General features: G+C 34.9%; 2 pseudogenes; one reads left to right on the top strand and one right to left on the bottom strand.

Annotated features, from left to right (window-relative positions):
• Window positions 1-129,161: 129,161 nt before the first annotated feature.
• LOC109267688 (transmembrane protein 179B-like) lies at window positions 129,162-177,818 on the bottom strand (annotated as a pseudogene).
• Window positions 177,819-178,564: 746 nt separating this feature from the next.
• On the top strand, window positions 178,565-252,888 carry LOC109267668 (40S ribosomal protein S3-like; annotated as a pseudogene).
• The last annotated feature ends 35,470 nt before the right edge of the window (window positions 252,889-288,358 follow it).

The raw sequence follows: 288,358 nt of genomic DNA, 5'->3' as shown, positions 1-288,358 counted from the left end.
ATATATATATATATATATACACATACATATATATATGTACAAATTCACATAGATTTTTATTCATTTTTTTAAAGTTTATTTATTGTGTGTGTGTGTGTGTGAGAGAGAGAGAGAGAGAGAGAGAGAAATTGAGAGATAGGGAGAGAGAGAGAATCCCAAGCAGGCTCTGCACTGACAGTACAGAGCCTGACATGGGGCTCAATCTCACGAACAGTGAGATCATGACCTGAGCCAAAACCAAAAGTCAGATTCTTAACTAACTGAGCCACCCAGGAGCCCCACTTTTTATTAATTTTAGAAAATGACTAGCATTTAATGTTATTTTTCCCAAGAATATTTTGAGTTTTTCTGGAATCATAGTCATTAATAATCTATGTAGTTTTATACTTAAGTCACTTTAGTAATTTGATCTCAAGAAGTTAATCACAAAGATACAGTTTTAAATCAATAAAAGATATTTGATTCATTCAAGATAGAAATTCTATATACTTGAATGAAAACGCTTTATTTTGAAATACAGGTCCTTGAGAAGTCACCTTCAAAGATTATTAATCATTGCATAGATAAATATATAACAAATGTAGAGGTTTTGGAAAGATGGTGGAGTAGGAAGTACCAGAAATCTGTCTTCACATCTGGAAAATAATTGCACTGACACATTCTGTCTGATGTTACTATTTTGCATCTCTGGAGTCTATGGAAGGTTTGCATCTCCCAAAGAAGGACTGCATTGTAAATTGTGGTCAATTTCAGCTCTTAGCAGAGTAGTAGCTAATCATTCCTTACTTCTCAGCCCCATGGAATCAGCTGTGCAAGTGTTCCTAGAGCAGACGGCCACAGCTTGCATGAGCCTGAGTGGCAAAAAGGACTCTGTCCTCCAAATATTGAAGATATATTTTTTTAATTTTTTAATATTTATTTATTTTTGAGAGAGACAGAGCATGAGCAGGGGAGTGGAGGGGTAGAGAGGGAGACACAGAATCCAAAGTAGGCTCCAGGATCTGAGCTGCCAGCACAGAGCCCAATACAGGGCCTCAAACTCACAAACTGTGAGACCATGAACTGAGCAACCCAGGAATCCCTAAAGATCTTTATTCTGACTACTACCTGCTGCTTTTGACCACAGAGGTACACAAAAGTGGCAGTTGGCCATTGTTCTTACACATTGCCCTATTGTTGCAAGCCCCTCCCACAGGCACTGGCTAACAGGACTTCCAGAGAATTTAAAGGGCTCACACCTTTCTCCCATCCTTTCTTCATTTTTCCAAATTGGGGACCAGATATTGAAGAGTAGGGCTTATAAAAGTAATCACATATATGGAGGAAATTGGAAAACCACCACACATGCTCAGCAGAGGAGGAAGGCTCATAAAAGATCCAAAAAACCTTTAAAGTTACAATCCAGAATTATCTTTGGCACAGATACAACCTACTCAATAAAAACAATGAGATACCAAGGTATATCCATTAGGAAGACTACTATCAAAAAAAGAAAGAAAGAAAGAAAGAAAGAAAGAAAGAAAGAAAGAAAGAAAGAAAGAAAGAAAGAAAGAAAAGAATGAAAGGAAAAGAAAAGAAGGAAGGAAAGAAGGAAGGAAGAAAGGAAGGAAGGAAGGAAGGAAGGAAGGAAGGAAGGAAGGAAAAGAAAATAGCAATGAAACAATAACAGAAAGTTCCCAGGGTGTGAAGAAATTAGAATCCTTGTGCACTGTTGGTGGGAATATAAAATAGCAATTTGCTGTGGAAAATAGTAGGGCAATTCTTCAAAAAATTAAAAATTGAATTACCAAATGATCCCATGATACTATTTCTCAGTATATATTCAAAATAACTGAAATTACGGTCTTGAAGAGATACCTTCATGCTCATGTTAATAGCAGTATTAGTCACAATAGCTAAAGTGTGGTAGCAACCCAGGTGTGAAACAATAGTTGAAGGGGTAAGCAATATCTGGCATATACATGCAATGGAATACTATTTATCCTTAAAAAGGAAGACAGTTCTCACATATGCTACAATGTGGATGAAGCTTGCAGATACCATGCTAAGTGAAATATGCCAGTCACCAGAAGATATATATTGTATGATTGCACTTACACGAAGTACTTAGAGTGGTCAAAATTATAGAGACAGAAGTAGAATGGTGATTTCCAAAGGCTAGGGAGAAGAAGAAGAAGCAATTTTGTTTAATGGGACAGTTTTGTTTAATGGGACAAGATGAAAAGAGTTCTAGAGATGGATGGTGGTGATGGTTGCACAAAAATATGAATGTATTCATGCCACTGAACTGTACACATAAAAAATCGCTATATTATGTCATGTGTGTTTTACCAGACAGAAATATATAGATATCATATATACATAGTTTTAGATTCACATTTAGCATAAAAATGTTTGCATCCCTGCCATATCTCCACCATACTCTGGGTCTCCAGCACTTAAATAATCTCAGGTGCAGTGTACATGTTCAGTAACTATTGTTGAAATAATGAAGGCTGGATTAATTTCTAGTTGTTCAATAAAGGTAAGTAAACATAGTTTGTGTATTTTCTCTTCAAACACACTTGGTTAATTCTCATCAAGGTAATACATCCTGTAATAAACTTTTGAAAGTAAACTTACCTATTACAATAGAAAAATAAAGTCACATAGTCTTTCTTGTTTATTCATCTATTATAACTGTATCTTCTAAAAAAATACTCTACAAAATATTTTGCCCAAAATGTGCAGGCTGTTTTTTAAATAAAGGAATAAATTTAAATACAAGGGTCACTGACCATCATAAAATAATGGTAATAAGTCAATTTTCTAAATAAAATTAAATTCAAGATATTTTCATTAAAAGCACTAAATTCAACATGCACTTATTGAAGTTTAAATGTATGGAATTATATGAAAGTCCTGAATCTCTTTAGATGATAAAAATATTTTTTCTTAAGGAATATAATACCGACAGAATTCAATAATTATATGTAGAAATATGTACAAAATACAGTACCACACTTATTAAGGGCAAAGCCATTTTATGTGGCTATTAGAAACTTCTTTTTAACAAACATTAGTAGTTATTTTGTATACTGAAATATTCATATATCTACTCAAATACAAAAAAAAAATATTTTCATTTTCACATAAAGCAGAACTGCACTTCTTCCTGGATGCATTGGTTCAGGCTGAAAATAAGTATTTCTAAAAATGGTGCAAAACAGAAAGTTTCATTATGCAACTTTAAGATGATGCAATCAACAAATGCAACAAAACACCCATCACAGTTCTGCAATGCATTGAGTTCTAGAGAGAGAGAGGGCTTAAAAACAAGGAACAGGGATGAGTTACAGGATACAGAGAAAGAGAAACAGTTTTGAGAAAAAGTATCTTCCTTCAGAGAGATAAACATAAAACAAAACCAGGCAAGCAAAATTATAAAAATTCATCACAGGAATGCAGACATTTGGAAATGAATATTTACAAGAACCGATTATTATAAAGTCATCATTGTACAGTTGTCCACCGTGGTTAAAATCATGGACTCTACTCAGATGACCTAGGTTGAATCACTCTACAATTCTGGAGTATGACTTCAGCCAACTTACTAAACCTTCTGGTGCCATATATGAAATAATCATGAAATAAACCCCTCATTCAGCATAGTGTCTGGTAAATGGTGATTTCAAAGTAAATGTTAGCCATTATTTTTAGTATTATCACAGATCAGAAAATGTATCTTTAAAACAGGAGCCAAAAATTAGAGACAAATGGCTAAGCATTTTTTTTAAAAAAAAGATCAAGTGAAAAGGGAGATGAGATTTTAAAAAATGATTTTAAATAAACTGTAAATGTAAAAGCAGGATTTCAATAGCTTTTAGCATATTAAAGAGTAGAACTGACTCTAGGGAAAATTGCATTTGTGATGTTTTCCCAATGCAGAAAAAATGATGGAGATAAAAATGATGAGAAATATAAGCATTATGGCCAATAATAGCAAAGGGAAAATTAGAGTGTCTAATACGCCCGTATCGTATCTCACAGTGTTTATCTGTGTGATTCCAGTGTATTTTTCTCACCATCACCTCTTTGACAAAGGCAATTTTTCCCTTTTCAAATAAATACCGAAGCAGAAAATGGTTCACAAATTTGTAGGCTCAAGTTCCACTCTCCAAAGCAAGCTTTACTTTGCCAGGACCGGAATGTAAAACCTAAATCAAGAGGCCACCAGAGCCAGGTGGGCAAGCAACAGGCATTCTGAGAAGGGGAGATAAAGGTGTGCTGTCTCCTGTGCATGGAGAGTTGAGGAATGAAATGAATATGAACCAGACAAGCAATAGACATTGACTTTGATTAAATCTGCTTTTTAGTTTCTTTCTTCACAATTTTTTGCCTTCCATTAGTGTAACTATTTTTATTTACAATTTTCCCCTCTATTCCTGTGGAAGATGCACCCGTAGGATGGTACTCCAGTTCCCTGTATCTCAGTTAACTCCACTAGGAAAACAGGTTGGGAGTTATTGTGCCTACCTGAAAGGTTGCTATGAAATTTAAATTAGTTTCATGCATATAAAGTATACGTGGAAAAAAGTCAATAAATATCAGTCATTACTACCATTCTTTTCTCTTTTCATATCTGAATGTTTTTAAATATTACCAATTGATGCTTTTAATAGCAAATGGAAAAATAGATTGCCCTGTGTGTTTATATATATGTACATATAAATATAAATAATGAATTTATATATAATGAAACATTTTCAGGCATGTGTCAAATAGGCTAAGAAAGATTGGCTTTTCATTTCCAGTTCTTTTACTACCTTCACAAAATATAGCAAATCACTTATCTGGATTGATGGTTTACTAAGTAACAACTATTTCTACGATGGAAATTATATCTATATCTAATATATACATATACTGATATATCTGTATCTGTATATTTATATACATGAATGTGGAGAGTGAAATGAAAGATAATCTAGAGACAATCTAGATCTAGGTATAGAGATAGACAGATGTCTATGTATAATATATATAGATTTAGAGATAGAGACAGAGACAGAGACAAAGATATATCCTAAATATAACAGGCTTCAATAATATAAGATATAATGTACTTACATTTTTTCAGTGTATAATTGTATAAGGGTTTATTTGTAAAATAGTAATATTGGTGCATAGTTTATCCTGACCCAATGGGAGTGGATGTCATAATAATGGCTTTAGGTTTCCAGTTTCCAAGTATGCCTTAACAGTATTTTTTATACTTAGAAAACAACACTTTTTAACGGGTTGCTGAGGTCTTCTTTAACTTAACATTGCAACAGAAATGTGTTAAATAGTACCCTCCAGGCCTAGTGATTAACTCAACTATCTTCCACAGAAGTCAGTTCATTTAGAATTTTACCTCCCTCAATTCTCTTAGTCTGCTCAAACTTATACATGCTCAATTGTGATAATTCATGTTTATAATGATAACTTCGAGGAACTGCAAGACTCCAGTGTACTTTCTGACTCTTTGAAGAAATAATATGTTTAGCACTGAGCTAATTTTATTATGCTCCAAGACTTTTCAAATAACTAATCCCCGTATTCTCTAGAAAATATAATAATTAACCAAGATTTCTCATACCCCCTATAGCATTTTAGGTAATTAAATTTACTGTATGGAGAATTGATTTGAACTCTGTGGATAGTAGAACCCAATGTTCTTTTATTTAAAAAATGCCTTGGGCAGGCTTACTTTTGCTATGCTATTTCTTTTTTTTATCATTTTTACAGTTGTAGCATTGATATGCAGTTTGTTAATTTAAGGTGCCCAATATACAACAAGAATGAATAAATTAGTGTGGTTGTTGTAGTTGTTACATCTGCCATTCTACAATATCAGTTCATTCCATAACCTCCATTGATAGAGATGATGAGAGGAGTGTGATTTAGTGGAACAGGTTAGTTTACGGTTGGTGTATATTCAAATCGTGGATCTCACATTTATTAATTGAGTTTCTGAACTTCAGTTTTTTTTCTTATCTCAAATAGGGTCACCGAGGTGCAGTGCCCTATAAATATGACATTTTATACATTATAGGAGTTGGTAATTTATAAAAGCTAATGTGATTATCATTATAGCAAAATCCCTTGATATGAACAAGGCTTAAGTAATTGAACAATTTTTTGAATGTATACATAAGAAGCAGGCAGTTAAAAAGTTTCAGTTCCAAAAGGTATGCAAATACCAGTACCCTCAAAAGTGAGCTCAAGTTTATGGAACTAAAGTGATGAAGTATGCACGTAAAGAAAAAAAAGATCCCTACTTCTTTTGTATAGACAATTCCATATCTATAATGAGAATCAGAAAGCATTATTTTTGTTTTGAGAGGAAAAAACAAGGTTTATTATCTGTTGAAATGCCATTTCTGCTCATTATATTTTAAACAATGTAATCACTTTGTGAAAAGTTGCTTATGCACTCAAAAATTAATATACTCACAGTTTTGATGAAGATAGTCATAAACGAGTCTGCAATTACAATGATTGTTTGATTTTAAGGAAACAAATGGTTTCATTTTGTGATGAGTGTCAAGGAAGCACAGAATGATAGCTTGTTTAGTTGAATATACAATATGCAAAATATTTCTGTTTTAAATAGTGTTGACTTGTGGAAAAATAATAAATTTTTCAAATGCAGATGTTTCCACAATTGTACAATTCTCAATGCAGGGCAGTGAAGATTAAATCAAAGCATATATTAAAAAATAGTCAAATTATTTGCATCTTAAGATACACCTACTTACTTTTTAAGGGAACTATAATTATATACAGAATATTTATGCGTTTTAATGATTATTTTATTATAATTTAGTGAATGAAAAGTAGAGTAAAAAATTCAATGACTGATGTTTGCCTTCTGATAATAAAGATGTCTGTAAAATTCAACTAATCATCAGTATATATATTTGCTGGCAATATAGCTTGTGTGTTTGAACTATACTCTGGGCCCAATAGATAACATATGTCATGGTTCTATATATAATGATTTATCCATCTCAAAGCAAATGAGTCAGAATCCAAATTCCTACTTGAGAAAATAATGTAGAAAAACATTTGACCTCTAATTTGAAAATAAGTCTTTCAGTATAAATTACACAACGGTCAAATGATGGGAAAACACTAAATGGTTTTAGGATTGCATCAAATCTAGAAATCAAAACCAGTTTAGCTACAAAATACTCAAATATTTTTCTTTAAATGATGCCTGATGCTGAAAAATCAAACAGATAACTATGAGGTCATTCTAGTAGTGTATGTTTAAATACATGGGCTCAGTCTTACCTGTTAAAGCAAAAAACAAACAAACATACACAAAATCCCCCCAAAACAAAACAAAATGAAAAAACAAACAAAATCACTTATTTTAACCCATAGTATACTAAGATTAGGGCAAACATTACCATTATATAATATGTGGTAGGTTGATGAAAGGGGGGAAAATCATATTAGTCCTCAAAACCATGCTATTGAAATAAAGATGGTAGTGAAAAAGAATCAAGCACAAACACACATAGTGCTGATGAATACATCTATATAAAGAAAAATTTAAAGGAATTAGGTAAAAGTCAGGAAGTGTGTCTTAATATAAAATCTAAGGCTTTCAGCTTTGTTTTGTTTTCTTATCAAGTTTCTCTGTTTCTCTGTCTACATTTTTTTTTCCTGAAGTAAGAAACAGGAAGGAAATGGAACAGAAATCTGGATATAAACTCTGGCTAAACATCTGAATAACTTGGGCAGAGTTCTTTTGTTTGTTTGTTTCTATGTTTGTTTGTTTGTTTTGCATTGTTTTTTTTTATAATGGATAGTCTCATTATCAGAAATATGATGTAAGGCATTGGGTCTCCCAAAATGACTGAATATTTAAAACAATGTAGGAAATATTACAAAAATAGAGAATATAGTGCTAAATATTGCTATAAAATTCACATTCATTATAAACTTAATATAAATACCCCTATATTAAATGTTAATAAACTGAGGAAACAACTTTGGAGAAACTGCAGGTACAGTCCTGGTACCGTTAAAGGTAGATTCTCCAGGGAAGCAGAACTCCTTAATAAATCTATTCTAAAACAGCAAACTACAGAAATTTCCCTTATGATACCAGTGTCAGAAAAGCTCTGAAACATTTTGTAATCAAGTTAATGATTTACAAATGCACAGATACGAGTAGAAGGATGGAAATCAAGGACTGGAAGGAAATTAACTTAGCATGGATAGTTGCTATTGTAAATAGTGCATGCTCTTAACACAAAGAAAGTGGGACCTTTTGGGGGCCATTACATCATTAGGTCATTAGGAATGACATTAGTGCCTTTGGAAGAGAGGCCCCATGTGAAGTCACACTGAGAAGGTTCCCTTTATGAACCAAATCAGATACCCTGATCTTGGACTTTCCAGCTTCTGGGGAAGTGAGAAATAAATTTGTTGTTATAAGCCATCCAGACTATGGTATTTTATTTTATTATTATTATTTTTTAAGTTTATTTATTTATTTTGGGAGAGCGAGAGAGCAAAGCAGGGGAGGGGCAGAGAGAGAAGGAGAAAGGCAATCCCAAGCAGGCTTTGTGCCATCAGCACAGAGCCTGATGCGGGGCTCAAACTCACACACTGAGAGATCATGACCTGAGAGTGGGACGCTCAACCGACTGAGGCACTCCAGCATTCCTGGACTATGGTATTTTATTATAGCAGCCAAAATATATTAAAACAATCTCTAAATTTTGTTTCAGTTATCCTAAATGGATTTTGAAACACTAACAAAAAATTACTGGAATCATGGCAAAGTCGAAACTACTAAGTCTTTGCTTTTTAAAAAAAAATTAATTACACATATTCATGTCTAGTCTGTCTATTCTGCAATACATATTTATATTATCTTGTGGTCTTTAGACTGGTGTGAACACCTGGTTCGTGACTACAGTAGGTGCATGTTGATCGATGCCACTGGACTTGTAGTTTATGCTAAAAAACCTTATCAATTCTCTTGAACATTTGAAACTTTGAAGGATTGGACAATAAGAACACAGACTTCGTGGTAATATTCATTGTGGTAGTAAGATTCATTGTGCTAGGTTTGAAGATGCTACACTACTAGCTCTTTATGTCTTCACAAGATGTATCTGCCAAAGAAGGAAAAAAATATCCCCCTTACGCAGCTTTTAAGAATGTTCTGGCTGAGGCTGAGTGGAACCAGACAAAAAAAAAAAAAAAAAGGAGGAGGGAGATGCCTACCTCACATAATATATGGATAAAGGTGACTTCAATAGCTAGCTCTCACTTTGTGTCAAGATTTCTTCGTTAATTGTAGGGTGTCATTATAAAGTGACAGATCCTGGGACTCCTTATTTTCAATAAATGTATGACATACCAATCTTGGAAGACAAATGACATGCAAAACCTTCATCACTGAAGAGAACTGGCTTCTCAATCAAATTATCACTTTCCTTAATTATGTCTGTTTTACTTCAATGAAAGATGTGTGTCTGCTTTACTGCCTTTACTCATTCATCTTCATCACACACACACACACACACACACACACACACACACACACACAAAACAAGTATCCATGGTAGAAAAGGCATTATTAGAAGGTAGTAAGAAAATAAATACTATACTGTACTTGCCAAAATTATTCCTATCTTGTCCATAGTAAAAATCAAATCAAAATCTTTTAGCTCTAACTTCTGTCTCTCCAAATGGAATATTTCTTACATACAGGCTGTAAGTATTTAGATTCTATTTATCATGACAATCTTTTGCAAATGACAGTGAATTTTAACATTTCTTTACACAGTATGCTGATTGGATTGCAGTTTTTGCTGACTTCTTTTGCTCTACATTATCAAGAGTAATTAGCCAATGATGTCTGTACACCCTAAATATCATTTAACTACATTCAGAAACATGTATTTCTATTGTTTGAATAAAACCAAGGGCATAACTAAACATATGTATTAACTTGCTGTTAAAACTGGAAAAATTTAGATGCTTAAGATTGAATACACAGCAATATAAGACACTGTAAATTCAGTTACATAAATGTTAATGGTTTTTATTATGCTCAAAGGAGTATATGAAATATAAAAAAATAACACAGCATACTCTTTGACCCTAATTAGTTGTTTGTTTTGTGAGAAATTTTATTGGAGTATGTGTATAGTACTCAGCTATTTCTTGATTAAAAAAAAACATATCTGTGTGTTGGCTGGAGTTGAGGTGATCCTGGCTGCCTCAGCTGATTCTGGGGGGCTTGCTCCAGGATCTGTGGGATGCTGGGCTCTCTTGTGTGGTCTGTTCCCTGATTGAAACTATATTCTAGGTGGGGATCGTTTCTTGATCTTTAGATCAACTCTGCTGTCTGTGTTTCTGCTGAACACATTAACTTGCTGAAAACAATGGGCTAGCCTGGCCATATCCTTCTAATGGTGATGACAGAAGATCAAGAAACAAGCAGAAATATGAAAGCACTGTCAAACATCCTATAGTGTTATGTCTACTAACCACACACTGATCAAACAGGTTAAACGGACTCAAACTGAGAGGATGTTGTGTTTCAGTTACCACTGATGCATAACAAACTAGCCTCAATCATAATGGCTTAACAAAACAAGCATTTTATTATCCAACATGGATTCTTACTGTCTCAACTCTAGGTTAGATTGACTATTACTCTTGCTTTCCATGCACATGGAAATGTGGTCACTCAGTGATTATCAGCTAGTAGATAGCTTTGTCCAGAGGGTCTAAGTTGGCTACTTTAACCTGTCGGGCATTTGGGCTAAAATCGATGAAATTTTGTTCTCCTATGACATCAGAATGCCCAGATATGACCAGTCCTGCATGATGGTCCTGGAATAGACAGATTTCTACATGGTGATGTCTTCATCCAGAGAAAGCATGCAAAGCAAAGAGATCCATGCAGAAGTTGCATGAACTTTCTGACTGAGTCTTGGACATTGTGCAATATATATATATATATATATATATATATATATATATATATATATCCCACCACATTCTATTAATTACAAGCAAATTATAAAACCACACTCAATTCATTGGGAGCAGTATTAGACTTCACTTTCTTTTATAAATTTTATTTATTATTATTATTTTAATGTTTATTTATTTTTAAGAGAGAAAGAGAGACAAGAGTCCGAACAAGAGAGGAGCAGAGAGAAAAAGGGAGACACAGAATCTGAAGCAGGCTCCAGGCTCTGACTGTCAGCACAGAGTCTGATGCAGGGCTTGAACCCACAACTGTGAGATCATGACCTAAGCTGAAGTTGGACGTTTAACCAACTGAGCCACTCAGGAGCCCCAGATTTCACTTTCTGATGGCAAAATCACATTGTACCAGAGTATGGATGATGGAAGACACTACTGTAGATGGACATCTTTGGAAAATAAAATATCCCATATACAGCAAAGTTACATATGGTAAAGATTGTGGATATAAGGAGAGAGAAAAAACTAGAACTGCTAAGGAAATTCACCAGGGACATGTATACTGATATTTGTGAAAATGATTTTAATAACTCTTGCTTAAATAGTAAGAATATAGGGGCACCTGCGTGGCTCAGTCAGTTAAGCTTCTGACTCTTAATTTCAACTCAGGTCATGATCCCTTAGCTCATGGGATTGAGCCCCACGTCAGGCTCTGTGCTGACAGTGTGGAGCCTGCTTGGAATTCTCTCTCTCCTTCTCTTTGCCCCTCCCCTGCTCATGTGCTTTCTCTATCAAAATAAATAAATAAAGTTAAAAAAATAGTAATATAATTTGACAAAATGTGAAATATAAATGTGTACACTCTATTGCCTAACAATATTGATGTTTAAAAAACCTTATACAAAAACATTTTTAAGAATGTGTTCAAAGAATTAGTTCTATAGATATTCTTTGAAGCATGTGTAGAATAATAAAATTCAGAAGGAACCTAAACAGTCAAAAGTAAAACTATGATTAAAAAAAACCTAAAGATTTTTGAAATAAACACTCTAAGGACATTAAGAGTAAAATAAACACATTTACTTAGAAATATCTTAACATATTAAGCTAAACAATGAGTTTTAATCTAGATGTGCAAGCATAATCTAGATTAAGAGCTGTTAATACCTACCACCATGTCTCACTCTGGACATAGAGCTAAACTGTAACAACTCTGGTATCTGAAGTTAGATAAGGTCATATCACTAATTTTCATCTGATGAAATAGTTAAGATACATACTTTGGCATAAAAACAACCCTCACATATATGCAGACATGGTCCCCTATGCCTTTCTCTCCTTCCAGGTAACTAGATAGGCAACAAAACTGAGTGACTTTGAAATCAACATCATCTGTCTAAACAGTTACATGGGGAAAAAAATAAACTTGTTATTCTTTAACCACTAAATTTTTCAGGTTTGTTGGTTCCCTCATCTTATCCTGACTTCACTTATTCAGTAATGCTGTCTTATTGCTATAAGATAATAAGCAGAGTGTAGTTATTAAGAGAAATGTCTCTGAAGCCACACTGTGTGGGTTTAACCATGGGCTCTGACCCCTTCTAGAATGTGATCTTTGGCAAGTTATTCAGTCTCCGTATGCCTCAGTGTCTATAACATTGCAATGTGCATAAGAAAGAGTGCTTATTGTTAGAAATATTTCAGTAACTGGAAGATAAGACCAAAAAAAAAAAAAAAAAAAAAAAAAAACAAGGTTGACTGAGACTTCAGTGTCATGCTGTAGCCTTGTCTAGCAGGTGAATCCAAGGAGTATTTAATTCCCTAGGGATGTGCTTCTGTTTACTCTTTGAAGGTATATGTGAAAATGGAGCTTTCTGTTCATTAGAGATTCCAGCTGCATAGTTTAAAAAAACACCTCTGTATATTTAGGACTATTATTTCCTGAGAATATTATAGACTTGCTCCTAACCTTGTGATTTTCTGCCAATATTCTTTCTTTGATGCCTATAAATACTCAATTTTCCAAATGTTCTTTGAACATTGTTTTATTATCCTGGTGGTTTCCTCATTAGTGAATTAAACCTTTGATATATTTTATTCCTTGGAAAACACAAAATGTGTGCATAACAGGCACATAATAAAAGTGTTTAAAGAGTGTCTAATATAAAATTTAACCATAGTAAATAGCGCATGTCATTGGATATTCTGACAAAAGCATATTTAGTAGTTTGAAGGAATGAAAACCAGCTAGAGTTGGCTAAAAATAAAACAAGAGATCTAGAGACAGTGATGGGAGCAATGTGGTTTTCCTTTCCCTCTCCATTTGTCCCCAAAGTCTCACATGAGACTGGACAACCAGGATGGCAAAACCAATAAACCATTGACACATCTAGGTAAAAAAAAAAACAAAAAACAAAAAACATTTACATCTAGGTAAAAAGGTATCCTGACCAATTTGTCAACCAGGAAGGAATATAATTAAGCACCAATAGCTACAAGGCCAATGTGAAAGACCAATAACTATGTGGGAGAAATAAAAACCGAAGAACTACAGAGTTGTCAAACACTACTGAAAGGAAAGGGTGGTGGGTCCACTAGAGGTGAGGAAATTAAATCATGAGGGGTGTTACAAGCACTAAGATGAATATAAGGGGGAGTGTAGAAAAGTTGCAGGGAATCAGGTTGTCCGGAGCCTGTGAATTTGTAAGTTAACAAAATCTATTTCTCTTCCTGGACAAAGACCCCTTGGACTGAGTAGAATCTGCTCAAAATAGAATCCAAATTATACATGAATAGAACAACTGGGGAGATAGAGATGTGAAGCAAAATGTGTGAGAGGAAGCAGAGGAAGCTGATCTAAGAATATAGAATGCCATATTCATAATAACTTCTTAGGAATAACAGAAGAGGGAGCTCTGGGATCATGAAACTGGAAAATTTACTCCGATCTGCTCCTCCTACAGGAAAATCATGTGACATAAACTTGGGAAACAGAAAATATTGCCAAATCAGTGAAAATTAGAACTGCAAAAAATTTAAAGTCAAATAAATAAGAAAGAATTAATAGAAAGACATATTCACAAGACCTAAAAAGTCTGGCCATTATTTTAAAATTAAAAAGAATTAAGAAAAAGAAGGAATATATGAAAAAATACAGCAGTGATCAGTGTAAGATGATTGAATAGGAAGGTACATAAGCAAAGATTACAGAACTCTAAAAATAATGAAAATACCTCAGTAAAATCCTTTTGATATAAATACTAAAGTAAAAGAGACAAAAAATTAAATACAATTATAACAATAAAAATAGAAATGTAAAAAATAAGGATAAAAAGGGATCATAGACAAAGTGATAGCACAAAACATGTATTAAGGTGTAACTTAATAAAATATTTCTGAATTTAACAAAAAATTGTCAGTCGTAAGAAACACAAAGAGAGGTGTAGCACTGTTTCAGAATAAAGAAAACCAGAGACCTGGCAGTTAAATACAATGTATGATCCTGGATTATATCCTGGAACAATCAACCAGCTTCCTGCTCCCCCCAACACACACACACACACACACACACACACACACACACACACACACACAATAAACTTAAAGGGAAGGAAGGACGAGAGGGAGGAAAAGAGAGGGGGGAAGGTAGCAAGAGAGTCAGGGAGAGGGAGACTTGAATCTGCAAAGTGAAAGAATACACAGTCACTGGATCAATCAACCAAGAATTGCCTATAAAATGATACACACACCAGAAAAACTAGGCAGCAAAAATTGGGACGTGATGGTGACTTTTTCCAAAAATTCAGGAGGATTTTCTATTGACAACAGGATTTGTGGAACTGAAAGGTGAAAATAATCGGTAGCTCGTATTCCATAGAAACTTGACAAAGAACAGACTTTAAAAAAAATCTAAAAATGTGATTATTTATGCTCCACTACCTCAAGATCCAAGATCTGTGCCCACAACTACACCCCCAACCAAAAACAAACATAAAACCTTAGTCCTAGTCTTTCATCTGGGGTTGTTGCTTTTTTTTCCCCCTATAACCATCTATCTTTCAAAAACAGCAAAGGATAAGTTGGCCTTGGAGGGCCCACACTTTATAGTCTTGTTGTACAGTTCAGGTCATCAACAATAAAGCGTTGGTATTAAGACAATAAGGATTGTGGAATTCTATGTACTGCTTTGGTTCAATGACTGAAAAATAGAAATTTAATCTAAAATAAAATTACAAAACTTAAAACTGAGTAGTACTGATATCAGGACTTTGTTTCCTCAATTCATTGTTTTGCTACAAATTTGAGAAATGCTCCCACCATGAGATAAGATAACCAAGTTTCCGGGTTTTGTTTATTTGCTTCATTTTGATATGTCATTTTTTTTTTACAGGTAGTTATTATTTTTTCTCCATTAATACAGATATGCTATTATGTAGATATAAAGAGCTCATACAATTTCCTTTAACATTAATTTTTTTTTACTGACCTTTAGACAATGTTACTCAGTTCATATATGGTTTTAGCTAAGACACACATTGTATTGTAAGTATAGCATAAAAGTAAACACTGGTCCTATAATTATCTATATAAGTAACATTTTTTTTGTAAACAGCTCATTTTATATGTGCTACTACAGCCCCCTGAACCTGTCAATTCTGCACATGTTATAAAAAATATATATAATGCCTGAAACGTGATAAGTTCATTAAGTATGTCAGAGACATGTGAGGATAGACTTTTCACAATATTGAAAAATATTATATGAATGTCAGATTTTCCAACATCTGACACATATCCATGAAGTTTCATCACACACAAGCCATGTTTGGCTGACAGCCTGCTCTGAAAAGAATTGGTAAAGAAGCAGCAGCAGTGGGAATTCAAGACAACTGTTGTCTGAGACACTGTGTTCAGAGTATAACCTTTCAGTTGTTAAGATGATTCCCCTAGTTTTACAGTAGCATAAGTCTGAGAGGCCAACATATTATGAAGCAGATATCAAAAAGGGGCTCAGGATATACATTCAGATATCACATGAATCAAGAAGGAAGCTCGTAAGGAAAATCAGTCAAGGAAAAGAGTAATGCTGGCAAGGTATCCATGACACAAAGGAAGTAGCAAATCACTTATGGTAACCCTATTGAGAGGCTTTACAGACACACACACACACACACACACACACACACACACACAACTAAATACCTACTTGTATGGTAAAAATTAAAAAGACAAAATTGGAATTTTGTAATATGATACAGTGGTACAAATTTAATAGAAAAATATAACTTATATGATGGAGAATTATAACACATATGTAGCAACACAGTGCCATGAGTTTAGTCAATGTCTTCATATGTTTAGAAATTATTAACAGACATATACAATTTTCACACAACATGAGCAAAGCACATTACCATAAAATTGAAGATCAAAATTAACTAGAATTCAAGAAGAGAATAAACATTTGAAGATTTGGAAAATTTATTTCTCAATAGTTGAAAGAAACCTTCCCAGTAAATGCTTTTCTTCACTAGGGAGAATGTAGGTAAAAAAAAACTTTTGAGGTCACTGTTACCCAAAATAATCTATTAATTAAAATCTGAGCATTTCCATCAAAACTTCTTTAAGGGGAGATATCACTTCAATCCTGAAGCCACAGAGCCTGTTCATTTCCGTAAATAACTGAATGATCTGTTAAAAAATCTGGCTAAGAAAGTATTAATATGTTTTTAACTCTTGTGTAAGTGAACGCCTACAAAAAAATATGTAAATAACCTGTCTTTACAGCTTTGATTACCAAATTGTATTGTGTATCATAATCACTTGGTGTTCTTGTTTAAAATGCAAGTAATTGGTCTTCACCCCCAACATTCTGTAGATGTTCTCCATCTATTCCTACGTGAATTTGCATTTGAAACGAGCACCCCCAAGATTACCATGCAAGTCATTGGCCAGCGACAATTTAAGAGATATGGGTATACAGGAATTATACTAAGAACCAACTGATAACTCTACTTTAAATGTTAAGAAATATACAGATGCAAAGTAAATATATTATAAATTTCAGAAAGAGTAGACTTCAAAGCACAGTTATCAGGGGTAAACAAGGGTATTAGATAATGATAAAGGGCCAACTCTCCAAAAAGACATCAATTTTTAATGTGTATACACCTAGCATCAGAGATTCAAACTAAGCAATGTAACAACAAGTAGATTTGCAAAGAAAAATAGTTGAATCTACTTTCATAGTTGAAGATTGCAGCACTCCTCTGTCATAAATGGACAAGGCAGCAGAATCAGTAGACACATATTTGAACTCAACAACAACACGAATCAAATGAATTTAATTGACATTTACAGAAGACTACTTCATCTGACAACAGCATAATACATATACTTCTAGAGTTCACATGGAACAAAAAAAATTAACACAGGCGAAGGGGAAAAAAGAAGAGGAGGGAGGCAAACTATATGATGCTATTAAGTATACAGAAGCACCTGAGGGTTAATGGAGGGGAGGTGGGCAAAGGATGGACTAAATGGGTGATAGGTATTAAGGAGGGCACTTGTTATGAGCACCAGGGGTTATACGTAAGTGATGAATCACTAAATTCTACTCCTGAAACCAATATTACACTATATGTAAACTAACTAGAATTTAAGTAAAAACTTGAAACAAACAATAATAAAAAATTAAACTAGAAATCAGTAACAGAAAGACAACTAGAAAATTCCAAAATATGTAGAAATTAAGCCATACACTTTTAAATAAAATATGGGCCAAAATAGGAATCTGAATAGAAACTTAAAAAAATATTTTGAACTCAGTAAAAATGAAACCCCAACTTAATTTGGGGAGGATGCAGTAAACAGAGTGCTTAGAAAAACATTCAAAGCATTGAATGCATATATTAAAAACTAAGAAAAATCTAAAATTAATCATCAGTGTTTTCAAGTTAGTAATCCAGAAAAATATCAAATTAAATCCAAAATAAGCACAAAAAATAAATAGTAAGAATTAGTGCAGAAATCACTGATTTGAAAATTGATAGAGAAAATCAAGGAAACCAAAAGCTGGTCCTTTCAAAAAAATCAATATAATTGGTAAGCCTCTATCCAGGCTAACTAAGAAAAAAAGAGTGAGGCCAAAAACATTAATATCAGAAATGGACGATGAAACATAACCACAGATCTCATCGACAATAAAACAATAATAAACAGATACTATGACCAACCCTATCCTCACAAATTTGATCATCTAAATGAAATGGGCCACTGCAATGAAAGACTCAATCTAGAAAAACCCACACAAGAACAAGCATTCTGAATAGCCTATATCTATTAAAAGAAATTGAATCAATAGTTAATAACGTTTGCTAACAGAAAGCATCAGGCCTCAATGAGCACACCGGGAATTCAACCAAGCATTTAAGGAACAAATGATCCCAATTCTCTACAATTTCTTTCAGAGGATAGAAGTAGAGGGATACTTCCTTCCTAACTAATTCTATGAGGCCACCATTACCCCGTTACCAAAAACAAGACAGGTACTAAAAGAAAACTACTAGATCAATACCCCACATGAATACAGATGTAAAATCTTAACAAAATATTAGCAAATCTAATCCAGCAATGTATAAAAAATTATACACCATGACAAAGTAAGATTTATCCAAGATACGCCAGTCAGTTGCAACATACACAATCAATTAATGTATGATATCAACAAACAAAAAAGCATGATCATGTCAGTAGATACAGAAAAGGCATTTGAGAATTCAAAGATGATAAACACATTCAACAAACTAGTAATAGAGGGAAACTTAACCCAGCTTCATAAAGACTAAAGAAACCATACCGCTAATATCATACTTAATGGTGAGAAATTCACAGCTCTCCCACTAAGATTTGGTATAAGACAAGGATGATCTCTCTCACCACTCACTCATTTTCAACTTTGCATTGGAAGTCCTCGTTAATGTGAAATGGAAAGAGCAAATAAAAAGTATACAAATTGGGAAGGAAGACATAAAACTGTCTTTGCTTGAAGACGACATGATTATGTGTGTAGAAAACCTAGAAAAATAAACAGCAACAACAAATCTCATTGGATGTAGTGATTATAGCGAAGCTGCAAAACACAAGGTTAATATACAAAAGTCAATTGTTTTCCTATCCAACAGCAATGAATACTAAAATTTAAAATTAAAAATAGGGGTGCCTGGGTGGCTCAACTGGTTAAGTGTGCAACTTTGGCTCTGCTCATGATCTAGCGGTTTGTGGGTTCGAGACCCATGTTGGGCTCTATGCTGACAGCTTGGAGCCTGGAGCCTGCTTCAGATTCTGTGTCTCCCTCTCTTTCTGCTCCTCCCTTGCTCATGCTGTCTCTCTCTCAAAAATAAATAAACATCAAAAAATTTTTAAATTAAAAGTATAATAACATTTACAATAGCACCCCTCAAAAATGTTAAGGGAAAATGTAACAAAATATGTACAAGATGTATATGAAGAAAACTACATGTAATTCTATTAAGAAAAATCAAAGAAGGATTAAATAAATGGAGACACATTCTATATTTGCAGATACGAAGATTAAATATTGTCAAGATGTTGTTTCTTCCCAATGACCTACAGATTGAATGAAATCTCAATGACAATCCCAGCAAGTTATTTTGTGAATGTACAAAAATGAATGTGTAAATGGAGAGGGAAAACTTAGAATTGCCAAAATAGAAGAAGAACAAAGTTGTAGGAAAGATACTACATGAATTCAAGACTTAGTAATAAGCCACAGTCATCAAGATAGTGTTGTATTGGCAAAAGAAGAGACAAATAGATCAACAAAATAGAATAGAGAGCCCATAAATATACCTACCTAAATATAATCAACTGATATTTGACAAAGGACCAAAGACAATATAATATAGCAAAGATAGTATCTTCAACAAATAGTGTTGGAACAAGGAGACATCCACCCTTTTTTAAAAAATATTAAAAATTAAATAAAAAATATAGACCACTTCTTTAAAAAAATTTAAAAAATAATTTAGACCCAGACCTTACATTCTTCACAAAAATTAACCAGAAATTGATCATAGACCTAGATGTAAAATGCAAAAGTATACAACACCTAAGAGAAAACACAAGAGAAAACCTTGATGTTCTTGGGTATGATGATGCTTTTCTAGGTAATATCCCAAAAGCATGGGTTATGAAAGTAATAATACATAAGCTGAACTTCATGAAAATTTAAAACCTCTACTGTGCAAAAGGTAATTATCAAGAGAATTAGAAGACAATCCTTAGGGTGAAAATATTTTCAAAAGACACATTTGATAAAGGATTGTTATAAAAAATATACAAAAAAGTTCTCTTAAAACTCAACAATAAGAAACAACCTGATTAAAAAGTGAGTCAAATACCTGAACAGACAGCTTACCAAAAGAGATATACAGATGGCTAATGAGCATATGAAAAAGTGTTCCACATCAGATGTCATCAGGGAAATGCAAACCAAAACAATGAGATACCACTAAACTCCTACTGAAATGCCAAAATCAGGACCACTGACAAGAACAAATGTTGGGGATGCTATGGAGCAACAAGTACTCTAATCCATTACTGGTGGGAATGCAAGACAGTACAGTAATTTTGGAAGATAGTTTGGCAGTTTCTTATAAAATCAAGCCTACTTTTACCACCTGATCCCACAATCATAGTCTCTAGTATTTACCAAAAAGAAGTTGAAAACATGTCCACACAAAAAACTACACACAGATTATTGCAGTTTTTCATAATTGCCAAAACTTGGAAGTGATCAAGATGTCCTTAGTAGGTGAATGGATAAAATGTGGTATATCCAAACAATGGAATGTTATCAGCACTAAAAATAAGTGATCTTTTTTTAAAGGTTTTATTTAAATTCCAGTTATTTAACATATAGTGTGATATTAGTTTGAGGTGTACAATAGAGTGATTCAACACTTCCATACAATACCTGGTACTCCTTAATTTGATAATTTCTTTATATATTTTGAATACTAACCTTATATCAGATATGCTATTTGCAAATATCTTCTCTCATTCTATAGGTTGCCTTTTAGTTTTGTTGATCCTTTCCTTCATTGTGCAGAAGTGTTTTTATTTTGATGAAGTCTCAATAGTTTATTTCTGCTTTTGTTTCCCTTGCCTTTAGAGACATACCAAGAAGGAAGTTGTTACAGCTGATTTCAAAGAGGTTACTGCCTATGTTCTCCTCTAGGATTTTGATGGTTTCCTGTTTCACAGTTAGGTCTTTCATCCATTTTGAATTTATTTTTGTGTTCAGTGTAAGACAGTGGTCCAGTTTCATTGTTCTGCAGGTAGTTCTCCAGTTTTCCAAACACCGTTTGTTGAAGAGATTGTATTTTTTCCATTGGATATGCTTTCCTGCTTTCCTGAAGATCAATAGACTATTTGTTGTGGGTTCATGTATGGGTTTTCTATTCTGTTCTATTGGTCTATGTGTCTATTTTTGTGTCTGTACCATACCGTCTTAATGAGTACAGCTTTGTAATATAACTTGAAGTCTGGAATTGTGATAACTCCAGCTTTGCCTCTCTTTTTCAGGATTGCTTTAACTATTTAGGATCTTTTGTAGTTCCATACAAGTTTCAGGACTGTTTGTTCAAGGTCTGTGCAAAATGGTGGTATTTTGATAGGGATAGCATTAACTTTGGGTAGTATTTTGACAATATTTTTTCTTCCAATCCATTAAATTACATAGAAACTAAAAACAATGGAACAAATCAATGAAACCAGGGTCCGGTTCTTCAAAAAGTTAGTAAAAGTTCATAAGTCTAGCCAGACTTATGAAAAAGGACCCAAATAAATAAAATCACAAATGAGAGAGGAGAAAAAACAACCAACTCCACAGAAATACAAACAATTATATGAGAATATTATGAAAAACTACATGGCAACAAACTGGACAACCTGGAAGAAATGGACAAATTCTAGAAACATAGAAACTACCAAAACTGAAACAGGAAGAAATAGAAAACTCGAACATACTGATAACCAGCAAAAAAATTGAATGAGTAATTAAAACACTCCCCACAAACAAAATCCAGGGCCAGATGACTTCACAGGTGAATTCTACCAACTTTTTATTCTACCACATTATTTTTAAAGTTTTATTTATTTTTGAGACAAAGAGAGACAGAGCATGAGTGGGGAGGGGCAGAGAAAGAGGGAGACAAAGAATCTGAAGCAGGCTCCAGGCTCTGAGCTGTCAGCACAGAGCCCTACACAGGGCTTGACCCCACGAACCATGCAATCATGACCTGAGGTGAAGTTTGACCCTTAACCAACTGAGCCACCCAGGAACCCCTAATTCTACCAACTTTTAGAGTTAATACCTATTCTTCTGAAACTACCTCAAAAATAAAAAAAAGGAAGGAAAACTTCAAAATCCATTCTTTTTTTTTAATGTTTATTTATTTTTGAGACAACGCGAGAGACAGAGTGCAAGCAGCGGAGGGGCAGACAGAGGGAGACACAGAATCGAAGGGGGTTCCAGGCCCTGAGCTGTCAGCCCAGAGCCCAACGCGGTTCTCGAACTCACGAACCATGAGATCATGACCTGAGCCGAAGTTGGACGCTTAACCACTGAGCCACTCAGGCACCCCTCAAAATCTATTCTATGAGGCCACCATTACCCTGACAGCAAACCAGATAAAGACTCTACTAAAAAAGAGAACTACAGGCCAATATCCCCAATGAACATGGATGCAAAAATTCACAATAAAATACTAGTAAATAAAATCCAACAATATATTTAAAAACATCAGGGGCACCTGGGTGGCTCAGTCGGTTGAGCATCCGACTTAGGCTCAGGTCACAATCTCACAGTTTGTGCGTTGGAGCCCTGCATCAGGCTCTGTGCTGACCACTTACTCAGAGCCTGGAGCCTGCTTCACATTCTCTGTCTCCTTCTCTCTCTGCCCCTCCCCCGCTCATGCTTTGTCTCATTCTGTTTCTCAAAAATAAATAAATGTAAAAAAAAATCATTCACCACAATCAAGTGGGATTTATTTCTAAGTTGCAAGGGTGGTTCAACTTCGCAAATCAATCAATGTGATATATCACATTAGTAAACAAAAGGATAAGAACCATATGATCCTCTCAACAGATGTAGAAAAAAAAACATCTGACCATTAATCCTTGATAAAAAACTCAACAAAGTAGTGATAGAAGGAACATATCTTAATATCATAAAGGTCATCAATGAGAAACCCACACAGCTAATATCATCCTCAATGAGGAAAAACTGAAATTCCTCTATGGTCAGGACATTTCAGGGATGTCCACTCTTACCACTGTGATTTAATATAATACTGGAAGTCCTAGTCTCAGCAATCAGACAACAAAAAGAAATAAAAGCATCCAAATTGGCAAAGAAATCAATTTTTCGCTCTTTGCAGATGACATGATACTATATGTAGAATACCCAAAAGACCTGCTAGAACTGTAGACAAATAAAGTCACAGGATGCAAAATCAATGTACAGAAATCTATTGCATTTCTATACACCAATAATGAAGCAGCAGAAAGAGAAATTAAAGAATCAATCCCACTTAGCACACCAAAAACAACAGCATACATAGGAATAGCCCTAACCAAGGTAAAAGACCCGTACTTTGAAAACTGTAACATACGGATGAAAGAAACTGAAGATGACACAAAGAAATAAATGAGCTCTTAAGCCAAGAAAAGACATGGCCGAAACTTACATGCATATTACTGAGTGAAATAAGCCCATCTGTAAAGGCTGGAACACCTTATGATTCACGAGGGATGTTGGTAAGGGGGGATGCTATGTATGTGCGGTGATAGGGGATATAAAAGAAATTTCTATCACCACATCAATTGTACTCTGAACTTAAAAGTGCTCTAAAAATGTGTTTTTTTAAAAAAAAAAAGATTGACGAAATGGACACTGGCATAGTTTATTTTAAAGAAACTGATAGGCTGACTTGTCAAAATGTGTCTACTGTTTATTTACAAGGGAAAGACACAACCTTTCCGTAGAGGAGTTAAGCCTCAACCCTTTCTGTAGAGGAGTTAAACTTTTAATAATGTTCTTGTAGGCTATCTCTAAATCACAAGTTATAACTTTCTCAAGACTACTATAGAGAACAATTTGAGAGCAAGGTAAACATTCCAGTAAGGACAAATTTTTCTTCACTGTTTTGCTAAAGTATTGCTAGTAAACCACACACTCTTGTTGGCAGTGTTGAATGAAATATATTTCCCCATGTATGGTTACATATCACATGTCTACATAGGATGCATGAGACCTAAATAAAGGTAACTATTAAAATTCAAAAGAGAAATGTTCAATTCTGTTATCTCAGTAAATAGCGTATTTTAAAACTAACTTATAATTTACTGTTTTCCAATTTAAAAAACACTTTTACTTACTCATTCCATTTATTTTGTTTTTATTTGGATGGTACCAATGAGAGGTTGCAATTTATGTTACCCTCTCTCACCTCTTTTATATGAAACAATTATGCCACACTTACTCAAAAATTATATTTATTTTTTCCAATTTTATTCAATATGTGAACTTTGTTAAGTATTTGCAACAATTTATATTTAGATTGTAAAACTTTATCTCTCACATGGATATTTCATGGGATAGATACAAGTCTTTTGTAATATTTCTGCTTTCCCGAGATTTCTTGTACTTACACATACAAATCAAAAGAATTCATTGAGAATCTACTATATGCCATGCAGTTTTCTAGCTATTGAGAGCCATCATTGAACAAGTAGACCAGAGACGGTCCTCCTGAGGAGTATATCCCTCCTCTTAGGGCCTACCTACCATGATATCAAGGCTGATTTCATAATGTGAAAGAAAGGATATTTTTCTGAGAAAGGATATATCTTCTTCTGAAGGAGATGTTGCAGGTATCCTATAGAATGCCTTGACTGATATTATACTTGATAGATTTAATGCAAAAGAAATATACTTCAGTATAGAAAATAAATCTAAGTAACATTTCTTAACTCACTTATTTTTCTTTTCAAATGTGTTTTGTTTTTCATGTTTCTCAGAGGTGTCTTGTACACTGCATTCCCTTGATAGAGCTGTGAATGTTTCCTTTAATTATCAATGTATTTATGAACACTACCAAAAGTTTTAGATATTTTGAGCATGAGAGGTAAATCTTATCCAAGATCTTGGTAAACTTAAAAGTATGTCCCTAAATGTTAAATGGTCTTTTGTTTTCTCAAGTTGTGATAGCTCCTTCTCTTTCATTACTATCACATTTGTGTGGATAGTTTAGGTAATTTTCTTTATGTTTTTTTATTTATTTTGAGAGAAAAAGTGAGAGAGCGAGAAAGAGGTAGACAGAGATAATCCCAAGCAGGCTCCACACTGTTAGTGCAGAGCCTGATGCGGGGCTCCAACGCAGCAACGGTGAGATCATGACCCCAGAGGAAATCAGATGCTTAACTGACTGAGCCATCTAGGCACCCCTAGATAATTTTTTAGGTATTCAGGTTATTTAAATTATTTTCACATCTTAGAAACTAATATTTTGATAGGGCAATAAAAATTAAGCAAGGTACATTTTGGTGTCTATTTTTTTTTTTGGTGTCTATTTTTAATTTAAATTAATGTAAATTTAATTCAAATATTAAATCAATATATTAAAAAACATTGTTTGAAAATATAGGTTAGAGCATTTACTTTTTCTAGATCTCTATATAAAACATGTTGTCAAGTTTATTTTAATGTACCAATTGTTTTTATAATAATCAGATGGTGATGAAAGAACGGCATAGTTTTATACTGAGAAAGTGTGCAGGTATAGTTTGAGAAACTGACAAGTTTTTCTAACGACATACTTATTTTGTAAGTACATGGCATAATATTTATTTGTATTTAAAGGAAACGTGATGAATTAGAGCAAAAAGCATAATAATTATTGGTCAAAAGCTCATATCCTCTGAAGCGATAAAAAGTAGAAAATATTTCTTGATAGAGAGAAATCATTTAATAAATACTTAACCATGTTTCACAGGTGTTGATTGACAAAACTTTATTATACAAGGTGTATTTCTGCATTTTTAATTTCTCCTTATGTACTCTGTAATCAGGAAACCAGAATAGAAGAGGTCATTCAGGGCCCCCCTGGGTGGCTCAGTTGGTTAAGCGTCTGACTCTTAAAACTGGCTCAGGTCACGTTCATGGGATCGAACCCCAAGTGGAGGCTGCAATGAACATGGAGCCTGCTTAAGATTTTCTCCCTCCCTCTCTGTCTGCCCCTTCCCTGTTCGTCCTCTCTCTCTTTCTCTCTCTCTCCCACAAAATAAACATTAAAAAAAAGAAGTCATTCAGTAAATGAGAATAATAGAGTTATCTTCATGTAGGATTATTGAAGAAAAATGCTTTTCAAGAGAATCAAATGGAAGAATTATTGGCAAAGCAGTGGGCTGCAGGTGGTAGACATATTGATTGACTTCTATCACAGTATTTAGAAAGGAATATTTCTCATTAAATCTTTTTTTTGAAAAAGAAAATCATGTAAGAAATCTTATTCATGGGTAAATGTCATCCTGATAAATAATCTTTTATATTCTTCCATGAAGTTACCTGTGTATAACTTGTTATTTTTTTAGGAAAAATTGGACATTGCATTTTGTATCCCTAAATAACTAGGAATTAAAATGCTACAAAAATTGGAAGTACATTTAATTAACTACTCATATTTTCATTGTACAAATACAAATAATTAAAAACATATATCCTTCACTTCTTTCTAACGCACTTCTTCAAGAAAATCATTAGCAGGCGGGTTCTTTTCAATTCCAATGTCTATGAATTTTTAAAACCATAAATTCAGAGATAGGGATTTGTAGTTTGCTTTTGTTTCTCCCCTCAGTAAAGACTATCATTTTCTCAACAAAATGCATCAGTATCTCAATATTTTTCAAAATGTAAAAATAGATCCTGAAGCTTTTTCATTAATACATATGGATCCACATTAATGATTTTACCTCCTGAAAAGAGACAGATATATTGATAACAGAATTATATGGTACATATAAAATCAACCTTGAAATCATAAGTATGTTATATTTAAATATTAAGTAGCAAAATATACTTAGATACACCCAGAAATCACATCATTTCACTCAACATGAAGAAAGGATATTTTCTCTAGATACACACTTATTGTGGTGTGATTTGAAATAAATTATTAATAGAGACCTTCTCCACATGACACTATTATGCTTGGTAACACTAAAATATATACTAGACACTTCATAAGAATGAATTATTTATAAATATTGATTACTGTATATAATTAGTTGAAAAATAGTGATTTAGAGGACTGTAAATAAGTTTATACATATTTTAAATTATTTTCCCTTACTTATCCCTAGCTTAGAAATGACCAATGATTTTGGTGTGCCAGTCACTTGATACTCTCAGAAGATTATCTTTCAGGACAATGCCCCAAAACTGCATTTTCTATGAATTGTGATTTAGAAATCAAAGTAAGATGATATAAAATGTTATATATTTTTGTGTTCATGGTAACAGCTGAAATGTAACTTCTCAAGTTTAAAAAATGATCAAGAAATACAGTGTTAAAAACTAGTGGACTAAACAAATGGTATTTATATCATTTACATATTGAAGTCCCTTTTAATTCTTAAACATGATCATTTTAACAGTAGCAGAGTTGGGGCGCCTGGGTGGCGCAGTCGGTTAAGCGTCTGACTTCAGCCAGGTCACGTTCTCGCGGTCTGTGTGTTCGAGCCCCGCATCAGGCTCTGGGCTGATGGCTCGGAGCCTGGAGCCTGTTTCCGATTCTGTGTCTCCCTCTCTCTCTGCCCCTCCCCCGTTCATGCTCTGTCTCTCTCTGTCCCAAAAATAAAGAAAAAAACATTGAAAAAAAAATTTAAAAAAAAAAACAAAAACAAAACAGTAGCAGAGTATTTTGTGAACTATAGTCTTTTTGAAACATCAAATCACATACAAGTAATTTGGTTATGTCTTCTTATTATTCCCAAATCCATTATCATAATATTCTAATGACCAGTTAGGCCTACACATCTGTAAGAAAATTTAGAAAATAAAATTTAAATTTAAAATACACTATGATTTGCTAGCACCGAGCAAAACAAACAAAACCACGATAATTTATATTTGACATTAGACTGTTAATTTAGGATAGAAAATACTCTGAAAAAATATTGAAAATACTACTTTAGAAAAAATAAAACCAGTATTTAAAGCAAAACTATCATACAATATCTCTATATTTTTTCCTAAATATCTTATTAGTTCCTGTTGGACAAGTGGCCTTGCATAAACTTTCCTTCCTATCATCATTGAGGTATATTAAGGATATCTCTCTTATTTATAGTTGGGAATTTGCTTGTAGGCATAAAATGTTGTTTGTTTTGTTTTGTTTTGTTTTCAAATATACATATTGAATGCCCATTTTCTTTGAAAGACCTTATGTGAAAAGCATTTGAGTCTCTGATAAAAGAAGTCAGTACTGGGACTGAATTCGACAGAAAATGGAGGAAAGGGCACAGCTTGAGAAGCTGACCAAAGAAAGTGGGAAACCAAACGTAGCAAGTTAGATAGAAGTCTAAAGTATAATTCAGGAATCTGTTCAGAAGCGGGGACATGATTTGATGTCATAGGGAAAAGCCTCAGAATATTCAGGTGAGAAGCACACAGACGGCAAACTAGCAACAGTCATAGTTCTGGAAAATGTAAATGTATGTGAAAATCAGTAAGATAGATCAACTCTCCCAGAAGGAAACCTAATAATGTCCACCAATGGTTTCAAGATCCCACTCAGTGATCAAAACTCAAAGCTGAAGTATCAGTAAGAGCCATTGGCGAAATAGAAGTAACAATTTCTAAAACATCTAAGTAGAAACTCTATCCTGTGACAGAACTAATTGTACTGAAAGGGTAAATACAGGAACTAATGAAAGGGTGTAGGCCACAGACTGAGCTTACAATGATGGGGAATTACAGAGGAAACACAGAGATCTAGAAACTCTGTTTAGGATTAGGTTTGAAGAACTTAACATTAGAACCCAGTAGAATTCTCAATTCATGTTGTTAGCTTTCATCCTTAGTCATATATTTCTCAGGATGTGAAGAATAATCTGTCATATGAGTGATGGCTTGTTTGGGCAGTTACAGAACTACTCAAATGATTTCCTTGTCCCTAGAGCCATCTCCACATTCAACCATCTCCACATTCACTTTCTTCCATACCCTACCAAATTAACACCCCTAATGCTTCTATAAAAATAAAATAAACGTTCTTTCACCATAATCTTCCCTTTCCAAGACCCAAGGAAAAAGTGTCATTTGCTATAATTTCCAATCATTCCTCTGCACACTTTTAAGTAAATTCTTTCTCTGTTCTTTCACCATGCTGTTCAGAGGTGATGGGCAATATAACCCGTTTATGAAGACAACTGTCCCTATAGATCCACGTTAGGTACAATGCCGTTGCCGGCCCTAACACTGTTGTTTCTGGGTAGCTCTTCCATTCTCTGCAGCAATTATAAATCCCTAAAATCCTTCCTTGTGACCATCACTAGTGTTAGTCACATATTTGTGGTTGTACCTTGTTCCAGGCACAAAATAGGACTGACTCTAGGGTAGATCTATATAACCATTAAAGTATGAATGGTTATAATAGTAAACCATGATGAAGTATGAATAAAATATGAATAAAACATGGACCAGTTTGTTTTATTGGTGGTTTGAGACCGTCCAGATACTTCTGCTGGTGCACAGACCTGAACAGCATTCTAGGTGATGGCAGATCAGTCAGGCTTAGTTCCGAAGTGTGTACAGTGAACAGACCTCCCAACAGAGCACTAAACAGCCATGGATAGATAGCTCTAATGACAAATACAACTTTGCTGTTTATTGACGATATTTGTTCTTTATTGAAGTATCAACTAGTTCAGTCCATCTGACTCCTCCCTCCAATTTAATAGAGAAATTAGAAACCATCATATAAGAAACTCATTCAATTCTTGTTCATCTCTCAAGCACCCAAAGAAATCTTTCCTTCTGAGTAAATTTAATTTCACCTGTGCTCTAGATTTAGTATGCTCAATTGTTATGGCAACCTCATTTTATTACCCTCTATCTTCTCTCTGTAACCAATTCCTCTACAATACTAAGGTGATTGAGATTGTTTCTCAAACAGTATTCCATTTCATTGGTCTATTAGTCCATCTATACACCAGTGACACATTGTTTCAGTTATTCTAGATTTTGACATTTTGCAAGATATGGCTAAGTAAATGGTTAATGTAGTTAAGCAAATCTTCAAACATAGTTGTTGTTTCCCACAAGATTTCCTTGGCTATTTTTGGCACTGGGTATTTCCATATGAATTTTAGAATCAGCTCGTCAGTTTTAACAATGATTATGATTAAGCTTATAGTTTCATTAAAAGTAAATATCTCATTGAGTTTCCCAATAGATGAACATGATACATTCCTATGTTTGCTGTGGACCTCTTTCTGTCATTATATAATTTTCTGTCATTGTATAATTTTCAAGTAAGTGGTGGTGCATTTATTTTTATTAAATTTATAATAAGGCTCTGATGTTTTTGATACCGTTGTAAATGGTAATATTTTTAAATACATATTTTTTACATTTGTTCATTTGTGCAACATCCCTTAATAATGTTTTATAGTTTTTAATACAGAAGTACAGGTTTTTAATATATTTTTTCAGGGTTTAAATTCTTATACAAGAGTTATTACTATATTTTTGGCTTATTTGTATGTATGTGTTCTTAATATGACTATTATTGCACTCTTTTTAGATTTAAATTTATGTTAGCTACTGGTATAAATAAATACAACCAAATTGTGTATATCAGCCTTGTATACAGCAAATTCTAAATTCACATAAAATATCTTGTAGTTTTTAAAAGATATACTTATTTTATCTAATTATATTGCAATTTTTACTTATTACTCTCAAATATTTCTGTTTATTTTCCCCTTGCCTTACTAATATCCAATCCAAAGTTTAAAAGCAGTGGTGTTTGTAGTATTCTAGCCTCATGTACATACTAATAGAGAAAGTATCCAATAATGTCTGTGACTTTTAGAGATATTCATCAGTGTTTGAGCCTCCTTAAGGGGCTGGAGATTTGCTACACAAATGATTAAATATTACACCCATTCCTTAGCTTTCTTTATTCACTGCTACTACAAAAGATGAGACTATATGAAAAAGAGAATCATGAAAAATTCTCTCTGGATGCCCCACGTGTATCATTTTCATATCTACTACTATGAATGACTTGCTATTTTTTTTTCCTGAAGTCTTAATAAAGTTTAGACTGGCCATTCTATCATTTTTCCTGATATTTATTTTCCCTCATCAACATCTCAAACTTCTGAAGATACATTGCACCAGCTAGTACCTTTCATTCCACGGATAAGTCATCTTAATTCACTACTGGTGAAAGGTATCAATGCTGGCTTGTCACCCTGTGCCCAGTTATCTGTGTTATATCTACCACTAATCTTAACTGTAAGACAAGCAGCAGGTGATGCAGCTCCAAATCCCAACTGTCACAGTTTGTTTTTTCTGGAGTGCAGATGCTGGGACAGAGTCCAGTACATAGGGTGTTTGTTAATAATTACCATTAGCATCAACAAATGTGCAGGGCAGTGGGGGAGGATTAGCTGAAAGGAGATCTTGAGCTTTGAGGAAGACCCATCTGTGTCAGTGAACTCCAAAGAGGAAGAAATATCCCGTCAGAGTTCTTTCACATTCGACTGATCAGTCTAGCAGTCCTTGATCAGTCTTTGCAAGTGGGCCTAGAGGTGGTTTTGTGCAGCCGAGGCAATCCTGAATGGACTGTCAGCTAAAGAATGTTCCCCAACAACACTTTCAGCTGTGTGCAAGCTATCTTTCCATGAAGAAATATCCAAGCAATGGATGACTTTATTAAGCACATAAATCACCTTTTTGTGCAATGTTCTGAACTGATTTTGATTCATCAATGTTGTTAAATTAGTGAGAAACAAAACAAAACAAACAACAAAATACCTGCCCTCAAATTTCAACTTCTTTTAGCATGACTTCTTGGCTTCTTTTCGCAGACAGCTTCATATATGGCAAATAGTTCAAGATGAAAATTATTATATATCAGCCTCTCTTCTCTGTGCTTTTATTTTCCTCTCTGGGGTCTAAATTACTCAATATCAGTCTGTCTTGGCAGCTCTCCAATGCCTTTTATAATTATAATATGTATATTTTTTATGAGTATATATATTTCAATTAATGTACTGAGAGATGGGGCACATTGACTTGGTGTAAGAGTTTCTGTCATTGTCAAAAATAGACTTCTCCATTTTTTTGATATATTAAAATTATCTGATGTTTATTTTTATCACACACATATATGTCATCTATTATGTACCACCTGCTAGGTAAAACATTCTTTTTAGAGCCCAAGACTCTGACCCAATTCCATTAAGCTTTTCCATCTTGGGAGGGAAGGATAAGTAGGAGCAAATGGGGAAAACAATGGGACCTTTTAACCCCCTTCAATGATTATACTTAGAGAAACAAGTAAAAGTTGAATGATTTATACTCTAAAAATGGATTCTAATCTGAAATGGCAGAGGATAACAATATATTATACTTGTTAAAACCATTTTAGTTTTTATAAATGGATTTTTTCATGCATGCCAGGTAATATTTTATTCCTTTATACTAGTAAGCTAAATTCAATCAGTTACTGAAGCCAAATACTGTCAGAAAAGGGAACTATTTGCATTCAAAAGGGAGGAAGTATCTGGAGAAAGAGAAACTATGAAATCTATATGCTATATTTAAACAATGTTAGATATTGAAAAAGGAATAAAACAATTCCTTGGACATTGATTTACTATACTGAAACAGAGTGGATGACATTCTCTGTCAGAACAGATTTGGACTTGGATTGAGGAAAATGATTCTAAACCACAAAAGCAGAGAAATCTACTTGGGGTTTAGACATATGATAGCTGTCCTTACCTTTATGACATTTAAATATTAAATTATGTAAAAAGAATAGTTTAAAATCACCCTGACCCATCATTCCATGATGTAATTTGTTGTCCGAATATCACAGTTGTACAATAAAAATGCACTCAATATCTCAAGCTAACTTGTCCATCCAATCTAATACCAGGTAGAGTAATGTGATGATATTATAGGTTCTCCTTGGAAATGGAAGTGAAATATACTATATCTTTTCTTATCATTTGCATTTCAAGGCAGCATTGTTGATATTTTACTATATGAACAAGGCTTTTAAATTATTTAATATTATGACAATTAAGTCTTTGAGATTAATTTTTCATTTGATTTTGAAAAAAACCAAAAGGACTGAGCTGTTGAAAACATTCACCAAGTATTGCAATATTTATTAATTTATTAATCTTATAATCTTATTATTTGTCCATATCTCACCTTTGAATCATATAAATATCAGAAAAAAACTTGGTATTATTTGAATTACTTACCTTTTCCCACAGATCTGTTGTGCCTAGTATTAATTTCTCCACTTATTTGTATCTCTAAGATGGACAGAACTAGAGCCTAAAATAGTTTTTCTCATAGTGAGTTGTAAAGAATAGAGAAAATATAATACAATTTTTTTTTTATATTATACTCTACTGTATCAAAAGATTTCAGGATTAGGATATCCTGTCAGTTTTACTGTAGCTAGATATGGCCTTTCACCACCGTGCCAACTGGAATTTGGTCCTGGTGGTCTCAATTTCATATCTACAGGAAAATTAAAATTATAAATTCCAAATTAAATTTCTGATAGAATATATTTTTTTAATTTTTTGAGTTTAAAATTCTAAAACATACAAAAGTTTGATAATAATATTGCATCTAATTGTACTCTTGCATGCTTTCTCTCTCTGAATATATGTTTACAGTATTCTTTTACAGAGCAACAAAAACATTATCTTTCTAAGATAATTAAGAGCAATCCCAAAATAGAATTTAATACATAGTTCATATTCAAATGTTTCCCAAAATAATTTATAGGTTTTGTGTTTTTTCAAACTGAGATCTAGTCAAGCTTTTTCCTTGCTTTTTTTTTTTTTTTAGGTCGCTTTTAACATTTTTTTTTTTTTTCCTCCCCAAACACTAATTTTATGGGAAACTCAAGTCAGTTTTTATATAGAAGATAATAACAGGCTCTGTATTTGACTGTTCTTCTCATTGTGTCATTTAATGTGTTCTTCTATTCCCTGCAAATCTAAGTTAAATTTAGAGTCTTGGCTATATTCAGGATAAACTGCTGGTCAGAACTCTTCAAAAGTAAAGATTTATGGTACTTCATAAATGTTATATAAGAAGACACTAAAAGCCGATCTGTCTTAACCTTAGAGATGAATCACCACATTTAAAAGTTAATGAGCGCTAGATATATTCATTGTAAACATCCATTTTCCATCTTTAATTAGTCATTAAAACATACAGTCATAATCTGACAACATAAAATCAGCTGTCCCTCAAGGCACTTTCTACTCATAATTTTTACCAAACATATGAACCTTGCCTGAATTTATGATTATTTATGAGGATTCTGAAATGGTGATTTCCAAGTTTTTTCTTCTATTTACATTTATAGTATCTATTATTCTGTAAATCATAGCCCTTTGGGCTCATGGATTTTTTTTTCCATTTCAGTGTGTTAAAGGGAATTACATTAATTATTCTTGATGCTCAAAATATACCAAATGTGTAATGTGGGAGCCTCTTTAAACCTGCTCCTGTGTCCTTTTGATATTATTCAATGACTTCTTTTTTGTTTTGCTTTATGTTGTTTGTTTGTCTCCATTCTGGATTCAGATTTGCCTTGTATTTTTTTCTGCTCAGACTTAGCACCAGTCGTGTCCCCAGGGATATATGACTCTTTGTACTAGGTAATAGTAATTAAACACAAATGGTGTTTAAACACAATGGTATTTAAAGACAATGGTATTAAAACACAAAGATCTGGGTGCTAGCTCTGTAATTATTTCTGGAGTGTCATTGCTTTTCGGCTTTTTCAGTGTAAGAGGGCTGGAATATGAGTTGATAGTAATGTGCAATTCAAATCACTGGACTTTGTTGTAATTAATTTCATTTTATATTTGTATATTCACTATAAGAAAAATGAAAATAATGTAAGACAAATTTATATATTGAAATACATATCCATTTGTATATTTTATAGAAAGTTCAAGACTGCAATATAAATATTACTAATATAAATGAAGCTAAAAAGTAGAAGGAATTTTTGAACTTAGGTTATATGAAGACTGTAGAGTCAGAATACCATGTTCTAAATTACTTAAAATAATCAATTTTTAATGGGGTTATATTTTTAGTTTGATGTACATTTCAGTTTATTTGGTTTCCTTTTCATTTCATTTCATTGCATTCAATCCAATTTAAAATCCTTCCCTTTCTTTAATTTAAATTCAAGTTAGTTAATATACAGTGTACTCTTGGCTTTAGGAGTAGAACCCAGTGATTCATTTCTTACATATGAAAATTTCCTTTTTTTTTTTTTTTTAATTTTTTTTTTTTCAACGTTTTTTTTTTTATTTATTTTTGGGACAGAGAGAGACAGAGCATGAACGGGGGAGGGGCAGAGAGAGAGGGAGACACAGAATCGGAAACAGGCTCCAGGCTCCGAGCCATCAGCCCAGAGCCTGATGCGGGGCTCGAACTCACGGACCGCGAGATCGTGACCTGGCTGAAGTCGGACGCTTAACCGACTGCGCCACCCAGGCGCCCCGAAAATTTCCTTTTAATGCAAGTTTATGTTTTAATATGTAAAATATTTCTCTATGTTAAATTAAATAAAAATAAAACATTTAGAGAGGTTTTAGTATCTTCACTAATCCCTCAACATATACCCATCCAATCATGCTACAATTAGACTGTTTCCAAGTGTCGGAATAATGCTATAGTAAATAACTTTGTACATCTTGTTTCTTATTTATAGAAGTATTTCGCTACAGATTGTGCGTTCATAGATTAAATGCATACACATAATTTTCTTCAGATGTTTCCAACTTTTCCTCCACATAATTTGTACTATTTTGGACTTCGACTGACAATGAATGAAAGTTCCTTTTCCCCATAGCCTTATCAACAAATTGTATTATAAATTTTCAATTTCAATTGTCAAACTGAAAGTTTAGAAATGGCATCTCAGGGTAGTTTACTCAATGTCCAAATTACACAAGGTTTACACAATGTCCAAATTACACAATGAACCAAATTACATTTAGGTTCAGAACTAAAATCTATACCCTTCCCTAATTTTTATTTTATGGGGCTTATTCTGATTAACTTTTTAAATGAAATTTCTTTATTTTATTTTATTTTTTTAAATTTTTTTAACGTTTTTATTTTATTTTTGAGACAGAGAGAGAGACAGAGCATGAACAGGGGAGGGGCAGAGAGAGGGGGAGACACAGAATCCGAAACAGGCTCCAGGCTCTGAGCTGTCAGCACAGAGCCCGATGCGGGGCTCGAACCCACCCACCGCGAGATCATGACCTGAGCTGAAGTCGGCCGCTTAACCGACTGAGCCACCCAGGTGCCCCTAAATGAAATTTCTTTTATTCCAAGTGAAAGAATCCTGATATGGGACAATACTAGCAACCAACTCAATGTTTGTAGTTAAAGGAGACTCATAAAATTTTATTGAGCTATTAATATTTCATAATGGATCTCTTCTTTGAAGTTACTATAAAAAGCCTGTATCCCTAAAGTTGCTAGATTATGACTACTCATATTTATGTTGGAGATTAAGATGGGGAAAACTTCCATTGATGCTTACTTATGAAGAATGATTGCTCTAACAATCATGCTATAACCATATTATAGTCAAAATAAAGTTGTGATGTAGAATTAAATAAAAAAAAGTCTCTGCTAGTTGCACAATCTTCAGAGGGTCAAAGATGAAGCTGAGATTGGATCTGAGCTCTGCCTTTAATTCTTCCATTCTTTTTCAAAACTATAGCTGTGGGTAAATATAGTACTGATAAATTCAAAATAAGATGATGGCCTTTCCTTTAAACTTTCCCAGGAAAAAAGTAGATAATCCCAATTTTTTTTTTAGGACTTTAGTACAATAAGACTTAAAAAGTCACCACCCAGACAATGATAAGTAATTATGTATTTAAATTATCCTGCATGACTACAAAACAAGGAGGAGCAGCACAGTGACTTTCTGTTACCATGAGACACTTGCACCGGCCATCTTCATTCAGGCAGTTGGGGGCAGCAGTGTTTCTCTCATCCTGTGCTGTCCTAAGAATTCACTGTATGGTTAGAGTTTTCTACATTGATAAGCTTTACATTATAATAACCTATCATGTTTACGGTCTTCCCTGATATAGATAAACCTTACATACTTATAATGAAATAAAAGAGACAACCTATCCATTTACTCGTTTTACCAAAATACTTTTACTTCTAGTACAAATGTAGGAATTAGCTCTGTAGGTCATTTAGAAGGGAACAATAACATTTCTCATGCATATTGAAGAAAACCCACCCCACAAATTTGAAAAATGTATAATAAAACCTAAAAAACCAGGTCATGAACAAAAATGAAATTCAATAGTCACAAAATTTTGAGATTGTGAAAACATAATTTTAACTATACAACAAAGAGTGTGGTACTATGTAAAACTTAGGTACAAGTGATGAAAATACACAAGTGGTATATTAATTTTAATTCTATTTGGCAAGTAATACTTAACATATTTTCCCAATTTTAAATAATTTAAAATTTACTTTTAAAAGTAATATTAGGGACGCCTGGGTGCCTCAGTCTGTTAAGTGACCAACTTCGGTTCAGATCATTATCTCACAGTCTGTGAGTTCAAGCCCCACGTCGGACTCTGTGCTGATAGTTTAGAGCCTGGAGCCTGATTTGGATTCTGTGTCTCCCTCTCTCTTTGCCCCTCCCCTGCTCGTGCTGTCTTTCTCTGTCTCTCAAAAATGAATAAACATTAAAAAATTTTTTAATATTATATATATCATTTTAAGAATACAGTATTTTATTTAATATTATGAAAAATATTCTTAAATAAGGAAATGGAATTATTGAGATTTTTTCACATAAATTTTGTCCAACATAATTCTGTGTTTGGTTCTCAATACTTTTTATTTTGCTATTTCCATTTTGATTTTTTCATTTTTAGTTTTACTCTTCACTTACTGATGATGAAAAATGACATATTAACATTTGAAAGGAAATTATGTTGTAACTATTTAAACAAATAAATCTATAATAAAATCAACACTAATTGATAGAAACTTGTAATATTTTACAGGTATCTCAAAAATAATCATTATATTTAGAACTCTATGTTCCTTTCTTATATACTGGCTTCTGCTCCACAAATTGAGAAGGAAACATACACATTTTTTTCTGTTTTTTTTTTAATGTTGTTATTAGCACTAATAATATCAACATGGAAAAACACATGCTGTCATCATTAGAAATAAACAATGTTGAGTGGTTAAAGTGTACATGACAAATCACTTTGTAAAAGTTCTCAGAGTCTCACTTCATCTAGTGTCTTATTTTCCTGACAGCTCTAACTTCACACTATTTTCAGGCGCTTCCCAGGTACAATTTGCTCACTAACATTCTGTAAGCTCTAAAGGACCAGCAACGTCTCATACAAGTACAAAGGAAATATGTAACAGCAGTGGTTTGAATTGCTGCAAAAGGATTGCAGACAAGTACGTCAAACAATAGTGTAACAGCTAGCATTATATCCAGATATCTAGAAGGGCATATCTGCTCTACCTTTGTAAATGGGAAAGGGTCGTTGTTTGCAGGTCAAAGAGAACTTGAGAAATGTCTCAATAAAAAGGACAGGGATGGATTCAAACAAACTCTCTGAGAGTCCTAAATCCTACTTCTCTATAACCCATGACGCAAGTCACTATAAATGATAATTAATCACCCTTGATCATCTGATATCTCCTACTGACTGATTTTCCAAACAAAGCGAAAATTTCCACATACTTTCCTTGCTGAAATAGAAGAAATTTTAACCCTTGTCTGATCATGACCTTCTGGGAAAAACTAAAACAAAAACCTATAAAATTGAAGCAAATCAAATGAGGGAATTATCTATGAATCCCTAAGTACCTTCCAAATCAGAGTATTGGACCCTTGTAATCTCTTTTACTGTTACCACTGCAGATATCAGTGTCAGACCTAACCATGCATGCTTATGCGTGACAAGAACAAGAATGAAATCTTAGATGAATAAATAAACCACCACCACATGTAGAGAGATAATTCTTCTGACTCTGACAATATTCTTAATTTAAGGACATAAAGAGTAGACTTTCGTCCAAAGATTATACATTTTGTCAGCTTACGTGAAAAAAATCTTTGGGATAGTTGCCTTTGTTTTCCCCAGAGCTGTGGGAAAAACATTTAGACATTAAATACATGGTTTTATGTATTTAACTATGAATAACAGATATTGCCAAATTCTCACAACAAAATTGAAATGTATATTAATATTTTGAATATGCAATCCGATATACTGACTTCTAGATTACTGTGCTATCATCTCATATCAGAGGCCTGTGCGCTGCCATTTCAGTGGAGAACATTCTTTCCAATGTACACATACAGTTTGGTGGTAGACTGCTTACACATGGAAGAATGGAGTGTTAAGGATGGGCAATACTTTTGGCACAAACACACAGAAATTCTGATTAAATCATGTCCTGAAAAAAGTGCAGTCCTGAGAAAATTAAAGGAAAAAATACAGGCATGAAATATAAATTGAAAAAAAACTTAAGGATAACTATTTGGGGTTGATAGGGCAGAAGACAGAAAATTCAGATCTGTATGTTGACACTAAGGGCTAGGTACTAAAGTTCTAATGCCTACGCAGGCACAGGAGCCAATGATGTAGCTAAAATTTAAAAATATTCATTACCAAACAAGACAAAAAGAAAACAAACCATTATTAAGAAAGTGGCAAAAACACAGGTTGAATACAGGAGAATTAAAAATTAAAAATTTCAGTAAAAAATTCAATTATCCATATCTTGAATCTGCAAACTTTAAAGCTCTCTGACGTCCTCACACACGTGTTTAAATGTTTTTTTTTTTTCTTTCAGCTTTTCCAGTGCCTTCCAGTTTTCTTGTCATTGTGGGAATAAAAACTAATAGGTCCTATTATACTTCCCAACATACAGCCTTGCAAGGGTTTTCATAGGTCCAATCTGAGTCTCATAAATGATTATCTAGATAATTTGAATCATCAATTCCAAGGATACATTTAAACTAATGTTGCAGCTCTTATTCATAAACATTTTACATGTAGTCTACACATGAGGCTACATGGGTAATGGAGTTGTCCATACTGTTTACATAATACTCTCTTAGGTGGTATTTCTTTTTTTTTTTTTTTTTTTTTTTTTTTTAACGTTTATTTATTTTTGAGACAGAGAGAGACAGAGCATGAACGGGGGAGGGGCAGAGAGAGAGGGAGACACAGAACTGGAAGCAGGCTCCAGGCTCTGAGCCATCAGCCCAGAGCCTGACGCGGGGCTCGAACTCACGGTCCGTGAGATCGTGACCTGAGCTGAAGTCGGACGCTCAACCGACTGAGCCACCCAGGCGCCCCCCTCGGTGGTATTTCAAAGAGCACTGTACCCACAACATTTTGAACTGCTCTCAATAACATCATCATTCCAATAAAGTTGTGGTTGAAGACACATTTTGAGTCTTTTCAAAGGTAAGGATTTAATCCAAGGTACGAGTACACCATCACACGTCTAAAATCACAGACTATAGGGGCGCCTGGGTGTCTCAGTCGTTTACGTGTCCGACTTCAGTTCAGGTCATGATGTCACGACTCATGAGTTCAAGCTCTGCATCTGGCTCTGTGCTCACAGCTCTGAGCCTGGAGTCTACTTCAGATTCTGTGTCTCCTTCTCTCCCTGCCCCTTTCCCACTCATGCTCTATCTGTCTCTCTCTCAAAACTAAGTAAACATTAAAAATAATAATAATAGGGGCGCCTGGGTGGCTCAGTCGGTTAAGCGTCCGACTTCGGCTCAGGTCATGATCTTGTGGTCTGTGGCTTCAAGCCCCACGTCGGGCTCTGTGCTGACAGCTCAGAACATGGAGCCTGTTTCAGGTTCTATGTCTCCCTCTTCCTCTGACCCTCCCCTGTTCATGCTCTCTCTCTCTCTGTCTCAAAAATAAATAAATGTTAAAAAAATTAAAAAATAAAATAAAAAATAAAAATAAATAAATAAAATAATAATAAAAATCGTAGACTATAGCTTCAAACTATACTACAAAGATGACTTGGAATGGATAAATACTTCCATGTCACTAATTAAAAGTATGATAGAAATTATACGACTTCAAAGTTATAAGCAATTAGCGTATCTTTTATGTAGTAATCAATAAGGTTACAATCACCTCATCTAATGTTAACTTTATATATTAATATAATAATTTTCAAGTGTAAGAGGAAGACACATAACTACAATTAGCTACATATAAAGGATTGTGGCTATACCTGCTAGAAAGTCTAATAGTTATAGTATCTTTAGAATAACCGATTTTATAAATTTGATGGAGCTCTGTTTCTCCTTTACTTGGCCTTGCTACTTTTACTTTGTTGGTTTTATTCTACAGAAATCTTATTCATTACTGACAGCGTTTCCAGACTTACACGATCCAATCTTAAAGTTGGCAACCTCAGTGAAACAAGATCTTCCTCCTCTAATTTTAGAATGTAGAATAATAGCTCTGCCTTCTCTTGTTGCCTCACACATATCCACACAGACCACGCAAAGGCTTGAACCCACAGTTTGAGTCTTGGTAAAATGCCTTGTGATCCTCCCATGACAGGAGAGGACAGAAGGCCTGTGAGGAGCAACTGGAAAACCATGTCACATATCCCTCTGTATATCATCTGTGAGACTAACATGAACCATTTTTCGCCACATCCCAGATTCTGATGTGGTGTGGGGCTCTCTGTCCCACCCCCCTCAGAATAAAGCTTCAGAATATAAAACCACCTGGCTGCAGTCTAGAATGGGCTCCTTAGTGATGGGGTATCCAGCAACTCTGTCTAGTCTTTCAAACTCTTTTTCTTGTGTCATCGCTTTTTGTATGGGACAAGCAACTTGGGCAGCTGGCACCTTAGGCTTATTTTTCTTTTCATTGTCTATGTGAACAATAAATTGTCTAATGCAACGATAGTTGTTTTAATGTATCATTACCAGTCACTTCAGTCAGGCCTTGGTCTTAGCTTGTCTTATGCATGCTTCACACAAACATCAAATGGCCATGCAGGTGGTCATGAAAAGAGAAAAACTTGTCATGGTGTGGAGGAGAAATACAAAACCTATAGAAGGTGGAAATATTAAATCATAACTAAAATATATCTTAAACAAATACACCTTTGTCTTTTTTAACTGTTTGAAAGATCCCAGATACTTCTTTTACGTATGGATTTTCTATTGTTAATGGACTAGCACAAATTTTGGCTTAAAACAACACAGACTTATTATGCCATACTTCTGTAGAAGTCAAATGTCTTACTGGGCTTGATCTTCCATTTTCAAAGTCAATAGCATGTATATCTCTGATTATTCTTCTGTCACTCTCCACAGCTGAAAAAGGATTTCTGCCTTTAGGACTCAAGTGGTTATGTTTGTCCCATCAAAATAAAGATAATCCATTAAGATGGGGACATTATTAATGCTTAATATAGTAACATCTACAAAGTCCCTTCTGCCATGTAAGGTAACAGTCACAGGTTCTAGAGATCAGGCCGTGGACATCTCTGGGAGGGCATTTTATTCTTGTCATCAGAAATTGCTGACAGAGGTATTCAATTGCTTAACAAATATGTGTATAGTTATGCTTACTGAATGTGGGATGGTAGTGGAGAGAAATTAAAATTGAGTCCATATTCCTAACAGCCATAGTAGAAACACAGAGTTAGTACACCCAGTTGCTAGTTGGAACCATGAAAATCAAAATATCATGGTAATTATGAAAGACAGAAGAGCAGACAGACCATCAGAGTAGTCTAAAATGCAGATTTGAGTGAAATTATATGGCTCCCAAGATGAAATCAACAGGCAGCTAGGTAACTAAACCACAGGCAACCAAGCAACTGGTAAAACTCAGATTTTATCATTGAAAATATCTGGGTCACCAAATAGGCCACAAACTCTAAAAATCACGACCCTGTCCAGTTTCATACCTACGCAAAAAATTGAAGCACTCTGAAAAAAAGGTCAGGTGAGTCTCCTAAGGATTTTTTCTATTGCATCGTGCATATTGACAGGAAACACTGACCTGATCCTTCCCCAAAGGAAACCGTCACTCACTAACTAAGTAAATGACTCCAAATTAACCCCAGTTCTAGCATGTGACATTAATCCACTAGGCTAAATAAAGCCTTATCAGGTAATAAATGGAGTGATTACTGAAGACCTCATCTTGACCTAAGTTGCCCTAAATCAATCTATATATATTTACTCATTCCCTGAGGGCAGCCAAGGGCCCAAATTACGTCATGTTATATCCACAGAAGATGACAAAATTGTTATGGCATTTAAAGTGGAAAGAATAAAAGTTCTTGTAGCCATAGATAACAAGCTGGGAGTACTGGCTTCTAAAGACTCTGCTGCTCCATGGGTTAAGGGGATCAATATCACAGGACATTATTACACAGCTACAGCAAACCAGAGTATTGTGGCACGCTAGCTGGAAGATTCTCCTTCAGAAAGGCAACTTTAATCATGTAAGAAACCTCATGGTAGAAATGTGTAATATCACATGACATACCTGTAACACACTTCTACCTCTACTATAGGTATGTCACCAGCACAGCTGATATTCCTTTGGTATAGATTATACAGTGTATTAATTGCCTCTATCCATTTTGATTTGATTTAGTGCCTATGTTTAACCTTGTACTGAATAAATTTAATATCAACCCTGCCACAGTACAAGATATGGAAAATATAAGTGATTTGATTCTTTACACATCCCTTTTCATTCTCCTTTTGACTAGATAAAAGTTTTAAGTGACAGGACTTGAGAATAACACTGCAAGTATTAACTTAATCAAGTCATGTTTTCCACTGAAGATGTAGTCCTGAACACATTCTCTTTACTAGGGCAAACTAATATAATCCCTGGAAGTTGGAATAATATTATTAATCCGGTCAGTGGAGGTTTCTCTATACCAGGTGTGAAAATAAAGGAAACCTCTTTTAAGAAGGAGTCAGGGGGTGCCTGGGTAGCTTAGTCGGTTGGGCGTCCGACTTCAGCTCAGGTCACGATCTCGCGGTCCCTGAGTTCGAGCCCCGCGTCGGGCTCTGGGCTGATGGCTCAGAGCCTGGAGCCTGCTTCCGATTCTGTGTCTCCCTCTCTCTCTGCCCCTCCCCCGTTCATGCTCTGTCTCTCTCTGTCTCAAAAATAAATGAACATTAAAAAAAAAATTTAAAAAAAAAAAGGAGTCAGGAACACTCAAGGGGGAGCTCTCACACACTACCACTTGCTATAGGAAGTATACTTCCTACTCCTCAACAGGAAGCAGCTTACTTTACATATCCCAGCAGGAGGAAGGAAGAATTTCTCCTTGGCCAGCCACAGCCCAGCCAACAAGAACTCAGCAAAACAGCCTCGCCCAGCTTCTTCCTTTCCCCTATAAGAACAAGCCCCTTTCCTCCACTCTCCAGACTTGCCTATGATTCACCCTAGTTTGCTTATCCTTAATTGCAATTCCTCTGCTATTCCCAAATAAATGCTGGCTTTTTTTTTTAAGGTCAATCAATTCAGGGGCCTGCAAACTATAGCTGTGGGGCAATCTGACCTGCTATCTGTTTTGTAAACAAAATTATATAGGAACACAGCAAAATCTATTCATTTACATATTACCCATAATTGCTCTGATATTTCATTGGTAGACTCAAGTATGTGCAATAGAGTCTTCATGGCTCACAAAATTTCAAATACTTACTCTCTGGTCCCTTACAGAACAAATGCTATCAATCTCTAGTTTATATCAACAAATAGAAAAGCATAGAAGATCGCTTTCATCAGGCAAGAATTAAAGTCTTTTTAGTTTCTTTTTTTCACAGATACTGATTTGTTTCTCTTCCCCAAATAATATACACCTCACCACTGTAAACGATATTGCATTGATGACACCATGCTAATATGACTGAGAAAAGGGGAATCGTTGGCATTTTAATGTTTTTGTAGTTCACTTGCAATGGCCCAGGGTACCAATTTAATTCAGAAACACAGAGCACTGCCATTTCAATGTAGAATACTTTCCTGAAAATTTCCCTGGGATTTGAAGAATCAAAATCTTTCCCTTATTTTTGACCTACAAAAAAATGGATGGATTATAGAACAATGATGCAGCTAATTGCCTCATATAAAGAAATGCGGCTCCCTAATACACTTGCTATAGTTACACTATCCTCAGCAGAATAAAATATGGCATGATTTTTCCACACACACACACACACACACACACACACAAATGGTTCCAGGATATTTGGTTTGCACTGAAATCTAGATTACTGCTCATCCCCTAGCAAGCTAGATCACGGATCACTTTTGTTTCCCAGCCTAAATGCCACTCTCTCTCTCTTTCTTTTTCTCTTTCTTTCTTTCTCTTTTTTTCTTTCCTTTTCTTTTCTTTTATTTTCTTTTCTCATTTTTCTATACATATCAGCTCCAACATTTATCTACTCATCTTCTCGGACATTATTATCTAGTAGCCTTATCAGGTCATCTTATAAAACACAGGGTAGAAGTTGTTTAGAATTAACACAAATTCTTTAGCAAAGGCTTTATAATCTACTCAAAATCTACTTGATTTTCCAAGTCTAAACTTTGACCTTGCTACCTTAGACCCCTGCCATTCCCTTTTCATCCAATAAAACTCTCATTAAATCTTCAAAACAACAAATTATGCCTCTACTGGAATATTGATTTCATATGTTGATTTCAACACCAAAATGATTAGTAGGCAAGCCTTCTCAATGAACTCATCCGCTTGTAAAAATTACACATCTGCTGTGGCCCTTTTAGTGTTTTGTGTTTACTTCTAAACGCACACACACACACACACACACTCACACATACACAATCAAAAAGCGGGGATGTTAAAGAGAAACGGTAACCCTTAACCTGGTAGATACATTAAGTATACTGAGTATATTTTTTCTTAACTTATAGAATTTATGTTTGACCACTTCACAAAGAAATGCTCTGTACAAAGCTTTCTCTCTGCTCTTTTTAAGCAACCATAGTTCATTGGTAAATCCACATTAATAATACCTTCCTGGAGGATACTCAACTCAGACCACATAGTCAGGTGTGTGCTGGCTAGATTCTTATTTAGATTTCTATTGGTCAATCTCTTTGTTTATAATGGTCTGAAGAAAATCTACTTTAACTCAAAGCCTTTATTTTGGCACAATATTTTTCTTCTCTGGTTTGATTTCCAGATTTGGTTTCTTCTTCTAAGCTTCACACTTACAAACATTATTTAAGATTTTTCATCGAAGTCAACTTGAATAGACCAACAGTTAAAACAATTAATGGCTATTGAGCATCTATCATTTAAAATAGGCTTCACAGATGAGCAAACTTGAAAAGAACACATCTTTTCTATGCTAGTCCACAGGGAAATATGGAAAATTCACCAATTTATTTTACAAGCCAGCATATAATGTAATAAGACCTAACTAAATAGCACATGCTTGTGTATGTGCATGAACAAAAACTCCAAATTGTATAATTGATCATAGAAGCAAACATCTAAATACAATAGCACATGTATTCCAACAATAGGCTAAAAGAATAAGCAATAAGGGTTAGTTTAGAAATCTAAGGATCATTCAAAATTAGGAAATCTATCAATATACTTCAATGCATCAATTATTAAAGGAGAAAAAAAGATTATATAAATATACAACTAAAAAAATCTCAAAAATTCAGCAGTCACTCCTTATAAGAATTTAAACAGAAAGAAACTACCTAATTGCAACTTTTGAATTCTTAATTTGAATACTGGACTAGAGAGTGGGTTGGGGAATATGTATAAAGAACATATTGGGGAATTTGGCAGGAAGGAAGGAAGGAAGGAAGGAAGGAAGGAAGGGAGGAAGAACAGATTATTCATGTCTGAGATCTAGTTCCCTGTCTCACTTGATTCTGACAAAATCATTTGAACTATGGCTGTGAAATGCAAGCTAGTTTAACAAAAATATATTTTAAAAGTGAAATCAATATATCATTTATTCATAATTTTGTAATTGACAATTTTACAAGTAATTATTTCTCCTAGCTTAACTTCATAAGACATACAATTTTTTAAAAAATAAATGTGGCAGGTTAAGACAACACAAATTTATTGTCTCATTGTTCTCATGGATCAGGAGTCAGTCTGGCATAGCTGAACTGTGTCCTCTTCTTGGGCTCTCACTAGACTGTGGTGAAGGAGTCAGGTAGGCTGTATTCTCCCCATATAAGCTTCTATCCAGGATATTCTATCCAGGATAATGTCCTATTTGAGTAAGTATAAATCAACTGATCTGGGATCTTAATTATATTTGCAAGACCCTCTCATCTTTATCAAATAAACTAACCTTATCACTAGAATGACATTCCATCATTTTTATGGGTCTCGCTCATTCTCAAGAGGCAAATACATATCTGGGGGACCATCTTATTATTCTGCCTACCACAGAAGATTTAAAATATTTAAGCAAATTAACATCAAATAAACCTGAAACTTAAAACTATAACACCTGTGTTAAATACTCACCTAGACCTACAGGCAGGACAGTAAACCTCTCTGAAACTCAGTTTCTTAATTTCAAAATTTAGAGGTCTAGATAAAATGAACACAAAGGTCTCTATTTGTACTTAGATGGTATAATTTGACACTTATAAATATAACTTTAGTAACCTGGACAACTCGTCTCCCAATTATACTGTATAAATATGGTGCTACCACATTTAGCTTCAGCAAATACGGTTCCTTGACAGTCATTACTAAGACAGAACATAATTTCTTAAAGCAACATGGCGGTTTACTCAGTTCTTTCTCATTCTTAAGTATCAAATTATATTTGAAATCATAGTTTCTTTCTTAAAACTGCAGAAAGTCTTAATCCTAACTGATGGGCATTCAGATATAAATAATGAAACAATTTTTTCAAGTGCTGAAAATCATAGCAGTAAAACTGTTCTAATGTGTTAACTTAGCAATTAGAAGTCAATTAAATCTATATCATGCTTGAGGTTTTATCTATATCTTGCGACAGATTACATGTTAATCACATTTGAAGACATAAGAAAAGATGAGCTGAATTTTCCCACATTTTATAGTATGTTTTACTTTTCTTAATAATTCTCAGTTTTAATCATACAGATATATACCCATATTGCATACCTGTATCTATATATGTGTATATATTATGTACACAAACACATACAAATCTATTTATCTCTTATATTGAAAGCACTTAAAATAATGAATATACTATCAAAATATAAAGGAATGTTGGCATCATTTGCAAAATTAATACACCCCAAAATTAAAAAGACACATCTAAGTTGTGTGTATGTGTTTAAACCAAGTATATTTGGTAATTTAATGCATATTTCCCCAGAGCAAAATAATAAAAGCAACAGAAAATTAAAGGAATATCAAGTGGCTGAAAGCCAAATCCAGCTACTATCTACACCTTTCCAGATCATCTGCCCTGAGTCAAAGGAAGGCCCTGCTCAAAACTCAAGGTTGTTACTTGATCTATTATCCCATTTACTCCTACACATTGATTTTTCTCTTTAAGATAATTCCTGTCAGCCCACGAACATCTTGTTAACTCTCCCACATTGAAAAACATCACTTATCTCCTCTTCTTCCACCAGACACGCCCTCGTTCTCCTCTTCCCTTTATAACAAAATGCTCTGAATTCCCAGATTTTAATTCTTCTCTTCTCATTCTCCACTCCAACCACTCTACTCAGGCTTTTCTTCTGAGAGTGCTCAGCAAGTCACTTCCTTTAATGTGCAATTTTCCAGTCCCCTCATTACCTAACCAATCAATAGTATTTGGTATAGATAAAGATTGTCCCTGTATTTCTTCTCTTCACTTCCAGGACAACATGCTCTCCTGGTTTTAATTTCACCTTAATGTACTTTCTTTCTCTGTATCTTTTGCCATTCCCTCTTCTTTTGCCAAACATTTGTATGTTGGAGTCCCAAGGGATCAAACCTGAGGCCCCTTCACTGCTGAAAATAATATGGTCCATTGATGTCATGGATTTAAATAGCCTATATTATGATGCCAACCAAATGTACAGCTTCATCTTAGATATTTCTAACTCTGATGGCTTATGAAACATAAACCTTGTATGGCTGATAGTCACCTCAAATGTCACATTTTCCAAACTGACTCTATAATCTTCACTCTCAGTATTTGTACCATCTACAGTCTTTTTTATTTATCTTAGCTTGAATAACCATGGTATTTTCATGAAGGTAATTAATTTAAAATGTAATCCCACATGGCATGATTGAAGAACAGGAGAACTGTAATGGGTAGACTGACATTTAACCAGAGGCAGTACCTAGAGGTGTGTGGGAGGAGGAGCCCATCATACGGTGAGGCCCATGAAGAGTCTCCATCTTGTCCCATGTTCCCAGGGAAAGAACATCAAGGTTAGAGAGTAGCTGCTCTCCAAAGACTAAATCATGCTTTCATTTGGTTTTTGAGTGTTTCTCTGTGGCAAATACTCTCTAAGAGGTAATACCCTGAAGCATTAAAATGCACATGCTTTGTTTCCATTCATGTGTTCTTACAGGTATGCTTCTCCCACAAATTTCCTGGTCTCAAAACACCCAGTCATTCTCCTGCCTTTTGGTCACGCAGCTGTGTCATTTGTCACCCCGAGTTTTGTCTGTCCTTATCATAGGCAATTTCTTTTTCCACACAAAGTGAATATTGCAGTCCCTTGCACACAACATGAATTTTATGCCACATCTTAAAGATGTTTTAATGTAATAGCAGTCTATTTACCATTAGCCTCAATGTATTATTTTGAACTTTCTCAACAAGATGTACAGTTTTTCCTCCTCCTTCAGTTGATCATGTAGAACCCTCATGAAGCTACAGGTTTGTGAGGAAGAGGTATCAATACAGCAGAGAGAAATGCCACAGAAGTCTGAGATACCCAACTTGCCATAAATCAGATGGCTTATAGACAGTAGCAATATATTTGTCACAGTTCTGAAGTCTGGGAAGTCCAGAATCACAATGCTGGCAGATTCAGTGTCTGGTGAGAGCGTGTTCCTGGTCCATACATTGCTGTGTTCTTGCTGGTAAAAACAGTGAGGGAGCCCTCTGGGGCTTCTATGATAAAAGCACTAATTTCATTCACAAGGGCTATACCCTCAGGACCTAACCACTTCCCAAAGTCCCCACACCATCACCTTGGGGGTCACTATTTCCATATATAAATAATGGGGATACAGATATTCTGACCATAGCCCTGATCATATAATTTAATTGAGCCAACTTATCTGGTTAAGTCTGATCTTTACTGTTTCATTTCGTGAGACAGATTGCTGCTGTACTTTCCTGGCATTATGACTCAGGGGATCTGATAATTTCCTGCTAATCATGGACAACTTCAGGTGTCCTGTAGTCAAGCACTTAGTTTCTATTAAGGCCCAGGAACAAACCAGGTAATATTTTCGAAATGGGGATTATTTCTCTGTCAAAATAAAAACATGACCTTTCTCTCCCTTATATCTTCCTTGAAACTCTTTTATATACTGCCTTACCAGAGACTTTAGCACTGTCGTTTCATACAACACAAATATGTCTGGCACTAACGGCTCAGGGAACCTCAGGTAGCCTTAGTGGTAGGGTGGGTGGTAGCTAGTTGCTACCTTTAAGAGAGTTGTTGTTGTTGTTGTTGTTGTTGTTGTCATTTGCTTTGGCAACCTTTCCTCAGAAGGAAAACAGAATTGTAGACAGTATTCCCAACAATGGCATACATTCATTCACCAGTACAGAGCCACTTTATTAGTGTTAGCCATACACTTCAAAGTTTTTCTTAGAGGAAATGTTACAGAATGGCCCAAATCATTGATACTCTAAAATATTTTACCAGGTCAGAAGAATTTTTTTTTCTTTTTTCTCCTTCCACCTTCACAAGCATGTATCTTAATAGGAATTTTTTTTTTTTATAATTGCTACATTCTGTTTGCTAATTCTAATTAGCATGGTGGCATCATTATACTGAAGAGTGTGGGTATTGTACAGAATGTCAAAATTTTAAGACCTATTTTATGTGCTGAGAGAGAGCAGGAGAATTAATGTCATTTCATGGCATGATCACAAATGTATGCTGTGGTCCTTTGCACATAAAAGTGAACTATTTTTAATCCCCATGATTGATATAATCCTCATGATTAAAAGACTGCATTTGTCAGATTAATAATCATATGCTAAGTGGATTTGTTCTAGTAAAGATACCACTTCCAACACAAGCTGCCCAGCTGAAGTTATCACGTAGCTACGTTTATGATACTGTGCCCACATATATCACAGTCTATCTTGTCTGTGTAGGAGCCTGACATGTGGATGAAGTCAGATATGATAGGGTCTCCCACCCCAAAACTCTAATGTTGATCATTGTCCTAATATGATTTACAATTCCCTCCCTAGGTTACGGTGAAATGATTGGTTTTCCAAATGACTCCATGGACCCACGAGACCCACTATAAGGTGAATGTGACTCAAACACCACTGCATACCAACCATCTATTTGTTCCTATTTTAACTGAAGGGATCTGATAGGGTTTGGAGTGTTATTTTTAGTGCAGATTCTCTATATCCCTCTTAAAAACTATTATTAAGTATATAATATAATAATTATTATCTTTCTTCAGAATTACCCTAGTAAATAGCTGAAGGTCCCTCTGTGGAAAAATCTTGTTGTTGTTTTATTTGCTAGTTTCTTTATTACATTTAAGTGGTATTAAGTTGTCCTTCTTCAAGAAAACAGTTCTTCTATTCAAACAACAGCCTCTGGATCTCTGACCAAAGTTCTCATAATGTCATACTAGATCTGGTGTACTTATTACCCCTTCAATATGTTGGACTACTGCCTCCCTGGCCAACTCTCCTCCAGCCACACTATGCCCAGTAGCTTATTGAGGGAGCCCAGGCAAACTTCTATCTAAAGGCAATTAGATATTTCTTCTCCCTTGAATTTTTTCCCAAAGGTGTGCACATGCCTCTTATTTTTGTCCATTCAGGACTCAAATATTATCTTCAAATAAAGCCAACTCTAATCATTCTACATAAAACTGAAAACTTATCTCCACACCAACTATCCTTGATCCTCATTACCTCGTTTATTAATTTCCATAGCATGTATCACCTACTTATATATTATTAACTGATTTATTAGGTTTAATTTTATGTACTCATTCACTATTCTACAAATTCCATGAAAGAAGATGTCTTTGTTTCTTTTGTCTATGTCTATACACCAAATTCACTGATACAATAATACACAACACTGTATCCCAAGCACTGCTAAAAAGAGCTTGGAACAAATAGATGCTCAATATATAGTCGTTAAATCAAATATTTGTATTTTATTGAACTTTTGTAGTGGTTTAGTCTACTGTTTTAATTAATTTGTGCTTTTAAGTCAGAATTTCCATCGTCTATTTTATCATGACTACAGCTGGGTGTCTTCTTCATTCAAAACAGATGTTATTTTACCTGACTGGTTGTTGTAATAATCTAAATACATAAAACCTAACATAACATCTTTACTGCAAACACACAGTCATTTGTTTTCCTGAAATTTAAATACTTTTAAGGATATAAGATACTGGATATTTGGTATTTCAAGTAGGTAAGGGAATTTTTTGGATAATATAACTATAAACAGAAAGGGTCAAATTTCGAGCCCAGAAATTTTGCATCAAAATGGTCTGTATTTGTTATCTGTAAATACCAAGTGCATGAATCAGAAATCTGGGTCCTTCCAATTATACAATATTCACAGATATATGGAAGCTATTTTTATTTTACATGAAGGTTTCCATTTATATGATCCATAAGGTACTCCCCAATCCTAGATCACTTTTCAGTACATCAATGCATCTATGATGATGTTTCGCATAAAATTGTTTTCCCACCTCCAAGGTGATGACAGTAATCTTGGGTTTAGAGACATCCCATAATACCCACAGACATTATTCCTGACTTAGTGATAAGAAGGCAAAAAATTCTACTGAAGATTCCAAGCTCATTTCAAATGCCATCTCCCTCACTAGAACAACTGAATTTTTGAGTTCTTTGAAGGTGAGACTTATTCGTTCGTGTAATTGTGTACTCATAACAAACAATTGGTATATATTTGTTTCATGATTTAATAAGGCATTCTTGAATTTCTGTCATAAATAATTTTTATGGCCCACCTACTGCCACAGAAATATTCTGGTAACAATGGGAAAAACTTGATTCTCTTTTATATATATATATTATATATATATAAATTATATATATAATATATATATATATTAGATTAAGACTTGTCTTTTTCTCTTTATCCCAATCACTTTGATAAAAAAAATAATTGTGTCAATGCTTCCTATGTCTTTAAAATCATTTCTTTGTGTAAACACTGTGGATATTGAATACACACACAAGTGCAAACACAAATATGTTTCCTATTACCAATGTCTACTTCATCCTAGTTAAGCTCCTCTTAAAAGCTAATGGCTCTAACAGGCTGGGTGGTCTAACCCTAAAGTTAAGCTTTTGTTTCATAATGTTGCCTCTCTGCCTACATTTTTTTTTTCCTGTAGAATACCACCCATAAAATTTTTAGGATGAGAACACAGAAATCTATGTGATTAACTCATAGAAAACCTTGATTCTCTCATTTTCCCTCCACCCAAGGAAATCTGTTTGCTTCTGCATTTTCAAAGGCAGGGCATGACAGAAACTTCATAGTTGTTCTACAAGATTTCTGTAAAACAATAAGAAGATTAAAAAAAAAACCCTGAAAACTATTTGCTTAAGCATTACTTATGATAAGAAAAATACTCAGAACTATACGAACACACATTTTTAAAGTAACTTAGAAGAACTAATGTTCAAAGCAGGTTTTTATACCCTTCCATGTATCTATTTCTAAACCACTAATACCTAATCCACCTAGAAAGGTATGCTCCGTGAGGTTCCAATTCTTTAAGACCACAAGAATGTCAACAACCTTTGCATGGTAGAATACTGTCACTTATTATCTATGTGAACTTGAATAAGTTAGTTGATGTCTTTAAATTCTGGTTCCCTTAATTTCCTAAGATGAGACTAATAATTGCCTAGTCTGCTTGGATATAGTTATTAAATCAATTTTCTGAAACATTTGAAACAGAAAAAAATCATAGCCAATTTCTTTAAATAACATTAAAATATTTCATACAGTATTAAATTAAAATAGACAAACTGAATGCTCCCTATGTGTTTGGGTCCCTTTACATCAGCATCAGCATCAGCATCAGGCGCGATAAATTAGTAATGACTATGTCTCTGAAATTAGATCACACTAACAAGAAAATATCTGAATGTGTCATATTATGTCAAATAATGCAGTCCAAAGCTTTGTCTCATTCTTAAATGTTATTTCCAATAGGAAATCCAATTTTTGAAATGATTCATAGGAGACCATATAGTTTCAAAGACACATTCTCTACCTCTGTCTCCATTGAGAGAGAATGACAGGGAAATTTGAGTGTGTTTTTCTCTGGGTTTGGAGAGGTTATCTTTCAGGTTGATTTTAGGTTCTGTAACATGTTGATAACAGCCTGTCTGAGTTGATGTGTCTACATTGATTTTCCTTTGGGTGAGCCACACACATATTGTGTGAAGTGAGGTCCTTCGAGCACCTTACTGCACTTTTGAACAAATTACTGTTATTTTGGAAAAGAAAAATGAGTCGTAAGACTTCTATCACCAATACCCTGAAAACATTGCCACTTTTTAAAATTTTGGCTTTGATTAGGTACTTTTACAATGAATATCCAGAAATTTCAGAGTTAAAGGTTGACATATTTAGATTCTTTAATATTCTATATATGTGGGTTTTTCAGTGGAAGAACGAATGTTCTACAAACATAAAGAGAAAGTAAAAATTATTATCAGCCTTTAAGATGAACGAAAAACTTGAATTTAAAATATTCCTTACTAGTAGAACATAAATTTTGAAATATGAGGACAAAATATATTCTTGCCTATTTGGTATACCTGGTTTTATTTTTACTGTTGATTTCCCCTAAAAAAACTAAGTGAGAGGAGGGATAGTTATCGACATCTACTTAGAAACAAAGAAAAGCCCTGTAAACCCTGGTCACAAGGTGCAGGTACCATTGTTCAACAATCAAGAAAACTAAAAGGAAATAGTAGGGACAGAAATGCCTACACCATTGAGGCCCATAATTTGGAGCTTGTAAGAACAGGCTTCTCAGAACACACAAAGAGTCAAAGCTTTTGTTCGAAAAGAGCTAAAGCACTCAATCTTTTCCTGCGGCCAGCACTTTCTCTGTACGGTGTAAGAGTACATAACATTTTAGAATCATTAAGGCAAAGGAAATGTGAAAACGTCCTTTTGGAATTCTAGGAAAGTATTCTTCCTGCACTATAAAATCACCTATTCATTATCATTCAAGGACTATATTTAGATTTCACACATAATCTTCCTGGGGATGTTAAACTGAAAAGCATTTTTGTAATATCATGTGAGTTCATTAACATCAGAGAAATCTGTGCTGATATATTTTATTTTATTTTCCTTTTTTCCATCTATCTCTTCAGTAATATTCTTTCCCCTATGACTTACTTACAACTGGAGCTATGGGACTTTGTGATTTTTTTTTGGTAATTCTCTAATATACCTGTAAATTGTGATTATCGACACCACAATTATGATTTTTAAGATAAACTCTGCACTGTGCCTATGGACTTTAAAATAACATTTCCACCTGAAAAAGCATTTTGTCTAAGTTAACATACAACTGATATTTGTTTTTTATTGATATTCTCAAGCTTTCATTTACTTAAGGTAAGCTATTCAAGAGTATCTTCTTTTGAATTCTGCTTGTGCCCTTATTTAAAGCACTAAGCTTAGTACTTTAAAGTACTTAGCTTAGTTATCAGTGTATTTTCATTAAAGATCATGAAGAGTGGGAAAAAAAAGGTCAAGTGAAGGAAAAAAAAATAACAAAAAAGAAAATTAACAAAATTTTCCTAAGTGAAGCCCACTTTTTTACCCTTTTATTAATATTTTTCTATAAACTCTGTATCTTATTTGATATTACAAATGCAATAATTATTTACACTATCTTCATAATTAAAATATTACCATAAAGTTTCCATATTTTTATTTGTTAATAATTAATTTTACAAACTACCATTTTTATCTAACTCTAAGAAACCTTTTTTAAAAATTTAGCTTATTTATTCAATTAGTGATTGCTGACATGTTATAAAATACTGGTAACAAAGGGAATAAACAAAAGGAGACCTTCAACCTTCAGGAGTATCCAAGCACAGTCCATCCCAAACATACATATACTTTAAAAAAAATCATCTTTGAAGATGAAATAAAAACAAATCTAGACAATCAGGAAAAACAAATTCAGAAGAACTAATAAACCAAAACACTTTCTCTCAGCCAATTAAACACAGAAAGTAAGACAAAAGGATGTTTATGCTAGTTACACCATTATTGATAAGAACAGATATAATTTATTAAACACGTAGTGTATCAGAGTTCTGGGGACTTAGATCAGTTCAAAGTTCTTTGGATATAGTTCACTTTTAATAGATAGTATGTTAGATGTCACCTATGAAACTAAAACAAACATATAATTTCCAACTTGATGCTAACAAAAATATAACTGGTAATACAGATCACAATCTACCACAATAAACTCTAGTACACAATATTCAAATGCTCTATGAGCATATAAGTGGTCATTTAGTCCATACATAAGGTGTCAGATGAGGTCTGAAGGGTAAGTATCAGGTAAAGTGAGTTTATGGTGTTGCCAGGGATAGAGACAAAAACCAAAAGTTTCCAGATAAAGGAAAACACATAAATGGAAAGTACTATGAAGGGTTTGAGATTTTGCTCCATTTGCAAGCTAACAAATTAGCCTACTATGGTATAAATGCTACAAAGAAGGGCACACAACTCCTGGATCACACGAAAAGAACCCTGCTACAGCAGAGCAAACAGCATGAGCCCCATGGTCATGTTCTTTCATATTACCTCCTGAAGTCCATGGTTGGGGTGGGGGTGGGGGGGACAGAGGGATGTTGCTCACACAAGGGGTTTGCATGGCAGCTGAGGAACCCAAGCTTAGGACTCTTCAGTCTTTTACTAGGGGATACACACCATCTACCCAACCTTTACCTCAGAGACATATCATCTTGATCATACTGGACAGCAAATAGAATCACCCAGTCCTGGAGGTAGACACTGCGGCTTCCCAGGCTATTCTCTATACAATCTTGAGAAGTTAGTCTTACACAAAATGTTGGGAGCACCTCTGTTTGCAAGACGTGCACAAGAAGACTATGTTTTGGTATAGTTTATATAAGTATCAGAAATGTTTTTCCTTTTCCTGGGAGATTGATATACTTTATCCATGAATATAGCTGAATGTATCCCTTTGGATGAAGGCCTGGAAAAAGTACTTTGATTTTGTCCCAAATTCTTCCACCGCTAAGATCCGTTGATATTTTGGATCCCTCCTGAGATATGTTTTTATGATTTACCTTTTTGCAGAAAATCATCTCTTTCAATGAGATTAAAATTAACTTGCATAAGAATTTGTAAAGTGCTTTTATAGTACTTTTAATTTCCTCTTTCAGGGAGTATTATTCCCCTTTCATGTCTAATTTTGAGTGTTTGTACCTATTCTTATTTTCCCCTTAGGCTCTGGATTTTTTTTTTTTATAAACAGCTTTTGAAGTTTTAAAGCCATTATAATCTTCCTTATTTTTTATTTTGCAAACAATGATTTTTGATTTGATTTTTTATAATTTCATCACTTTGCTCACTGTGTGATTTAGATGTCCCCAAAATTTATTTAACTATTGACTATTGGTGATCCTTTCTGTTTCCTGTATCCATAAATGCTCCCATTGTGGTGTGTGTGTGTGTGTGTGTGTGTGTGTGTGTGTGTGTGTGTATAATTTACCTCTCCTGCTGCCATTTTATTTTTCCTTTACAAGCAACTTTCATGAAACAGGGGTCTATACACTTAGTGTCTACTTCTCCTAAGCTGTCTTTTAGTGTTCAAATATTTGCCTCTTAATATGACTTCTGTCTATATTAGTCCCCTGCACTTAGTGAAAACTCCTCCTATTTATACTATTTGTCACTTCTTATTCGGATCATCTTTCTTTACTTGGCATCTGAATGTTGGATTTTAGTGAGGTTCAGCTGTGAAACATTTCCACTTGATGTCCTAAGAAACCTCAGGACATTCCAAGTCCAAATTCCAACTGCAAATTTCCATCATTCCATCACTCCATCATTCCAACTCCAAATTTACTTCCTCTTCTGTATATGCTATCTAAAAAGATACCAACAAACATCCATCAAGTTTCCAAGTTATAAACATAGGAGTTAATATTATTTAATTCAACTTGCAATCCCCACTATATTCTGTCAATATTATTTACTAATTCTGTCAATTTTAGATAGATTTTAAACAAGATTTCTATATCCAAGCTGTAATCTTCTAAGTGAATTTATTGTAATTCTTTCCTTATCTTTCTATTTTCATACATTTCATGTATCCTTACATACAACAAAGTATGTAAGGAACAAAAAGACTGGACTTGATCTCTTCTATCCTGGTTTCCAATGGTTGGTAAACTGACACCTCTTCCACATGGACACCATTCATACATCTTTTTTTTTTTTTAATGGGTTTCTAGTTGTAGGTCTATACATATTGCTGAGGCAGCCAAATCTCTAAGTCAGTGGTTCTCAAACTTTAGAGGGTATCAGAATCACCGGGTGAGCCTGCTAACACATAGATTACTAGTCTCTACCACAATATTCGTGCTTTAGTTGGTTGGGGGAGTGAGTATTAATTTGTATTTCTAAAAAGGCCCCAGATGATGCAGGGACACTCTTTGAGAAACACTGGTATAAATCATATAAACAAAAATTTTAGACCTGTAGGAAGGTATTATATTTTCCAAACCTTTCATTTTGGTATGAAAGGCATGCTGACATTCGTTAGGATTTTTTCAGCTTTGTCATTGTTACAGCTCTCATCTAATATTCTCAACCTAAGGCTCCAATCATCTAATGGGACAGGAAGCACATGAAGGGTGTCTAATTCCCTAGAACTTCAGAGAAAATAACGAAACATTCTTTTCATTTTAGACTCTCTAAAATGCATTATTAGACTCTATTGGTCAGCCTAATACTACCCAACTCATTTTTTCTAAAACATATACATGCACATTCACACACAAACACACACACACACACACACACACACACACACACACACACACACAGAGTCACAAACTTTAATGCAATGTTGGCAGGATAGAAAGATCAGAATTGTAGTCTTTTTTGTACCCAAACTAATAATTCAAAGTGGAATAATAAAATATAATCAACTGAATTGCATGCACAGATGGAGAAATATGAGATCATATAACTAGAGGGCCAAATAAAAACAACAACAAGCCATAAGATGCTATATTTAAACCATAGATAATAAATATTCAGTCATAAACTGTTCAAGATATGAACAAAGATTGTCAGATTGATAAAAAATAAGCCTATATACATGTAGCTTAAAATATTTCTTTTATATAAGAATCCAAAAAGTTTGAGATAAAAAATGATGTGAAAAGAAATACCATGTAAACACTAATAAAATTTGTGTAGTTACATCAATACTTGACAGACAGAAAATAATACCATTAAAAAGGAGGCCATTTCAGAAACATAATTGAGATTTATAATCCTGGAAGATTAATTGTATAAACTTGTTTGCCCCTAATAGCATATCCTTAAAATATATGAAGCAAAGGCTGATGGAGTTATAACAATAGACAAATGCATAATCATGATAAAGTTTCACAGACATCTCTTAGAAATTAATGGTATAGGCAGATAGGAAGGATAGTGGATATTTTGCCAACATATGCAACAAATCAAGATATTTTCCACTAAAACCCATCGACTGAACAATACTCATTCAAGTGGAACAATAACTAAATTGGCCACCTGCAGGGGATAAAGCAAATCTCAATAGTTTTCAAAGAAATGAAGTTCGAGTTAATAAGATCTCTATTCATAATAAGATTATATTAGAACAATAATATAAGTAGAAAATAAAAATATATTCCAAAATTAAAGCATTTCTTTCAAATCATACATGGTTCAAAGATGACATAATAAAAAATAGAAATAAATGCATAAAGGGCACCTGGGTGGCTCAGTAGGTTGATTTCAGCTCAGGTCGTGATCCCAGGGTCAAGGGATCGAGTCCATATGAGGGTCTGCACTGAGCATAGAGCCTGCTTGGAACTCACTCTCTCTCTCTCTCTCTCTCTCTCTCTCTCTCTCTCTCTCTCTCTCTCTCCCCTTCTGCTTCTCCCCTGCTCATGCATGCGCTCTATCTCTCTCTCTCTCTCTCTAAAAGTAAAATACATAAAAAAGAAATGCATAGGGTAGATCTATTTTTAATTTTTTGAGGAACCTCCACACTGTTCTCCAGAGCGGCTGCACCAGTTTGCATTCCCACCAACAGTGCAAGAGGGTTCCCGTTTCTCCACATCCTCTACAGCATCTATAGGGAGCCAAACCATAATAGACTCTTAAAAACTGAGAATAAACTGAGGGTTGATGGGGGGTGGGAGGGAGGGGAGGGTGGGTGATGCGCATTGAGGAGGGGACCTGTTGGGATGAGCACTGGGTGTTGTTGGAAACCAATTTGACAATAAATTTCATATTAAAAAAAAAAAACAGTGCGGTCTTACAGCATGTAAAAAAATGCATAAAATTGAAAAAAGAACAGTATCAGGAAAAAAAGAAAAATAATATTTTCTTTAGGGAATAAAAAAATAAAAATAACAAATTGTTAATTAAACAGATTAACATTTAAAGTAATTAACAAGTGGCACCAAGAATCAATGTCATAAATTAAGAGAACAGCTCTTACATATTTTTAACATTGAAAATAAAATGAGTTCAGTTTGACAAACATTGGGAAATATATTTGAAAAAAATAGTTGGAATGAAACATTTTCTGGAAAAATGAAATTTTTTAAACAGATCAAAAAAAAGAAAATTTAAATTGCTTATCTATTAAGTAAATTGAAATCTTCTCTGCAAAGAAATTGACAGCTCAGTGGTTTCAGTGGTAGATTCTAAACATTTAAGAAAAAGAAATACTGTCTTATAAAAATTCTTGGAGATTAGAAAATGAGAAAACACTCTTCATCACAAATTATAAGGTCATCTTGACATAAATGTTACAGGCCTTTTCTACTCTCAGGCATTGAAACGAAAATCATTAACAAAACATTAACGAAGTGAATCACCAGTATGTTCAAAGATAATACACCACCATCTAGCTGTAGAGGAACTGATATTGATTAATCAATTAATATCCACCATGATAACACAAGGAGATAAATCACATGACTATCTCAAGAGATATACAAAAAGTAACTTACAAAAATCAAGTCTACTTATCATAAGTTTTTTCAAGCAAATGAGAAATATAAGTTACTTTATTTAAGTTTATTTATTTATTTTGAGAGAGAAAGAGCACAAGCAGGGGAGGGGCAGAGGCACTGACAGTGCAGAGGTGGGTCTAGAACCTACTTACCTACGAACCATGAACTGAGAGATCATGACCTACACCCAAATCAAGAGTTGGATTCTTAACCGACTGAGCCATCCAGGCACCCCAAAATATAAGGGTATTTTAATCTGATAACCCATGGCAAACTATATTTAATGTTAAAATAATGAATTTTTTTCTCTTTGATAGAGGAAAAATATGTTACCTATAATGATTTATGTTCAGCACTGTTGTGGATATTCCACCTGGCTCAATAAAGCAAGAAAAACAATTAAATGTTTTAAGAATTTGAAAGGAACAACATAATTATTTTCACAGATTATAATATTTACTTAGAAAACGTAAAAGATTCTTACTGATTTTAATAAATTTTCAGCTCTTTAGCAATGATGCCAGATGAAAAGTTTATATCAGTAAGCCATGCATGTGAATGTATTGTATATATATATACATATTAATGTGTGTATACATATTATACTCCATATATTAAATATAGCATACATATAATAAACATGTAATTATTCTAAGAAAAATTATAAGTGCTCTATCACACTGTGGGCTCATTTTTGAAATTAGATCCAGTAATATTTTTTTTTTTACAAATTGTTGCAAAACAATTCTGTTTTTTCCAAATTCAACTCAGCAGGTCTTTCTTAGCCCTCAAAATATCACAAGTAAGTTATTACCTTCTTAGCAAGGTCAAAACACCATAGCAATAATAGGTGTCAGGTAACATGAAGACAATTAATGTTGAGGGGCTTTAACCAGGAACTAGGACATACGAAAAAAGGACATGTTCATTATATTGACAAGGTATTAAAAGCTAAGTTAGTTCAAAGTAATCATTTAAAGTGATTATCAACTCACATATGTCAAAGTACTATTATAGGTAAATTCTGATATGAGCTACAACTCATATGAATAGGTATGGTGAATATCATTAGGCCCGCTATTTTAAAAAAAGTGAAATATACAGGTCAACTGAACTCTAAATGGTAAGATTGTTCAAGAGCATGTTACTTTAACCTGTTAACTTTGCAAGTTAGTGCAGAAAATGGATCAATGAAAACATAAAACAGTGGAGGAGGGCAAGACTAGCTTCTGGGATTTTGACCAAAATTTAGGCCAAATTTTAGGCAAGATGTGGGATGTGGGTTAGTTTATCAAGAAAGATATAGGGAGAGCCAGGCTATGCGGGAAAACAGGCAGTGTCATGTCCAAGAACATAGATCTTGCATCAAAAGTTTATGTTGAACATGAAAGATCCAAAATTTCTTTGAATATGTATAAAGCTAATCATCAAAGATAGATTCCTATACTTTGATATTTTGCCAAAGGCAAAACAATAATCACATACTGAATAGCCTAATATCAGTTTAAACAAATACAACATTATGAGTGTATCTAAAAGTTCCTTGAATTTACTTTTAAAAACTGGAGACACACTGGAAACATTTATTGAATATTAACATACAATTGAATATTAAAATACAACTGCACTTACTAAAAACATCCAGTCTGGAATAGAACTATCTGGTCTGAATGACCAAATGACTCCAATGACTAATGTTAGTGCCTATGGCACAGTTTTCCTATTTGTAGAATGGAGATAAGAATAGTCCTACCTCCTAGAGAGGTAAAAGGAACTAAAGAACTTAATAAATGAAAGCACAAAGAACAATGCCTGGAGCAGAGTCAATGATCCTCAAGTGTTAGACAGAACTTCCCAATGTCAAAAGAAACTGCAATGAATGTACTCATTTTTCACTGATATGGGAAAGCTGGATACTATTTCATTATCTGTCAAATTAAAGATATACAATTAATCTATTTACTATTTTTGGCAATAAAATGTTTTTTCATTTTTAATTTATTTTTGAATGTACATGTTTTATTTCCAATTATTGTAAAAACATCAAAGTAAATGGTGTCGGGGCTGAAGTTAGAAAAAACAAATTATCACCTCGCAATATTCAAGTTAGAATGTACATTACTTAAATCAATCAATTTGGATTCAAAACAATACAGACATTGTAAGGTAATACAAAACATTAATTCATCTATAAAAAATCTACTTTTAAGTAATTGTAAACTTTCTTAAATAGTTTAATTCTGAACATTGCGATGCACAATATGGACATCTTTTATTCAATGTAACTAATGTGTGTGTGTGCGCGCGCGCGCGCACATGCTTCAGTAAAAATATTAACACTGTCTCAGTCGGTTAAGTATTTGACTCTGGGTTTACACTCAGGTCAGAATCTCACAGTTTGTGAGTGTGAGCCCCGCTTGGGACTCTGCGCTCACAGCATGGAGCCTGCTTGGGATCCCCCCCCCCCCTCTCTCCCTCTCTCACTCCATTTCTCTGCATGACCACACCCCCAACGCTTGCACGCACGCTTGCTCTCTCTCAAAAATAAATAAACATTTAAAAAATATTAACACTGATATGGAAATACTCTTCACTAGCACGATTTTTAAAATTTGCCTTTATTAGTTGAATCTTCAGTTTTATAACACTACAATAACACAAGAGTAAGATTAAAAGATTTCACATCACTCTAACTGTAAATAAAAATATTCAGATATTGTGTATAAATATATATGAAAAGATATGCAAACACATCCAAAGTTATTAAATATACAATTATGAAAGCGACAAATATTCAGTATAATAAACTTGAGGGCAAATAGAAACATTTGGAAAAAATGGTTGTAATCTTACTATCCAAAGATGATTTATATTAAAATTTCATTTATCTTTCTATTTAATGAAATATATACAACATATATATCTATATCTATCTATAATTATCTGAAACAAAATATTATTAATGCTGAGACTGAAACTGAGAAATTCTGTGTGTGTGTGTGTGTGTGTGTGTGTGTGTGTGTGTGTGTGTGAGTTTATTTACCTTACCCAAATTAAGTTGGATTTGTTAGTCATGTTGGACTATAAGGATTAAGAAAACATTCAGTATACTAGTCCTGGGAATTCTGAACTCAGTTACCTTCTTCATTCTCTCCTTTCTGCTAACTATACTTCTAAGGCTCCCATACCAGCCCTACTGAATATCAGTCTATTAAAATAATATTTATAATATACACATATAAGTACTACATAATATACATTTATAATATTACATAAATACACACACACACACACCTCTAACCCTAAACATAAAGTTGTAATACTAGAGAAAGAATAGACTAATCATAATGGAAATTTTATTTTTCTACCATCATATTTTCTTAATGACCTCAAATGTGAGTTCATGAACTTTATTATTCTTAAGCTACAGTTTTTCTAAATATTGTTTATTTATCTTTTAAGATATTTGGGTAATAACTTTAGTTTCATTCAATTTCCATTCATCATCATTTTTATTTCAGCCATATAAATTGGCATAGGTGTCACTCATAAGAAAATTATTAAAATATAATAATGCATGTACGACAATCACTATTTTAATGCTTTTATTTTTGTAGTTGTGCTAACATGCACTTATGTATGGACTGTTGAATTTTGGAGAAAGGCACACAGGCTTGATGAGTAGGAGCAGAAAGCCCGTCAGTTCTTAAATACACACGTGCGTGCACACACACACACACACACACACACACACACACACAATTCAAAAAACCTTCCTTTTCTAGAGGCCTTGAGCCAAAAACAATGCATTTCTTTAGTCAAATATAACAATTGTTACCTATTACATAATCTCACTTGATTTCTTCTTCTCAAAACAGAATTTAAAACTCTCTTCTTATAAAAACACTGAATGATGACTTGTTTCATTGTTAAAGAGACCTCTAAAATAGCAATTGCTTTAAAGAAATTAATAGCACTTATATTTTAATTGTTATTATGCCCAGAATCAGATTTGATTAAGGGATAATGGACTTATCATTGATCATCCAAACCATAGCAGATTTTGAGATTTATTAAATCATTTGAATTGTTAACAGTTACTAACACTGTAAATAACACAAATCCAAGTGACTATTTAATCACTGAAATTCCCACAATAAGCAAAACACTGCCACTCAATGCAAAGATGCTTTAATGAAGATAAAGCAATCTTTCAAAATTTTTATTGGGCACATTTGTTTTTAATCAGAATTATCATTATGTATCTTTAATAGTGACTTATTTTTCATTATCTCAATGATGTCATCACCCTATAATTGGGATTACAGATAAAGCTTTTTCATGATCATGAAGGACTCAGTGAACTCCTACTCTCAGTCCAATTATTGCGACAATTTTAAACCCATGTACAAGCTAATTATAAGACAGCATGAATAGCCAGAATGAATATAAATAATATCAATGGTTCATGTTCTCACAGCAGGATTCTGTTAAACACTTACTATAAATAACCAATTTTTTTAAGTGTTACACTGGGAAAATGTGCTTATAAAATGATTTCCTGTGTTATAATATTGCAAGCCAACCATTCTACATTTCTATACCATTCTGCTACATATTTTCTTCTGAATTAAAGTTTTCTCCATCTATTGTTGCAACACTGAAGTTTATGGATTTCATGTGTATTGTGCTATAAATTCAGAGTATCTGGGTAACTACACTTAGAGTAGCCATCAAATAGGTACCCTCATTATGGATTGGATGATATAAAAATACATATTTAGAAGCTTTAACATCTAAAATGACTTCACCATAATTACAGAATTAAAATTCTAAATTATTGGGCACCTGGCTGGCTCAATCAGCTAAGCCTCCAACTTTTGATTTCAGCTCAGGTCATGATCTCACAGTTTGTGTGTTCAACCCCCATGTCGGGCTCTGTGCTAACAGCTGGAGCCTGCTTAAGATTCTCTCTCTCCCTCTCTCTCTGTCTTTACCCCACTTGTGAGTGTGAATTCTTTCTCTCTCTCTCTCTCAAAATAAACACTAAAAAAATAAAATAAAATGCTAAATTACAGCAACATGATGCTGCAGAAAAAAGATGACTGTGAGCAAGACATGTAGACTCATTTGCTGACCAGCTATATAATAAAGGGCAAACCACTTTATTATTTTGGTTTCTATTTTTCATTTTCTGCACAATGAAAGAGCTGAGCTAAATTATATTAATAGTTAAAACTACATAGCATCAAAGATTTTTGCTTACAAATTAACAACATATCAATGAAGCAAATGAAGAAAAATAGTAAGATACATTAAAAAAAAAACCAGTAAATTCAAAGATGAATTTCCCAGAGAAATTTTTTTGCAAAATAATTTAATGCATTAAAACTTAAAAGAAATTCTAACATTAACTCCAGAGAAGTAAATGCACAAGAAAAGGATTTCTTTCTAAAACAATATTTGAAATGTATATTATAATGAAAGGGAAATATTAATTTAGAATTTATATACTATAAAGATGCTTGTAAAATCCATAGGCAAATAAATTAAATAATCAACTGTCCTTCTTTTCTACTTTTGGCATTTATGAAAGATAATTTCATGTCTCAATCATATTTTTATCTTGCTAAAGCTGATTACTTTATAGTATTTATAGATACTCTAAATACTTGGGGTTGAGTATATTGACATTACAATAAAATTTTGGAAATAAATCCAAGATTATTTCAATATGAGCAATGATGTGGAGAGATTGAATTTCAACATTAAAAATCATTTTAACTCAATAAAGAAAAGAGGACAGAGAGATTTTGTTTACTAAGCTTGTCTCCTGAATAATATTTATTGCTTACTAGATGAAAGGAACTGCAACCCAACAGTCATGCTCCCAGTCCAGGGATGTTTATACATGCAAAGATGTAGGAATCATAATACCCATGAACTTCCTGTTGTTACCTAATGGTTAGTGTGGAGCCTGGGGGGCTGGTGTTTTACTTAGTGTTCTCCAGCTTCAACTCTTACCAGTCTCTGAAATACTTCTGTCACAAAAAGTCTACTCCCTACTAGTCTTGTGATGGGGCAGGTGAGGTTTCTTGGCTCTCCTCCTTCTCCTCCTCCTCCTCCTCCTCCCCCATCCTCCTTCTCCTCCTCCTCCTCCTTCTTCTTCTTCTCTTCAGTTTATTTTCAGAGAGAGAGAGAGAGAGAGAGAGAGAGAGAGAAGGGGAGGGGCAAAGAGAGAGGGAGAGAGACAGAATCCCAGCAGGCTCTGTGCTGTCAGTGCAGAGCCTGATGCGGCATTCAATCTCAGGAACCATGAGATCATGACCTGAGCTGAAACCAAGAGTTGGATGCTTAAATGACTGAGCCACCAAGGAGCCCCTGGGATCTTCTGCTCCAACTCTGTTTTAGTTTCCTATGTTGATATAACACATTATACTGAGCTTAGTGCCCCCCAAACATTGCACATTTTTTTATTACAATTCTGGAGTTTCAGAGTCTAAACTTCATATTGCTGAGCTGAAGTAAGGGGTCAGTGGGGTCGGCTCTTTCTGGAGTCTTTAGGGAAGAATTCATTTGCTTGTATTTGCTAGCATCTGGAGACATCTGCATTCCTTGGCTTGTAGGCCCTTCCTTGGTTCTACTTCCATCAAAATATCACCTGTCCTACTTCAACCCTCCTGTCTCCCTCCTCCAGACTTTTGCCATTACATTGGACTCAACTGGGATAATCCAGAATAATCTTGCCATCGAAAGGTCTCTTTTGCCAGTGAGATATTCACAGGTTCCTGGAATTAGGATGTGGATACCTTTGTGGGGCTATTATACAGCTTACCACAAACCTCAATCTCAGATCCCCTGAACTTGGGCAGTGGACCATGTCTTCCACATCTTCCTCTCAAGCAACTGCCTGTTTTCTGTGATGGCTTCTGGGCAGGAGAGAGTTTTTTGTTCCTTCCTGGTATTAAAAGATTTCGCCTTTGAATTGGGGCAGAATCTGGAGCCCGAGGATTTTGTACCCACCTCTCTCATTGTAAGCCTCTCCCATGAGCAGTGCCTGAGTCCTGGGGGAAGGCATATTTTCTGTATCTCTAATATATTTTTGTTTTTGCCCCTCTCCCTGAAGCAGAGAATTTTTTATGGCCAAAGGCTAGTAAGGGATTGCTGCCCCCTCCCCATCAGTTTAAGGTTTTTGATTCAAAATGAAGGGTATAGGGAAAGCAGCTGTCATCTGTTCCATTCTTGTAGCTCCTCACTACAAGGAAGCATCTGTAAGGCAGAGGTGGTGCTTTGGGAGTGGATTTTGTCCTGGTCCACATTTTGTAAATCTTGGCATTATTGACACATGGAGCCAGATAATTCCTTGTTGCAGTGGGCAATCCTGTGCATTTTAGGATGTTTAACAAAGTCCCTGATCTCTACCCACTAGATGCCAGTAGTACTCTATATTACTTTTCTATTACTGCATAACAAATCATGATAAATGTTGGAGCTTAAACTAATACATAAGTTTACTGTCTCAGTTTCTGAGGGTCAGAAATCTAGGTATGCTTAGCTGCTCTGCTCAGAGTCTCAGAAGGAAGCAGCCAAGATGTTGGCTGGTGCTCAGGATTCTCTTCGAAGCTCACATAGCTATTGACAGATTTAGTCCCTTACAGTTTGTGAGACCCTCAGGTTTCAGAGACCACCTACAGTTCCCAGCTACGTGGCCCCATTGATATGCTGTTTACATCACAGAGGCTTGCTTCTTTCAAGCCAGCAAGGTAGAGAAAAAGACCTTCACTCCATGGATAATATTCAGTCTTATGGGATGAAACACAATCAGGGGAGTGACATCAGATCACCTTTGCCATAGTTTTTGTTTGAAACTAGTCAAAAGTCCCACCCACGCTCAAGGGGGAGTGCGAAGTGATTACACAAGGGTGTGCCCTCACACCCCACAACAGTTGTGATAACTAAAGATGTGTTCAGACATTGCCCAATGTCCCTTGAAGGGCACAATTCCCCTGAATTGAGAATCCTTGCCCTAAATTGATCACATTTGACCTTTTGGACTTTATTTAAACATTAGCTGTTTTTGCCTTAACTCATTTTATTCTCCCTCTCACTCTCTGCCAAAGATGAAGCAGTCTGTATGTTCTAACTCTCCTCTGAGTAATTTGTCCCTTTGGGATTTAGTTTACTTGATTTTCTTGTGACTTCATTTGGCTGAAGTTCAATGTAATTTATGATACTGTAGATTATCTGGATTTTCTTATTGGTTAGAAAGGAGCAATAATTCACAGTGGCTTTCTATATCCTATAGAGTAGGAGTGAAACTTCCTCAAAGTATGAAGTTTTTATATTTTATCACATAAAAGTTAAAAAATCCAGTCTATTTCTTTGGATACTGGGAATATCCATTATTTTGTTTCGACAGTTACCAATAACTAATAGGATTTACTGTGCTAGGCAGCAGGGGTTAAGCATAAGAAAAAGCTTCTGCCCTAAAGTAACTAATGATATGAGACTTTGTGATCATGGTTTCGTGTAATATATTCAGAAGGGTAACATAATATGGAAGGTTACTTTTCCCTAGGCTTTCTATAGAAGTATGAAAATTGAATTGTAATTTTCCTGTGTCCCTGTTGATAAACACTGTTTTACATTTTAAAACTTTATAATTCAGAAATATCATTTTAATTAAGGATATGGTCTTATTTTCATGGAAGATAGGGCATTTAAATATATATAGTGAAAAATATTATTAATCCATATAATATTTTTACTGTAATAACTTTTTATAAATACTCTGACTTTTTTCTCAGAAAATATAACATGTTTTATCATTTCTTTGAAACGGCAAATCTTTTTATGTTTTTCAGGCAGGTGAACATATAGTTTTAGATCAAGGCAAATATTTATCAATATGTGTATCTAAGAAGTTTCTAAGATTTCTCTAGGTATTCGAGATGTCCATGCATACTAGTGAACTTATTTCAAAAACATTGAAACAACAGCTCAAAGATTAGAAACTGCTATGTACTTACTCATTGTGTAGAATAGAATTACTAAAATGGTATTAGAATAAATCTTCTGAAACTGCCTTTTTTTTTTGTTGGTCAAAAAAGTAAAATATTCAACTTAACAAACAGAATTAAAAAGTGGTATTTTTTTCATAATATTGATATCATTTAAGGCATATTTGGAAAAGTTAAAACTATTTGGAGCTTATGGCATTATAAATATTAAAATTTCATTTTTCTGCAGCATCCCACTATTTTTTTTAATATTTGCTCTGATAGAGTTTCTTTCTTTCTTTATTTTTTTATTATATATTGCTTTGGAACCTGTATGTCTACAATCACAGATCTGGGGCAATTTTAGGAAAAGGAGACATAGCAGAGACACACAACACATAGGATATGAACATAAATACAACTGAACAAGGAACTTCCATGATACTGATTAGCAGACACTTACTTCATTGTTTTAGAATACATATCTTACTTTATTTTTATTATTTTGTGATATTCCTGAGACTTTCTCTAATGCCTTTGATTTATTTTTATTGCTTTTCATTTGTAATAATTGAAACATATCAATTGCTCATTAAATTATCCAAGTAGTTCACACTTACTGTACTAACTGTAGAATATGAGCATGATAGAATATAATTTTGTCCCTTTCTTTGTTTCTCTCTTTATCACTATCCTCTTTCTTTCCTTGGAGCTCAAATGATAAAGCCCATTTGTTAGTGTCTCTCCTAAGGCAACAACTTTCAGTTTCAAACTGATGTTATCTGTGCAACTGCCTTTTTCCTCCAGAACATACTGAATTAGTTTCAAATTGGCTGAAAACCTCTTGTTGTCTGTTGCTATAATTGAACTTCCCAGAACCCATTGCACATTTTTATTCTTCCTAGTGGGAACTAACCCTTGGGATTTGTTCTCCTTGAGCCTTAATATGTTTGCAGTGGTTTTTCCCTACAGTGGTTTAAATCTTGAGTAACCTAGATTTATGGAAGAGTTAACATAATTGTCACTCTCCTTATGGTATTTGTTTTTTACTGCACTGGGAATCAAATAATACAAAACTGATCATTTTGTTTAGTTATATGGGTATTTACAGACTCCAAAACAACAATAAAGTCAGTAATAATATAAAATTTAATGTTACTCTCAATTCAGAATATTAACCTTAAATACTCAAAGTATTTTCATTTTCCTGTTATATTTTTAAGCATACCTATCTTCTACTGTACTAAAAAACTACTTCAAGTCTTTTCATCTGTTATGGTGAGTAACAGATGAAATTTACTGCCCATAATTAAGGAGTAACTCAAATTTTATCCAACTGTATAAATTCCTTGGTATGTTTTTATGAAATTAAGATTTCTTCTCAGATCCCCTCAAATGTAATTTTTAGAGAAATTTGCTTGTTGGCCTCTTTTTATTTATTTTATTTTTAAAAAAACTTTTTTTAATGTTTATTTATTTTTGAGACAGAGAGAGACAGAGCATGAACGGGGGAGGGTTAGAGACAGAGGGAGACACAGAATCTGAAACAGGTTCCAGGCTCTGAGCTGTCAGCACAGAGCCCGATGCGGGGCTTGAACTCACGGACCACGAGATCATGACCTGAGCCGAAGTCAGACGCTTAACTGACTGAGCCACCCAGGCGCCCCAGTTGGCCTCTTTTTAAAGACATCACCATTGGGCATTTCAGAGGTTAATTGGTAATAATAACTAAATCACATTCTGAGGAAGGAGGATGCAAAATGGGAGGAGCACGATGAGAGACTGCATGCGTCTAGATCAACCACTGAAGATACGGTCATGTTGAGGGCATTTGCCACCTATGAAATGGTGATTAATCAGAAAGTATAGATGTGTTATGAAGTCCCTCCAAGTTTTTCTCTCCAAGGAGAAAAGATGTTTGATCATGGTGACTATACCACACAGAGCTTTCACAACAACGTCAGGTAGGCAAAAGGAAAGAAAAAAAGCAACCTTGAACTTGCTATGATGAACGCTCCTCAATCTACAGCTCTTCGGGCTCTCCATTAACATAGTACCGCAGCCACTCAGGCACCGAAACTAGTCCAGTATGAATATGTATCATGTTCCCATGTACTCTGTGCTGAGGAGAAGAGAATTTGCCAAGTAAAAACAACACTGAGCTTCTCATGGTTGAAAAAGATCTGCATACACAACATGCTCAGAAGTGTTCCAAACACAGCAGCACTGACAGGGCCTGAGACAGGCATCTGTTTAGGAAAGTCACACAATCAGTGCTTTTCTCAGCTGGAGGTTTGACCTGATTGACCAAATTCCTTTCAAATCTCCCTAACCTTCTGACAGAGAAAAGAGAAAGAGAAACAGAAGTTAAAAGTGGTAGCAGTCCTCCATAAGCAAATGAATTCCATATTGATTTCAATGTATAATCAAACCCATTCCACCTGTCAAGAGAGAGGACACCCAAGCATAGAGTGTCAAGATGAGAGAATGTATCTTAGTCTGCCATTAATTAATGGCTTAAGGACAAACCCTCAAGTTTAATGCCTAAGATATTATGTTTACCACTTCATCATTTTCCATGTAAGACATTTTTGCTTCTATATATTTGGAACCAAGATATCCTAAGCAATACCCACACCTCAAATATAAGTACGCCAATACGTATCTGTATCAATATATCTGTGTCTGGAGTGTTGATATAATCATATTTACTTAAAAAGCCCAAACTAAAGCTCTGATTGAAGATGTTCTGTTAATTCTGCAATAAGCTTCCTCCACTGATGAGAATTCTAATAGAATGTGTACCTCTTGCAATTGCTAACTTGAAAGTTGTCATCAAGTATATTCTATGGTTCTGTCTTTTCGCATAAGCTATTGCATTCTTTCAAGCAACAGGAAGTTTTATCTGCCCCAGTACACAGTTTCAACAAACTTCCAGCTGTAACATACTCTATTCTATCCCAAGTGTTTTCAGATTTTGTTATGCTCTTTGTGTGTGGTGGGCTGGGACAAGGGGGTGGGGAGTGGAGAGGTGATTTGGTTTTTTTAAAATAAGAAATTAAAAGGGAAAAAAAAACTAGTTCTGTAGAATGAAGGATCATGTTCATAATAATATTCAAATATTTTAGTTAAATTAAGTATATGTAGGAAATCATAAGTAAGCTATTTTACACAAAATGTCTATTTTCTTAGTGAGTGTATGCTTTGTTGTGAAAAACAAGAAGGTAATCAGATTAGAAGGTTAAAGGACACGCTTTGTATTGAAGATCTCAATGCCAAGGCTAAGGGCAAAAACAAAACATATTTCTTTGACTAATGCAATACGGATTAGCAACCTCTTCATATGGCCAAGCTATACAAACTTATAGTTTAACTCATGTCTCCTTGAATCATAAGGTCATAGAGTCATAAGGTTCCCATATATTGAGTGTTATATAACATGCTATTATAGTTGCACCTAATATTCTATGAATAGAATATGTATATATAGTCCATGTTTGTATAGACTCTAAACAAATCCTTTTATTCCTCTCAGAAAATCCTGATATTTAGTCAGAATTCATAGAACTCACCCCACACCTTTTGTAATTGGCATTATGAGTTTACAAACATACTATATATTCTTTATAAAGAAGTTGCCCAAAATAGTTTCTAATTTTGGACCTAAATTATCTCTGTGAGGTTAATATTAGTAACTACTTGGTGATTAAGATTACACTCTGAGAAATATCAAAACTAAAATTTGAGTCAAAGGAACTTCCCAGAAGATATGTTTCCAAGCTTCAATAAGTCTCATTAATCCATTTTCATAAATATGTTCTTATTCAAAGCTACATCAGCACATAGTGAAAAAGGAAAATCTTTTTGACCCTCACTTACACTTCTTAATAATGCTCAGTAATAACTGGTGTTTGGAGACTATAATGATGCAGTGATCAGCAACACACTTGGTCCCATATCATTGAGCCTATAAATCATATCTGGAGATTGGAAAACACTTACTACCACACATTTGTGGTATTATGTTTTTAGGACAGCTTCACAAAAAAATTGTGGGGAAGGTACAGATAATTCCTATATATCTCCTGGTCTACACATGTATAGACAACCTCATTACCAATAATACTGAACAGCGCAATACATCTATTACAATTAATGAACCTACATTGACATAATATAACCAAAGTTGATAATTTACATTAATGTTCACTCTTGATGTTGTACATTTTATGAATTTGGTCAAATATATAATGACATATATCCATCATTATAGCTTCATAAAGAGATTTTCACTGTCCTAAAAATCCTCTGTGTTTCCCCTACTCATCCCTCTCCCTTGCCCCAACCCAACACTGGTAATTTTGCCTTTTCCAGAATGTCATATGGTTGGAATCAAATATATGTAGTCTTTCCAGCTTGGATTATTTCACTCAGTAACAGGCATTCAAAATTCTTCCATGTCTTTTTTAGGGCTTGAAAGCCCATTTCTTTTTGGTGCTGAATAATATTCCATTGTCTGAATATACTACTATTGCTTATCTGTTCACCTACTAAAGGTCATCTTGGTTGCTTCTGATTTGGGGCAATTATGAGAAAAGCTACTATAAACATCCAAGCGCAGTTTTTATTTGGATATAAGTTCTCAACCCCATTGGGTAAATACCAAGGAATGCAACTGCTATATCATATGGTAAGAGTATGTTTAGTTTTATAAGAAATTTACCAAAATATTTTCTAAAGTGCCTGCACCATTTTGCATCCCCACCAGTAATAAGAGTTCCTGTTGCTTCACACTCTCACTAGGATTTGGTGTCAGTGTTCCAGATTTGGGGCATTCTAACAGGTGGACAGGGGTAGCTCACCGCTTTGCTTTTTCCTGATGACACGTGAAGTACAACATCACCTGAATATCTTCCTTGTTGCAGTGTCTGTTAAGGTCTCTGGTCCATATTTTGATAAGGTTGATTTCTTATTGTTGGGTTTTAAGGGTTCCTTGCATATTTTGGATAACAGTCCTTGATCTGATGTGTCTTTTGTCATTATATTCTGTGGCTTTTTTTTTTTCTAATTTTATTGGCATCCTCTTTTACAGAATAGACACTTAGGAATTTTGTGAAGTCCACCTTATCAATTATTTCTGTCGTGTATCATTTCTTTGCTGTTATATGTAATAAGGCAATCACCATTCTCAAAGTCATCTGGGTTTTCTCCTATGTCATGCAATCTGCAAACAAAAACAATTTCATTTCTTCCTCACCAATCTGTAGAGCTTTTATTTATTTTTATTGTTTTACTGCATTAATTAGAACTTCTAGAGTACAATGTTGAAAGGAGAGGTGAGAGGAATATTCTTGCTTTGTTCACGATCACAGAGAGAAAGCTTCTAGTTTCTCATCATTAAGCATGATGTTAGTTGTAGATTTTTTTGTAGATATTCTTTTTCATGTTGAAGAATTTCCCTCCATTCTTTGCAATATTATGTTTATTAATAGAAACTTAAAATTGAAGAAATAAAATACAGTTAAATAAAACATAGAAATAAAAATGGTTTACATGCAACACAACTATAAAAAGTGGCACATACACATACATTTATTTCACACAGATCGAACTTATGTAGTAGGCACTGATATTTTACTTGTTTTAACAGACAGGAAAAATGAAAGTGTGAGAGATAAAAAATTTGCTCACAGTATAAAGCAAATAAGTTACTAAATCATTAATAGAATCCAACCCTTTTGGCAAAGATTCAATTAGCTGTTCTCTCTATGACTGTAAAGTCTCTGCTTAGAATGAATGCAATCTTACCAGACACCTTGGAATTCATTATTTGTCTTATTTGCCTCTATCCAAGATTATATCTACCATCCCAAAGTTTATGATTGAATGTTGACTATTCTCATTTATGGTATGGGCATATTGTGATAACTAGTGGTTTTTTTTATTTTGAAATTACTAAAACTCAAAGTTTCATTTTTGGAAACCTTAGTGAGAAATAAAGTCGTTCTGTCCATGTAAGCAGTTTTGCGGAAAAATGCTCACTCATTCATCATTCACTCAAAACATATTTTGTATGCCTTGTGTTTTCCAGACAGTATACTCAGTGGCTGGGGATACAAACATGACAAGAATGAGTTCCTGCTTCAAGGAAAGTATTATGCTCTATATAATTATATCAATATGCATAGAACTATGTAACTACGCATGCCAGTGGATATGGTACAGATAACGTTAGAAAAATATACAGGCATATTGGGATCACAGGATAGCTGATATGCAAGGATTCCAACAAGTATCAGAGATGTCAGAAGTTCTATATAATTGAAGTGAGACTTGCAGGAAAAACATAAATGTGCCTCACAGAGAAGGACAGGAATTCCACTTGGTACAAGCAATGTATACATTAAAGGGAATCTTCTGTTCTGAGAACTACTTACAGTCTTTATCTTGATTCAACAAAATTGTTCAGAATAGAGTAATTGAAAATAATATTTTGCAGCTAATGGATATAACATCCTACTCAAGTACCCATGTTTCCCAAAAGTATGCTCCTCTATAGTAGGATGATGATAGGTATTGCATGCAGACCAATATCCCTTGTTCAAGTAAGTTTGGACTAAACTTTAAACAAATTCACTTAATAAGACCCTCTCATATTAGCATATATTTTGAATCTCAAAGAGGAAGTGTCTCTCATACTTAGCCACACATTTAATTTTTACAAAACAGTGGAGTGAATAACACATTCATATCCATAGCTACCCTCTCAGCCTTCCACGCACACAACACTCATGTTTATTCATACTCAGGCACAGTCACACTCACTGGACAAGAATCACCACTCTCTCCATCACATACACACACACACACACACACACACACACACACACACACACACACAAGATTATTTCTTCTTTCTGTCCCTCTCCACCTGCTCTCTTTTTCTCCCTCTCAGTTTTACACCCACAAAACATGGATAAATATCTAAAACCCACATTTTGAAACTCCTCTCACAAAACTAATAATTTGTATTTAATTTTTTTCAATGTTTACTTTTGAGAGAGAGAGAGAGAGAGAGAGAGAGAGAGAGACAGAACACGAGCAGAGAAGGGACAGAGAGAGGAAGACACAGATTCCGAAGCAGGCTCCAAGCTCTGAGCTGTCAGCACAGCACCCAATGTGGGGTTTGAACCCACAACCTGTGAGATCATGACCTGAATCTAAGTCAGACGCCCAACCGACTGAGCCACCCAGGCACCCGTAATAATTTGTATTTTAGAAAAATATTTGGAGATAACATTTCCAAGTTATTATGTAATCTATAAACATATTAATTTGATAATACTTGAAATTAGTAAAATATGTATCATGCCATTTAGAAACACAGATCAATTTTTAATGTTTACTTTTATATTTAATTATATATTCTAATACTGTCGAAATATTCATGCATACTAATTTTTATTTTCATTCAAAAATATTAAGTTGACTTTAATCTTAAGGCTTTCCTAATACGAGAAATTTTTACTCTGCAGATATTTCTTCAGTCTATCACTTAGGAAGGTAAAACACTCCATACATATAAATATAAATGTATACATATATATGTATATATGTATATATATATATATATATATATATATATATATATATATATTTCTGCTCAACAACAAAGTAAGTAAAATAAAGCTTTTAAACAATACGTTTTAAAGTTTGGCTGACTATAAACTGGTAATATATTCCATTTTGCTCTTTTAGAATTTAAGTTGCTGCAAAACTGCATAAATCTTCCTCTATTTTATTTTCCACTATAAAAGAACCACTTGCTATAACTGAAAATTGCTTGTGCTGTAGAATACAGTAAAATATTAAATATTTTATAAGTTCTTTAATGTTGAAAATAAGAAATGTATTAATTTATAAACCTGAAATACTTTAGAATCGTTATGACATATTTTACACTTATATTTAAATAACATTTATTTACATTTTCTACTTATAAAAACAATATATGCTAGTCATGGAGGAACTGCAATCCAGAGAAATATATAATATAATAAAAGCCAACTATATTACTATCTTCCAGGGATATTTACTACTGAAGTTTTGATATTTATTATTAGTTATTTTTCTAGGCCTACATATACATATACACATGCACACACTTTAAATCCTATTTACTTACTATACACATATTTTTCTATAATACCTTATGTCACATAATATATATGGTGAACATTTCCTCAGGTTATTAAATGTTTTCTTTTTTCTAAAATACAGTTTCAGTATAATTTTTTCTGCCAATTTCAAAGGTCTGCAAGCAATGTTAAAAATGCTAAAACTTCTGGGGCGCCTGTGTGGCTTAGTCGGTTAAGCGTCTGACTTTGGCTCAGGTCATAATCTCATAGTTTGTGGGTTCAAGCCACATATTGGGCTTTGTGCTGACAGTGCAGAGCCTGTAGCCTGCTTCAGATTCTGTATCTCCCTCTCTCTCTGCCGTTCCCCCACTCCCATTCTGTGTCTCTCTCTCTAAAAAAATAAGTCAACATTCAAAATAATGCTAAAACTTCTGTTCTTGACAGAACAGCTATATTTTAACAGATCAAGTTTGTTTCTAGGATTAACCCTGCAATATGCTGTTATGCAGAATATGGGGTTGGCTGTTAAATGTTAAAATAAAATCCATCATCAAATGTTAAAATAAAAGAATTAGCTTGGGAATGTATGGAAAGGAGGAACACTTAAGGATTTTAGGGGGAACATTCCACCATTCTTTTTATCCTCATTTTAGCTGCTCTCAGAAAGTAGTTTATCTAATAAATTAAAAACCAAAATATGCTTAGGACTATGGAAAGTATGTTTAATAGAAAGTATACTTATATATGTATGTGTATACATATATATATACATACATACATATATAAGTATACTTTCCATTAACTTAAGCCTGGTCATTCTCTTTTTCATCTTTTCTATTTTTCCTTTCCTATAATTGGGTGACTAATTCAGGGTAGAAATGCTCTCTGTACCTGGGAGATTCAGATTCAAAGGGGAGTACTTAGAAGGGCACATTATTAGGCCTCCTGGCCTAAACTCTGTTCTCTAAATGATCTTTTACCAGGTGGATGTAGAATGATTATTTGTCCCTTAATTTGCCAATATAAAATGAAGAAGTTCCTAACCCTTGGTGACAATTCTTTGGACACAGTCATCTTCATGAACATAGATAGAGAAAAATATTCACCAAGAGCCTATCCCAAATTTATAATGACCGACTCTTAGATACCTTGAGACAAAGAAAAACAAAAAGCATAAGAATTACTTTTAGATGTCTATAGGGAAGACATCCATAAAATAAAAACATAATAAATATTATATAATCACTTTCACAATACAGAGAAAGTCATTGTATAAAATCCATTTGGACATGCTGAAAGTGTCCCTCTGGGCAATTTCCATGTTCCACCTCTGTCATTATTTTCAGAATTATATTAGATATAATTGATGCATGAACTAGCCATATCATCTGTTAACTTAGAAAAATTTCCCTAGTGGTATTTCTTTAATATCATATCAAATCTATTCTTGTTGTTAAAGTTTGTCTCATGAGAATTTTAGAAAATATCCATGAAATTATCTGATGCTACCAGGCTTTTCCAGGTGCATTTCCCATGGATTTTACAACCTGATCATTGCCAGTATTTTCTTTTCAAACTGGGATACCATTCATCTATTAAGATATCTGAATTCCTCTATAGATTTGTTTTGCTGTTTCATAAGATGCCCTTTAAGTAAGTTCTTTTGTTAAAGCAGCCTCTTCTGCATGATGATCTGGTCAAGGTGAAAAATTTCATATGTTTTTAAGAACTGATGTGATACCTATATATTTATATATATGTATATGTATATATATGTGATACCTATAGTATATAAATATAAATGACATACAAATCATTTTATATAACCTGAAGATGATCTGCTTACTTTATCTCAGCAAGCAATGGTGCTGAGGCAAGAATATATTTTAGCTCTTGGATAAAGAGATAGATTATGATAAGCAAGGGGTCCTTGAGGAGTCCTTGAGGAATTCATATTTACTTATTGGTTAATTTTCCAGATATTCACAATGTATAGATATGAATATCAAGGTCAATTTGAATTTGTGGGGACACAAAAAATCTGAACCTCTGTTAATAGTCTTCCTTCAGGACATTTTATCTGGCAGCTCCATTTTTAAACTATTAAACCTACCTAAACTATTAAACCGTTATTTGTGTCAGAAAGAATAAAGGAGTATCTTTCAATAATGGTCTTGAATACAGTTAGGGATATATGAAAAACTTAACACTGACAAACCTCTTCACTCCACCAGTGGTTTTAGCATTTCAGGAGATCTGATAGTGACATTATAATGGTAGGATAGAATAGCAACCATGTCAATCAGAAAGCTGCATTTTGCGCATCTATTTTTATGGAAAATTTCCTTTGGGAATTTAGAGGAAGTATACAAAATTCTTAGGGGCTAAGACTAAGATCTCCTACAGAGTGACTTATTTTACAGATTTTTAAACATCTGTCTTCCTGTTTCTTAATAGTGAACATTAGGTTTGTCAACGACCTTTCTTCTTGTAATCTCTACAGGTGTCTGCTTGTAATCTCTATAGGTGTCCATATCCAGAGATTTCTAATTCTTAGAGGACAGGAGATAAATCAATCCAGCATTCTTTCAGAGAACAGTAGGTAATTTTATTTAAAATGTCAAATTTCTTTCAATGTTGATACTTTTGTTTTACCTTTTAGTGTTTATTAAAAATTGAGCTACTTGATGAAGATCTTCTCACTTAGCAATTACCTATTCTAACAGAATTTTCCAACTGAGTCTCCTTTTCAGAACTGAGTACATTTACGAAAAAGAGAACAAAGTTTCCTTACTTTGGATACTGGGTATACCCTACAGTACTGCTTGAAATATTCCTGAATTCTCTTTTTTGAAATTTCCTCTTAATTAATCTTTCCCCTCTCCCCAATTTTAATTCTTTTCCAATCTATCCTTTAGGAAGACTCCCAAAACTGTTCACAATGATCATTTACTGTTTCAGTAGTTTGTTTTTTTATTTGTTTTATTTATTTTTGCCTTTTCTAAAGGTCAAAAACTATTTGTTTAAAAACCCTAAAGTAACAAAATAAAGGCAGCTCAGTTAAATAAATTCAGATCTGAGATTACTATTGAAACATTTATTGGGCAGTAAAAAAACTGAATTTGGGCCAAGGTGTCGAGTGATAATATGTGCAAGTCCAACGTTCCTACAGAATGCTTCCAAGTGAAAGTCTTCAAAGTAATCTTGGTAGAAACTTCAATTATTGAAGAAAGAGGTTACCATTCAGTATCGGAAACAAAAACCTGAGTTTATTAATTGCCAATGAAGGAATATATGTTTTAAAATACTGTCTATCTGAAAAAAAAAAGTCTTTTTTGTCTTACATATGGGTGATAAGAAGTGTACAGGTTAAGTACACTTTCAGAAGTGTGGGGCTTCTCACTGACTGATACTCAGTTATCACAATTACTCATGGAAATTTTTTACTGATTATGATAGAGTTAGTCTCAATGGTTGAAAGTTGCTATTGTTTCAAGTTTTTATGTAAATTCTAGTTGACATTTAGTGTAATATTGGTTTCAGGAGTAGAATTTAGTGATTCCTCACTTATATGCAACACTCAGTGCTCATCTCAACAAATGCCCTCCTTAATACACAAACTCATTTAGCCCATCCCCAGCCCACTTCCCTTCCAGCAACCTTCAGTCTGTTCTCTATAGTTCACAGTCTCTTATTGCTTGCTTCCCTTTCTCTTTATCTCCCCTTTCCCCTGTTCATCTGTATTGTTTGTTAAATTCCACATGAGTGAAATCATATGGTATTTGACTTCGTTTAGCATAATACCCTCTAGCTTCACCCACGTAATTGCAAATGGCAAGTATTCCTTCTTTTGATGGTTGAGTAAGATTCCATTGTGTGTGTGTGTGTGTGTGTGTGTGTGTGTGTGTGTATATATATATATCTATATATATATATATATATCCATTCATCAGTCATAGGACATTTGGCCTCTTTACATAATTTGGCTATTGTTGACAGCGTCACTATAAGCATTGGGGTGCATGTGCTGCTTCGAATTAGTATTTTTGTATCCTTTGGGTAAATATTTGATAATGCAATTACTGTATCATGGGGTAGTTCTATTTTTAACTTTTTGAGAAAATCTCCATACAGTTTTCCAGAGTGGCTGCCCCAGTTTGCATTCCTACCAAAAGTGTTAAGAGGGTTCCCCTTTCTCTGCATCCTCACCAATATCTGTTGTTTCCTGTGTTGTTAATTTTAGCCCTTCTAACAGGTGTGAGGTGATACCTCATTGTAGTTTTGATTTGTATTTCTCTGATGATGAGCGATGTTGGGCATCTTTTTATGTGTCTGTTCGCCATCTGTATGTCTTCTTTGGAAAAATGTGTATTCATGTCTTCTTCCTATTTCTTAACTGAATTCTTTGTTGTTGTTGTTTTTTTTTTGGGGGGGGTGTTGAGCTTGATAAGTTCTTTATATATTTTGGAAAGTAACCCTTTATCTGATATATCATTGGACAATATCTTCTCCCATTTTGACGATTGCCTTTTAGTTTTGCTGATTATTCTCTTCACTGTGTAGGAAAAATCTATCCTTTCCTTTTAAGAATATGTAAGAACATCTATGAGTTCTAAGACCATAAAGTAAATCAGAGATAGCAGTAAACTGGCCAATTACAAATAACCACAGAATTATTTTGATTATTGTAATTTATCATGATTTGTCTCTTTAAAAGAGATAAATAACATATAGCAATAGTGATTAAGTCCTTCAATTTTTCACATGGATGTTAGGGGTAAGTGACTAAAGACCCCTCACAGAGGGTCCAGTGAAAAACAGACTTGATATTTGTGTGTGTGTGCACATGCATACTCCTGTTCTGAATACTGTTAAGACCAGTGTGATTTATATTATATTACATAATGTCTTACCACAGACTGCTTTGATTATCTCTGCCTAGGAATTTGTAGCATACCCTGCTTAGTCATATTTTAACTATGATGAAATTAAAACACTGTCCTTATTCAGTCTATCCCTACTTAAGAAAACAGTTGGTAATTCACTCTACCATTAAGACACAGCTCACTCTAGGTTCTCTGCCTCGGTAAAATGAACCATACACATAGTCAGGCCAAAAAAAGTGGCAAAACCATGGCTTCTCAATTTTCTCATATTCCAGAATGTGTGGAAGTTCTGATGGCTCTGCTTTCAAATACTGTTCATAACATCCATCATTGCCACACCCCCTTGCCTGGTCCACTGGACCAGTTTCCTGCTTCTCAATATCTACTTGCTTCCTAAACCACATTCTGTTCTTATTTAACATCCACTTATTTTTTTTATTTAATTTTTAATTTTTTTTAATTTACATCCAAATTAGTTAGCATATAGTGCAACGATGATTCAAGGAGTAGATTCCTTAATGCCCCTTACCCATTTAGCCCATCACCCCTCCCACAATGCCTCCAGTAATCCTCTGTTCTCCATATTTATGAGTCTCTTATGTTTTGTCCGTCTCCCTGTTTTTATATTATTTTTGTTTCCCTTCCCTTATGTTCATCTGTTTTGTTCCTTAAAGTCCTCATATGAGTGAACTCATATGATTTTTGTCTTTCAATGACTGACTAATTTCACTTAGCATAATACCCTCCAGCTTCATCCACATAGTTGCAAATGGCAAGATTTCATTCTTTTTGATTGCTGAGTAATACTCCACTGTAAATATATACCACATCTTCTTTATCCATTCATCCATTGATGGAAATTTGGGTTCTTTCCATACTTTGGCTATTTTTGAGAGTGCTGCTATAAACATGGGGGTGCATGTGTCCCTTCGAAACAGCATATCTCTGTCCCGTGGATAAATGCCTAGTAGTGCAATTGCTGGGTCATAGGGTAGTTCTATTTTTAGTTTTTTTAGGAACCTCCATACTGTTTTCCAGAGTGGCTGCACCAGCTTGCATTCCCACCAACAATGTAAAAGAGATCCTCTTTCTCTGCATCCTTGCCAACATCTGTTGTTGCCTGAGTTGTTAATGGTAGCCATTCTGAAAGGGGTGAGGTGATATCTCAGTGTGGTTTTGATTTGTATTTCCCTGATGAGTGATGCTGAGCATTTTTTCATGTCAGTTGGCCATCTGGATGTCTTCTTTGGAGAAGTGTCTATTTATGTCTTTTGCCCATTTCTTCACTGGATTTTTTTTTGAGTGTTGAGTTTGATAAGTTCTTTATAGATTTTGAATACTAACCCTTTATCTGATATGTCATTTGCAATTATCTTCCCCCATTCTGTTGGTTGCCTTCTAGTTTTGCTGTTTGTTTCCTTCACTGTGCAGAAGCTTTTTATTTTGATGAGGTCTCAGTAGTTCATTTTTGCTTTTGTATCCCTTCCTCTGGAGACGTGTTGAGTAAGAAGTTTCTGCAGCCAAGATCAAAGAGGTTTTTGCCTGCTTTCTCCACAAGTATTTTTATGGCTTCCTGTCTTACATTGAGGTCTTTCATCCATTTTGAGTTTATTTTTGTGTATGGTGTAAGAAAGTGGTCCAGGTTCATTCTTCTGCATATCGCTGTCCAGTTTTCCCAGCACCACTTGCTGAAGAGACTGTCTTTATTCCATTGGATATTCTTTCCTGCTTTGTCACAGATTAGTTAGCCATATGTTTGTGGGTCCATTTCTGGGTCTCTATTCTGTTCCATTGATCTAAGTGTCTGTTCTTGTGCCAGTACCATACTGTCTTGATGATTACAGCTCTGTAGTATAGTTTGAAGTCTGGGATTGTTATGCCTCCAGCTTTGGTTTTCTTTTTCAAGATTGCTTTGGCTATTCGGGGTCTTTTCTGGTTCCATACAATTTTAGGATTATTTGTTCTAGCTCTGTGAAGAATGCTGGTGTTATTTTGATAGAGATTGCATTGAATATGTAGATTGCTTTGGGTAGTATCAACATTTTAATAATATTTGTTCTTCCTATCCAGTAGCATGGAATCTTTTTCCATTTTTTTTGTGTTTTCTTCAATTTTTTTCATAAGCTTTCTATAATTTTCAGCATATAGGTTTTTCACCTCTTTGGTTAGATTTATTCCTAGGTATTTATTTTGTGTGTGTGTGTGTGTGTGTGTGTGTGTGTGTGTGTGCACGCAACTGTAAATGGGATCGATTCCTTGGGATTTATTCCTAGGTATTTTATGTTTTTTTTGTGTGTGTGCAACTGTAAGTGGGATCGATTCCTTTCTGTCACTTCATTGTTGGTGTATTGGAATGCAACCAATTTCTGTGCATTCACTTTATATCCTGCAACTTTGCTGAATTCATGGATCAATTTTAGCATTTTTTTGGACCTTTTGGATTTTCCATATACAGTATCATATCATCTGTGAAGAGTGAAAGTTTGACCTGCTCCTGGCCGATCTGGATGCCTTTTATTTCTTTGTGTGGTCTGATGCAGAGGCGAAGACTTCCAATACTATGTTGAATAACAGTGGTGAGAGTGGACCTCCCTGTCTTGTTCCTGACCTTAAGGGGAAAGCTCTCAGTTTTTCCCCATTGAGGATGATATTAGCATTGGTTTATTCATATATGGCTTTTACGAAATTGAGGTATGATCCCTACTTTCTCGAGGGTTTTTATCAAGAAAGGATGCTGTATTTTGTCAAATGTTTTCTATGCATCTATTGAGAGGATCGTATAGTTCTTGTCCTTTCTTTTATTGATGTGATAAATTACATTGATTGTTTCGTGGATATTGAACCAGGCCTGCATCCCAGGTATAAATCCCACTTGGTCATGGTGAATAATTTTTGTAATGTGTTGTTGGGTGCGGTTGGCTAATATCTTGTTGAGGATTTTTGCATCCATGTTCATCAGGGAAACTTGTCTATAATTCTCCTTTTTAGTGTGGTCTCTGTCTGGTTTTGGAATCAAGGTAATGCTGGTTTCAGAGAAAGAGTTTGGAAGTTTTCCTTCCATTTCTATTTTTTTTTTAACAGCTTCAAGAAAATAGGTGTTAACTCTTCCTTAAATGTTTGGTAGAAAACCTCTGGAAAGCCATTTGGCCCTGGACTCTTACTTTTTGGCAGATTTTTTAAATTACTAATTTGATTTCCTTACTGGTTATGGGTCTGTTCAAAGTTTCTATTTCTTCCTATTTAAGTTTTGATAGTTTATATGTTTCTAGGAATTTGTTCATTTCTTCCAGATTGCCCTTTTTATTGGCATATAATTGCTCATAATATTCTTTTATTATTGTTTTATTTCTGCTGTGTTGGTTGTGATCTCTCCTCTTTCATTCTTGATTTTATTTATTTGGGTCCTTTCCTTTTTCTTTTTGATCAAACTGGCTAATGATTTATCAATTTTGTTAATTCTTTCAAAGAACCAGATTCTGGTTTCATTGATCTGTTCTGTTTTTTGGAGGGGTTTTGATAGCATTAATTTCTGCTCTAATCTTTATTATTTCCTGCCTTCTTCTAGTTTGGGGTTTTATTTGCTGTTCTTTTTCCAGCTCCTTAAGGTGTAAGGTTAGGTTGTGTATCTGAGATCTTTCTTTCTTCTTTAGAAAGGCCTGGATTGCTATATACTTTCCTTTTATGACCACCTTTGCTATGTCCCAGAGGTTTTGGGTTGTGGTGCTATCATTTTCATTTACTTCCATATACTTTTTAACTTCTTCTTTAACTGCTTGGTAGCCCATTCATTCTTTAGTAGGATGTTCTTCAGTCTCCAAGTATTTGTTACCTTTCCAAATTTTTTCTTGTGGTTGATTTCGAGTTTCATAGTGTTGTGGTCTGAAAATATGCATGGTATGATCTCGATCTTTTTGTACTTACTTAGGGCTGATTTGTGTCCCAGTATATGGTCTATTCTGGAGAATGATCCATGTGCACTGGAGAAGAATGCATATTCTGCTGCTTTAGGATGAAATGTTCTGAATATATCTATTAAGTCCACCTGGTCCAATGTACCATTCAAAGCCAGTTTCCTTGTTGATTTTTTGATTAGATGATATGTGTACTGCTGTGAGTGGGGTGTTGAAGTCTCCTACTATTATGGTATTACTATTGATGAGTTTCTTTATGGTTGTGATTAACTGATTTATATATTTGGGTGCTATCACATTTGGTGCATAAATGTTTACATTTGTTAGGTCTTCTTGGTGGATAGACCCCTTAATTATGATATGATGCCCTTCTTTATCTCTTGATACAGTCTTTATTTTAAAGTCTAGATTTTCTGATATAAGTATGCCTACTGTGGCTTTCTTTTGTTGAGCATTAGAATGATAGATGGTTCCCCATCCCTTTATTTTCTATCTGAAGCTGTCTTTAGGTCTAAAGTGGGTCTCTTGTATACAGCATATAGATGGATCTTGTTTTCTTATCCATTCTGTTACCCTATGTCTTTTGATTGGAGCATTTAGTCCATTGATGTTTAGAGTGAGTACTGAAAGATATGAATTTATTGCCATTATGTTGCTTGTAGAGTTGAAGCTTCTAGTGGTGTTCTCTAGTCATTTCTAGTCTTTGTTGCTTTTGGTATTGATTGATTGGTTGTCTGATTGATTGATTTAATCTTTTCTCCCCTCAGAGAGTTCCCCTTAAAATTTCTTGCAGTGGTTTATTGGTCACAAACTCTTTTAATTTTTGTTTGTCTGGGAAACTTTTTATCTCTCCCTCTATTTTGAATGACAGCCTTACTGGATAAAGAATTCTTGGCTGCATATTTTTCTGATTCAGCACACTGAATATATCCCGCCACTCCTTTCTGGCCTGCCAAGTTTCTGGGGATAGGTCTGCTACAAACCTGATCTGTCTTCTCTTGTAGGTTAGGGACTTTTTTTTCCCTTGCTGCTTTCATGAGTCTCTCCTCGCCTGAGTATTTTGCGAATTTGACTATGATATGCCTTGTTAATGGTCGGTTTTTGTTGAGTCTAATGGGGGTCCTCTGTGCTTCCTGGATTTTGATGTCTGTCTTTCCCCAGGTTAGGAAAGTTTTCCGCTATGATTTGCTCACATAACCCTTCTACCCCTATTTCTCTCTCTTACTCTTCTGTGACCCTTATGATTCTGATGTTGTTCTTTTTTAATGAGTCACTCATTTCTCTAATTCTTAAATCGTGCTCTTTTGCCTTAACCTCCCTCTTTTTTTCTGATTCGTTATTCTCTATAAGTTTGTCTTCTATATTGCTGATTCTCTGTTCTGCCTCACCCATCCTTCCTGCTGCAGCATTCATCCATGATTGCAGCTCAGTTATAGCATTTTTTTTTTCATCCTGACTAGTTTTTACTTTTTTTTTTTTATCTCTGCAGAAAGGGATTCTAATCTATCTTTGACTCCAGCTAGTATTCTTATTGTCGTGATTCTAAGTTCTGGTTCAGACATCTTGCTTGTATCTGTGTTGGTTAAACAACTGGCTGTCGTTTCTTCATGCTCTTTCTTTTGGGGTGAATTCCTGCTGAATTCTGTGGTTCAGGTTGTGCAGATTGTTGTGTTAATCCTCCAATCAGTTTTCTAGGTGTGTAGAATAGTTTAGTGTTGGTCTGGCTGTATTTCATGGACGTGGGATGGGACACAAAAAAACTTCCATGCTGTTCCCCATCCATTTATTTTTTAATATAATCTTATTTTGACACTCTCTCAGCCAAATCTCCAATGATTCCTTAGCTCTCCCACTTAGAATTCAATTAAAAACAACTCTGACTAGGGGCGCCTGGGTGGCGCAGTCGGTTAAGCGTCCGACTTCAGCCAGGTCACGATCTCGCGGTCCGTGAGTTCGAGCCCCGCGTCAGGCTCTGGGCTGATGGCTCAGAGCCTGGAGCCTGTTTCCGATTCTGTGTCTCCCTCTCTCTCTGCCCCTCCCCCGTTCATGCTCTGTCTCTCTCTGTCCCAAAAATAAATTAAAAAAAAAAAACAAAAAAAAACAAAAAAACAACTCTGACTAATGGCAACTTTTCCATCCTCATATCCTGATACTCCCTCATTCAACTCCTTGTACACACCATGTAAACTGTCAACACAAAGCCTTTACACTTGCCATTTTCTATGAAATATGTATCTCAATATATCTATGTAGCTTATTTATTTTATTCATGTCTGTTTTAGACCCACCAATATAAAAGAGTCACCCCTGTATAGTCTATTCCTTCATCTGGCTTTTCTTTTTAACCTGATGTATTTTATATTTATTTGCTTATTATTTCTATGTCTCATTGAAGAAGTTTCTCCCTGTTTGTTTTTGTATCCCCATGGCTAGTAAAAATCTGACATGTAGTAACTCTTTAATAATGCATCATGTGGGGGTGCCTAGGTGGCTCAGTCGGTAGAGCGTCAGACTTTGGCTCAAGTCATGATCTCACAGCTCGTGATTCTGAGCCCCGCATCAGGCTCTGTGCTGACACCTCAGAGCCTGGACCCTGCTTTGGATTCTGTGTCTCCCTCTTTCTCTGCCCCTCCCCTTCTCTGTCTCTGTTAGATCTCTCTTTCTCTCTCTTAAAAATAAACATTTTTTTAAAACTGAACAAATAGGGGTGCCTGGGTGGCTCCGTCAGTTAAACATCTGACTTCAGCTCAGGTCATGATCTTGCGGTTTGTGAGTTCCAGCCCAGCGTCAGGCTCTGTGTTGACAGCTCAGAGCCTGGAGTCTGTTTCGGATTCTGTGTCCCTATCTCTCTCAGTCCCTCCCCAACTCATCCCTATCTCTGTGTGTGTGTTTCTCTCTCTCTCTCTCAAAAAACAAATATTAAAAAATTTTTTTAACTGAAGAAATAATGCATAATGTGAACTAAAATAAGTATTGATCATTAAATAGCTTTTCCTAGGTCTTCCAGTGGAAGATAGTATAGAGTTTAAATATGCGTTGTCCCTTCTTTCTGCCCTAACACCCATTAAATAGAACGCACACTCACTATTTCAAAGGGTTTGTGTCGAGCACACAAATTAAGCTGAATCATGGAAATGAACCAAGAAGGGCCTTAATGAACTGATGTAAAATCCATTCTGAACAACAGTGTGCTAATAGAGATTTTTCTATCCATCTGCTTGCTTCATGTAGCTCTCTTCTCTTAATATATAACCAACCAACAAGCAAAATAGAGCTTGAAATTCCTTAACATATTCTCCTAATGAAGAATTTTTCAAACTGTGGTGTAATGCTAACCACTGGTGACTGATCATGGTAAACTCCTCCTTCAACCATGAGAGCAGATTTAGTCCCACAATAATCACTTAACTTATTTTTCCTCAGCTAAGGAACTACATGCAAATGAAGAACAGATTAAGATATAAATGTAAAAAGTTGGCATTTTTGTTTGGTTTTTAGTTCATAACATTTATATTAATCCTATATCTTTACTTCTCAATTTTTTAGGAAAACACCAAATATTTAGATTGTTTTGTTAATAAAAAACAAATAGGGATCCTTTGTGGATGCAAAATGTGTCTTTTGCCATTACTCTTTTCAAGGAGTAAAGTCTTGAAAGATTTCACTAAAAAAAGACTTTTTGGGTGGTGCCTGGGTGGCTCAGTCAGTTAAGCCTCATGACTTTTGATTTAGGCTCAGGTCATGATCTCACGGTTCATGAGTTCGAGCCCTGTGTGGGGCTCCATGCTGTCAGTGCAGAGCTTGCTTGGGATTCTCTCTCTCTGCCCCTTCCCTGTGCGCTCTCTCTCTCTCTCTCTCTCAAATAAATAAAATAAAATAAAAAAAAACATTTTTGGCATGCAGAAACTTTAACACACATTCCCATATCTGTTAATACTCTTTACTCACTGCTAGATAATTGTTATTTCTGTTCAATCTATTATTAATATAAATACCCAGCAGCCAAAAATTATTCAAACTAGCCTCACAACAAAATCCCTTTAAAAATTAAAATAAAGAAGTGAATAACAATTCAGTTGACTTCAACAGGATTATAATTGTTTTCTTTTTGCCCAACAGTACAGTTCCAAGTGTATCTAGTCATTTTTCCCTTCTATAAGTGCCTAGACATACTTCCATTTCAAAGATAATTATATTCTTTTGGATAGTAAGCTTTTGTCTGATATCTGCAAAATTTGCAAAAATTTTCTTCCATTCTGTAGGTTGCCTTTTAATTTTATTGTTTCTTTTCTGTGCATGATCTTTAAAATTTGATGTTGTCACACTGTTGATTTTTGCTTTTGTTGTTTGTGCTTTTGGTGTCATAGTCAAAAAATTACTGCCCAGATCAACACTGAGGACTTTCTTCCCTACATGGTCTTCGAGAAATTTTACAGTATCAGGCCTTATGTTTGTCTTTGATTCATTTTGAGCTCATTTTTGTGAGTGTTGTAAGACAGGGTCTAATGTCACTGTTCTGCACGTTTATCTAGTTTTTCCAATATCATTAATGCAAACTGATTTACCTCCTATGGAAAATGATGTGGAGATTCTCAAAAAGTTAAACATAGATCTACCATATGATCCAGCAAACCACGACTGGGTATATACCCAAAGAAAATTAAATCAGAATCCCAAAGAGATACATGCACTCCCGTGTTTACTGCAGTATTATTCACAATAGCCAAGATACAGAAACAAACTAAGTGTTCCTCCACAGATGAATGGATAAAGAACATATAAGTATACATACACACACACACATATATATACACATACATACACACACACACACACACACACACACACCCAATGGAATACTGTTTAGCCATAAGAAAGGAGGAAATTCTATCATTCGCAACAGTATGGACAGACCTTGGCACTTTATGCTAATTAAGATAAGTCAACAGAGAAGACATGTACTGTATGATGTCACTTATATGTGAAATTTAAAAAAGCTCAAGTCATAAAAACAGAATAAAATGGTGATTACGAGGCAATGGCAGGTAGGGGAGAGGACAGATATCACTGAAAAGCACAAACTTACAATGAATAATAAATAAGCCTTAGAGGTCCTTTACCTAGCACAGTGAATACTGACAACAATATTATAATCAACAAACTTGCTAAGAGACTACAACTTAGTTATTCCAATGACCAAGAAAATGATTGTTATTAAATATAATAAAGGTGTTAATTATCGCCACAATGACACATTATATAGCACATAATGTAAAAAAATTAACATGTTGTACATCTTAAATTTATACAATGTTATATGTCAAATATATTTCAAATTAAAAAGATAAATTAAACAGATGATATGAAAGTATTTGTTTTAAAGTGTGGACCACAAGGAGAATATTTGTGTTTGTGAAATAATGGAATAATCTCCAATTAAATCATGATGGTAACTTATGAAAGGATTGTTAATCAATATAAATGTCAGGCAGCAGTTACCCACAATGCCTTGTTCAAACAATTGGCAACTTTTTCAGTCTCTCTGGCAGTATAGCCTATGATGGTTTTCATGTTCCCTGCTGTGTTTCATACAAGCACATGAGCATTACCAGTGGTGTGCCTGAGATGGCCCAAAAAGGGCTAAGAAAAAGGTGATGGTGTGAATCTCCTCATGACTCCATTTTCAGTGATGTCGTAATAGCTTGAAATCCACTGTGAAGAGATTATATAAATTGTGTAAATTGGCAAACATTACAAATCAGAGTTTTTGTTTATGTTTTTTTGTGAGAGTATATAGTTCTCTAGTTCACTACTACCAGTGGTAAATCAAAAAAAAATATATTGAATAAACATCTGAGTTTATTTATTGCGCAATATCTATTATTAAAATAGTGTATATTCAAAGTCTTTTGGACTTTAATAGAGCCCATAAAAATACGGATGGTTTTGGAAGTAATTTGCGGTGACCAATACATTTCATGTATTCTAAATGGTACCTATTCTAAATTTCACATTTCTATGTATATAATAACTCAGTGTATCACAATTCCATAAACTTCATGAATAAGTTATTTAAGCCATTTATTCTTCAGTATTACTAAAACTAAAATGAATTTGCAATGTTTGGAAATCCATTCGTACCTTGTGGAATGCTCATTTTGCATCTTGCAAATGCACTTCACAGGAAGTGCAAGTCTAGGTTAACAACAAGATATCCCCAGTGCAATTTTTATTATTTACTAGGTGGGTTTTAAAATATGACATGAAACACATGCAGTATATTTTAAGACCTTTTTTGAAATTGAGAAGATTTTTTTCTCCTGAGAAAACAAACCTGCCTACCTACATTTTAATATTTTTAATATTAACATACTAGAAAATTTTTGAAATACTATCACAGGCAAATATTACTAATGGGTCTCAATTATTTCATACCACAGTCAGAACCAAAGTAATTAATCTTCTTTTAGGGTAGTAAAATACTCTCTAGCATCTAGTAGTTATAATGGATAACCCTATTCTTGGAATATGAGAACAAATTATACGACATCCTAATCTAATATGAAGAAGAAAATTTTTATATTTTCAGTGTTGTGAATATGTGAAATAGAATTCTTAAATGTTTAGATAACATGTCTTTTTAGATTCATCTATCAGGAATAAATAAAAGACTGACGTATTTCCAATTCCAATCTAAATTTCCAAAGTCCTTCATTCTAATAATGCCTTAGTGAGCATGTTATTGTTGAATATGTATACTGCACACCTGAAATTAATATAGCTGTATTTAAACATACTGCAATTTAAAAAAAAAAGTAAAGTAATGCATTACTGAATGACTGTTAAAAGTGTGAACTTAGACTCTGTTTCTTACTTCCTCTGTGATTTCAACGGAGTTAAAGTTCTGCATCCTCAGTGCCCTCAATAGTAACATGAGAATAATATAGTAGAAAACTGATAAGAAGATTAAATGATAAAATGATTAAATGATAAAATACATATAAGATTACATATAAGATATTTAGAACGATACCTGGCACATTAATGAGTAGCCACTAGATAAGCTTTTAATTTTTTTTCTTCCCATTCCTCACTTACTTTTACTTATTTATTCTTTCAAGACATATGCTGAAGTGACGGCTATGTGATAATCCATGTCATGAAAATTGGTATTGAGAAAAAATTTAATGAAGGCTTAGAAGTATTTGCATTGTTAGAAGTAAGAAGAAATCCAACTGAGCATTATTAAGCAGCAAAATTGCATCCAAACATTTTAGTGTGAGTACTTTGTGCCATTAAGTCCTTTATCCTTTGTAGCTGCTATTTTTGTTTGTTTGTTTGTTTGTTTTTTCATTTTGAAACACATACCCAGACACAGAGATTGGAACTGTTCCTCTCTGTCCCTCTTCAATGGGTTTATAAGTCAATATTCCTAAAGAGATCTCCTACTATTAAAACTAATAATGACAAATATTCTGTAAGAAGAATAACTTCAGGAAACTTGCTACAAACATGCTTCAAGTTTTTTTCAAAAACCACTGTCAAATGAAATATGATTTGTTTAGGTTTTAGTTAATTGTCACTTTTTTTCTCTATATTAAATTTGTAAGAATAAACTATAAGTAACTGCAGGTTTCAAAATGAGGAGTAGCTTAGCTTATCCTTGACCCACATGAAAAATAGAAAAAAAAATCAGCAGCACTGTATTACTTTAAGGTATCCATAATTTTAATTCCATTTTTGATTCCCTTTGATATAGAGCATTATGTGACTGAGACATGCAGTGAGAAATGTAAGGGTATAAAGAAAGAACAGGAAGTAAAAATTAGAATCATGAGGATAAAATTGATGATGGTAATCAGCTCACTGAAAATTATCTAAAGAAACAAATTTCACCCTCCATTAGCTTAGTACACACAGAGAGAGGAGATACAGGATGCTGATGTCATTCTCCTTTAGAGGCTATATTCCAGTAACAATATTTGTGAGTTTACAGGACTTTCATGCAATGACACATTCTACCCACTAACTTTTGTAAAGAGCTCAATAACAAGAAATTCAGACTATCCAGTTATAATAATAAACATGATTAGTAAGATTAGTAAGAATGAAGAAGGGTCAGAGATGTCTGCCTTACCTCTGCCAAGCCATCCTGTTGATCAAATATTGAGAGGAATGTATTATGATTAAATCACATTTGATTAATTCTGTGTTGTTTAATAATTAAACCATATGGTATTATATCCACGTGAGTTTGATATTTGAAGATTATTTAAATAAAATATGAACATTTTTAAGGAAATTAGTGGAAACTTTACTTGTTAAATGTTTTATTATTTGGATATTCACAACATTGTCACTATAACATTTGAGGTTCGACAGCATAGCTGACACATGAACACTATTACTATATCACATTGTTCAGGAAGGCTATAAGGATTCTTTTAGTAAATATAATGATTTAGCCCCAACATTTTATTTAAATGTTGAAAGTTTAAAAACATTTTACGAATAAGAAGCAATAATTTTCACTCCTATGGAAGTCTATTAATTCATTACACTTATTTCCATTAAACATATATTTCGAATTAAAATGTCATTATTAAATTAATCCAGGCTTACAACTGAAGAGTCTGTATATAGCATTACTGCATGGCTATTCCTAGAGCTAACTGAGAATGTTAGGAATGTCCAGTGAACATTGAAGCTTTTGGTTAAGAAAAGCAAATCAGAAATATATTGCCATAATCATTATTATATACATGCATGCATACATATACATATATATACATATATATATATATATATGTATATATATATATACATACATATTTATGTCTTCCTGTGAAAAATAAAAGCTATAGAATACAGAATATAATTGATTCTTGAAAACACTAAGGCAAGGAACATTGACTATGCCCATGTTCTCTAAACAATACTGATTCAAAGAAAAGTAATGCATTTAAGGTGATTTTCACCAAAGAAGGATAGATTTCACAAGGCTTACAATAATACTCTTCAGTGTGAAATAAATCTTTTCTTTACTTGAAAGAAAACACCTGGAGGTTCAAATTTTAGATTTGTTACATTTGAGTTTTTCTAAAACTATTTTGACTTTTGAGATTCTGGCTAAATATTTTGCACTTGTCTTCTTATGTGAGTGCCTTCTAACTGACAACTAAGAACCTGCCTGGTCTGTGAAAATAGAAATATCTCTACCATATCTTCGCAGGTTTTTCATTGAGATGATCATATAATTATGTCCATTAGTATAAATATCTCAAATGCTTAGAATCTTGTTCCATTTTCCAGCTATTAGCAAACTAACTTAGAGAGGAAACTGTTTAACAATAGTTTTTGTGTTTGTTTTTCTCTTTTCTTTTATTATTATTTTTTTCTTTCCTTCTCTTTTATTTTGGTGTTAAACAGTTGAAACTTAGAACCTACCTACACAGTCTTCCGTGCATCTGGGAATTTGTTATATACTCATATCAGTCCTATCACAGAACTACTTAATTTTGAAAGTTGAGAATTTCTGTCTTATAAAGTTATACTGGAGAAGGGAAAGACATAATTCTATGAAAATCACACTTTTAACTAAGATAATGTTCTACAAGGTAAACAGATGTTAATTACATTAGATTTTGATTGTATATGACTTTATAGATCAGATTTTGATCTGTTCTAAAACTTAATTAAAAATATGTATATTTTAACTAATAAAATATAGAAAATAAATTCTTTCATAATTTATACCAAAATTCCATTCTGAGTTTTCTGGTAAAATTGGTAGTAAAAATTCTTCATTTTAAGAAGTCTGGGAACTAGTCATTTAAGTAAACTACTTACTTAAGTTTTACATAAAACTTCCTAGTTTCAAAAGGAAGAAATTAGAGGCCATTCATTTTCATGAGAAAATATTTAATATATTTTAGGTTTTAGTTTATTTTCTCAGCAGGCACAATTATTATGTTACCAAGACATCAAGAATGCATTTAAAATTGCATAAAAGCATTATAGGAAAATAAAAAATTAGAAAATATAACTATTTAATAATCTACTATGAGAGTAACAATAATAAAATTTGGTTTCACCTTCTATTATAGGACCTTAACATTCAAGTAAATTGGGAAATTCAGTTTTGTGTCTTTAGTAACAATAAATTTAAATATTTATCCATCAGTGATTATTATTATGAATAATCCTAAAACAGATGTGAACTAAAGCTTTTTCTAGACCAAGGTACAAATTACAGATGAAACACCATTCTCATCAACTCTTTTTAAATAGGGAAAATGAGGGCTCAGACGGTTAAGTGCTGACTTCAGCTCAGATCATGATCTCATGGTTTGGGGGTTTGAATTTCAGCTGGCAGCTTGGAGCCTGCTTCATATTCTGTGTCCCCCTCTCTCTGCTCCTTCCCGTCCCCCCAACCCCCATCCCCCCTCCACCCGGCCATGGTCTGTCTCTCTCAAAAATAAACATTTTTTTAATAGGGAAAGTGAAACCATACCAAGAAGTTCCGAAAATTTTGACACTTTATTTCTGAATAATAATTCCAGGCTCAGTTACTTAAATGTTATCATGCCACCATTAGTTTATTTTTCTCAGTGTATGGATATAAGATTTTTCTTATTTTCAATTTTCTAAATGTTTATTTATTTTAAGAGAGAGAGAGAGCAAGCACAGGGGAGGGGCAGAGAGAGAATCCCAAGCAGGCATCAAGCTGTCAGCACAGAGCCTGATCTGAGCCAAAATCAAGAGTCAGACACTCTTGACTCTTGACCTACTGAACCACCCAGGCAGCCCTATTCTTTCTAATTTTGAAAATGGCTCATCAGGCTAAATATTTTCCTTTTTACATATTCAATCATGATAGCAATTGGATTTTGGAACTGTGTGAATTAAATTTTGAAAGACATATAAGGAGGTTCTTTTAATGATACTAATAACTCATTACTTAAGTGAAACCCAATGTGACTCTTTTCTTTATTTAAACATGACCCTTTTAAAAATGATTCTCTCCCTCATCTCAAATTCATTTGCTTTCCATACATTTTCAGATGCTTTCAAAGATATTAGGTACAAAAAACAGATATTATACAATTGGATGGTTTACAGATGGTATACAACTGTATTCCTATTCATGTGAATGCAGTAAAGAATTCATATCCTACTGTTGCTGCATTCAGAGATAGGAGTTAGAAGCCTTGTATTTGGAGTTCTGAGCCTTGGAGTTTTGTAGCTCCATGATCTTATAAAAAAGTTAATCTTTTACAGAGGCACACAAGTGGTTCAGTAGGTTGAGCATCTGACTCTTGATTTCAGCTCAGGTCATGATCCCAGGGTCATGAGATTGAGCCCCATGTTGGGCTCCACACTGAGTGTGGAGCCTGCTTAAGATTCTCTCTCTTTCCCTCTTCCCCCCCTCCCTTGCTTGTTCGTACTCTCTCTCTAAAATAACAAAAAAAAATCACTCTTACACAAGTCATATGGAGGGATAAAAATGCTAATATTTGTAAGTGCTTTTGTAACCTATAAAAATTCTATATATAAGTTAGTATCTATATATACTAAAAGGTCTCATTTCCTCATCTAAAAATGAAGTGCTTTCAATGATATTTAATAAGTATATTTATTCATAAAAGCTTTTAAAGTATAATAAAAAATGACACATTAAAATTACAGCCAAAAGACTCATATTATCTTACATGATTGATTTGATATTTTTATAAACATAACATCTTGAAGCAGTTCCAAATAATTAATACTTTTACTATAAATAAAAGAAGACTGACTGAAAATTACAAGTGGCAGACAAGATTATTATGATTGTGATGATTATTTCATTGTATGAAATTTTTAGAAGGAATACATTTAAACTAAATATGATTTGTCTTCATGTTGCCAGGATTATAAGAAGTTTAGTAGACTCCTTGATATTACCTAACATCTCTGAATACTATCTTCTGCTTTCTTCACTATAATTTGGGGATGACAATGTTTGATTAGTTTTCCTAAAATGACGCTGTGAGAATGAAATCAGATAATGTGTCTATGTTCAATTTTTATTCAAGGGTAGGGAATCATTCCTTTCACTCTTCTCATTTTAAATGATCAGAAGTAACATTTGGGATGCCTAGTGATTCCCTTGGATAACCAGAGGTTGATTGATTTTTAGGAGATTCTTAAAGTTTCTTTTTTTTCCATAATGAATCAGTTCTCCCATTTTTTTTTTTTTTGCATTTAAATATCCAGTTTTAGCTTCATTAACTACTTCATACATTTTCCTTGACTTGCTATTTTTTAACTGGTTGAGTTAAATACTTCCATTTATTATTTTTTTAATTTTTTTATATTTTATTACACTTAAATACTGGATGCTCTTTATTTTGTCTGATTTAGACTTTAGCAATACCCTACATATTTTAATCAGTTAGAGTTTCAATTTTGTAAACTTACAGTTATTTTTCTCTTATTCATTCACTTTTAAGATATTAGTTTTCAAATTCAGAAATCATTGGATGAGTTGGAAAAAGCATTTGTGGGTAAATACAAGGTTGGGATATCTTTGTTATTACTTTCCAATCTCATGTTCAGAAAACATAGCTTGTACAAGTTCCACTTTATGGGGCCCATTGTAATGTTCTATTTTCCCAAATATAAAAATCATTTTTGTGTTGGTTTCATGGGCATGAGAAAACATGCACTTAAATCAGTGTACTTTCAACTTTTGACAGCAATCCACAGTAAGAAAGACATTTTATATTAAAATTTATAGCACAATCACACACACACAGATGCATATGCAGTAAATGTGGAGCAAGACTTTGATGATAATCTGCACAGCTTATTCTATTTTGTTCTATTCCATTTTATTTATTTTTTTAATATCTGGTTGTGACATCAGTATACTTTTTTGATCCAGGGTTTGAGAAATACTGTTCAAAATATGCTAGGATTTGCTTATATAAAAAATCTGGGGCACCTGGGTGGCTCAGTCAGTTAAGCATCCAACTGTTGGTTTATGCTCGGGTCATGATCTCATGGTTCATGGGTTCGAGGCCCTTGTTGGACTCTGCGCTAACAGTGTGGAGCCTGCTTGGGATACTCTCTCTCTCTCCCTCTCTCTCTGCCTCTCCCCTGTGCACTTGCCCTCTCTCTCTTTCTCAAAATAAATAAACTTTTTAAAAAATTCTGTTTTTCCCTATGTTCCTAAAATATTACAAAGATATATTGATTCCCAGTGTATCAAACAGTCCCTGTATTATCAGCTAATTTTTTTGTACTCAAAAGCAACATTTGTGGCTCAGACCACACGTTTTAAAGATTGTTTGATTTTGTGAGAACTTAGGAACTATCACTTTATTAGATATTTTTAATCACAAATTAATCCTTAAAGCCAAATGGATCTTAGACATCCCCTTATACCTTCTCGACCCTATCAATAAGCTCTCTCTTTGCAAATCTACTTAAAGGAAACTACATGTTAATGAAGTTTATCAGCCTGTGGAATTAATTTGCACACTCTTCTACTATTTAAAGCTGTCAATCTTTTTCCTCCAACATTTTATTTTAGGCCCTGCCAATCATTACTCAGTAAACTTGTATTCTACTTGATAGTTGAAAATATACTGATAATTACATATGAATGAAAGAATAATGGATGGGAAGAAAATCTATTTAAGTATTTTATTATAGTATATTAAACAGATAAAGATAAGGCAGAAAATAGTGTATCAATTTAACCTAATACACCAAACATGTATGCAGTTGTTTGTAAATCATAACAATTTACAAGTAGTTTTATAAAACCTCATGTCTCACTCTAAACTTTAAAAAAGAAACTTTGCATTTCAAATCCTTTACACCTTTCATTATTTATTTACATATTACTGCACAATAACTTTTAAAAAGAGTATTTTGACAAAATCTCACTCACTTCTAAACCAAGAGTGTGTGAGTTATCGATTGTTGTGTATCTTACTGCCCCCAGCTTCACAGTCCTGTGAGTCACACATGCTGGCTACTCTGTGCTCAACTCAAAGATACTTCTCCTTGCCTTGGCCTAATACCCAGTGAAGTTGCCTTCTTCTGGTGGTATATCATGTAAGATGGACTCAGTCACATGTCTAGTATTTAGTGGTGACTTTTTTTCTAGATTTATTACCATATAATCAACATAAAACATTGCATAAGTTTAAATTATACAGCACGCTGATTTGATACACTTATGTATTGCAAAATGACTGACACAATGAATTAGCAATGTCATCATATCACATAATTACCATTTGTGTGTGTGTGTGTGTGTGTGTGTGTGTGTGTGGTGAGAACATTTAAGATTAACTTTCTTAACAACTTTCATGTATACAATACATTAGTGTTAGCTCTAATCCCAAAGCTGTGCATTAGATCCCCAGAACGTATTCATCTTCTAACTGGAAGTTTGTACTCTTTGATCAACATCTCCCCATCCCCACCCTACCCCAGTTCCTGGTAACCATCATTCTATTCTCTGTTTCTACAAGTTTGGCTTTTTTCAGTTCTACATATAAGTGATTTCATATAATATTTGTCTTTCTCTGACATTTCACTTAGCATAATGCCTTTAAGTGCATCTATGTTGTCACTAATGGAAGGATTACCTTATTTCTCATAACTGAATAATAGTCCATTATAAAGATATATGCTTTTACTAAGCCTCTTACTGCACACGGTCTCTCATCCTCACAGAAACTATATGGGACTTATTTTCATAGCCCTCTCAGGAGCCATGGAACAAGTGGATGAGAGCCAAAGAGGCAGGATCTCTTAAGGATTATTTTCAAAAGTACTATACCATCAATCCTGTGGCATTCTGCTGAAAAAATAAATCATAAGGTAAGCTAAGATTCAAGGTAGTAGAGAAATAAGTCTTATTTGTAGAAAGCAAGAACATCAAAGTCATATTCAAAGGGTATACATAGAAGGGTAATATGAATTTATGGACATTTGTGTAATGTGCCACATACATATCTCACACTTTAATAATATCAGGATACCCTTTAAATAGGAAGTAAAATTCTTATTTCCTCATATTAACATGATTTTTTAAAAATCACTAAATTATATATTCATTCACATAACCTGTTCTTAAAATCCTATTTTAATTTTCATTCAAAAATCAATTTATATATATAAAATTAAATTAATTTATTTTTTTAATTTTTTTAATCCACATGGTTGTTTTAAATTTTTTTAACCTTCATTCATTTTTGAGAGACAGGGTGTGAGCAGGGGAGGGTCAGAGAGAGAGGGAGACACAGGATCTGAAGCAGGTTCCATGCTCTTAGCTGTCAGCACAGAGCCTGATGCGAGGTTCAAACCCATGACCTGAGCCGAAGTCGGAATCCAACTCACTGAGCCACCAGGCACTCCAAAATTAAACTTGTTAAATCTATTTATATTTATATATTTCCATATTATAAATTGTAGTTTCTTGCTTAGCTCAATTCTCTAATCTGGGTTTAATAGAAAGAAAAAATACCAGGGCACACAGACAGCTCAGTCAGTTGAGGGTTTGACTCTTGATTTTAGCTCAGGACATGACACCAGGGTTGTGGGATCAAGCCCCACACTGGGCTCTGTCCTGAGCATGGAGCCTGCTTAAGATTCTCTCTCTCCCTCTGTCCCTCTCCCCTGCTCTTACTCTCTCTCTCTCAAAAAATATATACGCATTTGCATTTTCTATATTTACTTGATTATTTTATTTTACTTTGAGGGTAGTGAACAATAACATTAATCAACATTATCATTGCAAAATAATAAATATGTCCATTATTGAAGCTATACCATGCTCATGAATTAGAGTACTGAATATTATCAAAATGTCCATACTACACAAAGTGATCTACAGATTCAATGCAATCCCTATTAAAATACCAATAGTATTATTCACAGATCTAGAAAATATAATTCTAAAATTTTCATGGAACCACAAAAGATCCTGAATAGCCAACCGACCTTGAGAAAGAAGAATAGAGCTACTGATATCACAATCCCAGATTTCAAGATGTACTACAAAGCTATAGTAATCAAAACAGTGTGGTACTGGCACAAAAATAGACATATAGGTCTAGGGAACAGGATAGAGAGCCCAAAAATAAACCCACATTTACACAGTCAATTAATCTATGGCAAAGGAGGCAAGAATATAAAATGGGTAAAAGAGTCTTCAATAAATGGTGTTGGGAAAACTGGACAGGTGCATGCAAAAGAATGAAAATGGACCACTTTCTTATACCACCCACAAAAATAAACTCAAAATGGATTAAACACCTAAATGTGAGACCTGAAACCAGAAATCACCTTAAAGAAATATTGGCAGTAATCTCTTTGACATTGGCCTTAGTAACATTTTTCTAGATATATCTCCTGAGGCAAAGAAAACAACAACAAAAAAAATTAACTATTAACCAAAATAAAAAGCTTTTGCACAGTGAAATAAATCATCAACAAAATGAAAGGCAACCTATTAAATGGAAGATATCTTTAAAGATAACTAATAAAGGGTTAATAGCCATAATATATAAAGAAGTTATAAAGTCAACACCAGAAAATAAAAAATAAAAAATAAATAAATAATAATAATCTGATTAAAAATGCACAGAAGACCTAAATAGACATTTTTTTAAAGAACACATACAAATGGCCAACAGGCACATGAAAAGATGCTCTTCATCACTAATAATCAGGGAAATGCAAATCAAAACCCCAATACTGGGTCACCTGTATGGCTCAGTTGATTCAGTATCTGACTCTTGATTTCAGCTTAGGTCATGGTCCCAGGGTCATGTGATCAAGCCCCACATAAGGCTCTGTGATGGGCATAGAGACTGCTTGGGATTCTATCTCTTCCTTTGCCTTTCTCTCCCACTCACATGCTCTCTCGCTCTCTCTCTCCTCTCTCTCTAATAATAAATAAATAAATAAATAAATAATTTTAAAAGAAAACCACAATATCAACTTACACCTGTTAGAATGGATAAAGTCAAAAACTCAAGAAAATAACAAATGTTGGAGAGGATGTGGAGAAAGGGAACCTTCATGCACTATTGATGGGAATGTAAATTGGTGCAACCAATTAAGAAAACAGTATGGAATTTCCTCAAAAAAATTAATGATAGAAATACCATACAATGCAGTAATCCCACTAGTAGGTATTTTCCAAAAGAAAATAAAATCACTAATTTTAAAAGACATATGCATCCCTATGTTTATTACAGCATTCTTTACAATAGCCAAGATATGGAAGCAACCTAAGTGTCCATCAATAGATGAATGGATAAAGGTGTGTGTGTGTATGTGTGTGTGTGTGCGTGTGTGTATGTGTGTATGTGTGTGTGTGTGTGTGTGTGTGTGTGTGTGTGTATGTGCATGTGTTGTATTACATACTAGAATTTTACTCAGCCATAAAATATAATGAGATCTTGCCATTTGCAACAACATAGATGGACCTAGAGGGTATAAAGCTACGTGAAGTCAGAGAAAGAAAAATGCCACGTGACTTCACTTACATGTGGAACCTAAAAAACAAAACAAGTGATCAAATCAGAAAGAAAATCATAAATACAAGGAAGAAACTGGTGGTTGCCAGAGGGGAGAGGGTTGCGGTGGATGCATGAAATACGTAAAAAGAATTAATAGGCACAAACTTCCAGCTATAAAATAAGTCACCGGCATGAAAAATATAGCATAGTCAGTAGTATTGTAATAATGCTACATGGTGAAAGCTGGTGACTACATTTATCATGGTAAGCACTGAATAATGTACAGAATTGGTTAATTGCTGTATTGTACACCTGAAACTAATACATGTCAACTATACTTCAAAAAAATTTTAACAATAAGTTAATACAACCATGTGTTTGCTAAGTTTTGAACAGGCAATCTATTTAATATCCAGAATGTTGTATTAAAGAAAAAAAATATTTATCCATGAGCATTTCTTCATGAAAATGTAATGAATATATTATTTTGGCCTAAGGCATGTGCTACCCGTTCTTCTTACAGTATCTTTATTTTTGGTAAAACATTTTTCTATCCCTGGTTCAGGTGATTCAAGCTGATCTGATTCTATCATTTTATTCCAGCATTGGGCATAGTATCTACATGTTCCCATTAAATGAATTCTTCCATCTGGGAATGGAGATCATGGTTTAGGCATGGTCTGGTAAATCAGCTTGGCCAAATTAGAGTCAGACTACTGATTTTGAATGGAAATACTGGCATCATACTATTTTCCTTTTTCTGGCAAAACAAGTAGCAATCTTTTCTACAATGTGGGCTTAGTTTACCCCGATACTGAAGCCAACACACCTGAAAGCAAAGCTAAAGGATATAAAACACAATGTCTTGATGATATTTACTGCTTCCATAATCTAACATGTTGGCCATCAGAGCTACCTCTGGAACTTTTTGATTCATGAACCACTAAGCTTCCACTTTTGCTTAAGTCACTTACTACTGGTTTTCTATCACAAGCCAGGTAAATAGTACCAACCACAAAAAATTTATCAAGATTCTTTTTTTTAAGCTTATTTATTTTGAGAGAGAGCACACACACAAGCAGTGGAGGGAAGAGAAAGGAAGAGAAAGAGAGAGAGAGAGAGAGAAGAGAGACAGAGAGAGAATGCCAAGCAGGCTCTGCACTGTCAGCTCAGAGCCCAATGAGGAACTCAAACTCACGAGCCATGGGATCATGACCTGAGCTGAAACCGAGAGTCAGATGCTTAACCAACTAGGCCACCCAGGTGCCCTTATTTATCAAGACTCTTGTATGAATATAATATTACAAGTGGGTATGTGCAAACAGGGAATCAGTGTAATAAGTCTGTCGACTTTGTGAAGATGGTATACTCAGCTCATTTTTTTTTGGATGGCCATTGTGTAATAAGCATATTGTATCACTGCCTTTTCCTATTTGGAATACTATAAAACCTCTGTTCCTAGTGCATGATATCATGTAATTACTTGGCATGGAAGCATCCTTTACATATTATTCATTATTTCAATGAAAGTATATTATTTCTTCACACTTGTGTTTTCATTGCGACAAAACAAAATTTCAATAATCACTTCATAGGATTAAAATGCAAATACTTTTCAGTCAGATTTATCAGGGTAAAGACACAGCAGAATTCAGTATTACTACGGGTCAATTTCAGTTAATGTTAGTGTCAAAACATGGGTAGCAAGTAGGCATGTCTACAAATACATCAAATTGTGTGGCAGAGAACAGTTATAAGCTTTATAATAAGTTTTGAAAGTTATTGAAACACTACCGAAACATTTAAACACTTTTAGTTATTCATTTTAATTTAACCATTTCTCAATAATTATTTGAAAAAAATCTAACATTTTTAAATATAAATATACATAAATTGTTCTATTCATAAATGACTTTTTTTTTAAATTATAGTTTCAGCTTGCTAGTCTCAATGAAATTTGTTTTGTTGTTTTTAGTAATACTGGCAACTGTTCTAAAGAGGTTTATGTCTCATCTATTTAAAACATAATTTCTCGGGGTGCCTGGGTGGCTCAGTCGGTTGAGCCTCTGACTTCAGCTCAGGTCATGATCTCACGGTTCATGAGTTCAAGCCCCACTTTGGGCTCTGCGCCAAGAGCTCAGAGCCTAGAGCCTGCTTCTGATTCTGTGTCTCTCTCTCTGACCCTCCCCTGCTCACGCTCTGTCTCTCTCATGCAAAAATAAATAATGAAACATTTTTTAAAAGTTTTAATGTAATTTCTTTTTAAGTTTTTTTTTTAATTTATTTATTATTTCTTTTTGGGAAAGACTAAGTGCGAGCAGGGGAGGGACCGAGAGAGAGGGAGAATCCCAAGCAGGCTCCATGCTGCCAGTGCAGAGCCCCACATGGGGTTCGGACTCACAAACTGTGAGATCAAGACCTGGCCCAAAATAAAGAGTCAGACACTTGATGACTGAGCCACCCAGGCACCCCTAAAATGTAATTTCTACACACATGGCCTCCAACTTACTATCAACATCTCTTAAAGAGTCTGTAGCTTTCATTCCCATTGTAAACAGTACACACTACCTCAGGAAACTAGTATATCTCTGTCTGTGAACCAAAAGAAAATAACTCTCTCTCAACACAATAATAAATGTCTCATTGCCTTTCCCTAGCATAATATAGCCAAATATTGTCTAGGAAATTTTGTAAAAATCATGTTAAGTATGAGGGGGGAAAAAAAAGAAGATGAACACGATGTGTTGGTTACAAAAGAAAAGGAGGCAATAGAAGGAAGATAAAAATGGAAGAAAAATTTTAAAAGAAAAAAGTAAAATTAGCATGGAATGCAAAGTTTCCAGATATACGTAAGAAATCTAACATGAATAGTACAGATTTAGAATAGCCTGACTTCCTTAATAGTGTCAGGCCATTTTTTTCAAATTACGTTGTACATTTTTTGTTTATTTTGTTGTTGTTGTTGTTGTTTTATTTCCCCACTTTCGGGATGTCAGTCATAAGCATATGAGACATATACATTCAATAGGATCACCATGAGCCCAAAGCAATTGTCCACATTAAGCATATCTTAATTAATTTAAGTTTATGAAAATTAAATCTAAAAAAAAAAAGTCCTTCAAGAGTCAAGTAAAGTTTCCTAATTTGTTTTAAGTAGAAAAAAATCTAGGCTATCAAATTTTCTATAAAAACAATGAAATCAAATAAAACTTAGCAATATCCACAAGATATTTAGTGGGAAAAAGTGGAAAATGAGAATTTTTAAACACAGTCTATATTCAAATATAAATTCAATAATTAAAAAAAAACATTCCAAGAAATATTGTTCCCATGACCTTTTTGAGGAAACATTTTCAAGATTATCTATCTCCCAATAAACATAATGTGTGAAGCTGTACCAAAACACCAGACATAAGTATTGATACATCTAATTGCAGAGCTAAGATGAAAACCAATGTGGTGTAAGAGTGACAAAATACAGTGTGTGTGGGAGGGGGAGTGAGTGGGTGTGTGTGGGTGTGTTTTAGCCAATACCAAAATGATGCAAGGAAAAAAAAAAGAAGAGAAATAGAAGGAAGACCATAAAATAAGCTTGCTTGTTGCTTTATTATAATAGTTGGGAGCCATAAACAATCATGTAAATATGGCAAATGAAGTAGGTGATAAGTATATTTAAAAGTATGAAGGTGACATGAACATTGGCAGTTACTTTTCCAAAGAAGGCATCCAGATGGCTAACAGACCCATGGAAAGATGCTCCACATCACTCATCATCAGGAAGATACAAATCAAAACCACAATGAGATATCATCTCACACCTGTTAGAATGGCTAAAACTAACAACTCAGGAAACAACAGATGTTGGCGAGGATGCGGAGAAAGGGGAACGCTTTGCTGGTGGGAATACAAACTGTGGCAGCATTTCTGGACATCCGTACAGAGGTTCCTCAAAAAATTAAAAATAGAGCTACCCTATGGCCCAGCAATTGCACTACTAGGTATTTATCCAAAGGATACAAAGATGCTGATTTGAAGGGGCACATAACCCCCGTATTTATAGCAGCATTATCAACCATAGCCAAATTATGGAAAAAGCCCAAATGTCCATTGACTCATGAATGGATACAGAAGATATGGTGTGTGTATACACACACACATATACATATACAGAATGGAATATTACTCAGCCATCAAAAAGAATGAAATCTTTCCATTTGCAACAATGTGGATGGAACTAGAAAGTATTATGCTGAGAGAAATAAGTCAGTCAGAGAAAGATATATATCATATGACTTCACTCATATGTGGAATTTAAGAAATAAAACATGAACATAGGAGAAAGTTGGGAAAAACAAGATTAAAACAGAGAAGAAAACAAACCATAAGAGAGTCTTAAATAAAGAGAACAAACTGAGGGTATTGGGTGGGGGGATGGGCTAAATGGCTGATGGGCATCAAGGAGGGCACTTGCCAGGATGACTACTGGGTGATGTATGCAAGTGATGAATCACTAAATTCTACTCCTAAAACCATTATTACACTATATGTTAATTCAAATTCTACTCCTAAAATCATTATTACACTATATGTTAACACACTTGGATTTAATTAAAAAATATATTAAATAATATTTTTCAAAATATGAAAGTAAATACAAAGAAAAATAAGAGTTTTGATTAAAAGTGAATTGTGAAAGACAATGGGAGAGAATAAAAAAAAAGTTAATAGAAAACAAACCATATAAATATAATATATGTCAGGATATATACTGAAGGATATGTATACAAATTAAAATCAGCAAAGGCAAAAGGTCCTTGGGGCTTAGGGAGAAATCAGTCATCGGAATTCAGTTGTCCTTGCCCTATGGAGTCATGCAGGTAGCACTTAATTCAGCAATGACACAGCACTGGTAATCAGGGATGCTCACCTGAGGCATAGTGGCTAGGGTTTTTGTTGGGGTTAGTCATGTGGGCATGGGGCTCCCACATGACTGAAATCAACTACTCCGAGTACAGATCTCTCCTTCCTCTGTGTCCAGATGTCTAACTGATAGAGCACCGCGCAAGACCACAAGTGAACAAAACCAAACATTCATCAATATCATCATTATTGCAAATTGTCTGGCATAGCCAAATGGCCTAAACACATAGGTATACAGACACACTTCAAAGATTCTTATCAGGAAGAATATTCCAAAGTTTTATAGAGTATCTCTCACAAGGTGAAGAGTATGTTTTTGTTTGTTTGGGTTTGGTTTTTTTTTTTGTTTTTTTTTTTTTTGGATGTGAAGTATTTGTGCATCCCAAGCTTCCACTGAATTAACTGCAAATATATATCTATAGAGACGCATATGTATCACTATATATCTATACACATACATAATATGTGACTACACATGACCATATATAACTATATGTAGTAGCTATACTCTATAGTACACAGTATTTAGCAGAGTACGGATACTATATATAGTGGTATTTTATTATATGTACATTGTTTTATATATTTAGGTGGCTGTTTATGGAAATAAAACATAACATTACTATAAAACAAAAATCAAAATAACTGTCAATTATATATAGGTTTTAAATTCATTATAAGGAAAACAAAGGTGGCTTTTTTGTATTATATAATTTTTACAAACAAGAAAATTAGCACTAATATTATGCAGCCATAAAAAAGAATGAGGTCTTACCGTTTGCAACAACATGGATAGACGGAGGGTATTATGCTAAGTGAAATAAGTCAGTCAGAGAAAGGCAAATACCATACGATTTCACTCATATGAAGAATCTAAAACTAAAAAAAAAATGAATAAATAAACAATTTGCAGAATCAGACCTAAACATACAGAGAACAAACTGATGGTTGCCAGAGAGGAAGGAGTGAGGTGTGGGCAAAATGGGGTATATAGACACCCAGTTATGGAATTAATAAGTCCTGGGAATAAAAGGCACACCATAGAGAATATGGCCAAAAATATTGTAATAGCATTGTATGGTGACACACAGTATTTACATTGTGGTGAGCATAACATATAGAGAAGACGAATCATTATGTTGTATGTCTGAAACTAATGCAAACTTGTGTTACCTATATTGAAATAAAAAAATACATATAAAAACAAAAAAACAAGTAATATCAAAACTAAATACAGTGTGGTACCCTGGGTTGGGTCCCATGACTGAAAGAGAACACTAATAGAAAACCTGATGAAATCCAAATAAAATCCACAATTCAGTTATTAGTAATGTAACAATGTTGTTTTGACAAATGGACTATGATAATGTGAGACAGTAATGATGGAAACTTGATGAAGACTATGAGGGAATTTTCTGTAATTTCTTTTTTTAAATTTTTTTTTACATTTATTTTTGAGAAACAGAGTGAGACAAAGCATGAGCGGGGGAGGCGCAGAGAGAGAAGGAGACACAGAACTGAAGCAGGCTCCAGGCTCTGAGCACGCGGTCAGCACAGAGCCCGATGAGGGGCTCAAATCCACGAACTGTGAGATCATGACCTGAGCCAAAGTCGGACACTCAACCGATTTAGCCACTCAGGCGCCCCAAGTAATTTTTTTGTAACTTTCCTGTTAAATCTAAAATTATTCCAAAATTAAAAAAAAGACAATTAGCACTAATAAAAATTTAAAAGTTATGTATTTTTAAAATATGCAGATAAAAAAAGGATAATCTGATAACCTAACCCTAACGCCTAACCCTTATCTTTTTAAAGATAAGAATAATCACCAAACAACTACCAAAAAAACCAAAATAATGAAAATTTACTTCTCTCTATATATTTTTAAATTGTAAAAAATGGTTAAATTTCTAGAAAAATATGTCTGTATAGTCAAAAAAAAATCTCAAAACAAGCTCATTTACAATGACGGAGAATTTTTCATAGAACTAACTAACCCTCAGATGGGCCCAAGTTTAGATGCTTTCTCCCTGGTAAATTCAAAGAAACCTTTAAAGATATGACAATTCCACTTTCAACAATAGCCAAATTATGGAAAAGAGCCTAAACATCCATCAACTGATGAATGGATAAAGAAATTGTGGTTTATATACACAATGGAATACTACGTGGCAATGAGAAACAACGAAATATGGCCTTTTGTAGCAACGTGGATGGAACTGGAGAGTGTTATGCTAAGTGAAATAAGTCATACAGAGAAAGACAGATACCATATATTTTCACTCTTATGTGGATCCTGAGAAACAACAGAAGTCCATGGGGGAGGGGAAGAAAAAGAAAAGAAGTTAGAGAGGGAGAGAGCCAAAGCATAAGAGACTCTTAAAAACTGAAAACAAAATGAGGGTTGATGGGGGTTGGGAGGAAGGGGAGGGTGGGTGATGGGTATTGAGGAGGGCACCTTTTGGGATGAGCACTGGGTGTTGTATGGAATCCAATTTGACAATAAATTTCATATTAAAAAAATAAAAATAAAAATATGACAATTCTTATACTGTATTAATTGTTCCAAAACAGAAAAAGAAGGAAAACTTTTTTTTTTAATTTTTTTTTAAACGTTTATTTATTTTTGAGACAGAGAGAGACAGAGCATGAACGGGGGAGGGTCACAGAGAGAGGGAGACACAGAATCTGAAACAGGCTCCAGGCTCTGAGCTGTCAGCACAGAGCCCGATGCGGGGCTCGAACTCACAGACTGCGAGATCATGACCTGAGCCGAAGTCGGATGCCTAACCGACCAAGCCACCCAGGCACCCCAAAGAAGGAAAACTTTAAAACTAGTTTGAATTACATAACATTTTTATTAAACCCTAACAAAGATTACCCCACTGAAATACTGCATACCGACCTCAACTATTGATACAAATGCAAAATTCTTAATCTATTAGCAAACAGAATTTAGCAGACTGGTCAAACATGACCAAACTAGTTTGTACCAGAAATGTAAAAAAAGTTCCATGATGGAAAATAAATAATAATCACTCATCATATTAATAAACCTAATGAAAACCATATTTTCTTCACAAATGATGAAAAAGCATTTGACAAAATTCAACACATGTGCCGGATAAAGATTCGCAAATCAACAGGAACCACCTTAATGAGATGATACACATCTCAGCCCGAAAATCAACATCACACACAACAGAGAAACAATAAAACACCTGAGACACATCCTCTAAAGCCAAAACCAAAACAATAGTAGGAACTAACTACTGTGCTGGTTATTTATCAGCAATTAGAAATATCAGTTTAGAAATTAGAAATGTAACAATTGGGAAGAACAGGGAAACTGTGGCTAATCACCACTGATACAATTGTATAATGGAATGATTTTCAGAATCAAGTGAAATTACTATAAATAAGAGAATATAAGCAAGTAGTCAAGTATAAAATGAATTTATGGAACACTGCTTCCATTTTCTGTGTGTGTCAGATAAAAGATTCTACTTATTTATAATCATATGTATATACGTTAGCATATATATGTGTACATACATGTCAGGTAAAATATGTAATACAAGAAAAGTTCCATTTCACTATTAATATTCAAAAAGAATTTCATTAAAATGATATTTAATTAGAGTGGTGTTTTAAGCCGTGTTTTAGCACTATGCCCCATTTTCTTGACTTATGAATCTAATTAAAAAGTCAAGATTACTTGAGTTACTGATGCAATTTGGTTGTGGTGTCTGTCTCTGGGTGAGCAATCGTCACTCTAAGAATGTTTTCTAAGTTCTCACCCTCTCTCTTCCCACCCCCTCTTGTGACACATCTGCCTCAGAAATAGCAAAAAGGAACAAAGCTTGAATTTGAAAAACAGCAGGAAGAGAGGCTCATTTGTTGTTGTACAAAGATTTATGTCAAGCAAACAAAAAGGATGCTAACCTCCTCTGGTGGACAGTAACGCCCCCATCTAAATGTTACCATGGTTGGTCTTACACTTTGAAAACTCTCACAGTCAGAATATTCACCACAGAATGGCAATCTGACAACTGGGTGTGTTTCATGCCATTTATCTATAGAAAAGGCTAAAAATTGCCCCAAGCAGCCTCTGATAAACAGTACCTCTTCCTGCTAATATTTCCATTATCTGGTCTATTGTTCGACGAAAATATTTTTCCAAGAGATCAATACTATTTGTATTTTTTTTGTATTTAGAAAGTTCTACAAAAATTAAAATATGATTCATGTAGTGATTATGCAGAAATAATCCATGTAGCCTATCAGTCATCTTAATTTAAAAGTAGTGGCAGTTTCATTCTTAGAGCTTTGGACAGAGCATATGACAATGACACTTGAAACTGTGAAGAATGCAGCCATGTCTTCTGAATCCCGGAAGCAGGACTCTTGGTAACTTTTGTCAGTGTATGTAATAAATCAGCATTATTATCAATGTGATTCAATATTAAAATAAGTTACAGCATAGAGGATAAAATCATCAATGTTGAATCCAAGCTGCCTGGGTTTGAATCCTGAATACTCAACATATGACTGTGTGACCCCAGGCAAATTTACTTCACTTTCTTCACTCAGTTCCTCTGTCTGTGGAATGGGGATAATAGTAGTTAACTCTCCACAACAATGGATGTGAGAATTCAAGGATATAAATACGCTTCTGATTGCTTCAGATTTATCACCTAATCAGTGCTCTTAAGTGTCAGGTGTTTTTATTACCAGAATTAGTGTTACTATTATCCTCTTATCAGGATGTAGTACATAATAAATTGATTAGCCACAGAGCACCAGAAAACAATAACGTTGCTTGGTTCTTTTAAGTTCAGTTTTGTCCATTTCTTGACATTAAACTAACACTTCAAAGCAGTCAATAAATTTTAGATTCTACAATTCCTTAAATAACCATCCTAATTGTCCTTCTAATTTGCCAGTCATAAGCTATTCCAATCCTCCATACATTTGGTTTAAAAAACAAAAGGCATCGTAGCTATCAACTTCAAGGTCAAAGTAGAAGACTGAGCACATTTGAATATATACCTACTTACTGCTCAAAGTACTTTAACATGGTTGGTGTATATTGAAAAAATACTTCAAAATACATTCCCAAATACAAAAGTAACAGAGAGAAATCTCCAGAACAAAATGAAGACAAAATCTGTAACACTGAATGTAGGAGAAATAAAATTACAAAATGGATGCTTGTGCAGACCTCAAAGCAGACATTAGAAGCTGTGGTTTGAAAGCCATTGTTACATAGGAGCTAGGGCCAATGCCTCAGAGTTCTATTGAGAGCCCACTCTGGGCTCCCTGTTGCAAATCAAGGAAGGATTATGCACAATAGGAACCAAACTAACTCTTTCAACCTTAGCCATGTTTGCAAGGGGAAAAATGTCATCTATTCCTCACCATGCTGATCTAGTGTAATAATTGATTCAAGGCAGGAGAATATTTTAAGATCAGGACAAATAAGCACACACACACACACACACACACACACACACACACACACACACACAGAGGCTAAATATAAGCCACTGCTCCAAGGGATGTGCCAGTCACCTCCCAGGAAAGGTAATATCCAGGAAAGATAAACTTAGCCAAAAACACAGACACACACACGCACAGGGAGAAAGTTTAAAAAAACATAAAAAGCAGTCACTCCCAAGAATGTAAGAATTCATACCTAGTGTATGAAAGATTAAAGGGCAGTCTTAAAAGAACTCAATTTAAATATATTTAATATTTAAAAGAATAATATCCTTCACATTACCCACCAAACACAAATAAGGTATTATTAACAAAAGCCACATGTTTAAAATAATCAAGATAATATATATCACAATGATATTAATAATGGTTAAAGTATACTGAATGCTTAACACATTCCTCTTTTTCTAAGGCCTTTATATGCTATCTTTCATTTAATTGGTACAAAGCCATTGTTACTAGTCACATATTTACAAATGATGAAATGGAATCAAAAATTATATATGGCAAATATAACTGGGAGTGTTTGAGAACATATTTAAATGCAAAATTTTTAAAATTCATTTTACATCAATCATCTACAAGAATTAAGAGCAAAAAACACCGTATTCTGTGAAGCTGTTTTTGTAGTAAGCCAACTTGGTAAAATTCAAGTGATCTGTCTTGATGCTGGAGGACTGTAGAGAACAGTCACCATGTCCCTTACCCTTCCTGCACATCCATGTTTCAGCTGAGTGTCTGACATAAATTGGGATTGGCTCTCACTGTGGGGAAAAACGTCCTTTCAGATCAACTCTTTAGAGAAAATTCATGAGCTCTGGAAGATGATTCTGTGATATATACATACACACACATACATACATACATACATACATACATATGTCCCATATACATATGCATACACACAGAGATATAGTGTTTATTAATTTAACATTTCAAGAAATACATGCAGAATGATTCAGGCTGTGAATATCAGTATACATATTCCAGTGGCAAAGAAGAATCTGGATTTTAAATAAATGTATTCATTTTTTTCTTTTGTAGCTTTTCTATTTTATTTTTATTTCTAATTTTTTTAAACATTTATTATTGACAGACAGAGAGAGACAGAACATGAGCATGGGAGGGGCAGAGAGAGGAAGACACACAGAATATGAAGCAGGCTCCTGGCTCTGAGCTGTTAGCACAGAGCCTGATGCAGGGCTCAAACTCAAAAGCCACGAGATCAAGACCCGAGCTGAAGTCGGATGCTTAACTGACTGAGCCACCTAGGCACCCTTGTAGCTTTTTTATTTTAAAGTAAGGTGACAGCTTTCACCATTCATGATGCAGATGTACTTCAGGAGAGACCATAAGCAATCTTATCAACTGCATTACTCTGGAATGACACAATACGCCTCAAGATTCCTAGCAGAAGACATTCTTTTTCATTTACTGCAAATAATATATTAAAGCCATTTTTGTCATTTCCACAAATAATCAATGTTATTTTAGATAAACATAAAACTGTAATTTCTGATCTATTCATTTCTTTTCACCTCACCTACATTTACAGTAAATCATGTACTAGTTTCAAAAAGGACCAGATGAAGTTTGTTTACAGCAGTTACTCCCCAAACGTTGATTCTTTATTTCCCCCTCTTTGACACTCTCGTTTTAGGGTCCCGGTGTCCCCTTACCACTTCCCTACCCTCTCAACCTTTTTTTCCATTTCCCTTCCCCCATTATTTCCTCACAAAATACTGCTTTAGCCGACAGTGTGCATACACTTTCCTTTCCAAGGCGTGTTATTCATTATATTAAGGTGGAAACTAATTCATGGTCACATATTAACAGTTATTGGATAGCTGGTCAGCCCTTCTTTCAATTAATGTGTGAATCTAACAGGCATTTCCTAGCTGTCTTTTTCAACTGTACACCTTAGCCAACAACCCTTTCAGTTTGAGGCAGGAGTTATTTGAGCCACTGAAACATGTGAAAAATAATGTTTAAATGCTATGGCTAGATAATGAGCCAGCTACTTTGGGGAAACCACCAAACATACCCAAGCCAGCTTTTTTTTTTTTTTTTTTTTTTTATCTAAATGGTAGTTGGCTCCTCCATTAGAGAAAAATTCAAGTGATAGAGCTCACCTTTTCCTGTGGCCCAGTACATGGTGATGGCCAGAACAGCCCCACACAATGCAATGAAAATAGGTGTGTGCTACCTATGTATATAGGTAACAAGTTGATTTTTTAATAACCCACTCTGCTAATTCTGAATTCAGAACCATAACTTCTACTGGAGTTAGGACACTATCCTTCTCCAATCTAAGCCATTTATTTTCACTATCTTGTAATTGCTTGCCTATTTCTCTATAAACTCTGCGAAGGAAAGCTGACTTTTTACTTTGTCTGCCATGACACCAGGCACAGGATTTGCAGTGCACGTGTTAGTACTATGAATGGAGAGGGGTCGCTTTAAGATCTCTCTCTCTACATTTTCCCTGCTCACATAAACCCAGTATTCATTACAAGTTTAAGTAGTCTAGAGTGTTTAAAAATCATTCACAGTTTGAGTCTGGAAACAGGCCCATTCCTACCACCTTCTTTGTTTTATTTGAAAATTTAGAACTTGTCAAAATTGCAAAGTCAGCTGGAAGTAAATGTCCCTGAACTAATGCTACTGTATCAGCATGTACACAACAGTCATGAACGGGTTTGTTTGGACTACGATATCCTTAAACCAGACATTAGTCCTTAAAGTCACATTTTCATGGTGATAAACCAAATTTTCTGTAACATCCCATTCAGAATCATCTGTATGTTCACAGAGGTGTAATGATCAAGTCCTCAGACAACAGAAGCTATAAGTCCAGTTACAACAAAATCAGGGATTTGCTTAGCTTTATAGAACAGTTAGAATCAGGAAGCCACTGCTTCTGTTAACACAGAAAATCCTCATTCCGGGGAAAAGTAACATTGGGTAGAGAATATATTTGAAATAGAGAAAATTCCCTGAGGTAACATGGCAGGTGAACTACAGGAATAATGAGCTTTGAGCAGGAAAACTTAGGCTCGTTTGTAAGAAATAAATGACCAAAAAAAATATTATGAATTAGAAAAGCATAATCTGAAACAGCAGCTAGATATTTAAATTATTAAATACCATTTTAAATAGGGGTGATTTAAAAATATATGCATGAAGTCTGATGAATTCAGCTTTGACGTATGTAAATACAAGATGAATTAAAATGTGCTTTGAAAAAAAGAACAAATCATGTTGATTTAAAATATTGACTGTAAAAAATAAAAATAAATAAAAACTAACAAACTGATTACACGGTCACCTGGGTGGCTCATTTGGTTGAGCGTCTGACTTTGGCTCACATCATGATTTCATGGTTCGTGAGTTTGAGCCCCACATCAGGCTCATTGATGTCAGCACAGAGCCTGCTTTGGATCCTCTGTCCCCATCTCTCTCTGCTCCTCACCTGCTCATTCCCTCTCTCTCTCTCTCTCTCTCTCTCTAATAAACATTAAAAAGCTAAAAAAAAATAAAAAGTGATTTTATATTGTTTGTCTCATGGTATTACATGTATTACATGATATTAAACTCCATATGAGGTGCAAGGTTGGAAATATTTAAAATAACAAAAAATCCTATGGTGAATAGATAAAACATGCAAACATATTTGGATAATGCATATAGATTTATTCTGTTTTTCACAGGTAAGAAACACCTAATCTGGACACAATAAACTTTCTTCGAATATATCATATAAAAAATACTGAGAAGTTTTATTCAAGAGAATATAACACCAAAGACTTTATCAACTTAAAAAAAAACAGCATAGGTTTTGTAATATTAGAACAAATGGAATATCACTAAAGAAAAAAAAGAAAGAATTTACAAATAAAAATTGAATTTGTGCCACACAGAAAAATATATTCTTAAATCAAAATGCATATTATAAACTATTTTTATAAAGATAGGTCGTCTGTAATATGGGTGCTTAAAATGGGATTTTCCAACAAAAAGACCTCAAAGACACTATAGACCCTTTGAACTTCTTACGAATATTTTCCTATTCTTCCTCTCAATTTTTTTTCTCTCTTAGAATATAGTTGAATTGAAAGGAAAAATAGGCTCAACAAAAACTTGGAGCTATTATCCCAAGACTATTTACTTTCCAATTTTTATCATTTTACCTTTTACTGGATAATTCAACACACTTTGTTGATAAAAGAACAGAGATCAACAGAATTTGAAATGAATTAAAGATATGTTTATTTTAAATCTTGATATTTTGCATTATAATCATGAGTTGAATCAAAATCTCATCCAGATATGAAGTTTTAAAAAAGTGATGGGACAATGGAATACTACGTGGCAATGAGAAAAAATGAAATATGGCCTTTTGTAGCAACATGGATGGAACTGGAGAGTGTGATGCTAAGTGAAATAAGCCATACAGAGAAAGACAGATACCATATGGTTTCACTCTTATGTGGATCCTGAGAAACATAACAGAAACCCATTGGGGGGGGGGGAAGGAAAAAAAAAAAAAAGAGGTTAGAGTGGGAGAGAGCCAAAGCATAAGAGACTGTTAAAAACTGAGAACAAACTGAGGGTTGATGGGGGGTGGGAGGGAGGGCAGGGTGGGTGATGGGTATTGAGGAGGGCACCTTTTGGGATGAGCACTGGGTGTTGTATGGAAACCAATTTGACAGTAAATTTCATATATTAAAAAATAAAATAAATAAATAAATAAATAAATAAATAAAAAGTGATGGAAAATAATTCTGTGACCTTGGTGACCTAATTTGCCTTCAACTAATTAATTCATTCCTTGTTGTAAAATTTTAAATATCAATTATCAAGAAGAGAAGGTTTTGAAGTGTATTTGGCAAAATTCCAAATATAAGACAAAGAAGCCATTTGAGAACTGTTGGCTTTTGCCTTGTTTGAATAAAACATTTAAATCCTAAGCCAACCATAAATAGCAAAAATAGGCAAATGTCCAAATGTTAGAATTTGTTATGCACTTTTTAAAGGCTTCTACCACTTACTCTACATTCTTTCACAGGTCATTATATTCATTATCTCATATAACCTTCAAAAACACTTGATATAGTTACCTATTTTTTTTTTTTTTATTTTTACAAACAAGGTAACCAATACTCAGAGGAGTAAAGCCTTACCGAGGTGGATAGCACTGTATTTGACTCTTATATTGACTTCACTTGACACTTCAAAATGAAAGATAACTTGGAATATTAAAAAGTTAATAAAGATTAAAATGATCTCAACTTTCTTTATAGATCTTTAAAACATTAAGTGGATTTCTTCTGTTTTGCAACTTCTCTTCTAAAGTACAATGAACATCATTATTTCAGATTTATGCTTTTCATGGAGAAATAGGACTTCAATCAATAATCATCCATCTGATTTAAGGGCGATCTATCAAAATCATCCATCTGATTTAAGGAAGATCTATCATTTAAAATGTAGACAAATACATGAATCATTCCAGGAGATCTGTTATTTGTTAACTTTTTTGAGAAGCTGAGTTCAAATGTGTTTGGAAACAAAACTCAGAAGAAAAATATACTAATATTATATTTGCTCTTTCAGTACTAGTTTTAGATAAAGTAGAAAATAATTTTTAATTGTGGGTTTTGTTATATCCCCTGATATTTTAATATTTTCTAGAACTTTAATGTCAATAAATACAAATAAAATCATGCAATTATAGCTAATTTTAATATTGATTCATAAAATATTAGATGAAATAGATACTAAATCTGTGTTGCTAGGGGCACCTGGGTGGCTAAGTCAGTTAAGTGTCTGACTTCTGCTCAGGTCATGATCTCATGATTCATGAGTTCAAGCCTCACATCGGGCTCTGCATTGACAGCGAGGAGCCTGCTTGGGATCATCTGTCTCCCTCTCTCTTTGCTCCTCCACCTCCTCTCTCTCTCAAAAATAAATAAACAAAAAAATATATTTTACCAATAAGACAACAACTTATTCTAGGTTCTTAAGAGTCCTTATTTTAGAATTTTTCTTCTTGAAATAAAAAAAAAATGTAGAATGGGAGTAAAAGTGTCTTATTTCTTCCTACAAAAATTTTATACATTGATTTGTATAGGATTCAGACTTAACAAAAACATTTTGTATTTGTATACATGTATATTATCTCCATGCTACCATTTTAGACTGGTTTTTTTCATTTGTAACTTCCCATGGTGATATAGTCCTAGATGCATTAAGACTCTATTACAGAATTTAGTAGTCACTACCTGCATTCTAAAATTGTATGATTATTCACAACTCTTTATGTGTTTGCTATTTGTTTGGTACATTTTGGGCAATTCGTTACCTAAAGGGATGCATTTAGTTTTGCTAGGTCAAAGAATTCTGTTAATTAAATACCTTACACTAAAAAAATTATATTTGTATAGCTGCCTTTGACTTTTCTGAAAGAAATGGGCAATGTTAGAATGGCAAATGGAAAAATTAAGTCAAAATGCAGAATGATGGATTATAGCTTAGATGCTTGACTTATCTTGCTGTTATTACAACCATTCAATTAGAGTACTTGCCTCTTTGATCTAAGTACAATGCCAAATTCAGCCTTTCAAAATATGAAGGGTTGAGACCCACTTCTGTAATTAAAAATTTGCTTTAGGTTTTGCTTTTCACTTGTATTGTTCTCTGTGAGCGGATTTGGATTTTTAATTAGATTATAGTAAAGCCAAAAAATATGGCAACTATGTTTAGTGAAATGATTTCTGGACTCTGTTCCTCAGTGTTAATTGTAGCACTATATTTCTCTAGGTCTCTCAGTACTTCTGGACAACCATCTTTAAAGCTTTGATGTACTCACTTCTGAAGTCTGGCACCTAGACTTTCCTACAACCGCCCTTGAACTCTGGGAATCATTTGTTCACAAGAACAGAGGTTCCGAAGTACCTGAGAGTCTAGTCCACATTCTCAGTCTCCAACCACTGACTACTGCTGGAGCAGAAAAGCCCAGCTCTCTTGTCTGGAGTTGGGCCAAATTCTGAGGATAAATTACACCGCAGTGTTCTGCTGCTGCATGACCACACTGAAACTGGGACCTTGCCTAAAGTCACATGTGTTATTCGTATCTTTCTCTCTTGACCTGTTTCTCCCACTATCCTATAAGTTGTTCTTTTTCTTTTTCTTTTTCTTTTTGGAAGCAAATTCTTTACAAACCCGTTGCACAAGAATCATCATCTAAGTTTTTTCTGGGGAACCCAACTTACAACAATAATAATAAGTTTTTACTTTATTTCTTCCAAAGGTCAAGCACATTAATATGGATTGAGTGATAAATATGCACTGTAACTTCTAGTATGGAGACTACATTAGTGTTATTAGGTCAGGCTGAGGGTGACAGCAAACATAAAATAACAGTGAATTTAAAAAGATCAAAGTTTCTCTCTCACATATGTATGGGCAGCTTGGGGTCAGCATGAATTTTTTTTGAACGCCAGGGACCAATTCTCCCTCTATTTTCTATCTTGTTTGAAAGACTTAGACATTTCAGTTAAATGTGTTGATTGTGTTTTACAAACTTCCAGAAGGTACATTAGAATGGAGAAAGAATTCCTTTCAGTTTAAAGGCACTTTTCAATAGTTTAGAAGACCACCTTGGGACTGAGATTATCATAAGGACAAACCTTGTGGCAAAGAAGGATGAGAAATGTACTTTACTTTGGGTGGTCATATGCCTAGTAAATTTTAACAGGGTGCTTTAAATGGAAATAATGGGACAATGAATATTAGGGAAGAAAGAAAAAAACGGACTTCATCTTTTTTCTTAAGTATCGAATTTACCATACAGGAATGTTTTAGACATTACAAAAATGTCAATTAAAAGTATTTCAAAGACTTCTTTATAACCAGTTAACTGCACTTTTGTTATTTTAGTTGAAGAAAGAAGCCAAAAATATAAAAATACAATAAATTTGAGGCAAATCTAAAAGGCATAAAAGTCTGTGAAATGGCTGCAGGTGACTTTTAAAGCTACTCAGTGTATTCTGGCATCCAACTCATTATCCCAAAAGTCTGCTTGAATGCAAGACTTCCTCTCCAGTAAAGATTCATTCTTGTTATATGACTCTAAAGAACTGTTTCAGCTCCTTAAATAGGCAGAAATGCTGGTTTCCTTTGTGTTGTGATTTTGCAAAAAGATTCACATGAATAAATATTTTGAAACCATCAACTCAGGTATCTAACATTCAGCAAGTCTGTTCAGAAATATGTTTACTGAGAAAATTACCATTTTACATACAAAAAGACTCTGTATCTAGAAAAAAATATTTCATTGGGATGACAAATGTTCAGTTTCAGTCTGACCTCCAAGAGAGTCTCAGAAACCCTAACACTAATTCTTTCATTAGGTTTGCAGAGAAATTTACCTAATTAATACAGTCTATTTAATAAAAATATGGTTTAAAATAAGTTTCACTTAGCTTTTTAAGAGCTTTAAACTCCATGAAGACAAGGGTTATGGGATCTTTTATATTCACATTTTATCACCAGGACTTAAAATAGTGCCTTGCCTGAAGTAGAAATGTGATGTTTGTTGAATTAAGTATTAATACAGAAATGTGTTAATGGATAAGGAGTACACACTAGTATTTTAGATTATTCAGCGATCCAAAGTAAGAGAAGGAGTATCTCATTACACTAGCTAGGGAATTCCAGTGGTGAGAAATCCAAACTGTGAGCTTAGGTTTACTTCCTCTGCAAATGTTAAAATCATTTTCTTTTTGACCCAAATAGTAAAGGAAACTTGAAAATTAGAACATACATCTTCTTGTTTGTCTTTGTTTATTTATTTTGAGAGAGAGAGAGAGAGAAGGAGAGGGAGGGGCAGAGAGAGAGGGAGAGAGAATCCCAAGCAATGCAAAGTCCTCACTATCAGTGCAAAGTCCAATACAAGGCTTGATCTCAGGAACCATGAGATCATGACCTGATCCAAAATCAAGAATCAGATGCTTAACTGACTGAGCCACCAAGGCACCCTGAGAGCATGTATTTTCTAAAAGCCATGATACTCATGCTTAGTGTCTGTTATCTGTGTGCCACTCCAAATTATAAAAAACATGGAGATTGACACCATAACTGTATTAATGTATGCATAGTGTTATAGACATTTTCATGACACAATGGAGGGTTTAGCAACTATTTTTTTTGATGAATAAATAAAAGATAAATTAATGAAAGGCATAAGAAAGCTAAAAGAACTGGAAGGTTTACTGAGAGTATAAAGAAATACATGTTCAGTCATTAGAGATTACACTCTCGAAAGTATTCTAGATTCAGAATATAGACGTTACTTCAGCTTCCTGGTGAGACTCAACTTGAGTCTTCCAGGCAACACTCCCAGATCTACAAATAGTATACGTAGTCAGATTTCAGAGGTAGAATGGTAAAGGGCACTGAATGGTCTGTGGATTAAGTCCCATGATAGAGTTAGAATCCAATCAAGATTTATCTGGACAGAGAAGATTCAAATAAGCTATGACTGGAAAATGAAAAACAGAATTGAATACAGCCAGTAAGAGTCTAAACCACTGGGAGAAAAGACCTAGAAGAAGGGCCCTCCAATGTATACAGCATGAAATACAATCACTCAAACTCTGCAATATCTTCACATATGTTTGCATACCTCCAAAATGTGTTACGTGTGTAGTGTTGTCTGTAGTTTCTAAGAGATGGCAGTATGCGCTTGTCCATGCTTATAAATAGCAAGATTGGGGGGGGGGGTCTCTCACCTTTATCACTGAACCCAGTATTCACTCTTCAACAAGTTCTCTGATCTTATTCTCTGATAGAATGCCAATGTTGCTTTAGAGAAAGATAAAAAATAATCAGCCTTTCATTAGGGATACTAACTAAAAAAAAAAAAAAAAAAAAAGGATTCAAGTTGGGAATTTATAAATTCCCAGTAGAAATATGGATGCAAAAGTCTGTTCACGCGTAAAAAAAATCAGCCATGGCTTTACAGTATTGTTATATATCTAATGGTTGTCCTTTGTGTGAAATAAGTACAATACGAATAATTCAAATGTACTAATTATGTAGTAATCACCTATTATGTGCCTGGACCACTTACTTGCTTTCAATATAGGCAGACCTTCACTTATCAGGTGCCGGTTATTTGACCTAATTAGTATGCTTATGCATATTTAGCTTGTTCTTTTGTTTACCTAAAAGATAAGTAAAACATTTATAGAATGACTATAAATTTAAAAAAATAATGAATCTAACATATGTTGCTTTTTAAATACTTGGAGAATCATGAAACATATATTTTCTAGTAGTTTTAGAGTGATCTTAAACTTTCAGTTGAACAATAGAAGATGGATTAGAATTCTTTGAAAACAATCTCGTTTTATTGTAACCAGTGCAAGAAAAAGAGAAAATAAAATAATCCAGGTCATTAGTCTTGTCCTTAATTTTTGTAATTTGGCAAGAGCCAATTATGACTGTATTATTTGACAATATTTTATTATCACAAATAATTTGGAAAGCAAATTACCAAATATGAGAAAATTGTGCAATTGTTGCTATTTTCATTAAAACCTGTGATATACTATTCTGACAATTCAATATCAAGGAAAGTAACTTTTACCTCCACAATTATTTTGTTCAGAGGTTTTCACCATATTGAAGGAAGTATAGCCAACTACTATATCCACAATATATGGTTTGCTTCAATGAAGTTACGGCTCTTTAATGAACATAATTTGAATTGATTTTAAGTATGAATTTCAAAGATACTCTTATATTTGGATTATTTTTTATAGAAGACAAAATAACGTAAGATGAATACAAATGTGATCAGAGATGTATAATGGCCACTCAATCATAGTCACCCATGGTGAGAAGAAATTTCATGGAGTGAGAATCAAAAGGCATTGCTTGTCTTCCCCTTAAAATGAAAATCTACTGGCCAGAATGAGAATGGGTTGCTCACAGGCATGCCTTAATTCACTGAATAATGACTATGCTTTTATGGCAGAAATTCAAGTCAGATGAGGGCCTGAAAGAGTACTCAGTGGGAAGTAACCGTACTTCCCTGGAGATGATGAACTTTGGAACTGAGGTAAGTTGAGGAAAAATGGAAATCAGGCATCCTACTGTATCTGTAGCAAGCATTCACACTGATAATGTAATAGATATTGATGCCTGCCCACAGAGATGAATGGTGAAAGAAGAAAAGAGACATTTTTCAGCTCTTCTTGATTCCATATTATTCTTCTCATGAGTACTGCTTGAAAGCTAATGAAATGATTCAAGAACACCATTACCTCTGGAATGTATCTAATTGGATAAATTGCAGCAGGTCATGGTCCCCACTGATGGACAGGTAGGTACAGTTATGTCATATGTTTGTTTAAGGAAGCCTTAAAATGTTCAGTGAATTTTGTTATTTTTGAAAGACTATGATAATAATGCTTTTATCCTTATTTCTTTAGACATGTATTGGTATTTCAAGCACTATATCCAAAACCTATCATATTCTATTATCAGTGAAAAACTATAAAGTAACACCTACCTTAAAATAAGGAAAGAAAATAAAGCCTTTGTATTCTCTATAATGTTTATCTGGTGGAGTTGTTCTTCAGAAAACAAAACTTTAATAACCTAATTTTGGTTTAGTTTCTACAGAATAATTTTCTTTATGCTATCTACTGGTAAGTATATTACACCACCGTATGAAAAAAATAACTGGACAGGTGCTCTATGTTATTTTAATATCTAACAAAAATTATACTTGTGGTTAAATTTTTAATGTCAAAATATAAGGGTTTTCCAATACAAATCCAGTCAAAATATATGATGTGATGGAAGAAAATGGGCAATTTCTATAAAAATAATAGGAAAAATATTCTAGATTTTCATGATCTTACTCCTGTTGAATTCTACATCATTTTCTATAAGGTCAAATTCTATGTCATTTTCTGATTGATTTGCAAGATATCTTATCATTTTGGATTTGGTACTGTTAAAGTAACTATAAAAAAGAGGGTGAATGATGATTTTACTTCAATTTCAAATAGGACACAATTGTTTTCACTTCTCAACATTATAACTGTAAAATATTATATTATGTATAGTATTTAAACTATGCATATGATATTCTACAATTATTTTAAATCAAAATTTAGTAATCTGAAACTTGTGAAAGTGATTTCATGTTTTGATATTAGTGAAAAAGTGAATTATTCTATATATGGACAGTATCCTATTTAAATGAAACACAAGTATATATGTGCAATTAACATGCATGGATGTTCAGAAACCTCTGACAGAATTCATGCTTGTGTGTGTACAAACACACACACAGATAAGAAAGGTAGCAACATGCCAAATCTCACAAATAATGCCTTCTAATCAAATTACATTATAACCATATTACTGATATAAATTATATATTTGGTATTTTATTTTATTTTACACTAGTAAGTTGTTTAGAATAGGACTAAAGTTTTAGCTCTGAGAGAATTAAACAAAAGGAAATTGACCTGTGAGTCATTCAATCTTATGAGAAGAGTGCTGGATTGTCTTGTTCAAGTTACTTTTACCTGGGGAACAAGTGGACCCAAAGCCAGAATATCCCCGACAGCCAGGAGGCTACAGAGATACCTGATAAAGGGAAGATATAAATTTTTCCCCACTGCACACCTATGGTATTGATGGTGATTGTCATTCATTGGGAATGTGGGGGACTAAGAAAGTTCTATCTCCATCTGGGAGCATTTTATTCTATCTTCTGCTACATGTAGCTCAATACATACAAATATGCTTCCATATCCTCTTTCATAATGGATGCCTACTTATATTTTAATTATATTGGATGCCATTTTTCCATCAATACTATAACAGACCCACCTTGAAGGTGACTTTGATGTATATTTTATGATCTGGAATTATGATTAACATAATCCATATAGTTTATCAACCAAATATTCTTAAAATATTCTCCATAGAAAAGAAATAAAATAAAAACACAGATTATTTTCTGTTACTTCTGTTCTATATTTTGCCAAAGGACCGATAAATATTCCTCATATATATATATATATATATAAATTGATGAGTAAGTTAGTATATAAGAAAAGGAAAATTCAGTGTTCCAAACAACTAATAAAAGAGTTTGTTATTTTTATCAATAAAATGCAATGTATAGGTATTTTTAAATTTCTAGAAATCCCAAATGATATACTAAAAAACCTAAAGTTTTCCAGAATGGAGTTTCCTCAAAAAACTAAAAATAGAACTACCCTACAACTCTAAGAAGAGGTATCAACATTGTGTGGATTGGAGCAAAACTGCAGAGCAGTTTCAGGGGACGTCCGTGGAAAGTTCTGGGCTTCAGAGTAGCTAATCGTAATGTTCAGGGATATGACAGATTTGCAGAGAATGAGTGCCAGATGGAAGGATACAGGCACTAAGGCCAGGAAGATGGCTATAGCTAGGATGGCCAGTGCAATGCGGAGTCCTAAGGGGCCTCTGAGGGAGTCTTTGATGCAGTTGCTGTAGACCCAGAAGAGCAGAAGCAGGAGACAGTAGGGGGGGTGGGGGCAGGAGGCCAGAGACCCCAGCCGCAAAGTAGCAGAGGGATGGGGCCGAGGATTACAATAAGGCCAGGGAGGAGCCATTCAGGGTGACGGTGCCATACAGGGGACAGCAGCCACTGAAGGAACCTTGGGTCCAGGTCAGCATCGCGGCTGCCATGGCCCCACGCAGGAAGGAGGCTTTGAAGAGTGAGAACTTGAAACGCTGCATAATGCAAAGTGTAATGGTGAGCAGAGTATTTTTTCTAGAATATGATGGATATCATAAAAATTTTAGACTCAAAACAAAGTTATATTTATATTTTAAAATTCTTAAATTGTTTAACTTACATTTGTTAAGTAATTAACTTAAAATTGAATAATTAACAGAATTAGATATTTTTGCTGTTAATAATGTTAATATCAATGCTCAAAATGTATTTTTTTAAGTTTTAATGGTAACGATTTTGTAAGGGATATGATCCCTTCTCAACCTGAATAGTAACTGGCTATTTTATGATAAGTTTCTTCTGTTTTTAGGAAAATAGGTTCAATGTATAGTTCTTTAGAATGTGGCTTATTGTTTTCATGACATATTTATTTCTATATCAATACTTATAATGTTAACATGTCAAAATGAAGTATGAGCTTGATAGCATCTATAATAGCTTCTTGAATAGTGACTCTTATAAAAATAAAGATACATATGAAGGCTATTTCACATTTCATTATTTTAAAAATGTATTTTGTTTTCCTTATAATGTGTCATATTTTTACAATGTGGAAAAGCCATAAGCCTGCCACCACATAAGACTTCCCCAAAAATTAAACAGTGACTATATTTAATGATGACATTGACACAAAATAGCATTTTGAAAGCATTATGAGTTTTTCTATTAGTGAACATTCTATATCAAAGGACAAAGTTCAGTCCATAACTGATGCATAACTTAATAGGAGTATATCCACAAATGAGTTAAATTCTCTGTAACTACTCCCTGAGACATTAAATAAAGACAGTATCATCTTCCTCACAAAGTCAATATCATGGGGTCAACTGAGGTAAACCTTATCACTAATGTCTGGCACAAGAAAGTCATTAAGCTAATAAGCACATATTTTTTTTAAAAAAAATAATGTTTATTTTTGAGAGAGAGAGACAGAGAGACAGAGCATGAGTAAGGAAGGGGCAGAGAGAGGGAGACACAGAATCTGTAGCAGGCTCCAGGCTCTGAGCTGTCAGCACAGAGCCCATCACCAGGCTTGAACTCACAAGCCCTGAGATCATGACCTGAGCCGAAGCTGGACGCCTAACCAACTGAGCCACCCAGGTGCCCCAATAAGTACATAATTTTTAAAAAGTTTAAGTAATATAATACCATTTTATAAAGTTGCAATTTATTCTTATTTCTGAGAAATTAAGTTGTTCATCTGTCATTCGGCCTAACTGGCTGACATTTCACCAATATTTACTGAGGAAAATATTTACCCATAATTTTCAACTGTGTCAGTCAACATAGTAAGCACTGGAGATATATAACTGAGCAAGACAAAGAAGGCTTTGCCTACCATGGAGCTTCTTTTTCCAGTATGAGTCTGAAAGTCAGGGATACAGAAAATTAATTACACACAAAATAAATGTGATACTTCAGAGAATGATCAATATGGTGATAAATTAGCATGAGAAAACTGGTGACTGGGAAGTTACCTTAAATAGAATGATCAGGGTAATGAGGTAACATCTGAACTTAGGGCTTAATGATGAGAAAGAACCAGTCACATACACATCCTAGGGAAATACATTCCCATTCAGAGGAAACAGCAGAAACAAAGACTGAGAGATGGGATGAAAGCAGACATAACCAGAAGGAAGAAGAATGCTAATGTAGCTACAACACGGTAAGGAAGGTTACAGAGATGTTACTGCAGGAGGAGGCAGGTATCAGATTTTTAAACCATGACAGGAAGGTTGGATTTGTTCAAATTCCAGTAGCAAGCCTTTGGGTAATTTTAATCAGGTGGTTGACACGATTGAATCTATTTAAAACAGCAATCCAAATCCAACTAATTGTTAGGCTCTTGTATTAATCTAAGTAGGAGAAAATGGATGTATAATAAATAGAATTAGTGGAGACAGAGGGGACTAAGCTCATTTGGGAAATATTTTGGAGATAGAACCAAGAAAATGAATTTTCTGAAGGCAGTACATGAACAGATACATCCAGGGTAATTTTATGCTGTAACAGAATGCTGATTTTATAACACGAAAATGGATCAACAGATCCATTTCATCAGAAAGGAAGCGGAAGAGAGAAGTGCAAGTATCCTACTTCATGCATGTAAAATACGGGTAACTATTACATTTCCAAAAGAAGATTCTAAGTAACCTGGAAATATGGACATATAAGTATGTAACTCCTAGGAGATATCAAGATTGTTTCTCTCAATCTGCAAATCACCAGAATATAGGATATTTCAAAGCCTTAAGGATGGATGGCATTATAGAAAAAAAAAAAAAAAAAAAAGCCCAGCTGACGCCCTAAAGCAGTCTAGTATTTTGAGGCCTAGAAGGAAAGCCTCAGTTGTAGTTGGGGAATAAAGCAAATAATCAAGATATTCTATTGTCATTGATGCCTGGGATTGGAAGTTTTTCAAGAAATTGAGGATGGAATGCAGTCAAATCCTGCTAAGCGGCAAATTAGGATGAAAACATGGGATTAATATCGTGTAAGATTTCAGTGCTGGTGCCCTTAGTAAGAACTCTTTCACTGGCATGTTGAGAAAGACAGCTATAGTAGAGCTAACCAAAGAAAGAAGAAGAATGAAAAATAAGACAAGTCATATACAATATTTGTCATATTAATCATATTGTCTTGGGGGAAAAATGCACTTTATATAAGGTTGTGGTACTTCAACTTATTTTTAAGGTAAAAATTTAGTTGATAATATAAAGTAAGAATTACACCTATTCTGCTCATGAACATACAGAATAGCAAAGTTTTGTTCCTTTTTCCAGGATTAATTAATTTTCATATTCCTTACAGTTTTACTCACTTAAATCCCCATGTTTATATTTACCAAGGGGAAATTTAATTCTGAACAAGCTTATATTTGCATCATTTAAATAGTGCCAAATAAAAATATAATTTAAACCATTTTTTTAAATAAAAGAATTCCAATTCATTATCAAGAAAAGTTAGGTTTATTGACTGATAATGTGTTGTCAAGACTCAGTTCTTGATAATTTGGTTATACTACTGTAAGACAATCCTTTTGGTAATTAAAAATTCATGTATTTGAGTGTGTGTACAGGGACAGAGAGGGAGAGTGACACACACAGAAAGAGAGAGAAACAAAGAGAAGAGAAAGTGAGCTTTGAGAAACAAATTTTTAAAATGATTATACGTATTGATTATGTAAAAACATTAATATTTAAATACATTTTAAAGAAGAATCATTTTGCTTATCTTTCCATACTAATTATAAGCCAATTTTTAAATGTAAGTGATACAATTATTAACAAGTTTTAGATTGCTCAGTAGAGTTCCGAAGATAAATATTAATGAACACGCTATATTGTGTCATATGCTGATTGATTCTGGAGTGTTGTAGATAATTTTATATATCATATTTTAAAAAGGATAAGCTTAAATTACAAATGAATACTAAACATAAAAGAATATAAAATATTTCTTAGAGAGAGACTAACAATATTCATATTCAATGACTCTGTGAAGGCACATGAAAGTTAAAAACATCGATACCCTTCTTCAAATATTTAGAGGGTCTTACAGAGGAAATTTGGCTTGCATTATTCAAAATGGTCCAATGCATACTCAAAAAGGTATGGTTGCTCCTTCAAATTTTCCACTGCTAATTGTATATGAAGCCAGATGGCAGTAAAGCAGCATCCAATCATGGAAATTCCACAGTAAATTCTTAAATTTTTGAGAGTGAACTACTTAGAAAATAGAATATTTTTTATTTGTGTTATAGACCTCTTAGCATCACATTTTGTATTACTGCACTGAAAAGATCCTCTTACTACAATATGGTAATAACTGGATAAAATTAATGAAGTAAAATCAAAACCCCCAAATGCCACACTATTGTCCTTCCTGGAGATTTCGTGATGACTTGATCAAATTAGAGCCCTTTCATAGTGATTCAGTATTAGAGAAGAGAAAGGAGGTTATGTGACATTATTAAACCTGAGCTATATTTAAATTTTCACCTGCCATAAAACTTTAGGCTTAAGCATCTATGAAGAATTCAAACTTTCTGTGAAAGGAAAGAGAATTTAATATTTCCTATCCCCAAAACATCTGCCCACACAGAAACATTTGGAGAAAACAAAGAATCAAAACTTGATTCAAAACAAAATTTTCTGAAGTTAAAAAATTGAACTATATCATTGAAAAAGGAGACTCTAACACCAGGTAAAAAGATAAATGGCCAAATTTGTTTTAAACATTGACAGATGAATAATCAAATACTTTAATATTGTAAGTTCTTATACATAATACTTGTATGGAAAAGGTAAAATTAAGAAATTAAAATCTGGAATTTACTGTATGAATCATAGCTATCATTAATTTAACTTTATATAATTCCATTACATCTTTATAAATATAATAATATTTTTAAGCCTGGAGCCTGCATCGAATGCTGTGTGTGTGTCTCTCTCTCTGCCCCTCCCCTGCTCACACTCTCTCTCTCTCAAAAAAAAAAAATAATAAAAAAAAAACATTAAAAAACTTATTAAAATGCATGTTACATAAATTATGCAAAATATATATAAAAGATAATATATATGTAAGACTTACACCGATAGACTAAGACTAATATGTACATTTTAAGTATATATGTATATATATATATGTGCATATATATACACACACACATATATCCTTAAATATATATTCTTCATATACTAGATCTTCTGGCTTACATAGAATATAATTCAATTTTCAAAATATGTTTACATTAAAGATTGTCATAACAATCTATTTGTGCAAAGTATATTTATTTTTAGTATAATAGAAAACAACAGCATATACTGTTTTAAAAAGACATGATTAAAGTGTAATATGTGGATTGCATAAATTTTACAATATAACAATATTTAAGCTGCCCATCTGGGCAGGTATTTTCTGTTTTCTAACACAATACCATCATCTCTTATCTGGACCCTTTAAATACACTCCTAAATGATCTCCTCATTGCCATTAAACTTGTCACCTCTGCTCCCTTCTCCAAATGACAGCAAGAGTGATATTTTTAAAAAGCAAATTTATTCTTGTTGCTCTCTCGCTTAATACCACTCTATTCCTATTAAATGTAGAATGAATTTCAACATGCCTAGCAGAAAGTATCTTGCTTCATCTCAACTTAATTTCATGGAACTCTGCCTCATTCATTAATCTCTAGCTGCTTTCTTTGATCCCTTTTTCTGATGGTCTTTGTTGCTGCAGGGACTTTGCACATCCTCTCTCTACATTATGAATGATCATTCAATCCTTTTCCTGCACCTCAGAGCCTCAGATTTAGTATCACTTGTTATTTCAAATGAGCCTAGTTCCACTTTTTGGTGCTTCCATAGGTTATCATTTTATTTACTGTAGTTTTAACTTCATTTTTGGAAAATAAAAATATTGTGTCCCCTGCACTGAACAGAAAATTAAATAAGTTAGGGAAAAAAATCTTACACACTGCTTTATCACTAAAGGCTGGCATATCATGTGACATAAAGTAGGTACTTAATACATTTTGGTGACTGAAAATAAATTTCAAGTAGTCTCAGTGATCTGTTATATATAGTTGTGTTATAGATTTGGGGTAAAAATTTAAATTGGTAGGCTCAAAAAGTAAAAGCTAATACAACATTTATATAGGCAGATTGTACACAAATAGTTTAATCTTTGATGTAGTATAAGCAGACATTTAGTTTATTTGCTCCCTTAAGAATACGGCATATTCCAACTACCTAATCATTTAAAAGAACTTGTTTAGGGACACCTGGGTGGCTCAGTTAGTTGAGGCTCCAAATCTGGATTTTGGCTCAGGTCATGATCTCACAGTTTGTGTGTGAGTTTGAGCCCCACGTTGGGCTCTGTGCTAAAAGTGCAGAGCCTGCCTGGGATTTTCTCTTCTTCTTTCTCTCCCCCTCCCACCCCAAATAAATACACTCTTTAAAAAAATAAAGGAACTTGTTTAAAAATCAGAGTTCTCTCATGATATTGAAAGACCCATGCACTCCTGTGTTTAATGTAGTATTATTCACAATCGCCAAGATACAGAAACAACTTCAAGTATCCATCAGTGGGTTAGTGGATAAAGATGTGCTGTACACACACACACACACACACACACACACACACACACACACACACACACTGCAATATTATTCATCCATGAGGGGAAAAAAAAAGAATCTTGCCATTTGTGATAATGTGGATGGACCGGGGGGCATTATGTTAAGTGAGATAAGTGAGACAGAGAGAGACAATTACTGTATGTTCTCACTGATACGTGAAATCTAACTCAAGCAGAGCAGAACTCATAGAAACAGGGTAGAATGGTGGTTATTAGGGGCTGGGGAGTGGAGGAATTGGGAGGCTGTCATTTAAGGATACGAACTTGCAAACAATAGATAATGAAGTCCTGAGGATCTAGTGCAAAGCATAGTGATTATAGATAATAATACTATATTATAACCTTCAAAGTTGCTAACAGACTAGATCTTAATTGTTCCCACGACAGAAATCAACATGGGGGCACCTGGGTGGCTCAGTCATTTAAGCCTCTGACTCTTGATTTTGGCTCAGGTCATGATCTCAGGATTCCTGGCATTGAGCCCCACACTGGGATCCCCGATGACAACACAGAGTCTGCTTGGAATTCTCTCTTACGCTCGCTCTCTCTCTGCCCCATTCCTCCACTCCCTGTGCACATGTGTGCACATGCTCTGTCTCTCAAAAAAGCTTTTTAAAAAATCAACATGACGTATACCTTAAATTTATATAATGGTATGTGTCAATTATATCTCAATTTTTAAATATTTTTTAATGTTGATTTATTTTTGATCGAGACAGAGCATGAGTGGGAGGGGCAGAGAGAGGAGAGACAGAATCCAAAGCAGGCTCCAGGCTATGAGCTGTCACCACAGAGTCCAACATGGGGCTCGAAACCACGAACTGTCAGATGAGGACCTGAGCCGATGTCAGACACTTAACCAACTGACCAACCCACGTGCCCCAATATATCTCATTTTTTTAAAAATCAGGGTTTCCTTTATTTGTTGCTTATTTGTTGCTTATTTGTTTAGTCTTTTGTTTTTATTTTTCCTTTTTATAATCTCTTAGTATTTTAACACTCAAAATGATAAACTACAATTCTCAAAGCCTGAAAAGCATTTGGACAAGCATCGGTATGTTTTATTCTAGATTGCTCTAATATTAGTGCAAAGAATTACAGTGAGTATGTAATGAAAATTGCTTAGAAGGAACAAATTGAATTAAATCTGTATTTGCTTTTTAAATATTATGAGGTTAACTAAATTTTAAATTTTGCCATCTATATACCATAGCAGAGAAAGTAGCATAAAAAAGAGCCAGAAAATAATTATCTAGGTCAATTTCTTTAATGATACAATTTATCAGGCTTACGAAAACGTTACCCTGTAGGAAAAAGTAGAGTTGACACACCAATATTTCACTGGCATTATAGTCTTTGGAAAATTGCGTAGTTTAAAAGTAAGATATTTTGGTTATGGTTGATTAAACTATTTAAACAATCTCTGCTAGTGTATGTGGCTTGTCTTTAGATAATCTAAAATAAACACATAAAACAAACAAAATATATTTTTATCCTGTGATTCATTGCTGTGTATATTTTCATTATTTGAAATGCACAACATTGTGGTTTTTAAGCTAATTCTATTCTGGATTGAAAGTACTTTGCATAGAACTGACTCAGTCACTATCACACTCTTGCAGTAGATTGATTCACATATACAAAGGAGAAGCTTTGGCCTTTTTACTGTTTTGACTGTATTTTGGTATTAAATTATTTATTACACATTTTAATGCAAATTTATTTGACCTATGGAGTTGATTCTAAACATTATGAAAGGTTTACATGAGGGTACTTTACTTACCCTCATCAATCCCAGCATTATGCTGAATAACGCAATGTTTATAATTACTATTTTAAATCCTTTGATGGAAATTGTTTCTACGCTTATTAATTCAAATAAATATGTCAAATAATAACCAGAATTGCCAATTCCAAACATTCTACCTTCTTCATCCTAGGGACTTCATTAATATAAAGGATAAGCCATAGATAAGATTTGCCATCATGCTCACTTTTATGCACTTTTCTTTGGAGAGCTTTTTGGTTGTTGTTTATTACAATCACACACGGTTCCTCCTAATTTATAGATCCAAGAACTGGGGAACATTAATCTCTTATGATTTTTGTAACCTCAAATACAAGTTTAATTTACTGAATGCAGAATGCAAAAAATCTTATGGAGTTAATGTGGCTTTTTTTCATTGCATCTTATGTTAAACTCTAATCCACGTTCCTGCAGATTTTATAGTTATTTACCTATATTTTTGGAGGCAAGCAACACAAAATGCCTTTGTACAGGATGAGTCACTCCAAGCAATGTGACTAGAGACAGCATATTAGTACTGCTTGACAAAGCAACTTATTATTTAAGCACAGAAAAGGACAAGAAATTGTATTTGAGTGAAAGGGAAAGGAGAGGCAGAAGAGGAAAAACATCAGTGCAAACTATAACAACCAGAAAATTGGATGAAAAGAAACAAGTCAAAGTTCTAGGAGGAATACCAATACGAGTACAGCCGGCCGCACTACTTATCAGCTGCACACAGGCCAAGCTCCTCGAGGAAATCCAATTTGTTTAGAGGAAGTGACCAAAGAGATAGAGCTAGGCAAATGATCCGAAGTGCCCTGTAAGAAAACATACCAGAGAAGCTGCTTTCCATAGTTTGAAATGTTTCCCACTAGGCTTTGTCATTTTTAAGAAACCACCCACTTTAAAATGGCACAAAGAATCCCTAATTCGGACAGAGTTACTATTATATATCATATTTTTAAAAATTATGTAATGGAAAAAGGTGCTGACAACTGAACTAGTAAATTCACATTTTTCTCAAGTACTGAACCCTTTAAAACCTGAAGCAGTTTATTCTGAAATATTTTAAATATACCCTTGAATGTTTCAAGACCTCCAACTCTAATTAGGAAAAATAAAAATCAAACAGTATGGCAACACGTATTTCAGATGAAGATTCAAAAGTTAAAAAATAGGCTATATGGACCAGAGGATAGCATTACTTTAAAAGACAAGTGAGACACTGATGGAAATTGGGTAGTATGTCAATAATCTATAAAGGAATTACCAAAGTTGAAGAAACAGGGGCAGGGACATTATCCCTCTCATCTTGAACCTAAAAAAAAATGATGTACACCAACTAAAATAAGAAAAATGCAGGCTTAAAGAAAGAAAATAGTTTACATCAAGGAGGTAATTTACACAGTATAATAATCTCTAAAATTGGCCACAGAATCATGAAATCACCAAATTTCAAGAAAATAATGTCTACAGATAGGATTCTGGGTTAGTTACAACCATTGGAATTTGATTAAAAAAAAAAAAACTGGTTTGTAGGTCTTGGATAAGGTCTTCTCTCTACTTTTATCAGTTTGGAAATGAATCAAGAGAAGTTGTGCTGTGGAATCATGCAAACCAAAATGACTTTCCTTTACTACAGGTTTCTTTCAATTCTAATTTACTTTGTTAACAATTTCTATATTTTCTGTATAAGTGCCTGAATGGTGCCTATTGCCCATGCCCAGTAGAAATTAATTGCATCACAGTTGCTTAAAAGTACTACAGCAACAAAATTCTTAAAAGCATTTGCAGCCTTAATGTTGTGCAAAATGCTCTATTAGCTACAACTAAATTTAAGCTTATGTTGTCTTTATGCTGAAATGGAGCAGTTTCTGAGCTTGATGAAAAAACGCATTACGTATCCTCAAAGTATCATTTTTTCTTGTGTGTGAATTAATATTCTGACAATAAAATTGTTTTCACGGCAATTATATAATTTTTCATGGTTTCTTTTGTCTGTATTGTTTCCACTCATTTCAAAGGTAGGAGTGTGCAAAACCATTAAATTTCTCGTCATATAATAGAAATATATTTATAATTTCTAATGGAATGTATTCCCAAAATACTTGAGGTGGTTAAGGGATAAAATAGGTAGGAGTTCGTTTTTATGGAGTCTGAGGTGTTCAAAAATACTTAGAAATAATTGACTTTATACGCATGTATCCCAACTACTTGTGTTTATTTGATGCCTATTATATGCCAAGCACTATTTGAAGATCTTGAAATGCATCTCCTCACAAGACAGACAGTCTTCTCTCCCCCAGAAAGCCTGCATTCTTCTGAGAAGGGACAAAAAAGCAAACAAAATGAATGAATCACTGAATAACCATTTGGAAAATATGAGTCTGTTATTCATATTCTGCAAATAATTAAGATAGGGTAAGAGATGAATGACGGGGGCACCTGGGTGGTTCAGTCAGTGGAGCTTCTGACTCTTTAACTGCAGCTCAAGTCACGATCTCAGGGTTGGTAAGATGGAGCCCCACCATCAGGCTCTGCCCTGAGAAGCGGGAGCCTCCTTGGGATTCTCTCTCTCCCTTTCTCTCTGCTCCTGTTTGCTTGCACTCTCTCTCTCTCTCTCAAAATAAGTGAATAAACTTAAAAAAAAGAGGTGAATGATAAAGGTAAATGGTTTGACATGGGAGAGTTTTCTAACAAAGCCATAAGTATACTAAGATGAATAATAAAGAAGTGGTCATATAAAGTACTGGATAGAACGTCATTTCAAGAACAAATTAATATCATTTTTGAGGCAGATATGCCAACTTGTCACCAGATATCAGTTCTGTCTGTCTTCATAGAACTCCTTATGGTATATTTTTTCTCTGAGTAAGATTTACACCTCATTTCCTTTTTTCCTGAGGCATGCATATGGGTCTAAATTTGTACCAAATATATGTGTAACTAGAAGTGGCATGCAGCTGATGCCAGAAAACCTCCTTATAGATAACCAGCTTGTGCCCTTTGACACGTCTTTGTCCCTTCCAACATTTTTTTTTTGCCAAAAAGAAGAAATGGCTGAAATTAAATTTTAACTGTCATGTTGTACCGTACAGTTGAGAGTCTATACATCCATGGTGAAGCATTTAGTGGAAGAAGTTTGATTCCTTCACCATGAGGACCATGAGAATATCATGAAACATAAAGCATCACGTCAGTGATGAGCTGATCAACAAAAAGGTGTTGCAGGAAAAAGAGGGGCCATGGTTAATTCAGCTTTTTCCTCAGACAACTTAAGAAATTCCTAGTTTATTCGTTCATATAGGATTGTTCAACTATAATAACACAGAAAATAACTTAGATAACTCTGTCCTGTAAAGAGTAAAGAAAAAAAAAAACCCTTAAATGTGTATTCTTTATACTTTACAAAAATATCAAAGATTTTGTGCTTCTGGACGAATCAAATGAGAATATGTTATTTGACATGCCTTCTTATATGAAAAAACACCTGCAGGCCCCCAAATACGTAGTATTACTGCTATATTTTGAATAGAAGAGAGGGGTGCCTGGGTGGCTTAGTCGGTTAAGCACCTGACTCTTTCTTGATTTCAGCTCAGGTCATGATCTAATAGTTCATGAGTTTGAGCCCTGCATTGGGCTCTGCACTGTCAGTGTGGAGCCTGTTTGGGATTCACTCTCTCTCCCTCTTTCACTGCCCCTTCCCCACCTTCTTTCTCTCTCTGCCTCAAAATAAATAAATACACTTAAATTTTGTTGAATAAAAGAAAGATAACCTTATGAATAGAAGGTTACCTGACTTGAAAATCTAATCTGATGACTACCTTGAAATGAGACTGGTCGGGTATGGGGGTAGGTGGTATTGATTAAATATTAAGTGGGAGGAAACCGACATTTATTGAGCACTTAAAATGTTTCAGGAACATTAACATATTTTAATATATATCAAGTGTATTCTGAGATGCAGACATTGTTTAACCTATTTGTAGCCAAAATTAGTCAATCTAAGGTAATTTCAATAAATTTTCTAAAGTAATAGCATAGGAGAGCCAGGAAAATAATTGGAACTGATTTACCATCTATCTATTCAATATTAACCACAAAATGATAGTGACTCAGTTCTTTTTTTTTAAACAATCCAACTACTCTCAGTAATAAATCATGACAGTAAAGACTAGGGAGTGGAGGATATCTATGGACATTAAGGAATTATAATTGCATATTTGTCACTCTTACCTGTAATATCAATTATCTACCCCTGAAAGAATGTTTTAATGTATTCACTATTTAATTTCAGCAATCCCAATTTCCTTATCTATAAACTTTAGAAGATGATAGAACTAATGTAGGAGTAAATGAAATAATAAATATGTATCAGAATTTGACAAGTAGTTTTATTAACCACTATTTTAATTTTATATAATAAACTTAATTAAGATGATATACTATTTTAGTTAAACTTACAAGAACATAGCCATAAAATCATCAGAAATCAGATAATTTTTTTCCATTACTGAAATCACTAACTTAATCATATATTGCACATATTTATGCAAAAAAAAGTTTCACTAGCTGTAGCTATGTCAAATATGTATATTGCAGTGTTAAACACAAACCAAAAATCTTCAATTTTTTCCTAGTGCCCAAAGAGAAAGATAGCCTCCGTATACTTTTCTTTCAGCATTTTCTTAGAGAAACAGTATTTTTAAACTGTATCTCTGAGATATATTTAAATATTTTTAGAAGCTGAAAGAGTCTTTTGCCACTTATGAATTCTACGGTGTCTTTCTTGGGGATCTTCGAGAAGTCTATTCTAAATGTGAACATCAAGTAGAGTGGCACTCCAATGGAAGGTTAGCCTAGGCACTTGATTCCAAGTAGTAACTTCTGCTTGTTGCAAAGACATATGAAGTATTATAGTTCCTTTGAATAAAAAATGGCATGTATGTAATTGATTGTGTCTGTCTGGCTATCTAATAGGGTGAGATTTCTTTTGGTCTTCAGAATCTCTTCAGCAAATTACCTGTGCTGCACATTACAGTCTGGCTTAATGCTTATTCAGTGATAAAGATTATTTTGTTCTTTTATTTTGGGGTAGGTTTATTGGGTTGGCAGGGTATTTTATTTTTAATTATATTTCTTCAACAATTTGACAATGAGGATGGAACTGGTCTGACAGCTTCCCAACTTGGGTGGGCCAGCTGAGGGTCTTTTGGCATTATAACAAATCAGGTAAGAGACCTCAAATTATAAAAAGTCTCCCTTTTGGCTCTGTGCTTTTTGAAATAGGAACCAGACAAAACACACTCTCCAAAATCAAGATTTTATGGTCAAGTAAGTATTGGTAATATAGGTTCTTAAAACCAGTCAAGACCGCCATTAGTTTTGATGGTAGAAAAACATATTAAGCCAGAAATGCCTCTTTCTCAAAAATGGGAATATATTTGTCACATTTGCAATAGGTAAACATACATGAATCTAGTTTTGCAGCAACCTGAGGATGGTGCCTCTGATTTGGATGAAATAAGGTATTTATGGGAGTCCTTAGATGGAATTTGTCTAAAATAAATAGACTGCAGGTATCTGTGTGATGTATATCATTCCAAGAGCAAGGTTAAAAATTAGATAGCCAGGAGAAAATCTTGAGAAAAATAGAAAGGTGAGAATTAAAATCATTTTTTTCTTTATAGAACTCTCCTCCTTTTCCTACTGTCCCCACTCTCTTTCATCCTGCTGCATCTGTTACTTCTGTACATTCCTCAGATCAACTTCTAAGAAGGAAGAATGACCTTTTAGATGAATGTGTTCTTGTTTTTTTGTTTTTGTTCTGTATTGTTTTGTTTTTGTTTTTGTTTTTTTCATTTCTGGAGCTCCCTGCAAAGGGGGATGGGTGCACAATATCTTTACCTGGTAATGAATTACTTGCTTAGTTGGGGACATAAATTTATGAATCTCATGCCCTAGCTCTGAGTTCATTTCATATATTAGCCCAATTTCATCTACAAAAATCCTTTGCGACATCAATGCATCACATATCGATGAAGCAGAAATAAAAGAGATGTGATCAGAGAATAATTGAGAACTTGGATAAAATACTGTGCCCCTACATGAAGGCGATCAGCTGGACAGTAGTTACACTAGACACTTGGAAAAAGGTAAACAGAACTATTAAGTAGAAAAATACTAACACCGAGAAAAACTCAACACCATAAATTCTACATTGTTTTCACCTTAATAGGAAGGAAATCAGCCCTTCCTATTCCAATTGCCAATGGAGCTGATGCCATTGAGAGGCCCCCCAGGCCTCCTAGGTAATTCACCTGCTTTATTCACCTGATAATATTACTAAAGTTTTTTTTTTTTTCTTCTTCCCCTGTGCTCTCATGACAACTATTCACACTCAAGTTAGTGAAAAGGTGGTAGGATAGCAAAGACAGACTATTACTCAAATATTAGCAGCAGCTGCTCAGTTTAAGGACAACAGAGACAAGTAGAAATAAAAACAAACAAAAACACAGCATTAACTGCTGAGTTAGAACTATTTATTCAATATAATCCTTAGCCCGATATCCTCTGAAGGCAGAAAAAGAAGAAACAAACACCGTATATCATTATTGCAAGAGGCCAGGACACTGGAAGATGGATAGTAGAAAGAGAGTCTGGCAAATGCAGAAATGGCAAGAACAAATATTCAGGAAATCCCAGAAGGATAAAACTCTCAGCCAGAAAATAATTGTCAAATGGCTTAGGTTGATGGATTGAGGGATTCTCAGGGGTAGCAAATGGTGAAATATGTTTCAATATTTTTTTATGCTACCCTATCCTTGCCTTTTCTGGTAAGTATTGGGGTTATTTGTTTCATAAAAATTTTTTGCCTTTGGCATGATGATAAATCAAAATTAGTTGGTATTTTGAATCAGGTTTCTACTTTTTTTTCCTTTGTTACTTTTCCTTTTTTTTTTTTTTCCTGTAGTTTTCATAGAAATAGTTTCCTCTAACAGAGGAACATGCATTCTTTCTCCTGATTAATCCATAAACCAATTGGGGAGATATTTGCTATATAAAGACCTCCATCCATATTCTGTACTCCAGATGGAATGCTTAAGGAGTTCCCTGGGGCTTAGGGAGGAAGGCATCTAACGTGGTTATTTTGTCCTTTCTGAAAGAAACATGGTATGGTATAGAGTGTCAATCTCACACTATGTTGGGAAAAATGTCCTATATGAAAGGAAATCAATATTACTTTGGGCCCTGAAGAATAATGATATTGGTTTAATTTGATATATAAAACTATTAAAAATAGCTAAGTAAAATGATTAGCCATGGCCATGTATAAAATAATATCCTTTCCCAAGTGTTCAATTGGAAACAGCAAAATAGTTATAAAATAACTAGAAAACAAGAAGTAAAAATGGAAGTTACTCTGTAATTCTCTCACACTTCCAGGGAAGAAGGAAGGTAAATTTGATTAAGATTGTCACCATTTCACTACTATATGGATTTTTTCAAGATCTTAGTAAATAAATGTGTCGTTCTAGTAACTACTGTAGTTCCTAACCTTGTAACTATTCTGATTTTGGTACCATCATCTGTAAACTTTTTCTCTGTAGTTGATCTATATTCAGCTTTCTATTTTTGCCTATTCCTCTAGTGGATGTCTCACAATGTTTTTTTGTTTTGTTTTGTTTTTTTAAGTTAGTTAACAAATAGTGTAATAACGGTTTCAGGAGTAGAATTTAGTGATTCATATTACTTATATTTAATACCCAGTGCCTATCCCAACAAGTGCCCTCCTTATTGTCTATTACCCATTTAGCCCAACCCCCAACTAATACCCCTCAGTTTGTTCTCTGTATTTAAGACTCTCTTATGGTTTGTCTCCCTCTTTTTATCTTATTTTTCCATCTCTTCCCCTGTGTTCATCTGTTTTGTTTCTTAAATTCCACATGAGTGAAATCTTACATTTGTCTTTCTCTGACTGACTTATTTCGCTTAGCATAATACACTCTAGTTCCATCCATGTTGCTGCAAATGGCAAGATTTTTTTTTTTTATTTTTGATCACCAATATCCCATTGTGTATATATACCACATCTTCTTTATCCACTCATCAATCGATGGACATTTGGGCTCTTTCCATTATTTGGTTATTGTTGATAACGTTGCTGTAAACATTGGGGTGCATGTGCCCCTTTGAAACAGCATTTTTGTCTCTTTTGAATAAATACCAGTAGTGCAATTGCTGAGTCATAGGGTAGCTCTATTGTAAAATTTTTTGAGGACCTTCCATACTGTTCTCCAGAGTAGCTATACCAGCTTGCATTCACAGCAACAGTGCAAAAGAGTTCCTCTTTTTCATTTCCTCACCAACATCTGCTGTTTCTTGAGTTGTTAATTTTAGCCATTCTGACAGGTTTGAGGTGGTATCTCATTGTGGTTTTGATTTGTAGTTCCCTGATAATGAGTGTATTTAGGCATTTTTTCATGTGCCTGTTAGCCATCTGGTGGTCTTCTTTGGAAAGTGTCTGTTCATATCTTCTCCCCATTTCTTCACCGGATAATTTTTTTGGGGGTGTTGAGTTTAATAAATTCCTTACAGATTTTTGGATACTAACCCTTCATTAGATATGTCATTTGCAAATATCTTCTCCCACTCTGTCGGTTGACTTTTCATTTTGTTGATTGTTTCCTTAGCTGTATTGAACCTTTTATTTTTATAAAGAATGTTTTTAAGTGTAGCTATTTTGAGAGAGAGACACTGAGCATGGAGAAGGCAGAGAGAGAGGGAGAGAGAGAACCCCAAGCATGTTCCACACTCAAGCACAGGGCCTGATGTGGGGCTCGAACCCACAAATTATAAGATCATAACCTGAGCTAAAAGCAAGAGTTGGACACTTAACCAACTGAGCCACCTAGGTTCTCCTGTGCTGAACCTTTTTATCTTGATGAGGTCCCAGTTCATTTTTGCTTTTGTTTCCCTTGCCTCCAGAGACATTCCTAGTAAGAAGTTTCTGCAGTGGAAGTCAATGAGGTTGCTGCCTGTGTTCTCCTCTAGGATTTTGATGGTTTCCTGTCTTACATTTAGGTCTTTCACCCATTTTGAGTTTATTTTTGAGTATGGTGTAAGAAAGTGATCTACATTCATTCTTTTGCATGTAGCTTCCAGATGCCCCAACACCATTTTCTGAATAGGCTGTCTTTTTTCATTGGATATTCTTTCCTGCTTTGTCAAAGATTAGTTGCCCATATATTTGTGGGTCCATTTCTTGGTTTTCTATTCTGTTCTGCTGATCTATGTGTCTGCCTTTGTGCCAGAACCATACTGTCTTGATGATTACAGCTTTGTAATATAGGTTAAAGTCTGGAATTGTGATGCCTCCACTTTTGGTTTTCTTTTTTGACATTATTTTAGCTATTTAGGGTCTTTTCTAGATCCATAAAAATTTTAGAATTGTCTGTTCTAGCTCTATGAAGAATGCTGGTGTTATTTTGATAGGGATTGCCCTGAATGTATAGATTGCTTTGAACAGTATTGACATTTTAACAATATCTTCTCTTCGAATCCAGGAGCATGGAATACTTTTCCATTTCTTTGTGTCTTCTTCAATTTCGTTCATAAGCTTTCTATGGTTTGCAGCATAGAGATCTTTTACCTCTTCAGTTATAGTTATTACTATGTATTTTATGGGTTTTGGTACAATTGTAAATGGGATTGATTCCTTGATTTCTCTTTCCACTGCTTCATTTTTAGTGTATAGAAGTGCAGCTGATTGTATATTGATTTTATATCGTGAGAATTTGCTGGATTCCTATCTCAGTTCTAGCAACTTTTTGGTGGAGTCTTTCAAATTTTCTACATAGGATCATGCTGTCTGCAAAGAGTAAAAGTTTGACTTCTTCCTTGCCAATTTGAATGCCTTTTATTTCTTTTAGTTGTGTGATTGATGAGGTAAGGATTTCCAGTACTATGCTGAACAGCAGTGGTGAGACTGGACATCCCAGTTGTGTTTGTGACCTTAGGGGGAATGCTTTCATTTTTTTTCCCATTGAGGATGATATTATCCATGGGTTTTTGTATATGGCCTTTATGATATTGAGGTATATTCCTTCTATCCCTACTTTCTTGAAGGTTTTTATCAAGAAAGAATACAGTATTTTGTCAAATGTTTTCTATGCATCTATTGAGAGGATCATGTGGTTCTTATCATTTCTTTTATTAATATGATGTATCACATTGATTGATTTGCAGATATTGAACCAGCCCTGCACCCCAGGACTAAATCCCACTTTATTGTAGCAAATAATTCTTTTAATGCATTGTTGGATCCGGTTTGCTAGTATCTTGTTGAGAATTTTTACATCCATGTTCATCAGAGAGATTGGTCTGTAATTCTTTTTATAGGGGTCTTTGCCTGGTTTTGGAATCAAGGTAATGCTGGCCTTGTAGAAGGAGTTTGGAAGTCTTCCTTCTTTTTTTTTTTTTTTTTTTTTTTTTTGTAACAGCTTCAAAAGAATAGGTATTAATTCTTCTTTAAATGTTTGGTAGGAATTCCCCCTGGAAAGCTACCTGGTTCTGGACTCTTGATTGTTGGGAAATTTTGATTACTGATTCAATTTCTTTACTGGTTATGAGTCTTTTCAATTTTCTATTTCTTCCTGTTCAGTTTTGGTAGTTTGTGTGTTTCTAGGAATTTATCCATTTCTTCCAGATTTCCCAATGTGTTGGTATATAATTGCTTATAATATTCTCTTATTATTGTTTGCATTTTGTGGTGGTGGTTATGATCTCTCCTCTTTCACTCGTGATTTTATTTGGGTCCTTTTTGTTTTTGATAAATCTGGTTAGGTGTTTATCAATTTTATTAATTTTTTCAAAGAATCAGCTCCTACTTTTGTTGACCTCTTCTGGGGTTTTTTTTTTTTGGTTTTTTTTTTTTTTTTGATTTTCAGATCATTGGTTTCTTTATTATTTCCCTTCTTCTGCTGGTTTTGGGCTTTATTTGGTATTCTGTTTACAGCTCCCTTAAGTGTAAGATTAGGTTGTGTATTTGAGACATTTCTTCCTTCTTTAAGAAGGTCTGGATTGCTATATACTTTCCTCTTATGTCCCCGTTGCTACATCCCAAAGGTTTAGACTTTCGTGTTTTCATTTTCATTGGCTTCCATGTACTTTTTTAATCTCCTCTTTAATTTCCTGGTTAACCCATTCATTATTGTGTAGGATATTCTTTAATCTCCAAGTATTTGTGGCCTTTCCAAATTTTTTCATATGGTTGATTTCAAGTTTCATATGCATGGTGTGATATTTATCTTTTTGTACTTGTTGAGGTCTGATTTGTGAACCAGTATGTGATCTATTCTGGACAATGTTCCGTGTGCACTTGAGAAAAATGTGTATTCTGCTGCTTTAGGATGAAATGTTCTGCAAGTATTTAACAAATCCATCTGGTCCAGTGTGTGGATGATTCAAAGTCTTACTGGCTTTTGTTTAGGAAGGAGTTCAGTATTTATGGCACAGTATTCCACAAGATTTCAGTACTCTTCTTATTTTATCTAGTCCTTTATAAGGAGACTTATAGAAATTTGTCCCACAAGAGGGATCCATGACTTATTTACTATGTAGATGATCTGCTGATACCCTGAGAAATGAAATAATAATGCAAAACATATACTTCAAATTTGGCTACAATTTCTTGCTTCACAGGGGCATAAGGCCTCACTAGACATTACAATATTGCCAAAGTGAAGTAAAATATTTACGACATCTGTTAAAGGCAGCAAGTATTACAATCCAGGAGTCAGCTAATTAACACAGTCAATGTTATAATCTACGAGCTTGCAAATGTGATAGCCTAATTTAAAAAAAAGCAATTAAACAAAAACCCAAATATACAATTCGGGGACTAGTAGGATATCAAAGACAGTGGATCCCAGCTTTTGCAGAAGCAGCAAAACCACTGACACAGTAACTACAAGGTAATTCTCCAGATCCTAGGATAGTTCTTAGGAACTGCAGAGATTTTGAACAACTTAAACTTGCTATTGTCTTTCTCTTAGCTTAGAAATTCAAGATTCTGAAAAACCTTTTTTTTTTGTCATGAAAATAAAGGTGCTGCTAGTGAAATTTTAACTCAAATTTGGATGTGGACTAGAGATCAATGGTATATTTCTTCCTTCTTCTGAAAGAGGTGACACTGGGAATGCCTGGATGCCCCAAGCAGTCCAACAAGCCACACTTATTGTAAAGAGCTCTAGCCCTACCCATGGGTTACTGGAAAGCTGCTACCTTACAAGTGCACAGGACCCAGCATTTGTCAGTGCACTATCAGACTAGCTATGAATGAGCATTATTTTCTCTTTTTTTTAATGTTTATTTTTGAGAGAGAGAGACTGAGAGAGCACGTGTGCATGTGTGGGAGGGAGAAAAGAGGAGAGAATCCCAAGCAGGCTCCATGCTGTCAGCGCAGAGTCTGATGCCAACATGGGGCTCCATTTCATGAAATGTGAGATCATGACCTGAGCCAAGATCAAGTCAGTTGCTTCACCGAATAAGATACCCATTTGCCCTGAGCATTATTTTCTAATACTGATATCTACTTAGGAGACACAGTTCCCTACAGCTTGCTGCATTTTTCATTGTTGTTGTTTTGTTTGGTGTTTTAACCAGATGCTGATCAAATAGAGGATCATGACTGTACCATGCTAATAGAAGGCACTAGTCCCTCACTGGATCTATCTGATGTATCTGTATTTGGAACAGGAATATGGCAGTATTTACTTATGAGTCACATCCTTGGGACAACAATTGCCAACTTAAGTTATCCAATGCTGTGGTTATTTCCCTTGAAATACTGAAAGCTTGTATTTTGTCTGAAATTAAGTAGGTACAAGTAGCTGAATTTATGGCAGTTATAGGAACTAAAATTGTTGGTTTACGATTTGAAGATTATTATACATACACAGTGAGTTTATGTGTGTTTGGGAGTGTTTGGTGTCTGTCATGCAACAGGGAACATTTAGAAAAAATAGGGGATTCTTGACTTTGATGAGAACTAAAATGTCGCACAGAAAATTCATCACTGATTTGTGAGAGGCTTTATAACTAACTGCCTGCTTAGATATCAGTAATGCAATGTAGAGCTCACATAGGGCAGAAAAACATTTCTAAAGGCAATAATTTTGCTGACAAACTTAAAAAACAGAAAAACTTCAAAATATGGCAGACTCCAAACTTAGAAGCCCCGCTTTTAACACAATAAAAATTTTCATTTATGTAAAAAAAAAGTCACAAAAGGAAATGAACAAATGGACTTACAGAAAGAGGATGAAAATAATTCAATGAGTAATAGGAATTATCTGATGAAATAGTTTCTACACCACAGTCTTTATTTGCTTGGTTAAAATTGTTGTGTTGCCTATACAAGCATCTGAGTACCTAGGCTCTTAGTGTACCTACCAAAAAGATAAAAGTATTCAAAACATATTAAGAAACATTCTATATGTCAGAATTTTTTATAGTCCACTCCTAAGGTATTTTCAGGAAGTTGTCCATCAACTTTAGAAGTTACCTGGTGATAGCTGCATTTCACAGAATCACTGCCTGTACAAAGGAGGAAATGTGGCTTAATTATGGAATACACAAAACTCCCACTTTGGGGTATCAGAGCATACTGAATCAAATTGGAGGATTATTCCTACTGTAATCTAGAAATTTACGAAAGTTTTACAGATTCCTATTAGTTATTTTCATATTTCCTGATCTTCAGTTCTTTGGACAAATGGAATGGATGAACCAAACTCAAAAACAACAACTACAAGTACAAAAAACCCAATTTAACAAAATGGCCTAGAGATTTACTATTAGTTTTATTAAGAACTACAGTAATCCTGCTTGCAGGGATGGTGCCTCTTCTTTTGGGCTTATGTTTGACAGGCCTATACATTTGGGTCTGAGAATCTGTCCTGTGCTAAATTTAATTGAATCTTCTTATAATCATTTTCATATTTAAAAACTGTATCTCTCTAAGAAACCAGAGGCAAAGTCAAAAGGACCTGAATGGACCCACATGAAGAAATCTGTCACCTTTATCTATCAGGGGATTTCATCTACGTAACAGTATTCCAAAGGAAAGATGGGCTCTCCCCATGCTGAGAGGGAGCCTTTCAGGTGCTGCTGACCAGTCAGAAAGCTATAAAGTGACATGAATATCCAGCAAGAATAATGCATCCCATGAGATGCCAGCGTAGAAGGAGGACTGAACTGTGGCCTCCACAAGCACTTGAAAACTAAGTCTTCCCCAGTAACTGATACTGGTATTGAACTCAAACGAAAGGAGGTATTCCAGAGAACTTGCTACTATTCTCATATTTTACTTTGCTTTCCTACTTCAGTGATGGCTTCTTCAATTACTTTAAGGATTTTTTACTAGAAGATAAATATTAAACCTATTGCACTATTTTCCCTCATAGTCCCAGTAATGATTCCTATGCATATAAAAGGGAACAACTAGAGTACTGAGCCTACGACCACATCAAGAAATACAGAAAGATGTTGAAGAAAAGAAAAATTTCTCATTAGAAGACAAACAAGTTAGCATTTATGGACAGAAGCTGCAAAGGACAGATCCAATATCAGTTAACAATGTGGAGGTTCTCTCCAGGAAGAGTACAAGTAGATAAACAAAGGTAGATGTCTATTATTCACAGAGACCTAACTGACATCAATATAGCTATACATTTTGACCAATGTGAAATTGGCCCATATGTTGTATTTGTCTTAATGACTTAAAACAATTAAAGCTATGTAAATTAAACACTGGAATTACAATCGATATTCGGTGAGTGCCTCATAATAAGACTTTGAAACTGAATAATGGCAATGAGTGTCATTGTGTTTCACATCTGAGAAAAATTATTTGGGGAAAACTGAGTACTTACTGACGCACCTAGATTAGTGTGTAAATATAAAGTAACTTATGTGATTAACAAAAACTCAAGAGAAATGCAGTGAGCTTTATAAGAAAAACGCTTAGATAAAAATTTAGATTATCAAGCTCCAGGGTCAAGCATAAAGACATCATGACAGTTTGTGTAATTAATGTATGATAAAGAAAAATTTTATTGCACTGCTAATCATCAATCTGCTTTAACCATTCATTATCAATATATTTAAGGGTAATTCCCCCAAGGCAAATATTGTACTTAATTTTTATTTTTCATTTTTTAAGTTTATTTATTTATTTTGAGAGAGACAGAGATGGCATGAGCATGGGAGGGGCAGAGAGAAGGGGAGACAGAGAATCCCCAGCAGGTTCCACACTATCAGTGCAGAGCCCAACATGGGGAACTGTGAGATCATGACCTGAGCCAAAACTAGCAATCAGATACTTAACTGACTGAGCCACCCAGATGCCCTGTACTTAATTTTAAAAATTTTGGGGGCGACTGGGTGACTCAGTCGGTTGAGCGTCCGACTTCAGCTCAGGTCACGATCTTGTGGTTTGTGAGTTCAAGCCCCACATCGGATTCTGTGCTGACAGCTCAGAGCCTGGAACCTGCTTCTGATTCTGTGTCTCCCTCTCTCCCTGCCCCTTCCCTGCTCATGCTCAGTCTCTCTCTCTCAAAAATAAAATAAACATTACAAAATTTAAAAAAATACATTAAAATTCATCCTGTTGTAATTCCAATAATTGTTTTGCTTTGCACTCTATTGGAGACTTACTAGCTATTTATATAGTCAGATTTTTCTTTAATTACCCAGAGAAAACAAGAAGTAGTAATGATGATAATGACAAGAATTGTAGTGTTACTATCAAATAGAAACAAATGGCAGACACATCAGAAAGGTAAATACTAATCTAAAAATAATAAATTTCAGATTCCCCCAATCCCAAAAGAGAAAGACAACCTATCTTTTCTTTTAGCCTCCCCACTCCAAAAAAAAAAAAAAAAAAAAGGAAAGAGAAAGAAAAGCACAGAAAAAGAAAACACTTGTGTTTGCAAATCATTTCTCTATATCTTTGAGAGATGTGTTTATTTTTTTAAAATATACATAAATGAGGCTCTTGCCAGTTTTACATTCCAGGGCTTATCTTTTTTGAACATCTTAGAATATGAATATCAAAGAGGATGGCAACCTGTAATCTACTCTCCGTGGGAGTTTAGCTGAGGCACTTGGTTCTAAGTTACAATTTCTGTTTGTCAAAAAGATACAAGAAATAAATGCAGTTATAAAAATAAAATCATTTCCTAAAATTGATATTAATAAATAAGGGCAAACATGCATTTTAGAACACTGACATTATTTAAAATAATAAAATTAATGGCCTAATATTTCCCTTCTTAACATACCTACCTTCATTATTCATCATTGGACTCATCTCCATTTTTGGGTTTTCCATGTACCCACAAATAATGATGAAGTATTTATAGCACCTTTATTTCTGATCTTGGTAAACTATATCATCACAATGTCTTTGTGTGAATACATGTACTTTGTACACTTGAAAATTTTCTATTAAAAAATCTACATCAATGATACGATTTTTATGTTCTTTTCCTAATGTTCTCAAATATTTTGTGAAAAGAATAACTTGGGAAGAATCTTACCATTAGATAATTTCTCAGAACTCCAACTTCTAAAAACATGGCTTCAAATGATTCAAGATGCCTGCAGTAGTACTGTTTTTTTGTTGCTGTTTTGGTTTTGTTGGCTCACATTTTAGTGCATCCCTACAGTTTAATACATAATATTGTACTGTGTTAATATATAAATACAATATAGCATAGCTATTGGGGAAAAAAACAGGTGAATACTTAATTCCTGAACAGATTTTAAATTTTTATATTATTTAAGAGTAAATTTTCTACATCTACTTCTAAATATTCCCAACAGAAAATAAGTTCACAACTGTGTCCTAAAGAAGTAATTACCCCTCAAATTAGTGTGTCCATAGCATCTAGTATGTACCTATAAAGTTCACCTTTTCTTTTGATAAAACTACATAGCTAACTTCAGAAGATCTTAATTTTTATGCCGCTTGATGTGGAAAATTCCCTAGGATTCATGGTCTGAGTTACCACTGAGTAGATGTTATCAATATTTCTTTTGAAGAATATAATGGATCCAATAAAGTAAGAGGAGAGATTGCCACAATGGGGCTATGAAAGAATGAATAGTTCGTTAGTATAGTGACTCTTTCCTTTCATCTGCATCTTTTGGAATTAGCATACAGTACAGGACTTGTGTGCTGTCATTTGTGAAAGGGTTGGATATAGGAGTTTCTTGAGATGATGTACTTGGATATTCTTGAAAGTGCTTACTTAGCAGTTTTAGGTAACTGGTTACACATAGTTGATACAACAAACACTTGGATCTGCTAACATTTGATTAGTCAAAGGGACTGATTTCCTTTAGAAACTGTAAAACAAGTCATTAAGTTGGCTTAGTCAAGATTTACAACATTAAATTATCATTTTAATTGTATTAATAGGACTCTTTGTTGCTAAGCAATAAAAAGCTTATATGTCCTCTTAACCAGAAATAGTTAATGTAGAGAGGAGACAAAGATGGTACATATTTTACACTAAGAAATCCAGTGATACAGATTTATATCAATTTGAAAAAAATTTAGAATGTGCTACAGCATTCATCACACTACAGGTAAGGAGATTTTACTTTAAGTTGAAACTTCTGAATAGTTTCACACAGTTCATTCTAACCCCAGTATAGCCTAAATAATAAAGGTAGGTATAACTTCAAAAAGATAGACTGTACAATGCTGGAAATAAAAATAAATAAATAAATAAACATGATGTATTTTATAATCTGTGCCACTCTCCACTCTGCGGTAGTGGCAACCTTTTGGATATGAGAATCTGGAGATAATTTAAAGGTAAATAGGACCACTTTGTATCAGAGAATTTTAGGAAACCCCCTCCATCATCATTTCTGTCATACCATGGGTTCTAGGATATGAATAGAGAGTTCCTGCATCCGAGCTTTATGTTGAGTCTCACATTTACATAGCTGCTGAATTCATATTTCCACTCACATCTGTCAAGACATTCAGCGATTCCAGTTACTCTCTATGGTGTGATACTGAAAATGAAGGACTGGGATGAGAAGAAGCAAACAGGGAGATACTTCAGGTAGTGATACAGTAAGTGATATGCCTAGGAGTAAGAAAGGACATAGAAATCATTATGATAAAAGTAGTGGGGTGCTCGGGCGGCTCAATTTTTTAAGCCTCTGACTCTTGATTTCAGCTCAGGTCATGATCTCATGGTTCTGGGTGACTGAATCCCGCATTAGGCTCTGCGCTGACAGTATGGAGCCTGCTTGTAATTCTCTCTCTCTCTTCTCTCTGCCCCTCCACTCTCCCTCTCTCTCTTTCTCAAAAATAAATAAAACCTTTAAAAAAACTTTAAAAAAAGAGTAAGGGCTGCAACAGACTTATGTTTAGAGTTCTATGAGACCACATATGGGAGAGAAATATATTCTCTCTTGCAGTCAGAGAGCCTGAGCGAAGGGATCCAAGCATATAATCTTAAAGACAACATTTAATGAACATTATATACAGTTAGAAAATGAAAATATCTTTAGGGAGTTCGACCTCCTGGTCACAGTAAAGGAGAAATGGAAGAGAAGTTAGGGTGTCAAGATCACCCTGGAAAAAACTGTCAGGCAAAAAGATGTCATTAAAGTTTGGGTGCTCAGATGGGCATTTGACATTGCTTACCGTAAAGAAGAAGATTTCTTGAATATGTGTGTGTGTGTGTGTGTGTGTGTACACCCAGTGAATGATGTAGGAAATAGCACAAAATCATTGATTTTTTTAATTAAGAATTATTTCTGTGCTCATGGTATATTCTCCAGAGTATATCACACACTAGGAAACAAATCAGGCCTCAACAATTACAAAAAGATTGAGATCATACCACTCATCTGACCACAACACTATGAAACTTGAAGTCAAGCACAAGAAAAAAATTGGAAAGATCACAAATACATGGAGATTAAATGCTACTAGGCAATGAATGGGTCAACTATGAAATCAAAGAAGAAACTAAAATAAATAAATAAATAAATAAATAAATAAATAAATAAATAAATAAGAAAACATAATAGTCTAAAACCTTTGGAATACAGCAAAAGCAGTTATAACAGGGAAGTATATAGCAATATAAGTCAACCTCAAGAAGCAAGAAAAATCTCAAATAAAAAATATAACCTTATACCTAAGGGAGCTAGAAAAAAAAAAAAATGAAGCCTAAAGCCAGCTGAAGGAAGGAAATAATAGTGATTAGAACACACAAATGATATAGAAACTAAAAAACAAAAAATAATAGAACAGATCAATGAACCAGGAGCTGATTCTTTGAAAAAAGTTAATGAAATTGATAAAGTCAGATTTACCAAAAGAAAAGAGAAAGGACCCAAATAAAATCACACATGAGAGAGCAGAAATAACAACCAATACCACAGAAATACAAGCAATCAAGAGAATATTATGAAAAACCATATACCAACAAATGGGACAACCTGGAAGAAATGGATAAATTCTGAAAAACATATAAACCACCAAACCTGAAACAGGAAGAGATAGAAATTTTGAACAGACTGACAACCAGCAAAGAAACTGAAATAGTAATCAAAAATTAAGTCCAGGACTCAATGGCTTCCAAGGGGAATTCTACCAAATATTTAAAGAAGAGTCAATAGATAATACTTTTCAAACTATTCAAAAAACAGAAAAAGGAGGGAAAACTTATAAATTAATTCTATGAATCCAGCATTACACTGATACTGAAACCAGATAAATACTACACTAAAAAAGAAAGCTATGGGGCAACATCCCCAATGAACATGGATGCAAAACTTCTCAACAAAATACGAACAAACCGAATCCAACAATACATTAAAAGAATTGTTCACCATGATCAAGTGGGATTTATTCCTGGGTTGCCAGGGTAGCTCAATATTCACAAATTAATCAACATGATATACCACATTAATAAAAATAAGAATTATATGATCAATTCAATAGATGCAGAAAAAGCATCTGACAAAGTAGAACATCCATTTATGGTAACTCAACAAAGCAGGGTTAGAGGGAACATACCTCAACATAATTAAAGGCCATATACATTAAAACCACAGCTAATATCATCCTCAATGGGGAAAAACAGAGCTTTAGCTCTATAGCCAAGAACAAGACAGGGATGTCCACTCTCACCATGGAATTGGAAGTCTGAGCCACAGCAATCGGACAACAAAAAGATATAAAAAGTATCCAAATCAACAAGGAAGAACTCAAACTTTCACTATTTGTAGGTACAGGATACTCATAAGGAAACCCAAGAGACTCCACCAAAAAACATTGCTAGAACTGATACACAAATTCAGGAAAGTCACAGTATACAAAATCAACATACAGAAATCTGTTGCATTTTTATACACCAATAATGAAGTTATGGAAAGAGAAATCAAGGAATAAATCCCATTTACAATTGTACCAAAAAACATAAGATACTGAGGAATGAACCTAACCAAAGAGGTGAAAGATCTGTACTCTGAAAACTGTAGAACACTTATGAAAGAAATTGAAGAGCACATAAAGAAAAGGGAAAGCATTCCATATTCATGGATTGGAAGAACAAACATTGTTTGTCTATACTACCCAAAGCAATCTATACATTTAATGCAATCCCTATCAAAATACCACCAGCATTTTTCACAGATCTAGAACAAACAATCCTAAAATTTGTATGGAACAACAAAAGACCTTGAATAGCCAAAGCAAATTTCAATAAGAAAAGCAAAGCTGGAGGCATCCCAATTCTAGACTTCAAGTTATACTACAAAACTGTAGTAATCAAGACAGTATATACTGGCACAAACACAGACACATAGATCAATAGAATAGAATAGAAAATCCAGAAACGAACCCACAACTGTATGGTACACTAATCTGAGACAAAGCAAGAAAGTTGGGAAAACTGGACAGCAACATGCGGAAGAATGAAACTGGACCATTTTCTTATACCATAAACAAAAAGAAATTCACACTGAAGGGAAGACCCAAATGCAAGACAGGTAACCATTAAAATCCTGGAGGAGAACACAGGCAGTAACCTCTTTGACACCGGACATAGCAACTTCTTTCTAGATGAGTCTCCTGAGGCAAGGGAAACAAAAGCAAAAATAAACTATTGGGGCTTCCCATCAAAATAAAAATCTCTGTACAATGAAGGAAATAATTAACAAAACTGAAAGGCAACCTATGGAATAGGAGAAGATTATTTGCGGATGACATATCTGATATAAGGGTTAGTATCCAAAATACAGAATTTAGTGCTCGCTTCGGCAGCACATATACCAAAATACAGAATTTATGTTCCTCATGTTCAAAAAAGTTTAAAACAGAACTACCTTACCATCTAGCAATTGCCCTACTAGCTATTTACCTAGCACGGAAGGATGTAAACAATAATGCAGTCACAGGCCTCAACTGATCCTGTGGGGATCTCTGAAGCTGAGCTGACCCTTCATAGTGACCCAAAGTTGGAGCAAGAGTACTGAGCTCCGGGGCACCTGGGGGGCATAGTCAGTTAAGCGTCTGGCTTCTGCTCAGGTCATGATCTCAGGGCTCATGAGTTTGAGCCCTGAATCTGGTTCTGTACTGATAGCTCAGAGCCTGGAGCCTGCTTTGGATTCTGTGTCTCACCTTCTCTCTCTTTCCCTTCCCCATTCATGTTATGTCTCTCTCTCAACAATAAACATTAAAGATATAGATATAGATATAGATATAGATATAGATATAGATATAGATATAGATATAGATATAGATATATCTATCGATATATCTATAGATATCTATCTATCTATATCTAGATAGATAGATAGATAGATAGATAGAAAAGAGTACTGAGAAGCTGTATTTGTGAGGGCTGCCATAAAAAAAAACACAGACTGAACAGTTTAACAACACAGATTTGTTTCCTCAAATTTCTGGAGGCTTAACTTAAATCAAGATGTTGGAAGGTTTGGTTTTTCTTGAGGCCTCCCTTTGTTGCAGATGGCCCCACCTGTATCCTCACATGGCCCTTTCTGCATGCATGCACATCCCTGATATTGCTCTCATAAAAACACCAGTTCTGTTGGATTAGGGCACCATCCTAATGATCTCATTTAACCTTCATTACCCTTTTATAAGCTTTATCTCCAAATAGTTACATTGGGGATTAGGGCTTTAACATGAAATTTGAGGGTACATAATTCTGTCCCTAACAACTGTTTTAACCCTGTATCATTCCATCACCACATGTGAGTTGACCTGGGAAGTGGGCAATTCCTTGGTTTGGGTGACGTTCCTCAGCTCAACTAGTTATTCTCTCAATATCTAAATCTATAAATGAAATGAACATGCTTAGAAGTTGGCAGAAACATTACACTGATTCTTTGATCTGTAAATATTTATCATAGTAGGAAAGTCCAAATTGAAGAACTGAAAACCAGTTCCTCTCCACCAAAGTAATAAATCAAAAAACCAAACCATTTTTCAGAAAAAAAAAAAAAGGTAGATCAAATAATTTTAGAGATACAAGAATAGGATCATCCCTTGAGAAGACAGCCACTTACTTGTAAGGTGATAACGTCAGTCAATGCTGCATTCTGATCAGAAGAGACCCATATTACAGATATTGGTTTGCCTTTTCTGCAGAGAATACTTCAGCCAGTGGTACTTCCCAAGGGATCATAGAGTATCTAATCCCAGGTAGCGTACCTTGTAACAGACCCACCTCTTACAATAATATAGCAATAAGCACAATCAGAAGATGCAGGGATTGTAACACTCACTCCCTCTGCAGAAACTTCTGGCCTATTAGAACACTGAAAGTCTTGAGATAGAATTAGGTGACATTTTGATGTTGACACCACTGACATAACATACGTCACAATGGAGAATATACTTTTAACCAAGAGTCAGTATATGTGTTCTGGCTTTGGTAGGTTAAATACATGACTCTAGGAACTGAGGGGTGGAAGCAAGCCCTATTCTCCATTACTGCCAATGACACATTTGAAAATGTCTGATTCCTAATTCCTACAAATGTAGATTTCTTACAAGAGCCTGGGTTCCAGAAAGGCTTATTTCCACCAAGATACATTTTAAGAGTTTAACTAAATTTAATGGTGTTGCTTTGCCTTGTCAAGTTGATTTCTAATGTGAGTCCAGCAAAGGCAAAGAAAACCATTCCCCTATTAGCAAGAGTAACTGAATCTGATTATCATGAGAAAGGGGAGTAGTTGTAAATTAATAGAGACAGTCATAAATAGATTTGGGATTCCACTGGATACACTTGTGTATCTCTTGGTACTTCTATTTACAGTATTTAAAATAAATAGCCATAAAACCATCAGGAGAAGGTCCTGGATCACCCCTCCAAGAAAACCTCTTCAACCAGAGAAATATACCTGAGGGGGCAGGTGGGGTGAACTTGAATGAATGATACAGAAGTAATATATAATTTTGATCCCAAATTCCACTGTGGCAGAGCATACCAGATTGTCTCCCTAACTCATCTCTCATAAGTTTCTTCTGCAAGTGGTGACTTAAAATAACCTGGGTGAAGCTCTGCCCAAATGGAGTAGTTAATGTGAAGAGTAAATGAATATGAGCAACACCAAGGGTAAATGCCTGAGTGGTCATGTCCAGATCCCTTTACAAGGCTGAGGCACCTGTCCAAGAACTGTTGCAAGTACTGGATGCTGATGGCACGTAACTGCAGAATTTCTCCCTTTTCAAGAATAAATAACTCTAAATAACAGCTATCTTGCCTGGAAGATTATTCACCACCATGCAGCCAGTATTCAATGAATGAACAGATGACATACTGTCATGAAAGTACAAAAGACCTACAATAAAAATTAATAAGTATGCAAGTATGTAAAATCCATAGAAATTGGGAAATATTAAGTACTCTATTACTTCTGTTACATCAACATTATCAGTGAACATGGAAAGGCAACATATATTAGGAAAAAAAACAAACATATCAACCCCAATTTTTCTCACTTCAAGTGACAGAGTGATTGGGTTCCTAGATGGCTTTCCATACACAGCCCTCACCCAACACACACACACCTTTTTGTTTTGCCTAAAAGTATTTACAAATAAATCAATTTTATTTTTTTAATATTGAATTATTTAAAATATACTATAATGATCAGAGAATACTAATTATAACTAATGTAATGGATCACATTTAAAGTTTTTTCCTGTCATTTAGGTTTACTGCATATATTAAAAGCAGATGGGCTGAAGCCAAAATATATTATAAAAATGGAAATCAAGTTTATGTATTAATGGAGATTTTATACACTCAGAAAAATACTATTAGTATTAGAATTGAAGAAATAATGAACTGTGTTCTCTAGAGTTTTAGGAAGAAAATGAGATTTAAGGGTCAAATAGTCTTTAGTTTCCTCTTGAGAAAGTTTTATATCTTTCAATTTCATATAGTGTAAATATAAAACTTAGAATTTAGAAAAAACAATATTTTTAAGCTACTATCATAAAAAATTAAATTAAAAGAAACATTGGATTAGAATATTTTTGAATAAGGGAAATAATTGAGTTTATACAATTATTTTGTGAGATTATAAATGTAAAATTATTCACATATAAGTGATGAAATTACAATTTTAATCTTCATATAAAATTTGGAAATGTAGAATTTATTCTGACATATAACAAGGAATACTGATTTTTTTAAGCTTTCACAAAATAACTATGCAAATAGTAATTGGCATAAAATGAAAAAAAATTTTAACATATTAGCTTATTCCATATGCACACACACAGAAATTAAGACACTTTATATTTTCAAACCCTTGGATCATCTTCCTGATAGGTTAAATCTATGCCTGTATTTGAAATATATTAAGTAAACTAAAAAATATGTTCAAATAATTCTCATTAAATCTGTAACCTGGAGAATCTTTGAAATATATATTCACCATAACCAGACGTAAATTTATTTAAAATAAATGTTAAGTGTTATTAGAAACAGTCCATTAAACTAAGAGTTTAAAAAGAGGAAGGAAGTTGGAAGACACAAGGACACTTCTACTAAACACCAAGACCATATGAATGTTCATTCATCCTTCAAATATTTGTTGAACTGTTACAAGAGTACATTGATAAAAGTGATTAAAATTTGAAATACTCATTCACAGGTTATTTAATAGCCACTGTCCCAACCCTCCCATGAGTGTTCGTCCATGCCTCAGGGCCCCAAACTCCCCATAATTAAAGGCTCAAATCCAGATAAAAACAGGTAGCATCTGGGACACTATTTCAACACTATGAATTTTATCTACAGTGAATACCCAACACTAGTACACTGGTTTTAAATATTTTGTGTGGTATTGTGGATTTGTATTGGGACAACTCAGCTAGGTTGGGACTAAATTTCCCAGATTTCTCTTTCCTGCTTAGTATGCCGTTATTGTGAAACGCAGGTATTTTCTTTGTGATATTGAAGATGGACGTGAAGCAGCAGACTCATTCTTTTTATAGTCAAAGAGTTAGTGCAGAAATTATTTATTGCATAATTGGGCAATCGCTGTTGATATGAGGCAGCAAACAGACCCAAAACATCCCTAGTTCCTGATAGATTTCTTCCTTACAGGTGTCCAACTCCTGGACAATCATCAGATGTACGATTTGCTTCATGATAAATGGCATTATCCTCTCCTGTGGAACCCTGTCATTGAAGGTGAAGACATCCAGGTATTTAGAGACTGAGGACGGTTCCAGGTCTTCTTGTGTGTACAAGCATACCCACCTGGTTTTACCGCTTTCCTTGCTTTTCCTACTTCCTGTTTATCTTTCCTTACTGAAGGCCCTACAAACTTTAGAATCTAGTTCCAGATATGGGAGGAGCCATCTCAATCTTTTTAACTATCCCCTCTGCTGTCTATAATAAATGCTTTTATCCATACTCTCTAGTGAGTTCTTCTCTAACTTTCTGATACACAATTTTGTACAGGGAGTGTTTCCAGTAGAACAAAACCTTAGAAAGAGATCATTTGGTACACTTCATCTGCAATGATTTCTCTTATAGGACTATATTTCAAGGCATTAATGACAGTATTTCCAGTGATAAAGACAGTGCTAGTAGTTCACGATATATGAAAAAACATGGAAAGTGCCAAAACAATGACGTGTCACTTGTAGATACCTATAATCAAGTGTCTATGAAGATTATTAGGTGATAAATTATTTGGTGCCATAAATAATATAGTGGAAATAAAGAATATAATTGAGTTAGACAACTGCTTCCAAATATACAAGAAAACTCAGAGTAAAAAGATGAGCTCATGACTTTAACTACTGAGGTCTTGCTTATAAATGCTCTAAAAGAAACTCGTAGCTGCAAGGTTAAGAATTCTGAAAACAAAGCCCCAGATCTAATCCTGCTTATGACTGAATTATGACAAAAGAAATTCCAGAATTTCGAGTGTCACTTTTTGTAGGAATAGGACTTCGAAAATCAGAATGCATCTATAGATAAATTTGAATAAAACCAAGGAACTTAAATTCTACATTTTTCTAATCCTCCTTCACTTGTGGAAACATCTCATTATACCCTCAATGAGATTAATCTTCCCTTGCCTGAAAAAAATATATGACAACTTCCTCTGAAATAACTGCTTTTCAAAATACTGATGATCCTCTCCAAGACGTACATTTATATTACTTTTCTATTGTTTCTGTGCACAAATTACACCAAACGTTGACAAGTCTACATTTCCTTCCGGAAGCTTTAAGGGAGAATCTGTTCATCTTTTCCACCTTCTAGAGGTTGCTCATATTCCTTGCCTCAGGGCCCTTTTCTCCATTTTCAGAGACAGCAGTGTGGTGTCTTTCAGTCTCAGATTCTGTTTTCATCATCACATCTCCTTATCTGATTGTAGCCTTTCTATTTTCCTCTTAGGCCCATCCACATAATCCAGGATACAATTCCATCTTAATTCCCTTAACTTAATCATTTTAAAGTCCCTTCTGCCATATCAGATAACACATTCACAGATTCTGGGGATTAGGACATGAACACCCTAGGGTAGTGATTTGGCTTATTATACTACTTCAGTTCTCATTGATCCCATATTTATCATCAGACTTGAGTTAAAAAGAACTTTCAGGATGAATGACAAAGTATAACCTCATTAGGAGATGAGGTATATCAAAGATATAATTGCATGATTTTGCCACATGGTATCAAAAGAAACCTAGGGAACATGTGTGGGGATGTATTTTAAGATTGGGGGATCATGATATAGGAAAGAAAATAAGCTGGACTGTTGCAGATTTTGAGTCTGGAGTTCTCTCTTGTCCAGCAAGAGAATGGATGCAGAATTGAATACGAGAGAGGCTAATGTCCAGGAAAGCGACAAGAGCCCTGAGTAAGGGTCTCACTCTGTATTTATTAGGATCAGAAGGCTTACATATCTGATGAACGTGCAGAAAGAGAAAATAAAACAGTGATCATTAACTCGTGCATGTGAGAGAAAGGGATTTTCAAAGCTATGCAATGTTAGCAGTTAGGGTCAAAAATCAAAGTCCCAGTGCGGAGCAGAGAGCTGTTTACTGCAGACACCAGGCACTGTGTCTGTTTATCTTAATTTTTCTAGGGGTTACCTCAGGGTTAACAAGACATTTTTATCACTAATTAGCTCTGGGCACTTTCACCCTGCTGTGGCAGCTTTCTGCCTCTACCTGTTCATCTACCTGTTCTCGGACAATTTTGTCCTGTGGAAGCAGCTTTCTCTTCTTTGCTTTGTTCTATGCTGGGCTTTTTCACCCTGTGGCGGCTTTTTGCCCTAAGCCTTAACCCATTGGTGCAAGCTCAGAGAATTCTTGAACTTCTTCCCCATACTGGATCACATTGAGTTTATTAATATGAGCTCACTCAATAGAGATTTACAACTAGCTACAATCATGTGACTGAATTTAGAATTAAATAATGTAATAGGCATGAGTATTTCCTACTTGTTATGAAGTAAATAATTTGTCTATATATTAATTCTCTCCTTTCCTGTCACATTCTAATTCTAATTGAAGAAGAAATTCTACTCAACTAGAAGTGGGGGGGGGGGCGGAACTCACTGAAGATGGGTAAAAAACAAAAGTGCTCTCCATCCTATTTGGAGAGAAGGTTGCTGTGTTCTTAGCTCTATGAACAGATATTTTGTTAGGGAGAAGAATGATTTTTCGAATATATTTATTTGCAATACATATTAAATCTGATTGAAAGTAGTATGCACAGATACCAAGTTGATAATGTTTGATTGTGGTAGTTTTTAAATAGCATCAACCTAATTAAGCCAGAACTCCACTTCCTGGCATTCTCTTCTTTGCATTGTTTCAAATTATCGTGGGCCATAATAGATATCTTATGAGATTTGAAAGACAAAAGGGAAATAGTCATTTTTCAAAGGCCATGGGGGTTCTCTCCATTTTTTTAATACCAGAAGACTAAGATTATCATTTAAAAGGCGGGGGGATATAGAGAAAACATTCATTTAGGAAGACAGCCTAAGAGGTATGAGGTACTTAGCACTGACTAGAGAAAGTAGAGACTTGCAAAGATGAGGCAGGTTACTATGTGGTAGCATGATGAAGTCTTCATCAGATGTAAAAGGGAAAAATTCTAAAGCACTTGAAAAGAAGAATGGGTAGAATAATATAGCTACATTAAAGAAAAATAGAAATTCTGGAATTAGGACTGGAATTATTAAACTTTCTGTGCTTGATTCCAGATTTTGTTGAGGTTTTCTAAACTACAGAAATATAATCCATATTTACAGAGTCAATCTCCATGTCGAACTTCAAACATTATAACCTACTCAGAATATTTCTCATTTACCAACAGATATTAATCTTCAGGATTCAGAATTGAGAAAACAGAATTCTCTGGAATTCAATAAAATTCTAGAACCAGGAATCATTCTTGAACTATATCTAATATGTTTGATACTTGTTACTCATAATTACAGATATCTACACATTACTTAAAGCATAAGAAATATTAAGTTTATTGGGGCGCCTGGGTGGCGCAGTCGGTTAAGCGTCCGACTTCAGCCAGGTCACGATCTCGCGGTCCGTGAGTTCGAGCCCCGCGTCAGGCTCTGGGCTGATGGCTCAGAGCCTGGAGCCTGTTTCCGATTCTGTGTCTCCCTCTCTCTCTGCCCCTCCCCCGTTCATGCTCTGTCTCTCTCTGTCCCAAAAATAAATAAAAAACGTTAAAAAAAAAATTAAAAAAAAAAAAGAAATATTAAGTTTATTATTATATTCAATGGACTGCAGCCCATAATGAGCCCATAATGAGCACTGATGCACTGAGAAATGCCAGCAAATATTATTGGGTAGTATTCAAATAAACATGACCTTTAAATTACCTTGTAAACTGCTGAAGTTAGAGCACAACTGCTCCCAAAACAGGTTATACTTTGGAACATCACTCGCAAGATTTGTATAATGTGTACCGTGTATATAGGCATATTAGTATACATATTTTCTTTGAAAAGTGATTCACCTTTGTACAATAGCTGGGTCCACAAACAAACACTCATAACATGGCGACAACTACAAGCGGGACTCATTGATTAGACCATGACCACTTCTTTCCCGTTTGGTCTTGCTCTGACTCTCAGAAGTGATCAAGGGTCCTGATTTTGATTTGGTATCGGTGGATACCTGTGAATCAGTAATATCTCTGTTGATTGTCAAAAATCTAATTATCATAAGAGAATTACATTTCCCATGTTCCTAAACAATTTTCCTCAGACTATAAGATTCAGAGAAAAACATACATTTCCAAAGACTGCCAAGAAAGAGTTCTCACAAGGAGAGCATTCTACTGGACTTGTTGGGGTCTTTACATCAGTTCCCCCAGATGAAGGAAGAAACACTGGCCCCCTTTTACCTAAATGCAAGACAAAAAGGAAGAGAACTATCTTTCAATCCTCTCTTTTATTTGCCTGCACTGAAGCTTATAGGCATTCTGCCCTTCTTCTTTCTCCTCAACTCTGCTTTGTAGTTTCCTGATCTCTCTAGCTCAAGCAAACAAAATATAATCATTTAACATACCTAAACTTTCTCTATGGGTGGGGAATATTTGGTAATCCAAACTATTTTTTTTATCCAAACTAAATCCAATTGTACTTTGTCTTTTCACAAAGTAAAGATTTAAATAAACAGGTAATGAGATCCTTATTTATACATATACAGACTTTTTTAGTAAAGCCATTTAATCTTGCTGTAAAATACAGGTTGCTTTTGGTAGGAATATCAGCTGAAAAAAGTATATGTGAAATTATTTCATACACTGTAAATTAATATATATCCCATTTAGAAGGCACAAAGAAAGGAAAACACACAAACGAGTCCCTTTTTTTCTAGAAAAACAGGGCAAAGAGAATTATTCTGTGGATTTTCAGAAGAGGTAAAATATACAAAAGAACCTATTCTTGTTGTAGAGATGGGAGGGGTGAAATAATTTAATTTTATATACATTACATTTGAGATAGTTGGGTGGCATACAAGAAGGCATGAGTTATACTAGCTAGAAATGTGGAGTCAAATTTACAATGAAGATTCAAGAAACATAAGCACTTTGATGCAAGAGAGAAATGTCTCATGTATCAGTAAATGCAAAATAAAGATACAACTAAAGGAAACACAGAGTGTGACAGTGAGATTTAGAAAAACTAAAGAATACATTAATACAGAAGATGGCATAGTATTAGCTGGGATAAAAACTGAGCATCAAATATTGAAGAAAAGTTAAAGGGAATGAAAACTGAGGAAATAAGTACAGGTGATACTGTAGGGTAAGTTAAAAACAGACGCCAGGTTACTAAGTGTTAAGAAAAGAGCACACTGGAGCTTTAAAGACATTCACTATGGAGGAACTAAGTGGACTCCAAATGCCCACTAAATCTTTCAGATACATCTTATTAGTCACTAATTCTTAGTGTGGCAGTTGGGAAAAACAGACATGTAATTACATTTGGTAAATGATCATACCATTCATCCTTCTATAATTAAATTCTTATTACCAAAATTATTGATATGAACAAAGAAAAATAAGTCAATATTTATTTCTAAATGACCTTTCCTAGAAATCAACTGAAAATTCTGTTCATAATTTTTGTCAGTAAAAAATATCTTCTCTATTAAGAACCAATAAATGCATGACAAACTCATAACAATTCTCTTAAAGAGAAATCAATCATAAAAAAAATACTTCTAAAACCCAACATCAATCTATCATCACCTTCATATTTTTCTTTCTCCAAGAAAAAAAATCTAAGCAATGGATTTATCTTACTGTATCTCAACGTAAAAATTTCTGCAAGGAAAAATAAAACATATGAGGATTGCCTTGATTCTCAAAAAGCACATGAGAATTGCCTTGATTCTCAAAATCTGCAAAAGGCTAAAAAAAAAAAACAAGAAAAAGAATTGTTAGCTTCTTTCTTTTAAGAATAATCACAAACTATCAGCTATAGTATATGTAAAATGTTTTTACTTTTAATAGGAAAATAATAGAAAATTTTATTTGTTTTTAGTGATATGAACTCATAAAATAATCTGGGACTGGATAAATAATGATAAAATAATAAATTGAAGCTATTTCCCCATGTGGCCACTCAAATCAATGAGAATCGAGGCCTCTCAGCACCTCCATGACTCACTGCTACAGGATGCAACACTATTCAAAAAGCCCAGCCACGCATGTACCAAGCACTGCTCTCGGCAGAAAAGACATTCTTTTAGAACTAGGGACTCAGCAGGATTGTGAGATATAAACTCTATAACAGACACAATTGCTACAAACATTTCTTTCTTGTCTCAGTAAAACAATATTCATTCTACATTTTATATTGAAGTATTTATCATATATACAATGTGCATATATATGTTATATATACACACGTGTGGTATGTGATATACATATACATACAAAACATGTTCATTTACATATGTAGTTCATCATGACAATATATATACTGAAGCAGACACTATTCTCCAATGGAACAAGTTAGATGCATAATATTCAGTTAACATATCACCTTTTGTTACTATTCCGTAATAATTGGAATTTATAAGCCCCTTCATGGACTCAAACAATCAATCAGTCTATCAATAGGACCCATATATATTGAACACTATAAATTGAGCTCCATGCTAAGGACTCTAGGATTTAAAGAGTAATTGAAGTATGTCTTGTTTTAAACCTGTAGGTGCTCAAAATTTAGTGGAGTAGAGGACAAGTATGTTAATAATTAATATCTAACAATATAGCTTTATATTAGAGTATTATAAAGATCTAAATTTTAACACTTCTGAAAATTCACAAAATGATTTAATTCCTCTTCTTACTCCAGGGAAAAAATAAATTTCTGGTATTTTCTAGTAACGAAACCTCAGGAAAACATTGACTTTTGAAGCCTCAGATTCTTTATCTATGAACAGAACTAATTAAATTTATTTTTAATTTTATTAAAATTAAATTAATTTTTATATTAAATTAAAATTTTAATATTTTATATTAATTTATAAATTTATATTAATATAAATTATAATAATTTATATAATAAATTATTTATAATTATAATAAATATAATAATATATTATAATATATTAATAAAATTAAATTTATATTTAAAAACAGAGTATAATAACTGTGACATTTATACCACAGAAAAATGGTCATTGGGCCACTGGTCAGGTATTCTTACAATAGCCCTTTGCAGAGGCACTAATAATAATGTCACCATTTTTAAAGTTAAGAAGAGAGAGAGATAAATAGATCATCTACTACTCTGATCTTATAATGTTCAGTGCTTTATTTACATTTGTTTATGTTTCTATTCATTTACTTTTATCTGAATAATATCCTAACATTCTTCCCATTTTTTGCATTTCTTAATGAAAGTGTTTCATGGATTAATACAGAAGATGAAGGAACAAGATACTCCCTTTCACTGCCCCTAGAAAATGCAAAGAAGGGAGTATGAGCTAAGCTTGGCCACCAATTTGATGCTTCTACATATAACCTCAATTCTTCAAGGCAATGCTATGAAACAATGAGATAACTGAATGTTGGTTATGGCTCATATATAGCAACTGGAACCCTCATTCATTAATGGGAATGTAAAATGACACAATGACTTTAGAAATCAGTTTCTTGCAAAACTAGACACATCCTTACTATACCAATCCAGCAACTGTCCTCCTTGGTATTTGCCAAAATGTGCGGCAAACTAAGGTCCACAAAAAAACCTAAACACAGGTATTTATAGCATTTTTATTCATAATTGTCAAAACCTGGAAGAAGCCAAGATGCCCTTTAGTAGGTTAATGGATAAACAGTCTTACATCCAGACAATGAGATGTTATTCAGTGCTAAAAAGAAATGAACAATCAAGTCATGAAAAGACATGGGAGAATCTTAAATGCATGCTATTAAGTAAAATAACCCAGTTTAAAAAGGCTACATACTGCCTGATTCCAACTGAATGATGTTCTGGAAAAGGAAAAACTATGGAGATAGAAAATACCATTTTACTATTCATTCAATCCCCCCTCCCACCCCTCAATTTCCCTAATGAGTATGAGGTGGCAGATCATTATCATTTGGATAAATTTGCATTTATAATAATTAATGTTAAGTATCTTTTTATACGCTACTGTCCATTTGCATATCACCCTTGGAAAATGTCTATTCAAGTCTTTTGCACATTTTTTCTAATTAGGTTTTGCTTTTTGCTGCTAAGTTGCATAGGGGTATTTTTGCATGTACTAGATATTAACCCTTCATCAGATTTAAGACTTGCAAACCTCTCTCATTTAATGGGTTCCCCTTTTACTCTGTTAATAGTGTCTTTGAGGCACAAAAGTTTTAATTTTCATATAATCCAATATATTTATTGTTCTTTTCTTACCTGTGCTTTTGGTGTCATATTCAAGGAATCACTGTCAAGTCCAATGGCATCAGAATTTTCCCATATGTTTTCTTCTAAGAGTTTAGATCTTATACTTAAGTCTTTGATTTTGTCTGTGTGTTGGGGGGGGGGGGCGGCATAAAGGTCAAACTCTATTATTTTTCATGTGGATATTCAGTTTTCCCAACACCACTGACATGGGGAAGCCAGAGAGAATAGGACCCATTCCCTCTTTCCTTTCTTTCCTTCCTTCCTTCCCTTACTTATTCCCAGTCATCAGTTACCTTTTTTAGTTGTTTGAGATATCAGTTTGTAAACTATTTTTTTTTATGTTTATACTTAGAAAAAGTCCAATAATACATAAGAATTTGTTCCAGGGTATCAGAAAAAAATATATATAAATTATGTTTCTACCATTAATTAGCTTTGAGGCCTTAAGAAAGTAAAACATGTTCTCTAAACCTCAACTCCATAATCTGTCACATTCTATTTGTCAGGTTAGCCTGGTATAACTTTTATAAATATTTCAGAGGATTAGGAGAGAACTAATACATAAAACTAAAAAAGGTTTTACTTTTGATATTGACTAGAAAGTGTCTTAAAATTATGTAATTCAAAAATTAGGATAATTTTCCTCCATATTGACATAAAAATATAAATTTAAATTCCCAGTCAGGTAAAAAAAAAAAGTTTTAAAAGTAATCTCCAGGAAAGCTAATTGTATTTAATATACATTTTTATGTATGAGTATGTATCTTGAGGAAATTGCAATACATACTAAATAGCTACTTGTTTCACTTCATAGGTTCAATCAACAGATAAAATCTGTTGTTTTACCTTTGCCACTGGATCCTTCTATAACATGTGTACAAGTTTGAGTTGGATAAGATGACACTTGATCGAATATTAAAGATTCTAAACTCCATGGTCAAGAGCAATTTCATTCTAGGAAGTCAATGTGTCAACTTTCTAATGAAATGCATTCTTAAAAAAAAAAAGCATATTTACTAGGCAAATTTGGGACCAAACTAATGGAATCAAAATGGAGTTGGCATTAAGATTTATTTGAGAACACAGTATAAAAGAGCAGACCGAAAAGAATCCGTAAACCAATATGAAAAGGAAAACGAAAAGGAAAAGGAAAAGGAAAATGTTCATCATTTGTTTATTACTCTGTGAATCAAAGGAATGAGTGGTTCACATTACACTGCAGAAAAGATGAGTCTCAATATGAACTAAAAGATGGGACACAGAAAATGTCACTGGTCATCTAAATACAGTGATAGAGACAGGTTATGAACTATCTTTCATATATACCCTTTTACAATTTTCCTTAGTAATGAATGACATAAACCTATCTCCCAACATTTTTTAGCAGAAGAGATAAACAGGTCATTTTTAGAAGTAAAGCCACAGTGAATATAGGTATAGGTATATTTGTATTAAATATTTAATCATTGAATTTACTTTACAAAAGAACATTGGTAAATTTATTTCTTTACTTGGGGGGGAGGAGATTACATCTGTATTACATATATTAAAATAATCTCCTCCCCCGCCAAGTAAAGATGTATTAAACAGCATAGCATATAACTGAACATTTAAACATTTTTCTACCAGAGGTTACTGTTCATTATCGTTATCAATTCTATGACTAAATATAACTAAGACAATGACATGAATAAATGCATAACAATGTATTAATTATAAATATTTCACATCAGTTCCAACATATCTAACATGCTAAAAGCCTGCTTCTAAATTTCTTTCATGCATTTTACATCACTTAAATATTAATATGCAATCAGGTAAGACTTTCTTTAAAATGGAGTCTACTTGAAAATACAGGGAAAACTGATTATTATAAAGATTTTGGTAATTTAAGGGATTAAACACATACCTGAACATCAAAGGGAACAGCTGCTTTGAAAACAGAAATATCAGCTTGAATCATTTAATGACAGTAAATATATTAAAAAGAATCAAATATATTTCATTTTCTGTTCCTTTTGCTTATTAGAAATTGTAGGTTATGCTCCCTGTCATGTCTTTAAGGAAGCTACTATAATGCGTTGTTTAAAATTTTTTTTTAATGTGTATTTATTTTTGAGAGAGAGAGAGACAGAGAGACAGAGGGACAGTGAGACAAAGCGCAAGCAGAGGAGGGGCAGAGAAGGAGACACAGAATCTGAAGCAGGCTCCCAGCTGTCAGCACAGTGTCTGACATGAGGCTCAAACTCAAGCGAGATCATGACCTGAGCCGAAGTCAGCCTCTCACCCAACTGAGCCACTCAGGAGCCCTTAACATGTTGCTTTAAATTTCAGTGTGTGAAGGGAAATCCTGCTCTAAAATTGTCAGTCTGTGTTTTTAATCAGCCTATGTGCTAAAACAATAAACTGGATTACTTTCCTTCTGCATACTACTCAGATACTGTATCAATTCGGGTGTCAAAATATGTATCATTCAGGGATCATCCAGGGGAACAAAACCATTAGGTGATATATACTATGATTTATTGCAAAGGAAAAAATTGCCTTATGTGATTGTTAGAACTGGCTATGGATGTCTGACTTTGTAGGTAATGTCAGGAATGGTAAACTGGGAGTCCCTGGCATCAGGTAAAGCTGCAGTCCACAGGCACATTTTTTTTCTCTTTTTCAGAGAAGCCTCAGTTCAATTCTTAAGGCCTTTCAAAGGTGAAATCAGGCCTATCCAGATTATCTAAAATAATATCACTTAAAGTCAACTCACCTCGACTTCATCATAATCTTTATGAAATACCTTCCCAAGCACCACTTAGATTAGTGTTTGAAGAACTGGGGACTCCAGCCTTGCCAAGATGACACATGAAATTGACCATCATAGTCTACCTCTTCTCACACTGGCACCTCATCTCCTTGATCCATAATTAATATCTAAACAAGCATACCAACAACATATGGGATACAAACTACCCCACATACAACTAAACACATACTCTTTCCTCAGAGAAGGATGCGAAGTCTTTGGCTGATGGATCACTGCTCTGGTGGTGGGGAGGGGTGGTGGTGTGGTGGCGAACCAAACCTTAAGCTGAAGAGTATGGATCTTTAGCAGTTCTGCATAAATTAGATTGCTGAAGTTTGTCATGGACTTTAATCCCAGGACATGGTAAGAGATCCCTAAGGACTCTTCTGTATTCCAGGCATAACTTTCCTCATCTCCACTTTATGGTAATGACACAATTTCCCTTCGATAATCAATGAAAAAAAAATCATCCCATTTAGTACAATAACTTTTTTTTTAATTTTTAAAAGAATTTTTTTTATTGATTTTTGAGACAGAGAGAGACAGAGCATGAGCAGGGGAGGGGCAGAGAGAGGGAGACACAGAATCCAAAGAAGGCTCCAGGCTCTGAGCTGTCAGCACAGAGCCTGACACGGGGCTCGAACTCACGGACTGTGAGATCATGACCTGAGCTAAAGTTGGACGCTTAACTGACTGAGCCACCCTGGCGCCATCCCCCCCCCCCCCCTTTTTTTTTTAAAGAACAGGCTGGGTCTGTGTGGTTGTAAGTCTGAACTTGTTTTTTAATGTTCATTTATTTTTGACAGAGAGAGCGTAGGAGGGGGAGGGGCTGAGAGAAAGAGGGACAGAGGATCTCAAGGGGGCCTCTGTGCTGAGAGCAGGGAGACCTATGCACGGTTTGAACTCATGAACTGCGAGATCATAACCTGGGCTGAGGTCGGACAAGCAACCAACAGAGCCACCCAGGTGCCCCAATAACATTTTTTATTGACTGTTGAGTTAGAGGCATGAGAAATCCAATTGGCCGGGTGATAGTTAAATTTCAACTTAAGTGGAATCATTATTGTCTCTCATGTCAGAAGCATTTCTCCCTCTGACACTTCTAGACTGACAGAGCCTAACGGAGGAATGACAAGTAAATATTTTGCCAGTGGATCATAAGTGGGGCTTCTTCCATTTCCACATACTGATTCCTGGACCTGCAATTCTTGGCAATGGGAATAACAACACTATATCCCGGAGACTGATGTGGAGCATAGACAGCTTCCTGGAAATCACTTCCCAGTCCTACAAGGCACTGCCACCCAGTTGGTGCTGTGACTGCCATTCTATTCTTCTATCTAGTCAAGTGCTTCAGGATCACGGGAAACATGATAAGACAGATGAATTCCATGAGCATGAGCCCATTGTCATACTTCATTTATTGCAAAATGACTTATTTGATCAGGAGAAATGCTATGCGGGATACCATGAAGGCAGATTAGGCACTGTATAAATCTACAAGTGTATGTTTTTGCATTCAGGGAAGGAAAATACATATCCAGAGTAACTATTCCAGGAACTACAAAGGGGTACCCCTGCTATGATAAAAACACTCCAATGTAAGTAATCAACCACCAGGTAGCTGGTTGACCACCAGCTGGGAATGAGGGTCATACTGGGAATGAAGGTCATATTGTAGTCTTAGTGTTGTTCTTTGCTGCTGGTAGATTAGTCATTCAGCAGTGGCTAGAGCAAGGTTGGACTTGTTCAGAATGAGTCATCCTACACACTTGCTTGTTAAAACCCTCCCTTGCTAGGGTCACACTTTGGTGACAATTCACATGGCACACACTTATCTTCACATTGATTCCTATTCATAAAGAACTATCCAAATACACCCTCCCCAGAGCTTCTTGATACCAATCTCCCACTAATGTGTCTTCCCAGTCCCTGGCCATCCAGCCAAACCACTGGTCACAACCCATACAGACCACTTCTTCTGACTACTTATCCTTCCAGGCTAAATGAGCAGCCAGGTTTACCATTTGAAGTTTTGCTTACTGAGAGGATTTTATCTCTGTCCTTCAGAGCTATCCTAGAAAGGAGCCATGGTGCTCCAGTTGTCTACTTTGGGTGGTGCCTGTATGTTTTTCAGAAGCATTTATAAGCCAGGCTAAAGCTTTCCCTTTCTCAGTCCACTAGTTATAATGGAATCCCCATGAGTTCACAGATAAAGATTAGGAGAGAGAAAGTAATGTAGGAGTGAGGGCCATAAAAATTTGTGTCCCTATCTTATTCTTAAGCTGACCATGAAAGCAAGAGGCTGATCTCCTATCACTTTTATTTGATAATGGAGTGCTGCTGGGAACACTCAACATTATGGTTGAGTCAAATGACACCCAGTTGGTAATGAGCAGCTAAAGTTTGGTGAGTAATGGCCCATGAGTAAGCCTTCAGCCCTTACTAAGTTCCAGTAGCAAGCCCAGGCTGTTTTTCAAAAGGAGAGTAGTTACCCATATAGGTTAGTAGAGTAGCAAGCCCAAGCTGTTTCTCAAAAGGAGAAACGCTCTTAGCGCTCCTAAGAGTCAGCACAGTGATTCACCTACAGGGACCTTCCAAGGGTTCCGAACAGTATGACTCTCTCTCATTGGTAGTTTAAATAGCACTGGATCCGGTGGATCATGAGGCTCAAGTGGGAAAGTATCTTATACAACATTCTAGACCTGTTGTGAAGCCTTCTCTTGTTTGGAGTCCTACTTAAAAATAGAAGTTTGGGGGCTTCTTGGACCAAATTAACACCAAAATGAGAAATATGTTGCCTCTAAAACTCAAATAATCCCACTGGACATTGTACCTTGTTTTGTCTAGAAGCAGACAGATGTGACAATTTATCTTTTACCTTAGAAAGTATATTCATACCACTGGAGCATTAGAAATTCCCCTGAGGTATAAGGCTCTTCTGTTCTTAGATTATCTAACCTCTGACATGCAAATTTCCTACCGATATGTCTAGTATAGTTGTTATTCTTGCACCTGAGGTATAATCAGCATAAGTTCATCAATGTAATGAATCAATATGATATCCTATGGAAGGGAAAGATGATCGAGTTCTCTGAAGACTAAATTATGCCATGAAGCCATGGAGTTGATATACCTGTGAGATAGTACAGTGAAGAAGGATTACTGGCCGTGCCAAGTGAAATAAATGAACAAGCAATGGTAACACTGACAAAAACATTTGACTGATTATAGATGCATACCAGGTACCAAGGTATCTGCTGATGTGATAAAGCGATAAAACTTCATCTGAAATAGCAGTTGCAACTGGAGTCACCAACCAATTAATTTTAGGAGTATGGTCATTGTCCACATCTACTTTCTTCACAAGCCAAACAGGCAACTGAATGGCATACGGAGGGAGTCCCAACCCCTGCATCTTCTAAGTCCTCAGTGGTGCCTCTAACCTCTGCAATCACTCCAGGAATGTCACCTTGCCTTTGGTTTAATATTTCTGTCAGTTGAGGTGTTGTAGTGGCTCCTATTTGGTCTTTTGTAATATAAAAGTCCTCACTCCACAGGTCAGGGTACCAATGTGGATATTTTGATAGTTGCTGAATATGTTTTTCTCCCCAATTATATATTTTAGAACTGGAAAAATCAAGACAGAATGGGTTCAGAGTTCCACTGGGCCCACTGTGAGACAGACTTAAGTTAAAATTCCATTGATCACCTAACTTCCAAAAATCATTACAGGGACTCATGGGCTCCAACAGATGTTTTGATTTCTAGGAATTATTATCAGTTCACAGCCAATGTCTAGCAATCTCAGAGGATTATGATTATTTCTCTCTCCCTATTGCACAGTCACACTAACTTTGTATAGTGCCTATGGAAAAGTCAGAGATACATTAGCAGTACTAATTGAGAGTTTAGCAGGGTTCTTGTTCAAGGGGACCCAGACTCTTTTTCCTTCAAAGGGTTCTATATCTTGTAAATTGCCTCCAGTTTGAGAACTAATGTAAGAGCCATGACTCTGTTTAGGCAATTAAAATAAGAATTCTGCTCATTCAATCCTGAACTCCTTTGCTTACACAGATCAAATAAAATATTTGATAGACTGTCCTATTTCTCTTCTGGGGATATTATGATTAACTAGTCAATGCATTGCCTCAGTTGTCCATTATGGTAAACCCACCTTCCTTGTCTTTGGTGATTACATGTCACCAGTTTGTCCTTTTGCTCCAGGATCCAATTACATCCAGTGAATTTAGGGATTCTAGTTCAAGGGTAGCAATTCTTACTGTAACTTCTGACCTACAAAGAAGAGTGAAACCCCTGAGCTCCTCAAGTATGGTGGGGCTTCCCTCACAGTGTGGTGAAAGGTATGTCCTCTGGATCTCACTGGGGTAGATGAAAAATTCTTATAAGGTAATTACACTCTAATAATCCAACCTCCCTAAGCTTTGCTATTTTTCTCTATAGGCTAGGAAATTTCTGGTATTTCAATCTACTTATTTTGGGTCCATGTTTCAGGAAACCACGCAAACGGCTTACAGCCTTTTCTAAATCTTCAAGCTAAAACATTGAATCTGGAATCTGTTTAGTGGGCACAAATCAATAAGTTCATCTTGACCCAAGTTTATATTCCTTCTATGATCCGAAACCCTTTTGATCATTTTCCATCCATATTCCTCAGATTTCTTTTAGGATAAATTAGGGAAAATATGTAATTCTGTTGGTATACTGAAGAATTCTCTGTGGGTCAAGCTTTGTTTTTTACCCTTTGTGGCCATATGGGGCATGTTATTGGTCTAGAAACAAGAAAGGTAATGGAGGTAGGACCTAAAGAGGATTAGCAGTTCCATGCATGGCAACTAATTCAGTGGAGACCACTTATTTAGGCAAAGAAGTGCTAAACTTCATAGTCAGCTATTTCTTTTAAGTGTTTATTTATTTTTGAGAGACAGAGAGCACAAGTGGGCGAACAGCAGAGAAAGGGAAAGACACAGAATCTGAAGCAGACTCCAGGCTCTGAGTGGTCAGTGCAGAGCCCCATGCAGTGCTGGAACCCACGAACTGTGAGACTGTGACCTGAGCTGAAGTTGGACCCTTGACCGACTGACCACCCAGATGCCCCTAGAAGAGTTATTTCTACAGGCAAAGAAGAGTTGGTAGAATCTAAGTGTCAAAGTCCCTAGATTTATCAACATCTATCTATATGTTCCCATTCCAATTTTCAGGATGCCATTTTTACACCCCCCCCCCATACATGTCATAGCTTTAACAGAAATTTTACTAATTTGGAAACTCAATTTGAGTTGTAATTTAACCACTCACAAAAAAATGACTTTCAGAAAGTTTGGCCCTGAGTCTCCAGGGCATAGACTTTATTTGGGAGCAGATATAGAAGACTTAAGATCATTTATGTGGAACTTAAACTGGTAATCTGAAGCTGTGAGATTGTCCCATCCTTTCCTCATTTTTTTTTTTATAGCTCAGTTATGAGCAACTAGCCAATCCCATAAGCTTTTAGTTTGAATGTTCTAAGTATATATTTAGTGAACAGAATCTCAACAACTATATGGATATTTTTAAAGAATATACAATGAGGGATACTGGGTGACTAAGTTGGTTAAGCACCCATGTCTTGACCATGAGATCAAGCCCCATGTCAGGCTTATTGCTGACAGTATGGAGCCTACTGGGATTCTCTTTCTCCCTTTTTCTCTCTGCCCCTTTCCCTCACTCATGCGCACAGGAGCACACACTCTCTCAGAATAAATAAATAGATAAACATTAAAAAAATAATATATGATGTATTTTTCTAATGGATATTGCCATATCATGTTGTGAAACACCAGTGCTCTCTTCACTCTTGAAAATAAAGTCTTTAGTGGCTTTGTATGTAATCTGACTAAAGAACAAATTTTAGAAGACACAGAACCAATCCAAAAATCACATTCTTAAAATTCTTTTCTCTAGAACCACTTTTGGTAACAAAGTCAGTATCAGAGAATGTTCAGAGAAAGAGAACTAGCGGAAGATATATATTAAGGGAATCCTATAAATACCTGGTTAACACAATTGTGTGTCCTAGCTATACAAGTATGAAGTCCCTAGGGCAAGGCATATAGAAAGGCTAGCTAGAATTCTTAGGTTTGAACTAAAGCTGCTATCAAGAGGCAGAAGTTATGCCTCTTCAGATAAGTCTCAGCTCTGCTAGCAAGGCCTTTCAACTGATTGAATCAGGTCCACATTATCAAGGATTAAGTTTCCTTTAAAGTCAGCTAATATGATTTAGTCACATCTACAAACTACCTTAACACATTATAATCAAACACATATTTGTGTTTGATTGAAAAACTGAAAACTATAGTTTAGTTATACTGACACAAAAGGTGACCAAAACTATTACATTTTAGTATTTCTTTCTAGAAAATGTAATAAATATTAAACATAAACTAGAGAAGAGAATTTATCTACTTGGCATACTTACCTCTTCTATTTTTGAAACATTCTTTGGCTACTTACAACTTTAACAGTTAGAATACACTATTGTATCAGACCTGTCTTGTGTATCACCTGAAATTCTCTTAGCCCACATTTGATCTTAACTATGCTATGGTAACTAATCTTGCAGATAGACATTGGCAGAACCTTGCTTCAATGCCATCATGTGATTTTAGATTTCTATGCCACACCTTCTGTAACACTGTGGAATCTGAATTTATAGCAACACACTGGGTTCTTGAACATTTAAAAATCCAACGTTATAAGGAAATTGTGCTCCATACTAGGACCCCTGACCAATGAGGAAAATGAACCAATAGAGATATGCTTCCCTCTATCTGTCATGTTAATACTTTTGAGGTATTCTCCTACAACTCCCCAAATGATCTCAGCAGAATCATGCCCCAGTTAACTAAAGAAGAAATAAGGTCAATAGCTTTTTTATTTATTTTATTTCTCTATTTTCTTACTCTTCCCCAGTTTACTTGTCTTCTTCCTCAGATCATTTTTTGCATTAAAATATATGCACTCAAGTTCTATGTCAAGCTCTGTGTTGTTGGAGAAATCAAAACTAATGCACCTGGTACCAAGGGTGGCCCTAGAAAGACCTTCAGAATGGTATTTTAGAATATGACTTCTCTCTCTCTCTCTCTCTCTCTTTCTCTCTCTCTTAAAGTGACGATAAGGACTCAATTGTTGCTAGTATGTACAGTGATAAAACCTTTGGACTATAGGCGAATTATTGATATTTTCTCATGAGGGACAACATGGAACATGGATGTATGTGGGAGCAGTGGCATCTGAATGGAATCTAGCTGTAATGAGGCTAGGAGAAATAATGAAACTACACCTCAAGTGCAGCACATGGTGATTTCATACATACAGCTGATGCTTATTTCCCACACTGAACTGCATAATTGAGATAGAAACAGCAACAGGCAAAACACTCACACTGGTTCTGTGACCTGTGGAGTTTTGGCCATTATTTTAGAAAGAGCCAAGTCTGAAAATACCTGCCCCACACCACTTGTAACTAAAACACAGAATTCTTAATAATACATGAATCAAGAAAATCCATAAAATAAGTAAGAAAAAAAGACAGTAATAGATTTCAAAACATGTACCTGGACCTAAAAGCTCAGACGGAAGTTGATAGTTAAATCTCTATATAAGAAAAGTGATGTCAGAAGTTATATGATTTATTCTTCACATCAAGACTTTATGGGAAAGCCAAATCAAACTAAAACAAAATGTATTAGGAACAAAATAATAAAAGGCAACACAAAATTAATGGACTGGTATCATTACAATGGAGAAAATCAACAAAGGAAAATGTTTTTTTAATGATAACATCCCGGGAAAGATTAATAAAGAAATAAGTGAGAAAATACAAATCATATAGTCACATAGCAGGATAAAATGCTATATTCTAGAGAACAGGGATGCATTAAAAAATAACTTGGTATGAAAGGAGAGCTTTACCCTAATACATATAAAATTGGATTAAATAAAAAATTCCTCAATAGCATAACTAAATAAGACTGAAGATTATAGATTTAGTCTGATTCACACTAATTAATCTATTGTTAAAGATCATCCCAACCCCAAAACAACCTGCACAAATTTATAGCTTCATTGGCAAAACACATGAAACATTTAATGAATAACAAATTTACATTAATTCTTAATAGGAATAGAGAAAACATTTTCTGATCTTTCACGAGGCCAGGGTAACCAACCTCAGTACAAAATGTTATTTCCTGAACATAGATGCACGCATGTAAAACATATATGAAAATCAAATCCAATAATATATAAAAAGATAAATCAAAGCCAAATTATTTTCATACCAGACATATCTATGTAGAACAATATTAAAACTCGATCAATGTAACAGTGATAGAAGCAGAAAAATCTTAAGCCAACATATCATCCAGATACATTAATAGTAAAGATGGTGAAGAACCAAAGACAACAAATTTTAAAAGGAGCCACAGTAAAGCTACTCATACAAAAGAAACCCAAATATCTGACTGTTCAGTGGAAACAATGGTGGTCAAAAGGCAGGGTCACGGTGAGTAAAGAACTAAACAAGAATCTTAAAAATGATGAAACTATCTTTCAAACATTGAAAGCAACGGGATTCTAGTTTCAACACTGACATGAAAAAGCTTGGAAGTCTTCAATACCACCCTTACCACAAGAAAGATTTCCAAACTAAGAATCAATAAATTTTCTTGGATCCATCAGAGAAAAGAGATCACAGACCAAACTGACACTTTGAAATCTGGGGAGACTGGCAAATTCACAACATCACAGAGAAAGCTTACCTGGAGTCGAAGTTCCTGGGGTCATAAGCTGGTAGAAACATATAAAAGGTAATTTTGACAAATTGCTGGAGAATGTGTGTGAAACACAGTGAGTGTGAATCTCCTAGTTTTTGGTCTTAGGAGAACCCCATTATTTTTGAGGGGTTTACCTCTAAGAACCCCACTAGTTCCTCAAAAATAAAGGTATATTAAAAAGAAACCTCACCTCGTATCTCTGGCAGGAAGAGAGGAAAGTAACCATTCTGAAGTATGCTGAGAGTGTTCTCCTTAGCAAATGCCTACTTCCAGTGAAAAAGACATTTCACTTGGTGGAAGGGCATTTCCTTGACTCCAGCTCCTTCTAGCCTTCCTTTTTAACCTGTGGGAACAGAGAGAATAAGGAAACACTTTTAAAGGTTGCAGTCCGGAAACACAGGCTCACTAAGATGCTGAAACCAAATCATTTTCCTCTCCAATTCTTTACCCCTGCATCCAAGGCTCAAGTATGCGAACAGAGGATTACAGCCGAAAGAGCCACAAAGCTCAACCTTTTTTTAAGAGGAAGGCTCACACACACACACACACACACACACACACACACACACACACACACACAAACATATATAGTACACCTGAAACTAATGTTTACTGTATGTTAACTAACTGGAATTTAAATAAAAATTAAAAAAAAATAAATACTCTTTAAATAGGGGGCGGGGGAAGGTGGGCTTAGGGAAAACAAGAGACACCTGAGAAGACAAAAAAACAAGAACACCTGAGAATCATGAGGCCTCTTCCATTTAATGCTACAGTAAATCTTAAAAACTGCCCAATGTTAACCCTATGACATAAAATCTCACATGAAAGACTTATTTACATCAGTTCCTATTATGCAATGTTATAAGTTGAATTGTATAGCTAAAAAGATATGTTGAATTTCTAACTGTGGTACTTGAGTATGACCTCCTTTGTAAATAGGGTCTTTGTGGGTATAATTACATTAATCTGAGGTCATACTAGATTATGGTGGGTCAATCCTAATCCAACGCTTGGTATCTTTACAAGAAGAGGAAAAGTTGAACACAGACACACTTGGAGATAATGCCACGTGACAGTGGAGGAAGACACTGGAGAGATGCATCTACAAACCAAAAAATGTCAATGGTTTCTAGTAACATTAAGAAGCTAGAAAAATGCAAGGAAGAATAACAACCTTCAGAGAGAGAATGGGACCTTCCAACAACTTTATTTTGGACTTCTAGGTTATTAAACTATGAAAGAATAAATAAATTTGTTTAACATCACTCAGATTGTGGTGTTTTGTTAATGGCAGATCTAGAATATTAATAAAGATCTTGGTAATGAGAGTGAGGTGCTGCTGTAAGAAATACTTAAAAATTTTGAAGTAATTTAGAACCAGGTAATGAGTCTCAAAGTGTTTTGAGGTTCATGATAGAAACTTATTCTAAAGTTTGTATGGAAAGGCAAAAGACACTGAACAGTCATCATGACAATGACAAAAAAAAACAACAAATTTGGAGGACTGACACTATCTAATATCAAGATTTACTGCAAAACAACAATAACGAAGATGCTGTGGTATTGGCAAAAACAAAACAAAACAAAACACCAGCTATATGAGTGGAAAATAACCATTTTCTAGAGAGCCTATAAATAAATTCATACAGATACAGTCTACCAGTTTTTGGCCAAGGCACAAAGAGAATTCAATGGAAAAAAAAAAACAGTTTATTCATCAAACTGTTAGGAAAAAAACTGGACATGCAAATGCAAAACAGTTAATCTTCACAAGGAATTCACAAATCTCACAAAAATTAACTCAAAATGGATCACAGACCTAAATGCAAAATGCAAAATTAACCAAACTTCTGGAACAAAACATAGGAGAAAACCTAATTGCTCTTAGGTTTCCCAGTGAGTTTTTAGATACATCATGATTTATTTAAAATAAAAAAAAAAACCTGGACTTTAGTAATTTAAAATCTTTCACTCTCTGAAAAACACTATCAACAGAATGAAAAGCAAACCACACATAGGAGAAAATTTGAAAAAAAAGATATCTGGTAAGTGATTTGTATCCAAAACATGTAAGGACTTTTAAACTCACCACGAAAAGAATAAAAGTCTAATTTAAAAAAAAAAAATGGGCAAAAGATCCGAACAAAGAACATATACAAACAAAACAGTACTCAAAGTAATTTATCAGTAGGGAATTGCAAAATAAAACAATGAGATGTTGTTGTATATCTATTAGAATATCTGCAATACTAAAAAGAAAACTCAGTAAATCTGACACCACCAAATGCTGGCAAAGATATCAAATGGCATGAACACTCTCTCATTGCTGTGAGAATGCAAAACTGCAGAATCTTTAGCCATTTTAGAAGACAACTCGGCAGTTTCTTATGAAAATAGTCTTACAATGCAATCGGCAATTATGCTTCTAGGTATTTACCCAAGTGAATTGCAAATTTATTTCTACAAAAACAATGCACATAAATGTTTCTAGCAGATTCATTCAAAGCAACTAAGATGTCCTTCAACATATAATGGATAAATAAAAATACAGCATATCCATACAGCAGGATATTTTTAATGGTAAGAGGAAATGAGCTATCGACTCATGGAAAGACTTGGAAAAATCTTCTAAGTAAAATAAGCCAGTTTTAAAACGCTACATACTGTATGTTTCCAATTAAATGTCACTTGGAAAAGGCGAAATTAGTGCAAGAGTAAAAAGTTCAGTGGCTGCCAGTGGTTTGAGGGTTAAAAAGGAAGGTCTCAACAGAAAGCACAGGGGATTTTGATGGTGGTGAACTATTATTATTATTTAATGGTGCCTATATGGCATTACGGATACGTCAAACACAGCATAAAGAATGAAACTTAATGGACAAGAATTTTCTAAAAAAAGAATTTAGGAACTTGAAAGATATGAGGAAAAATAGACTTTGGCCAGTGAATCTACCTGTATGACAAATGTCTGAAAAAGAAAAAGGTGCTGATATAACTAATTTTGGAAATGAATGGAGTTTTGAGGACTGAAGACAAAAGAAACTACCCATCAATATGGCATTCTGGTTGCTTCCCATGGAGCAGGGGGTAATATTTCTGATACTACTACACGTGTATACTGATAACTGAATAATTAGGAGCTCAGTTTCTCTCTGTTATGCTGGGAATTTACAGATAAGCAAGGAGAGATGCTAGAATGATCCAATTGGTGGATGATGATTTAGAGTTGCAGACAGTGGTATAAACTCATGTTTAGCAGTGCCAGAGTAGGAAAACCTTAACTGTAATTAATGAATTGCTAAAGATTCAGGGTGGACAAGTCTGAGAGTTAAGAACTCCAGAAGGATCCAGTCATAGGTGGTCACACACTTTTCTGAGATTAATTTCCAAAGGCTCAACCATATTCCCAGGGAAAATATCGGCGAAATGTCGCCTCTTGATTACTAAGGATTTTGAGGTATATCAGAGTACTCTGTTCTTACACAAGCCTGCTCTCAGGAGAAACTAGTAAACCAGAACTCTAAGCTGCTGGGGTATTATCAGAGCCTAATTTACCTTGGAGAAAGGAAATAATTGAGACTAGTCACCTATGGTCTTCCACATAAAAGGGAACCACCTAACTTCAGCCCATGCTAGCCATCCTGTATAACCTAAGGTGGAAGAAAAATTAAAAACACTTATGAAGTTCACAGTCCAGAGGCACAGGCTCACTGAAAAAGTGAGCCCTAATCACGGGACTACAGAATGCTTCCCCTCCCACCATGCCTCACTGCAAATTCCCAAAGGCTTACTTAAAGCAGTTCCTTTTACATGGTGCATCAGGTCTGGTTATCAAGAAAAAAATACAAATATTACTAAAAGGCAAAAAATTCAACTTGAAGACACAGAGCAAGCATCAGAACCAACATGGCAGGATGCTGGGTTATCGGACAGGCTACTTAAAGCAGCTATGATTTATGTGCTAAGGGCTCTAAAAGGGACAGCACTGAAAGAACAGATGGACAATGTAAGCAGAGTGATGGAAATGCTAAAAATAAAAAAAAAGGCACAAAGATATGCTAGAGATCAAAAACATTATAACGGAAATAAAGAATGCCTTCGATAGCTTTTTTTGTTTTTTGTTTTTTTGTTTTTTCTTCACTAGACTGAACACAGCTCTGGAAAGAATCTCTGACCTGGAGAATATATCAATAGAATCCTTAAGTACCAAAGAGTAAAGAGAACATAATGAAAAATAAAAACTGAACACAGTATCCAAGGATTGTGTGGCAACAACAAAAGTAGCATTTGTACAGTGGGGAGACCAAAAACAGAAGAAAGAGAGAAAAGGAAGAGAAGAAGTATTTTGGAAAAAACAGTGACTGAGAATATCTCCAAACTAATGTCACACACCAAACCACAGATCCACCAAGCTCAGAGAATACCAAACAGGATAAATTCAAAACAAACAAAGAAAAAAAAAAAAAAAAACTACACATAGGAGCATCATTTTCAAATTTCAAAATATCAAAGATAAAAAAAAAATCCTGAAGGAAAACTAGAGGGGGGAAAAAAGCACCTTACTTACAGAGGAAAAAGAGTTGTATCTATTTCTCCCCAAAACCATGAAAACAAGAAGAGAGTGAAGTGAAATATTTAATGTGCTGAAAGAAAAAGAACTCCAACCCAGAATTCTGCAGTGTGTAAAATTATGCATCTAAAGTAAAGAAAAAGACTATTAGACAAACAAAACTTGAAGGAAATCTTGTCAGTGGACCTGCCTTACAAAAAATGTTAGAAGTTCTTTAGAGAGAAGGAAAATAATAGTTTGGAACTAAGATCTACATGAAGAAAGGGCATCAAAAAATTTAAGTAGAGGTAAAATAAAAACTTTTCATATTCTTTATCTGAATTGATCTAATAGCAGTTTGTTCAAAATATAGCAACATTTGGCCCTCAAAAGAGAAATCTGAGTTGGAAATATATATTGCATATTTTCCAGCATGTATTTTAAATTGTTAAAAATAATACCAACAAAATATTTGTATGTACATATATATACATACATATACAAACACATGCTTATTTATAAGTGAAATGAATCACAAAAGTAATGAAAGTGATGGGAGGAAGGAATTAGAACGTTTTGTTATTATAAGGTACACTCCGTGTGAAGTAATAGGTGCAATTTAAAAATGCACTTGGATTAGCTGTAAATGTATACTGAAAATTCTAGCGGAGCCATTAAAGAAAAGTTTAAAAATATATAACTGATATCGTGAAAAAGGAAAGAATACAGCATCATATAAAAACACTCATTCTAAAGCACAATAAATAGAAAAAAGGTGAAATAAAAAAACTAGGAAGAAAGAATAATGGCAACAAATAGAAAACAGTAACAAATATGGTTGATATTAAACCCTAACAAATGTGGTTGATATTAAACTCATCAATACTCACATCAATACTCACTTTTAGTGTCAATGTCTTAATATATCAATTAAAAGAGACTGTCAAAATGAATCAGAAAACATGACCCAATTCTATGTATTTCTACAAGGAACCTACTTTAAATATAAAAACACATAAAGGTTAAAAGTAAATACATGAAGAAAGTATGCCCTACTCATGATAATCAAAAGAAGTAGCAGTGCCTATGCTTTCAGGCAGAGCACACTTCAAGAATGTGATCAGGAATAAAATAGAATAGAATACCTGTAATCCTTCAGTAAAACATTCAATAAAATATCCACTACAGTACTGTTTGTGAATTGTAAGCCCGTAAATTGAACACTTTATGTAAAAACTATTTATATATTTATATATAAAAATATTTATGTATGTGAATGTACATATATATATATTTGTATGTATAAATTGTACTTTTCTAGAACATGAGTAGTAAAATGAGCACCTTGTTACATCTCATAACAGAAGAAAAGTAGTCTTTTTAATATTCAATTCATATCTTGTGTAGTACCTGATTTTAACTCATCTAATCATGCATTACTTTAAAAATAGTAATTAGGGTTTTTTTTAATAGCAAGAGGACATCTTTTTAAGTTTACTTATTTATTTTGAGAAAGTGAGAGTGAGAGAGCATGAGTAGGTGAGGGGCAGAGAGAAAGGCAGGTAGAGAGGATCCCAAGCAGGCCCCACACTGTCAGCGCAGAGCCCAATGCAGGGCTCGAACCCACAAACCGTAAGATCAGACCTGAGGCGAAATCAAAACTCCAGTGCTTAACCAACTAAGCCACCCAGGCTCCCCATGATTATTTTTTATATTAATCAGTAACTCATAAAAGTAGTTCCTAAAAGTTTACCAGTATTATATAAATTATAAGATGATTTGAGAAAGCAGGTTAGAGCAGAGGGGAAATGAGATTAGGAAAATTACAAACGCAAAAAATATGCGGAAGAAGAAGAAAAGAAAATTAAAGAAAAAAATAGTTACTTTGTGGAATGAAATTACATTGTGATGCTTTGAAAGTTCTTTTCTATATCAAGTAAAGAAGTAATAGATTCATAATTTCTGAACCTTTACCTTCCAGAGAATCTGAAAGGTTTGTTGTTGTTGTTGTTGTTGTTTGTTTGTTTGTTTTTTACAATTTTAAAGGTTAAAATTGTGTTTCTTTCATAAGGGAGACTTGTTTATTACAATTAAAAATACTACCATGAGTAAAACCTTTTCTCCTCCAGGAGGAGAGAATTGGGCTTGAAAGAGGAGAGTAAGTCAATTGAATTGTCTTCAAGTATTTATGGGGAAGAGGACCTGGAGGTAGTTAACTTGCTGACATAAGGAAAAATACAAAGTAATCTGGCTATGCGGCATGGACTGCAAAGTAGTCTTCCTTCCCCTTTTTCAGGCTGAATATGTAACTCTCTAATTTTTAAACTTGCTGAAATATAGTAAAGAAAACAAGGAAATATAGTAAAGAAAAAAAAATCCCATGTCTATTTATCATCATTTTCTTATTGTAATCTAATCATTTCCACACTCATTATTTTACTGCAACAGCTCTCCCGGTTTACCTGCATTTACTAGGACTCTTTCTTGCTGGACATTTTGTTTTTCATGTAATATTAACATCTTCTATTTTTATTGTAAGGCTGCACTTTGGCTGTTTTTTTTTTTTTTCCTACCTCTATTTCTCAAACCAAATTAATGTATTTCCTTTTTCTCTTTTTATATTTTAGTAGATGCTCAAGATTTATTTTTCTTTTTCCACGGGGGGGAAAACCCAAGCAAACATAATTTAAACTTCCATCTTAGGTAGCAATCATATGTCCCTATATTCAACTATGTAGCCACATTCTTCAAACCCTTGATGAAAGTTGTATCTATTTTTTATCACTCACTAATTACTTCCCTATAATTGGGACTGCCTCCTCCTACTCCCCCAAAATATATTTTTCTCAGATCAATGGTGACTTATGTGACAGTGAATCCTATAGCGATTTGTACTCCTGGCCACTCTGTTCTTGAAACCTTCACCTTTCTTGGATTCTTTGAGTTCACTCTCTTTTCTTACGTCACTGACTACCTCTCTCTAGTGCCCTCTTTTTTTTCTTATTCTTTTTGGGTTCCATCAAATCTTGTGTGTAGAACATGATTCTCCTTATGTCATTTTTTTCCACAATAAACAACAGCAATTCAGTGAATTCAATTATCACTTTTATCAGATTTATTTTACTTTAATGCTTCTAGCAAACTCTGTCATCTGAGCTTTATACCTATGTATCTCTATTTTTCTATGGCACCTTCCTTTGAAGTCTCAATTCACCTTAAAACTAACAAGTTTGAAATAAAACTCTTGAACTCCCCTTTCCATGTTTTTGTACTCTTGTGGGGGTCCCCTATCTTGATACATGGCATCATCATAAATATTTAAACTTGAGAACCCAGGAACCAAATTCAACATTTCCCTGTCTCTTCCATTTTTATTCAAGCTATCAACATTTCTTGGTCATTTATATCCATTGAATCTATTGGCTTTTCTTCCTCTCCTATCTGGCAATTTCCAGCTACCATAAATCTTGGTATGAAATATTGCGCCTATGTAGTGGGATAAATCAGTCTATCCTAGTATATACAAGGTTGGCCCTAACTAAGCTATTTCCTCTGTCAAATAGAATCCACTCATCAAAATTCAGATCTGATCACACTGCCCTCTGCTTAAAATATCTTAGTATCTTTTGTCCTTAGATAAAAAGCAAAATGTATTAAAATAGAAAACAAGATTAGGTATTCTAATCCTCCCTACTTATCTAACTTCATGTAAACATATTCCCATCTTGACCTTGGTGCCCCAGATATACTACATTGATTTTATTATTACCTTGTATACTTCATGTTCATTCTAGCACAGGGCTTTTCCAAAACACTCGTCTCTCAGACTAGCAATTTCTCATTCATTCCTTCATTTGCCATGTTACTTCTGTTTTGTCTTCAATTTTATTGTTTAAACTTTATTTATTTTGAGAGAGTATGAATCCACGAGTGGGGGAGGGGCAGAGAAAGAGAGAAAGAGAGAATCCCAAGAAGGTTGCACACTGTCAGCCCAGAGCCTGATGTGGGCTCAAGAACCATGAGATCATGACCTGAGCCAAAATCAAGAGTTGGACACTTAGCCAACTGAGCTACCCAGGCACCCCTTCTGTCTTAAATCTTACCTCCATTATTTCATTAGGTGATCTTTTGCTGACCTAACTATAATGTGCTTCATAATGCAGTTTATAACACCAAGGGCCTTCCTATTTAGCACTTTATAAATGACTTTTAATTTTCTATTTATTTGTGTGATTCTTTGATTAATATACATTCCTTACTAGATCTTATGCTATGTTTTATCAGCAACTGTCTTTTCTTTTTTCTTTCATTCTATTCCCAGTATCTAGAAATAACCTGAAAGGTGAAAGGTGTCCATAAATATTTGTAAAATATATTAAATGAAGAGACAGATAAATAAAATAAGGTCCATGTAGTCACTAAATTTCTTATAATTCACATAGACAGTAAAACCTTGGTTAGTTTGCAAGCATAATTCTTTCTGGAAATATGCTTGTAATCCAAAGCACTTGTATATCAAAGCAAATTTCCCCATAAGAAATGGAAACTCAAATAATTTGTTCCACAACCTGAAAATATTCATGTAAAAATGATTAGAACTTTGTAATATAATATAAAATAATAAAGAAAATACAAACTATAAAGAAAAACAAACTAACTTGCACTTGACTTTGAAACACTTCATGACTGGTGTGAGGGAGACAAGAGAGAGGAGGGTTACTGTGCAGGACAACTTTCACGATCACTAAAAGAATCACTGCATTCTATTAATCAATGGAATCTCTTTCTTTTAATGCAACATTAACAAGGAACTTATCCAATCACACTTGCTTTTGCCTCCTTTTGAGGATTTCATGGAGATGTGACATTGCATTGTGGTTAAACAGATTCATTGCTCACACTGCTACAGCCTTATCCGGGTGGTGTTTTTCTGCAAAATTTTGTGCTGTTTCCAACACTTTACACATCTCCCTAATCTCATTTGAAGTGAGGGATTCCTCCCCTTTTTCTCCTCCTCCTCTGCAGCTGAGATCTCTTCCATAACCTCTTGCTGTCGCTCATGATGCAACAGTTGGATGCCAGTTGTGGGCACCTTCCAACGTTCTGAAAATCACTGATTTCTGCTAAATACTGCAGCCTGAGACTGAGCATCCGAGCATGGGAGATGATCACCCACAATCCCACAGGGAGAGAGAGAGAAGCAGCATTGGTTTAGTTGTGATCATGTGACATTCAGCATCACGTACTACTTGTATTGCAGGACATCACTCGTTTATCAAATTAAAATTTATTACACGTTTGCTCCTCTTGAGGAACACTCACAGAACAAGTTACTCACAATCCAAGGTTTTACTGCTACATGTTATTCAGACATATGCATTTTCATTACATTTGTATGCAGTGTGAAGTGGCTTTGCATTTTGGAAAATAAAACTTCTGTCAGAAATTCCTATTTCTCAATAATATTTAGTCCTGAGCACTACCCATGCCAACTCTATAGGAATCTTGGGGACATAAAGTTGGAAGCTCTGTGTTTGTAGTTAGATCTCCAGGTAATAAAATAATATTCTAGATTTGTCCAGAACTACTACTCCTTCATGAAACCACATACTGAGTGTAGGAAAGTATTTCTTCCACACTAATTTTTATCTAGTGGTTCACTCAAATAAAAATACCTTCTGCATAATAAATATCATCCCAATATTAATAATCAACACTAGGTAGAAAATAGAAAGGTCAAAGGTCAAAAGAAACTCCACAATTGACAGTATTTCTCCTCAGTCAAAAGACATCTGGGGACATTAGTCAGTAGGACAAGCCTCAGAATAAATTAGTGGATTAACAAGGGATATGGTTATTCAGGGAACTGCATGAGATGATAATAAAATACCTGGGAGTTTTAATGATTACACTTTCCCCAAGGAAAACTTCTGCTGAACAATCATTAAAAGTATTCCCTAGCATCTCTTACATTTTTTAATAGTTCCTCCCAGTGATTCAAATGTGAATAATCACATCTCTGAAAAGGCATGCAATGATATCTGTAGGAGAGACCATATGAGTAGTTATGCCTGGGAAGATACAGGTAGCATTTTAAGATTCCTTCAAGGAGCAACTGTTTTTGAATGAAAACAGTGATAAGCCACCTTATATTCTAATATTGGTTAAATCTAACATTTAATGAATGCATATTATACTCTAGACATTCTCTTAGGAGCTATCTTGTTTAATTTTTATAATAACACTCTTTTATCCTATTCGTAACTCACAAAAAGGAAACTGAGGCTCAGTGGAGTGGAAGGCATTGTGTGGGTTTTCATAGGCTGAGCCAAAGTATAATTAATTGTCTCCAAACTCTAGTATGTTTCATTGTGCTGATCTCTAGAATGCCAAGGCATTTTTCCACTTAGAGAAAAGATAAAACGTTTATACCCACAAGATGGTATCTCTGTTCTACACTGTGCATAATAACTAATAAAACTGCTTACATTTTAAATTATTCTTTGTCACAATGTTACCACTTAACCTGAGAAGCACACACTCATTTACATTCCAAGGGCATTTTGCGATTTGAATTAAACATAAGTGTACACAAGAAAGGCATACCATGATGTTTTCCAGGAAGTTGGATTCTAAGCACTTATTAACTAATATATTTTCTTGGCAGGTAAGTGGTAAACTGAAATGCATTGTGCTGTCAGTGGAAAGAAGCTGAACGGATGGCTATTCTGCATCCTAGTCTCCGCTGCAGTCGTAACTTGTCACACAACCTTGGACAAGTTGTCATTTCATGTTTCTGAGTCATATTTCTTACTTTCATCACGAGTGAGGTGACTAGATAATCTGGAGAGTTATTTCAAGCTTTAAAATAATTTTTAAAAAGTAAACTTAATGATAGAATCCTTCCTACAAAGATCACGATCCCCCTAGTGTCCCCATCTCAGTTCATCAACCCACTTGGACAGCTGGACAGTATCAAGGCAGGAAACATTTTCATTTCATTCCTTTATCTGGTCTCCAATGGAATAATAGGACAGAAGCACAAAGAAGGTTCTTACCACATGGGCACAGTCAGACTGTTCTCCCATAAAGCCTTCCTGTCGCATTGATATTCTACATTTTTCATAACAGATGTGTGACTATGGTGAATTTTGCTAGCATTCTAATGACCTTCCATATATGATGGGGACATTCTGAGCTTGGGTGCCAACTGCTCAAGAGCTAAACATTAGATCAGCCACCTACTTAGTAACGTTGTGTATCAGCACCTCTATCTTCATAGCGCTTTATAGAACCTGAGGAGGTGAAGCTACCCAGGTATCTAGGAAGGGGGTTGAATTTGTGGCTCTTTATTTCCTAACTTGATGTATTTAAACTTACAGAAAGTTCTTTCTTTCCTACTTCCAAAATCTGGCCTATATTGGATCACTTCCCTTGATATCCACAACTGTCACTCCAGTCAAAGGCTACCTCATCGTGAATATGTGCGTGAACTGCTCCTTGATAACATATTTGACCTGATAGGATCCATTTTTACATAACGCAAAAAAGTTGATACCGACTCATCCTTTCTGCCTCAGACCATCCAGAAACCCCCACTACAGTGCAAAATCTGCCTTTAACACCATCTGTTTTCCTCATTCTGAATACAACACATTAGCTTCTTTGTGACCCCTAAGGTAAACCAGTTCTCACCTGTGTTTCCTGTCTCTACTCATTCTCTTTAATCCACATTTTGCATGGTTACTCCCTGTCATCATTCATGTTTCAGCTCTCAGAAAATCCTTCCTGAACATCTCTTTAAATCTCTCCAACACCCCCCCTCCCTAATCATCACCATGTTTTATTAATTTTTTTAAATTTTACTTATCATTATACTATATATTATTTTTTAACATTAATATGTTTTCTTTTCATTAGGTTGGATGCTCCATGATGATGTAAGACTGTCTTGTTTAATTATGAACTCCTAGCAAATTTATTATAATATGTATTGGATTATAGCATAAAAGGTTGAGAGGGCACGAGTTTGATATTGAATGGGTAGAGGAACAGAGAGACAGTAACGTACATACAGGCAGAGATATCTGAGACACTTTAGACAACTATATTTTTCTTGATTAATGTGCTTCACATTCACATGTAATGTATGCCTGATGTGAATTCTATGATCTCTATGATCTCTTCACACTATAATAATACATCTCTACATGTATCCATATGTAACTAAAAATACTACCTTTGGAAGAAAAATATCAAGTTTAAAATGATTTAAAAAAGTACAAAACAAAGAATGTTAAGCTTTCTTTTAAAAATAATATTTTTCTTTTAAAAAATAAATAAAGAGGCAAAAGATTCTCATAACCTCAAAATGCTATAATTGGTTCTGTGCTTAGATAAAAATACTCAGACATTTAGATCTGGTTTTACTTTCTTATTACACAAAAAGTTTTAGATGAGGAAGTCTGGCTTGCCATGTTTTACACATCACAGTAGTTTACTCGCTGATACAAGTTGACTTGGACTTTTCGTAACCTTATTTCTTGCTATAAAATAAAATATTGGAACTTAGCTTGTGGGTTGCAAAAATTCTTTACAAGTGCTCCCTCAAGAGAATGAGTTCTCAATAGAGTGTTGTTTTGAAAAGATGAATAGTATTGCTAGGACATAGAAACCTTTACTGAGATATGTTTTTGTTTTGTTGTATTGTAGTGTTATGTTCTTTTTTTTCTCCAAGTATTATTTGGAATATTAGTCCAAAACGATTCTAAAAGTTAGTTGAAATAAACACAGAATGAAGAATTGCAAACTAACAATGATAAAGTTTCAAAGACGGAAACTAAAAGTAGTCAAGGGGGAAATATTAACTAAAATTGCTAGAAGAAAAGAAATTGTTCAAAGAAATGTCACTTTAAGATACCAGAATAAAATGGAAGATAGATGGGTTTCAATTTAATGACTGCTTGGTAGCATATATGAAATTGATTGATTTTCCCAATCTAACTTTTAACAGAAATTCATCTATATTCCAAGATAAGTCTAAAATTTGAGTTAAAGAAAACTACACAATAAAGACTTCACATGATGTTTTCCACGGAGAAGATTATAAAAAACTTCTTAGAAAATGTTTGAAAAAACTAGAAGAAAATTATTGGTTTTTACTTGGTAACTTTTATTGTTTTAGCTCTAGATTAAACTTTATAAATCAAAACCTGTTAATGAAGTTAATTAATAATTAAACGTATTAATGAAATTGTGTCTGTCTCCAATATGTTTAAAGTTTTTTGACTCATTTTATGGTTGCAGTAATTTAAGCCACTAGTAAAGATGTCATTCAACACAAGAGAAATCTGAATTTAATCCATTGTATTTTATTTTCTTAATGTTCTCAGTAGTGGTATAATTGTGCAGTCCATGGTTTCAGGAAACTGGATAGGAGACATCAAAATTTTAAGTACTGATATGATAATCTTTGGGAGAAATTATGAAAAAATATACTTAGGAATAGCTTACTTTCTTGACCAGTTTCACAACTTTTCCACTACGAATCACTTTTAACATTTTCTCCCATAGCTTCCACATATTACAAGGTCTTGTCTACCAAACACATCAAATTTATCAATACAATGTTTTTGGTTTGCTTTAAAATTTGTCTAAGCCATGTGTCTCAAATGTTAACATAAAGAATCAGTGTTCTTATATGAAGATAACATTTTAAGGAAAAGAAAAGACACGTTTTAAATTTATGTGAATGACCTTATTTTTATGAATACTATACAAATTCATTTTAGCATTTGTGAAAACAAATTGGGATACAGTGGGTTATCTAAGAAGCTTATAAAACTAATGTTTGTGAAGTTTTTTTCATTATAAGGACATCAATGACCTTGGATTTAGGACAGATACTTATCCAATATGACCTCATCTTAATTAATTTTATCTGTAAAATTACATCTGTAAAAGACCCCATTTCCAAACAAGGACACCTTCTGAGGTCCTGGTTGGACATGAATTTGGGGGCACACTATTCAACCCACAGCACATGCCCTGAGGGAAAAATCCACACAAATTGCACTAAATCCAACAATTTTATAGGCAAGTTCTAACAATCTTTCATGAAACATATATTTTCTTATTTCTCACCAAGAGTCTAGAGTAGGAAGTCTACCCAACTTATATGAGACCCAAGTGATGTTTTTACCAAACTGAACAAAACACCACTGCAAAGGAAAGGCATAGGCCAATCTCAATTATGAACATAATCCCTTCTATATCTTTCTTTTAAATATTAGGTCAAATATACAAACAATGCATTGAATACATGACCATCAATATCAAGGAAAGTTTATCATGAAAGGGGGGTTCCATATAAAAACAAACATTTTAACAGATTAAAGGAGATAAAACATATGCTTCTCTTAGTTGAATCAAAAAATGCTAATAATAAAAATTTATCATCTATTCATAAGTTATTTAGCAAACTATAGAAAAGAAATTCCTCAGTATGATGCTGTGTGTATCTAGTCAGCATCAATTTATTTTCTTTTAATTTTAAAGATACACTTAAGCCAGTGACTAAATGTTTTGTGTTTAGAATAAGAAAATGTATAATTGTTATCAATGTAATCAATGTAAGTTTATGTTTAGTAAGTCATCAATCAACAGCAGAGATGTTCTATGTTTGATTCAACTAAATTCCCTCTAACAGGCATCGTTGCAAACACTGTGACTACTGGAAATTTGGAATTAAACAGTGAAGTTAATTTTACCCTTACAGGTAATGGCTGCTTTCCATGGAATCTTTCCACACATTTTTTTTTTTTGTACCTAACTGCAGAATATAACATGAAAGCTTTATTATTATTATTTTTTATTGGAATAAATGGCTTAAAGGCAATTTCATGGCCATGATTACAGAACATATATAGATTCAATTCCAAAAATTAATCTCACTTGAAGTTATCCTTATGTAATCATCCTTTTAACCTTCTCTCTTACTTGTGCAACCAAGCATAATAATTACTCTGACACTTTTTATGTTCACAGTATTATGTAAACATTTTTCCTCCCAACTTTGCCATCACATGCAGAAGAAATTTGTGACCTGTGGTTTCTTTTCATTTTAACCAAGAATGAGTCAGGACATTTGAGTCTGACATTTTTCTAATTCTATATCCATATTCCAGTGTTTCCTTTAAATGAATTTGCCTTACAACTGAATGTTTTGAGTAGAAACATTCCCTTGGTTATTTCCACCTTATTTCCTAATACATATAATATTTCTATCAGTAAATACTTTTGCCTTTCATTAGTAGTGTGGTCTAGGTAGCATTTTACCACCATTTTTTGCCACATGTAAGCCAGAGATAGACGATACCATGCAATATAGATTTTAATTTCCTTTATGATTTATCATTCCAAACATAGAATCCTGCTCCTTAATCTGGTATGACATTGCCCTTCCCTTTCCAACAAAATGAGTAAAATCTTGGATAATCTGTCAATTATCAGGAATGTATGTTCAATGGTCTTTAACAAAGAGAGTGTATACTCCTTCATCATTCAGCTGAGTCATACCAAGAGAAAAATGAAGCATTACTAACCACATTTATATTGTAGTTATGTATGAGAGATTTATTAATACTAAATTTATGTGAATTGTTGTTGTTTCTTTCCCCCAAAGTGATCACACAACCCATACACTGGGATTGCCAATATTTTTTTTTAATTCCATCAGCCACAAAATTTCGTGATAGCCATGAACAAGCATATATCCTAGAAAACAAATTCCCTTATGAATGGCTATCCCTTCTTTCTTGAAGCACATGAACTTGGGTTTGTTCACCGAGAGGGAAAGGGCTTACTCTTATTAAAGTGGCTCTATCATGAAGATATGAACATAGCCTAGAAGAAAAGCTTAGGTATGAACACAGAAGAAAATGCCTCTCCCCTTATTTGTGGCAAAGATAATACATACGAACATAGAAAAATAATGCCTCTCTCCTTATTTGTGGCAAAGATAACTGTTCTGGGCAGGTTAAACCTTGCACCATACACATGGAAATCAATATACAATAACTGGAAGCACATGAGGGACAATTAGACAGCAACCCAATAACACAAGATATCAATTTGATACCAAAAATCTTGAAAAAAATAGTATGAAATGTGATCTACAGATTTGTTTGATAGGAAACTACTTGTTTGACACATTGTGTAATGCATTCCACAAATGACACATCTTCAAAAATACTAATTTTCCCAACATGTGGATTGTTCAATCTATTCTGGGAAATAAAGAAAAAAGCAAAATTTTTAAAAATGTCTAATAATTAGGAACAAGTAAAAAATAACACCTCTATCTTTCAGGATATAATTAAGACAGAAATAGTCACTGTGAAAAAAATAAAAGTAAATTATATGGAAACACATGTATAACTTCTTTGAAGTTTTCAACATATGGGGAAAAATACAGAGAAATATCTAGTTGAAAACATCCTCTTCAGACTTTAATAGTTCATCAAAATGATTCTTATAAGAATCTCCTTAGGGCTGAGAAAATTCCCCTAGTCTGATAAGGGAAGACAATTCCCAATTCAAGCACCCACTATCTTGAAATGCCTATAGTCATGCATCTGTTTTTAATAAGCTAATTCTGTCAATATTGGGGTTTCCAAATACCAGTTAATTAGATATTCTATAGGGAGACTTTCACAGACTTTAGATTAAAATGTATTCACTCAAAGGAGGAAGAGTTAAGATGGCAGAACAGCATGGAGACCCTGAGCTTTTCTCATCCCTGAAACACAGCTAGATCAGCACCAAACCATTTTGAACATTTAGGAAATTGATCTGAGGCTCACCACGACAATCTGCATAACTTGAGCCATAGAACTTGGCATGTACGCGGTATGGAGAGGGGAACTGGGGGGGGGGAGAAAAACTGGGGGAAAGGGTAGGGAGCTGTTTTGGTGGAGAGACGACAGAGAAAGAGAAAGGGGGAGAATGCAGCACATTGGGATTGTGCAAGAAAAGCACTCCCCTGAAAGTATCTGGAGAAAGAAACAGTGAAAACACAGGGACTCAACAAGAAAACTTTTCCCCAAAACCACTGACGGGAAGAAAGGAGAGGGTTTCAATAACACCAGGATTCTATAAACACTGGAACAGGGAGTCTGAGGTTCTGGAGCTCAGTGCCTGGCAGTGCCCTGGTGAAGAAGTAGGGCAAATCCCTAGCAGCAGGCAGCAGGATCTGAGGGGTCCATGTGCCACATGGGGAGAAGCAGTTCTCCTGCTTGGAGTACCTTTGGTAGAGGCCATATGGCTTCCCCTCAGGCAAAGGTCCCAGATGACCCTGGAGAGCAGCTACGTATGCTGGTATTGGCACAAAGATGCCAGACTATGGTAAAACCTGGGGCTGGCTGTGTGTTGTGATTTAGCATAATCTCTGAACTTCTGCCGTTGTGCAATTGCTCCACGTTTTCTGGGGCAAGCTGGTACCCACCTATTGTTCAGTGAGACCCTCACCCAGAGAGCATAGGTCCAAGCCTCTGGAGTCTCTGAAATGTAGGGTTTTGAAACACAAGTTCATTGAGATAAAACTCTCCATCCCCTTACTTTCAATCTGAAGGTGTCTTTAAGTCTAAAATGAGTCTCTTGTAAGCAGCATATAGATGATCTTGGTTTTTTAAATTTTTTTATCCACTCTGATATCCTGTGTCTTTGATTGGAGTTTTTAGTCCACTGACATTTAGAGTGAGTACTGAAAGATATAAATTTAGTGCCACTGTGGTGCTTATAGAGTTGGTGTTTCTGGTGGTGTTGTCTGGTCCTTTCTAGTCTTTTTTGCTTTGGGTCCTTTTTGCTTTGTTATCTTTTCTCCATTCAAAGAGTTTCCTTTTAAGTTTCTTGCAGGGCTGGTTTAGTGGTCATGAACTCCTTTAGTTTTGGTTTGTCTGGGAAACTCTTTAGCTCTCCTATTTTGAAAGATCTCAAATACACAACCTAATTTTACACCTGAAAAGCAAGAAAAAGAAAAGCAAATAAATCCCAAAATCAGCAGAGGAAGGGAAATAATAAAGATTAGAGCAGAAATCAATGATATCAAAATCAAAAAACAGATTATCAACTTCAATAAAACCAGGAGCTGGTTCTTTGAAAGAATTAACCAAACTGATAAACCCCTACCCAGACTGATCAAAAAGAAAAAGGAAAGGACCCAAATAAATAAAATCAAGAATGAAAGAGGAGAGATCACAACCAACACTGCAGAAATGCAAACAATAATAAGAGAATATTATGAGCAATCATATGCCAACAAACTGGTCAATCAGGGAGAAATGGAAAAATTCCTAAAAACATGTAAACTAATAAAACTGAAACAGGAAGATATAGAAAAAATGAACAGACTCATAACCAGTAATGAAATTGAATCAGTAATCAAAAATAACCCAACAAACAAGAATCCAGGGCCGGATGGCTTTCCAGGGGAATTCTACCAAACATTTAAAGAAGAGTTAATACTTATTCTTTAAAAGCTGTTCCAAAAATATAAATGGAAGGAAAACTTCCAAACTCTTTCTATGAGGCCAACATTACCTTGATTCCAAAACCAGAGGAAGACTCCAGTAAAAAGAACTACAGACCAATTTCCTTGATGAACATGGGGCAAAAATTCTCAATAAGATTCTAGCAAACTGGATCCAATAATATATTAAAAGAATTATTCACCATGATCAAGTGGGATTTATTCCTGGGATACAGGGCTAGTTCAGTATCTGCGAATCAATCAATGCAATACATCATATTAATAAAAGAAAGGATAAGAACCACATGATCTTCTCAATAGATGTAGAGAAAACATTTGACAAAACACAGCATCCTTTCTTGATAAAAACTCTCAAGAAATTAGGGATAGAAGGATCATACCTCAAGATCTTAAAAGCCATATGTAAAAGATCCTCCACTAATATCATCCTCAATGGGGAAAAACTGAGAGTTTTCCCCCTTAGGTCAGGAACACAACAGGGATGTCCACTCTTGCCAGTTATTCAACACTGTATTGAAAGTTCTAGCCTCAGCAATTAGCCAATACAAAGAAATAAATGGCATCCATATTGGTGAGTATGAAGTCAAACTTTCACATTACACTCTAAATGGAAAATCCAAAAGATTCCACCAAAAAACTGCTAGAACTGATCCATAAATTCAGCAAAGCTCCAGGATATAACACCAATGCACAGAAATTCGTTGCATTTCTATACACCAATAATTAAGTTGCACAAAGAGAAATCAAGGAATCAATCCCATTTACAATTGCACCATAAAATGCCTAGGAATAAACCTAACCAAAAAGGTGGAAAATCTATACACTGAAAACTATAGAAAGCTAATGAAAGAAACTGAAGAAATACACCAAAAAAATGGATAAATATTCTTTGCTCATGGATTGGAAGAAAAAATACTGTTAAAATGTCAATACTACCCAAAGCAATCTACATATTCAATGCAATCCCTATCAAAATAACACCAGCATTCTTCACAGAGCTAGAACAAACAATCCTAAAATTTGAATTGAACCATAATAGACCCCGAATAGCCAAAGCAATCCTGAAAAAGTAAACCAAAGCTGGAAGCATCACAATTCCGGACTTCAAACTGTATTTGGAAGCTGTAGTATCAAGACAGTATGATACTGGCACAAAAACAGACACATAGATCAATGAAACAGAGTAGAGAACCCAGAAATTGACCCACAAACATATGGCCAACTAATCTTTGACAAAGTGGGAAAGAATATCCGATGGAAAAAGAGAGAGTCTCTTCAGCAAATGGTGTTGGGAGAACTGGACAGCGACATGCAGAAAAATGAGCCTAGATGATTTTCTTACACCATACACAAAAATAAACTCAAAATGGATGAAAGATCTAAATGTAAGACCTGGAGCCATCAAAATCCTAGAGGACAAAACAAGCAACAACCTCTTTGACGTTGGCCACAGCAACTTCGTACTTGACATGTCTTAGGAGGCAAAGGAAACAAAAGCAAAAATGAACTACTGGGACCTCATTAAGATAAAATGCTTCTCCATGGTGAAGGAAACAACCAACAAAACTAAAAGGCAACTGACAGGATGGGAGAAGATATTTACAAATGACATATCAGATAAAGGGTTAGTATCCAATATCTATAAAGAATTTATCAAACTCAACACCCAAAAAACAAATAACCCAATGAAGAAATGGGCAAAAGACATGAATAGACACTTTTGTAAAGAAGAAATCCATATGGCTAACAGACACATGAAAAAATGCTCAACATGGCTCATCATCAGGGAGATACAAATCAAAAGCACAATGAGATACCACCTCACACCTGTCAGAATGACTAAAATTAACAACTCAGGCAATGACAGATGTTGGTGAGGATCCGGAGAGAGAGGATCTCACTCTCCCTCTCTCTCTTCTCTCTCTCTCTCTCCCTCTTGAAACTGGTGCAGCCACTCCGGAAAACAGTATGGGGGTTCCTCAAAAAATTAAACATAGAACTACCCTATGACCCAGCAATTGCACTACTAGGTATTTATCCAAAGGATATAGGTGTGCTTTTTCAAAGGGGCACATGGATCTCAATGTTTATAGCAGCACTATCAACAATAGCCAAAGTATAGAAAGAGCCCAAATGTCCATCCACTGATGAATGGATAAAGAGGTTATATATATATATATACATATATATATATATATATGTATATATATATATATACACACAAACACACTGAAATATTACTCAGCAATCAAAAAGAATGAAATCTTGCCATTTACAATAATGTGGCTGGAACTACAGGGTATTATGCTAAGTGAAATAAGTCAGAGAAAGACAAATATCATATGATTTTATTCATATGGAATTTAAGATACAAGACAGATGAACATAAGGAAGGAGATCAAAAGTAATATAAAAACAGAGAGGGAGACAAACTATAAGAGACTCTTAAATACAGAAAACAAACTGAAGGTTGCTGGTAGGGTGTTGGGTTGGGAAACTGCTAAAGGGGAGAGAGGCATTAAGGAGGATACTTGTTGGGATGAGCACTGGATGTTATATGTAAGTGATGAATCACTAAATCCTATTGCTGAAAGTATTATTACACTATGTGTTAACTAACTTGGATCCAAATTTAAAAAAAAACAAAAACAAAAACAAAAAAATCTGTAAACAAACTGATGGTTACCAGAGGCTAGGTGGGTAGGGGGGATCAGTGAAATAGCTAATGGGAATTAAAGAGTTTACTTACCATGATAAGCACTGAGTATTGTATAAAATTGTTGAATCAGTACATTGTATGTCTGAAACCAATATAACACTGAATGTTAACTATACTGGAATTAAAATTTTTAAAAATGTTTAAAAATGTCAATTAAAGAAAATATTCAAATAATCAGGTTTCTATAAAATAAAATAAATGTATTTATAGTAGAAATCAGACGCTGATGTCACACACATACACTTCCTAATGTTAACCTTACAAAATAGAATACATTTTATTCTTTATTTTATTTACAAAAGCCTAGACTTTTTTCGCCTAGTCAAAAAAGTATATAACAGACTCTAAGAGTTGGGGTGGATATCTTTCCAGATGGCTTCTCTCAGCCAAGGACAATTCCTTGTATAAGTTTACAAACTTAAGCCATTATCTGCACCTTGCAGATGGTTACAACTTTAGGTAAAGGGAATGTAGGTAGTACATCAGGAATATTCACTAGAATCATCTAACTGAAGCCAACTGATAGGTATATAGCCTATAAAAACCTTCACCAATTTATGTCAGCATTTCAGTTTTTTATGGCGCATTAATGTAACATTTTTCACACCCTTTTTAAACTTTGTTTAAAGTTTATTTATTTTGAGAGAGAGACAGAGAGAGTGAGCAGGAGAGAAGCAAGGGAGGGAGGGACAGAGAATCCCAAGCAGGCTTTACACTGTCAGTGTAGAGCCCAACCCAGGGCTCGAACACACCGACTGTGAGATCATGACCTAAGCTGAAATCAAGAGTCCAACACTTCACCCACTGAGCCACTCAGGCGCTCCAACAGAATATATTTTTAAATTATTAAAACGTCACATTTCAAAATGTCAAAATTAACACATTCACACAAGTATACAATCAAATTTGCAATAAAATGTCAATACATTTGAAGAGTTACCATTTCTTGCCTTGAATGCATACCAGAGTATAAAAGATAACTGGCTCTAATCAGCAAAGCATCTGTATATGAACTTTCCTCAAAGATCTTTGCAGAGCCTGGCATTAACTTTTAAAAGCATATTTCTATGTGCTATGTTAGCTACTCATTGCTTGAATATTACATGAATACAATAGCAGACTGTTTTTCTTCACCATAAAAGTTTAGAAAAGTACAGGGTAAGACTGAATTTAATCAATTATTTTTATATACTTATGTACAAAAAGGCAACAAATATTCAGAAGGCCATGATAGATTGCTCATTTCTTAGTCTGTCTAAAGAAACTTTCTAGTCCAATAAGCCAAGGGCATCATAACAACTCCTTCAGATATTATTAACAAAGAAACTCTAGAAAACTGATAACCATTCCTTACAAGTGCACACAGAAGGAGATTAGGGATGGCTTTGCCGAATCAGCATAGTATTATGAACTGACAATCAGCCTGCAGAAGACAGCTCATTAACAACCTAAACCACGAAAACACCACAGAGAAGTAAAGATCTCCATAGGTGACATGGGGCTGAAAGCTGTCAGTGAATACTGCTTCTTCTTCAGTGCAATTGCCTTTAAAAGAAAAGTTAATGGGAAGAAATAGCAAACCAGATCAATAAAATCAGCATGACCTTCAAGATGGCAGGAGGCAGAACATGTTATCTAACCAAGTTAATGGTTTCTTGAGCAGTCATAGACGCCACTTATTGGAGGACAGTGTTATTTGTATCTGACATGGACATTACATACACAACTTCGAAACATAATTATTTAAGAATTGACCAAACATATTCTATATCTGACAGGAAATCACAAGGAACCATCATTAAGGCCATCTAAAGATTAAAAAGTCAGAGGGTGATGCAGTTTTGCAGTCGTATCGAATAAGACAAGAATTTTAAATGAAAGAAAAGGTGTAGGTGTGGTATCTGCATGTTTTATGTTAGAAAAATAAAGAAATGGGAGTATTTTCCCAAAAGCATAGCTATGATTGGCAAGCTCACGAAGAAGAAAATGTCAAATAACTAAGAAATATTTATTTTTATGATTCAAATATCTATATAACACCAATGAGTAAGTTTAAGCTCCACTAATTTCTATTATATAATTCTTCATTTTCTTTGAATTTATAAAATTTTCAACATAAGTGAAAAGCACAAACGTAACCAGTAGTCCATTAAGGTATAAATAAATATACAAAAATATTAGGATAAATAGATAGTAAGATATATTTATGTAGAAAATCTAAACTCTTGTTTATAAAATCAATACATATATACACACTGATGTATAAAAGAAATATATATAGATATATGCACATAAAACACATTTGTCTATGTATATATATATGTATATATACATACTTTAAATAATATGTAAGAGGTTACTATATTTAAATATAAAATAGAATGTCTGTTAGCAAGGGAGTACAAAAGGTTGACATCACGTCAAATCTAAAAACAAATCTCAGAAAACATATCATTTTGTATTGTGCGTCATAACATTTGACATACATTTACTTGAACAAAAATAATAGATAAATATAAAATAAGTTCAAATGCCAGAAATACACTTACAATAAAATTTGACATGAAACACTTGTGAGCGTTGAAATCAAAAGTGCAATTCAAAATGATAGTTCATTCTATAGAAAAATCTGAAACAACAAATTGAGATACATATACATACTGTATACATAAATGGATTTCATCTATTGGCTCTTCCACATAAATCTATGAATTAAATATAACATGACCATTGAAAAACATACCTCAAGTGCAAGTATACCATTTTTGGGGGTAGAAAATAGGCATGTGTAAGAATATTATACTTCAAAAAACACCACAATTGATACTTTTCTAAAATCACAGTGAATTTCTTCTTTGGATCCTACTGCAAATCCTAAAGCTCTTTCTTCACAAATATAGAAATAGAGATTCTAAGCAAATGACACTCACTTGAATCAAAAGTATTTTGAAACAAGTGATCATACAGAAAATTCATACTTGCAGAATAAGAGTGTCTCTCATGGCACTAAAGAGAAGCTGCATTGTTTTAAAAAAGAGCTCATGAAGTCAACTTGTTCTTAAGAAATAAACATTAGACTTATTATTTTTTTAAAAAAAAGGAATTTCCTGGGGTGGCTGGGTGTCTCAGTCAGCTCACAGTCATGATCTCACTGCTCCTGGGTTTGAACCCTGAGTCAGGCTCTATGTTGATAGCTCACAGCTCAGAGCTCAGAGCCTGGAGCCTGCTTCAGATTCTGTCTCCATCTCTCTGTCCCTTCCCGGTTCTCTCTCTCTCTCTCTCTCTTTCAAAAATAAATAAAGATTTTAAAAAAAATTTTAAAGGAATTTCCTAATTAGTCAAGAATATCACTCTACCCTCCCCCTCCTGCCCCCCACAACACAAACTTTTTTTTTTTTAATAGGTGGTTCAGGGAAAAATGTCTTTATAAATATTAATAAGTTAAAAATAAACAATATAAATTCAAAAATAAAAAGGAACTTAAAAAACTGTGAAATATGAAGCATTCTTACCAAGAAAAATAATATTGCTTTTGGGTGCGTTAATATTGTCAACAAAGATGCCATCATTACACAAATGTCATAATGAAGCTGTGTCCTATACAAACACTTTTAAAAGGTAAACTACAATATATCAAGGAAGAGATGGTAAGATACCAGAGATAGAAGTTGCATTGGCATAATTAGGAAGAGAGGTTAAAAAAGTAGATTGTCCCCCCTAAAATTAAGGCAAGCCTCAAAAGATCAAATGGAAGAGATTTAAAAACAAACAAACAAACAAACAAAAAAACAGTAAGGAACATTGTAAAATTCCAGGCTATGTTACTAAAGACACCATCTAAAACAGACACCATCTAAAACAGACACCGTCTTTGTTTTCTAAGTGGAAAGGTTTTAGTTATAAAGCAGTGGTTCTCAAATTTTCTTCTCAGAAATATTTTATACTCTTAAAAACAATTGAAAACCCAGAGATTATGATGATGTGAAATTTTTTTAGTAATATTACCATACCTGAAATTAAAATGGAGATTGATTATTTATTTAAAAATAACCGTGATAAGCCAAGCATGTGTTAACGTCAATAACCTTTTTTTAATTTCAGACACATTTCCAGTACAAAAAAATTGTGAGAGGAATGGCTTCATTTACATTAATGTCTCCCTTCATTATAGACAGGTGGATTCTTGTATCTGCTTCTGCCTTCAATGTTATACCATGTTATTTTGGTGGAATGGCTTTAAAAAAATCCATTCCCACAGAGATAAATCGTTAGAAAGGAGAAGGACTTTTTTCAAAGACTTCTGAGATAATTGTGGATATTCTTTGATTCTACACTGAATGTGATATAGAACCTAATCAATGATAATATCCATCAGTCTATCTCGTGCTTTGAATGGACTTTCTCATTATCCATCCTTCCTAATTGTTAAAGCTTACATTATCTACTTGTGGTGTGACCGGCTGTGTACAATGACTAGATAATGCAGTGACATGGCATTGATTGCATAAGAAGTATCTCAAACCAGGACCTATGATGCTACATGTGGGTAAAACAGCTCATCACAAAGAAGTTTTTGAAAACGTTTATATTAAAAAGTATATACCAGAATTATTCAGAAATGTGGCTGGGCTACAAGAAATCTGAAAAGCTTAGTCTTACCCTGAGATTACAGACTCCACTCTACTCATGCTGGCAACCAAGTGGGAGAGTGACTGCTCATAAGGGTATGCGGTAGGGAGACACAGGAATGTGTGTTCACGAATATTCCTTAGGCTGACACCTACAAATAACTAAGGTAAAACTCATTTTCTGCATATTTTATGTGTGCATCAGAATGCTTATTTTTGCCAATCCTTAAATCCAGAACTGACTCAAGTGGTAAGGGAGTGGCCTCTCTTAAATCTTTTATGCCTTCATACATGACCAAAAAAGTTTTGGGTTTTTTTTTTTTTTTTTTTTTTTGGAAATAGCATACAACCTTTTGTGGAATGTGGCACAATGTATGCATAGGAAAAGTTATCTCCAGCATTCTACAACAGTTATGTATTTTTAAGAAATGTAAGTCAAAAGTCAGCTAAGCTTTTTAAAACCCACTCATAGCTTAATAACAGTAAATACTGCTGAAGTTACTGTATTTCTCCCTCAGAAATTATTGCATATGCTTAAAAATATACAATCTGTATAAAATAAATGGGAACTTCAATTTCTTCTAGAGAATATTCTAAGCTGGGTTCTTGGGTTAAAACTTTCAATGGGTAGCTAATGATATTCAATATTCCATGATATGATTATAAATGATAATATAAAAGATATAGTAAAATTGAATTTTGACCTCATATTCACCTCTGAATAAAAATGATAAAAGACCATGGGGACTAGGGAATTTAAACTGAAGGAGAAAAATCAATAAAATTAAGTAGACTTTTCTCAGTAGCCTGGAGTGTATCTTTGTGCTTAAGCTGCATTTAAAGTCTCTTTTTTTTTCTTTTTGCATTGGCAAAATGGTGTTTAAGTTATTATAGAAATAAAAATCTTTCATACTCATTTCAAGTTAATATCTTTGAAGGAAATTTAGCTTTCCAGAGTTTCTGCTCTCTTATTTAAAGACACTTCAATAATTATTGAAATAACTACAAATTACACTTTAAAAGGTGATTTTTCTACTTATTTACTAATTTCTAATCTAGTTTAAAAAGATTCCCCCTTTGGAATCTTAGTAATTACTTATTTTTTTTCAAATTTCTTAATCTTCTCAGTTGCTTATTTATCTAGGTCATAAATATTGGTATAGATATTTTTAATATCTTGCTATAGTCACTTCATGCTAAAGCAGTTCTGATTTTTGATACTTATTATATTCCAGGTTATTAAATACATATTTGTATATGTACATAACTATAATTATGCATATATATATACACACATATATACATCTCTTTAAATATACACTTTAATTTGAAAGCTATATATGCTTAAATTTTGAAGCTTGAATTTGACTTATAAGGAATAAAAGTCATACCCAAATGATACCCTTGCTAAAAAAGTCCTATTAGCTCATGGTCTCACTTCATCCATAGGTATACTCCATTTGATTTAATTATCAACATTAAGTGATAAGATTTTACTTAAATACTCCATAGGCATTTGAAGTTTTGACTTTAGTTTTCCTTTGGATTATATTGCTGAGAAAGATTAAGGAGGTAGGAAACAAGCAGGTTTCCCATTGTTTAAAAATTAAATATTTCAATGTGCCAACAGAGGAAGTTCCTGTGATTCAGGTTTTTTTGTTTGCTTGTTTGTTTTAAGGTTCACAATTATTATATAATTGTCTTAGCTCAGACTATTATAACAAAACACCAAGGACTGGTTGGCCTAAACAACAGACATTTATTTCTCACAGTTCTGGAGGCCGGGAAGTCTGGTTCCTGGTGAGAGCACTCTGGATCTGCAGACAGAAGTCTTTGCCATGTGTACTCACACATCAGAGGGAAAAGAGCTCTCTCACACCTATTCTTATACAGTTACTAATTCCATTGTGAGGGCTCCACCCCAATGACTTCATCTACACCGGACTATATCCCAGAGGCACCATCTCCTAATACCATCATATTGCGAATTAGGGCTTCAAAATTCAAAATATGAATTTTGGGGGGCACACAAACATTCAGTCTTCGAGAATGCCCATGAAAAGCTATCTCTTTTTCTATTCCTTAATATCCTAAAGGCAATATAAAAGGGTTTCTAATAACTTTCAGAACAGGGGATCCTAAATATCATTCAAAATGATTGCGAAGATGTGATCTTATTTAAAACAACCCGAACATTAAAACATCCTTTTACCTTCTCTGTATCTCTATATTATATAGAATCAATGAGCATAACATCACCCTCTAGATAAGGTTTAAAAATAAAGTAAACAAAGGAATGAGACATAACTGAACACAGGTTTTACAAAGCACAGAACCACAAAAGTGTGAGGTAAAGAAAAATGGTCACACTAAATTGAATGATTTATTATATTCATATTTTCTAAAATAGTAGAACTTCTAGTCCCTCTCATCAAGCAACCATAAAAATCAATATCATATTTCCATATAATTTCAAAGCATAGCTCCTGTTAAACTTGGGGAAATTTGTGGAATCTGCTGTTCCTGTCACCAGGAAATCTGTTCTTGAGAGAAAATATTCTCATAAAATCTCATCTCATTATGCTAAGCCTACACATTGCTTATAGGGTAAAAAACAGATTCTTCTGCTGACCCCATCAGAAACCGATCGGTTCCCTTACGGAGATGGCATCACTCTGGTAAACCACATTGTTGTCACTAATATGGCAATGTTCCAAGAATTACTTACATCAAGAAGCAGAACCAAGAAACAAAATTTGTAAATGTACACAGTGACAGTGGTTTTTGGAAAGCCATTTTGCTTTGACAAAATACATCTCACACTCCTTTGCTTAGATTTAGTGACTATGGGTTCTGAGAAATAACCACATGGTGAATCCTGTGACTTTACTAAAGTCACACTGGAGTAAGACGACAGAAGCAGCAGTAAATAATATGAAAAATTAAACAGCATTTTATATGCATGATCTGATTCAATCTTCTCAACCAGTTTATAAATTACAAATTTAATAAATGAAAATTTTAATAAATTAAAAGTTGCTGCTCTCCTTTCACCAGGATGGAAACTGAGGCTTTACAGTTATGTAAGTAACATCAACGGAAGATATAAATCTAGTAAGGGCCAACAGAACAATCTGGTTTAATCTCATTTCAATAACATGTTCTATTAGTAACTTTACTATCCTTCTTCCTTCTAGAGAATGCCGAGTTAAGACTTCTGACAGACAACACATTCTGGTACATGAAATTATAGATCCAGAACCCTTCAAAATAGCATCAGAATAGCTTCCACTTTGTTTCCACTTTGGTTTCTTTGGATTGACTCTGGTTATCCTGTTCTTACTCCAAATATTTACGAACTCAGACCATTCTCTTCCGTGTCTGTCTCCTCTTTCTATTCCTCCTCCCACTTCCTCTTATTCCTTAACCTTTTTAAAGATTTCCTTATAAAGAACTATACGACAGATGGACCTTTATTTACCTCAAGGGGTTTATTTCTGTATTCATTTCTGAACAAAACTTTCTTCTCTTCTCCATTTTTGTGCAGTGTAAGCAATCCAAAGAAGACTGTTTTCCACACACAGGTTGGGCAAATGCAGAATCAGTGCAATTAGTTTAGGAGTAAACCGTTCCAAAATGATTAAGTTATTTTATGTATGTATGTATATGTATGTATTTACGTATGTATGTATGTATGTATGTATGTATGTATGTATTTTATGTATGTATGTATGTATGTATTTATGGCTGAACAATAGTCTTTTTTTTTTATTATTCTCAAGTTAGTTAACATGCAGCGCAGTCTTGGCTTCAGAAGTAGAACCCAGTGATTCATCACTTACATATAACATCCAGTGCTCATCCCAACACATGCCCTCCTTAATGCCCATCCCCTCACCCCTCCACCCCCATCAACCTCGGTTTGTCTTCTGTATTTAAGAGTCTCTTGTGGTTTGCCTCCCTTTTTTGTTTTTATCTTATTTTTCCTTCCCTTCTATGTTTATCTGTTAAGTTTCTTGAATTCCATGTATTAGTGAAATCCTATGATATTTCTTTGTTTTCAGAGAGACAGAGAGTGCAAACAAGGCGGGGAGAAGGCAGAGAGAGAAGAAGAGAGATAATCCCAAGCAGGCTCCATATCATTAGCACACAGCCCAATGCGAGGCCCGCACTCAGGAACCATGAGATCATGACCTGACCTGAGATCAAGAGATGAATGCTTAAACGACTGAGCCACCTAGGCGCCTCCCCCAACAAATGATAGTTTTATGCCATTATTTTTCTGTACTCTTATTTCCCTTCCTGTCTCTGCCAAAGCAGAATGATGTACATATATTTAATCAACTTATTTAAATTATTACTTCCCTGTCATTTTCTGCCTTCTTAAGTTCTTGCTTAGCAAGAAACTTGATATTGTTTCCTTTACTTTGTAACAGTAATACTTTACTTTATAATAATAATTATAGGCACTTTGGGGTGGAAGACTGTTTAACTGAAGAGATATATAACCAATTTCTTGAATATAAGGAACACTAAAACTTCTCAGTATTTAAATACAAACAGAGCAGGAATTTATCATATTAGTAACACTGGTTAGACCTTACATTTCTAGACTGCTAACCTAGATGCTAAATATATATGGTAAAGTCTCTCAAGATTGTTCTAAGCAGGCTCAAAGCATCTATTGTGTAAACTGTGAGGTCCTCAAATGACAGAGCGAGCCTAAGTGACTGCTAACTATCTGACTGCAAATTCTAGGATACAGAAAGCGAATATGGAATTCTGGGTTCATGATTACTTAGTTTCACTGTACCTTTACTATAGGTATTATTTTAAATATATATAAATAACTAAATAGTTAATGTGGCCTACTCTACCAGTAGAGTTGTTTAGATACAAGCAAATAGACTGTTTACCAGTCCACAATATTGACACAGTTGTTGTATTTCGGTTTTAGCATCATCATTTGTCCATTTATTTTACTCTACAAATATTTCCAGAACCATATGTGCAATCATTCTCAATCCCTCTTTCATTCCCCGCCAATGGCCTGTTTAAGAAAACACAAACATATCTCTATCTCAGAATCTTTCTATTTCACATCACTCTATTAAATGTGAACCAGAATGGGAATCAGAAATCTGTATTTCTCTTAATTTTCTGGTGTGGTGATTAATTTGTATTGTTTTATATATAGTTAGCTATCATATGTATGAATTGTAGAAATATGTCATTGTACATCACAATTTACCAATTCTAATTTTGCATCTTGATAGTACCTTAAAAGATGCTAAGATATTATCTTTGGTGAATATCATCTTTTATTTCTAGATGAATTAATTAAAAATTTTCATAATTTCTGGAACAATTATAATGTGCAGCCAAAATGGAAAAACCACTGATAGCTCAAGTGGCAATGAGACCAATTTCTCTGGAGCCTTATTCTTGAATGCCCTGTGTCTTTCTTTGGTAATAGACAACTATCTGGATTCTCTTACACTTACTTTGTTCAAACTGTGCCATTCATGTAATAACAAAAATCTTATTAAGCCCAAATATCTATTACTCCACTCCTATAAGATGAGAGGGAAGTGAGCATTTAAACCAAACATCTCTATCCACATAGCAAAAAGTTTTCCCTCAAACTGTAACACAAAAATTTAGTGTGACAGAGGAGGTTTGTATAAAAATACCTCTTATATCCTACCACCTTCTTTCCTTTCTAGTTATAACTCCTTAAAATAAAACACATCTGAGTCTGGAATAATTCTGAAAATAGTATATATGTGTAGAGATTGTGGTTTAGTAATGTAAGTGATTAAGTTCATCTGCATTAAATTGGGGGTCAGTAAACTTTGCCAGTGGTCTAAATCTAACTCATCAACTGCTTTTGTAAATAAAGTTTTATTGGAACACACATTCCCAGTCCTTTACCTGTTGTCTATGGTTGCTTTCCTGCTAAAATGACAAAGTTGAATGATTGTCACAGACTGCATTGCCTGCCATGCTTAAAATATTGGTTATCTGACTCTTTACGGAATGTCTGTCAACTCTGTACTAAACGGAAAAATACACACACACACACACACACACACACACACACACACACACAGGTATGGACATATTTTTTTAAAACACCTCCAACAATGGTAGAGGATGTATGAGCTGAAAAATGATCATAGTGTAAGTGGCAAAAAATACCTGGATACATCAAAATAATTCCCTGAGAAGGATGCTACCAAACTGATCTCCTACATCTGATCTTATCTACAAAACATCCCTACAAGGGATCTTTGGAATGACTTCAAGGATTTAAGACCATAATTTAATTCATGGTTAGGAAACCATTTTTCTGCCTTGTAGAAAATGGATTCGACAAAACAATTATAATAGAAAATAAGTTGGAGAGTACACAGAAGAGAGTAAACATACTAGGTTTGAGATTACTTGGGAGGTTGTTCTTTGGATCAAACGCTCAGAACTGGGATTTTGAGAGGGTTAAATAAATGATAATGTTTCATCATGCCTAGACTGTGCAAAAGATTTATATTCAATACTTGCTTTTAATCTGGAAGTCTGGAATTTTGATAAATTTTAGGTAGAAGGTGCCTATGTGACTACCTACCAATAATAAACCTTGAGTCTCTAGTGGGCTTCCCTTTAGAAACATTGCATACATGTTGGCGCATTTTCATTGCTTGAAGAATAATACTCTCTGTGAGCACTCATAGGAGGGTGAGAGCATAAAACAGCCTGAACACAAATTCCTCTAGAATTCAACCATGCCTTTTTCCATTATCATCTGACTATACACTCCTACTATGTCACTGTGATGAACCTTAGTAGTTAGTATAATTATATACAGAGTCTTGCGAGTCCTACTAACAAATCTTCAAAATGAGGGTTATTTGTGGAGCTCCAATACAAGAGGTATTGCAAAGAGCATAGCAAAATTATGGAAGTATAGAGAAGAACAAGGACAGTGGAATGGAGAGAGGATACATTCATGGAACTGATTGATAAAACATCTCCTAGTTTCTTACTGGATAAAAATAGTGTCTTAATAAATAAAATCAGAGAGGAAGATAGTATTATATTCCAGCACTAATCATAGAGAGCTCTATAATCAGGATTATCCAGATATTTTATTGAAGGACAAAAGCAGGCTCAGAATATGCGCAGAAGACATACAAAAGAAGAATGTGGAAGACTTTTTCTAAAAAAAAAAAAATTTTAATTCTTATTTATTTGAGAGACAGAGAGACAGAGCACAAGTAGGGGAGGGGCAGAGAGGGAGACACAGAATCCGAAGCAGGCTCCAGGTTCTGAGCTGTCAGCATGGAGTCCGACGAGGGGCTCAAATCCACAAACCATGAGATCATGACCTGAGCCGAAGTTGGACACTGAACCGACTGAGCCACCTAGGTGCCCCAAGAATGTGGAAGATTTCAGGGGGGTGGGATGGAAGGAAAAGTGGGTGATGGGCATTGAGGAGGGCACCTGTTGGGATGAGCACTGGGTGTTCTATGGAAACCAATTTGACAATAAATTTCATATTAAAAAAAAAAAAAGCATGTGGAAGATTTTAAGGAGTGGTTTCAGAGGGCCAATTTTGGGGAAAAAGCACTTAACTCCAATTCCACTGCCAACAAAATAGAAGCAAATAAGAGCTTTTGGTAAGAAGTAAAGCATGATATATAAGGAGTAAATTACACAGTAGGAGCAATAGGTAATGAGAAAGTAGGTAAATGGATCTGTCATAAGAACGATTTCTATTACTGATCATGAAAACACCGTAACTCTCAAAATCGGGGGGGTTTGTACGAAAGGATGCAAAGAGTTCATCTTACTCCTTAATGTCCCTCTAGAGAACAGGTTTATATGAACATTTTTTATAGCAATTAAGTAAATTCTCTCATAATAAGGTCATATTACATGACAAAGAAATCTCAGAACGTGGATTTTTATTCTAATTCTCCCAAGATTCTCATATAACAAAACTGGAAGCTTAACTTCCACAGGAACATATTCATGTAAGACCCAGTCAGTAGAGTGTCATGTATGGGTCAACTATATCTCCCTTTTGAATAAGATTCATTTGGTAAAACCCAACAGTCAGACTGTGTTTTAAAAGTTATACATATCTCAATGAAATAAAACTACATTATTATCAGAATCTTTTAACTCAACAACTTTTAGCTAATTCTCCTCCAATGTCACAATTATAAGAGAAGTTAATTAGACAAAACAAAGACTCATCAAAGTATAATCCCTGGAAGACAGCTTTTTACATGGACAGGAACAGGTGAGTACATGGCTCTGACTCTGAGTTTCAGCATCATATTGAGGTTCTTTTGTTTTGATTGATGAAACTGTCACCAACGAAATACCTTACAGACATATGTTGACCCAGAATATGTAAATTTAAAAAAAGACAAGAAACTTTAGGAAGAGAACAGACTTTCCTACTCTCTCTCTCTATATATATAAATCTTTTATTTGTATATTATATATATAATTATTATATTATAATATATACATATATATAATGGGAAAAGTAACTACTCTGAATTGTTCAAAATTTCCATCCTACATAACTAGTTTGCTTCTTGGTCATAAAAGCACTGCACCATTCAACATACTTTTAGGTAAAAGAGAGTGAGGAGGGTATTATCCTAAGTGAAATAAGTCAGTCAGAGAAAGACAGATATCCTATGTTTTCACTCAAATGAAGAATTTAGAAACTTAACAGAAGACCATGAGGGAGGGAAAAATAGTTTCAAACAGAGAGTGAGGCAAACCACAAGAGACTCTTAAACACAGAGAACAAACTGAGGATTGATGGGGGGTGGGGGGGAAGAGGGGGAAATGGGTGATGGGCACTGAGGAAGGCACTTGTTGGGATGAGCATGGGGTGATGTATGTAAGCAATTAATCATGGAAATCTACCCCCGAAGCCAAGAGCAAACTGTATATACTGTATATTAGCTAACTTGACAATAATTTATATTAAAAAAAAATCCAAACCTAGCATTCTCAATTCAAACAGGCATCAACACTTTGGAGGGATACTGTACAAATTTCGTATTTTTTAGGTGTATGCCATACTGTTTAATAATGATTTCATCTTAATATTCTTTCTAGAGCCCCGATTTCTTTTTAGCCAAACCAAGAAAGCAAATAAATATTTAAAAAATACGTATTGTTAGGCTGCCCATATAGTTTCATCCACCTAACAAGGTTAGGGATTCAAAGGCAATGAGGTTTGGGTCTATAGTCTCAACAACACAAGTTCTCAGGCAGAAAAGTTTTAGAATAACCACTAATGGATAAAGAATTTTTTTAATATATTCAGCTTATCATATTATCAACTTTCTCCACCTATTTATATCACACTTAAATACATAAATAAGATACAGTGAGCCTGACCAGCTGTTTAAGTAGAAGTGGTGAAATATTTTATAACCATTAAGATACATGAAATTAATATTTAAATCCAATATCCAGAAGTTTGTACTTAGACTCCTGCATAATTTTGTGCATCAGTACTTTCATATTCTTACTATGTATTTTAATCACTACAGTGTTATCAAAGAGCATCTTGGAGAACTCTACATAAGTACATTCTTGCCAGTATCATTTGTAATAATTTTACTGTGCCATTCAGTCAAAATTCCAAACTGATGTATCCATATAAATTTGAACTTGCCTTACTACAAAACAGTCACAATTAATTAATATAAAATTATTATAATAAATGCAGCTAACAATATAGGCATTATATTAATTAATATAGGCATTAATTCATCACTTCAGTAATAATACAACAAGGCCTCATTAGATATTACAAGTCATTGAGTCGTGAAAACAAAATGTAATGTGAGATCTGAAATTAGATCCTGAAAAAGAAAAAAAAAGCCTTCAGTGGAAAAAGCAAGTGAAATCCAGATAAAGTCTATAGTTTAGTTCATAATATTCTATCAATATTATCATTGTTGTTCTTGTTAAGATCATTATACTATGGTTACAGAAGTTGTTAATGTTAATGGCGAAGAATATGTGGAACTCGTATACATTTTTGCAACTCTTCTGGAAATCTACCATTTTTTTTCTAATTCACAAGTTAAAAAAACAAGTCACTGTAGTTCAATTACATCTTTGGACAGTTCTACAAGTAAAGAAACAAAAAGTTTTTATACTAAGCCAGTATTTGACTTCCTGAAGCTTCCACCCATACATTCCAATCTTATCTCTTAAACTATAGAACACTACTCCATGATGGATGGTTTCAGATATTTGAATGGACTTCTCACATCACCAGAATGTTAACTTTTCTAAGTTAAACATTCTCTAGTCCTTCAGCTTTTTATCATGTAAAAGGTTTTTAATACCTTCACCACCAGTCACTTTCTCTCTAAAAGTGAAAGAACAGGATCTGCTTTGTCCTAAGGGCTTTACTTGACTGCAGTGCTTCTTGGCAGATACAGTCACTCTTGACAGAAACACTTCCTGATGCACCCTCAAAGGCGAGGCCCTAACACCAGTGTCTCCATCAGCTGTCAAACCCTCCTAGAGACAGAAGTTCCTGGCAGCTTGTGAAAGGAACAGTGACAGCTCTTGTAAATGTTAGCTAGTAATGTAAGTAACAATTCCCAGCAGTATCCAGGGCTGCCCCAAATTTCCCTGCAGTGACTGCTTTTCTTGAATAGTTCTACTCTTCACCATTGCTGTATTAATACACCTAGTCACAGGTTTCTCAGATACCAGAGGAGAAGATTCTTGGGACTATGAAACCTATTGTCTTAGTCTACTTGGGCTTTCATAATAAATATCAAAAACTAGTTGGCTTAAACAATAGAAACTTTGAATTCAAAGTCCTGGAGACTATTAGGAAGTCCAAGATCAAGGTACCAACCAATTTGGTTTCTAGTGAGAGCTCTCTTCCTTGGTGGCAGATGGCCTCCTTCTCACTGTGTCTTCTTATGACCTTTCCTAGGTGCATGAACATGGAGAGGACTCTGGTGTCTTTCCCTATCCATCAAGCAGTAATGACTGCCATGACAAAGAGTTCCACTGGCCACACCACCCCACCCAGACCAGTTTGAACTCAACCCTTGATTCAGACTTGTGTAGATGGACCATGGAGTGACCCACAGAGTGACCAACAGTTAGTTACCTTTACCTCATTATAATACTAAAGTCTTCAGCCAAGGAGAAGCATAAGGCTCATTTACATAACACACAATGTATGTATAGGCATGTATCCCCAAGGTGCAATCTTACTCCCATCTCTACATATGATAACAAGCCTCCCTTATCTAAATATTTATCCTAACTCTAAATGAAAGGAGCCATCCACACTTACTCAGAGAGTCACAGCTTTGGAGGTTATTCCCTGTGATCTCCTTATTTAAAAGTTTCCTTCGCATGACAATTCCACTTGGTGTAATTTCTATCTGTGACTCACCAAGGAGCAAACTCACATTTGGTTTGGTTACAAAACTAAACAGGTTACATGCTTCCAAAATACAATGATAGACAGGCATAAGATAGATCTTCCCATTCAAAGAGGAAGAGGTGATGGATAGCAAGCAAGTCCAAGTCCTAGTAAGGCAAATTTCATGAGTTTATGGCTTGCAAATAATCTTCTTTAGTTCAATATTCTGCCCTCTAGTCCTACTGCAGTAAGAGTCATCTCCATGACTCTGTGGGTGGCCCTGTCCCTTCAGTTCTTGCAAAAGTAATCCCAACTTTGTAGAACTGGGCAGGACCATCCTGCCCCCTAAACCCAGAGAGACAGCCCCACTTTCTGTTACTCATTTGTTTGTTTCTTAAATTCTGCATATGAGTGAAATTATATGATATTTGTCTTTCCCTGATTTATTTCACTTAGCATTATAGTCTCTAGATCCATCCATGTTTTTACAAATGGCAAGACTTTGTTTTTATGGCTGAGTAATGTTCCATATTTTAGCTATTGTAAATAATGCTGCAATAATGTATGGGTGCATGCATCTTTTATATTAGTGTTTTCATACACTTTGGGTAAATACCCAGAAATAGAATTATTTGATCATATGGTAGTTCTATTTTTAATTTTTTATATTGTTTTCATACTATTTTAATACTGAAATACTGTCTTCCACAATGGCTGCACCAATTTGTATTCCCACAAACAGTACATGAGCGTTCCTTTTTCTCCACATCCTCACCAAAACTTGTTCTTTGTGTTTTGATTTTAGCCATTCTGCCAGGTATGACGTAATATCTCATCACGGTTTTGACCTGCATTTCCCTGATGATGAGTAATGTTCAACATCTTATTACGTACTTGTTGGCCATCTGTATGTTTTCTTTGTACAAATGTCTGTTCAGGCCTTCTGCCCTTTTTTTAATTGGACTATTTTTTTTGTTATTAAGTTGTGTAAGTTCTTTATAAATTTTGGATACTAACTGTTTATTGGATATGTATTTGCGAGTATCTTCTCCCATACAATAGGTTGTCTTTTAGTTTTGCTGATTGTTTCTTTTGCCGTGCAGAAGATTTTTATTTTGAGTATTCTCAATAGTCTATTTTTGCTTTTGTTTCCCTTGCCCCAGGAGATATATCTAGAAAAGTGTTGTTATGGACAATGCAGAGAAATTACTGCCTAGGCCATCTTCCAGGATTTTTTATGATTTCAGATCTCACATTTAGGTCTTTAATATATTTTGAGTTTACCCTTATGTATGGGTGTAAGAAAGTGTCCCATTTCATTCTTTTGCATGTAGCTGTCCAGTTTTCCCAACAACAGTTGTTGAAGACTTTTCCCCATTGTGTATTCTTGCCCTCTTTTGTCTGAGATTAATTGACCATATAATGGTAGGTTTATTTCTGGGCTTTCTATTCCGTTCCATTGATCTATGTGTCTATTTTTGTGCCAGTACTATTTATCTTGGATTGCTACAGCTTTGTAGAATATCCTGAAATCTGGAATTGTGATACCTCCAGTTTTGGCCTTCATTTTCAAGATTGCTTTTAGGGTCTTTTGTGGTTCCATACAAATTTTAGAATTGATAGTTCTAGTTCTGTGAAAAAATGTTATTCATATTTTGATAGGGATTGCATGAAATCTGTAGACTGCTTTGGGTAGCATGGACATTTTAGCAATATTTTTTTCTTCTAATCCATGAGCATGGAATATTTTTCCATTTGTTTGTATTGTTTTCAATTTATTTCATCAATGTTTTATAATGTTCAGAGTATAGGTGTTTCACTTCTTTGGTTAAGTTTATTCTTAGGCATTTTTTTTTATTTTTGATGCAATTGTAAATGAGATTGTTTTAACTTCTCTTTCTGCTGCTTCATTATTAACATATAGGAATGCAATTTATTTCTGTATGTTGATTTTGTATTTTGCAACCTTACAGAATTCATTTATCAGTTATAGTTTGTTTTTGGTGTAGTCTTTAGGGTTTTCTGCATATAGTATCATGTCATTTACAAATAGTGAAAGTTTTAATTCTTCCTTACCAATTTGGGTGTTTTTTATTCTTTTGTCTGATTGCTGCGGCTAGGAATTGAGTATTATGTTGAATAAAAGTGGTAAGACTGGGCATCCTTGTCTTGCTTCTGACCTTAGAGGAAAACTCTCAGTTTTTCACCACTGAGTATGATGTTAGCTGTGGGTTTTCCTTTATGGCATTTATTATGTTGAGGTATGTTCCCTCTAAAGTTACATTGTTGGGGTTTTTATCATGAATGGATGTTGTACTCTGCCAAATGCTTTTTCTGCATCTATAGAAATGATCATATGGTTTTTATACTTTCTCTTATTGATATGATGTATCACATTGCTTGATTTGCAAATACCCTACCCTTGCATCCCAGGAATAAATCCCACTTGATCATGGTGAATGTTTTTTTCTTTTCTTTTTTTTTATGTATTGTTGGATTTAGTTTGCTAGTACTTTGTTGAGGATTTTTGCACTATGTACATCAGGGATATTGGCCTATAGTTCTCTTTTTTAGTGGTGTCTTTATTTGCTTTTGGTACCACGGTAATGCTGGCCTTATAGAATGAATTTGGGAGTTTTCATTCTTTTCCTACATTTTGGAACATTTTGAGAAGAAGAGGTATTAACTCTATTTTAAATGTCTGACAGAATTCACCTGTGAAGCCATAGAGTCCCAACACTTGTTTTTGGGGATTTTTTTTTTTTTTTTTTTTTTTTTTTTGATTACTGATTCAGCTTCATTGCTGGTAATCAGTCAGTTCAAATTTTCTATTTCTTCCTGACTCAATTTTGGGAGGTTATATAGTTCCTGGAATTTATCCATTTCTTCTACGTTGTCCAATTTGTTGGCACACAGTTTTTCAAAATATTCTCATAATCTTTTGTATCTGTGGTGTCAGTTGTTATTTTTCTTTCATTTCATTTTGTTTGAGTCTTCCTTTCCCCACACCTCTCTCTTCACTTTATTTATTTATTTATTTATTTATTTATTTATTTATTTATTTATTTATTTTGTATGAATATGTGAGTCTGTATAAAGGTTTACCAATTTTATTGATCTTTTCAAAGAACCAATTCCTGATTTCATTTGATCTCTTTGGGTTTTTTGTTTTGTTTTGTTTTTGTTTGTTTGTTTTTAGTTTCCATCTTACTTATTTCTGCTCAAATCCTTATTATTTCCTTCCTTCTACTGGCTTTGAGTTTTGTTTATCTTTTTTCCAGCTCTTTTAGGTGTAAGGTTAGGTTGTTTGAGATTTTTCTTGATTCTTTAGGTAGGTTTGTGTTGCCATAAACCTTTTGCTGCATCCCAAAGATTTAACCATTGTGTTTTCATTTGTCTCCATGTGTTTGCTGATTTCTTCTTTGATTTCTTGGTTGACCCACTCATTGTTTAGTAAGTAGCATGTTATTTGACCTCCATGTATTTGTGCTCTTTCTAGGTTTATTTCTTGTGGTTGATTTCTAGTTTTATAGCACGGTAGTATGATTTCTTATATTTATAATTCTTATTTTTCCTTCTTTAGGCTATTGAGTGGTTTCTGAATTTTATTTGGGGGTACATATTATTTTATTCATTTAGCACCTCCATTTTATGGATGGTTTTGGATTGTTGATTTTTTTTAATTTTTATATTATTTCCTATTTCTGCTTTCTTTTGGTTTGCTTTGTTGAAGTTTTATATATTTTTTGAAGTTCTTTCTTAACTCATTTACTTTCTATTTTTTCATTATGTTTATATTGTTAAGTAATAAAAATTCAACAGAGTAAATTTTAAAGATCTAAGTGGCTTTTTTGTTTTTTTAATGTTTCTTTATTTTTGAGAGAGAGAGAGACCAAGAGACAGAGACAGAGAGAAAGCACAAGTGGGAGAGGGGCAGAGAGAAAAGGAGACACAGAATCTGAAGCAGGTTCCAAGCTCCGAGCTGTCACCACAGTCCAATGTGGGGCTCAAACCCACAAAACATGAGATCATGACCTGAGCCGAAGTTGGACGCTTAACTGACTGAGCCACCCAGGTGCCCCTAAATGGCTTTATTAATTGATTTATGAATTAGGCAGCATCCCATCTAGCAAGTATAGGGGAAATCCAAAGTACTACAGAAAAGGAAAGGTTTTAAAAAGTAACGAGTGAGTGAAAAAAAGAGAAAATATTAATGAAGAATCTTTTATTTATTTATTTATTTATTTATTTATTTATTTATTTATCAACATCACCATCTTACAGGGAAGAGAAAGGGTCTATCAATAAATTTCCTAGTGCTGACTACGAAATGTCAATGGTGATTGGTTAAAGGATTCATACTTTAGAGAGTTGAAACTGCAGTTAGGTTAGGTTTAAGTCTTGGTTTATGGGCATACGGCCTTAGGTGACACCATTTGGGGCTTATGGTTTGTTTATATAAATATTTAACACTATTCTTGTAACCAGGGTGCAGGAGTGGAAAAACACCTGGCTCAGGAGTCCCCTACAGACCAGTTTTAGCCACCCACCACTGTCAAAATCCAAACGCAGAGAAATTAACAGTGATGAAGCAATAAAGGAATTTATTTCAATAAGGCCAGCACTAGGAAGACAGTGGATTAGTGTTTCACAGACTGTCTCCAACATGCTGAAAATACCTCTAGGTTTATATGAGAAAAATGTAGGACAAAGGTCAGTGGGTACATTCAGGTGGGCAGCAAAGGTCAGGTTGATCATTGTCTTTGGGTCAATCACATGGGGTCTTGCTGAATCGGGGTAGTGATTATTGGTGGAGGGGGTAGTTTCAGTTTCCGCCTGGGGATACTTTGCTTTCAGGGTCTTTTGCTTGAGGTAAGAGATAAGCTAGAAAGAAGAACTTAATCAATTAGAAAGTACAGACTGAGGTCAAAATGGAGGTAAATGAAGTCCTCTTTCACTCTCTAACTTTACTGTGTCTCAAATTCCAGTATATATTATATTCATTAACATTTAAAAATCATTTTCCATCTATTTTCATTTTGCTTTTGACCTAAAGTGTCTAATTGGGAAATCCATTATTCTTCCAAATAAATGTACACTTTTTTTTTTCTATTTTGATCATATACTGCATTTAATCAGATTTACTTTATGGTATATTGTGACTTTTAAAAAATGATTTAATATAGGTTAATGTAGCTTTTGTAAATGTTCAAATTTCCTGGAAAACAAGTGTGTCTTTTTTCCCCCCATTACAGGTATACAAACACACACATATATAAATGTAAATATCAATATATACACATATGTGAAATATCTTATTATGTTAAACTTACTTCATATTACATAGTCTTGCGTTTGTGTGTGTGGATGAGAGAAATTGATTATAGTATTCATATAAGAAAAGACATAAGAATAAATAGTAAGAACAATCTTAAAAATGATACACTATAGTAAGGAGCTGGGAGAGATTCCACTAGATAATAAAATATATACATATGATAAAACCCCATGTTATATACAAAATGTTTGTGTTCCCACATAATCATATCTTGGAGTCCTAACGCCCAGTATGACTATATTAAAGATAGAGAATTTATGAAAGTAATTAAGTTTAAATGAGATCATATGGATAAGGCCTTTATCTGACAGGAGTAGTGTCCTTATAAGAAGAAATACCAGAAAACTCCCTTTCTCCTGCATGTTCCCTGTCTATCTGCTAGTCTGTCTCTCCTGAATGAACAGAGAAAGGAGTCTGTGAGAACATAGCAAGGAGGTGGCTACCTATAAGCCATAAAGAGAGCTCTCAGCAGGAACTGAATCAGCCAGCACCTTGATCTTGGACTTTCCAGCCTCAAAATTGTGACATATTTATTTCTGTTTATTTCACCCATCCAGTTTGTGATATTATGTTATAGCAGCCCCAGAAAACTAACATGCCCCATCGTAACAAGAATGTTTTGGTATTGGTTCCTGATGAACATTAAGACCAATGAACTAGAATAGGGATCCAGAAATAGAATCAACTTATTATGGGGACTTATATTTTTAAAAGAGTATCTGAAATCCTGGAATTAAGACGACTTCATAAAAGATATCTGGGAAGCAGGAAGTTATGTGGAAAAAGTTAAAATTGGATCGATACAACTGGCATACACCAAAATAAACTCAAAAGGAATCAAATTAAAAATATATATATGTAAGAGTTTAAGTAGAAAATGGAGACATATGCATAATGTTTCTTTAAAATTCTGGGTGAATATTTTTGTTAAAAAATCAGATTTTCAAAAAAATAAGACTTTTATGTGAAGTATTTTCTTTAATTAGTTAGAGCTGCATATACATTATTTTTCTTATACATTTAACACATATCATTAGATTTAGGAGTCTTAGATCAAACTCATTTTCCGTCAAGTTTCTGACATTGTTCCCTGTTAACTTTTAGATTTTATTTTTTTTTAACGTTTATTTATTTTTTGAGACAGAGAGAGACAGAGCATGAATGGGGGAGGGGCAGAGAGAGAGGGAAACACAGAATCGGAAACAGGCTCCAGGCTCTGAGCCATCAGCCCAGAGCCCGATGCAGGGCTTAAACTCACGGACCGCGAGATGGTGACCTGAGCTGAAGTCGGACACTTAACCGACTGAGCCACCCAGGCGCCCCAACTTTTAGATTTTAGAGTTATAGACTCACCCAAACTCATTCTGCGTTGTAGAAGAACTTAAGCAGCTGGCCTGGAATCCATTCCTCCCCAAATTATAAGGAAAGTTTGTTGGGGAAAGTTGTCCTGGGAAAAAGGAGGTTGGTTGATGGCTTGGTTTTATCTCGCTGCAAGTATTCTTACATTTTGATCTTTTGGTAAATAAACTTCTGATATTTACTATAAGAGTAGTATCTATGGATTAGTCTTAGAGGAATTATCATGCTTTAGGATTTTTTATAGTAAACAAATCTCAAATCTACAGATTTATGAATCATGATTCCCTGGAAAATGTCACACAATCCCTAGAATCATCTGAATATAAAACAAAGATGCTTCAAAACCTAAGCTCTTACTTTTGGGTGAAGTGACCCAGAAACTACACTTAGTGACCTCATCTATCCCATTGGGCCAGAGGGAATGTGTCCAATGTGAAACAAGTACCAAGGAACTATGCAGAATGTGCAGATTTCTCCCATCTTTGCCTTTTCTTCTTGCATGATTGTGTATTTCATATTATTAGTAACATTTAATGCTGGGTAATGTCTCTGATTTGTGTGAGTCAGATCTGACAATTCAATTTTTGTGTTAGCTTTCATTGGCATTATGAATAGGATTGCTTTACAGGCTCATAAATCATAATAGGGTACTTTTTAGAAGAAAAGGTGAGGAAAAAAAAACATAATGAGACTTTGATGACAGAATTATTACATACCCATCCTTTGTATGAGGGAAATGATGGGGTAAATTGTGGGGAGTCTTACCAGTGGAATTTGGAGAAAAGAGATCCAGTAGTTAAATAATTATTAGTATAAGACTGAAAGAAAGATAGCAGAATTTCTCTTCCTTGGTCATTGCTAACAGCCTTTGTTCAGTCTAAAAATTTGAAAGAATAAATGAAACGAAGAGAAAACTCTGTATGTAAGACTAGTTTACCTGTCTCTGAAAAGCTTTCTTAAGCCTTTGGCTTAAGAAGCCTTATGGCAGTGAAGAAATGTGATATTCACTTACAAGGTAACTCAATTAAGGTCTTCTATTATCTGTAAGAATATACAGATATCTGGAGGCCAAAGAGTGTATTCTTTTAAATAGCTGGATTGTTTTATGAAACAATATCAACAGAAACCTAGTGAGTTATATAGGCACATATTCTTAGAATATTCAGAAGGCACATCACTAATTTTTTATTCTACTGAGTGAAAGGGATTTATGTGAGTTGATACAGATACTCAATAGATTGCACATATTTGTGGACAGGAGTTTCCAGGCATATTCCATCTAATCTGCAGCAGTAGATAAATGCTATTGGGCACATCTACCCTGAGAAGGGTAACGGTCCTACCCTTCCCAACATACAAATGGAATCCTTCCTGAGTAGTCAAAATGTTAACCATATAAGTGACTTCCTACTGTCTTTATGATAGCCACAGAGACAAACTTAATTAATTAATTAATTTATGTATTTATGTATTTATTTATTTTAGAGAGTGATAGAGTGGGGAAGATGGGAGCAGACAGAGAGAGGGAGAGAGGGAGAGAGGGAGAGAGGGAGAGAGGGAGAGAGGGAGAGAGGGAGAGAGGGAGAGAGAGAGAGAGAGAGAGAGAGAGAGAGAGAGAGAGAGAGAGAGAATCTTAAGCAGGCTCCATGCTTGGCACAGAGCCCAGCACAGTGGTTGAGTGGTTGACGCAGGGCTCTATCCCACTATCCCACGACCCTGGGATCATGACCTGAGCTGAAATCAAGAATCAGATGCTCAACCAACTGACCCACCCTGGCACTTCAAAACAAATGAATGTAATGCCATTGACAAGGATGTTTCTAGATGTGGTGATAGGGTGGGCTCTTGATCTTGGGTGCCTTGTATAAACTTGCACTTGGGAAGGAAGGGGAATATTCAGGAGAAGGTATTAAAGGTAAAAGAACTACATAATTAGGGGGGAAATTCCACACCTTACAAAAGAAAGGGAGGCTGAAGGGGAGACTTGAAAAGGCCTGTGAGGAAATGACAGCCTGATCGGCTGGGTGGTTTTGTTTATTTAGTTTTTAAAAATGGAGTGAAAAAAGTAAATATATATAGTTTTTCTATTAAAAGTTTGACAGCTTATTATCAAAGTTTGATTGGTGAAGGGAGCAGCCCCAGCCATGCTCCAAACTCCTCAAACACCTTAGCAAATTCACTTTCTATATCCTAGTCTGAACGAACTCAAATCCAATTATGAGGATCCTGATTTATAACAGATAATTCTCAAATAAGGTGCTAAATTTATTGCTTCAATTAAAGCCATAGAACCTGAAAAGGCCTGAATGAAAAGCTAATATCTTGCCTCCTACTGAGAGTGAAATAAAAGTGGAAATCATAAGCTACATTCAATACTTTGGGGAAAACAGCCTTCTAGTAGTAAACAAGAGGGAGCAGTGGGGTAAAGCCCACTCGTAAACTGGATTATGTCAAAGAACACAGTGACGGGAACAGAATTCAAGGGGAGTTTACTGTGTTCAGGAGGAGGCTGATTCACTGCCCAAGAAGTGAAGGAGAGAAGGTTCCAAAGATCTTTTGCTCCCATGACTGTCTGTCAGAGCCCCAGATTCTATCTCCGCCAAGGCAAAGCTGGCCACCTGACTCACTGATGAGACTTTCTGGATTAAGGGACACTTCATGTTTGGAAATCAGCTTGATGATGGAATATATGTATATATACATAATTTTTCATAATAAAAATTTCAAAACTTTCCTAAACATCTTAACTTTTGCATTAATTCAACTATTGATCTCTATATATTCATATGTGTCTCCCATTCTCAATGCATTATAATAATATGCACAGAATCTTAGGATATAGCCAATAGCACTTATGTATAATTAGACAAATAGGCTCAGAATGAATGTAATTTTTGTGGAAATTTGAAGAAGTAGTTTATGTAGATGACCACCAAAAAAAAAAAAAAAAAAAAAAAAAGAATACCAAAAACCAAAAACCAAAACATAGTTGAAGACTCAAAAACGATTATAAGGCTAAATCAGATGCCTTGGTTATATCCCAAAGATGGTTGCCTGGTTCTAGTTGTGTCAGTAATTAGACTTTGTGTCTGATGGACTGAGATGACAGAAACCTAAGGACAAAATCAAACTACAGGGTCACTGTGCCAAAGAACTGTGCCCCATCTACACAGGAAAGGCATCACTTTAAAACAGCTGTAAGCAAAATTCTCCAGGGCATAGATGTCAAGTGGATTGCATGAGACTTCTCTTCTAGCCTCATGTAGGTATTAACCAGAATGACGCCTAGTTCTACACTACCCCTATGCTGTAACAAAACCAGCCTTGAAGAATGCAATTTAAGGTCTTTAGCAAACTCTATCAATTTGGCCTACCTGGATGAATTTCTTTTGATCAACATACATCAATCAAGGTGAATAATTCACAACTATCTTACTGTCCCTAGAACAGTGACCTCATTGAAAACAGAATGAAAAATGCAAATACTTGTTACTTTAAAAAGTTGTAAAAACAAAAAGGAAAGTGGAAACAAACCCATAAATACAAAGAAAAACAGATGGTAGCCATTGGGAAGGGGATAAGGGATAGGCAAAATGGGTGAAAGGGAGTGGCAAGTATAGGTTTCCGGTTAAGGAATGAATAAGTCACAAGGATAAAAGGTGCAGAATAGGAAACACAGTCAACAGTATTAAAATAGTGTCGCCTGAGCATAGCATAATGTATACAGACCTGTTGAATCACTATATTGTATATCTGAAACTATCATAACATGGTGTGTCAACTGTACTTCAGTTATATACATAAATTTATAAAAACCTGGGATATTTTAATTAAATTAGTGGGCCTTCAAATTGAATTATGAAAGGAAGTAAGATTTCTAAAATCTGGTTGGTGGAGAATGCAATTGCCTAACTGTGTAACTTTTTACCTCTTCAACACGTTTTTTCTTTTGTTTTCCTAATCTAGTGTTCCCACGCCTGAGATTAAATAAGCATTCCAAGTAAATTGAAGCCCTGAAACATCGTATCAGTAACTTTATTTTTGACAGTGTATATTCCAGAGACACTTTAGGCTGGGTCGTAAGTTTACCTCATCTGGCCTCATTAAGGCTAATTGTGAATCCCTCTATTATGACAGTTCTAGGATTCTCTATTTGTCAAAATAAAGTTAGATGACTGGGAGTAGGGGCCAAGAGCAACTTCTAGTGAATGTAATGTTATTATTAGCTTTGTAGCAAATTGTACATCTGCTGAGCTGGAAAGTCTGAATTAGAGGGAAGGTAGAAGGTATGGAGTCACATTACCCTGGCTGTAGGGGGGACTGCCATTTCTCACTGGAAAATTCAAATCCCAGTGGTCCTTTTGCATATTACTTTGTAAAAAGATTTTGGAGAAAATTTTGTAAGACAAATATTTTTTAAAAACTTAAAAATATATATAGCAAGGGGATATTAAACTGAAAGGAATACAAATGGGAAAAAAAGAGTTAAAGCAGTTAGACCATGATTCATCGCTGACCTGAATACTGGCGAAATGCTCCTAGGGAAAGAGACAGGTGACCTGGTCTAATTTCCTTGCAAATTGCAAACTGAAAGTCATCCTAAAGAGACTCTTAATATTGTCTTGAAAGTAGAAGAGTCCTTATTTATCAAAACTCTTAGCCAAATATCCTTGGCCTAGGATTCCTTATAGTAAACACAGCTAAAATCCAAGGATTTAGGTATACATGATTTTCTGAAAATATTATATAAAATCTTTAAATTTTTTTATGTTTATTTTTGAGAGAGAAAGAGAGAGACAGAGTATGAATGGGGGAGAGGGAGACACAGAATTCGAAGCAGGCTCCAGGCTCTGAGCTGTCAGCACAGAGCCCAACGCGGGACTCAAACTCACAAACTGTGAGATCATGACCTGAGCTGAAGTCGGACACTCAAACGACTGAGCCACCCAGGCGGCTCTATATAAAATCATAAGCCATCTTGGTATAAAATGGAAACATTCAGAGCGCCTGGGTGGCTCAGTCGGTTGAGCCAGGTTTTGGCTCAGGTCATCATCTCACAGTTTGTGAGATCGAGCCCTGCATCAGGCTCTGGGCTGACAGTGCAAAGCCTGCTTGGGATTCTCTCTCTTCCTCTCTCTCTGTCCCTTCCCCACTGTCTCTCTTTGCCACTCTTTCTCAAAATAAATAAATAAACATTAAAAAACATCTCCCAGCTGTATGTGAGCCTCTTTGTTTGCCTTTCATGTTATTAGTAAAGTATAATCCTGGGTAAGAACTGATTTGTATGACTCTGATTTGACAGTCTGATCCTCTGTTTGCTCACATATTCATATGTTTTCTCCTCTTTATGAACCATTTCCTCTTCCATATCAAACTGTATTTTTCTTTGTCTTTGAAATTTAAACAATACAACCAGATTTTCAAAATTTTGGAGTCCCATTCGCCCTACTTTTTGTGGGATTTTTATTTTATTTGAAATTACAAGTTCAGTTTATTTGCTTCCACATCATAAATGCTCCTTTTATAGTTTTTTTCGATTCTTGTAATCTACTTCCTTCTAAACTACTATTATACAAAATTTAGCTTTGCTGTACCATTCTTTGTCTTATTTCATTCATTTTAAAATACCACTTCTTTCAACAAAAATTCTTAACAATAATTTGCAACTTCAATTCTTTGCTTTCATTATTACACTAAGTATTCACCATGCCAATTTGTTTAATACATTGATCATATTTTCAAATTCCTATGATATTCTCTGATTTTATGAGAAGTTGTTTTAATTTTTTAAAGATTTATTTTTGATAGAATGTGAGTAGGGGATGGGCAGAAAGACAGCAGGAGAGAGAATCTGAAGTGGGCTCTCTGCTGACAGCACAGAGCCTGATGTGGGGCTGGAACCCACGAACTGTGAGATCACAACCTGAACCGAAGTTGGACACGTAATTGATTGAGCCACCCAGGCACACCTTAAATTTTTGATAATAAAAATTATAAAACTTTCCTAAACATCTTAATTTTTGCATTAATTCAACTATTGATTTACTTCGGAGGTTTCTGGTTTTTGGGTTTTGGGTTTTGTTTTTTTTTTTTGAAACAATGTTTTCATGTGTCTGATTCTTTATTTTATTTATCCTTTCAGAGAAAATCCTCTGCTTGATCAGTATTTAAAATTAAAATGGGGCACCTGGGTGGCTCAGTCAGATAAGCGTCCCATTTCGGCTCAGGTCATGATCTTACAGTTTGTGGGTTAGGGACCCGCATCCGGCTCTGTGCTGACAGCTCAGAGCCTGGAACCTGCTTTGAATTCTGTGTCGCCCTCTCTCTCTGCCCCTTCCCTGCTCACACTTTGTCTCTCAAAAATAAATAAATGTTGAAAACAAAATAAAATTGAAATGAAGTTTATCAGTGATTTGATTGCTGTACAAATCATTCAGGACTAGGTAAGGAATACAGAAAATATTAAAATATAGAGTAGTTTAATTTTGCCCATTGAGGGGACCAGATAAGAGGGATAAGGAGAGAAGTCTTTCCAGGGATGTCCAAGGTAGAATGATTGTTTTTATGGTGAAGAACTATTTAAAGTTTTGTGTAGCTGTTAACAACTGGTACTATTTTATTTACCCCCTTTGTGTGGTAAAGATGAGACACAATATCCTTGTTCGCTATGACATCGATTTCAGTGCTCTGTACATGTGTACTCCATAACTTAATAGCGCCCAATGGCTTCTATTACTTTCTCACTTCGGAAAAGGGTTAGTGTAGAATCTTGTTATTTCTGTGTACTTCTTAGAAGGCATTTGAGAATAACTGCAGATCAGTTTGGCTCTTCTTTCAGATAATTTTCCTTGGCAGATAGTTTTCTAAGTTGTTGACGTGTATACTAACATTTTCTAACTTCCAGCACAGATACGTATCATAGCCCTTATTTTCACATAAAATCGGTGTTTTTTATGTTAAGTTAGGAAGGAGGTCAGAATCAGATGCCAATATTCAACTCCCAAGTTACCTAGAAGTAGGTTTAGTTGCCTAAATGCATTTCTATATTATATATTCATATCCTAAGAATATCACATCATTGTCACTGAAAAATAATTGGTTAATAGTGACCACACATTGTGAAAATGACTCTCTACATGCATTATTTCACTTCATTTTTACAACACATACAAGATAATATAGTAGATAACTGATGGTTGCCCTCTTAACAATAATGAACCCTCTTTGCCTCCTTGGCGACCCCCTGACAAACCCACTTTAGGAACTAAACATCTTCCAGAAAAGCTACTCCACACCTAGTTCAAGGAGTGAAGGCCTTTACTTAGGTTAAGCTGATCAGAATTGTCCATTTTTTTGAGAACACTGCATTATTCTGGACTAGGCATCTGACCTTATCTAGTTGAATCATAGTAAATTTCAACCATTTTCTGAGAAGGTAGGAATTGTCCTAAGGACAGAATGACATGGGTGTTTTAAGGACTAAAATTCACACCACCATTTTTGCTACCATATGGAGTACAGCCTCAGACTGGACCCAAAACTCAGAGAAACAAAGAATGAAAAGGAAGCAGGACTCCAAATGAATTGTGAAATTTTGGATTAAAGTGTGCCTTAGTGCTAGCTTATAAAAAGTCTACTCAGCTACCTGGTTTTTTGATTTGGTTTCTTTCCTCTAATGCTATTTAACACCTCTGCCCCATCTTTTGTCACTGTGCACCATTAAGTTCGGTGATTGTTATCACCTTTCCTGGGTATCTTTGATGATTTTCCTTGTTCCTCTGTGAGGCCATTTGATGCTCTATGACACAAGTGTTGGCAAAGGTCTCTTATCCATTAAACAGTGCTGCTTGGAATTTTTTCTCAGGGAAATGGAACATCCCTTAAAATTATGAGATGGACACAGTTTCATCCATGTCTACAATCTGAGACAGATGACATGTTCTCTACTCAATCCCATTTTAACCTAACACGCCAGAAATTTCTCTTATTCTTCTTCCAATAAATTCATACATAAACGGACCCTTTTAGTACTCATTAAAAAACTTATACTGATGTGGACACATGAGTGACTCAGTTGAGTGTAGAGATACTTAAGGATAATTTTTTTTTTTAAAAAAGGAATACCAATGCATTTCATATAGTAATTGGAATATAGTAATTGGAGGTCTTTTTTGCAATAATTATCTATTGAAAAATTTGGGGTATGTGGGAAAAGAATATAATGCTAATTTCATATTTGCACAAAATTGCCCTCAGCTCACAGTATGATGTAAACAAGATTTGAGTGAACACTAGAGACCAAGGGCACGGAGATCACAAGAAATACTTTTATAGTTATAGGTTAAACCAACTCCTTGACCCAAATGTAATATAAGAAATATTTATAAGTATTTTATTTGTTAAAAAAATCAACTACAATTAAACATATTTTATGCAATTATTTTTTGTTACTATATATGCTCATTAAAATATGTGTTGTCTAGCATTAATTCATTTATTCAATAGTAATAGTGACAACCCAAAATACTGAGAAGTATAGATTAGAAGGGGTAATGCACAGTCACAATGTTTTGGGCTGGGTACAAGAACTATAAAGCTTCTCTCGTAGCATGATTTATATTTTCCATCTACTGAAAGACATGATCTCCCAATGATATATATTTTTTAGTGGTACCTAGACCCCCATCACCAACACCAGGACTGCTTTTATTGGCAGAAGATTAGCTATCCCAAGTAACAAATCACTTCATTTCTGAGAGACACATGGGCTCAAAACCAACACCATCATCGATTTCCAAGTTTCAAGGTTGTGTAATGGGAATTTCTTAAAACTTAGCCTTCAGCTAATTTTATTAAAAGTAAATCTTGGCAGCAGGAATATTCAGATTTCTGTAACTCTTGCTTGCTCTTCCTACGGGTTACATCAGTTTTCTGCTTAAATAGAATTAAAGATACTCTAAGATATTTTGGAACCTAGAGAAACCTAATGAGTGATTTCATTTTTTAAATTTGTATTTTATTGGCCCTGTTTGTGAATATCTGAATTCACTGTATTATTTGCAACTGCTGTTTATTTCCCAAAGATTGGCAGTTTAAATAGGGTCGTAGGAGCCAAACTCTTTCTCAAATAAAACAAACTCTGTTTTTTCTCCTGAATCTTTATACTTTTTCAAAATAAAATATTTTCAAGAAAATAAATAAAACAGTGGCTTCTTCATACTATGTGAATAAGAAGAGTGATATGGAAAAGGAGAATGTTTTAGGTACAGAGACTTTTTTAGGTCCAAGGCATCCTTTGAGAATCCATGGAATTGTGTAAATCTGCACTTTATAAGAGTGGAACTTTGTTTCCTCAGACTTTGAGCCCAATTAGCCTTTTATGTGCTGTCTCCCAGGACAGAGTTACTAATAAATAAGGTCCCTCTGGACTCCTGAATTCTGATTCAAATTCTGTCCTTGATGCCAGAAGGCCTCAGTATTAACGATGGAAACAAAACTGATCAGGAATCTAAAGTTAAGTGACTTACAAGAAGTTGTTGAGTTAGTGGAAGCAACCAGCACTCTCCTGCAGATAGATGGGCTAGTCTGTCATAACATGACTGATTTGAATAAGTAGAAAATATGGTGTATGAAGCATTTAACTTCGGTTAATAAGTAACTACACTTGAAGGTTCACTTTAGAAGATTCTAACAGCACTATATGGTCCTAAAGGTTTAAAGACAGTAATGATAAATCCAAAGATTTTTCTTTTTACTATCACATTATGTGGGGCATTCATGAATTCTGACAACAAGGGACATATAATATGATTCTTTTTTGCAGAGTTACAGCACCTTGTGTGTGTTTTTCTGCTTTCACTCTGCAGTTCAAAATTGGGCTGTGCAGCCTGAACAGGTGCAGAGTGATGAGCTCTTTGAGCAGCTCTCCACGCATTCTGGGACTGGTTGAGAACCATTGGATAGATACAGTCCTACCTTGCCAAGAAGAAAATCTCCCCAAACAGGAACAGATGTTAATATGGGCAAAATGTTCTGTAACAATAAAATTTTTATTTAAACATTTATAGGAATTCTTTTATTCCCCAAAATGTTTTAGCATTCCAGTTTATGCAAGAATCATTTTGCTGCAGAATTTCTGTCATTTCAAGGTAACCAGTAAACTGCTGCATAATAGAGAATAAAATTTAGAAAATAATCTCTTTGAATTTTTATATGTGGATCTCACAAACGATGCAGTTTGGTTTGAAGATTTGATTTAAAGTAATCCTATAATAAAAAATTATGTGAAGCTTAGTTGGATAGATAGATATAAATTTGATGAATCTTTGAAAGTCTTTGTACATAAATTGGTCTTCAAGGCAATTCACACTGTCAGGTGCACTTCCAATAATTTCTCAACTCCTTAGGAATTTCCATTGCCACAACATCTTGGATTAATTTAAATGCACTCTTGAAAATAAGAATCACATTTTAAAACTGTTCCTCTAGTCAAATATAAGTTGAATGAATAATTTTCAGGGTACGATGTTAATACTGAGTCATTATTAGCTATCACTAGCTTTGGAATACTTCTAAGTTGTTTTACGTGATCCTGTCCCCCTAATAAATAAATGTGTTAATGATAATTAATGACCAACAAAAAGATGATTTGGGACTATTTTTACTTGTGGAACATTTATTTAGCACAGAATATTCAGCAGACAGCTACTAATTTAAATAAGTGTTCCAGAAACTGCCAGGTATTCAGTTTTAGATGTGACACTATCATAATTTAATTTTAAAAACTGATATATAAATGCATGTTAGCACATATATGTTTTAATTATTACTGCTTCTTTGTTTTACATCTGCTGTATCTTCTGTCATTTGAAAAACATGGAAATAATTTAAATAAAAATAAATTTTTGAATTTCAAACAAAAAAAGATAATCTCAAACACAAACTTGTCATTTTTTTTCTGAAATTGGTAACTACGTACTATATTCTTTGTGAGTTTAAATATAAATTCAAAGAAAATATTTGAATTCCATTCCGTGCATTGTGTATGGCACCAAAAGAGTTGAATGAATACAAACCTGAATTATAGTTCCATCTAGTATGCAATATATATCTGATTAATTGAAAGCTTCAAATATTAACTGTCACTCAAATTACTTCTTTAGACCAACAAGTATAATAATGACAGTATGCCAAACGTTAGATATTTGCCAAGTTAAAGTAGGCATTTATGTCAGAATGCAGGCAAACAATCTAAACAATTTAACTCAGCTTCTGAAGTCAGAAGGAATATTAAATACTGCTTTACTGCAAGCTTGTAAGGCCCAAAAGATTGTCTGCAGTGGGATTCCTTTTAAAGAATAGGCCAGAGATACATGGGGCGCCTGGGTGGCGCAGTCGGTTAAGCGTCCGACTTCAGCCAGGTCACGATCTCGCGGTCTGTGAGTTCGAGCCCCGCGTCAGGCTCTGGGCTGACAGCTCGGAGCCTGGAGCCTCTTTCCGATTCTGTGTCTCCTTCTCTCTCTGCCCCTCCCCCGTTCATGCTCTGTCTCTCTCTGTCCCAAAAATAAATAAAAAAAAAAAAAAAAAACGTTGGAAAAAAAAAAATTTAAAAAAAAAAATAAATAAAGAATAGGCCAGAGATACATAAAAAGACAGAGATCCAGGCTACACCAGTTAGTCACTGTGGTTTATTTGAACAATTGTATATGAGCAGAGTGGACACATAACCTACAGTAAAAGGCAGCTGTGGTTAGTAATTTTCAGGTTTTGGACTTATTTAAAGTCATCCAATTTCATTTTTATTCTGCATTGAATGAAAAGAATCACATATTAACTAGAAGGAAAAGAACACTTTTCATTCTAGAAAATTAGCAATTGAACATAGTTTACTTAGAGTATGAACTCTGTCTAAATGAGGATAGATTAGTATGCTATATAATTGTTAGTCAAAGTGTTAATACAAAGAAATAACAAGTATTAATCAATATATGAGATTTGAACACAAGGGGTTCAAAAGATTGATAAATACTGCAACTCAGAACAACAAAAGGAAAGGATCCTCACTAAACCAATATTTATATCCACCCTTACCAAAGACTTTCAGCAATCTTATAGTGTTTAAGGATTTTAATGTTATTAGCATAGCCGCACATATAAAATTTTAACTTGACATTTATTAATGTGGGTCTTTGTTAGTCATTAGTAAATTGTATGTCATTTATTACCTAATCATAATTGTCATTCTTAATAAATTCTGTATTGCCTTTCTAAATCCTGAGTTATTGAGGCTGCTCAGATATTATCTGGTAATTATTTAAACTGTGTTGATTAAGATGAATGACTCAAGAGAAGTAAATCGAATTTAAGAGAAAACATGGCTAATAACTATTATTCCATGACTACACAATGGATTATAAAGGCATTTTGAATTTGTCTTCTATTTTGTGTGTTTCTGCTCCATTTCAATCCCTTACCATTAAATTCAGGAGTTGAGCAGTGCAAACTACTGCAATAAGAAAAGAATAATGGATTATTAGAGTATAATAATCTTGAGGTGGGTTAATTTCAAGTGACAATTTGAAGCTGACTTGGGGAATCTTGTTGAAATAGTGAACCTGGATGTGTTAGAAAATTAGTTGTTTTTTTTTTTTCTTTGCAATCTTTTCACCATCAGGTCTGGATTAGTTGACCTCTGTGTGCACTAAAACACAGGGCAGCAGAAAAGGGAGACGAATGCACAGGACATTTCCAAAAGCAAAGCAAAAGAGGAAATGCTATATCAGCATGGAGAGACTTTGGAAATAAAACAAGGTGATTAAAGTACTCAAAGACATCCAGATAGGTGAGGGAAAAGTACAGGAACATAAAAGCTGGGACTCCATGCATCCAGCAGTGATGGAGTAACAGCAAAGACAAAGTTAAAGATGAAAACAAACTAGTAAGTACCAACTGATACTTTGATCTTCCTTGGCCTCCATTTGGTGTTCAAGGGGCTATGCCACACGAAAGACAACTGTGCTAAGAGAATTAGTGGTTGCTCGATAATGTGAGGTCACCCAAGGAAGCCACATAATACACAATACCTCATGTTTGAAGGAAAAAGAGAAGCAGGTGGACTTCTACAGTGAGTGTTAACATGATATCCAAATGACATGGGAATAATGGTCATACAGTGAGACTCCTCTGTGCAAAATCACAAGGATGCAGTTCTGATTATCCACCGTGCAGCAAATTCAACAAAGACAGAGAAAAAAAATCATTTGGACCACAGTCTTTACCACCATGAGGGTCCTATTCCTGGGAGGAAAGATTAGAAAGGTGGACATACGCCTGATAAAGAGAAGGGATATGAATTGAATGCATTTTACTAATAGGAACTGGGATCACATGAAGGAAAGACAGTTTTGATCTCTTCACAGTAAAAAATTTCAACTTGTAAGAAGATACTGGCTGACTAATTAGTCAATTCAATGACCAAGATCAACTGGCAATTTTACCAAGTTAACTGGTGAAGTCAATCCAACTGTACTATTTGATTATGTGTATTGCATACCCAACTCCAGGGAAAAGAGAGTTGCAACAGTATTCAAAGTTTCACTGTGGAAAATTACAGAAAGAGAAAAAGGAGATAGCCTATTTCTACTGACCGTCCTTGGCACTGATTTTTCAACAGAGAAAAAATTTAACAGTTGCACACAAGTAATAGCTTAAAAAAAGCATTAATATATTTCTAAAAAATGACCCATTATTGATAATGAATGGCTTACTTTTATCTTAATCCCCAAATATTTTAGGTATGAGAGGGCAACATTTAACTACTATACCCTGCTAAATTTGCTCCAGATCTTAACCCCTTACTACGTAATTACTTTGCGCTGTCCTTCAGAAAAGCAATTTTTTTTAATTTTATTTTATTTTTATTTTTTTTTCAATATATGAAATTTATTGTCAAATTGGTTTCCATACAACACCCAGTGCTCATCCCAAAAGGTGCCCTCCTCAATACCTGTAACCCACCCACCCCTCCTCCCACCCCCCACCAACCCTCAGTTTGTTCTCACTTTTTAAGAGTCTCTTATGCTTTGGCTCTCTCCCACTCTAACCTCTTTTTTTTTTTTTTTTCCTTCCCCTCCTCCATGGGTTTCTGTTAAGTTTCTCAGGATCCACATAAGAGTGAAAACATATGGTATCTGTCTTTCTCTTTATGGCTTATTTCACTTAGCATCACACTCTCCAGTTCCATCCACGTTGCTACAAAGGGCCATATTTCATTCTTTCTCATTGCCATGTAGTACTCCATTGTGTATATAAACCACAATTTCTTTATTCATGCATCAATTGATGGATATTTAGGCTCTTCCATAATTTGGCTATTGTTGAGAGTGCTGCTATAAACATTGGGGTACAAGTAGCCCCTATGCATCAGTACTCCTGTGTCCCTTGGGTAAATTCCTAGCAGTGCTATTGCTGGGTCATAGGGTAGGTCTATTTTTAATTTTCTGAGGAACCTCCACACTGCTTTCCAGAGTGGCTGCACCAGTTTGCACTCCCACCAACAGTGCAAGAGGGTTCCCGTTTCTCCACATCCTCGCCAGCATCTATAGTCTCCTGATTTGTTCATTTTGGCCACTCTGACTGGTGTGAGGTGATATCTGAGTGTGGTTTTGATTTGTATTTCCCTGATGAGGAGCGACGTTGAGCATCTTTTCATGTGCCTGTTGGCCATCCGGATGTCTTCTTTAGAGAAGTGTCTATTCATGTTTTCTGCCCATTTCTTCACTGGGTTATTTGTTTTTCGGGTGTGGAGTTTGGTGAGCTCTTTATAGATTTTGGATACTAGCCCTTTGTCCGATATGTCATTTGCAAATATCTTTTCCCATTTCGTTGGTTGTCTTTTAGTTTTGTTGGTTGTTTCCTTTGCAGTGCAGAAGCTTTTTATCTTCATGAGGTCCCAGTAATTCATTTTTGCTTTTAATTCCCTTGCCTTTGGGGATGTGTCGAGTAAGAGATTGCTACAGCTGAGGTCAGAGAGGTCTTTTCCTGCTTTCTCCTCTAGGGTTTTGATGGTTTCCTGTCTCACATTCAGGTCCTTTATCCATTTTGAGTTTATTTTTGTGAATGGTGTGAGAAAGTGGTCTAGTTTCAACCTTCTGCATGTTGCTGTCCAGTTCTCCCAGCACCATTTGTTAAAGAGACTGTCTTTTTTCCATTGGATGTTCTTTCCTGCTTTTGTCAAAGATGAGTTGGCCATACGTTTGTGGGTCTAGTTCTGGGGTTTCTGTTCTATTCCATTGGGCTATGTGTCTGTTTTGTGCCAATACCATGCTGTCTTGATGATGACAGCTTTGTAGTAGAGGCTAAAGTCTGGGATTGTGATGCCTCCTGCTTTGGTCTTCTTCTTCAAAATTACTTTGGCTATTCGGGGCCTTTTGTGGTTCCATATGAATTTTAGGATTGCTTGTTCTAGTTTCGAGAAGAATGCTGGTGCAATTTTGATTGGGATTGCATTGAATGTGTAGATAGCTTTGGGTAGTATTGACATTTTGACAATATTTATTCTTCCAATCCATGAGCAGGGAATGTCTTTCCATTTCTTTATATCTTCTTCAATTACCTTCATAAGCTTTCTATAGTTTTCAGCATACAGATCTTGTACATCTTTGGTTAGATTTATCCCTAGGTATTTTATGCCTCTTGGTGCAATTGTGAATGGGATCAGTTTCTTTATTTGTCTTTCTGTTGCTACATTATTAGTGTATAAGAATGCAACTGATTTCTGTACATTGATTTTGTATCCTGCAACTTTGCTGAATTCATGTATCAGTTCTAGCAGACCTTTGGTGGAGTCTATCGGATTTTCCATGTATAGTATCATGTCATCTGCAAAAAGTGAAAGCTTGACTTCATCTTTGCCAATTTTGATGCCTTTGATTTCCTTTTGTTGTCTGATTGCTGATGCTAGAACTTCCAACACTATGTTAAACAACAGCGGTGAGAGTGGACATCCCTGTCGTGTTCCTGATCTCAGGGAAAAAGCTCTCAGTTTTTCCACATTGAGGATGACGTTAGCTGTGGGATTTTCATAAATGGCTTTTATGATGTTTAAGTATGGTCCTTCTATCCCGACTTTCTCAAGGGTTTTTATTAAGAAAGGGTGCTGGATTTTGTCAAAGGCCTTTTCTACATCGATTGACAGGATCATATGGTTCTTATCTTTTCTTTTATTAATGTGATGTATCACGTTGATTGATTTGCTAATGTTGAACCAGCCCTGCATCCCAGGAATGAATCCCACTTGATCATGGTGAATAATTCTTTTTATATGCTGTTGAATTCGATTTGCTAGTATCTTATTGAGAATTTTTGCATCCATATTCGTCAGGGATATTGGCCTGTAGTTCTATTTTTTTTACTGGGTCTCTGTCTGGTTTAGGAATCAAAGTAATACTGGCTTCATAGAATGAGTCTGGAAGTTCTCCTTCCCTTTCTATTTCTTGGAATAGCTTGAGAAGGATAGGTATTATCTCTGCTTTAAACGTCTGGTAGAACTCCCCTGGGAAGCCATCTGGTCCTGGACTCTTATTTGTTGGGAGATTTTTGATAACCGATTCAATTTCTTCGCTGGTTATAGGTCTGTTCAAGCTTTCTATTTCCTCCTGATTGAGTTTTGGAAAAGTGTGGGTGTTTAGGAATTTGTCCATTTCTTCCAGGTTGTCCAATTTGTTGGCATATAATTTTTCATAGTATTCCCTGATAATCATTTGTATCTCTGAGGGATTGGTTGTAATCATTCCATTTTCATTCATGATTGTATCTATTTGGGTCATTTCCCTTTTCTTTTTGAGAAGCCTGGCTAGAGGTTTGTCAATTTTGGTTATTTTTTCAAAAACCAACTCTTGGTTTCGTTGATCTGCTCTACAGTTTTTTTAGATTCTATATTGTTTATTTCTGCTCTGATCTTTATTATTTCTCTTCTTCTGCTGGGTTTAGGCTGCCTTTGCTGTTCTACTTCTATTTCCTTTAGGTGTGCTGTTAGATTTTGTATTTGGGATTTTTCTTGTTTCTTGAGATAGGCCTGGATTCCGATGTATTTTCCTCTCAGGACTGCCTTTGCTGCATCCCAAAGCGTTTGGATTGTTGTATTTTCATTTTCGTTTGTTTCCATATATTTTTTAATTTCTTCCCTAATTGCCTGGTTGACCCACTCATTCGTTAGTAGGGTGTTCTTTAACCTCCATGCTTTTGGAGGTTTTCCAGACTTTTTCCTGTGGTTGATTTCAAGCTTCATAGCATTGTGGTCTGAAAGTATGCATGGTATGATTTCAATTCTTGTATACTTATGAAGGGCTGTTTTGTGACCCAGTATATGATCTATCTTGGAGAATGTTCCATGTGCACTCGAGAAGAAAGTATATTCTGTTGCTTTGGGATGCAGAGTTCTAAACATATCTGTCAAGTCCATCTGATCCAATGTATCATTCAGGGCCCTTGTTTCTTTATTGACCATGTGTCTAGATGATCTATCCATTTCTGTAAGTGAGGTGTTAAAGTCCCCTGCAATGACCACATTCTTATCAATAAGGTTGCTTATGTTTATGAGTAATTGTTTTATATATTTGGGGGCTCCGGTATTCGGCACATAGACATTTATAATTGTTAGCTCTTCCTGGTGGATAGACCCTGTAATTATTGTATAATGCCCTTCTTCATCTCTTGTTACAGCCTTTAATTTAAAGTCTAGTTTGTCTGATATAAGTATGGCTACTCCAGCTTTCTTTTGGCTTCCAGTAGCATGATAAATAGTTCTCCATCCCCTCACTCTCAATCTAAAGGTGTCCTCAGATCTAAAATGAGTCTCTTGTAGACAGCAAATAGATGGCTCTTGTTTTTTTATCCATTCTGATACCCTATGTCTTTTGGTTGGCACATTTAATCCATTTACATTCAGTGTTATTATAGAAAGATACGGGTTTAGAGTCATTGTGATGTCTGTATGATTTATGCTTGTAGTGATGTCTCTGGTACTTTGTCTCACAGGATCCCCCTTAGGATCTCTTGTAGGGCCGGTTTAGTGGTGACAAATTCCTTCAGTGTTTGTTTGTTTGGGAAGACCTTTATCTCTCCTTCTATTCTAAATGACAGACTTGCTGGATAAAGGATTCTCAGCTGCATATTTTTTCTGTTCAGCACATTGTAGATCTCATGCCAATCCTTTCTGGCCTGCCAAGTTTCAAAAGAGAGATCAGTCACGAGTCTTATAGATCTCCCTTTATATGTTAGGGCACATTTATCCCTTGCTGCTTTCAGAATTTTCTCTTTATCCTTGTATTTTGCCAGTTTCACTATGATATGTCGTGCAGAAGATCGATTCAAGTTACGTCTGAAGGGAGTTCTCTGTGCCTCTTGGATGTCAATGCCTTTTTCCTTCCCCAGTTCAGGGAAGTTCTCAGCTATAATTTCTTCAAGTACCCCTTCAGCACCTTTCCCTCTCTCTTCCTCCTCTGGGATACCAATTATGCGTGTATTATTTCTTTTTAGTGTATCACTTAGTTCTCTAATTCTCCCCTCATACTTCTGGATTTTTTTATCTCTCTTTTTCTCAGCTTCCTCTTTTTCCATAACTTTATCTTCTAGTTCACCTATTCTCTCCTCTGCCTCTTCAATCCGAGCCGTCGTCGTTTCCATTTTGTTTTCCATTTCGTTTAAAGCGTTTTTCAGCTCCTCCTGACTGTGCCTTAGTCCCTTGATCTCTGTAGCAAGAGATTCTCTGCTGTCCTCTATACTGTTTTCAAGCCCAGCGATTAATTTTATGACTATTATTCTAAATTCACTTTCTGTTATATTATTTAAATCCTTTTTGATCAGTTCATTAGCTGTTGTTATTTCCTGGAGATTCTTCTGAGGGGAATTCTTCCGTTTGGTCATTTTGGATAGTCCCTGGAGTGGTGTGGACCTGCAGGGCACTTCCCCTGTGCTGTGGTGTATAACTGGAGTTGGTGGGCGGGGCCGCAGTCCGACCTGATGTCTGCCCCCAGCCCAGCTCTGGGGCCACAGTCAGACTGGTGTGTGCCTTCTCTTCCCCTCTCCTAGGGGCGGGATTCACTGTGGGGTGGCGTGGCCCGTCTGGGCTACTTGCACACTGCCAGGCTTGTGGTGCTGGGGATCTGGCGTATTAGCTGGGGTGGGTAGGCAAGGTTCATGGGGGCAGGAAGGGTAGGCTTAGTTCGCTTCTCCTTAGGTGATCCACTTCAGGAGGGGCTCTGTGGCAGCGGGAGGGAGTCAGACCCGCTGTTGGAGGGGTGGCTCCGCAGAAGCACAGTGTTGGGTGTTTGCAGGGAGCGAGCAAGTTCCCTGGCAAGAACTGGTTCCCTTTGGGATTTTGGCTGGGGGATGGGCAAGGGAGATGGCGCTGGCGAGCGCCTTTGTTCCCCGCCAAACTGAGCTCTGTACTCCCGGGGCTCAGCAACTCTCCCTCCCTTTGTCCTCCAGCCTTCCCGCTTCCCAAGCAGAGCTGTTAACTTAGAACCTTCCAGATGTTAAGTCCCGCTTGCTGTGGGAACACACTCCGTCCGGCCCCTCCCCTTTTGCCAGCCAGACTCGGGGGCTCTGCTTGGCCGGCAGGTTGCCCCTCCGCCCCGGCTCCCTCCCGCCAGTCCGTGGAGCGGGCACCGCCTCGCTGCCCTTCCTACCCTCTTCCATGGGCCTCTCCTCTGTGCTTGGCTCCGGAGACTCCCTTCTGCTAGTCTTCTGGTGGTTTTCTGGGTTAGTTAGGCAGGTGTAGGTGGAATCTAAGTAATCAGTGTCAGGACGCAAGGTGAGCCCAGTGTCCTCCTACGCCGCCATCTTCCTATCCCCACCTAGAAAAGCAATTTAATTCAACCTTTTGTTTTTTCTTTTAACAGACTAGTGATTTCCTCTTTGTTTTGGAGTCAGGAAACTTTTCATATATTTGTAGAAGATACAGAAAGTGGTTTTGAAAGTGTACACAATACTGCTAAATCAGGAAACAAACACATGAAAACTTTTAACATGGTCACAATTTACTATAAAATATCTCTAAAAAAGAATTTTGTGATTACCAAAGTCACCTAATTTGTAATTCATTTACTGCTAAACACTGTGGTTGAAAATATCCACTCTGGTTTCCAGCAAGGACCATCTTTGAAAGAGAATCCTTAAAAGTTTGAAAGCAGTGTATAGGGGGACAAACACTTTGCATTTTTTCTCCCCAAATTCTAATGTAATTGTCCATGTAATTCTATCTCTGCTGAAAGTATGTTCCATTTTTGTTAGCCAGATTTGAATTAACTGTATTTTCTTGAACTCTTTCGAGAGGTTTCTCAGGAATGCGTGGAGGTAGGAAAGAATGCTTTCAAGCTTTGCCGTTCCATGGCTGGGCTTCTCTTGCTACAGTGGAGAAAGCAGCCACTTTGTGTCCCTCCACTGATACTGAGAAGCCAACCTGGGGCAAAAGAGCTTGGGCGGCTCCCAGGCTTCCCTTTTTCCTTCTTAGACGGCTTCACGGGTCACTGTCATCAAGATACACAGCCCTTGATTTCCAAGGAGAAAAACAATGAATTTATTCTTGTAAACTTAATTTTAGTAGAATTCTGTGTAAACTGACATGTTTAAGTCACTCTGGCAAACTTTGTGCCTTCTTTATTGAATTTCACTAGTACTTAAAACCTGTTCTACTGCCATCCTGGATATAGCAGTTTCCTCTCTGGGGTGATCTTGTCCTCCCTGCAGTGATAATTTACTCCACCAAGTCCAGATCCTTTCCATCTCCTCCCTACCACAGCTTAAAGACTCCTTACATCAGGAAAACGTATCTGAAACATCTAAGGTCACCTTTGTCTTCTAGTGACTCTGAAAACTGAAATTTTAGGGTTGTTGTGCCTCTGGAAATGTTGCAAAGTTCAGAACCAAACTCTCTCCATGTTTTCCACATATCAAATGTCTTTCTAGGCATGACTTCATATGAAAGTTTATGGGGAAAACTACTTTCCAAAAGATTCCTGGGATGTTATGGAGATCTCAAGTTTGACAGGTTGCATTCTCATACAGAATTTGAAAATATTTTCCTTGAATTTAAATCACAGAGGCTCAGAGGGTCAAAAGATACTTAGAGGTTATTTAATTAAAATTCCTAGCAAACATTTGAAAGCTTACACACATTTTAGGAACTCTCAGAGTCCACTTTTGGCATTCCTGCATGTTTGCTTAATACCCTCTCCTTTGCTGTGTCCTGTCACGCATCACAAATACTTATTAGAACATAGTCTGATTACCTGTACATCAATTTCACCAAATAATAAGCTCTTTGAGAAAGAGCACTGTATGCTCTTTACTCTGTTGTTCTAGCACATAGGAAACCACCTGGAATAAAGTACATGCACATGAAACAGTCTTTCTCCACCCCACCACCCATTTCTAATCTTGCATTCTCTCTGTAATTTCTTTACTTTTTCTCCCCTTATAGGTCTTATCAACATTTACATTGTATATATTTTAATTATCTTTTCCATGTATGGTATTGGGAGAAATAAACCTCATGTGGGCTGGGATATTTTTGTATTCTTTGTACATTATGCATTGAATAGTGTCTGTCCCATAACAGATGCTTAGTGAGTATTTCTTTTGTAAATAAATGAATGCAGGGTGGGGGGAAATGAGTGAATGAGACAAAAAGAACAAGGGTTTCCATATGGACAAATATGTAATCACAAAGATTATCTTAAAAAGGAGAACTTAAGCAAATGTATTTATTCTTAAACTTTATGCCACAGGTTACACAACACTGTCCTGTTGACTTCTTTTTTTGGTTCACACGGATATTTTTTTTCTTTTTCTTTCTTTTTTTTTTCCTTTTTGCAGAGGATGGAGCATGTTATTACCAACTGATTTCATGTTATGAACACACACACAGAAAAACCTAGAGTTTTTTGGTTGTTTTAAAAGAAACGTAAGATTTGGCCACATTTAACGTCATTGCCAGTTGCTGAATAGAGTTCACCCCTCAATTCTGCACACGTCCTACAATTCCCTATTGTCTTCTATTATCTTCTCTTTGCTCAGTTATGTTAGCACTATGGATATTCACAGTTTTCATCCATACTCTGCAGAGAAATTGAGTTGTTGCAATTACCAATTATTTTTTAGAATACTAGTTATTGTAAGACATTTTGTAAGACACTATTGTGATATTTCTCTACTGTTGTGTGACAAGTTACCACACATTTAGCAGTTGAGAAAATCAGATATTATCTCATAGTTTCCATGGATCAGGAGGCCAGGCATGAGTTAGCAAGGTCCTCAGTTCAGGCTCTGAGCAAGTTAAAATCAAGGAACCAACTGGAACTATTGTCTCATCTCAGGCTCAGTACTCTTGCAAGCTCCCATAGTGTTGGCAGGAACCACTTACCCTGTGGCTGCAGAAGCAAGGCCCTATGTAGTTCACAACCTGGCCATTTGTGTCCCGCCTCAAGTTTAACAGGAGACTCTCTCAGGACGCTTAATCTAAGATGTCAAAGGATTAGGTCAGTCTCACCCAGATTAATCTTCTATTTGATTACCAAAAAGTTAGCTGATTAGCAACCTAATCATAGGAGTGATACTTCATAATATTCACAAGTTCTGCCCACCCTCACGGGGAAGGATTATATAAAAGTGTGCGTCACAGGAGACCACTGTGGAATTCTGTCTACCTCAACATTTAACTGAAACTGTAAATCCTGGGCTGGATATTATTAACAAGCTCCCAGATCTGTGAAACTTATAAACTTAAATCTTAAAAAAGAAATGTTGCTAGGGGCGCCTGGATGGCTCATTCGGTTAAGCATCTGAGTTCGCTCAGGTCATGATGTTGCAGTTCGTGAGTTCAAGCCCCACGTCGGGCTCTGTGCTGAAAGCTGAGAGTCCAGAGCAGGCTTCAGATTCTGTGTCTCCCTCTCTCTGTGCCCCTCCCCCACTCATGCTGTCTCTGTCTCAAAAATAAACACTAAAAAAAAAAAAAAAAAAATTTAAAAAAAGGAATGTTGCTCTCAGCTTACTGTGTCTTTGAATAAACTTTTGAGTAAAAATATTTTCACACAGGAGTCATTTGAAACTACAATAGGCATTGCCTCTGCTTTCCCAAACCTAAGTAAGATCATGAATCTATGTTACTGTACTGTACACGGGCCCATGTTTAGCATAGGATGGTTATACCCAAGGGAAGTTTAGTGTGTCACATAGAAGGTTATACAATATAAATATACAAGAATTGGCGATATTACATTTATCAAGTGCCCCAATCGAGACAATCTGGTTACTTGTAATACCACTATATTCCTTACATATGTCATTTTCATGAGGTTTTGTAATACAAAAGTTTACACACACACCCTGCTGCCTTATTTAATTTTCAGTGTAAATTTGTTTCTGCTTCTCACTAGGTGCAAAGATAGTTATCAGACAGTTTATCCAGAATACACAGAATTTTCCTTGAAAAGGAACCTGAAGGTTTTCTTTCTTTTATTTTTACAGATTCTATCCCATCTCTTTACAAGTCAAACCCCCATGCTATAAGTTCAAAGAATCACTTAGGTTAAGACTCATTTGACTCCGTACTTTTTAAAATATGGTTTTACCCTTGAACAACAAAAGAAATGTTATCACTGCTCTAACCCCAGAAAGGGTAAAAGATGAAGAATTTTAGTCCCTGCTAACAAACTGCTAATAACTCAACTCATCTCCCAAGAAATATTACTTTGGAATTATTTCCTTTTTAGATGTTTTCATTATTAGTATCAATACATTATTTCGAGGTAGGAGCAAACTGCCTGTTTCAATGCAGGATGTGTAAAAAGAATGAGATTTCTCAAGTGAATCTGTAAGCAAAGTACACGGTTAGGAATTATGGTTCCGAAAACCCTGCACTGAATTATGCTATGATACAAAATGTGAAAAAATCATAACTCAGTTCTTGTTATGAAAATGAGATGTGCTAAGAATCTTAAAGGGAGAAAAATCTTTTCAAACTAATGTCTTACAGGTATGGAGTTGATTTTTTTTCCCCTGTACTGAGATCCAAAACATTTGGCTACTTATATTTACCTCTCTAAATATACAAACTGAGAGTCTGAATGCCACAAATTTATAGTGTTATTTAATATTATAATTATTAGCTACTATAATGTATATAAAGCTAACTTCACCATCTAATTTAGGACCATGCTGAAAATCCCACATTATGTATCATCGAGATTTTACTGGTTGGAAGTATTTTTACACAAATGTTATCTTGTATATTCCTACTAATTCCACTTAGGTTAGAATATTTTGGAATGTCTTATTATAAAGGGGGTGGGGCTCCTTGATACATGCGGTGCAGATTTCCGAGAGGAAGTTTGTCGGCATCTTCAAAGCTGAACGGAATGAGTTTCTCACTCGGAGCTGGCTGAAGATGGCGACTCCTGGGTTGGGGTCCGAGTTACATCAACCAGGACAGAAATCATTATCTTGGCCAACAGGACGCAGGATGTTCTTGGGGAGAAGGACCTATGGATTCAAGAATTGACTGCTGTGGTTCAGCAGAGGTTTGGTTTCCCTGTAGAGTTTTTATGCAGTGTAGAGCTTTATGCTGAAAGGTGGCCCCAAGAGGTCATGTGCTGACCCAGGCAGAGTCTCTGTGTTACAAACCCCTAGGAGGCCTCACCGTGTGGAAGGGCTGCTGTGGCCCATGCTGTGGGTCATCAAGGAGAGTGGGGCCAAAGGCTGTGAGGTGCTGGTGTCCGGGAAACTCTGAGGACAGAAAGCTAAACCCAAGAAGTTTGTGGATGGCCTGATGATTCACAGTGGGGGCTCTGTTAACTACTACACTGATACTGCTCAGACAGGGTGTCCTGGGCATCAAAGTGAAGATCATGCTTCCCTGGGACACAAGTGGTAAGACTGGCCCTAAGAAGTCCCTGACAGATCATGTGAGCATTGTGGAAATCAAAGATGAAATACTTCCCACCACCCCCATCTCAGAACAGAAGGGTGGGAAGCCAGATCTGCCTACTGGGACACAGCCAGTACCAATTGCATAACAGGGTCGCCTCAGCAGCTAGATGTGGAGTCTGGATTTTGCTCTGCAAAGACCATTAATAAAATCTTTGTAAAAGAAAAAAAAAGTTACCGGAAATAAGGGAAAAAAAGATTTATTTAACATTATTAAGATTAATTTTATGGAAAACATTTCACCAAAAATGTTTTTGTGACATTTAATAGCAACTCATAGTCTATTAGAGTTTGAGTGTCTAATTGTTGTTGTAGTTACAAAGCCCTATATGTATTTGTACTGTTTCTCATATAATGACTACTGCTTTCCTAAGATGTACACCAGAACTGATTCTCATAGTTTCCTTTGATGCTCGGTCTCAGACATTGCCAATCAAATATTCCGTTCATACACAGAAACCATGTTTTAGTGTGTTTGGTGCTGTGTTCATCTATCTGAAGCCACCATACTGGTTTTCAGCCAGTAACCCTGCAAGTAATTAGTATGACCCGAAGAAGCTATAGTATTGATGGGGATGGCAGCAAAATTGGTAATGTAGTTAGTGATGCCCCAATGCATTGATCTTGCTGTATATAATACTGGCTTCTAGATTTCTTGGAGACTCTGAAATTCCTAATATTATTTAAAATGGTTTTAAGGGGCGCCTGGGTGGCTCAGTCGGTTAAGCGTCCGACTTCAGCTCAGGTCACAATCTCGCGGTCCGTGAGTTCGAGCCCCGCGTCGGGCTCTGGGCTGATGGCTCGGAGCCTGGAGCCTGTTTCAGATTCTGTGTCTCCCTCTCTCTGCCCCTCCCCCGTTCATGCTCTGTCTCTCTCTGTCCCAAAAATAAATAAACGTTAAAAAATTTTTTTTTTTAAATAAAATACAATTGTTATTACTTAAAAAAAAATAAAAATAAAAAATAAAATGGTTTTAAGTTTTAAGAAGTTTCTTTTCTGCTTTTATCTAACCAGAGTGAAATCTGTTGTAGGTAAGTGAGAACCTTAACTAATTGGAGTGTTTCTTAAATAATGTCTATAAGCATTTTTAAAATATGATGTCCATCTCTGAATATTTTTCTCTCTCCATTTCATCATTTCATATTTACAAAATATGTGTATATATATATTATACATATATGTGTGTGGACCTATACATGCTTACATGTATAATTTCAATTGCCTGTTGCTTTCACAACAATTCAATGTGAACCTGGCATCTAAACACAACACAAACGTATTATCTTACAGTTTACAGTTCAGAAGACCCAAGTGGTTCACCTGGGTACTCTGCTTAGGGTCCCACAAAGATACAATCAAGATATTGGTAGGTCTTTGATCTTTTCTGTAGGTAGACCCTCTACCCGAACCAATCACCATGGGCTCTAAGCCTCTTTTGTCAGTTCGGTGGCTGAAAGGGAAGTTAGCAAGATTTTTGGTCTACAGTGCTTGTATTAACAAAATTTGGTAAGACCCAAGTGGGTCTTAGCATTTGCCATATTTGGTTGAAATAATGGCTAATACTTGAAGGGTTTGGAGCTCTGAATCCCAAACCAATGAAAGCACCAAGACCAGTAATAACAAGACTGACAGTAAACAGAAGGGTGTGCAGCTGCACCTGACAGGTGTCTGTCGCCTAATGTTGATTTTTCTCCAACATGTACTATTACCAAGGAAGAGCTGTCTGGTTTTATAATTTGGGATATGGTATTGATTTTATTATTTCTGAATGTGATTTTTATTTATGAAGCAGGCTTTTTTAATCCCCCTTTTGGTAGTTTACACTCTACTTTCCTGTAGAGGATTTGAGGGAAAGACTGGACTAACTAACCACTCCTTATAACCTAAATACTAAGGAGGTTTTTTTAGGTGGTAGAAGCTTAGGTTCACATGGGTTCAATACTAGAGGGACAGCCTATGTATAACAGGACCCAGGAGAGAATGCACCTTTGATTTGACCTCCAGCCCAATGTGGAACAGAAGCAGGTTGAAAAAATCCATACGTATAGAGACAGATGTTATTAAATAACCTCATATATAATTAGTCTCTATGCACATGGCAGAGAGACATGTCCCCCTTTTAAACAGCAAAGGGAAAGTATTTTTATAGTTGGTGTGAGAGAGAAGTCAGCCAAGAGGCCTTGAATTAAGAGAGATTAAGGCCTTGGGCAAGATAGAGACCCATTTAGGAATTCCCTTAGTCAGACTGGAGTATAAATAGGAGTCTCTAATGTCTCTATTAAACTGGCTGTCTAGTACCTACTGGAGAGATGAACATTCTCTTGCATGCCTTTTAAAGAGTATAGCATTGTGTATTCAGAGAAGTGACATGTGTTCCTTGGTTTCTGTTAGCAATGTCTGAAACTCCAAGGGGACAAGGAGTGTCCTATGAGACATTATATTGTGACCTTAGACTATGTAGAGATATGCCAACTTGATTGATCATTTCCATAAATCTGTGGAGCAAGAGATTCCCAGACATTGTGTGTGTGTGTGTGTGTGTGTTGTTTTTAATCTTAAAGGGGACAACTTTTAGGCAATGGCCCAAAACTTTGTAAAAAAATGTGCAGATGGGGTGATTTTCTGGCATCCAATACTAAAATATCACTCTGAAGTTTGGCTGATTGTGCTCACCTTGGGTCCCATTTTTATTTGGGACATCGTTATTAGGGATGGAAAGCATTTCACTTAGCTCCAGCAATTTTCTGATGGTGGCAATGCCATTCATATATTCTATGGATTCCCACTCCTACTGACTCAGTTAATCCCTAGAGATGCCCCTGGTAGCTAAGGGGTCTCGAGGAGGGATGACCCCCTCCAGCACTTAATGTCTTGTGTCTTGTCAAAGACTGAGAAGAGGGGAGACCATCCCCTCCTGCATGTGGAAAATGAGAAGGGCTGAAGTTTGGCTCCACCCTGAATCAAAGAAGCCACTGCAGTCTTGCTGAGCTTATGTGGTTCTAATTCCATGGAACTAACCGCAGTGGGAAGCTGGGTACACTGGCTTAAGAATCTGTAAGAGTCTTTATTCTCAAAAGATCCTAGTACATGACCAGCAATTTTCACTTAAAGGTATATAATACTGGGTTGAGAAAGGTAATCTCTGGAGTCAGAAACCCATCAACAATTTATGGTCATCACAGGTGGTCCAGAGATTCCAGGGAATGTGGCAAGAGGTTGTTAAAGACTCCACAGTCAGGGAGTTTCTGGGGGAACTAATGGGAATGCCTATTGATTTTGATGTGCACAGATTTTACAGCCTTTGTTGGAGAGAACTCCGTTTATAATGGATTTATAAGTAGCAACATGAGTGAGATTAAGTAAAATTTGTAAGTGAGGAATATGTTGCATCCAGAACTCAAAAATGACTAAAAGATACTGGACATGTGAATCCTTAATGAGTGTCAAATGAAACTTTTGGGAAGAGGATGTCATCAATGCAATGTCACCTCTGTGCTCTTGGAAAAAGTTGGAAGCAGTCGAAATCTTCACTGAAAAAACTGTGTGCAATGGCAAGGCTGCTTAGGTAACCCATGGGTAGCCTAAAAATTATATACTGTATCATCTTGGAGGTGAAGGCAAACTGCAGCTGAGAGGCTGTTAAAATAGAACTAATCAGAATGTATCAGCTAAATCTATACTAACAAAATACTGGCTGTTGACTGGATGAAGTTAGTAACTTCAGTAATACTGGGAATTGGGTTTGGAGACCTTAATGAATGGGACCACAGCATTAAGCTTGCAGTATGGGACTGTGAGACACCATTCATCGTTTTAGGCTTAAGAAGAGACAAAATTAGACTGTCAAATGGTGAAGCAGTGAAGATAATCACCTATTCATTAATTCATAATTAATGAATTAATTCATAATTCATAATTAAAATGTACACTAATACATTTTAATACTTAGAGGTCCTATTTTAACTTACATTGAACCATCTTAACCAACTTAAATGGGGGTGTCCACAGAGTCTTATCTGGGTAAGCCAATTTATAACTGCCAAAGGCTCAACTTAATTTCAGTTTGGTATTCATTGTGCCAGACTCTTTATACCCATTATGGAATATTATAGGGCAATGGGTATTATGACTTTGGAAAATTTAGGCAAATCTATAAAGTGAGGTATACTGAGTTTTCTCTATCATATTTAATTATTATTTAATCCTCAAATTATTAGTTATCATGTTTAAATTCAGTAGGATCCCCAAGTATACCTGTAATTTGAACCCCAGGATTGATCAATCCATGAAGTTTTATCAATTGGTGAATTTTAGCACATGCCAAATGTAATTTAGAACTTGTGATGCAGAGGTCCAAAAGCGAATCAGTGTCCTTTTTATCTTTATGTTACATAAATTATTTTAGTAAATTGTGGATTTCCAATTAGGTCAAATTATAATTTATTTTTAATTTTTAAAATATCCCCCACCTGTATCTAGGTTTTTATGTGCTCTTTGTTCCTTGTTTTGTTTTTGGTTTTTTGTTTTGTTTTGTTTTGTTTTGTTTTGTTTTTTTAATAACTCCTTATGCAGAATTTCTAGGTGGTTATAGGAAAGGAGCACAGAGGGAGGAGTCCAGGTGTCTCTCTCATTCTAAAGCTTTCCAATACAGCTTCCATTAAAACTTGCACTTAGAGAACTAGAGCATTCTCCTTTTAGGAAAGCACAGGTAGCCCCCTGGTCTGAATTCTCAGTGCCTTGGTATGTTAATTTGGAGAAGCACTCACTGAAGTTCAAGCACCTTAGCTAGGGACCTTGCATTGTCATGCAACTGGGTAACTTTGGCAGGTGTTGGGTTTGGGATGCGAGATGCAAGAATGAGGTATTTCCCTTGCTCCAGAGATCCCTTTTGGATTAAACATTGGGCCACTGGGCTTTAAGGGTGTAATTCACAGTACTCCTGAGGATCTGGAGATCCTGTATTTTGCTGGTGACAGCAGCTGGCTATGTGGCAGCAAAGAAGAAAGTAGCTGCTATCCCCACCTAAGTGTCATCACCAGTGATACCAGGGTGCCATTTCACTACCATGGGGTAGCCCAACCAACACCTTCTTCTAAAGGGGCTGCCAGAAACAAATGGATAAACCAGGGTTCTGTCTCAAATAATAGGAAAGAAATACCAAAGTGAAAGACATAAGGAATCCTGGAATAGCCCGCTATGAAAATATAGGCTGTGACCAAAACCCACTGGAATGCAAAATCTGGAAAATGTGGTTCAAGCGGCTCATCACTCCTCCTGTGTTAAGGCAGACCCATCTGGGTGAGTGTCTAGCTGCTGGAGTTTACACATTAGAGCTAGCCTCCAACAGGTTATGGACGAGTCAGTGGTCATGGCCACACCATTCTGCTCACAGTATCAATGTTCTATAAGCTTTAAATATGGGGCGCCTGGGTGGCTCAGTCGGTTAAGCGTCCGACTTCGGCTCAGGTCATGATCTCACGGTCCGTGAGTTCGAGCCCCGCATCGGGCTCTGTGCTGACAGCTCAGAGCCTGGAGCCTGTTTCAGATTCTGTGTCTCCCTCTCTCAGACCCTCCCCCATTCATGCTCTGTCTCTGTCTCAAAAATAAATAAACATTAAAAAAAATTTTATAAGCTTTAAAGATTGTTTTGATGGTGTGACACAACACACAAACACTCAAAAGTACACAAGGGGCAAAATTCTGTTATTTAGCTCCAAGGAGAGAAGACAGCTAGGCAGGGCCACATAGGGAGCTGAACCTGCGACAGGGGAACAGAAATCTGGAGCTTAGGGGGCAGTTTATATAGAGTGAGTAGGGTGGGGTTAGCTAGGTTTGGTCCTAGGTCTCTATGGATTGGCTAATTTAAATAATGTTGTGGATTCCTGGGCATAAGGCCTAACCCCAGTTGTCTAGTACCAGGTCCTGGGGTAATGAGGGTGGGTGCATAGTGGCCTGCAGCATGAGAATCAGTAAGGGAAGTGGCTGTGTTAATTAAATCTTAACTGCTCAAAAAGGAAAACTAACAGGGCCTCCAGCTGGGTCAAGATAGCACGAAAACAAACAAACAAAACAAAATAAATGGAAGGCTATATTACAAGGGCACCTGGGTGACTCACTCAGTTAAGCGTCTAACTTCATCTCAGGTCATGATTTCAAGGCTTGTGAGTTTGAGCCCTGTGTTGGGCTCTGTGCTGACAGCTTACAGGCTGGAATCTGCTTCAGATTCTGTGTTTCCCTCTCTCTCTCTCTGCCTCTTCCCCACTCAGGCGTGCTCTCTCTCTCTCTCTCTCTCTCTCTCTCTCTCTCTCCTTCAAAAATAAATAAATATGAGTGGGAGAGAGCCAAAGCATAAGAGACTCTTAAAAACTGAGAACAAACTGAGGGTTGATGGGGGGTGAGGGGGAGGGGAGGGTAGGTGATGGGCATTGAATAGGGAATCTTTTGGGATGAACACTGGGTGTTGTATGGAAACCAATTTGACAATAAATTTCATATATTAAAATAATAATAATAATAATAATAATAATAATAAAAGCTGGTAATGCTCAGTAAAAAAATAATAATTGCTTGAGAATAAATATGAGATAAGAAAATGTACTGGAAAGGCCACTATTCACCTCCACAAAGGGCCAGTTTTTGCAGAACGTTGGCAGGAATGATACTCTGAGGGCAATACCCATATATTAATCATACGTGGAGTACCAACAACCAATTCAATGCCTTGCTCAGAGATGTGCATGGAATAAATGAATGGATATTTTAATTTAAAAAAAAAAACAAAACAAAAATAAATATGAAAAAAAATTTTAAGTCTATATTAGTTACAAAAATGTCTTGAAAATAAAAGATTTTTGGTAGGGTACAGCTATACACATAATTACAAAACTTCAACAAACAGTATTGCTCCAGTGGGAGAGGGGGTATTTGACAGAAAATCATAAGGGGTTTAGATAAAAGAGAATGATTGACTGGGAAAATTATGGGTTTTTCACCTAGAAGTCATGGTATAATGCAATGGCTCAAATGCCTGAAAGTTACTTTAAGAACCTGGTAAATAAGTGTTGGTGGGGATGCAAACTGGTGCAGCCGCTCTGGAGAACAGTGTGGAGGATCCTCAAAAAATTAAAAATAAAACTACCTTATGACCCAGCAATTGCACTACTAGGTATCCAAAGGCTACAGGAGTGCTGATTCGAAGGGGCACATGCACCTCAATGTTTATAGCAGCCTTATTGACAATAGTCAAAGTATGGAAAGAGCCCTGGTGTGTATATATATGTATACATACATATACATATGTGTGTGTGTGTATGTGTGTGTGTGTGTGTGTGTGTGTGTGTGTGTGTGTGTGTGTGTATATAATGGAATATTACTCAACCATCAAAAAGAATGAAATCTTGCCACTTGTAACAATGGGATGGAACTAGAGTGTATTAAGCTAAGCAAAATAAGTCAGTCAGAGAAACATAAATATCATATGACTTCACTCATGTGGAATTTAAGATACAAAACAGGTGAACATAAAGGAAGGGAAGCAAAAATAATATAAAAACAGAGAAGGAGACAAACCACAAGAGACTCCTAAACACAGAACAAACTGAGGGTTGCTGGAGGGATTTTGCGTGAGGAAGATGGGCTAAATGGGCAAGGGGCATTAAGGAAGACACTTGTTGGGATGAGCACTGGGTGTTATACTTAAGTGATGAATCATTAAATTCTATTCTTGAAATCATTGTGACACTATATGTTAACTAACTTGGATGTAAATTAAAAAAAAATCTGCTAAATAAATCATGGTTTCAACACTCACCTATAGGGGTGCTTGGGTGGCTCAGTCAGTTAAACATCCTACTTCAGCTCAGTTCATGATCTCGCAGTTGGTGAGTTCAAGCCTTGTGTCAGACTCTGTGCTGACAGCTCAGAGCTTGGAGCCTGCTCCAGATTCTGTGTCTCCCTCTCTCTCTCTGCCCCTCCCCTGCTCGCACTCCATCTCTCTCTCGCCCTCAAAAATGAAGAAACTTCAAAAAAATTTTAAGTAGTCACCTATAGTTAATGAGATTGACAGTACAATATATCATTCTATTCTCTAATGCATCTGGCCCAAAGTTTTAGGGAAACAGAATGTTGGGAATGTGATCTACTCAGCTACCCTTCATTCATATGATGTGGGAGAGATCATCTGAAATAAATCTACTCTTTATCAAGGCATGGAGAAATGCTTTGAGGAGGGGCCATTAGAGTTCTTGAAAGTCCCTATGGATACTGAATTCTGTAAGATGTAGACAACAGTGGGAGATGCAAAAATGGAATTGGGTTGCTTGATCTCAATAGGAATGATGAAATTGTGAGTAGAGGCCCAAGTGGTAGCCTTTAACTCTTAGAGACATGATGGAAAAAATTACACCACAAGCCACATTGTATGGATCACTTATTTATTTATTTGATCTTCAAGGATATAGAGTGCTGGGTAATTTATTTGCTGGGGTTTTAGAAATGAATGAGATTACCAAAATAATATAGTATACAGTGACATATATAAAAAGAAAAAGTTTTAGAACTGGGAGGGAGAAAGCTTGCCTGAATTATGTAGTGCAGATTCATGGCCTTTCCACTCACTTAAGAAATGAAGGGACTTTAAAGACTTACAGCATCTGGATTGAGCAGGAGCCAGAATCCACTTGAGGAAGAACCTTGCTATATGCTATATATACTTTAATCTTTCTTCAAACCTTCTCAAGAGGAAAATAAATACCAAATCTTTTAGGGATTATTATCTCCTGGCTTTGAACTGTTTCTGGAAACTAATGAAGTGGGGACTTACAGAGGTCAGGCGATAGATGGAGTCTGGATCCAAGGAACCTACGGTACAATCTTAGATCCATTCTATAGTTGTTCCTCTCAACCCAAAATCTATATACAGGGTGCAAACATAAGAGATAACTGTCACAATTCCCACATTGGTTCTTCAATCCACAGAGGGAGGACTCTTCTTGTAGGAAGGGCCAAGTAGAAGCCAGTGGAATCACACCTGCCCAACCCTGACTTACTAGAAAACAAAACAAAACAAAAATATCACACCCCTAGAGGAATTATAAAGATTAGTGCCACCATCAATAACGTGAAATATGCAAGAGTGCTAATTCCTACCACATCCCCATTTAATATGCCTATTTGGACAGTGTAAAGCCAGATGTGTCAAGGAGAATGACAGTCAATTATCACCCACATAATTAGGTAGTGATTCCAAGCACAGCTGCATTTCCAGATATGGTATCTCCCCTGGAGAAAATTAACACAGACCCTGACACCTGGTATACAGCTATTGAAATAGAAATGCATTTTCCCCCTATCTCTGCCAGCAAAGGAAAACATAAGCAGTCTGCTGTTATATGATAAATACAAGAGTATACCCTTCCTGTTTTTTTCAGGGCTATGTCAACTCCTATCTCCCTGTCATAAAATATTCCAGACTAAGGACATGTGTTGTCTTGATGCTGTACAGAATACAACACTGGTCCATGACATTTCTGGTTGTATGAGCATTCCAAAACAGACACACAGGAAGTAGCCAACACCCTAAATCCTTAGTAAAACACAGGATGCCAAAGGGTAACAAACAGACCCCTCAATATTCAGGGATCTATAAGATTGAAATGTCTTAGAGTCAAGTGGTCGGGGGGGGGGGGGGGGCACATGTTTTCTAATGCTTCAGAAAGAAAGAAATATTGTGGCATCTTTCAACAACCACAATCAAAAAATAAGGACAGTACATACAATAAATAAACAGAATAGAATCTTGTTTATGGATTATGAAGGCAATATATATCACATTTGGCCATCCCATTCCAACATACTTCTTGGGTAATTTGAAAGGTGGCTAATTTTGAGCTGGCCCAGAGCAAGAAGGGCTCTCCAATAGATCCAGGTTGCTATGCTAACTATTGACACTTCAGCCTTATGACCCAAAAAACCTATTGTTATTGAAAGAGTGTTAGAGGGATAATTTTCATGAAGCCTTGATAAACCTCAGTGAGGGACTGGGAGTCTTAAATCACAGGATTTGGGGAAAAGGCCATGACCTTTCCTACCAACAAATTATTCTCCATTTGAAATGTTGTGTGCAGCTCATGCTGAAGTCTGCCTGTGAATAAGTTACCTTACATGGCAAAAGGACTTTGTACATATGATTGAATTAAGGATCTTGAGACTGAAAAATTATCTTGGATTGGGGAGCCTGGGTGGCTCAGTTGGTTGAGTGGCCGACTGGCTCAGATCATGATCTCGCGGTCCGTGAGTTTGAGCCCCGCATCGGGCTCTGTGCTGACAGCTCGGAGCCTGGAGCCTGCTTTAGATTCTGTGTCTCCCTCTCTCTCTGCTCCTCCCCTGCTTGTGCTCTCTCTGTCTCTCAAAAATAAATAAATGTTTAAAAAATTTTTTTAACTTATCCTGGATTGAGCAGCATTGTTCTGCAGATTGTGCAGGACCCTTGTGATTACCAATGTAATCATAAGTGTCCTAATAAAGGAATGCAAGAGTTTCAGTGTCAGAAAAATGAGATGACAGAATTAGAGATCATTGCTGATTTTGAAGATGAAGGACGGTTCCATGAGTCAACGAATGCAGGTGTCCTCTAAAAGCTGGAAAAGTTAAGGAAACAGACTCTCCCCACAGCCTTCAAAAAATGCAGCTCTTTGAATCCCTTGATTTTTGGAATCCTGACATCTAGAACTGTAAGAAAATTATTTTGTATTGTTTAAGCCACTAAGTTTGTGATCAACTTGTTAGTGCAGAAACAGGAAACTAATACAATGAGACAAAATCATGGGCCTGAGTAGTTCCTAAAACTCAGAGAAGAAAAAAAAACAAACAAACAAAAAAAAACCTAGCTGTGCAGATGTCACAGATTCCTGAACTAGATCTCCTTTAGCTTTTGCTTTCCTTTTGCTTTGCTTTTTTGCTTTGCTTTTTTGCTTTTTTGCTTTCTGCCAATCTCATACCTGTGCCTCTGCTCAAATTAATGGAACAGAAAACAGTGAGAACCTGATTTATTAATATATCTGCACATTCTGCCGCTATCAGTCAAAAGTGAATGACTTCTTCCCTATGACCCCACTCAGGAGGAACTTAAAAGACAACGGAGAAGGGAAATTATTCTTTATGGATAGATCTTTGCAATTCATGAACAATATTTAGTTTTGACTAAATATTTAGTTTTGACTAGGTGACCAGTGGCAAAGAAACAAATGAAACCCTATTTGGAATATTAGAATGTGGTGCAGAAAGTCTAGGGGAATGATGATGTATGGATGCATGGCCATGAAGTGTGAAGATATTTATGTTGCACATGAATGTTTACCAAAGCATCTAATGCAAAGAAAGCATGTGGTTATCATATATATAAAATGATCAGCAGTAGAAATATCAGCTTCTTTCCCCAGGCTACTTTACCCAATGTCCTCTTGTAAACGTGTAACAGAAGCAAGGAGAGTGGATAGGCAGGAGCTCAGCAACATGAGCTTCTTATCAACGCTAATATGGACAGTACCACTACTGCATGTGAAACATGCTCATAGCAGGAGCCAATGCTGAATCCCTGAGGCATTCCCACTTACCTGGAAAAAATAGCTAACCACTTGGTGGAAATCTGATTGCACAAATCACCTTTGAGGAGCATGGGGAGGGAACTTGATTCCATAGCAATTGCTGTATCTATCTCTGTAGATTCACACACAATACTTCTTCTGACCCACTAGACACATTTTACAAGAAATGAATGTGGCAATCTATTCACACTCACAGAATTAACTGGTTCTCACAGGTTCCATCACAAAAAAAAAAAACAAAAACAAAAACAAAACAAAAAACTAGCTATTAGAAGGGTGAGGAAATCAGAAATTGGATCACATGAAAAATTGAGATGCCAGGCTATGGGATAAGGCAACTGCCATAAACCAGCATCTGCTATGTCATCTCTTCCATAAGCAAAATGCCTAGTACTGGGAACAAAGGCATAGGGGAGACAAATTATATGATTATCCCTAAAAATTATTTGGAGAATGTTTTTTTCAAAATCACAATTTTTGACTTGGTTAACTTGGACATCTTTGAGCCTAATAAAGGCATGTTTTCTCTGAGGAATACAGTTAAAATTCCACTGAATTGCAAAAACTATGACTGTCATCTGTCCAGATTGGAATTCTCATGTTATTGACTGAACACAAAGGGAAAGAGAGTATGTGCTCACCAGGAAGATTTATCTCAGTCACCGGAAGAAAACTGGTTTCTGCTACACTACGAAAGACAGCAGGACAGTGCCCAGAACTCTAGTTATTTATTCAGGATCCCTATTACTACCTTCTCACTTTATAATCCTGGTTAATAGAAAACTGAGGTAAACTCAAATAAAAAATTATTCCAAAATATGAAGGTTAAGTTCACCCCATTGGTTAAAGTAGCCATTCAACTGAGTGGCTTCTTGAGGGAAAGTGAAGTAGTAGGAAGTACTAGTAATATAGAGACATAATTACAAATTCAGTTCTTCTCATCCACTGAAGCGAAGACTGTACTATATTAATGAGTACACCACCTTAACCTCACTGCCTTATATGGAGAACACTAATGATGTCTAATACATTCAGTTTCAGGGGGAAGTTGAACTGAGTTGACATCAGCAAATGCTGATGTGGTAGCTTCTGGAACTTCAAGTTCTCCTGCATTGTAAAAATTACATTTTCACCAAAATAAAATGTAAGGATGAATGCTGAGGGGGTAATGAAGTAGACTGTTCTGGAGGTCTTCCCTTTGTGACTCAATTCATTCTCCATTTTGTTATCTGTTGTCTGCTCTGGGAAGCTAACCTGTATAGACTCGGTGGGATCCCTTGCATCTGAGGGCCAGAACACTGGAAACACTAGATCTAATAGACATGGGAAAGTTAAGTCAGTAGTATTCATTATCCTGGATCACTGCTCTAGTAGTTGCCGTAGGCCTGCTGTGACCCTACAAGAAACCTCAGCTTTTCAAAAGGCAGTTCTCTCCTACAGCTAACTTGCCCTGGTTTCCAGTGACCTTGCTGCCTCACGGCACTTTAAGGGCTCTGGGTAATTACGGCACCCCAAGGTCCTATACTTTCCCTTTTGGTTTCCCTTTATTAAGCTCTTCTCAAAACTTGCCACTTTGAGTTACCTCCCTTTTCTTCCAGAATACTGGCTGACACCTCTACAACATGCCAGGCACTGTACATGTATTAATCGATCTGGAAGCAACAGGGGAATAACTTTGAAAGTACACTCTATTTTTCAATTGATAAAATGTCTACATTTTGAAGGTGCTAGCATTTTCTCTCTGCAATATGGAAAGGCAACAAGGAGCACACATAGTTGCATGGAGCTCAATCAAACCCTTATCTTATTACACATGAATAGAGGAATCATCAACTTGCTTTTAGACAGGCCTAGAAGCTATGAATGTCTTAAAATGCAAATATACGTTTAGTACCATATTAGAGAAAAAAAACAGTTCAAATGGTTCACAATTTGTGTTATATTTAAGTAAGATTTCTTTTTTTTTTCAAAATGCCATTTAACTTCCAGATATTAGGAAGCCAAGAGATTCACTCATAGTGAATCCCAAACTTGACACCCCGAAAACTAGCTATGAACAAGGAAGTACCCCAGATGTGGACAAACAGCTTATGTGTCATGAAATCATACTATATGAGTATTTGCTTGCTGTAAACTGAACCAAGAGAAAGAACAACTTGTACTTGTAATAATCTGGTTGGGGTGATTTACTGAGGAAGTATGAAAACATTTCAACAAGATTCTCAAAAAGTGGCTTGAGAAAATCTGAAAAGGTGATCAGAAGATTCAGAGTACTGAGTTGTTTCTTCAAAGGTGCAGCCAAGAGATGATTTAAAAGAATATTTTAAGACTGCACTATGATAAATGTCCAGTCAGAATAAATGACAGAAATATCACCCAATGATAACAGTTTCAATTAGTTTAAGGTGTGCACAGGAGCATCTAAGAACTATGAAGAGAGTTTCTAGGAAGGCTTGTAGAAATTTACAATGATGCTGAGTTTTGGGAAAGATTGAGTTAGTTTTCTTCCCTTTTAAGAGTATAAGAAAAGATAGTATTATTTTTGAAATAATATTCTACATTTAGATGCAACAGTGTTAAATTGTTCAACATTCAGAGAAGATAATTAATTCTCCACTGACTAAAGAGGGGTCAGCATGTGGAGTGAAGGTGGGCTTACAAAGGAGGAGTTCAACAGAGATGGCCTATTGAGAAATTGTGTGTTTAAGACAAGGAGTGTGAAAATCATATTGAAATCTTGGGGCCCACATAATAATTTTAATAACAGGACTGGCATAATTACTGTAGAATTTTAACAAGTTTCCTCATAGCAATATCAGATGTATATAAAGGGGCCTGGAAGGTGGAGGGTAAACCAGAAAACTTTTACAGTTTCAAAGGGCAGAATGCAGAGGTGAATTCAAGAATTGAATATACAATGAACTAAACTCCGTAGCAAATATGTATGGGGCGAGAGTGAGAGTGGGTAACCACAAATGATCCCTGGTTTCTGGCCTGCAGGACAAGTTGATGCTGGTCAACTAGTCAGTAAGAGAGGAAACACTGTGAAGGACTAGTTTTCAACTAGTCAGTAAGAGAGGAAACACTGTGAAGGAACAGAGCCCAGAAAAAAGTGTAATTTAAGTTTTATTAGGCTTAAATGTAAAAGTATAATTCAAGTTTTAATTAAGCTTAAATTTAAAGAGTGTAGGGTGATTAAAACACGATGTTGAAAGAAAATGAAAATGCAGGACGGGGGACAGAATGTGCTCACACTGGTTCAGCTATTCAGTAAATAGTTGACCCTCCCCCCACACCGTCCCCCTCCCCCATCTCCCTCAGCAGGCAGCTGTGTATCAGCACACATAGAGTGCGGCTGTGAGAGGGTCAGCACAGCTTCTGGCTCTTTGCCCTTAACAGGATTAAGAGCAAAGGGGAATGGTGCCAATGGCTACATTTGCTTCTCCTTCTCAGATGCCTGGGCCCGCGTGCATCCACCAGTTTAAAAAAGTAGTAGATGACAGTAATTGATTGCTTTCAAGGGAAAAAGAGGGTTAGGTATGGGTTTTGGTTTAGTCAGTCAATAGTAACTACGACAGAGAAATCAGGATGTTAAAAACTGGATAGTAAACATACCTCTATCAATAATTTGTATTAATGTAAATAGGGTCAACAGATGTACTAACTGTCACCCAACTTCAGGTTCAACTGTGCATCTTTTTAAAGTGTAGCAGTAGCTGGAATGCCCATCTGAAACAGGATGCCACGGAAAGGCTGAACATAAGGGCAATGAAAAATGATACCATGCAAAATACAAATCCCACATAGAAACACTAAATATTAGATCACTGTGTTTTAATATGAAGTCCATTAGCAGAGATTAAAGGAATTTAGTAATTAATAAGATGGATTTCATAATCATTTTGACGATTAAACGATTACTTACTTTTCAACTAATTGGAGTTTAATAACAAAATAATTGTCAATTAATTATTAATGATAGTAATATGAAGTTAATGAATTAAAAGAAACGACCCACTAAGAAATTACAGCAATCAATTATATTGTATAAATATTGCAAACCTGACTCGGAATACATGAAGCAAATACATATATATATATAATATATATACTATATTCACAAAAGACATTATGAACCTCACAAAAATGGGAAATCATCATCAGATTAGAGCATTTGTACACAAATTTTTACAGAAATAGACATGCCAAGCACATATATTTTAATAAGTCTATAAACAACTGAATAACTCAAATAACTTAAAACTAATGTTCCCTTTTGAGGTCACATGTAACATTCATAAACATTTATCACAAAAGTGATCACAAAGGAATCATTAAGAAATCCATAAGGATAAATGCCACAGAGAAGACAATTTTTAATTGTGGTACAATATAATTTGAAATCGATAATAAAAATAAAATTTAAATAATGTATATTAGAAAACTGAAAACAATTCAGGGCTAAAGGAAGCATTATATCCATCAATATGTCTTATGAGAGAAAATACAAACCTACACATACAGCTTCACAAAAAACCTTAAATAATATACTTTTCAACATACTGTTGAGCTCAAAATAAATGAACCTAGAATTCCTGGGGTTTAGACTCAAAGAATGACCATAAAGTCCATGGAGAAACTCATGAGTGAAATCACAGACACTATGCATGTTGCTTCAAATACTGCCTCCAGTATCTAGGAATTAAATATTTATTTATACAGGATCATTCTGACTGGAGAAATACAGTAGGGACCCTTAACGAAATGACTAAATAAAACAAGTGTGTTAACAAAGTAGCATAGAAACCTATTTATATCTAGGACTCAGTTAGAAGGAAATATATCCTAAGAAAAGGTGAAACTAAATGACTTTTGTAGAAATTCCCAAGCTTTCCTCCAACTTGAGGAATTAACGTAAAGCCTCCTTTCATATTATTGAAAACCCTGGTATTACCATCAGGAGTATGCCTTAAAAAAGTTCTGTATTAACACACATCAATTGGATTAAGGATCTATATATAAAAAGCAAACATTTTTTAAAGTATGGAAGAAAATACATGAATATCATGATGACCCCAGTTTATGGCAGCTTATTTTGAATACAAAATGTACAGTCTACATTTGAAAGGGTTAGAATATTTAACTACATTTAAAAAATAAATAAAAGGCCTATTATGTCAGACAACAAAATCAAAGAGAGTTATCCCATAAAATTGACAATATTTTAAGTTCAGGTACATATGAAAAGATTAGTATTTATAATGTATGTAAAAACTACAAATCAAAACCAAAGTGAAAAAAACGAAAACTATGATCAAAGGAACTGCAAGTTAAGACACACTATGTGATACTATTTTACATTAACCAGAGAATACATTTATGTCTGACAATACCAATTATTCAAGAGATGTATAAATATAGGAACTTCAATAAACTATTGAATGAAGTGTAAATTGGATAAAAATTATTGTATATGGATTTGGAAAACCAAATTTTAGCATATCAAAAGAGTAGCAATTTCACTTTGGGCCCACTTAGCCTAGAAAGAGTGTACCATGTATTCATAAGGAGGTAAATATTAGAATATACACTGTAGAAATATTTTTTGTTAATTATGACAATTTTGGTAAAACAAAAAATCTCAACAATAAAAGAAATGATAGCTATGATCTATTAATATAATGTATATTTTCCATCAATAAAAAATGAATAAACAAGTTTTTAGTGAAGCGTAATAAATTATAGCATATAAATAGGTCCAAAATATATTCACACAATAAACAAGCTTGTAAAAGAAAAAAAAAAAAAACTAAAATTTTATGCACAGCAAAAATCTCCATGTTACAATACAAATAATTTTTCTGAGTATAGGAAAGTGTCTATCATCATCTAAGATAGATAAATAGATGCAGATACAGATATTTAGATATAGATGTATAGATATAGATATATGTCCATAATAAATAGAGAAAAACAAAATACAGTGAAGGACCCTAAAAGGAATGTATGTGTATGGATGGATGACTATTCTTCAATCAACCAACACAATACAAAGATTTATTGCTAACAGGCTTAAAACATCAGAAAAGGTGGACTCAGAAAAAAAAATTAATCCAAAAGAAAGAAGATGAAGAGAAAAGGGGACACAATTGGTATCAATAATGTCCTTAAATATAAATATTCTTAACATACCCAATTAAAGGGAGGGATTGTCTTATTGGATAACAATTCAAGATTAGACTGCATGCTAACTAAAGAATACCAATTTTAAATAGAGAGACTTCACTAGGTTAAAAATAAAAGGAAGAGAAAATGTGACCATGTTGACTAATGAAGTCAAAGCTGCAATGGTTATATTCGTAGCATAAAAAGTATATTTCAGATAAGGAATTATTAACAAAGATAAAGAGAATCTTTTCATAACGTCCAAGTGGTCATATTCTCAAGACAACTCAATAATCCTAGACATTCATGAACATAACTATAGAATATCAAATTATAAGAAAAATGATATAGCTGCTAGAAGAAATAAACAAATCCACAAGATTTGAATGCTACTCTCCCCAATAATTGATAGAAAAAGTACACAGAAAAATCACTAAGGATATAGAAGACTTTAACAACACTATTAACCAGCTTGACCTAATTAAATTGTTTAGAACAGTTTATCCAAAACAAAATTCAGTCTATTTTCAAGTACATGCAGAACAATTACCAAGATAGAATATATCTGGAGTCAAAATGTCTCATTAAATATAAAATGATGCAAGTATTATAATGTATGTTCTCTGACCACTATGCAATTAAATTAGGAATCAATAATAGGACAATATACAGAAAATGTCCCAATATTGAGAAATTAAATAACATGCCTTTAAGTAACTCACTGGTCAAAGAAGAATCAAAAAAAAAAAAAAAAAAAAAACAAATTAGAATGTATTTTGAACGGAATAAAAATGAAAACACAATATAAAGAAAAACAAAGTTTGAGGGATTCCAATAAAGCAGCACATATGTTGAAATGTAGAACAACAAATCCCTACATTAAGACAAAAAAGTTTCTCAGATCAATGATCTCTGTACAAAATAAAAAAAAAAAAAAAAACAGAAAATAGAGCAAATTTATTCCAAAATATAAAGAGAAAGGAAGTAATAAATATCAAAGTACAAATCCATAAAATTTTAAAAATTCATAATTCAGAATTGAGCAAAATTAACATTCACTCATTGAAAGATATTGTTAAAAGAATAAAAATGCAGGAATTAGACTTGGAGAATATATTTGAAAACTGCATATCTAATAAAGTATTCAGAATATAAAAGCAAGGATCAAATCTCAATTAGAAGACACAAAATTAAATATGAGCATAATGTTTGAACTTACACTTCAGCGAAGATGATAAAGAGACAGCAAATAGGCAATTGGAAAGATGCTAAACTACATTAGTAGTTGGGGAAATGCAAATATAATACACAGTGAGGTATCACCATATATCTTCATAAAGTCTAAAATTAAAGGGGTGCGTGGGTGGCTCAGCCGGTTAAGCATCTGACTTCGGCTCTGGTAATGATCTCACAGTTGGTGGGTTTGAGCCCTGTGTCGGGCTCTTTGCTGACAGCTCAGAGCCTGGAGCCTGCTTCAAATTCAGTGTCTCCCTCTCTCTCTGCCCCTCTCCTGCTTGCATTCTCTCTCTCTCTCCCAAAAATAAATAAACATAAAAATATTTTTAAAAAAGAAAGTCTAAAATTAAAAAGGCTGATCAAAGGAAGTGTTGGTGACAATACAGAACAATCCTTCTGGTGGAATTATAAAAGGGAATGGTCAATTCGGAAAACCAGTTTGACGGTTTCTCCTAAGGTGAAATATACATTTCCCACATTATCAAATTATTTCACTTTTAGGTGTTTAGCCAAGAGTAATGAGAGTGTATGTCCACAAAAAGACTTGCACACTAATGTTTATACCAATTCAACTTGGCAAAGCAAAATTCAGGAACAACAAATAGCCATCAATAGGTGAATGAACAAGTATATTGTTTTATATCCATGCTGTAGGACTGCTGGTCAGGAATAAGTCCTGCAACAATATGCAATAACATGATCGAGTCTCAAAATAAGTATGCCACAGAGAAAAGTGCACATATGTTTTCATCCAATTACATAAGTTCCAGAAAATGCAATTCAATCTAGAGCCGGAGAAAGTACTCCAGTTGTAGAGGTAGTTTGTCAGGGAGGAGAAGGTAAAAGGGACTACAAAAGAGCACAGGAGAAAATACTTAGTATCTTACTGCCGTGACAGTTTTACTGGTGTATATATATATGTCAAAACCTAGCAAAGCGTACACTTTAAATGTTTTATTCCTTATCAATCATCCTCCAATAAAGGTTTTAAAAATTATCACAAAAAGGCACTAGGCTTTGCAGGTAAATTTTTACCATTCATATACAGATGATGGCAATAATATAAATCTCTAACAGAAAAAGAAAAGTAAGACATCCAACTTATTTTAATTAACAGTCTAAACTATATCAAAAATGGACACAAAATGAACTATGGCATAATCATATTTTAACCATATAATCCCATATTTTAGTAACATTTAGTTAAGACATTGTATCACCTGCGTGTGATGTGTTTCAATGGAAAACATATCTAAAAGCAGTCACATTGAAAGGGGTAGCTGGGTGGCTCAGTCAGTTAAGCGTCTGACTTTGGCTTAGGCCATGATCTCATGGTTCATGAGCTTGAGACCCCCACTGGGCTCTCTGCCCTCAGGGCAGAGCCTGCTTCAGATTCTCTGTCCCCCTTTCTCTCTGCCACTCCCTTGTTCACTCTCTCTATCAAAAATAAATAAACATTAAAAAAAAACTTTAAAAACAATTTTTAAAAACCAGTCATTTTGAAGAAAGCTGAGAAAATCAAGCAAATGCTGAGCACATGCCCTATTCTGCAGTGGTAATCATCCATATTATCATTGTAGGCAGAGATGTGAAGAACATGTAATTATACTGAACACAGACATGTGGTTGAAAGTTTTTAATGTATAATATTCTCATAATTGTTTCCTTTCCCAGCCCAGGAAGTAAAATATAGAACAAGAAGACAGACCTATGTAACAATTCATAGATAGGTATTCACTAATCATAAATAATTACCCCCCTTTGTCTCTGCATATGTTACACAAATTCTTCTTCACAATAAAACACATTGCATTTGGGGACAACAAAAGAATGGGGAAACAATCAAGAATATTACATACTCACTCAAATTTACCTGAGTTAACAGTAAGGCACTAAAATAAAGTAAAACAAGCTGAGACAATACTACTGAGCATCACCAGGAGGAACAGAGATATCACAGAAGATTACATTGCTTTTAAAATAATTAAAATAATCTATGCATCAAATGAATCAGTCTTGTAATTTTACCCACACTTCAACCCAGATAATTCAAAATGGAAAAATAACCAAAATGTCCACTCACAGGCAAATGGATAAACTTTGACATATCCATGCAATTAACATCATATTCATATCACTATATTAGTTACTTAGCGTATTCATTAATTGTATATTATATTGACCGATGTTAGTGTATCAGTTCACACAAAACCATGAATTTCAAAAAAGGTATGCTGAAGTGAAAGAAGCCAAACACAAAGTAGTATATTCTGTATAACTCCATTCAATTATCTTCACAAAGCCACATAATTAACTGATATTTATAGAAATCGGAAGAGTGGCTTATTAAGGCAAAAGCCGGAGACTATAAGGTACATAAGAGAATCTAAAGGATGCTGGAAGGATGTTCTATTCCTTAATTTGGTGAGGATTACTGGGTACAGAAATGTACACACGAGATTAATTTTATGCATTTTAGTAAATGCTAGCTATCCCTCAGAAAAAGAAAGATACAAACTGTCTTACTTTTTTTAAACAATTTTTAATGTTTATTTATTTTTGAGAGAGACAGAGACAGAGTGTGAGTGGGGGTGGGGCAGAAAGAGAGGGAGACACAGAATCCAAAGCAGGTTCCAGGCTCTGAGCTGCCAGCACAGAGCCCGATGCGGACTCGAACTCACAAACCGTGAGATTATGACCTGAGCCAAAGTCGAACATTTAACCGACTGATCCACCCAGGCTCCCCAAAGACAGAAACTGTTTTAAAGTGGAGAACTACAGTATGATCATGGATTAAAAATTTTTAAATCATAAAAAGTCAAAGGTCCTTATAAGCATTATTCTAAAGAAGTGGAACATTTTTAATGATGTTATCATTGTTTTCAGTGTCTATTTTTATTTAATTTTGGCATAGTCCCAAAGGAAGTGACCCATCGTATATACCAGCATTTAGTGTTTTCTCTGGAATATAACACCTCTTATAAGGCCTAAGATTAGATGTGAAGAGATGGTGTTTGCCTAGAAATGTGCTGGGAGCACATTTGTTCCCACGAAACGACCTATCGGTTCAATTAAATCCCCCAAATATTCCAGTAGGCATTTTGGAAGAATTTAACAGAATGATTTTAAAGATGTATGAAAGATAACAGTATGACTTAAACTGAATATGGAACTACTTAGGGCCATAGCGAAAATACTATTGAAGAAAACAAACCTGGGGATTTATACTACCATATGATTACAATTCTCATTAAGTGTCAACAATTAAAGCAATGTGATAAATATGTAAGTTTAAATGAAATTGACCATTGGACCTAAAAAGATAGTCCAAAAATGGAGGGAATTTTTTTTTCTTTCATAAATAACAATTGATGAATTAAACACCTTTATTACAAAAAAAAAAGAAATTATGACTTTTATGTTCTCTAAAAACAGCAATAATCAATTCCAGATGAATCATATACTTAAAATGTCTTCATGAACTTGGAATAGTCAAATTTTCATTAAGGAAGGGAATAACTTTAAAGGAGAATATTGATAAACTGAACTTCGTTAATGTCAAGAATGTTCATTAAAACACACCATTATAAGACTGTAAAGGCAAGTCACAACAATGGAGGAAGTGTTTGCAATAGAGATACTGGCAAAAGGTTTTTATTCATAACATATAAGTCAACTGCTATAAATACTGAAAATGCAAACAACCAAACCAATTAAAAATGGCAGAAAGACTTGAATGTGTACAGTAATTTATAAAAGATAATTATCAATCCTAAAATCCTGTGTTTTAATTTTTAAAATCTGCTTTCTTTGACAAATGTTCTGGAGATTGAATCGTTTTGTCACTGAAATGGAAAGCAAGCAGTGGGTTCAATGTTTTTGGTAGAGGCTTTTCTCTTTCTCAAACTCCGCTCTTATCATGTAGCTTTAAAATCAGTAGGAACACAAGAAGTATTTATTGAGTTGAGATGAAATATTAACTTCTGTATATACTACAATGTTTTAACTACTCCCATTTATATTTGATTTTTTTTCACTTTTCACTCGGATTTTCAATGATTATATAGAGAATTGCACTTACACTAGAATTTAATGCAACAGTTGACCACCTTCATAAACTCTTGAATATTCCTTGGTATTTTTCAAGGTACTTTAATTTATATAAATGTAGATAATAGCCTATATATTTAATTCAAAGAGAGATGGAGAATCACGGCTTAATTCTAAAATTATATTTCCACTTTGGAAAAGAAAATTAATTCAAGAAGGTATATCTTAATGAAAAAACTGGGAACATTTTTAAAAATAAATAGCTGATGAATATAGACATTAATAAAATAATAGGCAAATTACTGTGAATGGTTTAGAAATTAGTGATTCTTCATACCAAATAAATTCAATGTGGAAAGTACATACTTTTCCACATCAATAATCATAAGACTCCAAAGTAGGGGGAATGTTTTTGTTTTTGTTTTTTAATGTGATGCCAGCTTTCCGTCATTCCTCCTTTCTGATTTTTACTTTGTTAAGAGCTTTCTGAAAAAGCTACACATTGCATTAAACTGCCAGTAGGCATAGTTTGAGAAGAGAGATGACGTGTTTGTCAATACAAGTATATCCGATTTTGGATTATGACATCATGAAACAGGAGATCACCAAAGTAAGTTCCAAACATGAAAATGGCAGAGAGCGCCAAGGAAAGGTAGACTGCCTGCGACAGCCTATGAAATATGTATTAACAGAGGACTCTTCTATTGAAGATGAAATTTATAAAGAGTCTTTCATTCTCTGCCATAAGAAAACCTCATATATCACTCATCGGAAAGAAGGAGGAAGAGTTCACTGGAATCGCATAATAAAATGTCAGTACTGGATGGTGATTAAAAACACCATCTAAATTCTATTTGGGCAGGGCACTTGAGAATCCAGATCAAATAGGCCATGTATCAAGAGAGCAGACTAAATGTCACAATGTTCCACAGTGACAGATTAGATAAGTGCCAGAGAAATATATAGGCCTGAAACAAGAATTACTAAGCAGACATCTTAAAACATGCTTCATAAGCATTATTCTACATAAGGAGGAACATTTTAAATGGTGGTATTTATCACTAATGTGTTTATAGATCTTTTAAATATTACTTAATTTCTGGCATACCTCAAAGAACGCAAGCTCTCATATTCCAGCACTCAGTAATTTCCCTTGACTATGATGCTAGAGGCCTGGCTTAGACTGTGAGAATATGGTGTTTCCCAGAAGTTCGATGCCTTCCATCCTGAAATGCTTTTCATTATCCTATTTTTTCCCTTTGTTGTGTTTTTTTTTTTTAATTTTAATGTTTATTTATTTTTGAGAGAGAAACAGAGCAAGTGGGGAGGGGCAGAGAAAGAGGGAGACACAGAATCCGAAGCAGGTTCCAGGCTCTGAGCTGTCTGCAGAGAGCCCGATGTGGGACTCAAGCCCACAAACCTTGTGTTCATGACCTGAGCCAAAATCAAAAGTAAATAATAATGAACAATAATAAAATACACTAGAGAGCAGTTAATACATTTTCATTTACTGTAAGTCATGGGTTTAAATCTACCTTGTAAGTATTTATTCCCTTTTATCCTTTCTGAGATTTGTTCATTTCTTTCTTTTTATCACGATTGTGAATTAAAAAATTTTCTTTAAAAAAAAAAAGAAATTGTCTTTTACTGTCACATATTATCTGTTAACATGTTGATTATACATTACTTTTAGCCATGATGGAAGGGATTATATGATGAACCCCTGGCTTGAATCTTCAATTACTTCTTTTACCACCTCTCATACAAACCCTGGCTCTTCCAGCCAAGTAACTCAGGAACCATAATACCATGTACTTATTTACCCCCATCTCACCAATAATGCTATCGTTGTCATATACTTTAATACAATGTACTTTTTAATCCACCAACACAGCATCACGATTTAACAGTTAATTGTATTTAAGTGCACCCACATATCTTATCTTTCCTATGCTTTTCACTACCTCCTGTTGTTCAGCAATTTTATGTGATACACTTTTACTTTGGCCTAAAGAACTTTTTAAAAATATTTTCTTTAGGATTGATTTCCTGATGACTATCTTAGATTTTACTGTCTAGCCATGACTCTTTACTGTTACTCATAAAGGATATTTTCACTTGTTACAGAATTCTGGTTTGGTATTTGTTTTTTAAGTAGGCTAAAAACTTCATTTTATTGTCTTATTACTCAGATCATTTATGTTGAAAAGTAGGATATTACTCTTACTGCTGCTCCATTTTTTTCTATCTTAAATTTTTTTTTTAAGTTTATTTATTTTTGACAGAGAGAGACAGAGCATGAGCGGGGGAGGGGCAGAGAGAGAGGGAGACACAGAATCCGAAGCAGGCTCCAGGCTCCCAGCTGTCAGCACAGAGCCTGACTTGGGCCTCGAACTCACAAACTGTGAGATCATGACCTGAGCCAAAGCCGGACGCTCAACCGACTGAGCCACCCAGGTGCCCCTTAAATTTTTTTTAACACTTATTTATTTTTGAGAGACGGAGGTGGGGGGGCAAGGGGAGGAGAGAGAAGGAGACACAGAATCCGAAGCAGGCTCCAGGCTCTGAGCTGTCAGCACAGAGCCCAACGCAGGGCTTGAATTTACAAACAGTGAGATCATGACCGGAGCCAGTCAGTCGCTTAGCCAATTGAGCCACCCAGGTGCCCCTGCCGCTGCTCCTTTTACGGTAACATGCCTTGCTTCCTCTGGCTGATACTGATTTTTCTCTTTGCCTAAGTCTTTCAGTAGTAGTATTACTATGTGCATGGTAGGCTGAAAATGCTCCAACCATCCAAAATATAATTCACTTTCGAATCTCCAGAACCTGTAAATATATTCTCTGGCAAGTGAGGAGATTATGTTAAGGATCTTGAGAAAAAGAGTTTATCCTGGATTATCCAGGTGGACCCTAGTGCAATCACAGGAGAGAGACAGAGGCTGTTTTAACAGAGACACACAGAACAAAAGACAATGTGCATATGGAGGCAGTGATTGGACTGACACAGCCACAGGCCAAGGAAAGCCAAGAAATGCCGGAAAGCCACCAAAAGCTGGAAGATGTGAGAAATGGACTCTTCCCACAGCCTCCAGAAAGAGCACACCCCTGCTGGCACAGTGACTTCAGACTTTTGCTTCCTAAACTGTGAGACAAAAGGTTTCTGTTACTTTAGGCCACTTGGTTTGTGGTAATTTGTTGTAGAAACCGTGAGTAAAACAATGTTTCTAGACGTGGTTTTCTTGATATTTATACTCTGTGAGTTTTTAGAGAATCAGGAAAATGTAGAGTGATCTATTTCAGGAGGTTGGTTTTTTTCACTGTGTTTAGTTTTTTGTTTTTATTGTTTCTAATACTGTGTCTGCCCCTTACTCTTTCCTCTCCTTCTAGGAATCTAGTTATCACATGTAAGAATATGTCACTGTTTTTGACATATTTTTTCATGTCTGCTCTGTGTTTCCCTTCTTTTTCCCTCACCCTGTTTGCCTCCATCTTTGTATTTTCTTACTATGTATTTTCTGATGTATTCACTCTCTTTTCTTCTAGGCCCTATTTGCAGCTCAACCCACATTTTAAAATCTACATTGCATTATAATATTTTGCGTACTACTATTTATATTAGCTTTAAAAATTTGATTCCATACCTCTGATGAATATCATTTTATATTTATTTTTTTTAATAATTTGTGTTTACTTTTAAAATCTGGATCTCATAACATCAGTATCTTGATAATCTATATAAGGAATTCTGCCCTCTCTTTTCTTTTCCTGAGAATTGTGTCCACTGGTCATGTGTCAAATCATGTTTGATAATTTTTGACTGACTACACAAATTGTGAATGGGTAAGTACAGAACCTCTGGATGGTGTTATCTTCCACTAATAATGGTTTAAGTTTATAGGGAGATAATGAAAACCAGTGGACAGTGGTACATTACTGGCTTGCATCCTAAGGGCCTAAGACATCAAGGGTCTCAAAAGTATTCTGATGACTAGACTGTTTTCTAGGCTTCTTAGAAATCCCCAAGCCTACATTTATATCTCCCAAGACTCATGAAGCTTAGAATTTATCCTTTAAGCAGCATGTATTACCTTAGGTTTCCCAACTTTCCAAGGGCAGTGTTGTTTAGTGTAAATTATCTTATCAAGCGGAAACTGCAACCAGGATAAAAGTCTTACCCCTCTGCAGCTCTGTATTCTTCAGAGACTTATGCCTCATGTTCTAACTTCTTAGTATCCCTGTATTCTAGATTTTGTTTATCTAAGTCCAAGGACTGTGCCACAAGAACTAGTACCCAATTTGGTTTGATCTCCGTGCCAAATAATGCAAATACAAAATTCGCTGGAAGGAAAAACTGTTTTGAACACAGGGTTCAAATCATCATGTTTTTCTGTATTTCTGGACTTGGGTCTCTCTTGTCCTGGTTATGGTAATTGCTCTCTGATACCTATAAGCAACTGTTTTGTTTTGCCTTTTATAACTAGTCTCAGCAGAGATTAGCTACTTCATCATAGTCTATAGCAGGATCCTAGAACTGACATTTTATGTTTTTTAAGTTTATTTATTTATTTTGAGAGAGACAGTACGCACGCAAGGGAAGAGGCAGAGGGCAAGGGAGAGAGAGCCCTAACAGGGGGCTCGATTCCACAAACCACAAGATCATGACCTGAACTGAAATCCCGAGTCAGATGTTCAACCAACTGAACCACCCAGGTGCCCCCTAGAATTGACATTTTAAATAGAACAGCTATGGCAATGTCCTGAATATGTGATGAACATCTGTACATTAAATAAATTGGAATAAAGCACGTTGGTTTAGAGCTATGCTTTTTATGAGTAAGTATTATTCCTCTACATTAAATTCTCACAAATTTACTGAATGATTACTTTTTGATAAGCCTTGTTGAAAAATCTGTAGCATATCTGGGTAACCTATAGAAAGTGAGACTGAAGTTAATTCTTCCTTTGGGGGCGGATATATTTTAGCAGCTGTCAACAGGTACTTAACTAGATAAATGATATTGAGTAACTGAATCTGTGAACGTGAGAGGGGAAATTTAAGTAATATGGGAAGTACTGGTAGAATATATGACATTTTTTTAACGTTTATTTATTTTTGAGACAGAGACAGAGCATGAACGGGGGAGGGTCAGAGAGAGGGAGACACAGAATCTGAAACAGGCTCCAGGCTCTGAGCTGTCAGCACAGAGCCCGACGTGGGGCTCGAACTCACGGACCGCGAGATCATGACCTGAGCCGAAGTCGGCCGCTCAACCGACTGAGCCACCCAGGCGGCCCAACATTTTAAATTACAAATGTCAAGTAAATTTGTAAGATAATTTTATAAATAATTTTAAATATAATTATGAATTCATTTCGTATGTTAGAATAATCACCCTTGGTTTTCTCTTAATGACATAAAAGATGTTTCCACACTCCCAGCCCCTTCTATGTAATTTGAAGATGTCATAGCGAGTTTCTATTTCTCTTCAGCAGAAAGAATGAAACTTCAACCAACCAATAAATTATTATAAGCCTGTTCCAGATATGGCCATTACAGAGGTTCATGAATACGAGGGATTTTATTTGAAACAAAAGGAAATTCTGATTTCATTCACTGGCTAGTGAAATCTTCCAGGGGTGCTCAAAGGCACAAGTAAGCAAAATGTTAAATCATGATCTGGATAAGGAGATGACTGGAGGCCTCTGAAGCACAGAAATGGATCGCCCACTGGAGATATTTGGCTGAGACTCTGACTATAACCACATGGAAGAACAGTAATAGAATTACAGCTTCTACTAAGTTGAAACCAGAAATGGGGTTATGGGTTTGATGTATTCCACTACTGCTTCTACATGAGTCCTTGCCCTCTTCACATACGATCCTAGAAATCAAGAGTTAAATGGCCCTGCATTATAGGTGAAAGTCTCTATCCATACCTAGAACCTTTTCTATAAAAGCATTTGTAACATTTAGCACTTTATTTATTTGCATGTATCAAGATACTTCTATAGTGGTTTAACCAAATAAAATCTGATTTTTCTCATTGTGTTCAATAGTTTGTGACTTACTGCTATCATGAAACAAAACTTCTCAGCTCTTCTTAATATAAAATTTTTCTTTTTCGTATTGTAGGGGGGTTGCTCCACTTTTAGGTACCATTTTCAAATTCTATCAGGAAAAAGAGTGAAGGGAAAAAGACAAAGGACATGCCCAAGCTGATTCTTTCCCTTTTTATATGGGAACACTGAATGTTTTTAAAAGACTAGTACACTTTTCTTACATATCATCAGGCAGAGGTACACGTATGGCTAGATGAAGCTACAAGAAATCAGGCTGATAAAGCTAGAAGTACTCATTTTCTCTTAACCAAATCATTATTCAATTAGTCAACAAGACAAAAGAATAAATGTGAATCAGGAGTTGGCTGTATCTGCACAACTCTCTCAATATAAAGAGCAGTTACCTGTTTTCCATCTCTTACAACTACTTGCCAGGAAAAGCCAGGTCCTCCGATGATTCAGAGGTGATTACCATCATGGTAACCCATGTGTACTACCACACAAAATTCTTTATTCTCTGGTTTGTGCCTGAGTTATAAAGACCTAAAATACAGTGGTTAAACATGGTACAGCTATAGTTCTTTTCCAGTTACTCTACCCTGGGTTGATACGGCAGTGCTGGCCCATCAGGATCTCAGGTATCTTATTTCCACCTCATCATTTCTAGCTATGACCTTCACCTTAGTAGTCCAAGATGGAGCTCATTTCCTCAATGAAGTAGTATAGACCAAGTGTCAGCTTTCTCCTTCAGAAAGTTCCTGCAGACCACTAAAAGGCACGACTGCTTATCTGCAGTTGAAATTTAGTCACTTGGTATTATCAACTTCAAGCAAGGGTAAGAAATGAAGTCTTGATTATTATTAGTATCAGTTAATAAATGAATATTGATGATCTGAGGAAACCTAGTCATCTCTGCTACAGCCATCATTTAAAACAAAACTGATCATTCTTACCCAGCTTCTGGAGTAAATGGCACCCGTTAACTTCCAAGAAGTCTACATCTATGCCAGTTTTATTCAAAGAAACTGTTTGTATGACGGAAATGTATGGTGGCCACCAGCCACATCTGGCTATTGAGTACACATAATGTATTTAGAATGGCTGAATAATTTTCTTTACTGAAATCTAGCTCAACTTAAAGTTAAATAGCCACAGGTAGATGGCGGTTATCACATGGGACTATACAGGTCTAGATATTGTTCCCAGTAAAGGGGCTAAGTTCCTCAAATATGAGCCATCATCTAGCAGTAAAGGTAAATCTTCAAACTATTTTCACTAGAACAATAACAAGAATAACTTAAGGTCTATCAATATATCTTTATATCAATAATTTGCTCTCTACATTTTTGTCATTGCGTTACACTTTAATGCAATGGAAAACTAAAAATTAATGGCTCCATAGGCAGCTGACTCAGTAAATTTTAGCTGAGAACACATGGAAAATGATAGAAAGTTTTGGTTTTATAGCTGTGTGTGTGTGTGTGCGCGCACCTGTGCTTGTGTGTATTTTTTAAGGCAGAGCTTTAACCTAGGTTTTTAGTGAGTAAGAACATGTCCCTAACACTGTCCCACTTTGTCCTTTACACTGTAAGATCTTTATATAAATCTGCAAAGGTTACTGCAAAGCTATAACTTGCTGAAATGAGCCCTCAGAGTCTTGCTCAGGATCTAGAGCCCACAATGAATGATTATTGATGTTTTGAGCAGAAAAGCTGTCAATTAGATGTACAGTCTGCCATAACAGCTCCGGGGTCTAAACCTGAACTCTTCTGTGAATTCATTGGATCTACTGAGCAGCTACAGGGCCAAGCACACAACTCTCCATTTGCTTCAGGAAATCCAGATGTTCACCTTATTTGGTTGTGCGCCGGAAATTGGATTTTGAGTTTGATGCATTTTTTTTGCCTTACAGCATTTTCAGGGTTTTAGCCTAAATGCTTATTTTTAAAAGTCTGTTTATTTTTTCCTCACTATAAAGTAATACATGTTCAATGTAGTAAATTTAGAATGTATAAAAAATATGAACAAAATTATAGTTACTTGTAATTCTACAACACAGTGATAATGACTGTTATCATATTTTCTGTAAGTTGAGAAAACTTCTATTTTCATTAACTTTGCTTTACTATGTAACATTTTAAAAGCATTTTCTTCCCCCTGTCTCTGTTGCCTCATTTATCATTCACACTTCTCAAAGCACTGCCATCTGGCTCCCTTGCTGTCAATCCATTGTAGCGTTTGTTGCCAAGGTCACCAATGGTTTTTTGTCACTAATTTGAATGGACACTATTTAGTCTTTATCTAACTTGAATTCTCTCCAATAGTTCAGAATACTGCCCTGCCACCTAGGAAGTTATAAAAGCTGCTGAGTCAGACTGCTTCCAAATTATTGCTTAAGCTTTTGGGACTAAACCCAGTTAATTTTCATGCCAAGAATGCATTAGGACTGAGTCTATTTGCCTCATATGCTAGTTTACCTCAAAATTTCCAAAGGGACAAATATATCTGCTCAATTCTTATAAAGCAGCCATCTGTAGCACTGCATTTTGCTCATTATCTCCCCAGGGCTATCTTATGTCCCAGAACAGGTCACCCTGGGGAGGCAATATGTCAAATGGTCAACCCCACCCAATACAAGAATGGACACATAACTCAGATCAGTCTTGAATTTCAATCCTCCAGAGCAGTGGTTACTACAGGGTTGAACCCAGTCATGTGCAGCAGCAATTGGAGACCTCTGGGAGCACTGACATAGATGTGATCAATTTTAAGGACGTAAAGCATAAAAAAACCGAGGCCCATTTTTACACATTAGAAAGAACCTGCTGGAGATTGAAGCCAACACAAAAGAGAGAAAAGTATAAACAAGAGAAAGCAAAAGACATCTGATAATGCAGTTTGAGCCCTAGAATCTAGCTAGCTCTTGGTATTTTACTTGCAAGAGTGAATAAAATACTGGTCCTGCTCTCTTTTCTTTCTTTCTTTCCTTCCTCCCTTCCTTCCTCCCTCCCTTCCTTCCTTCCAAACAAGGTGCTATAGCAAAAGAGCCCTAAACACTGCTCCTAATGCCTTTGCAAAACTTCATGTGAACCAACTCTCATCTCTCTCCTTTTGTTGCATTTCCTCTCTTCCATCTGGAAATCCTAAGCCATGATTACAAAAATCATTATTTATTTTAGATTTTCTATTCATTTCTTTTCTAAAATCTGCAGTTCATTTGAGAACCCAGAGCTGTCCCAAGTTGCTCACTTCGGCCAGTGTTGGAATCACCAAGATGGTTTGTTAAAACACAGACTGCTTGGCTCCACCCCCGAGTTTCTGCTTATTTGTTCTAGGGTGACATCCAAGAATTTACACTTATTATTATTGCTGCTGATCTTGTGACCACAGTTTTACTTGTTATTAGGACAGAGTCAGGACTTCCACATTCCTTTATGCCAAGCCAGAACCCTAAAGTCTAAGTCAGACTTTATCAGATTTGTGTGAAGTTTTGCCAACAACTTTCTCTTCTCTGAAGGTATGCTGAAGAAATTACCACAAATAGAAAAAAATTTCATAGATACAACAGCCTTTATAAAACTAAGAAAGTAATAATAATTTTAACATAAAAAGTTAAGCAATCATATTTAAACCAAAGAATAAAGCAATTAAAATAAAATTTTTATTTTGTCAGTCATTGGAAAACATATTCATATACTAATAAAACTGGTAATATGATTAAACTGTACTAGCAATATATGCCTGCAAAAATAACATTTAAAATACTAACCATTCTTTGGGTTTTGTGACTAGGGTGTTTTTAAATGTAAAATATTTGTATAATTTCCAAATTTTCTATAGTAAGCCTTTTGCTCTTGCAATGAAGATTATTTCTTTACATGTTAGGAAAGAGTTAAATAGTAGGTATGACTGCTCACTACTTGCATATCTCCAAGAGAACTTTGAATCTTGACTGGCCCTTGGCCAACACCTGGGAATGTGGCCCTTAGAAGGTTCTTAATGTTAGTGATTGATGATTTTGTTATTTAATTAGAACAATGTACCATGCTGTACCAGTTTCTCAGGCTTTCTTTGCACAAAATTCAAGATTGATGATGTGTAATTTGGTTGTTGGGGGTCTTGACTTTCTGTTGCTATGGCTGGGAGTATAATATGATGTGGCTATGTGACCTGCCCTTCATAAATCCCCAGATTCTTAGACTTAACTAAGTTTCTATAGGCAGAGACATTCCACACATATTCTTGTAGTAAGCTTCTAGAAAGAAAGAAAGTTCTGTGTAGCCTTCGGTAAGGAAGTTGGAAACCTGTGTCTTCTTTCTGGATTCCATCGAATCTGCATTTGTTTTGTTGCTTTTGTTGTGTATCTGTGGCTTTAATAAACCTTGGCTATGAGTATAATTTACTATTATATAGAATCATGGGCCACATGGGTGGCTCAGTCAGTTAAGCATCCAACTCTTGATTTCAGTTCAGGTCATGATCTCATGGTCTGTGTGAGGGAGGCTGTTTGGAATTCTAAGAAAACAAGGAAGAAAGGAAGGAAGGAAGGAAGGAAGGAAGGAAGGAAGGAAGGAAGGAAGGAAGGAAGGAAGGAAGAATTTTTTGTGTTCTTCCAGTAAATCATCAAATTTGAGGTGGTCATTCAACCTCCAAACAATATATATGTTTTCTATGTGTGTGTGTGTGGGGGGGGGGGGGGTTGAACAAAGCAAATGATTTTCTAATATTCTCTATCATAGGCAAATTAAATGCTTTATTAGAAATAAAAAGGGCAAAGTATGCAAGTTACTATACAATTTAATCAGCCATACCTCTAAGTTCCCTGAAAATTTTCATTCATTTATGCACATATTTGTTCATTTATTTAACAAATATTTTTTGTTAATTATTGTTAAATAAATATATTCTATTCTATGTGTTTGGTATATAATAACAAAATAGTACTGTCTTTTATGGTTCTCATTTTCAAAAGATTAAGATACATACACAGAACACTGCAATGCAAAGTTAAAAGTTACATCATAAAGGAAATTCTTATCATCTTCATTATTGTTAGTGCTAGTTTATGTACAGTAAGCAGTTACTCTGTGCCAGTCTTTTTTGGCCCTAAGCCTTACTACATGATATTTCAATTGCAGTCATAATAATTTCTATGATGATATCCAATTATGATTCAAATTTTACAGATGCAGAACCCAGTCACTATAAGATTGATTTGCAAAACATCACAAGGCCAGTAATCTGAGTACTGTGATTTGAACCCAGACAGCTTATTCTGATCCCAGAACCTCATTCTTCACCTATATCAATACCACAAGTTGTTTCAGAAATGTAGAGAGGCTTTGAAAGGGCTAGCTGGAAAAAACAAACCATAGATGAATTAACCTGTACATATGCAAAAAACCCAAAGTGTGACTAGAGAAAATTTTATAACAAGCATTGGGGTTTACAGGAAGGTAGAGAATAAGTATTCTAAATAGTTGGAAATAGCATGTGTAAAGACCCAATTCTGAAAGCAATGATGGCTTCAGAGACATGTTAAAAGGGCCTTGAACTTGGCTATTAATGATCTGAGATTACCATTTTAAAATGCTTAAGAATATATATGCCATAAGCATAGATATAAGAATCTAGCAAACATATTTGTAAAATAGATGGCTAATTCTCACTTATATCATTGAGATGGATTTCATGAAACCAAGTCTAGGATCAGGAAGGTTTATCTGAATGCCATTACTCTCATTTAGATAGTAGATTGTTACAACCTGAATGGAGTAATGACAATGAAGGAAACAGCTGGACTGACTTTTAAAAAATTGAGGGAAATGAAATAGAAACTTATGAACGAGAAGATATGGGTGATAATGCAGGGTCAAGAAACTTAACTTTGGATTCTTGCTTGGACATTTAAGTATACAGAGGTCTCATTTACTAAAATTATGGCAAAATCTTACCTCAATGTATAGTTTTGAAATTGATCAGCAGAAGAATGAGTATTTAAGCAATGGAAATAAATTCAGAGACTTGAGAGTGTGTGTTATTTGAAAAGCTAGGAATGATTGAGTCATAAATCCATGCTGTCCATTACAGTTGTCACTAGTCACCTGTGGTTATTTTTTATAAGTGTTTTTTAAATTAATTAAGATTAATGAAACTTAAAAATCACTTCCTCAGATTCACTTGTCACATTTGAGAGCTCAAGAGCCACATGTGACTACTGGTTACTCTATTGGACAGCACAGATTATAGAACATCTCCATCACTACACATTGTTTTAATGGACAGCACCACCTAAAACTTCTGGATTTCTGGGATAGAAGAAAAGAGAGCAATTATAATACAAGATTGAAAATCAGTAGCTAAAAAAAGAGGAGAAAAACAGAGAAATGATGAGGCAGTTTTTCAAGGGGAGAATAGTCAAAGCATATCACATGCTAATAGGAGT

This window comes from Panthera pardus, unplaced genomic scaffold (assembly GCF_024362965.1).
Source record: "Panthera pardus isolate Hobbes unplaced genomic scaffold, ASM2436296v1 HiC_scaffold_2, whole genome shotgun sequence".
In the NCBI taxonomy this organism is placed as follows: Eukaryota; Metazoa; Chordata; class Mammalia; order Carnivora; family Felidae; genus Panthera; species Panthera pardus.
The sequence above is the reverse complement of the archived record's forward strand: the minus strand, read 5'-3'. Positions and strand labels throughout refer to the sequence as shown.